This window comes from Lithobates pipiens, unplaced genomic scaffold (assembly GCF_037356315.1).
Source record: "Lithobates pipiens isolate NorthernLeopardFrog02 unplaced genomic scaffold, aLitPip1_a1.2 Scaffold_23, whole genome shotgun sequence".
Classification (NCBI taxonomy): domain Eukaryota; kingdom Metazoa; phylum Chordata; class Amphibia; order Anura; family Ranidae; genus Lithobates; species Lithobates pipiens.
Genome location: NW_027507785.1, coordinates 65,688,028 through 65,976,385, shown reverse-complemented (window position 1 = coordinate 65,976,385; position 288,358 = coordinate 65,688,028). Strand labels below are relative to the sequence as shown.

At 45.0% G+C, this 288,358-nt stretch overlaps 7 protein-coding genes across 11 annotated transcripts in view; 3 read left to right on the top strand and 4 right to left on the bottom strand.

The window, feature by feature from the left end:
- Positions 1 to 27,399, bottom strand: part of CAMK1 (calcium/calmodulin dependent protein kinase I) — a gene marked incomplete in the record, with an annotated part of 178,984 nt that extends 151,585 nt beyond the window's left edge. The window contains 1 exon segment of the mRNA XM_077451792.1: positions 27,262 to 27,399.
- Positions 27,400 to 55,928: 28,529 nt separating this feature from the next.
- On the bottom strand, positions 55,929 to 83,294 carry TADA3 (transcriptional adaptor 3). Of its 2 annotated transcripts, none has more exons than XM_077451787.1 (9): positions 82,955 to 83,294; positions 78,564 to 78,786; positions 78,018 to 78,265; positions 72,333 to 72,438; positions 69,951 to 70,092; positions 66,772 to 66,875; positions 63,791 to 63,891; positions 59,048 to 59,233; positions 55,929 to 56,650 (listed from the first exon to the last, which is right to left on the bottom strand). In XM_077451787.1, exons 2-9 carry the CDS (start codon positions 78,768 to 78,770, stop codon positions 56,458 to 56,460), a joined length of 1,287 nt encoding a protein of 428 aa, XP_077307913.1. In that variant the 5' UTR covers positions 78,771 to 78,786; positions 82,955 to 83,294; the 3' UTR covers positions 55,929 to 56,457. The 2 variants fall into 2 exon arrangements, with proteins under 2 accessions (XP_077307913.1, XP_077307914.1); XM_077451788.1 differs by lacking the exon at positions 82,955 to 83,294 and adding an exon at positions 80,185 to 80,504.
- A 504-nt stretch (positions 83,295 to 83,798) lies between these two features.
- ARPC4 (actin related protein 2/3 complex subunit 4) lies at positions 83,799 to 116,544 on the top strand. Its single transcript, XM_077451789.1, has 6 exons — positions 83,799 to 83,937; positions 96,667 to 96,785; positions 101,739 to 101,850; positions 104,564 to 104,659; positions 109,767 to 109,937; positions 115,575 to 116,544. Exons 1-6 carry the CDS (start codon positions 83,935 to 83,937, stop codon positions 115,578 to 115,580), a joined length of 507 nt encoding a protein of 168 aa, XP_077307915.1. The 5' UTR covers positions 83,799 to 83,934; the 3' UTR covers positions 115,581 to 116,544.
- Positions 116,545 to 116,687: 143 nt separating this feature from the next.
- On the top strand, positions 116,688 to 179,345 carry TTLL3 (tubulin tyrosine ligase like 3). Of its 2 annotated transcripts, none has more exons than XM_077451786.1 (16): positions 116,688 to 116,860; positions 142,171 to 142,287; positions 149,678 to 149,753; positions 152,266 to 152,373; positions 154,844 to 154,935; positions 156,172 to 156,349; positions 162,187 to 162,248; positions 163,578 to 163,706; positions 165,708 to 165,822; positions 166,843 to 166,971; positions 168,736 to 168,922; positions 170,942 to 171,090; positions 171,624 to 171,867; positions 172,676 to 173,111; positions 173,564 to 174,164; positions 177,373 to 179,345. In XM_077451786.1, the coding sequence occupies exons 2-16, from the start codon at positions 142,276 to 142,278 to the stop codon at positions 177,567 to 177,569; spliced, it is 2,715 nt and encodes a 904-aa protein (XP_077307912.1). In that variant the 5' UTR covers positions 116,688 to 116,860; positions 142,171 to 142,275; the 3' UTR covers positions 177,570 to 179,345. The 2 variants fall into 2 exon arrangements, with proteins under 2 accessions (XP_077307912.1, XP_077307911.1); XM_077451785.1 differs by lacking the exon at positions 116,688 to 116,860 and adding an exon at positions 129,877 to 130,057.
- Positions 179,346 to 182,293: 2,948 nt separating this feature from the next.
- Positions 182,294 to 204,022, bottom strand: RPUSD3 (RNA pseudouridine synthase D3). The gene is made up of 9 exons (XM_077451783.1): positions 203,829 to 204,022; positions 201,421 to 201,575; positions 200,119 to 200,163; positions 198,336 to 198,432; positions 195,053 to 195,160; positions 191,396 to 191,480; positions 187,846 to 187,972; positions 185,754 to 185,893; positions 182,294 to 183,760 (listed from the first exon to the last, which is right to left on the bottom strand). The coding sequence occupies exons 1-9, from the start codon at positions 203,930 to 203,932 to the stop codon at positions 183,566 to 183,568; spliced, it is 1,056 nt and encodes a 351-aa protein (XP_077307909.1). The 5' UTR covers positions 203,933 to 204,022; the 3' UTR covers positions 182,294 to 183,565.
- A 3,782-nt stretch (positions 204,023 to 207,804) lies between these two features.
- Positions 207,805 to 235,425, bottom strand: CIDEC (cell death inducing DFFA like effector c). Of its 3 annotated transcripts, XM_077451781.1 has the most exons (7): positions 235,117 to 235,424; positions 230,311 to 230,395; positions 223,431 to 223,508; positions 216,559 to 216,700; positions 213,619 to 213,768; positions 211,580 to 211,767; positions 207,805 to 209,979 (listed from the first exon to the last, which is right to left on the bottom strand). In XM_077451781.1, the coding sequence occupies exons 3-7, from the start codon at positions 223,481 to 223,483 to the stop codon at positions 209,787 to 209,789; spliced, it is 726 nt and encodes a 241-aa protein (XP_077307907.1). In that variant the 5' UTR covers positions 223,484 to 223,508; positions 230,311 to 230,395; positions 235,117 to 235,424; the 3' UTR covers positions 207,805 to 209,786. The 3 variants fall into 3 exon arrangements, with proteins under 3 accessions (XP_077307907.1, XP_077307908.1, XP_077307906.1); XM_077451782.1 differs by lacking the exon at positions 230,311 to 230,395 and having other exon boundaries at positions 235,117 to 235,425; XM_077451780.1 differs by lacking the exons at positions 230,311 to 230,395; positions 235,117 to 235,424 and adding an exon at positions 224,349 to 224,476.
- Positions 235,426 to 238,457: 3,032 nt separating this feature from the next.
- JAGN1 (jagunal vesicle mediated transporter 1) lies at positions 238,458 to 262,983 on the top strand. The gene is made up of 3 exons (XM_077451779.1): positions 238,458 to 238,601; positions 253,113 to 253,216; positions 262,251 to 262,983. Exons 2-3 carry the CDS (start codon positions 253,128 to 253,130, stop codon positions 262,714 to 262,716), a joined length of 555 nt encoding a protein of 184 aa, XP_077307905.1. The 5' UTR covers positions 238,458 to 238,601; positions 253,113 to 253,127; the 3' UTR covers positions 262,717 to 262,983.
- Positions 262,984 to 288,358: the final 25,375 nt, after the last annotated feature.

The window sequence follows — 288,358 nt, the reverse complement described above, 5'->3', positions numbered from 1 at the left end:
TAATGCAGAGTATGGGCGGAGTAATGCAGAGTATGGGCGGAGTAATGCAGAGTAATGCAGAGTAATGCAGAGTATTGGCAGAGTAATTTAGAGTATTGGCGGAGGGGTAATGCAGAGTATTGGCGGAGGGGTAATGCAGAGTATTGGCGGGGTAATGCAGAGTATTGGCGGGGAAATGCAGAGTATTGGCGGGGAAATGCAGAGTATTGGCGGGGAAATGCAGAGTATTGGCGGGGTAATGCAGAGTATTGCAGAGTATTGAGTGACTAACCTGGTTTACTAGTCTTCTCGCTCGGGATAGAACTGGGTAGAGGGGAGGGAGGAGACAGTCCGTATGCCAGCGGCGTGTGTCTGCCGCTGGCTGCGCTGGAGGGCGCATGCGCACTGACTCCAGTGCGTGCCCGCGTGTACGGCCGATGTCATGTGACCGGTTGCTAGACGCGGAGCGGCCCTAGCCTAGCAACCAGTCACTGACTCGGGCGGCAGAGGAGCGGCGGGCTACGCACGAGCAGCAGGCTCCTCCGGCTGCTAATGGGAACGGCGTTCCCGTTGTGGAAATAGTACGGGAACGCCGTTCCCATGCGTTCCCGCAGGACTCGAGCCCTGTATGTGTGTATGTATTCTGTTTGGGGGTTCCAAGTAACTTTCTAGCACAAAAAAATGTTTAATGTTGAAGAGGTTAAACTTTTTTCACTTGTACACAGTCTATTCCATTGACAAATTGTTACAATGTTTATACTTAAGTTCAACTGATGAATGTTTCGATTCTTGGCAGACTGCCTGGTTTCTCCCTTGCTTTCTTTTGATGGGTGTGGCTTCAGAAGAGCGGAGAGAATTCTTTGCCTAGAAAGAATTGTGAACCGCTTAGTCAAGATTGCGATAATGATTCTTGATCAATTGTGCAGCTCTAGTATATAGCAGTCTTGTGACCTCGATCAGCATCTGGTTAAAGCTTGTAGGAGGAGCAAAGACCCTAGAGAACACCATGGCAGTCATTGTAATATTTTTATGTCACACGGTATTTGCGCAGCAGCCTTTCAAATGCAATTTTTTGGGGAAAACTAAAATTTATTTTTGAAGAAAAACAAACAAAAAAACAAACAGTTAACCAATTATTTTTGCATATTATGAAGGATATTATGCAGAGTAAATGGATACCAAACATGTGAGGCTCCATACACTTGTGGAATGGCGACAAACGTCCCCATAGACAACACTTAGAAAATTTTAACGGTTACCTGTTTAACTTTACAGAAAAGGTCTTTTGCTAGAATTATTGATCTCGTGCCAACTATTGCAGCAATACCTCACGTGTGATTTGAACACCATTTACATTTGAGGGCACAAAATATATACGAGCTCGCTTTAACACTGTCCCTTAGTATAGTATGTATAATGTGCTTTGAGATGGGGAAAAGTATAAATAGGAGTTTAGTTATGATTAAGTATCATTTAGTGTCAGAGTTTGTGTCGTGCTTTACAATATAATTCAAGACAAGAGGATTAGGAGTAGCCTGTTCATAAGAACTTACAATGTAAATAGGAAGAAAAGGTAAAAAAAAAAAATTTAAAAAAAAAAAAACGTTTTTTTTGGAATAGGCTTCCCTGAAGAGATGTTTTCATAGATCTCCAGCACAGTAGGGGTTGGCTGGACAAATTGGAGTAGGACGTACCAGAGGATGGGAAGAGGCTCTAGAGAAGTCCTACAGGAGAGCATGGAAGTAGGTTAGGAGGGAAAGGGAGAGGGAGAGGCCCGTACACACGATATGAAAATAGTAAAAATTTTGTCCGTTGAACGATCTGCTGATTTTCTGATCATTAGTATGGCGCTTTCAACAGCCGATTCTGAATTTTTAGGCGACAAAAACTGGATGTGCTAAAAATTTGTCGTACATGAATACAATGTTCCGTTTAGTACAGTTTTAGGGGAGGGGGAAAAAAAAAAAAAAAAAAAAAAAACACACGGACAGTCTTCCAATAATCTGATCGTGTGTACCTGGCTTTATGGAGTGGAAAGTCTTGTGAGAAGCAGAGGATGGTTTGGGTGATATTTTCAGATGAGGTTGGTAATGCAGCTAGAGGAAGAGTTGCCGATGGCTTTGTATATTGTTGTTGGTATATGTTGGGCAAGCCAAAACCAGTGGTGGGATTGGCAGAGAGAAGCCATGGCCACCAAGTGGTTGGTAAGGTGGCAGAGTTTGGCAACAGCACTTATGATAGACTGAAGGGGAAAAGTCTGGCCAGCAAAGAGGAAGTTGCAGTAGTTGAGGGGAGAAGTAGCAGCTCTAGGAGGTGAAGGTGGAAAGTTTTGGACAGCAATTGGATTTGGGTCTGAAAGTCAAGGTCAGTGTCCAGAATTACACCTAGCACCTCGTCCTGAGGGATGGTTGCGTTATTTATCTTGGTGGTAAAGTCAGTGGGGCCAAGTTTCATAAAGATTTCTTTTAAGGAAGTTGCATGACATCCATACTATGTCAGTTATGCTAGAGGAGACCTAAGGGGTGAGTCAAGGAGTGGAGAGATAGACTTGGGTGCCATTAGTATAGAGGTGGTATTGGAAGCCATAGGAGGTTATCAAGTGACCAAGAGAGAGGACGTAGATAGAGGAAAGAAGAGGTCCAAGGACAGAGCCTTTGAGGACCCTTATGAAAAGCGCAAGAGGAGAGCAGGAGGTAGAGTTGTATGCAACACTGAAGGAGCGCTTGACTAAGTAGGAAGATAATACTTTACTTGTTAAAAGCACGAGCCTGTTCATTAAAAAAAGTGTTTGTGTTGAGATTCAGGTCCAAAAAAGGTGGAATTTCTTCTCAAAGAGGTAGTTAGCTGTGAACGGTTCCCCTGCCATGGAACACTCCTCCAGGACCTTTAATGTTTTCATCTGCACGTGCCTTCCAACCATTCCTAACTATAAAAAGACTAAAACAGGAAAAAAATAAAAAAAAATAAAACACACGACAGCCAAGACTTCCAGTCGACAAGAAGCGATCTTTAAAAAGATGAGGACGTCAGACGTTCAAAGCCGATGTATTTTCAGTGTCTGCTCATTTTCCTCCCCTCGCTAATTACCTCTGTGCAGAGAGGAAGGCAGCACAGCCTTTGATCCCAATCCAGCTTATGAATATTCAATGCCGAGCGCTGTGTGCCGGCATCTACCTGTACTCAAGAGGGACATTCCTGTACACCATCTCTAAAAATGAAAATCAATTGGAAGGGATGTATCAAAAAGGTAACAAAAAAAGAGGGTGGTTAAGTTCTATATATTGCACTGTAAATCAAAACAATACAAGGTTTAAAAATGTATTCTGCTATCCCAGGACCCAGCGATGTGCTCCCCCAAGCTGTTCCTTCCCACCATCTTCTGTCGACGGCATCTCAACTGTGGGCACCCGGCTCTGACAGCTTGCCGCTTCACAGCCAGATGCCCTCTATGCATGTGCGAGTTACACTGCCCATTGCAAATGGTCCCACACAGTCTTCTGGGACCGGTCACGTATCCCAGAAGATAGCGGGGAGGAGGGAGATGAGAACTGTCATGCAGGTACCTTTTCTCTTAGCTCCCCGCCCCCCCCCACCCCTGCAGGATCCCACAAATACCTGTTGATTCTGCCAATGAAGTCCACCTAATACAATTTCCTGTGATGGGGTAGCAACAATGCGGAGCCGTTCTTGAATTTGGAGCAGTCTCTGCATGCACTACAGTGGGAGAAGATGGTGCAGGGGGTGTGGCTAATCAGCACTGCCGATTCCTTCTAGTGACACCTAGCCCTGCCCACTGCTTTCTGGATTGACAGCACTGCCTCTGTTGCCGAAAACATTCTGCTGAGCTGCAGGGTCGGGGAGCGGGGGTAGAATGGTGAGACAAATGGAAGATTTGGTTCAGTAAGGGAAATTTGATATTTGACCCACTGATTATTCCTTACTCTGACAGAATGAAAGTCTCATACCTTCCAACTTTGAGATGGGGACACCCATCGGCAAAAGTATGCAGGCATAGGGCATATATTTTTGTAACTGAGGTGATGAAATGGCTCCAACAGAAAAACTTTGCATGACCGCGCAATTGTCAGTTAAAGCAATGCAGTGCCATAGCGCAAAAAGTGGCCGGGCCATGGGGGGGGGGGTGTAAACCTTTCCAGAGCTCAAGTGGTTAATTGTGGTGGCTTCATGGAGTAACACTTCGTTAGTGTCGATCCCTTAATGGAATTTGCCCTTTGAAGACAGACTGCACAACAAAAAGGGAAGAAGAAAATTTGCAAAGATTCTAGGACAAAAGTATTTCTCCCCCCCTTTAAAAGAACTAGAGGTCGTAGAGAAGAAAGGACGGGAGGCATTTGGGAGCTGGGGGCTGTGTGTGGTCCAGGTCACCTCTGGCTACTTTCCCATCTGAGCAGATCTTAAGGGGAGAGGTTGTGTTTACATATTTACTGTGAAACCACCAGAGAGTTAAATAAAACTCTGGCAAAGGAAGACAACCATTATCATGCTTTAAATGGAAACAATTCTGGTGTATGTCAAGATAATATGATAACCCAAAGGGTTACTGCTGTTTAAACCATTCCCAGCGCCTGCTGCATATTTACTTCAAAAGTTGAAGAGATAATGAAAGACGATTGCGTTGGAAGATAATGTAATAAAAGCATCCAAAACAAGACCAGTATGCATCAACTCGTCTTCACCCACCATATTCAAATCTACTCTAGAAAATGACAGTTGCATCCATGTCAACTAGTTAAAATGGAATTATACCCTCCTATCATTTTCAGCCAAGGAAGCTGCCATCCTGGTCTTCGTTTGATCTTCAACTGCCATGATGCTGCTGCACATGTGATCAGTTATGGCGCCATAGCTTGGTTGAGAACACAAGCAAATGTGGGAGCTCATGTTGCAAGATGTGTGAAAAAAATCAAAGTTTCCCTATGGGAGCCATCTTAACTGGTCGGTCCGACTTTGAAAATGCTCCCTGCACCATTTTGCGGTGACTTTGATCCTTCAGCCCACTGAATATCACTGAAGTCGATGATGATGATCTCGAAGAGGAACTCCACACCAATTTTTTTTGTTTGTTTTAAATCCGGCATGGGTTCCCCCTCCAAGAGCACACCAGGCCCTTGGGCCTCAGAGTCCACTCACTGCTGTGGAGCTCTAGGACCGTCTGAAGTCTTAACTGGAGATGGACTCTGAGGGGACTTGAATCTTGTCAAGAAGTTTTAAATGAGCTAAACAGATGCAAGCTCGTCTCTAACAGAAGTCTGCATTTTCTGACAGAAGACTACCGGGTCATCCTTAACTAGGCTGTCTATACAGGTGCAGCAAACTGCTTTGCTCCATGAGGAGCTCAGTTTCCACAAACCGCACATTTCCTTTTTGGTGGCTGCGCTTGGGCCTTGTCTTGACTCTTGGCCTGCAAGAGAACAAATAACTACCACAGAGGAGTCCATCAAGCACCTGTAGTGGTCCGCAGCCTGTTGGGTTTCACTCTTAACCACTAGCTTCCCAGCGTCCCTGTCTGCACCATTTAGAGACAGGAAATAGCATCTCCGGCGCCCACCGATGATATCACAGACCCCAGAAGTGACCCAGTTGTGTACTTCCTGTGGGCTAGCTTGGAACGCACACGTTGCTCCCCTTAATGTGTGGAGCTTCCTCTTCCCCTGCACACTCCAGCTGCGCTGTTTAAAGTGGTTGTAAACCCTTACAAACCACTTTGACCTACAGGTAAACCTAGATTAAGGCTTACCTGCAGGTCCAAGAAATATCTCCTAAACCTATAGGTTTTAGGAGATATTTACAAAAGAGACAGGCACCGCTGTCTATGGAGCATGTGCACTGAGCAGGCTGCAGATCACGGCGATATGCCGCTCGTGTCGGCTCCCGTGCGGGAGTGACGTCATCGCAGCTCCGGCGAATCACAGCGCTGGAGCAGCAAGACCCGGAAGTCACTCCGGGATACATGGCAGTGGTAAAGATGAAGGAGGACCGCTTCGGGGGCTTCATTCTCAGTTAAGTTATTCATATGAGCTAGTATGCCATGCATACTAGCTCATTATGCCTTTGCAGGTTGCTTTTTAAAGTGCCTTTACTTCCTCTTTAACAGGGGGAGAACAGCTGACTGCTGCAATGCGGCTCACTGACTGGAACTTCCGATGTACACCACGGTGCTGGCATTCCCCCATGGAGAGAAGCAGGGGCAGCAGCAACAAGCCTACTCCCCTGGTGGATGTGCCTCTCTGGGGCATAAGACGGTAGGAATACTACCCCAAAACACCACAGGAGCCATGCCTATGAGACATAAGGGAACCAGTTCCAGAAAACAGGGTACCCCCACATCTGTCCGGAGGAAACACCAGTACTGACATGGGGACTGGACGACTGCCCTTTTACCTGGTGAGGGCAACGTGTTTCCTGGTAGGAGGAGCACTAGGGTCTCATGGCTGTCCCGGAAGACGCTTATAACATTTTGCAAAACAGGTAAGTTTCTCTAACAAACTATGAAAAAAAATGTGCTGGACCGTTTTTTTTTTTTTTTTTTATTTATTTATTTTTTGTTTAAGATTTTTGGTCTTTGTTTAGCAAAAAATAAAAACCCAGTGACAATTGAATACCAGCAAAAGAAAGCTCCATCTCAAAAAAAATAAAAAATTTGTTTTGGTACAGTGTTGCATTACCGTGCATTGTCATTGAAAGTTTAAGAATTTTAGTTTGCAAAAGGTTATAGCAAAAAAATAAATATAGAAAAAAATTTTGCTAAATGAAAATAAAAAACACCAGTGGTGATTAAATACCACCAAAAGAAAGTGCTATGTGTGAAAAAAAAAAAAAAAAAAAAAAAAAAAATATTCTTATGGGTACAGTGTGGCATGACCACACAATTATCAAGGTTTGACAGTCCTAAAGGCAAACCTAGGCAGGGAGGGGGTGACAGTGCCCGGTATTGAAGTGGTAAAAGTAAAACATTACAGCTAAGCCAAAGTCACACCTGTGTGGTATAGTAACAGATGAACATTACAAATATGGAGGATGGCTGCTCATGAACATAATAAATTATATAATCTCTACACAGGCAGAAACATGTGCCGGAGGTGCCACAAGCCCTGTCATTAGCCGGAGTTCTACTTTAAATGTATGCAGAAGAGATGATGAATAGCGTAAAATACACAGAGCGCAGACAACGGGCGAATAAAGAACCTTTTCAGAGCACCTTTTACAACAGAAGCGCGTCAGGCGGTAATGAACATCTGCCTCGCACGCTGTGTACACATCGGCCGGCTCCGGAAGAGATGGGGCAGATAGCGTGCTATGAACAGACAACAGGCGGCTCTAATTACCGCCCGGCTCAAAAATAACCCTGAAAAGAGGAAGAGTTTCAGTTTTCACACCGAGAAAACGCCACAATGATTTACATAATAGCTGCAAAACTCAAAACTGGTCATTCGAGCCCAGGCCATCCAATTAGGCAATGTCAACTGGGGAATTTTGTGACCACGGGTTTTTTTGGCCTTATTGCGAACCATGAACTTAAAGTAGATCTAAATGAAAGAACAAATTTGCAGCTTAGTTTTCGGTGGCTGCATTTTTTTTCTTTTTAAACCACCGGAAGGTTTTGCCACCTTCATGACCAGGACATTTTTTTGCTATGTGGCACTGCGTTACTGTGACAAATGTGGTCATGCTGTACCCAAACTAAAATGTATATATACTTTTTTTCCCCTCCTCACACAAATAGAGCTCTCTTTTGGTGGTATATGATCAACACAGGGTTTTGTTTTTAGGATATATGAATATACATACACAAAAAAAAAAAAAAAAAAAACACACACATCTATATTTTGTAATTTCTGCTATAAAACATTTAAAAAAATTATATTATATATTATTATATTATAATATATATCTAACTATATATCCAAAGGGGATTGCAGAGATGCGCACACCATTTACCATAGTAAGTTTTTGACACATTCTGTATGATAAATTTGTTTAGAAATTATCTAGACCAGGGGTCTTCAAACTACGGCCCTCCAGTTGTTCAGGAACTACAATTCCCATAATGCCTCGTCATATCTGTGAAGGTCAGAGTTTTACAATGCCTCATGGGATGTGTAGTTTCGCAACAGCTGGAGGGCCGTAGTTTGAGGATCCCTGATCTAGACAATCCCCTCCACCTTTGCATTCCGGCCGTGGCAGACTGTCCAATCAACAGTGAGAGTTGAAGGAATTCGCCCCCCCAACAATCTACATACACATCCCATAACAGCCAAGGCAGACAATAGATCATTGGAATACAGCCACACCCCAACCGACCCAGCAAAAATGAGACAATATACCAACCACCCCTAGCTGGCAGAGACCATCATGGCCTCCTTAGCCACTTCCCAACTGCCACATACGTCCCTACTTTGGGGCTAGCTGCCATAACCCTGGTATCCGCGTTCGGCCGGCTACAAGAGAAAAGTGGTGTCCGGGCCAGATTTGCTGCAAGATCACTCTCATCGAGGGTGGGGGCCCCAGTGGAGGTGATCACGTCTGTCCCCTGGGCTGACATGGAGACGAGTGAGGGGAAGATGGCCCCCCACCCATCTCCTTGACATTGCAGGGCTGAAGCGATGTCAAAACGTCACTTCCACCCATAGCGCTTAAAAGGGCCATTTTTTTAAATTATTATTTTATTTTTATATGACAAAATTCTTTCTATGCAAAGAATTCTCTCTGCTCTTCTGAAGCCACAGCGGTCAAAAGAAAGGAAGAGAAAAACTGGGCACTCTGCCAAGCATCAAAACATTCTTTATCAGTTGAAATAAGTATAAACATTATTCCATTGGCAAATTGTTACAGACTGTTTTAGGCCCCTTTTACACGGGATGGATCCGTGATGATCCGCCCCATGAACATCCGCTTGCTCAGTGGGGAAATCGCTCCATTGATCCCCGTTGAGCCGACAGATGACAGGGCGGTCCCTGCACACCGTCTGTCCGTGTTCATCCGATCAGCTCTGCAGACAGATAGAAAAATAGGATTTTCCTCCGTCTGCGGAATCGGACCATAGGGGATACGGATGATATCGGGTGTCAGCTGACGTTCATCCGCTGACACCCGCTATCCCATAGGGATGCATATCCGTATTTCATCTGAAAAAAAGGATGGATGAAATACGGTCCACGCGTGTGAAAGGGGCCCCAAGTGAAAAAAAGTTTAACCACTTAAAAAAAGTGGAGTTTTTTTTTTTAAAGCGGACCACTTTAAACACTAAACCTTTTTCTGACATTTGTTGGTTTCAAGTTAAAATCTTTTTTTTGCTAGAAAATTACTTAGCACACACATTTTTAGTAGACATCCTAGAGAATAAAATGGTGGTTGTTGCAATATTTTATGTCACACTGTATTTGCGCAGCGGTCTTTCAAACGCATTATTTTTGGAAAAAAATAAATGTCTTTATAAAACGTAAAGTTAGCCCCTTTTTTTTCGTATAATGTGAAAGATTTTACGTTACGAGAATCGTGATTTTTTATTTTGGATTCAAATAAAAATCGTGATTCTCGATTTGGGCAGAATCATGCAGCTCTACCATAATGACCCCTTTACTCCTGTGAGAGGATGATTTAAATGGGCCACAATGCTGGAGGCCAGTAGTGGGATCTCCATCATGTGGCACAGAGATTGGCTGCACAGTGCTGAAGTCATCAGAAGCCTATCCAATCAGCAACAGATTGTAGGTATTGGACCAACTGTCTACAACCACTCGGACACAGTTCTGGGGGTGCCAATGTGAGCGTGCTTATATTTAAAAAAAAAAAAAAAAAAAAAAAAAAAAAAGGGGAGGACGGACATATGCAATGGGTGGGCATTAAGACTCACCTGCTTTGCCGCTCGACATATATGCAACTTGGTCGTAAAGAGGTCAATGTAAACACTGCAAAACTAAGGGTGAAAGGTTCTCTTTAGTTCTCCTGAAATCGGTTTAAAAGCACCAGCTGTTTTGGAAGGGAGGGGGCTCATTCCCAGAACATCCCTGCTCTCATCCAGTGCTGTGTAACTAAACTGTGCGTCCCACACTTCCTTCACAAGACCACCGGGAAAATTTTGGGCAGCGGCTCAGACTTCCCAATTAAACCCTAATCCACGGATTATGGAAGTTTTGCACTTTATGATGGACGACTTAGTCATACAGTACAGAGCTTGTCAGAAAAATCATTAACGCATGATGTATGCTGCGATTGGTCACAGGCAGCGTAACGTGCTGGCAAAACAATCGTCAGAAAGCGCAACAATGAGCTACAAAACTCCTGTGCTTGATGCAGAGACTTTGAGGGTTTGTTTACTCCAAAAAAAGTACTGGGCCCATCACAGTCCCAACACAAGAACCAAGCACTCTGCCTATGACCTGTTACTTCTGTTCACACCAAACAAAATAACAGGATACGCTGCATTTTTGTGCAACACAGAATTACATAATTTTTTTTTTTTTTTTTTTTTAAAAGACACCCCACACACAATGTACAGTATAGAGCTGCAGCTAAAGATTATTTTCATAATCAATGCATTGGCTGATTTTTTTCAATTAATAAGCTTAAGAAAAATCTATAAAAAGACAATTTATTAAATATCTATATGCGGTGGTAAATTAAAATAACCAACTATAATGTTAGGGAGCAAAATCTCTAATCAAAAAAAATAAAAAATAAAAAAAACACAACACACACACACACACTTGCTGATTTTCAGACAGAACTATTATATGCTGGTAAAACATCTTCCCCCAAAAAAAATAAAATAAATAATAATTAGATAGAGATCTAGATATCTATATCATTTTAAGAACGGTCGATTCTCTAATCGTTATTGGGGTCAAAGGTCAAATTGAGGTTAGTCTTGGACTACAGTGATGGGAAAATTGGAAGGAGTGTAATAGAAAACTTCAAAAAGAATTTTCAGACAGTGTTTGTGGTTTTCGTTCACAAAATGACATTCATTTTAAAACTGAATATTAAAGCGGAGTTCCAGCCACATGATTAGGGAAAAAAATAAATAAAAATTTAATACATTTTTTTTTAATTGGTTAGTCTTGTAAATAATGTCGCTTTTCTTTTATAACCATTTTGATACAAAAGTTACCTTATATTATTCCTGCTCAGGCATTCCCATCTTAGTTGTGGGCAGGCAAATACCACAAGCATAAAAACTTCCAGGATAAAAAAAAAAAAAAAAAAAAGTGTGGTTCTAGTACCACCATGCACCATCCGTTCTCATGTATGCGTGGGTAAGCACAGCAAGTGCCGCAGACCCAGAAGTGGCAGATTAGGAGCCACCACACAGCAACAGGGCATTTCTGCCAAGTTTAAAAAAAATTCACTCCAAATCTTTATTACTAATAAAATGACTGAAAATGGAAAAAAAAAAAAAAAAAAAGTTTCAGGGTGGATCTCCACTTTAAAAGCAAGTGAAATTTTCAAATGACATTCTCATTCAGTAAATCTACAAAGATTTTCTGTATGAATAGTCTGCTCTCAAAATCAATACAAGTATGGCCGGCGTAAGGCTTGGTTCACACCTATGCTTTTGCTCAGTTTTTACAGTGTTTTGTACACGTGATTTTGCATTTTGGCCAATTTGTTGATGGGCAGATAAAATAAATAAAAAAATTATAATAAAATAAAAAGCAAATTGCTGCAAAAAACGGACCTTCCGTTGTACACTGGTGCGCAGTAATGTTGAACCAAGAAAGGGGCCATCCCCAAACTGTTCCCACAATGTTGGGAGCATGAAATTGTGTTGGTATGCAGACACTGAGAGTTCCCTTCACTGGAACTAAGAAGTCAAGCCCAAATCCTGAAAAACAACCCCACACCATAATCCCCCTTCCACAAAGCAAGGTCCATAAAAACATGGATGAGCAAATTTGGGGTGGAAGAACTTGACTGGCCTGTCCTAGAGCCAGGCCTTCTCCAGTGCCTGACCTCACAAATGCGCTTCTAGAAGATTGGTCAAACATTCCCGTAGACACTCCTAAACCCTGTGGACAGCCTTCCCAGAAGAGTTGAAGCTGTTATAGCTGCAAAGGGTGGGCCAACTCAATATTGAACCCTTAGGACGAAAGGCTGGGATTCCATCATGTGCAAGTAAAAGGCAGGTGTCCCAATACTTTAGACAATATAGTGTACATATTGTGACCACCCCACTGTTGGAATAATCCCTCTGTTCCAACAGCCTTGACCCATTGAGACATGGACTCCACTACACCTGAAGGTACAGTGAAAAAGTATTTGCCACCTTGCTGATAATTTTTTTTTTATTTTGCATATTTGTCACACTCAAATGATTCAGAGATTTTTATATTATTTTTATTTTACAAAAGATAACCCAAGTAAATCCACAATGCTTTTTTTTTTTTTTATTTAAAAAAAGGGCTGTCCAAACCTGCCTGTAAAAAAGTAATTGCCCCCAAAACTGGTTGTGCCACCCTTTGAAGCAACAACTTCAATCAAGCATTTTCAATAACTGCCAATGCGTCTCATGTCGCGGGGGGGAGCGCGGCGTTTGGCGCACTCTTCGTAAAAACGAGAGTTAGACTTACCGGTAACTCTGTTTCTAGGAGTCGTCCAGGACAGCACTGTGGAGCCCATCTCTCTAGTGCTGTCCTGGACAGACGACTCGAGAAATTGTTTTAATTCAGCCACATTGGAGGCTTTTTCCAGCATGAATGCCCTGTTTAAGGTCATGTCACATCATCTCAATCGGATAAGCCCGGACTTTGACTAGGCTACTCCAAAATCTTAATTTTGTTTGAGCCAGAGATAAACTTGCTGGTGTGTTTCGAATCATTGTCCTGCTGCATAACCAAATTTTGCCTGAGCTTAAGGTCACAAACTGATGGCTGGACAATCTCCTTCACGATTTTCTGGTAGATCGCAGAATTCATAGTTCCATCAATTCTGGAGAGTCATCCAGGTCCTGAAACTGCAAAGCAGCCACAGACCAGCACACTACCACCACCACCACCATCTGACTGCTGGTATGATGCTCTTTTTTATGAAATATTGTGTTAGATGGACACAGACTGGCATCACCGATCGACACCGTTAGGGCTGCACTGTAATCAGGGCACTGATGATACAGAAGTCTCCCCTGCGAGGAGATGCCACTGACCTGCACTCTACTCACACTGTTAGTGTGAGGCGAGGAGAGCCGATAAAATGGCATCTTGTTTACATATGATTGGACACAACTAATCACATGGGTGAAGAGCTATGGCGAGACTGTGAGCCGTCCTACAACAGCTTCCCAGAACGAAAGCCACCCCGCCATCATTTGTTTATATGGCAGGCGGGAGGCAGTTAAGCTTTATATAGTTAGAGGGGGGAAAAAAAAATAAAAAAATAAAAATCACATTTGATCCCCTGCTGATTTTATATGTTTGCCCACTGACAAAGAAATGGTCAACAATTTTAAATGGTAGAGAAAAAAAATATTTAAAAAAAAAAAAAAAAAAAAAAACACACCCACCACGCATTTTAAAAAAGTTTAATTGATTTGTTAATGAGTGAAATAAGCATTTAATCCCCTATCAGCAAGATTTCTGTCTCATGTGTTTTCTATACAGTTAAAGAGCTGAGATTAGGAGCCCTCCCTTTAAGAGTGCTCCTAATCTCAGCTTGTTCCCTGTATAACCCCCCCCCCCCTCCAGGGCATAGAAAATGGGTCATGGATGGGTATTGCAGCATGACAATGACCCAAAAACACACGGCTGAAGCAACAAAGTGGCTCATTTCACCCATTAAAACGGGAATCATTTCAGAACTTTTTTGAAATGAGTTTTTCTGGATTTTTTGTTGGTCTCTCACTGTTAAAATAAATTTACCATTAAAATTATAGAGACTGATCATTTCTTTGAAAGTGGGGAAAAAAAAAGTACAAAACAAATACACAAAAAAAAAAAATATCCTACTAATACCAGGTCCATGTTAATGTTTTGTCACAAAAGTGTAAAATCTTTAAGTTAGTAGTTGAGCAATTTTTTTTTGGCAATCGGACCATCTGACGTGTAGTACATCCCAGCAACACGCTAGGCATTTGAAAATTCTCGCACAGCACCAGTTACTGGTATTCCGCTGAGAAGTGTGGGTGTTCGTGCAGAGTTTATGGCGACACTGGTGGGCACATACTACCGACAACCACTGCAAGCTGCAGGTTCATGGGAGTGCATTCCTATTCATCGCTACAAGCCATTATTCTTGTTCAATACATTTTTTTTATTGTCACTATATAGTACGTATATAGCACATTCTCAGTGAGTTTCTATGCTGAGCATTTCCTCTCTAATCGCATCTGAGCAGCCCATGTGACTATAGAGTCACACATGTGGGTGTATACACAGTGGTAAAATGATAGCCCACTCCCTCCCTTCTCCATGCCCACTAACCAGCTAAAACACAATGGGGGCAGGACATTACATGTTGAAAGATGGAGGCTTCACCTCCCTCTTAGTCTAAGACACAGGCTGGAGGGGCGGGGCACTGCCTGTGACTGGCAGAAATGTATCCACACTATGGTTATTGACAAAGATATTAAATAGGCGATTTCAAATCTATATTTTAGGACAATTTACAGCAGTTTATTGAATTATTTTTACTTTTATTCCAAAAAAAATTTTTTTTTTTTTTTTTTACATGCAGAGAGGCTGGGATTATACAGCTGTCAACTGACCCAAATATAGATTAGGAATGATTAAATTCATTGCCATCTTCCATATACAGAAATGGAAGGGACAATTTAAATTGAGCGGTGTGTATTTACGATCATTTCAACCATTTGCTCTTATAACGGTTTTAAGTCTACAGGACGGCAGCGGCTTTATATACACGTGATCACGCATTTCCGAGTAGGGGACATAAATTCATGCAGCCGCTGGCTTACTCCCTCTGCAAATACATACAGAGGAGGAGGCCGACCCGCGGGTACCCGATGTTCGCTGATCGTCAGGCAGAGACACAGAACTACGTGAACAAGACAGATCGCCATTCTGACAGGGGGAGGAGAGATTGAGTTAGTGTTCCTGCAAAGAAGGGAATAAACCCCCTCACTTCCCTCAGTAAAGAGCACCTAATAGTACACAAATATTGGCTAGGCAAAGTTAACCCTTTGATTGCCCCTGATGTAAACCCCTTCCCAGCCAGTGTTTAGCTCTGTACAGTTATTAGTACAGTAACAGTGCATATTTTTAGCACTGATCGCTGTATTAGTGTCACTGGTTCCCAACAAAATCATAGTCCTGCTATAAAGCCATTTTTTTAACACCCCTGGACCTCCCTCAACACAGCAGCAGGAGGGGTTTGTACACATGCCACTGCAACAATTCTACCCTTACCAGTTTAAGTGAACGGAGGCTGTGCCACAACCACATGCAATCCACACAGTTGCAGCACCTAGGGTGCATGCTTTTTGGGGTTATCCACTGCACATCACTTTTCAGAGGAGTGGTGCCAGTGTAAAATGAGCCCCAAGTGTGCTACTGACCTTTTATTAGAAATGTCGCATTAGTCTGGCGATAGCTCGGTGTGAACGCAAAATGTGGGAGATCATATTTCCCGGAACTAATAGATCTCTAGGGTTCTACATGCATTTAGAAACAAGCGATAGTCACTGCACACATACCACTTGCCTCCATAGATGACTTGCGTTGGGGGAACAGGTGATTACCGGAACCAAGGTACTTTCTTCCAGAGATTATTGCGGTTGACAGGTGATAATCGCTGGGTGCAAGCTACGTGCGTCTACAGATTTCTTGCAGATAGGGTCCCTGGACGCAAACTACTTGCTCCCAGAGAACACTTGTGGTCAGGAACAGACGATCGTCCCTGGGAGCAGGTTTCAAGAGATTATTGCGGTTGGTTACAGATCATTCCTGGTCACAAGCTACTTGTGCCCAGAGATTACTTATGATCAGGGACAAACGATCATCCCTGGACACAAGATGCCCGATTCAAGAGATTACTGCAGTTGGTAACGGATCATCCCTGGAAACCAGCAACTTGCACCCAGAGATTACTTGCGGTTAGGGACAGATGGTCATCCCTGCACACAAGCTACTTACCTCCAAAGATAATGTGCTGTCAAGGACAGACAATCGTCCCTGTATGGAAGCTACTTGCACCCAGAGATTTGCAGTTGGTAGTTGGGGCCAGCAATTGTCCCAGCATGCAAGCTACTTGCATCCAGAGAGGACTTGTGGTCAAAAGACAGATGGCCAACCCTGCACAAAAAAGGTACATGGGTCCATAAACTACTTAGTTAGGGACAGACGATTGCCCCTGCACACAAGCCACTTACCGCCAAAAGAAGATTTGCGATCGGGGACAGACGATTGTCCCTGGGCACAAGATCCCAACTGCAATTGTCTATTGAGGTGGGTAACAGATCATCCCTGGACACAAGCAACTTGCATCCAGAGATTACTTGCGGTTAGGTACAGATGATCGTCCCTGGACTATACTTCCAACAAGAGACCATCATCTTTTCCCAACCACAGACAACCGCTTCACCTTGAAGTTCTAAAAGGTGTAGGAGGTTGTGCTATATTATATTATAGTTTTAGAAGAGATGCTAATCAACGCTCCCCCTCCCCTCTAAACCCTCATCCATTTTCCTTGCAAATTGTCTGATTTGGAGAGGAATTTGCTGTGCTTTTATGTGCGGTTATATAAAAACGTACGTAGGTGTGCAGGAAAACACAATTACAGGAGCTATCTCCATCGATGACACAGACATGTGAAGAAAAAGTGTCTGCGTAATTTGTTATCCAAGTTATCAGCAGCAATGAACCCAACGCAAAGTTTAAAGACTAAATTGGGAGGAACTGGGTTCTAGATTCGAGTCATTTAAACAAACTACTGTATAGAAATAGGTTTGTAAAGAGCACCTACAGGCAACCAAATCAGAGACCTGTTGATGCTATAAAGCCCTTTGTTTGCCTGTATCTGGTCATTGGCGTACCATTCGTCCCACTGATGCCAGCCATTGGGGCACCATTCCGCCCAACAATGGTCATCCATGGGGCACCATTCCTCCCACTGACACCAGCCATTGGGGCACCATTCCTCCCACTGACAATGATGGGACATGGTTTACTCCCACTGACACCAGAGCATTTTCTACACCGTTGACCACAGTCTTCCTCTTCTAAAGCTTGAGGACAGTAAACTGGCCCTTCATTTAGAAAGTTTGGAGAATCCTGCTATATACAAAGGGCAAAAGTCCAGTGTTAACCCAAGCTAGACCAAAATTTCTTTGCAAGCATGTCAAGATTTTCTTTCAGTTTTGACCGGCATGTACTTTAACCATTTTTCGATATGTATATTCGATATAGATTTCACACATTGTGTATGTGCGTATATACATACACACTATCATTTTTAGGTACGAAGACTAGTTAACCCCCAAAATATATACTTTCTGAAAACAGAGACCCTTATGGTAGCTCCAAAGTTTTATGTTGCACAATATTAAACAATGGTTCAAGGGAAATTGTTTAGTACAAAAATACAACATAGTGCCTTGCTTTTTGGTAAAATAAAAATAAAACCCAAGCATACCACAAAAAAAGCAGACTAATTTGATACCAAACATGTCAAGTGTTAAAGCCCAACTCCAGGCACACTTTCATTTTAAAGTAGTTCATTTGGGCCAAGTTGGCAAACATTTTTTCTTTTAACACTGGGTTCATATCTATGCTGGTTGCGGTTGATGCCTTTTTTCCCCCAGCAGCGCTTTGTGATGCGTTTAACATTCGATTTTTTTTATTTGGTCAATAGTTTGGTCAAAAGTATGACAGTTCTGTTCTTGGAACACGACTGATGTAACTTTACACTCTCTGGCACAAAGTCGCGTGTTAAGGATAAGGGTTAGATTTAGCGGCAAGAGTTTGATGCTACTTGAGTGCCAGAGCTTAAAGTTGCACTTCATGATTAGAACTCTCATACTTTCCTAATAGGGAGCAAAAAAAAAAACACACAACAAACACCCCACAACACACCCCGACCTCATAAGAAAATGAGTGCAACTGCACGGTCTGTTGGCTTTAGGAAATCTACCCCAAAAGAGCCAAAGGTTGGTGCTGTCCATCCAGATTCCAGTTGTCATCTTCTCCCATTATGATGAATAAGAGGCAGATCTCCTGTCCGGCCAGAATTATAAATACAGCTTCAGGCTACAATCCGAATAACTCTCCCAACAACCAAATCCACAGAAAAAAACTGTTCAAAATGGACCTGAGCTCAGAAAGTAAAGAATTTGCTACAAGAAATATCTTAAAAATGCTGACCGACTAAACAAGACCCTGAAAAATGCACCTTTGACATTGAACTCCTCTCCTTGTACCTTTTCATAGATTTATATCTGCAGCATGAGATCTTCCAAGACACTGCCCAGCGGCTGTTCCAGACCCTTCAATCTGCCCTATACCAGCTGATCTCAGTAGTAGCCACTCACTGAGCTGAAAAAGCTTTGCTCATGCAAAACTGGCTTAGCTTAACGGTCCCCTATTGAAATCGGAGTTGCGGATCTGATTGCAGTGTATGTTTGCGCACCCGTGTGAATGGCTCAATTGAAAACAGTGTAGCAGTGTTCAGATACGTAATTAACTTCATTAGCGGGCACTTCTACCGGCCCAGGCCAATTTTCAGAGCTGTTGCACTTTGAATGACAATTGCCTAGTTATGCAACACTGTACCCAAATGAAAGTTATTTTTTTTTCCACAGAGCTTTCTTTTGGTGGCATTTAATAACAGGGTTTATTTTTTGCTAAACAAGCAAAATTTTGTTATCAAATACCCTCTCTTCATAAACTTAGGCCACTCTATTCTGGTACATTTCTTTGGGGAAAATAACCCAAATAAGCATTTACTTAAAAAAAAAAAAAAAAAAAAAAAAAAAAGGCGGGGGGGGGTACGATCAATCCTGATGTACTGACGGCTGATCCAATTTCTTGATGCCCACAAGAACAGGACAGTAAAAATACCACCCAAAAAGGTCACCTTTTTTGGAAAGGTATTTATTAAGAGGCAAGGCGAGTTTTTAGAAGTTTAAGTAAATGTCTTTTCTCTTCTTCCCCAAAAGAACACATTTTACAATAAAAAATAAAATAAAAACATACTGTCACTTGTACAGTAACGCATCATCATAACTGGTGTGGCAGTATTTTTTTTTTTTTTTTTTTTTTTTACAATTTAACATACTGTGACCAGAGCAATTATACAGGTTTTATATAGTGCCAACAGTTTGCGCAGCGCTTTACAACATGAGGGCAGACATTACAGTTTGGTACAAGAGGAATCAGAGGGCCCTGCTCATTAGAGCTTACAATCTAAAAAGCAATAGTACAATGTTACTATGATAACATACTATTCTGGGGAAGCGATCAGAATTTTTCTCTCTTTTCATTATATATGATTGTTTATAGCAGTGTATTTCATTGCTATAAGCAAGCATTTTTCTGAATGAAACAGATTGTGTGTTTTGTTGCGATTAGCCAGAGCCACACACACACACACACACACACACACACACACACACTTGTATATACATTTTTTAGAGCCACGTGAATGAAGTCCATTTACGCATTTAACCGCATCTATACACCAAGTATTTTACTGATTATTACGCAGACACGTGTGTAACATCAGTAACATTTCAAATACATGGAGCTTTCTTTATACTAATACTTGGTGATCCTGCCATTAAGGTCATTGTTCAGAAACTTCCTGTAATAGGTGACAACGCTCTGTCCCCATCTCCTGTATTTACAGACTACTGTACAAATGGTTGCTGTGACATCACGTAGGCATGTTCCAGTGTTATCACCATCAGGAAACCCCCCTGAGAAATGTCACGCAGCCATCGCTTGAGTGTTACATATTTTCTAAAGAGGGTGCTTAGCAGATGGTACGGATCCTGGAAAGCATCCCAAATACACTTGGTATGGATGAAACGTTCCAAGCTAAACTCCTTAGTATATGTTGGCGCTATGTGGGAAAGCGGCATCATCACAAAAAGTTAAATATGGGATTTGGCCTGTGGGAGCGGTTATAGGTTTCTATAGACATTGGGAGAATGTCAGACACATGGGCAGAACAGTGCCCTGAAATTCCAACACTCAAAAACACAACTCTATTTTGTAATTTCTGCAATAAAACATTTCATTAAAAAAAAAAAAAAAATGATAATATATAAAAATCTCCAAAGGGATTTGCTATAGTAAGCGTTTGACACATTCTGTATGATAAATTGGTTTAGAAGTTATCAAAACAATCCCCTCCACCTTTGCATTCTGGCCGGGGTAGACTGTCCAATCAACAGTGAGAGTTGAAGGAATTTGCCCCCAACAATCTCACAGCTAATCTACATACACATCCCATAATATCCAAGGCAGACAGACAATAGAACATTGGAATACAGCCACACCCCAAACGACCCAGCAAAAATGAGACAATATACCAACCATCCCAAGCTGGCAGAGACCATCATGGCCTCCTTAACCACTTGCCGACCGCCACATGCCGACATACGTCCCTACTTTGGGGCTAGCTGCCATAACCCAGGTATCCCCGTGTTCAGCTGGCTACAAGAGAAATGTGGTCTCTGCGGCAGATGCTTAGCAGAAACACAAGAACACTGCGTCCTCCCCTCTCAGTAGAGGATCTGCCTTGTTTACATAAGCAGATTGGCGATCTGCCTCTCTATGGAACGATCGCCTGATCTGTTCCCCTTCTGGCCAATCGGTGCCTCTGGCAATGCGTGCGCACACCCCTGCTGTCTATTGCATGAAAGGCTGTATGGGTACTTTGACCTGCCCGCGACATAATGACGGCGGCTGCTCGGCAAGTGGTTAAAGCTCTCTTAATGCAAGTCAAAGCCCGTCTCTAAATAAAATGGTTTACAGGCCTGTTTACACCTTGCTTTGCTTCAAAAATTAAACCCCATGTCGCTTTAGTGGCGCTTCAAAGAGTCTTCAAAGCCTCCACAGAAATCTGTGGCAAAAAACTCGCTTGAAGCACCTGCAGCTTTTGAGAGGCTTTAATTCAGCTTTAGCTTCGCTTTGTTTTGGAAAAATTGCATTTATGATATACACAACGCATCTGCCAAATTTCAACAGAGCTTCAAAAGAGCCTCACTGAAGCTTCATCAAAGCATCAAAAACACGTTGAAGTGGTAGGTGCTTTAATGTGTGTTGAAGCAGAAGTGAAAAATAAATAAAAAAAAATTTTAAAAAAAAGAGCCCTAAAAGCGACGTGGGGTATCATTTTTGAAGCGAAGCAAAAGCAAGGTGTAAACAGGACTGTAAGCTAACCATTTTACTTGACAGGGGCTTTGATTGGCGTTCAGAGAGCTTTAACAAAGCCTGTCCGAAGCCTTGTTTTAAAGCAAGTGTAATGCCGCATACACACGACCAGACTTGATGGACTAGGTCCGACATACTTTCTGAATAAACAGACAGGCCACACACACACACACACACACACACACACACACACACAAAAGTCCGACGGATTTGAATGCGATGACATACAACCGGACTAGAATAAGGAAGTTCATAGCCAGTAGCTGCCCTAGGGTAGTTTTTTGTCCGTCGGACTACCATACAAACAGATTTCTCAATAGAAACCTGTTTTATTTCTAAAGTCCGTCAAATTTTTCTACAGCAAAGGTCCAATGGTGCCCACACAATCGAATTGTCCGATGGATTTGTTCCGTCGGACCTTTGCTGTGGAAAAGTCCAGTCGTGTATAGGCTGTGTTCACACCTGAGCATTTCAAAGTTGTGAGATTTTGCAGCGATTTTGTTCAGGTCACCAATGTAAAGAGGCAGAAAAAAAATATATAAAATAAATAAAATAAAAAAACCTACCTGTAATCTGCCCCAAAGAAGCTCATGTTCTTTTTTGAGCTTAGGGCGTTATGCGTCAGGAGACAAAACGCTCAGGATGTGAACTGGTGCCATTGAAATGAATGGGATTTTGCTTGTTGGGTGTTTTACGAGCTGAAAACACTCAGGTGTGAATCCAGCTTAAACTAGCCCTTAACCTGCCAGAAATGTGGGGATTTTTTTCTCTCCGTCAGCTGTTCTCAGTTACAATGTTCCCTGCTATCACTAAGAACTATAGAAAACTTCCACTGTAGGTTATAATATAGGGGGGTTGCTCTGTTGTCAAACCACTTCCTGTCCTAGGGTGACAACTCACCTCCAAAGATACAGAACAGTGAGTGTTGTCACCTTAAAACAGGAAGTGTGTTATTGGCAGGATCACCGGGAGGAAATACTGTAAAAAAGGAAAATAGAAAGCCTGAAAAAATAAATATAAAGCCAAGTCAGACACCTCATCCAAGGACCAGTAAAGCTGCAATTGATTTGATTCTTGTTTTTGCCTTTGGATATACCTGAAATCACCCTGGGAGCATGCTGGCTCTTAGTCTACAGCCAAAAGCAGAACATCAGGAAGATAGGCAATAAAATTTTACAGGGGGCATGTAGACACGAGAAGCATTTTTTGTTTAGTCTATAGATACCCTTTAATGACTGGCCAGCGGACCATGCTGGGACATGTAGTCCTCCTGTATCTGGAGCACCATAGATTGCCATAACCTGGTCTAGCTGCTCCTATCAGGAAATGCCGAGGTCTGGGCTGCACAAAGCAGGTGTCTTCCTGGCATCGAATACTACCGGTTATATGTAAACACTTCCAATGACTATTATTTTTACAAGCATTACAGTTGCCAAAACACAAACGCAATGTGGATACAAGCGGGATCCAACAAAGTCAAAGTTCTCCTACGGAGGGAAACATAAGCCCCGGGTTCAAAGTAAATGCGGCTCTGAAATAGTTTGCTTACATCTTGCATTTTACCCAATCAGAAGATAGAAGGATGCCGATCCCACTCTGAAAATACTACTTAACTGTCTGTCTCTGGCTACAAAATTTTAACTCACTGGCCGAAAGAGCAACGTCATAGTGAAATTGACGATAAAGTGCCACTAAAAAAATAGCGGCGTTTTACCGCCGACGCACCCACCGCCCCATTGTGAAAGGGGCCTTACCCTCAGTTCACACTGCAGCGATGCGGGAACTCTGCGAATCCACTACGGGCTCCCGCATAGCATGTCTCCCCCGGCGGCACTTCACACTGCCCTATGCGAACTGCTTTGGGTGTCAATTGAAAGTTAATGACAACCCCCCCCCCCCCCCAATCAGTTCACATATTGCAGTGCGAACTGCAAATTCGGACAGGAATCGGTTTGCATGGGTGTTCACAACATTCTGCTGCGGACCAAAAAAAAAAGGGGTCCTGTGCGAGCTTGGTCCAAAGTATGATGTGAATTAAACCATACAATCTGTACAGCTGAGATCGCATTGCTCATAGACCGCATGTGATCCCCCTCCACCCCACCCACCGACACCAGTTGCGATTGTACACAGCAGGGGTCTGTCAGCAGGTCCCATCCAATGAATCATGGCCAGGACCTGCTGATTGGCTGTGTCCCAATACCACAGCTGCTTAGAGCCCTGTGTTGACAATCAACACAGGGCTTTGTACAGAGGAAATGATCTGTTTCTTATGGGATAAGAAAAGATAATTTAGCAAAAATCCAACACATAATACACATTACAGATATTTAACTCCTTCGGTGCCACGAGATGTTAACCTCTTCCCAGCCAGTGTATAGTGATCACTGTATTGGGGTCACTGGTGAGGTCAGTGGAAGCTAGGCAGTTCCCCCAAGTGTTAGGTCGACCGCCGCACTCCCACACAGTCCCACTGGAAGTCGCTAAATAATAATCAAAATTATTAATAATAATTCCAGTATATACACCAACCATAGCGTGTAGAAGCTTTAACTTTCACGTAAACCAATCAACATCAGCTTTTCTTTTTCACCAAAGGCATAGCAGAATACATTTTAGTCAAAATTAAGAAATTTATTTAAAAAAAAAAAAAATAAAATTAAGGATCATCAAGTACCACGCAAAAGAAAGCTCTATTGGTTTGAAAAAAATATATAAAAATGTGTATGAAATGGCATTAGGGTACAGCGTTGCATGACCATACAATTGCCTTCTGGAGCTAAGGTGGATAAAATATCATCAATACCAAATATTAATAAATATATGTTAATAAAAATAGTATAATAATGTTAACAATAAAAAACAGATAGAAAAAAAAAAAAAAAAAAAATCAATAAAGGGTTAGGACTGCAGAAGCCGACCAATGCCCAAGCGGCAGTTGCTTCTCGATCATCAATCACTGACCAATCAATACATTAACACTACAGAACACTTTAGCGGAATGGCACAAGACGTCTCTCGCTTCCCAAGAGGTTTTGCAGCAGCTGTGCCGCTGATCAGCGATGTCCAACTAATGCGGCTTCCTATCTGTATCCAGATCTGGGCCACTCGGATTAACTTGGCCCGCAGTGAAAAATCTGTCGGCGGCCCCCGGGAGTGGGTCAGATGGAGGCACGGATGGCTGGGCGGTATTCCTGTGTGGAAGGGGGGGGGGGGGGGGGGGGCTCTGGTTGTATCCTATACACAGTCACACTGTAACAAGTCTCAGGAACACTCTGTAGCTGATCTGTGATCCGACCTGGGGGGGGCGCCCCCCCCGATTCCAAAGAGCCGGTCACACCGAAACGCTGAACTAATGCTTTGACACTTTCTGGTGGTATGCAAATCGGGCAGATTAGGGTCGAGGCAAAGCGGTGTCCCCCGATTTGTTCAAGCCCCGACTTAGTTGGGACAGGCGGAACACTTTGGTGGGGGTAGGTCAGCCCGACCCTTGACCTCTGAAGGACACGCCTGCTGACCTTTGGGGGAGGTCCCTATTCCAATCCCTGAGTCCTACCCTTGTTCCCCAACACCCTCCCCCAGAATGAATCGCTCTCCGCGTTCTATCAGATTTAAAAACACTTACACCATTTTACCTCCGATCATTGATAACACACAGAGCACAATGTGGTAGGTTGCAACTAATGGTCGATTTTTTTTATTATTATTTAAATACACACACTTCTAAAAATGCAGCAAGAGGAACAAGACTTCCCTGCAGCTGAAGGAGCGAGACTCCAGGTTGAAATTATTATTATTATTATTATTATTATTATTATTATTATTATTATTAATAATAATAATACGCACGGGGGGGGTCCTGTCACCAGAACCCCCCCAAAGGGCAGAATAAGTTGGTGACCCAACCTGCCTATCAGGTCCTTCCCTGTGAATAGAAAGAAAGGCGGGGGGGGGGGGGGGTGGAGAGCAGAACTGGTCAGGTGCTGATCATCAAATAAAATATAAATATTGTTTATCACAGATGAAGTTTGTTGTTGTTGGTTATTCAATATTTATTTTTATCTGATGAGCAGCAGCTGAACAGTCCCACTCTCTCCATCACCCCTTTCTGTCATTTATTTTTTATGATCAAGATACACAAAAAAACGTAATTTTCAGCAGAAGTAGTGAGACTCAAATTTAAGAAGGGGGGGGGGAATATAAAAACACACACACACACACACACACACCAGAACCCCCAAAGCACAGAATGAGCTGGTGGTCCAACCTACTCAGCACCTCCCTGTATTTAGTTTTTTTTTTTTTTTTTTTTTTTTTTTTTTTTTACAAAGCAGAACAAGACTTCCTTTGCAGCCAAAGTAGTGAGACTCCGAACAGCTAAAAAAATAAATATATATATATATATATATAATCATAATATTAGTACAGGATGGATCCTGTTACTAGAAACCCCAAAGCACAGAATGGGCTGGTAGTCCATCCCAGCGTTTCTCTCCTCCAGTCCTCAAGACTCCCCAACTGCTCAGGTTTTCTGGCTTTCCATTATGTTGCACAGGTGATTTGATCAGTTTCACAGCGTCGCAATTACCACAGCCGTTTCATCTGAGGGAAATCCTGAAAACATGACCTGTTGGCGCCTTGAGGACTGGAGTTGAGAAACACTGGTCCAACTTAAACATCGGTACCTCCCTGTATTTTTTATTTTACAAAGAAAAAAAAGAATGCAGCAAGAGGAACAAGACTTACTTTTCAGAAAATATTATTATTATTATTATTATTATTATTATTATTATTATTAATGGATCTGGTCACTAGAAGCTGAAAAGAACAGAATGAGCCAGGGGGGCAACAAGATCTCCCGTGGTATTTTATTTTCAGAAATCAGTCTTACTCCTTCCGCTGCAAAAAGCAAACAAATAAAAAAAAATAGGAAGAATTTATTGCCATAATGAGCTGGTGGTCTGACTTACTCATCGGTACCCTCCCTGCCTTTTTATTTTTTGTACACTACAATCAATACAAGAGGGTGATCTTGGTGCCACAACCCCCAAAAGGAAGAATGCAGCAAGAGGAACAAGACTTGCTTTGCAGCAGAGGAAGTGAGACTCCAAAAAAATAAATAAACTTCACAGCAAAGGGGAAGGGGGGGGGTTCTTGCCACCAGAACCTCCACAAGACAGAATGAGACCGTGGTCCAACCTACTCATTAGGACCTCAATGTACATTCATAAAATAAAAGAATGCAGGAAGAAGAACAAGACTTCCTTTGTAGCAAAAGAAGTAAGGGGGGGGGAGAATAATAATAAAAAAAAAAAAAAAAAAAAAAAAAATATAAATATATATATATATATATATATATATATATATATATATATATATATATATATATATATATATATATATATATATATATATATAAGATTATTATATACAGCAGGGGGATCTTGTTGCCAGAAGGATAGAATGAACTGGGTGTGGGGGGCTGGCAACAGGATACCTTGAGTCTCATTCCTTCTGCTGCAAAAAAAAAAACAAAAAAAACAAAAAAAAAAAAAAACACCCCAAAAAAAAAACTCAACAAGTGGATTTTTATTTTTATTTTTTTGGAGCTGGCGGTGCAATTTAGGATTGTGTGGTGATTGGCTGACCTCTCTCCACCCTGATGTGACAGCAGCCCAGATGCTCAGGAGGGGCGATCCCAAAACCCAGAGGTCACGGGGGGGAATCACCTAGGCACTCACAGGGCTTAGCTGCAGCCGGTCCAGCACACAGCCTGCCAAATCCAGGATTAAAGGGGACATCCCATAAGAAGCCTACACCTCCACACCTCCAGGATCTGTGCCCGGCTCGCAGGTTCTCTCCCCCTCCTCCGCCCCCCGTGGACCCGTTCATGCCTCCCTCCTCCTCCCCTGCACTCCCCATGTATTCCCCTTACCTGGGGCGGGATGCCGCGCTGACACGTCCGCTCAGGATGAGCCCTTTGTGCGCTCTGCTCTCTCTCCGCTCTCCCAGCGGCAGCAGCCAGCCCATTCCTCCCTGCCCAGCACTGATGTCAGCGCAGGCTGGGAGGGGCGGGGCCGACACTCAGCGCTCAGCCTGTGGCGGCGAAGGAGGGCGTGCTTGACGAAAGGGCGGGCGTGGCTTGCGTTCAGCGCTGTCCTGGGAGATGAGTTCATTCATTCACTGTCACAGGACACAGGGGCAGCGGCCAGCCAATCAGAGCGCGATCTGGGCACAAGGGGGCCAGCGGGCAGCCAATCAGAGCGCGGTTTGGACACAGGGGGGTCACCAATGGAATAAAGCTGATCACACAGCAATACATTTCTTGCAGGCTGCATTCATTCATTCATATAAGTTTTTTTTTTTTTTTTTACCATCAATACATTTTTTAGACGTCATGCATATAAAATGATGCTGCATTTTTATTTCTACCAGAACTTGACAGAAATAAAAGGCCTTTAGTGTGGTGTTTTAATGCACATTTACAGACGTATGTATGAGAATTTGCGCACGTACTGCGTTTTGTTGTATGAGCGTAAACTCATTCTACTGCCTACGATATTAATTCATTCTAGCCATTAGAATAAATATACGCACATATGTCTGTGTTTAGGAGCGTTTACGCAGGGATGGGCATAAATTACGCTGGAAAACTCCTCGCTGATCGTCGGTATGAGGCATTTTTTTTTTCATGCACTAAAATACGCCTGTAAACGACAATGGGGTCAATTCGCATGCGATGAGGGTATCATGTTATTCAATTGCATAAATTATTGCATGCAGTAAAAATTAAGTCCAATTCACAAAAAAAAAAAAGTGATGGTAAATATCGCATAAAAAGCTCTTAAATCCAATTTACGAATAGACCAGAGAGTAAAAAAGCATGCAATAATTATCACCATTGCTGGAGGTGCAAAAATGTAGAACAATGGTGTCTACCACCCGAAATAATGAATAAATAAAGAAAAAGCTTTTTCCATTTTTTGACAAATAGTTGGTTGCTAAGCAGCGGGCCGAGAAGCCGGCCGCCGCATCCTTAACAAACGATGACTCATCAGCTGTCAGCGGGCTCCCCCACTAACAGCTGATTGTAAAAAAAAAAGCTGACAACTAAAAAGTTTGAAAAAAAAAGGTGTGGGGTCCCCCCCCCCCAAAAAAAAATCCATACCAGACCCTTATCCAGACATGCAGCCTGGCAGGTCAGGAGAGGGGGGGGAGGGGTGAGCGAGCACCTCCCAACTGAACCATACCAGGCTACATGCCCTCAACATGAGGGTGGGGGTGCTTTGGTCCACCCCAAAGCACCTTGTCCCCATGTCGATGGGGACAAGGACCTCATCTCCACAACCGTGGCTGGTGGTTGTGGAGGTCTGCGGGCAGGGGGCTAAGCCCCTGATAGGAGGCTTCCTAACGGCGATCTATTGCATACCTGGGGCAGTCCACAGTTAAATGACGGAGCGATCTGGATTCTGTAGGGATCACTGTACTGGACTTTCAGATGCTGCCCATGAGACATTCAGGAGTGCGGGACAAAGCCCATTTCTGCGGGACAGCGGGAAAACATTGTAATTGCGGGACTGTCCCTCAGAAACCGGGATGGTTGGGAGGTATGCGTTGTCTATGCATATTGTTGCACATTGCAAGAAATGCTGTATTCAGGTCTCATTCACTCTGCTGCATAAGGCCCCAATGACACTTTGCAATTTGTAGTCACCAGCAGAATCACCACGATTGAATGACTGGCTTTCCATTCATGACAGCTTGCTCTCTGTTGACATGCTGTGATTGGCTACAGCTAATCACACGGTACAGGGTGTCAGGTACCATGTGATAGCTGTGGGCTAATCACAGCTTCACAAAAGAAAGTGGGCAGTCATGAATGCAAACTAATAATGACTGATTACATTGAAATCATGTGATTGCTATGATGACCAATGACAGTGATCGCATATTACCTCAGCCACTCACAGCGGCTGGGTACCGAGAGCCGTGATCCGCTTTGTCCACCTGATAGAGCGGTCTCAGGAACATGCTGCTATGTGCCCCAGGGGGAGCGCTACTGTGCATGCGCCAGGCTGTCCACAGTAAAACTACTTTGGGCGGACCACAAGGAGTTAAGATGTCCTCTTGTTGTTTTTGATGTTGTACAAAGTTAACTCTCATGGCTGATTGCTATTCTGTATGTTATTTGGTGGTGGTGGTGGGGGGGATTTCCCCTCGAAAAAACCTTCTTCCTCAGACTTGGTGTGTCAGATGGTGCATTAATTGCCAGAAGGGTCCCTGTTGTCATCAGGGGACACACACATCAGCAGCTCCTCTGGTGGTAAGTGCTACAATCATAATCGCACTACTTTCAAAGCCACACATCAGTGCGATTTTATTGTGGCTTGCGACTTCACACAACAAAAGTCTATGCAAGCTGGAAAGAAATCGGTAAAAAGTAGCGCAGGATACCTTTTCATAATTGCCGCAGCATGAGTCTCAGCGATATAAACGGTTCCATTGCCCACAATGTGGTGCGACTTAGAATTGTGATTTAGAATTGCCAAATCTCATGACAAGTCGCACCAGTGTAAACTGGGGCTTTATATGTTAATTTGAGTTCAAAAGGAAATTTAAATATTTTTAAACCCGTTGTTGTTGTTCAGTCCTTTAGTCTTGTCCGACTCCTCGTGAACTGATGGACCGTAGTGCGCCAGACTTTTCTGTCCTCCATTGCCTCCTGGAGCTTGCTTAACTTCATGGTCATTGTTTCGATGATGCTAGCTATCAATTTTGTTTTCTGTCGTCCTCCTCTCCTTTTTCCTTCCATGCTTCCCAGCTTTAGGGTCTTTTCTAATGAGTCCTCTCTTCACATTCGGTTGCCAATGTATGCGAGTTTCAGCTTCAGAATCTGTCCTTCCAGTGAATATTCAGGGTTGATTACCTTAAAGTGGTTGTAAACCCTTACAACACACTTTGACCTACGGGTAAGCCTAGATTAAGGCTTACCTGTAGGTCCAAGAAATATCTCCTAAACCTACACGGTTTAGGAGATATTTACAAAAAGACAGCCACCGCTGTCTACGGCGCATGCGCCATAGACAGTGGCGTGCAGGCACACTGGGCAGGCCAAAGATCACAGCGTTATGCCGCTCGTGTCGGCTCCCGTGCGCATGCGCAGGAGTGACGTCATCGCCGCTCCGGCGAATCACAGCGCCGGAGCAGCGAGACCCGGAAGTCACTCTGGGATACATGGCAGCGGCGAACATGAAGACGAAGGACCGCTTCAGGGGCTTCGTTCTTAGGTAAGTTATTCATAATGAGCTAGTATTCTATGCATACTAGCTCATTATGCCTTTGCCTTGCAGGTTGCATTTCTTTTTTTTTTTTTTTTAAGTGCCTTTACTTCCTCTTTAAGGGTTGACTGGTTTGATCTTCTTGCCATCCAAGGGACTTTCAAGAGTCTTCTCCAACACCATAGTTCAAAAGCATAATTTCTCTGGCGTTCAGCCTTCTTTATGGCCAAAGGTTAATAAGTAGGCTTGTGCAATTCGTTTCGTAACGAATCTAAATTCGGCCGAATTTTGCATCTTTCGGACATTCGGATGCATCCGAATGTCCGAATAAAAAAATAACGAATAACAACGAATAAGAAAGAAATATAACGAATGAATTCAAATGAATTCAAATGAATTTGGTAATTCTTTAAAGATCCAATGAAACAAAAGGTCAGCTTAAAGTAAATCTTATAGTCCAATCAGCTAATTAATTTTGTGTCAGAGGTTGGATTACTGGCAAAGTGCATTCCTGAGAACTGAGTTAGAAGGGTGTTGTATTGTATTTGAGCCGAGGAGAAGAGACGTTGTCATTGTGTGTGTTAAAAGATTCAATTAACAAACGACTTTCCAAACTACGAATCAATGCATCCGAATGTCCGAATAAAAAAAATAATGAATAACAACGAATACGAAAGAAATATAACGAATGAATTCGAATGAATTCAAATGAATTTGGTAATTCTTTAAAGATCTAATGAAACAAAAGGTCAGCTCAAAGTAAATCTTATAGTCCTGATGAAGTCAGGAGGTGTGCGTCGTGACGTAACCGGAAGTAAACATCACATACCGGAAGTCGTTACGACTGACCGGAAGTGGATGCCGCGGACTGGAAGTGAATACCATTATGGAGTTTGAGTGACCATTCGTTTCACAACTCAACCTGTATTGCTGGATTGACCTACAATCACGGACATGGGGAGAAGATTTCTATAAGTGCGCTTTTTACAAGCCAATGAGATCTGGGGCTGTTAATGAGAATCAAGTGAACTCTTATCGGTGAGAGAGCAGGGAGCCCGAGAGAGAGGAACCTATGGTGGTGTGATAAGAAGATTCTCCGGAGGGACACTAGTGGGACTACTTCCACAGTCGTAGTGAAGTGCCTGTTAACCCTTTGGGTTCTGGTGAGTGAATTACCATAAGGGGTGTCACCGGCCGTCAGACTCTTCGCACACTGGTGTTCTCTTCTTCGGAGATGGATCTTCTTTTCTGAACTTTTTTCAAAGTGTGATAGCTCAATTGAATATTGAGACTTATATGTTTGGAGATATTATGGACACTTGCTAGTGACTCTTTCTAAACATAGAGTTATTATCCTCTATATATTTATTATATTTTATTTTTGAGTATTTTCCTTTTTTGTTTTAGCGCTGTCAATATAGTATATGCGGGGTAACTAGGGTACGGATACGGTATACTATATATCTTTGAAATCTTATAGTCCAATCAGCTAATTAATTTTGTGTCAGAGGTTGGATTACTGGCAAAGTGCATTCCTGAGAACTGAGTTAGAAGGGTGTTGTATTGTATTTGAGCCGAGGAGAAGAGACATTGTCATTGTGTGTGTTAAAAGATTCAATAAACAAACGACTTTCCAAACTACGAATCACTACGAATGTCTATACATACATACATTTTGAATTTCAACGAATACGAACGAATGAATTCGGCACTCTACGAATAATAACGAATTATCCGAAAACGTATTAACGTAACATAACGAATATAACAGAACGAAATTATGTATTTTACGAATGACAACGAACCGAAACTAAACGAAATTTTCCATTGTGCACAAGTCTATTAATAAGGGGAATTCCATAGCTTTTACTATACGGCACTTTGTCAGGAGGGTGATATCTCTGCTTTTTATAATGTTGTCTAGGTTTGCCATTGCTTTCCTCCTAAGAAGCAAGCGTCTCTTGATTTCATGGCTACAGTCACCATCTGTGTGATCTTGGAACCTAGGAAGATAAAATCTGTCACTGTTTCCATTTCTTTTCCTTCTATAGGAAGTGATGGGACCGGTTGCCATGATCTTAGTTTTCTTAATGTTCAATTTCAGGTCAGCTTTTGCACTCTCCTCTTTCCCCTTCATTAAGAGATTTTTTAGTTCTTCATCACTTTCTGCCATTAGTGTGGTTCACATTAAATTCTATTACATTATGTGTTAGTTGTTTCCCCCTTTAGTTTGAATTTATTGGACTTTAAGTCTAATGTGGCTGCGCTGCTATGGTTCGGGTTTTCCGGCTGAACGTTTTTTTGCGGCTGCGCCGCCACGTCTAGGGAAACAGATAGTTTAGCATCCTGTTGTTGGCATGGCATTAGGTATAAAGTGGAGGGCCACCCTGAAAAACAAAAGTACATAAAAAATTAGCAAAAAATCAGAAATTTAATTTACCAGAAATGCCTGTTGCTAGGCATATCATTCTAATCTGCCTCTTCCTCCTCCGCAGTGATGTTCTGTCTTCTCTCCTCCGTGCGGCATCTTCTGGGTAATGGGTCGCGCTGTGTTCTGGGAACTGTGTGTCCCAAAACACAGCGCACCCCATTCACAAAGCGCTGCGCGACTCGCGCATGCGCAGTAGAAAACGGGCAGTGAAGCCGCAGGTCTCCACTGCCTGTTTCCCTTAGTTGAAATGGCGGCCCCGGGACCCGAGAGTCGAGGGACGGGTCAGCCTTGGGCGGCCGACATCGCGGGCGCCATGAACAGGTAAGTCTGCTTATTAAAAGTCAGCAGCTACAGTGTTTGCAGCTGCTGACTTTTAAAAAAATTTTTTTAAAGCTGGCTCTCCTCTTTAAGAGTGGGTGGGCTAAGTGCATTCGATCCCACTGAAGAAGTCCCGCCCACAGACGTAACGCATACATGGGGAGGAGTCACGTGTGTCGTCACCCGTGGACATCTTTGTGGTTTGAATGCCGGATTTCATATGACATGCCATAATGTTTGCACTTGGCTCAAGTGCCTTTTATTTAAGTGATTTTTAATAATTTCTCCTAATAAATTGTACATGCGGAGAGCACTAAATCCCTTTTTATTTCTTCCACATGTACATCCGGTGGAGTATTTTATATTCATTGTTCGATCGCTGGAGGTCTGTGTTCCAGGCCACGATAAATGGCATGTAACCTTTTCAGGTCGAATATATGAGGTGAGAGGCTGGATTTGTCTGTAGCGGCTAGGCTGGGCTGGACTCACCTTTACACCATTTGTCTGATATCAAGCACCTATATCTTTTTCATATTCTGTATACAGAGTTTTTGTACATATTCTATTTTTTCTCCTGTTGGTTGAACTAGATAGTCTTTTTATGTATTTATTTACTTTTATATTATTGTATATATTTGTTTTTATTAATTGTTTCTATTTATTCAATTGTTTATCCTATTGGTTGAACTAGATGGACTTTTGACTAGATGGGCTTTCTTCAATCTGATTAATTATGTATTAATTATTATTTCTTATTTATTTTTGTATTATTATATATTATTTATTTATTATTTGTTTCTATTTATTCTTTTTTTTCTCCTATTGGTTGACCTAAATGAAATTTAGATTAGATGGTCTTTCTTAAACCTGATTAATTATGTATTAATTATTATTTATTATTTTTTATTATTATATACTATTTATTTTTTATTTGTTTCCATTTGTTCTATTTTTTTCCTCTTATTACTTTTTTAGACATTTGACTAGATGGTCTTTCTTCAACCTGATTGATTATGTAATTATTATTATTATTTATTTTTATATATTTTTTTATAATTATATACTTTTTATTTATTATTTGTTTCTATTTATTCATATTGTATTCTCCTATTGGTTGAAATAGATGGAATTTGACTAGATAGTCCTTCTTTAACCTGATTAATTATGTATTAATTATCATTATTATTTATTTTTATATATTTTTTTATTATTATATACTATTTATTTATGCTTTTTTTCTATTTATTCTTTTTTTTCTCTCTTATTGGTTGAACTAGATAGACATTTGACTAGATGGCCTTTCTTCAACCTGATTGATTATGTTATAATTATTATTATTTTTTGATTATTATTATTATTATTATATACTATTTATTTATTATTTGTTTCTATTTATTCAATTTATTTTTCTGATATTGGTTGAACTAAATGAACTTTTGACTAGATAGTCTTTCTTTACCCTAATTAAGTATTTATTAATTATTATTATTAATTTTTATATATATTTTTTAATATTATATACTTTTTTATGCTTTGTTTCTATTTATTTATTTCTTTTTCTCCCGTTGGTTGAACTAGATGGACTTTTGACTAGATGGTCTTTCTTCAACCTGATTAATTATGTATTTATTTTTATATATATAGTATATATTTTGTAATATTTTATATTATTTATTCATTGATTCTATTTATTCTTTTTTTTTTTTTTCTCCTATTAGTTGAACTATATGGACTTTTGACTAGATGGTCTTTCTTCAACCTGATTAATTATGTATTTATTTTTATATATAGTATATATTTTGTAATATTATATATTATTTATTCATTGATTCTATTTATTCTTTTTTTTTTTCTCCTATTAGTTGAACTATATGGACTTTTGACTAGATGGTCTTTCTTCAACCTGATTAATTATGTAACCAATAAATGTCAACAAACAGCCGAACCACATCCGCTAAATGGAGGTAAGTATATATCTGTGGAGGGGGAAGGTGGGTTAGGTAAGGTGAATGGAAAGGGCTGAAAGGAAAAATTCACTTTGTTTAAAAGCACACTTATCCTTTAATACATTTTAATAGTTAATAAGTTAATTTTATTGTCAAAATCTGAATTTCTACTTCCGTCGTCATTAATCAGCTCCATTGTCTATGTGCTCCTCATCATGTATAATGTATGATTTATTGATGCATTAGTAAGTGTTTCCTCCTATCACTATCCCTGGCCTTTGGGATGGGGGATGTACTCCTTTGTGTTACTTTATTGATCCGGCGTTAAAAACCGTTGACATGCATTCTTATAGTCATCAGTACAAAGTGCTCACTTTACTCCACGGAGATATATTTGTGTGTAGCACTGACCCCCGAAGGAGCTGCTGGTTTTATTGGACTTACCGTTACCTCCTTGTTTGCTTCTCCGTCTAGGGATTCCCGTGGTAGATGATCCAAAGAATGTGGAAATTGACACTGAATCAGCTTTTGGCTTATTTATTTGGAACAGAAACAGTCTTTCAATAGAGGGTAGAGGGTTAGGAGTAAGTTCAGGTACTTTAGACTTCAAAAAATAAAGGAAGTCCTTATAGAAAATCCAGAGAATAAAGACCGTTTCTCAACTTGATTTTACAAGCCCCGGATAGACCTCCTCTCACTAGGCATAGCAGCCGGTAGGGTGTTTGACAAAATCTCTGCCACAGACTTGTGATGTACACTTGAGCATTACTGAGGGACGTGGATAAATTTACAAAGCTATCATACAGTACCAGGTTCTCTCAGCCGATCCGGCTATACCGTATGAGTGTAGATCCAGGTTGTGTCCTTCAACTAAGCCTCCAGGTTCCTTCAGAGAAGCCAGCCTTGCGTACAGCCTTCTTCTGAAAGAGTCTTCCCCTGTTGTTCTTCAGTTGCTGGACCTCTCCCTTCATATGAGAAAGCACCGGACCACCCTTGGATCAATAGGCCCCGAAATCCACTCGTGCATTTGCGTTGCCTCGGGCCAGCCGGCCCCGAGACTCGGGATGCATGGTTCCGCACCCCAGGCCAGGAGGGCCATAGGGCTTGGTCAGGAGGACCACCATAATCGAACTGGCTTAGCCCTTCCTTCTCTGGGCTGGCTGCTCAGCTGTCGGCTAATTGCCAGCTCTCTTCTCTCTCCACAGTTACCAGCTGTTCCTGATCGTGCTCGTCTGACGTGCCTACTTAAAGCATTCCAGCTCACTTTACCTCTGCCTTCGCCTTGGTCAGATCACAAGAAACCATCTCCTGCGGTTCTGTTTAAAGACTGGCTTGCTGACATCCCTTCTGGCTCCTTATCCTGCTTGCTGTTGCTCTACTTGGTTCCCTGACTTCTGGCCTGGCAAGTTATTGAACTCTGGCCTGGCTGACTACTCTATCCGGTTACTGGACTCTGGCTATGCTTTGACTACGCTTTTTCTATTTACCTTTTTATTTTAATTTAATAAACAAGTGTGATTTAATTGTACTTCTGTCTCGGTCTGATTCATGGTTTCTGACACGAACAGACTCAAAATCAAAGATGGAACCCCGAACACGTGATGTCGGTACCTTAAATACCACCTCCCGGAATGCACAGCAGGAGAACACTCCCACTGGGCTGGTTCCGAGAGAACAGTGGCATTCAATACACCCAGCTAAACTGTGTTTCTACTTTTGCCGGCGGTGACAGCGACACCTGCGGCCAAGGAGAACCCAGTGCAACCCAGCTGGACTGGTACTGAAACCAGAAATTTAGAGAAATAGTCCTGAAACCCAACTGTGGTTTCAGGCAAATTAACTTTAGAAAAAAACAGCACCTGCTCGTCAGGAGCCAGCGCTACATGTGTTTAATTTGTGTTTTTAGTAATGTGCAAGTGGAGAAAATACTGCGCTAAACCCAAAGGCTGCTTTCACACTGGGGCGGGAGCAGCGTCGGCGGTAAAGCGCCGCTATTTTTAGCGGCGCTTTACCGTCGTTTTAGCGGCGGTGTGCGGGCGCTAGCGGGGTGGTTTTAACCCCCGCTAGCGGCCGAAAAGGGGTTAAACCCGCCCGCAAAGCGCCGCTGCAGCGGCGCTTTGCCGGCGGTATTGCCGCGGTGTCCCATTAATTTCAATGGGTAGGAGCGGTATAGGAGCGGTGAATACACCGCTCCTTCACCGCTGCAAAGATGCGGCTAGCAGGACTTTTTTCACCGTCCTGCCAGCGCATCGCTCCAGTGTGAAAGCCCTCCGGCTTTCACACTGGAGTTAAAGGGGCCGGTTTTTTTCAGGCGTTACACAGGCGCTATTTTTAGCGCTGTAACGCCTGAATACCGCCCCAGTGTGAAAGCAGCCAAAGTGTAAGTGACCATAAATGTAAAAGTATGTGAAATGACACAAAGTGAAAAAAGCTGCTAACACTCAAACAAACAAAGTCCAAAGAGTAATATACATAAACATTGTAGTGCTAAAAAACCTCAAAGTGAATGTTGTCGCAATGAATCATGCATTGCTATATGCAAAAAATAATAAAACAGCAATCAGCGCTAATCAAATAGCCAGTGTCCACATGTAAGTGTCCAAGAATTGAGTAACTGATTCTTCTATTCCCAACTTGTATGGGAGAACGTGTGTTCCAAATGAGCTCTAGTGGTGAAACCAACATATACAGATAAGAGAATGGGTACTCCTACCGTAGCAGATGGACACATAAACCATATGGCAAATGCGTCATATAGGCTTGCTATGGCGGATACCAATGATGGAAGGTGCCCGACTGGATGGTGTCACGCAGGCTGGAGCTCCACTCCGCATACCTGTGGATAGTGGTTCAGAGTCAACGGTTCCGAGACAATGGCACCAAGATGGATGAGCAGCCAAACCGATCCCCAAAAAGATGGTCCTGGGATATTTGTCAATGTTCAAACATAAAAGAGGAAAAAGATATGGAATCGGATTGATTTGGTATGTAATCTAAATACCGGAGGACCACTCATGAACACCTTTATTCTATTTCTCTGCACTTTTCCTATGATCATCAGCACCATCTAGTGGCCATAATGTAGCATTTTCCTTACTGCAGTATTTTGGGGTAAATACTGCATTAGGACCACTAAATGGAGCTGATGATCACAGGAAATTCATATTTTACTTGCAATGCCTCAGCATCCGCACAGCAGTTTTTGATGATAGATCGACCACCCCAGGTACATTTCATGTACTCTCTGACTTTAAAACCTGCATTGTATTACCTGATTCTACCTGTAGTTGTCCTTTAACTACTTACCTACTGGGAACTTTCACCCCCTTCCTGTCCAGGCCAATTTTCAGCTTTCAGCGCTGTCACACTTTGAAAGACAATTGCGCGGTCATACAACGCTGTACCCAAACTACATTTTTTATCATGTTTTTGATACAGATAGAGAGCTTTCTTATGGGGGTATTTAATCACCACTGAGGTTTTTATTTTTTGCTTAAAAGAAATGAAAAAAGACTGAAAAATTTTCTTAGTTTCTGTTATAAAATGTTGTACATTTTTTCACCTTCATTGAAGTGCGTTGATGAGGCGGCACTGATGAGATGCCGCTGATCAGCAGGCACTAATATGCAGCATTGATGGGCACTTATAGGTGACACTGATATGCAGTGCTGATAAGCAAGAACTGGCAGCACTGATAGGTGGCACTGATGGGCGGCACTGATAAGCAAGAATATCCAGCACTGATAGGTGGCACTGATGAGCACTGATATGCAGCACTGATAAGCACAAATAGGTGGCACTGATAGGCAACACTGATTGGCACTGATATGCAGCATTGATGGGTACTGATAGGTGACACTGATGAGCACTGATATGCAGCATTGATGGGCACTGATATGCAGCACTGATAAGCAAGAATAGGCGGCACTGATAGGTGGCACTGATAGGCGGCAATGATATGCAGCACTGATAGGTGGCACTGATGAGCACTGATATGCAGCACTGATAAGCAAGGATAGGTGGCACTGATATGCAGCACTGATAAGCAAGGATAGGCAGCACTGATGGGCACTGATAAGTGGCACTGATAAGCAAGAATATGCAGCACTGATAGGTGGCACCGTGACACTGATGAGCACTGATATGCAGCACTGATAAGCACGAATAGGTGGCACTGATAGGCGACACTGATGGGCACTGATAGGCGGCACTGATAAGCAAGAATATGCAGCACTGATAGGTGGCACCGTGGCACCGATGAGCACTGATATGCAGCACTGATAAGCACGAATAGGTGGCACTGATAAGCGACACTGATGGGCACTGATTTGCAGCATTGATGAGCACTGATAGGTGGCACTGATAGGCAACAATGATGGGCACTGATATGCAGCACTGATAAGCAAGAATAGGCAGCACTGATAGGCGGCAATGATATGCAGCACTGATAGGTGGCACTAATGGGCACCGATATGCAGCACAGATAAACACGAATAGGTGGCACTGATAGGTATCACTGATGGTCACTGACTGGCACCACTGATGGGCACTGTTGGGGCCACACTGGTAATCAGGGCACAGATTATCTGTGCAGATCTCCCCTGTAAGGAAATGCTGCTGGTCGGCTCTCCTCATACTCCGTCAGCGCAAAGAGAGGAAAGCTGATAGCCGGCATTTCCTTGCTTACATGAATGGACACAGCTGATCACATGGGTAAAGAGCCTCATCATCCTGTTTTTTAGCCGGGATCGGTGATGCGCCATGTCCCGAGGACAGAGTGCGCCACCGATCAGCGCACTGCATGCCTCCATGCGAGCGCATGCACGGCGAGAGTGGGAGGATGCCATATGATGTCCTACCAGAATGAGAGCGTCGCCCTCTGCCCATCAGTTGACAATATGGCAGACGGGACGTGGTTAATATTTGTTTCTCTAATAGCTTAGTAAAAAAGACAGAAACCAGCTACATATTACCTGTTAGAGCCGAGGAGAGGCTTTTCATCTGTAAAATGCTCCAGTGCTGAAAAACGCAGAAAAAACGCAGCTATCCGGTGTTTATGAGTGTTGAGCCCTAAGCTTTTGTGGGAGTATAGCTTTTCAAAAAATACAATAAAAACGCAAACGCAGCAAAACGCTAATGCTAAAAAAAAGGCTGCAAAACGCAGCCAAACGTTTTTAACGCGGCATTCTACAGCTACCAGTGTTTTTGTAACATCTAGTGTGCCTTTTGCCTTACCCTCAACAACCCAGAAGCAGCTAAAAAAAAAAACTGGAAAGCGTACAGAGTCAATGTTGTATTATGGAGCTGCCCCAATTACAAGGGGCTACGGGGGATGGGGGCTTTGGGGGGCGACCGATTTTTTTTTTCCAGCGGCTCCCCTTTCACGCCAGTCAAATCGTTTCCTTAAGTCTACACTGTGCAGACCCCGTGGGGAATATTTATAATTAGATCTCAGAATAAAATGTCTGCAGGCAGTTTATCTCTACCCTGCCTGCCACAATATCCCCGGTGCCATGCCAGGCTAATGCTGCTTGCCAGGCAGAAGGATGGGGCGATCAGTGGAAGTCACAAGAGGTGTTTTTGCTTTGTAATTGAGATTCCCCCCCCCCCCCCCAATCCATTTCTGCTTCCAGAAATCCCCTCCCCTCCTGACCCTTTGGCGGGATTCACTAATGCCTTTATATATCTCCAGCCCCGAGCGTGCAGCAAAAGCGTCTTGGCGAGCCAGCAGCAGGAGAGCGTCCTTAGAATGAGAATTATTTATCATAGCCCTGGCAGGGACGGGTGCTCTGCCGCTCATTATCCAGCGCACAATATGGATATAAATGGACCGGCGCGGGGCGTAAAATACATTTTTCACCGTCATTGTTATATATTTAGATTGCTGGGAAGCCGAGACAGGCAGAGGAAGGGCTGCCCGGCGGAGGGGAAGACGGCATGTAACCCGGGCTGGAGCTCTCTATATGATAGGCCACAATGCAAATCATTTTAGGGCCCTGAGATCTGCAACTAGGGTTGCCACCTGTCCGGAATTCACCCGGACAGTTTGGGTTTTGAATCATGTGTTCAGGTTTCAGTCCACCTGAAACCCAGACACAATATTCAGACAGGAATGTGGCTCAGAACAGGGCCCCATAGGAGGGTGAGGGGGCACCAGTGGTGGCCCCTGCATTAAGGGCGCCGCCCTCTCTCTCCTGCCACACCCTCTATCACCAATAGATAGAGTCATGCATTGCATGAATTTATCTATGGCCGCCGCTGCCTGCCCCTATTCAGGTGCCCGTCCCCTTTTCGGGCGCTGGGCACCTGAATTACAGCGGCGGGGGGTGTTTTTGAAGCACCTGATTAGAGCCATAGGCTCTAATAGGCTTCAAAAAAAGTGACCTGCGAGTGCCCAGCTGTGTTAGAAAAGCGAATGACTATTCGCTTTCCTAACACTAAACCGCCTCTCCGGAATTCAGGTGCTCAGGTCTGTTACCTGTCACCTGATTGGCTGAAACAACAGGTATTGGACGCCTATCAGGAGGCGAGGATGGGAGATGAGGATGGCAGGAGACGCATGGAGGCAGGGGCGGACTGACCATTTGGGCACTTGGGTACTGCCCGAGGGCCCCATGCCACTGAGGAGCCCCATCAGGGTTGCCAGCCTCAATAAAACCAGGGACAGTATGTAAAAATCTGTGTTTTTAAAAAAAAATCCCAAGATTATAGCTGCCCCGCCTCTCCAGTACCTTTTCAGTGTGTGTATGTGTATTCTGTGTGTGTATATTGTGTGACTGTGTGTGTTTGTGTGTATACTGTGTGGCCCCATAATCTATTGCCTGGGGGCCCCATAATCTCCTATTGCCTGGGGGCCACCCATAATCTCCTATTGCCTGGGGGCCACCCATAATCTCCTATTGCCTGGGGGCCACCCATAATCTCCTATTACCCAGGGGCCCCTAAATCTTCTCCTATTGCCCGGGGGCCCCATAATCTCCTATTGCCCGGGGGCCCCATGAGTTGTCAGTCCGCCCCTACATGGAGGACCCCACTTGTCGCCGTCACCCGCTGCCCCATCAAGACAGGGTAAGTGCCGGGCAGGTGGTCACACTGGGGGCATTCAAGGGCACGCTGGCAGCATTTATTGGGCGATCAAATACCACCAAGAGAAAGCTCTGATCAAAGTGCAGTTTGAGTGCAGTGTTGCATGACTGCGCAATTGTCATTCAAAGTGCGAATGCTGAAAATTATCCTGGGCAAGAAGGGGGGGGGAAGTGCCGAAGTAGTTAAATGTCTCTGAAAAGCAATCCGAGCATGGATCTCTTTTCAGAGGAGGGGCACTTGGGAAAGCGCCCTGTTGGTGACCAGGAACTGAATGGGAAAAGCATGGGTCAGCTTTAAAAAAATAAAAATAAAAAATGGCTGCAGAAATTAAAAATGGTGCAGCATTGTTAATGTTTTTTTTCCGTCTTGTGTGCTACGGTAGAAAATTTAGTACGGACGCTTTTGAAAAAAATCTGTACATCCTACACAGTCCATAACTGGCTTCAGACCAATCCTGCGCACCCCTGCAAGAACAACAGAAAAAAACAATCATATATTACATATATTATATTATTGCCAAGAAGCAGGGAGGGGCGGAGCGGCCCTAAAGATAAATACTTCCTATGAGCCCCGGAGCTGTCTTTGCTACTAATCCACATTCCTATTTGGAGGCGCGCTGCACCTCTCCTGGAGGTGAACGCCTCTCATAGTTCACAGCTCTGCTGTCTAAAAAAGAAGTGCCAAAGTGACAATTGTGGTGACACCCCCGATCCACACACCTTGTCCCCGCGGCCCCCGGGGCTGGGCTATTTTTGGGCTATTTGTGTGTTTTAGATTCAGCGTTTTAAAAATCCCATCCGAAAATGTCACGCTTCTTCAATCACATCAGGATGCCAGTCATTGCCACCCGCAGCTCCTGTTTTAAAGACCAACTCCAACCCTAAACTGAAGGGCACATGGGCCAAATCACCTATTTTGTTTCTTATTTCTTGTTAAAGAACATCAGTGCTAAGATCTTTACCACTTTACCACCGGAAGTAAGGTTGTCACCTGGATTCACCCAGACAGTTCGGGTTTGGAATCATGTGTTCGGGTTTCAGATCACCTGCAACCCGGACACATTATTCAGACCAGATTGTGGCTTCCCAGCAGGGTTGCTGGCTGCAGTTGTCTTTCACACCAGGGCGTTTTGCAGGCACTATAGCGTTAGAAATAGCGCCTGCAATCCGCCCTAAAGAAGCTGCACCACTGTGTGCAGTGTGAAAGCACACTACAGCGGTGCGCTGGCAGGACGTCAGAAAAAAGTCCTGCCAGCAGCTTCTTTGGAGCGGTGAAGGAGCGGTGTGTTTACCGCTCCTCCACCGCTGCTCCCCATTGAAATCAATGGGGCAGCGCTGTAATACCGCCAGCAAAACGCCGCTATTGCGGCGTATTGCCGGCGGTTTTAACCCTTTCGCGGCCGCTAGCGGGGGTAAAAGCGCCCCGCTAGCGGCCGAAATGCGCTGCAAATCCGCCGCAAATCCGGCGGTAAAACGCAGCTAAAAATAGCGGCGTTTTACCGCCGACGCTATCAGCGGTGTGGTGTGAAAGGGGTCTAAGCTGAGAGTGTCTGTTCCCCCCTATGTGGGGCCTTCCGCAATTATTGTAAAACCCTACTATTATGTATGATCTATTGTTTGTTTGATTTATACATGTTTTTGCTTCTGGTCTGTTTTTATAAACTATTTAATAAATGTTAATTTAAAATGTCATAATTTATGATTATTCCACTTGGGTACCGTAATAGTCCCTCTCATTCTGCTCACGGGTCATTTTTGGAGTAAACCCCTTTATGAGCTTCCTGTCTCCGGCGGACTTAGAAAGTAGTTTTGACTCAAAAATCCGGCCATCTGTGTGCTAGTCCGCTGGACTTTTGAAATGAACAGACTTTCCCGCACACGGAGAAAAGTCCGTTCATTTTGAACACGGCTCCAGGTAGCTGGGACTAGTGAAGGAAGTCAATGTGAGATTGACATGTCACTGGCCTCGTCACCTGGTATGGACTTAAAGGGGAAGCCCTACGCCGAAAAAATGGCGTGGGGGTCCCCCACAAGGTCCATATAAGACCCTTATCCGAGCACGCAACCCGGCCGGTCAGGAAAGGGGGTGGGGACAAGCGAGCGCCCCCCCCCCCCTCCTGAGCCATACCAGGCCGTGTGCCCTCAACATGGGGGGGTGCTTTGGGGAAGGGGGGCAAAGCACCTTGTCCCCATGTTGATGAGGACAAGGGCCTCTTCCCGACAACCCTGGCCGTTGGTTGTCAGGGTCTGCGGGCGGGGGGCTAATCGGAATCCGGGAGCCCCCTCTAATAAGGGGGCTCCCAGATACCGGCCCCCCACCCTATGTGAAAGAGTAGTACCCCTACCCATTCTCCTGGTGAAAAAAATGTAAATAAAACACAACACAAGGTTTTAAAATAATTTATTGCACAGCTCCGGGGCTCTTCTTCCGTCTTGGGGGGTCTTCTCGCCAGACTCCTCCGCTATCTTCTGCTCTTTTGCTAGCTCTTTTACTAGCGGAGGAGCCCGGCTTTCTTCTTCGTCGCCGTCCGGGGGTCTTCTTCCGACTTTGGGGGTCTTGTCCCCCTCTTCGGTTATTCTTGCCGGGGCTCCACTTTCTTCCTATAGCTCTTTTACTAGCGGTGGCCCGGTCTTCTGTCGCCGCTGCCTCTTCTTCCAACTTCGGGGGTCTTGTCCCCCTCTTCGGTTCTTCTTGCCAGGCCTCTGCTGCTTCTTCCAGCTCTTTTACTAGCGGTGGAGCGGTCTTCTGTTGTCGTCGCCGCCGCCGCCGCCTTCTCTTTTCTTCTCTTCTTCTTCCTCTTCTTCCTTGAGATGTTTACTCAATGCTGTCTCTGGCCGTAATGACAGGGACGCGTTGTGCAGCAACTTATATAGGGACAATGGGTGGGGTCACTGGGTGATGTCCCCGCCCCTTATGATGTCCCTTATGATGTCACAGTCCCAGATATACATATATGTATAGTTTATACTATAAAAAAAGATTGCTGTGCGCTGCTAAAGTGTTCAGGTTTGACTTGAAGAAAAGGTGGCAACCCTAACCAGAAGTGATGTCACATCCGGAGGGGGGGGGGGGCACAGTGCGGGAGGCGTGGCTATGTGTTTCGGAGTGTAACTGCCTCTATTTCAAGCATTTCTATACATCACTCAAAACCTTGGGGCCCCCTTGCAGATTTCTGGAGGTTGTTTGTGCGCATGCTCTAGTGGGGCAACATTGAACTAAGAAGTGTGGGAATAAGGACAGCAATGCATAGAAAATACCATATATTGCCCTGGTGCCCAACCTGCAGCTGCCTAGTACTTGTGGTGCCCCCCCCCCCCCCCCAGAGTGCAGGACCAAGAGCGGGAGCATTGATTTGTAAAGCCCCCATTCACAGAGTAATTTTCAGCTTGTAAAAACGCTCAGCACTAAAGCTCCAAAACGCCCAACAAGCAAAATTCCATTCATTTCGATGTCCCCTGTTCACATATAAGCGTTCTGTCGCCTAAAACAAAACACCTGAGGCTTCGTTCACATCTTGGCGTTCCGGATGGTGGGGGCGGAATCACCGCGATTCTGCCCGCAATCCCGATTCACGGCAAATAGCAGGACGCCCAGTGCGATCCCCGTCACTTCCAATGGCACCCCATTTCGCTGCGATTGTCGCCTGACGTAAAATCGTGCAAACGCAATCGAGGGACGCCTGTCGCCCCCAAAAGAAGTACAAGAACATCAGAGTCCCCCTTTACACACCTTTACACCGCAGTCCCCTTAAAATTTTAATTTTGCTGTGTGCAGCTAAAGTGTTCGGGTTTGGCTTGAAGAAAAGGTGGCAGCCCTGGGTGTCGGCACGTGGTGTCATCTCACGCGGTGTCATCTCACGTGGTGTCATCTCACGCGGTGTCATCTCACGTGGTGTCATCTCACGCGGTGTCATCTGCCGCTCCATAGAGAAGAATGGAGGTTCCGATCGGGTCGGCCTGAAAAACTGGCGAGTGGACCCAATCGGAACATCCGTGTGAAAGGGGCCTTAACCCACCAGCATGTCTTTGGAGCGCGGAGGGAACGGGAATACCCGGAGGATAGCCATGCAAGCATAGGGAGAACATGCAAACTCCATGTAGACAGGATCCCAGTTGGAATTTGAACTGAGGACCCCTGCTGCTGCAAGGCAGAAGTGCTAACCACTGAGCCGCTACCAAAAAAAAAGGCATGATAAAATGTAGTGGCGCCCATCGAAATAAATAAAATTAGCTATTTATTTTTCCATTAAGGCTTCGTAGTCTCCATCTTTGGCTCATCATATTTATGGAATGCGGTGCCACAATACGACGGGGATCATTGTTATGTGACATATGGGCCGCTAAAATCTTAATTACATTATAATACGCACATTGAGCATCGCGCCATCTGGGAGCCTTCCTGTTGGTACGAGTCACACCTGTCTCCGGTCGGATCTATTTAGGTATGTAAAGCGCGGCGCTCGGATCCCACAAGGCGCGCTGTAACTATTATTAAACATAACCTACATACATACCATCCAGGGTGAAATATTTCCACGTTCCTAGAAATCATTTCACAATTCGATGCCCTCATTCCGAAAGATGGATGCAGAGGGATGGGGAAGAGATGTCTTCTATTTAAAGGTTAGAGGGACGCTCCATGCAGCAAGTGATATCCGTTCAATGATCTGCCATCGTTCGCTGAACTCCAGAGATGGATGAACTACATACCGTACATGGGGACTGAATCACCTACCAAAGGCTTGGAATTTCTGTCCATCCAGTCCTAAGATTAACACGGCTCTGCCACACAGCACAAACCTGTCCGGCAGCAGGGCCAGACTGGGAATAAAAACCAGCCCTTGAAAAAATGTCATACCAGCCCCAAAGCATTATTATACCAGCCCAACATCATAACCATCATAACGTCCTTACTTCCTTGTTCATGAAAGGGAAAATCATGTGTTTTAAAGCACATTTGAAGAATGTATTATATATATATATATATATATATATATATATATATATATATATATACATAGAAGGCAGATACGAAAGCACATAGGGCTAAATATATATATATATATATATATATATATATATATATATAGCCCTATGGGGGCACTCAACAGGGGGGAGGGGCCAGGAGCACCAAAGAGGGACCCGAGAAGAAGAAGATTCGGGCTGCTCTGTGCAAAACCATTACACAGAGCAGCTAAGTATAATATGTTTGTTATTTTTAACTACGCATGATGGCCTCTAGGTGGCGATGACGATATAAGAACTAAGTATATTAGAGAAAGTACAGCCTTTCTGTATTTGCCTGAAGTTCAGTTCTAAAAAGAATATGTTGGTTGTTGGGTCAGTTATCCACTACCTTTTCATATATCTTTGGGGCTTGGAGTGGTTGAAGTCTCAATCCATTTGCTGTAGTTGATGGTGGAGAATCCAGTAGTTCAGAGTGATTTTCATTATTTCATTTTTACAGGACTTAAAGTGGATGTAAACCCTTACATATACCCGGTGAAGCGTTGGGCTATACACAGAGATTAAACAAGTCCCCTTACGAAAGTTGTACCTGTTTATCTGCAGCCTCCTCTCCTCTACAGACATTAAAAGTGCAGAATTTATAAAGCTTGTCTGAGATTTCGGAAAACAGGCGGCGGACAGCTGAAATTATACACTGCAGAGTTCAGTGAGAAGAGCTCTGAGAGCTGATTGGAGGGAAGGGGCACACCTCCCTTCACACAGGAACGGAGCTAAAAGAAAAACAGACATGGAAGGCCCACACCTAGTGCAGTACCAAAGATAGTTTAATAATAAAAATGTTTTATATAAAAGTGGATACTCACAAAATGCAACTGACAAAAAGCCATAAAAACAATGCAATCCATAAAGACTTCGCTCCATCTAGTGGCCAAATGCGGTCTGTTCCATTTCAAATCAATGATTCACAATCAAACAGCACAGCATCTAGTATACTATAGTTTTTGTTTTTTTTTAAACCCCATTTACGCAGGACTTTACAAAGTTAGGGCAAACAGTACAGTTAGGCCGGCCATACATGGACTGTACTGTTTGGTTCAAATCCCAACCACGACACTACCTGCCTGGAGTTTGCATGTTCTCCCTGTGCCTGCGTGGGTTTCCTCCGGGTACTCCGGTTTCCTCCCACAATCCAAAGACATGCAGGTAGGTTAATTGGCTTCTGTCCAAAATTGGCCCTAGTATATGAATGGGGACCTTGGATTGTGGGCTCCCTGAGGATAGGGACCAATGTGAGTGTGCAATGCACAGGGATAGGGACAATTGTAGACACTAACACTCAGGTTGAACTGGTGTCTTTATTCAACCTAACTATGAAACATGGTTCAAAAGGCCAGGCTGATTGTACCAAGCTGATCAATTGATCAACTTGGGTACAACCAGCCTGCCAGATTCTCTTGGGATTATCATTAGCGGCTGCTATAGCCGATAGGGGAGATCACTGTCTTCTTTGCACTCTGTGCTGATTGGGGAATCGAGCATATTTCTTTCTTGCAACCCGTGGTTACAGGAAAGAAATTCAATAGAGGAGGAATCAGAGGGCCCTGCTCCTTAGAGCGTACAGTCTAAAAGGGAGGGTCAAGTGATACAACAGGTGATAACTATGGGGGATAAGCTGATGAAGGCATTAAAAATACATTAGGTGGAGCTAAGTATTCAAGGAAACGCCTATGAAACCTAGCTCCATCTAGTGGCCAAATGTGGTATTTCCAGTTCAAAATTAAAGCAGAGTTCCACCCAAAAGTGGAGCTTGCACTCATTTATCTCCTCCCCCTTTCTGGTGCCACTTTTGGCACCTTTGAGGGTGGGGGAGTGGACATCTGTCTTCGACAGGTACCCTGTCCCCACTTCTGGGAGACCAGGCAAATTATGTCAGCAGCTCGACTCTCTCCTCCTTCCCCCTCCGCCCGGCCAGTAGAAGAGCGCAGCGGTGCCTCGCGCATGCGCAGTAGGGACCCGGCGTAAAGCCATAATGCTTCACTACTGGGTTCCCTTACCGGCAATGGCGGCAACAGCACCCGACAGCTGATGGGGGCATCAGCTGCGGTGCTTAGAAATTTGCATGGAAAGAGTTTTCCCAGAATGCATTGTTCCCGGGGAATTTCTGTGAGCCTTTTAGTGTAAAGGCTCTTGCCATGTGATTTTTTTTTTTTTTTGCGATTGCAATTGTTTGCACAAATGAGATGTCAGTTTATTACCTACTAGCAAACACAGCTGTAGTTTGGAGTTTAGTGCGTGTTTATACACGTCCCCATAACATGTCGCTATTGTGCTTGAATATTTATAATTCTTGGAAGTTTTGATTCTTTGTGAACATTTTCTCCACGCTCTGAATACACAATATATATAATAGTGGACTTTTCACCCTGAGAGCTCTCAGCTACTCCCTACATCCGCTGACCGAAATCCCAGATTTTTTTTTTTAATATATAATTAAATGCCCCGTGTTTAGCAAATGACTCCTAATCCCTCGGATTCTCATAATGGCCTAGGATTTGCAGACTCACAATATGGGCTTCTCGAGAGCAGTGATAATAATCAGGGTGAAGAAATCCACTTGTGACGTAACTGACCTCATCCGGACTATCCTAAGCCCATATAAGGGCACTGACATCACAGCACCCAGCGACAGCCTTCTACATCTGGCCAATGGCTTTGCTTACTGGAAGCCGATGAGTGCAATCAGAGATATGCCCTGCGGGATGCCAGGTGTCAAACTGCAGCCCTCCAGCTGTTGCCAAACTACAAGTCCCATGAGGCATTGCAAGGCTGGCAGTTACAAGCATGATTCCCAAAGACAGAGGCATGATGGGACTTGTAGTTGCTCAACAGCTGGAGGGCCAACATTTGACACCATGTGCTGCCAAATTAGGGTTTCCACCTGTCTGGGATTCACCCGGCCAGTCCGGGTTTTGAATCACGTGTCTGGGTTTCAGGCAGACTGAAACCCGGACACATTATTCAGACCAGGCTGTGGCTCCCTAAGTAACCAAGATAGTCACACACAAATCTGTTTCTGTCCAGGAGCTGTAGGTGGCTGTCTGGGGTGCAGGGTGATGATGTCAGCAAGAGCAATTTGGGCACACCCACATTTTGCTGCGGCACGCTATGTGCACCGCATTACTACTCTCCGCGGGGCACCCAAAGGTGTCCCAGGCCGCTAAAGTGTTCGGGTTTGGCTTGAAGAAAAGGTGGCAACCCTATGCCAAATCAATGTATCACTTCCTAAATGGATCAACTGTTTTATTCATTTGCACTCTGAGCAGAAATATTGTACACAATTTAATGCAGCTCTGCAAGTGAAAGTGAAAGTGCAACACAAATAAAAATAAAAAATAAAAAATCGGGTCCTTCACCGTTAGTCAAGGCTGTGCTGAATGCAGTGCCGGGACAAGGTGATCTAGCACTAAGGGTGAACATGCCAGACTGCAGCCCCCCCCCCCACCCAAGATGTATGAGCATTATATGCCAGGATAAAATTCCCCTCCTCCCAGTACAAATCTCCCCCCTTGCTGAAACCCCCCTCTCAGCACCAATCTTTGCCGCCCCCTCCCCAAAATGCCCCCTTCCAACATAAATCCCCCCCAATCCCCATGTGCCCCCACCTCACATTATACCCTAATGCCCAGGGCAGCCGCCCCTCCTGCAGCAGGTTTTTTTTTTAAGCACCTGATTAGAGTGCTTTAATAGGTGCCAAAAAAGGTGACCTGTGAGCGCAATGCTGGGCGCTCGCAGGTCACTCAGCTGTGTTAGAAAAGCGAATTAATATTTGCTTTCCTAACACTAAATCACCTCTCCACCAATCAGGTGCTCAGATCTGTTACCCATCACCTGATTGGCTGAAACAAAAAGCATCCAATCATAGCAGAGAACAGGAAGAGAGGACGGGAGACCTTGAGGAGCTGTCCCACCGCCACAGAGACAGGGTAAGTACAGACGGTGGGCAGGGGGCACACCGGCAGCATTGGATATGGCACAGTGAGGCTGCATTTGATGGGGCACAGTAGCTGCATAAGATGGGCAGAGTAGCTGTATTTGTTGGAGCACAGTGGCTGCGTTTGATGGTACAGTAGCAGAAATTTATGGGCACAGTGGCTGCGTTTGCTGGAACAGTGGCTGTGTTTGATGGTACAGTGGCAGCAATTGTTGGGCACAGTGACCGCGTTTGATGGCACAGTGGCTGTGTTTGATGGTACAGTGGCAGCAATTGTTGGGCACAGTGACCGCGTTTGATGGCACAGTGGCTGTGTTTGATGGTACAGTGGCAGCAATTGTTGGGCACAGTGACCGCGTTTGATGGCACAGTGGCTGTGTTTGATGGTACAGTAGCAGCAATTTATGGGCACAGTGGCTGCATTTGATGATATAGTGGTGGCAATTGATGGGCACAGTGGCTGCTATCAATGGTACAATGAGGCTGCAATTGATGGGGTTTTTTTTTTCAAGTTTGCTTGCCCCCCCCCCCCCCCCCCCAAAATTTGGAGCACCAGCCGCCGCTGAATTGAATCTAATACTGCCAAATCAATGTATCACCGCACAGATGTCGCTGAAATCGCCCCTGAAATCGGGACTGACATGGTGGAAATTTCATTCCCGCAGTCAGAGTGACCCTGGGCTCCATCTATGCAAAGTGATCCACTGTAAGGTGCGAACGAAGCCCCATACACACTATCAGATTATCTGCTGAGTTTTTCCTTCAGATTTACCAAAACCATGTAGTAGAAGGGCCTGCCTGATGGCATACAAATTCAAACTCCTAAGGTTTGTCCTCATATTATATGGTTTTGGTAAATCTGAAGGAAAAACTCAGCAGAAAAACTGATAGTGTGTATGGGGCTTAAGCAACAGTTGTCATGCATTCAGGATACCACCCTGGGTGAAGGCTGAGTTTGGGCAGAGGTTCCCCCCCCCCCCCCCCCAGGCTCCATCTGCCTGCCCTCACGCCCCCCACCAAGGATGGCGGTGCACCTCCCCAGGCCCCGTCACCCGCAAAGCATGGCACCTTCAGCTGTATTGTAAGCTATAGGTGGGAGGTCACAAGGCAGTAGAAACATGGCTCAACCACCTGTTTTTACCACCCCGGCCTCCCATGTGAAAGAGACCTTAGTGGACAGGTGTGGGCAGTACCAGAAATTTGGGGCAGAAGAACAGTAAACATGGGAGGAGGACACTGCTGTCATGGAGAGACCAGTAAGTACCTGGGTGGGGGGGGGGTGTCTGATTAGGATTTAGTAGGGGCTTTGGGGGCTAGAGGAGGGCCTCATGCACATTGGACGTTATAAAAACGCCAGTAGTGTTAGCTGTAGGAGTTTTTCAGTGTTTTTTCAGTAGCACTTTGTTACTAAAACAAAAAAAACAAAAAAATACAAAAAAAGTTTACTCCCACAAAAGCTTATTGCTCAAAAACTCTGATAAAACGCCAAATGTTTCTGCATTTTTTTTTTTAAGCATTTTTCAGCTTTTATCAGAGTTAGAACGTTTTTACAGCTGAAAAACACTTAAAACCCCACTAATGCGTTTTTTATTTTATTTTATTTTTTTCAGCTAGAAAACTGCTGATAGCAGCTGATGTGTGCATGGACACATAGGATAACATGATGGAGAGTTTACTGGCAGCAGAAAATAACAGCCAAAAACAGCAGCTGTAAAAACATCCGGAGAATGCGTGAGGCCTAAGGCTACGTTTCCACTAGTGCGACTTGTCATGCGACTTGGGACTGCAAAGTCGCATGACTAGTCGTACCTTACGATTTCCAATGAGTACCGTTCATATCTGTGCCACTTCAAAGTAGTCCCTGCGCTACTTTGGTCTCACTTTGATGTGACTTTGAGGTCCATAGGCCTCAAGAATACACAGGCATTGCTTCAAGTCGCATCAAAATTGCGGCAAAAATCTCACAGCTTTCAGGTCGCAATAGTGGAAACTGAGGCTAAAAATGTAGATTTAATTAGCATATTCTGCTTTCAGCTGCTGTAGCATCATTACCAACTTTCAGTGCAGAGCTGATGATTATCTGATTAGCCATTTCACAATGTTTATGCATAAAGTGCACCATCTAGTGTCTATTGTGTGTATAGCACCTTCCTTCTCTTCCTATATCTAAATCCAAAAGGACAAATATGTAATATAATGCAGCAGCCGCAATCTTTTTATTTATTTTTTTATTTATTTTCTGGGCTTTTAATTTTTTAGGATATGGGGTCAGCCATGATGATCACACAGGCGGCACTACAAACATGTATGCCTTTGTTCATCTCCATTGTTGATTTTATTACAGGTACTTATATAGCGCCATAAATTTACATGGCATTTTACATATATTGTACATTTAGTCAGTCCCTGCCCTCAAGGAGCTTACATTACATTGTTTACATGAGCCAAATGCCTTTTCAAACCCAGATATAACCTTGTGAAATTACCTCTAGTCCCTCCTGTATTGATTTTTATTGTAAGTGTACTGATGCACCTCATGTTGTAAAGCGCTGCGCAAACTGTTGGCGCTATATAAATCCTGTATAATAATAACTAACTATCACTGACATCATCACTGTGCTGTACATAACCTGTGTAGAGCGCAGAGCTGTGGGAGGGGCCCAGCAGACTCCACCCACTACAGGCTGCTGCATAAAACTACAGGAGGGGGGTGGAGACAAGACCAGTCACCCCGCACAAGGAGAGAGAGCAGCAGTGAGCGGTCTTTATTATTATAGTCGCACAATGGATTACTGCACAGATCTGGAATAAAATGCACAAAGCACACCCAGATTCAAGGAAGAATACATGAGGAATGTATTTATTTAAATATATATTTTGCACGGAGTTAATCTTTAAAATTGTAGAAATTTGTGTATTAATTATATTTTCTAAAAACCTTTACAATGCATGTCCAGCCTGTGTTTTTTTTTTTTTTTTTAAGATTTCCCCTCACTATTCTGGCGACAAGTTTAGGAAGCGTGGAAAACTATCAGCAACAGAGGATAGAAATCTTTTTTTATTTTATTTTTTAATTTCTTACTAGTGTAGGGGATGGCTAGACCCCCTGTCATATTTTATTGCCGAGATACATGCATAAAAAGGCACAGGATCCCTCATTTTGATATCCAATGTTGTGAATGACCAAATTAAGCTGACTCGCTTCATCAAGGCTGTTCACATACACCAGAGCAAGAGGTGGGGGGCTCTGAGGAAAATCCCAAATGTGTAACTGTAGTAATGGAGCTACACCAATATTCATAGAGCCCAGGTCAAGTTTTTACATGACTTACAGTGGCGGGTGCACAAAAAAAAAAAAAATGCTGAAAAAAAATTAAATCAAACTCTGCCATTGTGCCCTCAAATGCAGACAGTTTGCCAATCATATACTGCCAGTGTCACTCCCAGGACACCCCACTCACACCTCCCCCCTCTGTCCGCGCATAGATCGTGGGACACCCCGCTCACACTGACCCCCCCCCCCCCCACCACACACACAGATGGATTGCAGGACATCCCACTCACACAACCCTCCCCCCCCCACGGATGGATCGCGGGACACCCTTGTGCAGAAGGACCAGCGCTCACCTCTTCTCCGACATCTCCTCTCAGCTTCCTCCGCTCTGTCCCACTTCTGCCAAGGTGCTGAGCATCCAATAGGGACGCCTGTCGCTTTGGCTACTGGCGTTTTGCAATATTTTTTGGTGCAGTGCGGTGTGATTCCACCCTTTTTTTTGAAGGGAGGCAATGCGGTGTGAAAATAGCGAATGTTCACACAATTGGGTGGGATCAGGGCACAGTGCTCTGACCCCCAAACCCACCCTTTTTTTGAAGCCTATTAGAGCCTCTGACTCTAATCGGGTGCTTCAAAAAAAAAAAATTATATATATATATATATATATATATACACACACACACACACACACACACACACACACACACACACATACACACACACACACATACATACACACACACACACCCCCTGCTGCCCTGCCATAGGAGTCCATGCATCCGGCATCCTGAAAGGGGCCGAGCGCATAGATAGGGAGGTTGCAGCAGGGATAGGTGGCACGGGCCGCCACTGCACGATTAGTATTGATATTTATACATATGAAATCAGGTAATGTCATCAGCAGATTGTACAACTCATTACACAATCTATGGAAGAGATCACTAGATTTTTGGATTCTGTATGTATAAATATCGTTAGAACCCTATTGAGTCCAGTCAATTTTGAGTACAAACATTTAAAAGCCTTAGTTTTTTGTTTTTTTAATCAGCACAAGGGACAGCACTTATATTTAATGAGAAGTGTCCCTTGTGCTGCTGCTGTAGTTGAAATCCAAAGACCTCCGCCAACCCCTTCCACCAATATCCCCGCAGTGGTTATCTTCTGGTGCTGCGAAGGGTGAAAACAGCTGCTGGACCCATCATAGGCATTCAAGAGTGCCATCTATGAGTGTTGGGGTGGCACCATTACGGCTTTCGAACATACTATTTTTCAGTTTAGCAACGTCAAAAAATAAAAGAAATCAAAAGTTAATTTCTGTTGTGGGTCATATTTTTATTTTATCAATATCTCCTTGAAAATATTCTCACATAAAGTTTCATCAATAAAAAAAAAAAAAGCCATAAAACACAATATTGAAACAGTCAAAAGAATAAAAAAGGAAGTCGTTCTAGAGACACGATAACACAAGACAAGTACAAGGAACGATTGACATATAAATCACAATCCCACACCCAGAATGCACTGGGCTGGCGATATTCCCATTCCCGTTGTTCTCTGGCCAGATTGTCTCATCTATAGCCAAACTGGGTAGATCTGACAACCAGGAATTGAGCAGAGTACTGGAATCAGTCGGTTATGGACCATCCATACCATGGTCACATACATAGACATGCAGTCATTCAAGACCACTGTACAGTCTTCCCCATTCATCACTCGTCTTTCTCCCGTGGGGTTCGGATTGGAGTTTACCGGCATCGTTCAGAACAATTATTAGCAGGTTAGGCCTAAAACGGCCTAAAACACCACATTAACAAAATGGAGTCCCGCCACTGGTCCGGGTTCACCCGTCTAACAGCTTTAAGATGCTCTCCCTTTCCTTCAGAGCTTTCCAAGCCTGGTCCTTCTCCTTCTTGGTCGGGGTCCGCTTCTTCTGCCGGGCAGCCATTATTTTTCGGAAGGCGTCCATGACTTCGTTGTCGGCCATGCGCACCCTGTGCCTCAGTTCTTGTTTATTCATCTCCTCCTTTGCCAACCTGAAAAAGGGTAGAAGAGCTGGTTAGAGAAGCACCCAGGAGAATGGGCCCCTTTGGTAGACCAGAAGCAATCCAGCCATAAAGGAACAAGTGGGGTCGCCGAGAATGTCGCTAAAGCACAACTCCAGCCCCCACCCGAAAAAAAAAAAACGTATAATAAAATATTATCGTGATAGATAGGGGCAGAAAAAAAAATACGTAAGGAGAAGTTTGAATCAAAGCGGATACTGCAGTTGGCTTTATTATGTTATCCTTTAATGGGAAGATATACAGTGCCTTGAAATTTTCCACATTTTGTCATGTTACAACCAAAAACGTAAATGTGTTTTATTGGGATTTTATGTGATAGACCAACACAAAGTGGCTCATAATTGTGAAGTGGGAAAAAAAAATGATTAATGGATTTCAACATTTTTTACAAATAAATATGTGAAAAGTGTGGGGTACATTTGTATGGCGCCCCCTTGAGTCAATACTTTGTAGAACCCCCTTTCTCTGCAATTACAGCTGCAAGTCTTTTTGGGGATGTCTCTACCAGCTTTGCACATCTAGAGAGCGACATTTATGCCCATTCTTCTTTGCAAAATAGCTCAAACTCTGTCAGATTGGATGTAGAGTGTCTGTGGACAGAAACTTTTAAGTTTTGCCACAGATTCTCAAGTGGATTTAGGTCTGGGCTTTGACTGGGCCATTCTAACACATGAATATGCTTTGATCTAAACCATTCCATTGTAGCTCTGGCCGTATGTTTAGGGTCGTTGTCCTGCTGGAAGGTGAACCTCCGCCCCAGTCTCAAGTCTTTTGCAGACTCTAAGGCCCCTTTCATACTGGAGCGGTGTGGGCGCCGGTGGTAAAATTGTGCTATTTTTAGTGCCGCATTACCATCGTTTTAGCGGCGGTATTTGGCTGCTAGCAGGGCGGTTTTACCCCCTGTTAGCGGCCGAGAAAGGGTTAAAACTACCGCAAAGCGCTGCTGCAGCTGCGCTTTGCCAGCGGTATAGTCCCGCTACCATATTCATTTCAAAGGGCAGGAACGTTGAAGGAGCGCTATACACACACAGCTCCCTCACTGCTCCAAACATGCTGCTAGCAGGACATTTTTTTTTCTTCGATCCTACCAGTGCACTGCTCCAATGTGAATGCTCTTGGGTCTTTCACACTGGAGTGTGAGGAGAGGCTCTTTCAGGGCGCTTTGCCGGGCCTATTTTTAGCGCTCTAGCACCTGTAAAGTGCCCCAGTGTGAAACGGGGGCCAACAGATTTTCTTCTAAGATTGTCCTGTATTTGGCTCCATCCATCTTCCTATCAACTCTGTCCAGCTTCCCTGTCCCTGCTGAAGAAAAGTATCCCCACAACATGATGCTGCCACCACCATGTTTCACAGTGGGGATGGTGTGTTCAGGGTGATGTGCAGTGTTAGTTTTCTGCCACACATAGCGTTTTGCCTTTAGGCCAAAAAGTTCAATTTTGGTCTCATCTGACCAGAGCACCTTCTTCCACATGTTTGCTGTGTCCCCCACATGGCTTCTCGCAAACTGCAAACAGGACTTCTTATGGCTTTCTTTCAATAGTGGCTTTCTTCTTGCCACTCTTCCATAAAGGGCAGATTTGTGGAGAGCACGACTAATAGTTGTCCTGTGGACAGATTCTCCCCCCTGAGTTGTGGATCTCTGCAGCTCCTCCAGAGTTACCATGGGCCTCTTGGCTGCTTCTCTGATTAATGCTCTCCTTGCCCGGCCTGTTAGTTTAGGTGGACGGCCATGTCTTGGTAGGTTTGCAGTTGTGCCATACTATTTCCATTTTTGGATGATGGATTGAAAAGAGCTCTGTGAGATGTTCAATGCTAGGGATATTTTGTTTCTTATTTATAACCTATCCCTGCTTTAAAAACGTCTTGACAACTTTATTCCTGACCTGTCTGGTGTGTTCCTTGGCCTTCATGATGCAGTTTGTTCACTAAGGTTCTCTAATAAACCTCCGAGGACAGAACAGCTGTATTTATACGGAGATTAAATTACACACAATGGTGGACTCTATTTAGTAATTAGGTGACTTCTGAAGGCAATTGGTTCCACTAGATTTTAGTTAGGGGTATCAGAGTAAAGAGAGTTGAACACAAATGCACGCCACACTTTTCAGTTATTTGTAAAAATAAAAAAAATTCAAATTGAAAAAAATAAAAATGTATCACTTTCTTCCACTTCACAATTATGTGCCACTTTGTGTTGGTTGATCACATAAAATCCCCAAAAATACATTTACGTTTTTGGTTGTAACATGACAAAATGTGGAACGTTTCAAGGGGTATGAATACTTTTTCAAGGCATTGTATGTGAATGATGAAGAACGGTTTTAGGTGAAGCTCTTATGGTGTAATCAGTCCCAGGCACCCGCTTACCTTAACAGCTCTACTTTCTTAGCCCTGTTGTGGGCACTGAGAGCCTTCAGCTCAGCCTGCCTCTTCCTCAGCTCGGCCAACACTTCATCTTCCGAGTCCTCAGCTGGCCGATCCTCGGACTCCAGCAGGCCCTGGGCTATTAACTCCTCTTTAATCCGGATCTCTAAAGACTTGGTATGCGGAGCGCTGCAACAGAGAGAGGTCACGTCAGTCTACACACTGCTCTTATCCAGCAGCACTTTATGGTTTAATGTAAAATCAAAGCTTTGCATTTAGTCATGGCTGGAGTGAGGAACGGTAAGAACCCCTGTGCAGTTTTTTTTTTTTGCCGTTTGTGTCCAGCCCCCCCCCCTCCCACAGTTTAACCACCCTCTCGTCTATTTGTCCTCGTGACAACACCAAAGTAAAGAAAAATTCACAATTTTATAGTTGTCACAAGAGCAGGAGGCAAGGGGAATTCATTTTTTTTAATGGTGACACCATTCACTTCCTGTTGCATGTCCTAGACTGGAAGTGAAATGAAATCTCCCCAATGGGTCACCGGCTGGATAAAAAGGGAGGTTTGGGCTATAAACTTCAACAGTTCAGGTCAGACAAAGTATACTTAATAGATTTTTGGAAAGACCAAACCAGGGAAATGGGACATTAAGGGTGCAATATTCAAAGAAAAAATTATATATTATATATATATATATATATATATAAAAAGTTTATAAATATTTTATTATAACAATCCCATAAAAACAAACAATAAAAGCAGCCTTTATAATCATACAATAATGTTATATACAACTTGCGATCCAGAAAGAGGTATGGTTGAGGTAGTTGTAATTGATTTATCCCGACATGTTTCGCTTATTGCTTCATCAGAGGATATGCAAACCCCACTTCACCAACCCATTCACCGCCAAGGAGGTCGTCCAGATGACATAAAAGATGCAAGGGCAGCAGGCCTGACAGCCAAATTATTATTATTATTATGATATAGCAAGGAGGGCACAGACAGCGGATAATCAATAAGGGAGTAGAGATTCCTTCTTACAATCAACTAATTTGTTATTAGACCACTAGGAGTATCCAGGAGCCCATTCAAGGTAAATTGGGCTACAGGGGATAGCGCACCCAACAAGCTTCTCAGCCTGTTCACAGGGTGTCGTTCAAATGCGTAGGCCCTCTCCTAGCACGGCTCCTCCGCAACTGTGAACAGGCTGAGAAGCTTGTTGGGTGCGCTATCCCCTGTAGCCCAATTTACCTTGAATGGGCTCCTGGATACTCCTAGTGGTCTAATAACAAATTAGTGGATTGTAAGAAGGAATCTCTACTCCCTTATTGATTATCCGCTGTCTGTGCCCTCCTTGCTATATCATTTGGCTGTCGGGCCTGCTGCCCTTGCAACTTTTATGTCATCTGGACGAATGGGTTGGTGAAGTGGGGTTTGCATATCCTCTGATGAAGCAATAAGCGAAACATGTCGGGATAAATCAATTACAACTACCTCAACCATACCTCTTTCTGGATCGCAAGTTGTATATAACATTATTGTATGATTATAAAGGCTGCTTTATTGTTTGTTTTTATGGGATTGTTATAATAAAATATTTATAAACTTTTTATATATATATAATTTTTTCTTTGAATATTACACCCTTAATGTCCCATTTCCCTGGTTTGGTCTTTCCAAAAATCTATTGATATTTCTAATCGGGATGAGGTGCCATGTAATGGGGTGTTGATGGAGGTTTGAATCAAGTTTCTTTATTGAAAGTATACTTAACCCTTTAATGTCTGACGGTTACATTTATTTTTTAATATAATATATAATTTTCTCACACACACACACACACACACACACTCCATTTCAATTTAATCCCATATAAATATATACAAGCATATATGTGAAACATTCATAATAAACAAAACACAATCAACATAAACATGGACCCATCTCATAATATACTCCATCATATAAGGGGTTATTCCATCATGTTAGATGTAAATCTCAATGCCTGGATTTGAAACTTTGTTTTGCAACTTTGGCATGCGTTCGTAAAACTGTACATATCGCAATCAGGGCTGCCGATAAGGGGGTACCAATGGTCCTCCTGTACAGGTTCTGGGCAGCAAGGAGGATAATCAGCGTGGCGAGGGGGGGGGGGGGGGGCCCAATTACTGGAACCGATTCTCGCTGTGGCTCTTTCTGCAGCAGCTGAAAGCCAGCAGGAGGAAGGAGGTGTATAAGCCGGCTATCAGCTACTGCAGAGAAAGCCATACAGTTAATTGGTTCCAGTAATCCACCCCCCCCCCCCCGCCATTCTGATCACCTTCCCTGTGTACTATCCCCTTCCCCCTGCTGCCTGGGCCCCCTGTGTGCCTGAAGCTGCTGCCAGGAGGGAGAGGAGGGTAGCCAGCAGCAATGTGGGGGGGGGGGGGTACTCCCATGCAGAAGCTCCTGTTCATTCCTTTCCAGAATGAACACAGAGAGTGATTGGAAATGATCACTCACTGTTCATTCATAACGGAAGCATAGTGCACAGTTTTCTATGCTTCAGTTTGTGAATGAACAGGAGTCTCTCCACAGACTGCTTTCTGTTAATTCACTGTTCAGTACACCTGAGGCTGCAGGTAAAGGGAATGAGGAATTTATATCTGGAGTCCCTTTCTCTGTCACAAAAGTGAACTGTTTAGACCCCCCGATATTTAAAAACATTTTATAGTATATTTGTTGCAAAACCTCCGATTGCATCCATTTAGGGTACCTGGATGTTATCTTAGGATATACTGGGCCATCGTCCAGTGGTGAAATGTTAATGGCTACCCTCCTGATGTTTTTCATTATTGGGCCAGGAAAACTGGCCTAATAAAAAAAAAAAAAAATGATTTCTTGTATTCATTTGTGACAATGCCACGTACGTGTGCCCTGCTAGGCCCAAGAAACAATCGTGTGCATTTGGTTTTTTCTTTTTTTTTCTACCTAAAAACACACCGACCTTTGACTCTTGATCTTTGACCCAGACACAAGCCCTGGTCCGTTTTATCTTTGCTAAATTGGTGGGCTTTATAGAGTCATCACTGTAATAGCCAATCACAGTGATCACATGATTGAAAGCCAGTACTGCCGGTGTTCTGCCCAATTGAGTCCGACCATCGATATGTGTCCGTTCCGTACTGCGCATGCGCAGTACGGAGCAGACGAAGCTTCGGAGAATCTCCGAAGCTGAACGGCGCCTGCGCCGTGAGTGGAGGAGGTAGCCCCACTATCCAAGCGGACATAGGGTTTAGAATTTTAGAGGGCCCCTCGCGGGCGAGCTTCGCTCGCCACGCTTCGGGGTCGGCCTCGCTGCGCTCGGCTCTTTTTTATTCTAACTCTATGTCCACTTGGATAGTGGGGATAGAACCTGGACTCACGGCGCAGGCGCCGTTCGTCCTCGGCAATTTTCGGAATCTGTGCTCCTGTGTACTGCGCATGCGCAGTACGCAGAGGACAGCATCTGATGGAGGACCCTATTTTACAAGACACCGGCTCTTAAGTGTTAGTAGGAGACCCGGAGCCATCAGCGGCAGCACAGCCTCAATGCCAGGGGTGTGCTATAAAGTGTGCTTCCAGCACAAATCCCAGCTCTCAAATATGTGGCACCTTGGAAGACCCACTTCCGCAACACAGTATATATGTGTGACACCAGCAGAAATGGGTTAAAAACCTAATCAGCCTGCCCTCAACACACCTTAAAATGGTCAATTCACCCAAAAATTGAATATTACTACAAAATTAGAGCCTTGGGGTGCTGCACTTGCCCTGTCCCCCCGATTAGAGCCATAGGCTCTAATAGGCTTCAAAATATGTGGGTTTGTGGTGCAGAGCATTGCGCTACGAGCCCACCCAGGTGTTACAACAGCGAATGAACATTCGCTGTTGTAACACTGCCCAATCCAGCCAATCAGAAGCAGGTCTGAGACCCATTTTCTGATTGGCCAAAAAAAAGAGAAGACTTCTGATTGGCTGCCACGAAGGAACAAACAGAAGCTAGAGCCGTGGCTTGTGGAGACTGGAGATCAGGGGAAGGGAGAGCTGCGCTGCCGCGACCCCAGGAGAAGCGCTGATGGGGTAAGTGCACCAGACCCACCCACCCGCTGTCCGACTGGGGGGGGGGGGGTACGGTTTGATGTGCCCCCCCCAAAGGAAAATTACCACAGGCCGCCACTTTCTTACCATACTGTTGGTAATGGAACTGTTTGAATTGGTGCGACTCCGACTTTGCAGTGCCACACTGATTTAAAAAAAAAAAAAAGTTGCTTTACTATTTTTTTTTTGCGATTTCAGGTGCAACTTGCATAAAGTGCAACTTGCATCTGTGCATAAAGTCACATAGATGTCAGACAAGTCCCACCTGAAATTGCATTGACCCGCGGCTTTGAAATCGTGCGACTGCAAGAGAAGTAGCATTATTTCAAAGTTGCATTCGGCGGGAGGGGGGTTGGGAGGTGCAGAGCAGAGAGCTGGTGACTGACAGTCATAGGCAGAGCCATATATCTTACATTGCACATACAGAACTTTGAGGATGAAGGCTCGGGAGCGCCTGGGCACACTCACATACCAGGAAGTACAGCGCTATTGTTCGGGAGGCACTATTAATCTTTTTTTGAGTTTAGTTCTCCTCTGGGGAAATATCAGCTTTGCATGGAGTGATCCTTCAACCAGCACCATAGTTAGTCTGCTTTCTGATCAATATATATATTTCACATTACCTAAAAGGTTTCATTTGACTTCGAGGCGAGGTACTGGCTCCGTCCATTCCCGATTCCTTGTCAGGAATTGGGGAATCTTCAATAGGCGAAATTATATTTTCCTGAAAAACAAACAAACAAACACTGGTAACTAATCAATGTATATATTCTAATAGTCTAATATAGACAAGTGCAAAATGAAAAAAAAAATTTGTTTCCTTAACTCATTTAATTGTGTTTATTCGTTTGCGAATTCAACCAAATTAAAATCAATTTGACCGAATTCGAGAATTTCTAAATTTTAAATTCCCCCCCCCCCCCCCCCCAATTCAAATGCGGCTGCCAAATTTTTTCACATCCAAGAACTGCAATACGTTTACATTTCATATTCGTTTCCAAATTTGAAAAATCGACTTGTTATTTCGGACAAATTTTAGTTGTCAGAGGATTCATTTACATTTGTTACGGTTGCGATTCGGAATTCTTACGAAAAAAAAATTGTCAGAATTTCAATTCAGAACTAAACGAATTGTACAAGTCTAGTCTAATATGTAGTGCAGCCGTTAAGAGAGGAATTTACTGAGACTGTAGCAGCTTTGCATAACAAGCAGTCCGCTTCCAACTGACTGGATGCAACCAACTGCCTTGAAAAAAGAGTTCTTTACACAAGAAACGATCGTCGGCTGGAAGGGTTTCCATGGTTTGTTGCCCTTGGTATATATCAGTGATCTCCAAACTGCAGTCCATGGGCCAGATGTGGCAGTTTGCGTGCCTTTATCCGGCCCTCGGGGCACTATTCCTACCACAGACACCAACAACGGGCACCATTCCTGCCACAGACACCAATAATGGAGCCAGCTCTTAAAGCGAGATTCCACCCTAAAGTGGAACCTCCGCTGATCGGATCCCTCCCCCCCTCCGATGTCACAATTGACACCTTTCAGGGGGGAGGGGGTGGAGATACCTGTCAAAGACAGGTATTTTCACCCACTTCCGGGCATAGACTCCCGTGGGAGTCTACGCCATTTCCTGCCCTGCTGTCTGCTGGGACACACACGGGTCCCAGTGACAGCGCGGAGATTTCCTATTGCGCGGCTCGGCTCGCGCATGCGCAGTAGGGAACCGGGAAGTGAAGCCGATTCGCTTCACTTCCTGATTCCCTCACCTAGAATGGTGGCGGCAGCAGCCGAGGGCCGAGCGATTGATCGGCCTCGGCTGCCGGCATCGCTGGAACCCGGGACAGGTGAGTGTCCATTTATTAAAAGTCAGCAGCTGTAGTATTTATAGCTGCTGGCTTTTAATATTTTTTTTTTTGGTGGAATCCCTCTTTAAGAATGGGGCCACCCTCGAAACGCGTCAGCCTACTTTGGATTTTTTCATCCCACCCAAGTCTACTGGCCAGCAGATCCTACTGGATGAGGCCAATGATGGACTTTGCATTATCTGTCTGATTTTATCACTCGTTTGTGAGTATACTATTTTACTTTCAATACATTTTAGTATTGCAAAGGTAATATGAAAGGCTGGTGCACCCTCGGTCCTTGTTTTCTTTTAAATGATGGGGCACCATTCCTGCCACAGACACCAATAAAAGGTCACTATTCCTTCCACTAAAACCGATGCTAGGTCACCGTTTACTCTCAATGACACCAGTGCATTTTCAAAAGCCGCTGGCCACAGTCCAGCCCCCCCCCCCCCCCCTAGAACTTCAAACACAGTAAACTGGCCCTTTAAATCATAAATGCCAGGGGTCTCCAAACCTTGGTGATTAAAGTAACTGTTAACCTCAGACATAAAATATGAACAAAGTACATCCCTCTATAGTGTGTCTCAATCAAGAGCACCAAGTGTCATTTCTGTTGCTCTGCCATCTGCATGAATCACTTCTGACAAGTTTTCCTGACACCAAAAGAAAAAAAGGTGACAGGGGAGGGAGCTCCAGCACACCGCTTGTGATTGACAGCCTCAGCTCAGTTCCTGTGTGAAGTGGGGTGTGTCCCTTCCTACCAATCAGCTCTCAGAGCTCTCCTCACTGAGCTTTGCCAAGTGTAACTTCAGCTCTCTGTACCTTTTGTCTGACAGCTCAGACAAGCGTTATAAAATTCTGGACTTTGAATGGCTGTAGAGGAGAGAAGACAGCAGATAAACATGTACAACTTATATAGGAGGATGTGTTTCATCTCTGTGCATCACCTGAGGCCAGTCACTTCACTGGGTATAAGGAAGGGTTTACAACCACTTTAAATATAGAAGAGTAACAGGCAGTGAGTGTCCTGGATTTTGTCTTTTTGGATTGCTACATTGGACACTTCCTTACCAGTAGCACAGAGACCCTTCGCTGTGATTGTACAGAGGTCTGAAGTGTGGGATCTCCAAGGGTGGTCATACACACTGATTTTAATTGTATATCGCCCTGTAAAACAATTAAATTTCTATCCACTCATACAAGCCCTTATATTACATAGTTGTTTGTGGATCTAAAAGAGATTGTATTGTGTATGGCCAGCTAGAGCAATCTCATCAAAACGCAATAGACCGAGATCCAGCGACTTTCTACCGGCAAGGTTCTCAGGTTTATTAAAAGGGAAAAAAACAGTCATAAAGGATTAATATTGGCTGCCCTCCCCTTTTGTAAATGCTAGGCTGGCTGTTATCCTTCAACATTAAAGCTATATACTAAATTGTTTAAACAAAATAGTAGTTACCCTGTAAGCCACAATGAGTGGTTTGGAAGATTCACCGCTACCAGCAGCCGCAGTCTATACACCGCAGCATTGTGACAAGCGCTCTTTCACTTTGTTTCTATGCGAGTTGCCGTTTGATTTTTCTTGTTTTCAATAAATGCATTTTTATACTACGCTCAGAGTGCGCCCTCTGGTGTCCGTTTTTGCTTTTTGTTTTCCACAATGAGAGGAATGCCTGGCCTGCCTGCAGTGATTGTTCTAATCTTGCATCATGGGATTAGTTAAAAAGCTGAAAAAGGACAAAAGATGATGAACTACCTCCACAAGAGCCTGCAACAGACGCTGCGTCAAATGACCGAACGGGCAGCCGTCCTCAGGCTGGTCATGTTGAGATTCTGATTTCTTCATCAGCGAGTCGACATCTGGAAACATACAAGATATAAGACCATAACATCATATTATTACAAGTATCAATCGTATTATAAAAAAGGCACTGGAATCACACTTTTACTCCCCCCTTAAAGGACTAGTAAACTGCAGAATTTTTTTTTTTACATAGCAAAAACACATCATACTTACTTCCACTGTGCAGCTTGTTTTGCAGAATAGCCCCGAACCTGCTCTTCTGGGGTTCCCTGGCGGCTCTTGCGTCTCCTCTCCACATTAGATAACCCCCTAGGGCCGGGATAAGCAATTAGCGGACCTCCAGCTGTTGCAAAACTACAAGTCCCATCATGCCTCTGAGTATCATGCTTGTGGCTGTCAGAGTCTTGCTATGCCTCATGGAACTTGTAGTTCTGCAACAGCTGGAGGTCCGCTAAATTGCATATCCCTGCCCTAGGAGAAGCGCTTCCCCGAGGGGGTTACCTTGCGGGCGCGCTCCCGAGTCCAGCATTCGGCGTCCTTAGACACCAAAACGCATGACTCGGCCCCGCCCCCTCGGCATTGGATTTGATTGACAGCAGCAGGAGACAATGGCTGTGCTGCTATCAATCTATCCAATCAAGAGCCAAGAACCCCGGGTAGAGAGACACTGCGTCCCCGGCAGGTCAAGTTCCAGGGCTCAGGTGAGTAAAATGGGGGGCTGGGGGGGGCAGTCACAACAGGTGTTTTTTCACCTTAATGCATAGAATGCATTAAGGTGAAAAAACACAAAGGTTTACAACACCTTTAAAAAAATAAATAAATAAATAAATAAAAAAAACACGCAAAGCAATGGCATAATGTGATAGTATGCATCGCATACTAGCACATTATGAAATACCGACCTTATAACAGGGCTTCCATTTTTTACCCGACGATGACGTCAGTCCCGCAAATGTCGGACCTTCAGAGCGCATGCAACGGTGACGTCAAAGGCTGCATTCAGTGTGAATATGTCCTAAACGTGTAAGGCCGCGTACACACGCGGGGACTGTTCGCCCAACTTTGTCCGTCAAACAGTTTCGGCAAACAGTCCGCTCAAAATTAGCATGGACGGACATGGCCACACACGACGGACGAACAGTTTGCTGAAACCGTGCGCGATGACGTGAACGGCACGTACGACGGGACGAAAAATACGACGTCCTATACACTGCATTATAACTTTCGGCGTGTAAATCCTTTCTGAGCATGCGCGGAACTTAGTTTGACGAACAAGCCTACACACAGGCGGACTGTTCGCTCAAACAAGGTTTCAGCGGACAGTTTTACGGAATTTCCGAAAAACCTTGTTCGTCAAACTGTCCGCTGAAACTGTCCGCTGAAAGCCCACACACGAGCGGACTGTCCGCCCAAACACTGTTCAGCGGACAAAGTTGGGCGAACAGTCCGTGCGTGTGTACGCGGCCTAAGTCACTGGACCTACAGGCGAGTCTTATAAACTGCTTACCTGTATGTTCATAGTTCAAAAAAATTACTTTCCTACCGCTTTAAACTGCGGCGGCAGTCAGTTTGGAGTGAATGCATGGCGCGGTCACGACACGTGACGCTGTGCTTTGCTTTGCCTAAAATTATACCCCATGTCACCATCGACGGGCAGTACCGCTGCTGAATCAAGTGAATGGGACCACGCCACAGGCGCAAGCCAAACGCTAGGTATAGGATTCAAAATTGCCATTTGGCCGAATGAAAAAATAAAAATAAAATTTAGGGGACGGCAGTATCACATTCTGAGGGTCTGGAAGCGGCTTCTGTTCCATGCTTTGAAAAGTGATCCACAGCAGATTATTTTCTTAGAGGGGTGGCAAGGGCTACGTCCATGTGACAAAGACCTTAAAACGATCCTTAAACATTCCCCCCACACTTGCCCCAATCCTCCTCTTCTGCCTAAAACACACTAATACCGATACCAATTTAAATTTTTTTTTTCTACCCAAAAATATGCTGACTGTGACACCCAACCTTGACCCCAACACCAACCCTGGCAAATGTTGATCTTGTTATTTTTTACTATATTTTTCATTTTTTAAAACACACTTTTTTTATTATTATTTACAGATTTGTTTCCTGCAAGGAGAGGAAGATACAATGCATCTTCATCCCCATTCAGAAGAGGAAGGGCTGGCAGGGCGCTGTACATAGCTTCCTGAAACCATCCCAGCACTGATGCAAGCAGTGGGCTGGCTCTTGGGAGGAGTAATGCAATTATCAAAAAGCGTTGATGAGTGTCAGGCTGGAGGAGTGGGTGTTCCTATGCAGTCTAACTGTAGGTGTTGTGTCGAATACTGTCCCCCATCGGATAGTGTCCGCCCTGTACTGCGCTTGCACAGTACAGAGGACAAGGAGACTCTGAAAGTCTCCGAAGATGAACGGTGCCTGCGCACTGAGTCCAGGTTCAAGCCCCACCATCCCAAAAAATTGCAGAGCGAAGCGAGGCCGCGCCCGAAGTGTGGCGAGTGAAGCGAGCCCGCGAGGGGCCCTGTTACTAAGTGCTACTGTATGTCCACTTGGATGGTAGGGCTTCAACCTGGACTCAGTGCGCAGGCGCCGTTCTTCTTCGGAGACTTTCGGAGTCTCCTTGTCCTCCGTACTGTACAAGTGCTGCGCAGTACAGGGCGGACACTATCCGATGGGGGGCAGGCGCCGTTCTTCTGGGACTTTCGGAGTCTTCTTGTTCTCCGTACTGTACAAGTGCTGCGCAGTACGGGGTGGACACCATCCGATGGGAGGACAGTTTTTGGCAGAACACAGGCAGACCTCCCACATGTGGTGCCGAGCCTCCATGATTGTCAGAACTGAAATCCAATAAATGAAAATAAATAGATGATGCTGGATGTCCTCCAGCCAGGAAACGAAGCAGGTTCTATATGCCTTGCCGCACCTTCTAAAGCACATTGTGAGAAGCTCACAGTGTGCAGTGAAATAAAAAAGGAAGCAATTTTATTCCAGAAGAGGAGTCAGTACAACTGTTCAAGACTGAAGGGGAGGCCGGAGTTCAGCTTTCAAAAATCACTATAAATCCTACCCAGCTATATACAGTCAGGATCCAACTCTGCAGATTAGGAGTCCCTTACCTTTGGAGTCCAACTCAGTGAGTGGCCCCAGGGCCCCTTTCTTCTTGTCTGCTGCCATGGAAGCTCTGGCTCCATCCTTCTGTTCCTCCTGGAGATCCTCCTGGGCCCACCGTTGTGAATAGTGCTTCCCCAGGGGAGGAATCTGAAATAAATGGGATAGTTAAAAAGGAGGGGAAATCACATTTTTTTGGGAGATTTTCTATTTGGATGTGGCAGAAAATGTCTTCAAGGAGGACACAAACACAATCAGTTAAGTGGGAAGAGGGGCTAGAACACGTTTTATTTTATTCCAGTCTGTGCCTTCCTGACCACTGCTCGTCCCACTTCTTTTCTGGTGTCACAGGGACAGGAAGTGAGGGAAAATCATCCCAATGAGGTCACAGAAATAAAAACCCAAATTAAATCTTAGCTCTCCCCTGCTTTATAAAAATAGACAATAATAATAAAATAAGTGTTTTTATAATATATATATATATATATACATATATACATACATATACATATACATACACACACCGTATTGATCGGCGTATAACACGCACTTTTTTTCCCCTTAAAATCAGGGGAGAATCGTGGGTGCGTGTTATACGCCGATCCCCACCAATCTCGGCTGACTGTGAGCGGAGCGATCGCCGCCGAGATCCACATAGCTGAGTGTACTCAGCTCTTCTTGGCTACGCTCACAGTCACGCCCAGTCCCGCCATTGGGCCTGTGTTATGTCCATCATAGGGCAGGACTGGGCGTGTGAGCGGAGCCAAGTACACTCAGCTATGTGTATCTCGGCTCCGCCCAGTCCCTGCGATCTCTGCGGTGTTCGCTCAGCTCCAGCAAGTCTCGGCGGCCCCAATTTTAAATCGTCCAAGTGATGGACACTGGTGGCAAGGCTGCAATAGACACTGATAAGGCTGCATTGATGGGCAAACCTCCCTCCTAAAAGTTTTTTTGCTTAAAATTCCTTCTTAAACTTGGGGTGCGTGTTATACGGTGATAAATACGGTATATATAGCTATATTGTAAAGCGCTGCGTAAATTGCTGGCACTATATATATCCTGAAGAATAATAATACATTTATTTTATATATATATATATATATATATATATATATATATATATATATACACACACACACATATACACACACACACACACACCACACCGGCCACTTTATTAGGTACACCTGTTCAATTGCTTGGTAACACAAACTGCTAATCAGCCAATCACATGGCAGCAACTCAATACATTTAGACATCTAGACACGGTGAAGACGACTTGAAGTTCAAACCGAGCATCAGATTGGAGAATAAAGGTGATTTAAATGACTGGTTGTTGGTGCCAGGCGGGCTGGTCTGAGTATTTCAAAACCTGCTGATCTACTGGGATTACACACACACACACCCCTCGGGTTTACAGAGAATGGTCCGAAAAAGAGAAATTATCCAGCGAGCAGCAGTTGTGTGGAGGAAAATGCCTTGTTAATGTCAGAGAATGAGCAGACTGGTTCCAGATAATAAAAAGGCAACAGTAACTCCAATAACCACTCATTACATCCAAGGTATGCAGAATACCATCTCAGAACGCAAAACACATCCAACTTGAAGCAGATGGGCTACAGCAGCAGAAGACCACACCAGGTGCCACTCCTGTCTGCCAAGAAGAGGAAACTGAGCCCACAAATCACACAGACTCACTCGAATTGGACAATAGAAGATTAAAAAAACATTTGCCTGGTCTGACGAGTCTCAATTTCAGCTGCGACATTCAGATGTTGGGGTCAGAATTTGGTGTAAACAACATGAAAGCATGGATCCATCCTGCCTTGTATCAGCAGTTCAGGCTGGTGGTGACGTAATATTTTCTTCGCACACTTTGGACCCCTTAGTACCAACTGAGCATCATTTAAACACCACGGCCTACCTGAGTATTGTTGCTGACCATATCCATCCCTTTATGACTACAGTGTCCCCATCTTCTGATGGCTCCTTCCAGCAGGATAATTCTCCATGTCACAAAGCTCCAATCATCTCACCACTGGACAATGAGGTCCCTGTACTCCAATGGCCTCCACACTCACCACATCTCATTCAATAGAGAACCTCTGGGATGTGGTGGAAGATTGGCATCATGGATGTGCAGCCGGCAAATCTGCAGCAACTGTGTGATGCCATCATGTCACTATGGGCCAAAATCTCAGAGGAATGTTTCCAACACCTTGATGAATCTTTCCACCAAGAATAAAAGGCAGTACTGAAGGCAAAAGGGGGTCCAACCTGGGACTAGCAAGGTGTACCTAATAAAGTGGCCGGTGAGTAATTTATATATTTATTTACATGCAGCACCTCGCACGCTTCCACGTGACATACATATATACATATGACCCTACTTTGTAGTAGTCAGCTTCATCATCTGGAGTCTTCAGAAGGTCTTCCAGCACTTTGATCTCTTCTGTAGTTATGTCAGCACAATACGGTTCCACCGAGGCCCAAAATCTGAGGAGTGACAGAAAAGTCTGTGAATGCTCCTTGGTTATAAGAGGGGGGTACAGTGTGATGCTGGGAAGACTATTCCACATTTTCACAGCTTTTACCTTAAATAACCCTTTCCGTACGTGTGAAGTTAACTGCAAAGCTGATATTTCTCTTTACCTGGTTCCCACCAATAAAACAAGGAGAAAAAAGGGAAACCAAAAATTCTGGTCGTCATGGCAGGTCCAGCAATGAGGTCAATTCTGGAGGACCTGCTAGACAGGAAACCCTTCACTTTATCTAGAACTAAGAAACCAAAGTTTTGGATGCAGCAATCCCAGATGAAATCCCTATGCTCCCTCTAATTGCTGCCACTGGTAGCTCAGCCAGTCAATCGAAAAGTGATATTTTATTTCTAAATGGATCCTGCTGGGCCGAGGCAACCCCCAGCTTCTTATACAGTGCATCCGGAAAGTATTTACAGAGCTTCACTTTTTCCACATTTTGTTATGTTCCAGGCTTATTCCAACATGGATTACATTTATTATTTTCCTCAAAATTCTACAAACAATGCTCCATAATGACAACGTGAAAGAAGTTTGAAATTTTTGCAACTTTCTTAAAAAGACGCAAAAGATAAAAAAATAAAATATAGTCACACATACATAAAGACACCTTTCAAACTGGGGCGTATTTCAGACGCTTTAGTGTTAAAAAAAAGCACATGTAAAACGCCTGAAAGAAGCCTCATCTGCAATCCCAACGCGAAAGCCCGAGTGCTTTCACACTGAGGCGCTGCGCTGGCAGGATGTCAAAAAAAGTCCTGCAAGCAGCTTCTTTGCAGCGCTTTTGGAGTGGTGAATAAAGCACCCCTTCCCATTGAAATCGATGGGAAGCGCCTGCAAAACGCATGAAAACCTCCTGCAAAGTGCTTTTGGCAGCAGCGCTTTGTGGGCAATTTTAACCCTTTATTTGGCCACTAGCAGGGGTTAAAAATCGCCCCAATAGGCGTTTTTTTTTTTTACGCTAAAGCGCCTGTTAAACGCCCCAGTGTGAAAGGGGTCTAAATATTCAGTCTTTGCCATGACACTCTAAATTGAGCTCAGGTGCATCCTATTTCCACTGATCATCTTTGAGATGTTTCTACAACTTGATTGGAGTCCGCCTGTGATAAATTCAGTTGATTGGACATGATTTGAAAAGGCACACACCCATCTATATAAAGGCCCCACAGTTAACAGTGCGTGTCAGAGCACAAACCAAGCCTTGAAGTCCAAGGAACTGTCTGTAGACCTCAGAGCCAGTTATGCATGGAGTCACAGATCTGGGGGAAGGGTACAGAAACATTTCTGCAGCATTGAAGGTCTCAATGAGCACAGTGGCCTCCATCATCCGCAAATGGAAGAAGTTTGGAACCACCAGGACTCTTCCTAGAGTGAGCCACCCGGCCAAACTGAGCCATTGGGGGAGAAGGGCCTTGGACAGGAAGGTGACCAAGAACCCAATGGTCACTCAGAGAGCTCCAGCATTTCTCTGTGGAGAGGAGAACAACCATCAGTGCAGCACTCCACCAATCAGGCCTGTATGGAAGAGTGGCCAGACGGAATTTACTCCTCAGTAAAAGGCACATTACAGCCTGCCTGAAGGACCCTCAGACCATGAGACACAAAATGGTCTCTGGTCTGATGAAACAAAGATTGAACTCTTTGGCCTGAATGGCAAGCGTCATGTCTGGAGGTAATCAGGCACCGCTCATCACCTGGCTAATACCATCCCTACAGTGAAGCATGGTGGTGGCAGCATCATGCTGTGGGGATGTTGTTCAGCGGTAGGAACTGGGAGACTAGTCAGGATCAAGGGAACGATGAATGCAGCCATGTACAGAGACATTCTTGCAGAAAACCTGCTCCAGAGTGCTCTGGACCTCAGACTGGGGTGAAGGTTCAACTTTCAACAGGACAATGACCCTAAGCACACAGCTAAGATAACAAAGGAGTGGCTACATGACAACTCCGTGAATGTCCTTGAGTGGCCCAGCCACAGCCCAGACCAGAACATCTCAGGAGAGATCTGAAAATGGCTGTGCACCGACGCTCACCATCCAACCTGATGGAGCTTGAGAGGTCCTGCAAAGAAGAATGGGAGAAACCTGTCCAAAAATAGGCGTGCCAAGCTTGTAAGATCATACCCAAAAAGACCGGAGGCTGTAATTGGTGCCAAAGGAGCTTCAACAAAAAGTAATGAGCAAAGGCTGTGGATGCCTATATACATGGGATTTGTTTTTTTGTTTTTTTAATAAATTTGCAAAGATTTCAAACACATTTCTTTCATGTTGTCATTATGGGGTATTGTTTGTAGAATTTTGAGGAAGATAATGAACTGAATTCATTTTGGAATAAGGCTGTAACGCAACAAAATGTGGAAAAAGTGAAGCGCTGTGACTACTTTTCAGATGCACTGTATATCCTGGAACCCCAGCGGTTAGACCTCCCTGTCATAATTCCTAACTGCTCCTGTCCACTTGGGAGTTTTGGGTGTTCCAGCATCTCTTGTTAGATTTTCCATATTATAAATTAAGATAAATCTGGCAGGGAACCCCTCATACTGGGTACTGGGCATAGTAGGTGCACAGAGATCTCCCCAACAGAGATTCCAAAACTTAGAGATTGTCAGCGTGTTTAAAATACAACTAAAGACAAAACTTTTATTTTTTTTAGTTTTAACTAGATTGGAGAGGGATTAGAACCCCTGTAAGTTTTTTTTTATTGCAGTCTGTCTATGTCCCTGAAAATAGATTCACTCTCTATTTGTCCAGTTCACCCCTATCACAGAAAGATCCAAAATTTTGAGTTGTCACCAGAACAGGAATTGTGAGAAAATGGGGGACACTTAATTCTGGTGACAGCCAGGGATTCCTCTCCCTTTCTGTTTTTCGCTATGGGACAGGAAATGAAGGGAAATCTTCTCAATGGGACACAGATGGCAAAAAATAAATAAAAATAAATTACAAATCCAATCAAAATGAAACAAAAAAAAAAAAAAAAAAAAAAAAAAAGTTCTCTTTAGTTCTACTTTAACGCTCCAGGATCATCTAAACAGGGAAGTAAGGGCTTCAGGTGGACCGTCTCTTTAAAGTGGTAGTAAAATCTCTATGTTTATTTTTACCTACAGGTAGACTTATTAATTTTACCTACAGGTGAACCTTATTATATCTCCTAAAAGTTGCACCGTTTAGGAGATATTCTTGTGAGCAGCAGCCAGTGACATCACCAGCGCATGCGCAGTAAAGGAACGGAATACCTGTGCCCTTGACTCCCACACATACGTCATCACTGCTCGGCCATTCGAGCAACTGGAGCCCATGAACCCGGAAGGAAGACCAGGTGAACATGGAAGCCTCTGCAGCGATGACAGCATGCCGCTGGAGGGCTTTGTTTCAAGGGAAGGTCTTTCATAATGTGCTAGTATGCAACCTTGCAAAAGGAGAGTTTTTGGTTTTGTTTTCCTCTGTGTTTACTACCACTTTATCACTTTGCTGCTTCCAACATAACTATTACACGGACAGCAGCACCTGCACAGCAGTTGGGGGGGAGGGGGTCATCTTTATACTCTTTGCTGCCAGATTGCTTGTTGAAGCGAATCAGACAGCTATAAAGCCGTCTCATCACTTCTACGTACACAGTAATGTGCCAGCTGACTACCCCCCCACCCCATCATAGGTTTTGGGTGCCTGGATAGAGTGGCTTATCGGCTAGAGTAAAAATCAACATAAATACAGAATGCAATGATTTGCAAATCTGATAAACCCATATTTTATGCACAACAGAAAATAGAAAAACACATCAAATGTTGAGAATTAGAAAATGTATAATTTTCTGAAAAAAATGAAGGTAATTTTGAAATTGATGTCAGCAACACATCTCAAAAAAAGTTGGGGTGCTGATCTTCCTTTACCAACACTCTGTAAATGTCTGAGAACTGAGGAGACCAGTTGCTGGAGTTTTGGGAGATGAATGTTGTCCCATTCTTGCCCGATATAGGATTCTAACTGCTCAACAGTCTTGAGTCTTCTTTCAGATTCTTGGTTTCAAGATGTGCCAAATATTTTCAGTTGGTGAAAAGTCTGGACTGCAGTAAGGCCAGTTAAGCATCCAGAATCTTCTACTAAGCCATGGTGTTGTCATCACAAAAAATGTGCTTTACCCCAAATCACCTGAACGTTCTCCTGAGCTGTCGGGTGCAGGATAAGGAGTTACACAGCTGCCAACACGATAATCAGTAAAAGATGATCCGCAACTCCATACATGCTCTTCAATCTTTCCAAATTTATTGGATACTTCATAAAAAAACAAAAAAAACAAAAAACAAACACACAGGTGGGTACAGAAGATGTTAACACGTTTCGGCCATGACAGCCTTGTTCATGCTGTTGTCATAGATGCAGTACGTGGTTTAGCATTATCCTGCTGAAATATGCCTTCCCTGAAAAAGACATCATCTGGATGGAAGAATATGCTGCTCCAAAACCTAGATAAAATCATTCAGCATTGATGGTGCCTTTCCAGATGTGTAAGATGCCCATTCCATACACACTAACGCACCCCCATACCATCAGAGATGCAGGATTTTGAACTGAGCGCCGATAAAAAGCTGGAAGGTCCCTCTCCTCTTTTGTCCAGAGGACGCGATGCCCACGGGTGCCAAAAAGAAAGTCAAACTTATTTGTCTGATCACCAGAACCATTTTCGAAGGTGGCGTTTCTGGCTCATGTTCAGATATGGCTTCTTCTTTGCATGATAGAGATTTACCTTACATTTTTTGGATGGCACAGTGAACTGTGTTCATAGACATGGATTTCTGGAAGTATACCTGAGCCCATGAAGGGATGCCCATCACAGAATCCTGCTGGTTTTTAATGCAGTGCCGTCTTAGGGCCCGAAGATCACGGGCATCCAATATCGTTTCCGCTTTGTCCCTTATGCACAGAGATTTCTGCGGATTCTCAAATTTTTTTGATGAGATTATGTATTGTAGATGATGATATATTTACAGTCTTTCCGATATTATGTTGAGGAACATTGTTCTGAGATTGTTCGACCATATTTAGACACAGCTTTGCCATCTTTACTTCTGAGACTCTCCAAGATGCTCTTTTTATACCCAATTATGTTATTGACCTGTTGCCAATTAACCTAATTAGTTGCAAAATATTCTTCCAGCCTTTTCCATGTTAGTACCATTACTTTGCCAGCTTTTGCCTTATCCCAACTTTTTTGAGATGTGTCGTTACCATCAATTTCAAAGTTAACTTACTTTTTTTTTCCTAAAATGGAGCATTTTCGCAGGTTTAAACATTTGATAGGTTTTCTATTGTGAATAAAATATGGGTTTATGAGATTTGTAAATCATTGCATGCTGTAGATTTTACACAGCATCTTAACTTTTTGGGATTTGGGGCTGCATAACCCTGGAAGCGCTCACTCAGCCATGAGCCCTTCCAAGTTCAGATCTGCAAAAACCCCGGTCACTATGGCCAGGGAAGAAGCCGATTGAACACGGTCTGCCCATCATTCCCCAACTGATGAGCTGACTAATCAGTGTACCTATTTGGGGCATCATTTTTGGGAATCCTGGGCACGTCCACGGGGTCATCTGTGAATTCGTATTCCTGGATCTTTGGCTGTAAGTTTCTGGACTTGGGTCTTCCTGGGCCTTGCCCCGACGCATGACTTCCCTTTCCTTCGAGCTTTGGCTTCTTGGGTTTATGTTTGACGGGAGTGCCAGGTTCCTGTTCTTTCCCGAGCTTCAGAAACCTTCGGTCTCCCTTCTTGTCCTGCCAGTCTGTCAGGATCTACAGGAAAATAAACAAAGGAGGAGTTCAGATATATACAAAGTACATGCCAAACATATTCCATTGCACAGACCAGGCAAGTAGAACATGTTTGTATATTTTAATTTTAGAGTTTGAAATCATTTTAAAAAGGTATGGCAAATTTTACATTGGTCCAGCTTGGATACAGGAAATAAGGGGAAAACTTTCCAATGGGGACACACATAGCAGTAAAAAGGCAGACAGAGCTTTTACAAGTTCTGGCTTTAACGACACATTTTAACTAAAAGTGAAATTCCCCTGTGAAAATGCGCCTCACCTGTGTCTCCGCCTCCAACACACGTAGTCGCCGACTGGCCGAGGACAGGAGTGTTTCCAGTTCCAGCTGAAGGGTGTCCAGCTCTTCAATTCCAATGCCATCATCTTCTGACCGGGACAGCACTGCCGTGTACCTGGGGCAAAGCTTCACGTGATCCACAGACTTGAACTCGTGGAACTGCAGTGGGCAATCCTTTAACTCGCTCATCCTATCAATTGGCACGCTGCAAAGTAAATTCAAAAATGTACTTTAAGATCAATACACAGGTTCAAAGCCAATAAACTCCTATCCTCAGCTTGGCAGCCAATGGACTCCAGCCAACGGATGCCTATCCTCAGCTTGGCAGCCAATGGAATTGTATGCATGCAGAGTGCAGGGTTCAGGACTGCGCCGCGCACAGAGTGCAGGGTTCAGGACTGCACCGTGCACAGAGTGCAGGGTTCAGGAGGGCATTGAGTACAGAGTGCAGGGACCAGGGGTGCGTCATGTACAGAGTGCAGCATTCAGGGGTGTGCTGTGTACGGAGTGCAGAGTTTAGGGGTGCACTGAGTTTGTAACCCCCACCACCCCCACAAAGCTTCCTCGCATCTCTTTTACTTACTTGGCTCGTACCCTCCTGTGTAGGCAGCTTTACTAGCTGTATTTTTTTTTTTGTACAGGCGTTTTGAGGTCCAAAGGTCACCAATGTAAAAAGCAGTATAATGCCTGTAATATGCCTAAAAATAAGCTTGTGTACTTTGAGCTTCAGGGGTTTTGCTTCAAGGACAGAACACTCAGATGTGAACAGGGGCCATTTAAATGAATGGAATTTTGCAACTTTTGAGATTAGCGTTTTACAAGCTGAAAACTCTCAGGTGTGAATGCAGCCTTAGATTCTGGAGATGTGTCTCCGCCGTGCTCCACCATGAGTGCTTCCGGGAATCTGTTAGATACAGGAGCCGCTGAGAGCAAAGCTGTCCCTTGTAAACACATAAAGCCTCTGTATTTACAAGTGACAGCGGGGAGTGGGAGCAGAGGGTGAGAGCCAGAGGTGGCGGAATGGAGTTCCAACGCCAAGACTAAGTGTAAGGGCCACATGACAAGGCCTGGAGGGCCACATTTGGCCCGTGGGCCTTGTGATTGACATACATGCCAAAGATGATGCAATTTTATTTCCTGCAACCAACCATGGGTCGGCGTTGATGGTAGAGTTGCCACCTCATCCTTTTAAACCCGAACACATATTGATTACACAGGTTCTGTGGCCGTTTAAGGTGGCAATTCAACTCACTTTGGGCCTTATCTGCACTAAATCAGCCCCAGAACCTGTGTAATATATATGTGTTCGGGTTTGAAGAGATGAGCCCAAGCTAATGGGGGAATCCCTCCCCCGTTGATTCCTAAGGGCACCCCCACACATCTGGTAAAGGCAGGTGCACACATGGCCACCAAAAACCATGGTACCACAGTACTTGTTCGTACGTTCAGCAGCCCGCCCAAATGAATGGACTGCTGTAAACTCAAACAAAAAAACACACACACACGCCTTTTATGGTGTGAACTGGCCCTTAAAGCGGAGTTCTGCTTAAAAAAAAAAAAAAGTCAGCAGCTGCAGTATTTGTTTTAATAATCGGACACTTACCTGTCCCGGGTCCAGCGATGTGAGGGAACGAACCCCCGCTCATCTCCCCCTCCTCTCAGCTATGACTAAGCATCTGTTTGTGGTGTGAAACGCGTTAGTTGTTCTTCCCCGTTTTCAATGCTTCAGATATGACTGTTCTTGCATTTTAATCTTTCAATAAAGATGCCTTCAGTGATGTGCGGCCATCCAGGATTTTTTTCCTTCCTTCCAAATTTGAGCAGAGCCAGCACCTGCAAGATCATATAGGGCGAGTGTCTTTGAGCTGTAATTTCTCTTCCCTCCTCTCTGCGGCGCCAGCATTGTAACTGTGGGTGCCCGACTGTGGCTTCACAACCGGGCACCCACTGCGCATGCATGAGCCGTGTGGTGGCTGTGACTGGCCGGGCAAACATCTGGGACCTGTCACGTGTGCCAGATGATTGCCGAGAGGGAGGGGAAGGGAGAGGTGATCTCCCTTCCGGTGTTGTGGTGCGCCGGGAGGAAGTGGAAACTGGGACCCTCTAAAAAGAGGGTTTCTGCTCCCCCCTAAAAAAATGACATGCTAAACGTGGCATGTCAGGGGGTCACCTCCCTTAAAAGGGGTTGTAAAGGTTCATGTTTTTTCACCTTATAGCGGAGTTCCACCCTAAAGTGGAACTTCCGCTCATCGGAAACCCTCTCCCCCTCCGGTGTCACATTTGGCACCTTTCAGGGGGGAGGGGGGTGCAGATACTGGTCTAAGGCAGGTATTTGCGCCCACTTCCGGGCATAGACTCCCACGAGAGTCTATGCTTCTTCCAGCCCTGCTGCGCTGTCTGCTGGGACACACACGAGTCCCAGAGACAGGGCGGACCATTCCCATCGCGCAGGCGCAGTAGGGAACCGGGAAGTGAAGCCGAAACGCTTCACTTCCCGATTACCCTCACTGAGAATGGTGGCGGCAGCAGCCGAGAGCCGAGCGATCGATCGGCCTCGGCTGCCGACATCGCTGGACCCTGGGACAGGTGAGTGTCCATTTATTAAAAGTCAGCAGCTGTAGTATTTATAGCTGCTGGCTTTTAATAATTTTTTTTCCAGTGGACTCCCTCTTTCATGTCTCCTATACATCAAAGTGAAAAAAACATTCTACGATTGCAGCCTCTACCCCCCCCCCCCCCGTCGAAAACGCGGTTGATGTCGCCCCGGTCTTCTTGGCTCTTCATTGGATAGAGAAAGGGGGGGGGGTACCACCGCTTCAGGCAGGTCAAAACAAAAATCTTCTCCTCTACAAATTTAGAGCCCCAGGTGCTGGCAAATGCGTGTAGCAAATGAAGATAAATGGAAAAACTCTGGACAGCCACACTCCAAATAAAAATTTATTTTGCCTTTTATTGAAAAATCAGGGTCACACTGTACAAGCCACAGCAAAGAGATACAAAAGCAATCTGACGCGTTTCACACCACGAAAAGTGCTTACTCATAGCTGAGTACAGGCATACCCCACTTTTAAGTACACAATGAGATTTATTTACTAAAGTGCAAAATCAGGCTCACTTCTGCATAGAAACCAATCAGCTTCCAGGTTTTATTACCAAAGCTTAATTGAACAAGCCGGGGTCAGAAGCTCGTTGGTTTCTCTGCAGAAGTGAGCCTGATTTTGCACTTTCCAGCTTTAGTAAATAAACCCCATTGTGTACTTAAAAGTGGGGTATGCCTGTAAGCCCTTGTACACACAGCCGGAGATTCTAACAACCAAATCCGTCGGAGTAATTCCGATGGATTAATTCCAGAAGTGATGTTGCATACACACGGTCGGACTAAGTTGTTGGAAAATCCGATTGTACGTAACGTGATGACGTTATTTCGTTATGACGGGACTATGTTCAGGCTAGTAGCCAATAGCTTTGGTCTAGGAATTTGATCTGAGCATGCGTGGCACTTTGTCCGTCGGAGTAGGCTACACGTGATCGGAGTATGTCTGATCGGAGCACGTTGTCGGAAAATTTTACCGGCAAGTTGGAAAACTTGGTCCGTCGGATATTCCGACAGAAACAGTCCGATGCAGACCACACACAGTCTGAATATCCGACAAAACAGTCCGATAGGAAACATTCCGTCTGAATCTCTGACCGTGTGTACAAGGGCTAAGGAGTATGAGTAAGCACGTTCCGTAGTGTGAAACGCGTCAACTCCTTTTTTTGTATCGCTTTGCTGCGGCTTGTACAGCGTGATCCCGATTTTTCAATAAAAGGCAAAAGATATTTTCTTTGAAGTGCGGCTGTCCAGAGTTTTTCCCCCCCCATTTTTTACCATAAGGATCGCAGCTTACCTGTCACCTGCCCACAACTGATGGGTTGCCAACTCCAGGATGAGGGTGTGCCCTGGCACACCCCTTGCGCACGCCTGGTACACCCTGGTACAGGAAGCAAGTTTCTGGAAGGATCACCAGGTGAAAGGAAAACAAAAAACGAATGCAGCCACCACATCTAAGCAATAGATGGCATGTTTGATGTGTAGTAAACACTAATTCAGATACAATGTATCCTTAGTGGAGTTCCATCATTGATACAATGGGGGGGTTTGGTGTCAGATTTGGTACAATGTATCAGATTTCTCTTATAAAAGGAAGGAAGGGGGAGGGGAGGGACCTTTGTAAAGGTGATCAAAGCAAACCAATAAATGGGAATGTATAAAATGTGGAGCTGAATGGGTTTCCATGGTGATCCCCCCATTGCAGTGTATACATGGTCCTGATCAGGACTGGAGGAGTGTATACAGAGCCCCCTCCCCTCCCCCATACCTCAGTACTCACATTCATTCACAGCATGATACACGAAGGCGCTTCTCTCTCTCTCTCCCCCACCATCAGCTGACCCTATTCCCGGGGCCCCGTTCACACCTCCCGGTTCCCCCCCCCACCGGCCTTTGTGTGCCAGCAGGTGGCAGAGGAGGACTACCCGGGCCCAGGTGCCAAGCGACCACTAAACCGGGGCCTTGGGACGCACCATTCGCAGCACACGTGGGGGTGGACGTACGCCCCCCCCCCTGAACCCCCTCACTGGAAAGCACAGCGCCGTACCGCCGCTTATAACCCGTAACGAGCTCAAGGGAAGGAAAACAAAACAAAATATCGGCGCCTTCCTGGCTGCCAGCTGTTTGGGGGAAAATTCATCTTTTCCCCCTATTTTTTTTAAATGGTACGGTCCTCTACAACACCTTAGAGCGAGAGTAGAATGAACGATGTGCGCTGAGGGGGAGTGCTATGATTGACTTTAAATAGTATGTTTAACCGAGTGTGCTGCCAGGATAAAGAGCTGAGTGTTTGGTTTGAAAACGAATAATTAGTTTCCTCGGGTTACGATTTGTAGCACTCGGAGCTTACAACGGAGCAAATATGCTTAAAAAGAATAATGGAACCTCCCTCCGTTTACGTTTTGGTTTCGCCCACCAGCATTCCATATTCCCTAATATGGTGAGGAGCATAGGAGGCGCGTCCATTATGAGCGTGGGGGGTTGAGACATACGCTCTATTTTCTTTCATTCTCAGTCTTTTTATAAAAATACACGCGACTGTTACCAAATTTGCCTTTTTTATACAACGAACGATGTTGATGGCGGGTACACATGGCCTGCTTTTGAAAACGAGCTGGGTGCAAGGAGGTGGGGAGGAACGAGTCACCCCCACATGGAAAAATGGTTCGTCCCGGCGGCTGACCGCCGCTCTCTGTAGGGGAAGCGGCGCAGTACGCGTGCGCGGAGCTGTCACTTCCGCTATCGGGAGCTACCGGAGAGATGGTGAGTGTCCGGGGAGAGCCCCGGGGCCGCCGGCAGGGGGTGGGCTGCGGTGACCCGGGAGAGGGTGGAGAGCTGCACCCGGGGACAAGTCTGCGGCTAGGCCGCCTAGTATTTGTGTGTATGGGAGCGGCTGTGGGTGGGTGAGTCAGCCCGGGGAGGGCGGGGACCGGAGACAAGACAGCGCCCGACCCGAGGCCTGCACCCTCCACACCTCCCATTGGAGGGGGGTCTGCCGGCCCTCATAGGGGGACATCCGGGGAATGACCGGTCCTTCCTGCTCGGGGATTTCACAATAGACACCTCCTTCCTGCCCCATTCTACACCCCTCTGCAGGCTCTTGTAGTATCCATTCATTGCAGCATTTAGAATCCTACTGGGGCTGCTACAATAATATTGGCACCCCTGCCAGTCAGAGCAGCCAGGTCCTCAACCAGCCTGGTCCTGGACACGCCCCTGTGTGCTGATTGGAACAAGGAAGATCCAGCAGTCTGGTGATCACAGAGCACTCTGATCTCTCCTTCTGTCTGAATGGTCTGTTCCTGCCCATGGGGGGCAGACAGGAGGAGAGATCAGAGTGCTCTGTGATCACCAGACTGCTGGGTCTGCCTTGTTCCAATCGGCATGTCGGGGCCGTGTCTGTGACCCAGCTACTTAAGGACCGGGCTGTACTGACTGTTAGGAGTGCGGAAAGTAGCTGGATCACAGACACGCCCCCGACATTCCGATTGGAACAAGGAAGATCCAGCAGTCTGGTGATCACAGAGCACTCTGATCTCTCCTCCTCTGCCTCCGTTGTCTTTATGAAGGCTTTTAACACTTTGTTCCCCTTGTGAACACGCAAACTGTCCTGGGGTGACAACACTCCCTGTATTGTCTCTGTGGAGGAGCAACGTTGTCACCCTGGGCTGCTGTCTGTTGAAAAAAAAAAATGTTACCTCTCATCTCTAACGTGGGGGGGGGGGGTGTCCTGTAGTACACAGGGGAGAAGTAACACTTCCTGTCTTAGGGTGACAACGCTCATTGTATCAGTGAAGGAGCAATGTTGTCACTCTAGGCTGCTCTCTATCTATCTCTCTCTATGATAGATGTGTGTGTGTGTGTATATATTATAACACACTACAGAATGTGTTGCCTTTTATCTCTAACATGTGTGGGGTGTCCTGTAGTTCTCAGGGGAGAAGTAACATACTGCCGGTCTCGAGGTGATTGCACTCGCTGTATAGAATCTGTGGAGAAACAGCGTTGTCACCCTGGGCTGCTGTGTGTTGAAAAAAAAAACAACTAAATACTTTACCTCTCATCTGTAAAATGTGGGGGTGTCCTGTAGTACACAGGGGAGAAGTAACATTTCCGATACCTACCGTAACTGTGTTTTCACTTCAGCTGTCAGCAATGGTACAAAGCATTGAAAAGTTATTTATAAATTAAATAGATTTTTTATTTTTTTTTAAATTTTGCGCTTTTTTTTGTTTTGTTTTTTCAATGTAAATATATGTTAATGAATATGTGTAAAAATATTCACTAACAAAGTGAACAAAAAAGTTTTAGGGCCGGTTCACACAGCGAGGCGAGGCGAGGCGACACGACTCGCCTCACCTCGCTCCCGCAAGTCGCCCCCATTCAGTGCTATGGAACCGTTCTGAGAGGAGCGACTCGAGTCGCTCCGACTCAGAAAAAAGGTTCCTGTACTACTTCGGGGCGACTTCGGGGGCGACTTGCATTGACTTCTATACAGAAGTCCTCTGCAAGTCGCCGCTGAGCTCCCCGCAGGTCGCGGCGAGGTAAGTCGGAGACGCCTCGCCGCGCCTCACTGTGTGAACCGGCCCTTAATAGTTTATCATTTATAAAAAAACAAAAAAAACAGGAAAATAATTAAATGGAGAATAGGGAGTTAATTAAGGCTGATTAAAGTAAATGAAGGGTTAATAAAGGGTTAAACAGAGGAACATTTGTTCATCCCTTAGATTTGCTGATGAAGAAACAAAGATACAAAAAGAAACAATGTTTCTTTTTATTTTAGTGTTTCATTGCCAGGTGCTTTTTTTTATTTATTTTTGACACCTCCAATTACTGGACTTCTTTTAAAGAGGAAGTAAACCCTGATGAGTTTACTTCCTCTTTTTTTCCCTGCAAAGGTAAAGCATAATGGACTACTGTGCATCGCATAGTAGTCCATTATGTGTCACTTACCTGACACAGGAGCCAGCGAAGTCGCCGCTGTCCCCTGTAGTCCGGCGCATCCATCTTCTCGGTGCGTCTCGCAGCTCTGCCGCTGTCATTTGGCGAAGCCGCGATGACGTCACTCCCGCGCATGCGCACGGGAGTCGACAAATGCGGCAGCTCGATTTTTGGAACTGCCGCGTTCAGTGCGCCTGCGCGCCGCTGTCTCGGGCAAATATTTCCTAAACCATATAGGTTTAGGAGATATTGCTTGGACCTACAGGTAAGCCTTAATCTAGGCTTACCTGTAGATCAAAGTGGTTTGTAAGGGTTTACAACCACTTTAACACTTCAGCTGTCTAGAGGAGACCCACTGACAGCTCAAAGAACCGAGCCTGATAGTATCGGTTTCAGGTATTTACATGAGTATCAATAATTGTGAAAATACCTGGTATCGGCACACACACACACACACACACACACACTACAGAATGTGTTGCCTCTTATCTCTAACATGTGGGATGTCCTGTAGTTCACAGGGGAGAAGTAACACACTTCGCTGTATTGTATCTGTGGAGGAGCAATGTTGTCCCCCCTCGGCTGCTCTCTCTTGATATAAACTCCAGAATGCGTTGCCTCTTGTTTCTAGAAGGTGGGGTGTCCTGTAGTACACAGGGGAGAAAGAATGCACTTCCTGTCCTAGGCTGACAACACTCAATGTATAGTATCTGTGGAGAAGCAATGTTGTCACCCTGGGCTGCTGTCTATTGAAATAAACTACAAGATGTGTTACCTCTTATCTCTGAAATTTGGGGGTGTCCTGTAGTACACAGAGGAGAAGTAACACACTTCCTGTCTCAGGATGACAACACTCACTGTATTGTATCCATTGAGAAACAACATTGTCACCCTTGGGTGCTCTCTGTCTATATATACACTACAGAATGTGTTGCCTCTAATCTCTGTGTGGGGTGTCTTGTAGTTCACAGGAGAGAAGTAACACATTGCTTGTAACGGACTTCCTGTCTTGGGGCGACAGCGCTCACTGTATAGTACCAATGTAGGAGCTGAGTTGTGACCACGTGCTGCTCCTTCCTGATGTGGACTACAGAGCATTTTAGCTCTCAACATTTGAAGTGATGTGTAGTTCACGGGGGGGGTCATGGGATTGTCGCCATCCATGGGGGGGTTGGCGGCATTGTCGCCATCCATGGGGGCAATAAAACAATACATTCAGCTGCTTAGACCCCTTTCACACTGAGGTTTTCAGACGTTTTAGCAATAGAAAAAGCCCCTGAAAACCGCCTCCCATTCATGTCGGTGTCTTTTCACACTGGGGAGGTGCCCTTGTGGGACATTTAGAAAAGCCCTGCAAGCAGCATCTTTGGGGTGGTTTAGGAGTGGTGTATTCAGCGCTCCCATAATGCCCTCCCCATTGCAATGAGCTTTGGAAGCGGCACAACACTGGCGTTATTAACCCCTTTTGGGGTTAAGCGCCCCGCTAGCGGCTGAAAAGCCTGACGGGTTCTAAACTTTTTTCATTCCATCCCAAAACCAGAAAAGATATCTTTGACATCATGCACAGCTTTCTCCATCTCTCTCGTGAGAGTTTGCCAGGAAGGGAGGAGTCACAAGAGGGCCAATGAGGGCTGCATAGCTGGAGGTGTGCCTCTTTGTAATCCAGGAAGTGAACAGGCAGCAGTTTTTGGCTGCCCAAAGTTAAAATGTCTGCAGCCAGACTCGGTGGAGGGAGATTTCTGCAGCATATTTGACAAGTACAGAATCACATTATATATAAAATTAATGTATGGAAAAATATTAATACCACGCTTAAAGAGGAAGTAAACCCTGATGGGTTTACTTCCTCTTTGATTCCCTGCAAAGGTAAAGCATAATGGACTACTATGCATCGCATACTACCCCATTATGTGTCACTTACCTGACACAGGAGCCACCGCTGTCCCCTTGTGTACGGAGCATCCATCTTCTCGGTGGGTCTCGCTGCTCCGGTGCTGTCATTTGATGGAGCCACGATGACGTCACTCCCGCGTATGTGCACAGGAGCCGCCACTCGTGGCATATCGCTGTTAAGAGCGGGCGCGCTCCGTGCACCTGTGCGCCTCTGTCTACGGCGCTTGCGCCATAGACAGCGGTGCCTGTCTTTTGGCAAATATCTCCTAAACCGTGTAGGTTTAGGAGATATTGCTTGGACCTACAGGTAAGCCTTAATCTAGGCTTACCTGTAGGTCAAAGTGGTTTGTAAGGGTTTACAACCACTTTAAACCAAAAAGCAAACAAAAAAAGCAACTGCTAGAGGTATGATACATACGATGGAAAGTAGAAAAAAGGTTGTAGCAGCGCTAAAAAAACCTTGTCGTTTTTTAGCATATATAAAATAATATAATATGCAAAGTGGTTGGAGGGAAGCTTCAGAATGGCAAAGGTGGTTTTTATTACAAATGATGTGAGCAGACTGTAGTGCCTCTTTAATGCCTCTGATCTCGCTCTTTGTAGTGTAAACATACAAGCTGGGGGGGCATACGTAACCCCCCCCCCCACATTCTGATAAATGAGTTTGTGTTCCACAGGCAGATCATACCAGCAAGAGGATGTTATTCTGTTCCAATTCTGACAACTGCAGCTCGGTGTTTACTTTGGCCAATATAAAGTGGTTGTGGGCTTTGTGCTGACTTCCCCAATTCATAGAGCTGTGATCACACACATCACTGCTCCCCCGGAGGACTTCCCATTGATTAGACAGTGCGCTCTGCCAACGCCTGTGCCCGGGATGTCCGGTGTGTGGTGATGATCGATCAGTGTGAGCTGAAACAAATCGCATTCTTGTTTTCCTGATCTGGATTTTGGTCTTTCTGGAATTTTTATGAAGTATCTGATCTCGCTGGATCACTTTTACAGATGGGATTCCTCACTCTGCCCAGGCTTGTTGGGAATGCCTTCAGGGCACAGCTGGGTTTATCACAGGCCAGTGATCTGGGATGGTATGCATTCCTCTGGAGCAGACTTTCTTCACTTTTTTTATTTTACAGAAAGGAAACTTTAAATTATTATTATTATTATTATTATTTAAGGTACTTGTATAGCGCCGTCAATTTATGCAGCGCTTTACATATACATTGTACGTTCACATCAGTCCCTACCCCTCAAGGAGCTTACACTCTAAGGTCCCCAACTCACATTCATACATACTGGGGCCAGTTTAGACAGAAGCCAATTAAACTACCAGAATTTATTTGGATTGTGGGAGGAAACCGGAGGAGGAAACCCACACAGGCACAGGGGGAACATGTAAACTCCAGGCAGGTAGTGTCTTGGTTGGGATTCAAGCCAGCAACCCTTTTTACTGCTAGGCGAGAGTGCTAACCACTAACCCTTGATGATATATCTATAGCTCATGGGTCATTCATTGGCATGAACAGTAAGTTATGAATAAATAAAATAAGAAATGCAGAGTACTTAGTGTATTGGACACCCAAGACTGCTTCTTTCAAAAAAACGTTGCAGTAATATTGAAAGGAAATAAAAATAATAATTGTCAGAAACGAAATGCAGAACATGCAGATTTTAGTCGTCCCCCCCTGCGTTGGCGGTCAGCGTAGCGCCCTCCCCCTCGCGTTGGCGGTCAGCGTAGCGCCCTCCCCCTTGCGTTGGTGGTCAGCGTAGCGCCCTCCCCCCCCTCCCCCTTGCGTTGGTGGTCAGCGTAGCGCCCTCCCCCCCTCCCCCTTGCGTTGGTGGTCAGCGTAGCGCCCTCCCCCCCCTCCCCCTTGCGTTGGTGGTCAGCGTAGCGCCCTCCCCCCCTCCCCCTTGCGTTGGTGGTCAGCGTAGCGCCCTCCCCCCCTCCCCCTTGCGTTGGTGGTCAGCGTAGCGCCCTCCCCCCCTCCCCCTTGCGTTGGTGGTCAGCGTAGCGCCCTCCCCCTTGCGTTGGTGGTCAGCGTAGCGCCCTCCCCCTTGCGTTGGTGGTCAGCGTAGCGCCCTCCCCCTTGCGTTGGTGGTCAGCGTAGCGCCCCCCCCTTGTGTTGGTGGTCAGCGTAGCGCCCTCTCCCCCTTGCGTTGGTGGTCAGCGTAGCGCCCTCCCATTGCCTCGGTGGTCAGAATTTAATAACCATTGAGGTTTTTTCACTATAATAACGGAAAAAAGACCAATACCCATTCCCGTTTCTTTCTGTAAACACCACAAAAGTGACCCCTTTTTTGAAAGTACAGTACACACCCCAAGGTGATCCAATCTTTTTCCGCAATTTTTTGGAAATGAGGAGACATGGCGGTACTGAGGTGGGTAATGGTGCAATGCCTACAGAAATGTATTTTTTATTTGAGCTCTTTTGGTTAAAGCACGGCCCTTCCTGTTCTAGAGCAGCGTTGTGGTTTTGGTTGTCTGCTGAAGCTTTCGTTGTTCAGCATTGGTTCATTGTATGTTCTTTTTTTTTTTTTTTTTTTTTTTTTTTGGCTGATCGCAAGTAAGATCATAAAAAAATAAGAATTATTTGGGGAGAAACAATAATTGTTAGATGTCACTCACCCAGTCTTCTTAAACCAGGGTGCCCTGAGGTTTCTTTAGGGGTGCCTAGGCAAATACCGTATTTATCGGAGTATAACATGCACTTTTTTTCCCCCTTTAAAATCAGGGGAAAATCGTCGGTGCGTGTTATACGCCGATCCCCGCTGATTCCCGCTGATTGTGAGCGGAGCGAGCGCCACCGACATACAGTGTACTCGGCTAGTGTCGGCTCCTCTTGCAGTCCCGCCCACGTGACTGTGAGTGGAGCCGAGACTAGCCAAGTGCGCTCGGCTTTGTGTATATCGGCGGTGCTCGCTCCGCTCACAGTCCTGCCATTGGACCTGTGTTATGTCCATCATAGGGGCGGGACTGGGCATGAATGTGAGCGTAGCGGAGCGAGCACCGCCGACAGTACACTCGGCAAGTCTCGGCTCCACTCAGTCACGTGGGCGGGACTGCGAGAGGAGCCGAGACTAGCCGAGTACACTTGGCTTTGTTTATGTCGGCGGCGCTCCCAATCAGCGGAGATCGGCGCCAATTTTAAATTCCTGCAAAGAGACACAGGGCTGCAAAGACACTGGGCAAGGCTGCATTGATGGGCATTTAAATGTAAGAGAACCGTTGGCATACTATACTGAGAAGAGAAACGTTGGCATACTATACTAGTCAGTACAGTTTGCACAAGTGTATTTGCTTTGGAAGATTGAATCACCTCTACTGTTGGGTGTCCTACCTGTGTGGATGTTGCTGCATTATGTAAAATTGTTAGAATAGTTTTTACATTTTAGAATGGGGTGTCTCGAGACTGTCCATAATTTTTAAAGGGTGCCTTGACTGGAAAAAGGTTTAGAATAAAAAAAAATATATATATAAATTATCTCACAAAAGTAAGTACACCCCTCACATTTTTGTAAATATTTTATTAAATCTTTTCATGTGACAACACTGAAGAAATGACACTTTGCTACAATGTAAAGTAGTGAGTGTACATTTGCTGTCCCCTCAAAATAACTCAACACACAGCCATTAATGTCTAAACCGCTGGCAACAAAAGTCAGTACACCCCTAAGTGAAAATGTCCATATTGGGCCCAAAGTGTCAATATTTTGTGTGGCCACCATTATTTTCCAGCACTGCCTTAACCGTCTTGGGCATGGAGATCACCAGAGCTTCACAGGTTGTCACTGGAGTCCTCTTCCCCTCCTCCATGATGACATCACGGAGCTGGTGGATGTTGGAGACCTTGCGCTTCTCAACCTTCTATCTGAGGATGCCCCTCAGAGGCTCAATATGGTTTAGGTCTGGAGACATACTTGGCCAGTCCATCACCTTTACCCTCAGATTCTTTAGCAAGGCAGTGGTCATCTTGGAGGTGTGTTTGGGGTCGTTATGTTGGAATACTCTGCTTCAGTATGTCACAGTACATTTGGCATTCATGGTTCCCTCAATGAACTATAGTTCCCCAGTGCCGGCAGCACTCATGCAGCCCCAGATCATGACACTCCCACCACCATGCTTGACTGTAGACAAGACAAACTTGTCTTTGTACTCCTCACCTGGTTGTCACCACACACACTTGTCACCAAATAAGTTTATCTTGGGCTCATCAGAACACAGGACAAGGTTCAGTAATCCATGTCCCTAGTCTTCTTGTCTTCTGCAAACCTTTCTTGTGCATCATCTTTAGAAGAGGCTTCCTTCTGGGCAACAGCCATGCAGACCAATTTGATGCAGTGTGCAGCGTATGGTCTGAGCACTGACAGGCTGACCCCCCCCCCCCCCACCCCTTCAACCTCTGCAGCAATGCTGGCAGCACTCATACGTCTATTTCCCAAAGACAACCTCTGGATATGACGCTGAGCATGTGCATTCAACTTCTTTGATCAACCAGGGAGATCCTTTTCTGAGTGGAACCTGTCCTGTTAAACCGCTGTATGGTCTTTGTCACCGTGCTGCAGTTCAGTTTCAGGGTCTTGGCAATCTTCTTCTAGCCTAAGCCATCTTTATGTAGAGCAACAATTCTTTTTTTTCAGATCCTCAGAGAGTTCTTTGCCATGAGGTGCCATGTTGAACTTCCAGTGACCAGTATGAGAGAGTGAGAGCGATAACACCAAATTTAACATACCTGCTCCCCATTCACACCTGAGATCTTGTAACACTAACGAGTCACATGACATCGGGGAGGGAAAAGATGGGCGGAAGTTGCACTTTTGGGTGAAGCTCCACTTTAATGACAAAGTTATCAGAGAATAAACAGACCCATAGCAGCAATGCAAACAATTCTCTGGCCCATACAGGGGTGAGATCAGAAATAGTTAGAAATGGGGTATTTTTGCTGAATCCTTTAAATGCATTGTGACCAGTAATAAAAGTTACAGAAGTCCGTGTTCACAGCTGATCAGTGGAATCCGACTTGTGATTGGTTGGTCTTTTTTCCCTGTAAATAATTGCTTGCTATATAATGGTTAAATGTATAAACCTCCAACAAGTCCGTTTATAACTGTCCTAATGTGTTTTGCAATGAGTCAGCTAGATTTCCCCCTCGGCATCCCTTTCACATTAGGTAAGACACGAGATTAAAGTGAAAAGCTTTTCCATCCCTGTTTGGATAAATGTGCTCCAGAAATAGAAGTGTGCGGTCACGGGATCGCCGAGACTCTGCAGGAACACTGTGCTTTGGTTAGGCTGAGGAGGTGCTTTTTTTTTTTTTTTGTTTTGTTTTAGCTCGAAAATAAGTTCTTGTTCAGAAGAAAGCTGTGGGGGGAGGAATTGTATGTAGAAGTTGAATATTTTATTAAAATAACCACAAATGTACTTTATTCTGGATAATTTAGTGGCCCCCAGCTTTGTCTGCAAAGTCCTTTAGAACCAGAGGTCTTAGAGGGGAATTATAGCCCCCTGTCCGGGTATGCTTCTATGTTTAGTTTCAGCTTAATGTTGGGGGTGGTCTCTATATCGCCCACCCGGGTGCTACCGAAAGGTTTATGTTTTGGAATTCTGTATGTTTTACTGAAGTTGTCCATGCGCCTGTTATTTTTTTTTCTCTGGCATTAAATAAAGGAATTACAAAAAAAAGTCCTTTAGAACCATCCCGTATGCAGTATTGGATGACTCAAGAATTCAGGAGCCAGTCAGCCCATCCTAGGAAAGGTGGCTACAAAGAGTGAGAGAACCTGAATAGACGAAGATCAGACCTCTCAAAGTCCAGGCAGAAGAAAAACTTACCGTGGAGCCCCCCCATACTGCAAGGGTTAAATCAAATGCTTGTTTTTGCTTCGCTGTATTCCTCTTTTTGTATGCAGCTGGTCCCCCACACTTCCAAGATGCTGTTGCACGCTTGCCACCTCCGCATATGATACAGGATCCATAGTCCTGCATTGTACACGATGACACCGAGGGCCCCGCCCACAACCTGAAAAGCCAGGGAGAAGAGAGCGCTGGTGGGGAATGCAGTAAGTTACACAGCCACTTCCTCTGCCGGAGAGAGTTAGCAAACAGTTAAAGAGGAAGTAAACCCTTCCAAACAACTTGGACCTACAGGTAAACCTAGATTAAGGCTTACCTGTAGGTCCAAGCAATATCTCCTAAACCTATATGGTTTAGGAGATATTTGCCCGAAAATGGGCACCGCTGTCTACGGCGCATGCGCCGTAGACAGCGGCGCGCAGGCGCACTAAATGCGGCAAATCCAAGAATGGATTTGCCAAATTTGTCGACTCCCGTGCGCATGCGCGGGAGTGACGTCATCACGGCTTCGCCGTATGACAGCAACGGAGCTGCGAGGCGCGACTCCCGTGCGCATGCGCGGGAGTGACGTCATCGCGGTTGCGCCGCTGTCATTGGTCGGAGCTGCGAGACGCCACCAGCAAGATGGACGCGGCGGACTACAGGGATCAGCGGCGACTTCGCTGGCTCCTGTGTCAGGTAAGTGACACATAATGGGGTAGTATGCGATGCATAGTAGTCCATTATGCTTTACCTTTGCAGGGAAAAAAAGAGGAAGTAAACCCATCAGGGTTTACTTCCTCTTTAACCCTTGCAATGCGGTTGGGTCCCACAGCAAGAGTGTTTCCCCCCCCCCCAGAGTTGGGCTGCTTTCACAGCGCTCTGTTGAGAAAACATATGCATTTTTGCCTTGCTTTCTAAACTCCTAGCTCCAATCATGCAGCTGTAAAACATGGACATATGACTCCAAATGCAATGCAGGGAAGTAGATTTTTGATGCACTTATGAAAAGAGCATCAAAGATGCAGCATGCAGGACTTTTTAAAACGCAATGTACCCACAGCACAGTGATGAGGGGTAAAGCTTTTTTTTTTTTTACCCCAAAAATGCAACAAAAACAGATCCGTGTGAAAGGGCCCATAGGCTTTAATGCTTTCAGAATATTTAAAGATTGCCCTTTTAGAACAGTGGTCTCCAAATAGCGGCCGGGGACCAGATGCGTTTTTTCCTTGCCTTGGACTATTGTTCCCTCCCCCACCACCACGATCGCCACTACCAGCAACAGTGGGGAATAGTTCCTGCCATTGTATTCCTCCCAGAGACTCAAATAATGGGGCACTGGTGCCAAGGGTGGGTTAGCTATTGCTGTCGCCAAGGGTGGGGGCGTGAATCGTGGCACTGGCGCCAAGGGTGGGGGCATGATTCGTGGCACTGGCGCCAAGGGTCGGGTTGCGATTCGTGGCGCCAAGGGTGGGGGCGCATTTCATGCCCCTCGCTTCAAGGACAGGGACGCAATTCCTGACACTGGCCAAAATAATGGGGACACGATTCCTGGCACCAACGATGGGGTGCTATTCCTCCCCCCCTATTACCAACAATGGGGCACTATTTACTCCCACTGGCCCTAGTCTGGCTCCCCTAAAGTTTGAAGCACAGGAAACTGTTCCTTTGTTTAGAAAGTTTGGAGCTCCCCGTTTTTGAAAGATGGAAGGGGGTATTTGGGCATCCTCAGTAATACAGGACAAAGAAAGGTGGTGCTGTCTATCGAATTTGACATACCAAGTTAAAATTGCTGCACTACAGATTCACCTCACTGGCCCTGGTGGTTGGTGGTCAGGGGTTGGTAAAACATGGGTTCAGCCTTCAAGTCTTTACCGCCTCCCAGTGTGAACTAAGCTTAATTGCACTTCTTCCTAAGGGTAACTCTTCACCAACAACCCAAATATCCGTTTTGGATGGACTGACTCTCCTACAGAAATGACAAAATGTATATTTGTACTCTGAAATCTTTTGGGTCTGAGCCCATCCATGTGTATTATGTTGTAGTTTAGCTGTATGCCTGTCTGCACCATTCTCGATCGTTCTCTGGGTCTGAGATTGCAGATTTTAGGGTCTTCCTGGTGTTCTATAATATCTCCTTGTATGAGTTTCACTTGTGTTATCAGAGAGCCTGGGATGTCTGCGTAACATTTTTCATCTGTTGATGATCCATCGTTCCTCCTCCAACTCTCACATCGCGGCAATAGCAGGCGTTTTGTCTTAGCATTTTTTTTTTTTGTGTTTTAGCTCAGCAGACTTGGCTCACACCATTCCCTTATAGCAAGAGTCTCAAACTGGCGGCCCTCCAGCTGTTGCAAAACTACAAGTCCCATCATGCCTCTGCCTATAGGAGTCATGCTTGTAACTGTCAGCCTTGCAATGCCTCATGGGACTTGTAGTTTCACAACAGCTGGAGGGCTGCCAGTTTGAGACCCCCTGCCTTATCCTTACCTGCCTTACCCCCTTTAGAAATCACTCTGCAATGCCAGATTTTGCCTGTAGGAGGTGCTATATAAGAAATCTCGACTTGACTTGTGGCTATCAGGGGGATACCATTCTCTTTTGCTGCCTAGAAGGATGGTAAGCAGCAGTATTTTGCAGAATGTGGATGTTTCAGCGTGAAGCAGATAGTTTGGACTTGCTAGATCTTGCGTGTGTTTTATTTTTGGGGGAAATGCCAGACCTTTCTTGTGTATTGGTGCATGAGAGTTTTCTAGGCTCTCTTTCTGTGTATTACTGAAATTTGCTGTTCGTACAAACATATATATATTTTTTTTTTTCTTTTTCAGTCTGCCACACTGCGCCCGTACCTCAACACAGTCCGCGCCACCTTACAGGCGGCGATGTGTCTGGAAAACTTCTCTTCGCAGGTCGTGGAGAGACATAACAAGCCAGAAGTGGAAGTAAGGTAAGATCCTTTATCAGACTATGACTCTATGAAATAAACCCCATATAGAATTACTGGAATATTTCACCTTGGCAGATTGTAAATGTTTGGGGGTCAAAAAAAGGGGGGAACAAGGGGGACATTGGGACTTTACATGAAGTATGTGGTAGCTAGAGAGTACAAGATGAACTAATAGGAATTTTATTAATAGTTGCAGTTTGATTTACAAGAGATAAATACAATGATAAACAATGATAATGGTAATAGTGATATGTTTGGGGGTCATTCTGTGTAATTTCCCAACACTGCAAATTGTAGTTCCAGACCCACTACACAACTAGGGACAGGAGTCATGGCACTACCGCTGGGCGAAAAGCATTGCAGCTGTAGCAAAACCTGTTTAATTTATTCTATATATAACATATTCCACTGACACCTAGATACATCAAGATTCTCACAAAGCGCTTCTTGGCGTAGTAATTTATGCAGTGCACCTTTTGAGAGTCGGGAAGGAGACTTAAAGGAGAAGTTTGCCTTTTGTAACATGTTACACCCATAGTCAGGATGTACTTAAAGTGGAGGTCCACACAAAAATGGAACTTCCGCTTTTAGGAACCCCCTCCCTCCCCCTTCGGTGTCACACTTGGCACCTTTCAGGGGGGAGGGGGGGTGCAGATACTTGTATAATACAGGTATTTGCACCTACTTCCGGGCATAGATCACCACGGTGATCGCGGTGACCTACCCCCCCCCCCTCGCGCTGGGAGACACACGAGTCCCAGAGACGGGGGGGCCATACGGATTGCGCAGCGCGACTCGCACATCCGCAGTAGGGAATCAGGAAGTAAAGCCACGAGGCATCACTTCCTGACTCCCGTACCGAAGATGGCGGGGGCAGCGTCCGAGGGCTGAGGGACAGTTCGGCCTCAGGTGCCGACATCGCGGGCGCCCTGGACAGGTAAGTGTCCTTATTAATTGTCCTTATTTTAAAAGTCAGCAGCTGCAGTATTTGACAGACAAAAATTTGGCAGACCTGTCTGTACCCACATGCTTTTGGGAGACTTCAGATGTGTTTTTGCAAAATTTTGCCGGGCTTGGATGTTTTTCTTCATAAGAAAAGGCTTCCGCCTTGCCACTCTACCCCATAACCCAGACATATGAAGATTACGGGAGATTGTTGTCACATGTACCTGCCAGATATTCCTGCAGCTCCTTTAATGTTGCTGTAGGCCTCTTGGCAGCTTCCCTGGCCAGTTTTATTCTCGTCTTTTCATTAATTTTGGAGGGATGTCCAGTTCTTGGTAATGTCACTGTTGTGCCATATTTTCTCCACTTGATGTGTCGTCTGTCTTCACTGTGTTCCATGGTATATCTAATGCCTTGGAAATTCTTTTGTATCCTTCTCCTGACTGATACCTTTTAACAATGAGATCCGTATGCTGCTTTGGAAGCTCTCTGCAGACCATGGCTTTTGCTGTAGAATGCGACTAAGAAAATGTCAGGAAAGACCTACTAGAACAGCTGAACTTTATTTGGGGTTAAGAGGCACTTTAAATGATGGCAGGTGTGTACTGACTCCTATTTAATGAGTTTGAAAGTGATTGCTTAACCCTCCTGGTGGTAATCCCGAGTGTGGGCTAAAGTGATACTAAAGGTTAATAAAAAAAAAAAAAATTACAAACATGTCATACTTACCTCCACTGTGCAGCTCATTTCTCCCTTCCCACAGGGCGTTAACAAAGACCAGACCCAGCTTGTGGCACCTCGGTGACATCACGTCCGATGCCCGTTAAGTTGTGAGAGAGATTGATTAATGTACTTGTAATTGATGTTCAGTAGGTTCTCTCACATCTTAACTGCAATCGAACGGGCATTGGACTTGATGTCACCGATGTGTCACAAGCTGCGTCTGGTCTTTAATAACGCCCTGTGGGAAAGGAGAAACGCAGCGGCAGACTCAGCTTGCGGCACCGCAGTGACATCACATCCGATGCCGGTTCAGTTGCATTTAGGTTGTGAGAAAACCTATTGATTGATGGACTGGTAATTGATGTTTATCTGTTTGCCCTCCACCTTGGAACCTTGTAAAGATTGATTTTACGATTGGAACTCTGTAAAGATTGGTCTTAATAAAAAAAAAAAAAAAATTATTTTGTGAAAGATAATGTTACACCGAGTAAATTGATACCCAACATGTCATGCTTCAAAATTGCGAATGCCGGGCATGCGCATCGGGTCACCCGCCGCACAGCGGGCGCACGCCCTCTGGCAGGTCTTAAAGGGAACCCCATATATGTACAGAATTTCACACAGCGGTTCCATTGCGCCACAGTAAATGTGCATGAAGCAGGTCGGGAACCGGTTAATGTGAGATCTGGAATCAAAAAGACCTAAAAATAAATGTAATTTGAAAAAAATAGAGAGAATTCGGCAGAAGTGACGTTTGACTTCGCTTCCCGCCCTCTAATGTTATGGAGCCGACTGGGGGCTATCTTTCCCTCACCCGGCATCCAGCCTCAGAGGGGAGAGAACATGATTGTCTCTGCCACTACCACCAGCCTCCGGTAAGCAGCGCAGACGACGGGAACGTGGCAGGGGGCCTCTCTCCCGCCCCCAATTAAAAGTGATCTTGCGGCGAATCTGCAGAAGAGACCACTTTTATCTGCAAGCCAGCCGTCCGCTGTGGAGTAAAATACCGGGGTTATGATCTGCTGCCATAACAATGGTAGTTAATGTCAAAGTACCACTGACGTTTATCCACGGTGGGTGGTCGGCTAGTGGTTAAGCAGTGGGTGACATTTGTGCACTACAGCAATGCCTGTATGAAAAATGGAAGACCTGAGCAGACATACTCTTTAGAAGAACACAGATGTCATTGTTTGGTTCGGAGTGTCATTTTAAGCTGTACAAGTAGTGGTCCTCCACCACAGTCCTCAAGTTTCCCCAGCGGACCATGTTTTCAGGTTTTCCTTTACTTTGCACAGCTGCTTTAAAGGGGTGTTCCGGCCGTGATGTGTTTTTTTATTTTTTTATTTATTTATTTATTTTTTTTATTTATTTTTTTAAAGTCAGCAGCTACAAATACTGTAGCTGCTGACTTTTAATAAGGACACTTACCTGTCCAGCGCACCCGCGATGTCGGCCCCCCTTGCGGCTTCACTGCCTGTTTCCTACTGCGCATGTGCGAGTCACACGGCGCTTTGTGAATGGCCCCGCTGTGTTCTGGGACACACACATGTCCCAGAAGGCAACGGGGCCGCTCGACGAAGAGGAGGAAGCGCAGAGGAATAGGAAGAGGCAGATTAGGAAGACTGCCTAGCAACAGCGGTTTCTGGTAAGTTAAAAAATAAATATATATTTTTTTTTTCAATTTTTTTTTTTTTATTAATATTATTCAATTTTAATAATAATATTAGTGCTATTTTTTTTTTTTTTTTAATAGGGTAGCCCTCAGCTTTAAATGAATATCAATGACATGGTATTGATAAGAGCTATTTTATGTAAGGGAAGTTCCCAAAACATGGCCTGTTGGAGGTACTTGAGGACTGAGGTTGAGAACCTCTGGTGTAGAGGACTTTTAATTCTTAACTCTTCAGTTCAGTTTTCTGAAAATGAAGGAGCCAGAAATCTTCAGACTGGTAACCATGGGAACAGTGTGAGCTGAATTCCGTTACTGGGGAGACGTGGTACTTCCTTTTTGGTATAAGGAAGTAGATGGCTTTTAAGGTTCTTTTAGGAGACAATAATATACAGCGGTCTTTATGCTTAGTGTGGTATCCTAACATTTCTTATGGTATATTTGAACACCCCAAGTTTTTGAAGAATTCCAGGCGTAGTAAATTTTTGTACAGTTACTTTAGGCCAACTTGGGAGTATTGGTGTCTATACAGTGATTTCCAGCTTTCAGGGGCTTAAGCCAGGTATGGTGTATATACAAAGTTACATTGATCCAAGCTGGACCAGTACCTATGTAAAAATATTCACACCTGAAATTCTTAAAGGAGTTGTAAAGGCAGAATGTGTTTTTATCTTAATGCATCAAGATAAAAAAAAAAAAAACTTGTGTGTAGCAGCCTCGCCAGCACCCCCTAATTACGTAACTGAGCCCCATCTCTCCCCATGTTTACAGGTGTCTTAGCCCTGAGGGACTCTCCTCCTGATATGGCTGATGATTGGTTGAGACACAGCAGCGACGTCATTGACTCCTGCGGCTGTCCATCAAAATCAGTTAACTAATCGGGAGTGAAGGGGCAGGGTCGGGTCGGGGCTCCGTGTCTGAATGGACACAGGGAGCTGTGACTCGGGTCCAGTGCCCCCATAGCAAGCTCCTTGCTATGGGGGCACTCGACAGGAGGAGAGGGGCCAGGAGCAGCGAAGAGGGACCCCAGAAGAAAAGGATCTTGGCTGCTCTGTGCAAAACCAACTGCACAGTGGAGGTAAGTATAACATGTTTGTAAAGTCTTGTTGTTTGTTGTTGTAAAAAAATAAAAATAAATCACTTTAAATGCAGCTCTAGTACTCACTTCAGACATGGAGCCACAGAAGAAAAGTTCCAAGATTTGAAGTGTATGGAAGATCGCATTGCGGTCATGGTAGGAATGGGATAAAAGTGGAGTGGGGTGAAGCCGTTATCACAGCATTTAGTAAATCTTCAAGAGATTATCCACAGTCCTGTTCTGGTGCAGAAATGGAGGTGGCCCAATACAAGGCAAATTAACAGGTTCAGGAAGGAGGGGGCCATTGGTGGCGAGTCCTTTATTCTGACTGGCAAAGCTGGCGAGCCGCCTGTATCTCATAATTGTAGCTTTCTGCGATGGCTGCTGTGCTAGATGACTTTTTCATCAAGAAGTGCCGAGCTGAACGTAGACCACTTAGCCTCTGTGCCAGCAGACTGGTAGGGGAGGATTGGATGCGATGTAGGAGCTTTCTGTGAAGCTGTTTTGGTAATGAATCCTCTTTTTCTCTGGGTTTCAGGAGTAGTAAAGAACTGCTCTTACAGCCGGTGGTCATAAGCAGAAATGAAAAAGAGAAAGTGCTGATTGAGGGATCCATTAATTCTGTGCGCGTCAGCATCGCTGTGAAACAGGTGAGCTACTGCAAGCGTGACCTAAGAGTACAGTTTGTGATTGTCTGGTATCATGTGCCTGTGTGTTACTTTATTTAAAGGATAGTTCACCTTATGTAAAAAAATAAAATAATGCAGAATTTTTGGTGTTTTAAAAAAAATAAAAAAGTAGTATCTATTTATGCATCCTGTAACGCATTGCACCCACAGTCAGCAGAGAGATTGCGGATGCAATGCCAGGATCCTGCAGACTCTCAGTACCCTTTGATACAGGCAGGAAGTTACTGAAGTACAAAAAAGAGTCCATGAACTACAAGAGCGCCAACCAGCGACCCTTGTAGTTCATTGAGGTTTATTGAGAACTACAAACCATCTGCTGCAATGGCTGACCATACTTGTAGTCTGCTTATTCACCAAAAACTGGGTGTAAAATGTACCTAAAGGTGAACTTATCCTTTAAAGTAACTCTGCCACTTTAATATTACAACACAGGCACCTAGGTATCTACAATGGCTGTAATAATTCATGGGTGTTCAGCCTGTGGCCCTCTACTGTTGCAGAACTACAAGCCCCATCGTGCCTCTGGTTTTGGGAGTCGTGCATTTTACGGTCAGCCTTGCAATGCCTCATAGTTTCGCAACAGCTGGAGGACCACAGGTTGAGCACCCATGCTTGTAATTGTTCCCTGTACACCAGATTGCCAGGCCATATGAACAGGCAAAGCTCACACTTTTGGATAGTGTTGGAGCTTGTCTACTCCCTATTGCCCACTGCACTTCCCATTGGCCAAGCACTGCACTGGGTTGCCTCACTGGCCCTGATTTGGCCATTTTTTAATGGTCCAGCATTTGGTTGGAGTTGGGATAATGAAAGCTCTTCTCATCGTATATTCTACTCGAGCCATGCTGTCAAAGACACACACTCACTTTGAATATTTGGGACAAGGTGTGAGTGTCTCTGGAAAAGGCACTCCCTAACCTTGTGTACTTATCGTACCAGTATTTCCTCCCAGCTCCTTTCTTTGTGCTATGAACAGCATTGTTGGCAACCTGGAAAATTTACTTTCCTTGGTCGTGTGCCAGTGCTTGGGCCTAATGCTTGGCAAGGACTATGGGCAAGGTGACAGTGTCGCTTTAAACTGAAAAAAAAAAAAAATGCCTACAGCTTAAAGCCGCCCATAGACAGAGCGTTTTTTCTTTCTTGCAGGAAAGTCCGCTTCTCTTCTCAGGCAGCTTGGTCTAAGGCTCCATTTGCATCTAGGCATCCCAGGTCTCGGGGGTGGAATCGCCACGATCCAGAATCGCAGGATGCCCTTGCGATTTCCGTCACTTCCAATGACACCCCAATCATGGCACGATTTTGCCGCGATTTGTCGGGCGACAGACGCAGTAAAAAAACAAGATATTTGGGGGGCACATCCTAAAAAAATGCATAAAGATGGTGCTGCAATAAGGCCATACAACAGAACAAAAATATTACAGCGCACACATGCAAAACTAACTTTTACCTCCAGCAAGGCTTTTTAAAACACCTAGACATTTTCAAAAAACATAAAAAAATGGGGATTTGGCCACACCATATTGCTATTTGGTGCTTAAGCCCACTTACTGCGACAAAGTACCCCATGATTAGTGGGTCCTACACTATCCATAGATTGGGAGATCCTGCTTCTCTGAACCATGGGAGCCATACTCCTCTATATGGGAGAACATGAGGTCTCCCATATAAAAAGACACGCAAGACTCCCAAGTAAAAAGACACACAAACAGAATTTCGGTACGCCTGTCGCCTAAAACAAGATCATGCCGCGATTGGGGTGCCATTGGCAGTGACAGAGATTGCAAGGGCATCCCGCGATTTGGGATTGCGGGCTGAATCGTGACATTTCTGCCCGCGATCTGAGGTGCCTAATATGTGGATGAAGCTTTTTAGAAATCTTCCATGCAGGGATGCCTGCAGTGGTTAACCGCTTTGGGTCAGGCAGAGCAGCAGGTCAGATGGTCAGACAAGGACATGCTGCCTCCCTTCTCCTCCTCCTCCACCACTCAGGAATGTTCTTTTATTGATTAAACTGCTTGTAACATGATCTTTGAATGGAAGGAATGTCTTATCAGTCACAAGATTCTCTCCATCATTCTCTGATTGAATAAGGTGGGGATCATGATATGATTGCTCCACCTCTCCAATTTATCCAATCCGAGAATTGGGAAAATGCAAAGTGCTCCCAGGATGGCACCTGTGCCGGGTAAGTGATCTCCTGTGTTATACTATGTGAATGAGAAACTTGTAACAAAATAGGCTGCAAAAGTCAAAATCTGCTTTAGCCCCCGTTCACACTGAACATGGCTTAGAAATCATGCAAGTTCATCTGAACGCACGCGATTTTAAAGCCGCATTATAGTCCGACTTCAGGGGTGACTTGAAAGACATCTGTGCGGGTTCCTGCACAGATGTCTATGGAAATCACCCCTGAAGTAGTGCAGGAACTAATTCCTGGGACGCTCCTATTGCCGGCATTAGGCCCCGATTTGAAATGCGATTTGCCTGTCAAATCTCACCAATGTGAACAGGGACTGAAGGTTATTTTGTGCAAGGAGTGAGCACAAATACATCACCTTCCAGGTGTTCTAAATGTTAACTGTAGTGATTTCACAGCTGCTAAACAATCTGTTCTGACCATAAAAAACTTTATCTGCAGATTGTACTTGAAATGTTAATTGTTTTGTTTGTACAGGCTGATGAAATTGAAAAGATTTTATGCCATAAATTCATGCGTTTCATGATGATGAGGGCAGAAAACTTCTTCATCCTGCGTAGAAAACCTGTAGAGGTAAGAACATGTCTGATGCTGGTCATGCACATTAAGGTATCATTGTTTTAATGAAAGAACCTGAAATCAATTGCAATAAACAGGCAGTTTGACTAATAAACAGTAAAAATTCAGATTTAACTGATCTTTACTTTGAGTCAAGGGTTGCTTTTTTTGGAATATTCTGTGATTGATTGTTTTCTTATGTGGTCTACATAAGCATAGTGTGACTCTGCAGTGGCTGTGTATTTGGGGTTAGATGAAGCTTTCAGAAAATTTGTTTGGTGGTTTAGGTCATTCTCTAGCAAAAAAAAATGCAGATTTTTACTTTAAAATTTTAAAAATGTACAAATTGTCTTGGACTTCAAATGGTTAAACCACTGACAAAATCCTTATTCAGGCATATTGCCTTCCCTTTGTAATCTATGAAAGCTGTTTTTACCAAATATTTACCTGTTGATTCTGTGAGTGGCCCCGCGCTCCTCCCTCCTGCGAGTGGCCCCGCGCTCCTCCCTCCTGCGAGTGGCCCCGCGCTCCTCCCTCCTGCGAGTGGCCCCGCGCTCCTCCCTCCTGCGAGTGGCCCCGCGCTCCTCCCTCCTGCGAGTGGCCCCGCGCTCCTCCCTCCTGCGAGTGGCCCCGCGCTCCTCCCTCCTGCGAGTGGCCCCGTAGTTCTCCCTCCTGCATTGCTGGGAGTAGGAGAGAGCCAAAAGGTTGGTGAGGTAGATCTCCATAAAGGGCAGGAAACCTATGTTATCTGTGGTCACATGACCGCCATAGATGGATTCAAAAAAAAGGTCTGTAAAAGTGTTTTAAAAAAAAAAAACGGAGGCTAATCATACAGGACTGCATTATATGTGTGTTGGTGGTAGGCTTGCTTTATACTTTAATGTCTTTTTTTTTTTTTTTTTTAATATCTGCGTGGAGTTCAGATTTAGGGCTTGTTCACACAAGAACACCTGCGTTTTGTCTGCACTTCCCACGCAGCGTTCATAACACACTGCGACTGTGTGATCTGCTGCAGGTGTCAGTATATTCCTAACAATACCCCAAACGCAGATCGCAAATACAGTGTGTTTGTCTGTGCCAGATCGCATGGTATTGCAACAGCATGCCATCTGGTGCAGTGCATTTTTTAATTTTGTGCAATTAGAAAGAATGGGCTGAAAATTGCACCGCACTGAGGCACACAGGATATCGGGCCGCATTCCTGTGCAATTTAGGTGTAAACCGGCCCTTTAAATATGTGACGATCTGTATGACATAATGATCACAGCTGCATATTGGTGCCTTTGTGTGCTGAGAGTGACATCAGTGCAGCGACTCCAGTCTGTGCCATTGTGCTTTAGTTATCCACGCACACCTACATGATATTGATCTGGCAGCTAAAATTCCACGGCTGTTACCACCCCCATTTACTGCAGTTAGATAACAGATTGTTCTGTAACCTTATAATGTTTGCTTAAAACCTGAAGCTTTGAATGAGGAAGTGGAATATGATTACATTTTTGGTGATAATTACACAAGAATTTAATGGTATGTGTGACACATTCATGTCACCTTTTTTTTGTTCCCTTCGTTGTGTCTGTGCGATCAAGCAATGTATTATAACCACTTGACCTCTGGAAGATTTACCCCCCTTCATGACCATGCCATTTTTGCGATACGGCAGTGCGATACTTTAACTGACAAAATTTAGTTCTCTGCTCACTGCTGACAGCTGTCAAAAAAAAAAAAAAAGAAAAAGTAACAGGCAGCCTGCCAAGTTTATCACAACATCGCTCAGGTAGAGATGAATAGAAACATTGTAACATTTAGTTCTTTTAGATCAAAGGAATGAACTTCCTTGTAAATTAGATCAGTTGAACCAGACTAATGGCTCGTACACACGATCCGAAAATCGGATGACAGATTGTCCTTTTTTTTTTTTTTTTTGCATGCTAGTCGCATAACAAAAATGAAGAGTTTACTAAAGTTGCGAATTCTCGTACGACAGAAGAAAAAAATCAGAAGTGATGTTGTGTTATAGTGTATTTGTATTGTGTTTTCGAACAACAACCTTACTGATTAAACGAAAATCGTACGATCTGGTATCCTACGGAGAGAAATTTTTGCACTTGTCCCATCGGATAATATCGGATGAACTGACGTGATTGACTCTCAAACTCTGTACCAACGATCTCTTTATCTTACGAGCATGCCGAAAGCGGTATTTTTCGTCAGGTTTTTGGATCAAAACGAGGGGACTCGCAATCGCAATGCCATTCATTTGAATGACACCTAAAATCGCGCGGTGGACCAGCCTCGCGATTTTAGGTGTCATAAAACGTCCTGCAAATGCAGCAACCCGCATCAAGGGATGCATGTCGCCCAAAAATAGTCCATCGCTACTTTGGGGCAAAGTGCATCCTGTGATGCGGGTTTCCACGATTGCAGCATGTTTTATTGTGTGACAATCTGGGCAGACCTTCACGGTTTGAGGTGTCATTCGAATGCGAGTCCCGCGTTTTGTCATTCACACCTCCGTGCTGTCAAATTGCCAGCAGATCTGCGGCAAATCTACCCGCTATTCAAAACGCTGTAGTGTGAAGGCAGCCTTAGCCTTTTTCTGTCACTTGTTGCTTACAAGTTAAAATAATTTTTTTTCCTAAAAAAAAACTACTTGGAACCCCCAAAAGAGAATAAAATGGCAGTTGTTGCAATATTTTATGTCACACTGTATTTGCGCAGCGGTCTTTCAAACTGTTTTTTTGCAAAATACACTTTAATAAATAAAACAATAAAAAAGTTGGCACAATTTTTTATGGATAATGTGAAAGATGTTATGACGCGAGAATTGTGATCTTTTTTCTAAGCAAAAAAACGTAATTCTCATTTTAGCTAGATTCGTGCAGCTCTACCACAAATAGTGTTCATTTTGGCCGCAAATTTCAATTTAGTTTTAGACCCCTTTCACGCCGAGGGCGTTTTGCAGGCACTATAGCGTTAGAAATGGCGCCTGCAATCCACCCTCAAACTGCTGCACCATTGTCTCTCTGGCTTTCACACTGGAGCGGTGCGCTGGCATGACGCCAGGAAAAGTCCTGCCAGAAGCTTATTTGGAGCGGTGAAGGAGCGGTGTGTTTACCGCTCCTCCACCGCTGCTCCCCATTGAAATCAATGGGGCAGTGCTGCTATACCGGTGGCGAAATGCCGCTATTGCGGGCGGTTTTCACCCTTTCTCTGCCACTTGCGGGGGTGAAAGCGCCGCGCTAGCAGCCGAAATGCGCTGCAAATTCGACGTTAAATCGCCATTAAAAATATTGGCGTTTTACCGCTGACGCTATGGGCGCGTCAGTGTGAAAGCCGTCTTAGTCTCAGGCTTTTTATTTTTGGTCCCATTTTAGTCTTCTGCAGTTTTTAGTCATATTTAGTTGACTAAGTCTCCAGTACATTTTTAGTCGACAAAAACTCATTTTAGTCGTCCAAAACCTAATGGATGTAATTAAATTGTAATGCATTAGTTAACATTTCTCTACAATTTCCAAACTCATATACTGCTGGAGTGAAAAATCTAATATATTTATTATGGTATTGAGGTATGAACATGCACTACAGACCAGTGTTAATTTTGAAGCCAAATTTCTATTTAGTTTTAGTCTTTTGACTAAAATGGCATTTTAGTTTTAGTCGCATTTTAGTCATCTCAGTTGTTTTAGTTTTTAGTTGTATTTTAGTTGACTAAAATAATATTAATTTAGTCGATGAAATTAACGCTGCACAAATTCTTTTGGTGGTATTTGATCACCTCTGCGTTTTGTTTTGTTTTTAATTTTTTGCACTATAAACAAAAAAGACCATTCTGAAAAAAAATAAAAATCAGATTTCTAAAGGAATTACGGTATTTATCAGCGTATAACATGCACCCCAAGTTTAGGAGGGAATTTTAAAGAAAAAAAACTTACGTTTAAATGCCCATCAATGCGGCCTTGCATGTCATTTGCGGCCTTGCATGTCATTTGCGGCCTTGCATGTCATTTGCGGCCTTGCATGTCATTTGCGGCCTTGCATGTCATTTGCGGCCTTGCATGTCATTTGCGGCCTTGCATGTCATTTGCGGCCTTGCATGTCATTTGCGGCCTTGCATGTCATTTGCGGCCTTGCATGTCATTTGCGGCCTCGCATGTCATTTGCGGCCTCGCATGTCATTTGCGGCCTCGCATGTCATTTGCGGCCTCGCATGTCATTTGCGGCCTCGCATGTCATTTGCGGCCTTGCATGTCATTTGCAGCCTTGCATGTCATTTGCAGCCTTCCATTGCAGCCTTGCATGTCATTTGCAGCCTTCCATTGCAGCCTTGCATGTCATTTGCAGCCTTGCATGTCATTTGCAGCCTTCCATTGCAGCCTTCCCAGTCATTTGCAGCCTTCCCAGTCATTTGCAGCCTTCCCAGTCATTTGCAGCCTTGTTGGTTTCTTTTGCAGGCTTTCCGTTTAAAAATGGAACCACCGAGATGCAGAGCGGATATCCGGTGTATCTCGGCGGCGCTCGGTAGCTCTCAGCTGTTTTCGGCTGCACCCGGCGGCTTTCGGCTGTTCTCACCAGCTTCCGAAAATAGGCGAAAGCTACCGAGACCGGCAGAAAAGGCAGAAGTGCTCACAATCGGGGGGGGGGGGGGGGGGAAATCGGCGTATAACACGCACCCACGATTTTCCCCTGATTTTAAGGGGAAAAAAGTGTGTTATATGCCGATAAATATGGTACAAAAAAAAAAAAATTTTATTTCATCATAAATTTAGGTCAATATGTATTATGCTACATATTTTTTTGCTTAAATAAGTCACAATAAGTGTATATTGATTGGTTTACGTGAATGTTATAGCGTCTACAAACTATGGCGCAGTTTCTACTGACCCCTAATGATCTTCCATTCGGTCGGGCACTGGCAGTAAGTTATTCAGACTGTCCGGGGATCTGGTAGGGAGGTAATAATTCTTCATATTTGGTGTGTTCCTGAGAAGTGTTTTGCAGTATCAGTGATAATAGGAAATGCCTTTTGATACGTGGGAGTAATTATCGCTGGGAACGTGGCATCAGATCAGATGGCTGCCGCTCGTTTAATGAGAATTTTTTTTTTTTTTTGGGTTTCCAGGGATACGACATCAGCTTCCTGATCACAAACTTCCACACGGAGCAAATGTACAAACACAAGCTGGTGGACTTTGTCATTCATTTTATGGAGGAGATCGACAAGGAGATCAGCGAAATGAAGCTGTCAGTCAATGCCAGAGCTCGTATCGTAGCCGAGGAATTCCTAAAGAATGTAAGCAAGTTTTGATTTGAATCGGGAGGGCCGGGGAATGGGTGGTCTGTACGAACGATGGGCCCCATGTTGTGTTCTAGGCTGGTAAAGAAATGTGAATCTTGGCACGGTCTGCCACTCAAGCTGTTTTTTTCTTGGGAACTGTAAACAAGTAGCCTAAGCCCTCCACACTGTATGCGGCTTTGAAATCAAAGTGCCCCTGCCCATTGAAATCAACGGGCAGCGTCACTTTTAACCCTTTATCGGCCACTAGCGGGGGTTAAAAGCTCCCCGCTAGTGGCCAAAAAAGTGATGCTAAAAATGGCGGCACTTTACCGCTGAGGCCCCCCCAACGCCCCAGTGTGAAAGGGCTCTAAGTGTTGTGAAGAAAACATTGAAATCTAAGCTCTTCCCTATTTCTGTTACATTGGAATCTTAGCAGCTTGCCAGTCCTCTGATGGTAACACACAGCAAGCAGTCATTCCTGAGCTGTTGGAAATCCACTAAAACCCAACATTAGAGTCTTCTCTGAGATCTTTGAGATGGAATAATTTTCACATTTGTAAAGCTTGGAGAGATCCTAGAGAACTTTTTTATAAAGCAATTTAGCTGCCTGTTAAGAATATGTAAATAATTGCATGCCCATAGTCTGGGCACAAATGCACTTTAAAGAGGAACTGCAGTCTGCTCACATAATTTGTAATAAATACATCTTTGCCATTCTGAAGCTTCCCTCCAACCACTTTTACATATTAGTTTAGTTTCAAAAGATCTTTATTTGAAAGGCATAAATTGTACAGAAATGGTACGAAAGTAAACGGGTGGAGTCAAAGTATATAACATAGAGAATATTGCATCTCAAAGCTCTGCGGTAAGAGTACAGCGAGAGAAGACGACATGCTAGTATGGAAACCTAAACCAGTTTTGAATTGTTCATAAAACCATTAACATATTTATGACATTGTAAAAGTATAGTCTAAGACCCCATTCACACCTGAGCGTTTTGTAGCTTGACGCCTGAAGCTACAAAACGCTGGAGGGGAAAAAATCAATTATTCTCAATGGAGATGGTTCACATCTCCACTCCAAGTCGCCTGAAGCCCTACGCCTGAAGCTCAAACAAGTTCCGGACCCGCGAATCGGGCTGATTTGGGCGTTTTTCTTCTTTTAACATTGGTGACCTTTTGCCCTGCACAAATTCGCGACAAATCGCGGTAAAAAACGCCGCACATCGCGGTAAAAACGCAGCAAAAAACGCTTGAAAACGCTACGCTCAAGTGTGAATGCAGCCTTAGTGTACATGAATACTTAGTGTTGTTTGCCCGTGTTTCGATGTAACCTGTAGGGATGTTCTCAGTCCAACTTTTCCTACTCAAGCTTTCTTGTTGAGATCTGTCAGTCTACTGTGCGGGAGATGATCGCTCCCCGTGTAGTTGCGGCCAACGGGCCCCTAACAACCAGTACGGGGATTGTGGGTCTGGGAAGGTCGGGTGTGTTGGCTGACTGGAAGCTGTATTACGACAGTGAAAACTAATAAAATAAAAAACAAAAAACAAAAAAAAAAGGGAAATAAAGGGATCTCATAAAATGGAGTAGAAAGGAGGAGAAGGAACGAGTAGGGGAAGACCCCATAGATGTGGGGGAAAGGGGTTAAAGCGGAGGTCCACCCTAAAGTGGACCTTCCGCTCATTGGAACCCTCCCCCCCCTCCGGCGCAACAATTGGCACCTTTCAGGGGGGAGGGGGGTGCAGATACCTGTACAGTACAGGTATCTGCACCCACTTCCGGGATAGCTCTCTGCGGAAAGGGGCGTAGATTCCGCCCCTTTCCGCAAGTGCCCCGCTGCCTGCTGGGAAACACACGGATCCCAGAGGCAGCGGGGACCATCCTTATTGCGCAGCGCGACTCGCGCATGCGCAGTAGGGAACCGGGAAATGAAGCCGAAAAGGCTCCATTTCCTGATTCCCATACCCAAGATGGCGGCGGCAGCACCCGAGAGACGATCTAGAGATCGGCTTCGGGTGCCGACATCGCGGGCGCGCTGGACAGGTAAGTGTCACTATTTTAAAAGTCAGCAGCTGCAGTATTTGTAGCTGCTGGCTTTTAAAAAAAAAAAAAAAAAAAAGCCGAGTCCCGGCAGACTCCCGCTTTAAGGGTGGCTTTATCCTCCTCCTCTGGCTTCAGGCTGATCGTTCAGGCAACTAATCGGGTCATTAGCTGGGGATATTCGACCGTTGCGATAAAATGATGCCAGCCAGACCAAATTTTTATAAATTTAGAAGTTGTCTTCTTGGCTGAATGAAAAAGCTCTTCCATCTCAGCGATCGTATTTATGTTTGATCCAGGCCGCTATCGTAGGAGGGTTGGGGGAGCGCCAACAGGCTGGAATACATATCTTAGCTGCATTTACCATATGCATTGCCAATGATCTATGATATGCTGACCTTGAGGTGGATGAGTGATTTAAAAAGTAGTTGGGCTGGGGAGTAATCAATCGGAAGAGTTATTTGGGTTGTGCGGTGGTGGACCTCTTTCCTTATCCTGAGTTGGGTAAGGGAGCAAGACCACCATATGTGTAGAAGGGGAGCCTACGTCTTGCGAGCTTCGCCAATATATGGGGGAAATTGTTGGAGAGCTTATTCAGTCAGAAAAGTGTTTTGTACAATTTGGAAAAGAGTTCGAAGCCATTCTCCTGTGCCGATACACTTATGAATGCATGTATAGGTGTGCTTCCAGTCTTTCTCTGTAAAGTCTCTTTGCATATTATTTGATATAAACTGTGATTCTGTACTTGCCAAATATGCTGCAGAAATCTCCCTCCACTGAGTCTGGCAGCAACCATTTTAACTGTGGGCAGCTGAAGCTGCTGCCTGTTCACTTCCTGAATTTACACAGAGGCACACCTGCAGCTCTCTTGCCCATCTTATGACTCAAACCCCCTCCCTTCCTGGCAAACTCTCAGGAGAGTGGGAGAGAGAGCTGTGCATGATATCATAAGCCTAGGCTGATTACCAGACAAGAAACAGGAAGTGGGCTGTGTAAGGTATGTACTGGCAGAAAAAAAAGTTTTACTATCAAAAGTTAAAACAACAAGGGCAGAAGATTTAATAGATGGATACATAGTAGGTGAGGTTGAAAAAAAGACACAAGTCCATCCTACGTGTGTGATTATAGGTCAGTATTACATTGTATATCTCTGTATGTTACGGTTGTTCAGGTGCTTATCTAATAGTTTCTTGAAACTATCAATGCCCCTCACTGAGACCACCACCTGTGGAAGGGAATTCAACATCCTTGCCGCTCTTACCGTAAAGAACCCTCTACGTAGTTTGAGGTTAAACCTCTTTTCTTATAATTTTATTGAGTGGCCACGAGTCTTGTTAAACTCCCTTTTGCGAAAAAGTTTTCTCCCTATTGTGGGGGTCACCAGTACGGTATTTGTATATTGAAATCATATCCCCTCTCAAGCGTCTCTTCTCCAGAGAGAATAAGTTCAGTGCTCGTAACCTTTCCTCATAACTAATATCCTCCAGACCCTTCATCAGCTTTGTTGCCCTTCTTTGTACTCGCTCCATGGAAAGTTGAAAAAAATTACTAAAGTTCCACTTTAAATGCTAATTCTTAAATATACTCACTTCTGTGTGATCATTGGGGATGTTTTGATCCTTTTCCCCTCTTAAGCTTAGAATCAGAATTGACAGGAGTTTAAAAATAACCTCAGAAGTCACTTTATAAACCTTTTTAGAGCTGGTCCCAATATTTAATGGAGAAGTGTGGCCAAAGCTCTTTTGGCTCTATATCTCCTGAGGGTCACAGGGGTGCACTTAGTTCTGCACTCCTGTGTACTAGATTCAGCCGACAGCGGGGTAAAGTCTTCTGCCGGCTGACGTCACTCTCCCATTCATGCTCTGGAGAGATCCCAGCTTTAAAGTGGTAGTGGCCTATACTGAGGCTTACCTGTAGGTACTGTGAATATCTCCTAAACTTGCACAGTTTAGGAGATATTCAGCGTGCATGCATCCAATGACATCATCGGTACATACTCTCTGAAGGTCCGGACCTTCTGGCGGCCGCGAGCCCAGAAAGAAGACCTGGGGGAAGATGTCAGCTGTCTCAGCGGTGACATTGCGGCACTGGATTCTAAGGTACGTTTTCTCCTAAAGTGCTAGTATGCGATGCATACTAGCACATTATGACATTGCCTTGCAGGGATTTTTTTATTTTATTTTATTTTTTAAAGCACCAGCGGTTTACTACCACTTTAAAGTCAGTATCCACCAAGATGCCTGGACTGGCAGCTGGCTAAACATGACATATTTTATTTTTAGCAAAGACCCTAAAGCGGCGCTTCTCAACTCCTGTCCCCGGGACCCACTAACAGGCCAGGTTTGCAAGATAACGGAAATATATCACAGGTGATATCATTTGCTGCTCAGCGATTGCAGTTTTCTAGTCTGCATCTCCCCAAGGTAACACTTAAATTCTGGCATGTTAGTGGGTCCCGAGGACTGGAGTTGAGAGCCACTGCCCTAGAGAATAAAATGGCGATTGTTGCAATTTTTTTATGTCGCACAGCAGTATTTTTGGAAATAATACTGCTGGATCCCCTGGACAGCTCAGTGTCTTTTTATTAAAAGTCAGCAGCTACAGGATTTGTAGCTGCTGACTTATAATCTTTTTAATAGGCTGATTCGCACCAGCAGCCTTGAGATCCTGGCACATCACACTTGCAAGTGGTGTGAATGGGACCTAATACTCTTTCACTAACTAGCTGGAACTATCTATAGGTAGAATTTCTGACTGCCCTGATATGCGTTTCTTCTCCTGGTCAGTGACTATTTAAAGTGGTTGTAAACTCTCCCCCACAACTTTTGTCCCATGTAAATCGGCATAAAAACCCTAATTAACACTGCTTGTAGATATCTCCTTACTTAGTATTGTTATCCTATTTGTTCTTTAGAATGACGTCACTGAGCATGCCCAGATCTCCCCTGATTTACGGCACACTCTATGTACTTTGTCTATCTGTTATCAGGACTTCCTACGGCACAACACTAAACTCCCAGGAGGCTGCATAATCATTCAGAGCTTAGTCCTACACACCACGTGACATCACATGCAGTGTAAACCTGGCAATTACTGCAGTTTTATCAGCTGAAGCTGATAAGACTGACACGGGCAAACATTAGACAATCAGGCACAAGTAAATACTATGAAATAAAACAAGTCGGCTATGAACAGGGAAGCAGGGTTGCCATAGAAATGATTCAGAAGGAGGCTTGGTTAACAGTACAGGAAGTGCTCCATGTAAGGGCAGAAATGCACTCCACTGTGGACTCAGAAAACAATACTTAAGATGGTGCTGCCTAACCACTGGAAACAAGTAATATGCAATTTGGGCTGGATTACAGTGGCTGTAGTTTAATTACTTATTATAATGGACTAAATGAAAAGAAGCATCAGAGTGGGAGAGTTTACTTCCTCTTTAAAACCAACGGGTGCACAAAACAGCCAGGCAACTAGCATTTTAAGAACGGGACCTGCAGCATCAGGTTTATAGTACTTATTTGCCATTGTTGGCAGTATAGAGAACATTATAGTTTGTTGCTTTTTTTTTTTTTTTTTTTTCTAACAACCTGTTTTGTTTTATTTTTGCAGTTTTAATAACCGTGTCTGGACGGCGGATGTGACTCCCTCATTTTTTGCTCCTGGATCTCTGCATCGCTGGCCCTCAGGGGCGGGGAATTAAAGGGCCGAGGGAGGGGGCTTGCATTTGGGTGCAGAGTAAAGGAAATCGGTGAATGTCTGTCAAACCTCAGGGGGAAAATGTACACGGCATTTACCTTCATTCCAAATTCCCCCACAGGATGGGACAGAATATTTTTATTGTTATTTTGAGAGAGAAAAAAAAAATGTGCTTGTCTCAATCTGTAATCTTCCTTTTTTTTATTTTTTAATATTGCTTTTTTTTTTTTTTTGTTTTTTCTTTATCGCAGTCTTTACAGAGAAGGTCATTTTAAAGTGATTTTCAGTAAGTGCCCACAGCTGGAACCTTCAGTCACATTGAAGGGGCTCCTCTCGAGTGCATTATCAGCTCTTGCTGCTTCCCCCTCCCCCCTCCAACAACCCCCTCAGTGATATAATATTATTTTTTTTTTATATATAAACTCGGCCAAGGATCAAACTCGAAATACACAGCCTGGTGCATGTATTATTGGCAGCGGGCCCATCTTCTTACTCCTTGACAGGTCCATTAGCGAGAGCACGACCGTTTTTACTTACAAGACTGCCAGAGGTACTGTATTTAAAGGTGTATATTCTCCCGGCGGTCTCTACAGGGTGGCCTCCCTCCCCGGCTCATTCAGAGGAGAGATCTCGGGACCGCTGTGCTGTCGCAGGTCAGAACACACCTTCCTAGTTCACTCCGGACTTTTGCCAAATCATGCGGTTTTCTCTGAAACTGTAAATGCTAATTTTCAGAGCTTTTTTTTTTTTTTTTTTTTTTTGTCTCCCCCCTACGAGAATTGGGAATCTGAAAAAAAAAAAATCTATATCCTCTATATCTTCTGCTTTTTTTGCACTTCATGTAGATTTTTCTTATTCAAAAATAAAGCCTTTTTGTCCTGTCTCCTATTACTGCAAGTCTGTTTATTTAAAGGGACGCTCCTTTTGAAAGGTAAAAATATGCATTTTAAAGCTGGCATAAACAAACTGTCTAGATGGAAGATTTGTGTGCATTCTTAATACTTGGTGTATTTTTTATTTTTTTTTCTAGATCTGTGTAGGAATTCAGTGTGAAACAACTCTTATCTTGTGCCCATTGTGCAGGTGTTTCCTGTAATAAAGACCGCTCACTGCTGCTGCTCTCGCCTTGTGCAGGGGGACTGGTCTTGTCTCCGCCCCCCTCCTGTAGATCGCCTCCCACAGCTCCGCTCTCTGCACAGGTGGTTATTATACTGGATTTACACTCATCGGCTACTTTATTAGGAAAAAATATCAAATGTGTGATACTGCGCTGTTCCAAAGTGATTGAAAAAACACAAACCAAATGTTATATCTGCTGCAACTAGGCCCTTGTACACACGGTCGGACATTCCGACAACAAAATCCATCGGATTTTGTCCGAAACTTGTGTTGCATGCACACGGTTGGACAAAGTTGTCAGAAAATCCGATCGTACGTAACGTGATGACGTTATTTCGTTAGGACGGGACTACGATCAGGATAGTAGCCAATAGCTTTGGTCTATTTGATCTGAGCATGCGTGGCAGTTTGTTTGATCGGAATCCTCTACACACAATCGGACAAAGTCCGATCGGATCATGCTGTCGGAAAGTTTTATAGCCCAGCTCTAAAACTTTGTCGGTCGGATATTCCGACGGAAACAGTCCGATGGAGCCCACACACAGTCGGATTATCCGACACAACACGGTCCGATCGGACATTTTCTGTCGGAATGTCCGACCGTGTGTACAAGGGCTTAGATATGCGAGATACACACACTAAACAAAACGTTATAATTTTTTTTTTTTTTTTTTTTTTTTTTTTAGCTGCGCTGAAAAAAACAACAAATACGTGATAACAGCTGGTCATGCTGAAAAAATTAAATGCGAGTGAACCAGTCAATCAAACTAATATAGTGATGTAGCCTAAAAACAACAACAACAACAACAACAAAAAAACCTGAATGACAAAGTCCAAAATAGTGCAAATTCAATGTTCCACCAGATGCGATTAATAAAGGAGGATCCTTAGCGCTTCTATTTACTAGTGACATAACACAGTAGCACCCAAGAAGCCGTGACAGGATACGATAGGAAAGGTCCTCCACCACCGATAACACTACCGCTTACTAGACTCAAGGATCTCTTTTTAGGGAGATTTCCAACAGCCTGTGGCTCTTTTCCCCAGCCAGGGTTTCTGTATAGGGCCAGGAGAGTGGTCCCTGCTACGCCGTATCTGATGGTATCCGAAGGTTAGGCAATGCTCACCCCCCATGCAAGAGACAGAGAAGCCTCCATAGTGTAACTCTTAAAACTTTTTTTATTTTAGAAACCTAAAATAATGCACTTACAAATTCCTCTTCGTTCAAAAAGCCTCTCAAATATCGAGCCGGCCAGCTCTCGATCGCTGCCTGTGACTTCCGGGACCAGCGCAGTATGTGGTGTGACGTCCTGGGGAGGAGCGGCTTTACTGACGTTTTATCAGTGGTATGGGGCCGCTAGCGGGCGTGGTTTTACCCCCATGCTAGTGGCAGAGAAAGGGTTAAAACCACAGCAGAGCGATTCTGCACTGGCACTTTGCCGGTGGTATAGCCGCGCTGCCCCATTCATTTCAATGGGAAGGAGTGGTGTATACACCGCTCCAAAGATGCTGCTAGCAGGACTTTTTTTTACCGTCCTGCCAGCGCACCACTCCAGTGTGAAAGCCCTCGGGAGTGTGTGGAGCGGCTCTTTCAGGGCGCTTTGCAGGTGCTATTTTTAGTGCTGTAGCACCTGCAAAGTGCCCCAGTGTGAAAGGGGTCTTGGGGACCCCCTTTTGCCTTCAGAACTGCCTTTATTCTTTATGGAATAGATTCAACATGGTGTTAAACGTTCCTCAGAGATTTTGGTCCATAGTGACGTGATGGCATCACACAGTTGCTGCAGATTTGTTGGCTGCACATCCATGATGCGAGTGTCCCATTCCACCACATCCCAAAGGTGCTCTATTAGTGCTCTATTGGATGAGATGTGGTGAGTGTGGAGGCCATTGGAGGACAGGGACCTCATTGTCCAGTGGTGAGATGATTGGAGCTTTGTGACATGGGGCATTATCCTGCTGGAAGGAGCCATCAGAAGATGGGGACACTGTAGTCATAAAACGATGGACATGGTCAGCAACAATACTCAGGTAGCTGTGGTGTTTGAATGATGCTCAATTGGTACTAAGGGACCCAAAGTGTGCCAAGAAAATATCCTCCACATCATTACACCACCACCAGTTTGAGCTGTTGATACAAGGCAGGATGGATCCATGCTTTCATGTTGTTTACACCAAATTCTGAGCCGACCATCTGAATGTCACAGCTTGAATCGAGACTTCTCAGTCCAGGCAACATTTTTCCAATCTTCTATTGTCCATTTTTGGCGAGTCTGTGCGAATTGTAGCCTCAGTTTCCTGTTCTTAGCTGACAGAAGTGGCACCCGGTGTGGTCTTTTGCTGCTGTAGCCCATCTGCTTCAAGGCTCGATGTTTTGTGCATTCTGAGATGGTATTCTGCATACGTTGGTTGTAACGAGTGGTTATTTTGAGTTACTGTTGCCTTTCTATCATCTCAAACCAGTTTGCCCATTCTCCTGACATCAACAAGGCATTTTTCCTCCACACAACTGCCGCTCACTGGATATTTTCTCTTTTTTTTGATTCTCTGTAAACCCGAGAGATGGTTGTGTGTGAAAATCCCAGTAGATCAGCAGTTTTAGAAATACTCAGACCAACCCGTCTGACAGCAACTACCAGGGGACGCTGATAAGCCAGTACAACTGGCCCTGTTATACCGGGCCCGGCCACCAGGGGGCCCGATCAATCTGAATAGATTGTAGAAGAAAGAAAAAAAAAAAGTATTTCTCCAACTTCCCCCTTGCTCCTCCCTCAGCAGCTGTTGGACTGCTCTCAGTGAGCCCTCACTGGGGCTACACATCTCAGAGGCAGAAAGGTGGAGCCTGACTGTGAGATCTTGTAGTTTGAGTGGGAGGGAGGGGGTGTGGCCGGCTTGGAGGATGATCATTCCTGACTTCTGGTGCGCACACATGAGCTGCATTATGGTGACAGTGGATCTGGATTCTCGGGACTGCAGGTTAGCCCAGTCACACTAACTCTAATGTAAAGTCTAATGTCTGCTTTTCATGTAGCACAGCTGTCCTGACTGTGAGAAATTGGGTTTTATTACTGCACTGCCATATTTCTCACAGAAGTGCTGCATGAAAAAGGAGATGCCATCAATGTCAGCAAACCCCACTTTTTTTTCTATTTAAATCACTGGATCACTCCATGCCTGGAGCTGAATCACACAGGAACTCACTGTGCGTTCCTGTGCAATTCACATGCAGGTCTGTGCAGTGCAATTTCAAGCTCATTCATTTTGAATGGGCTAAAATTGCAATGCGCAAAAAGTAGTGTAGTGTATGCACTACTTTTTAAAATGCAATGCAACCAGATCACTCGATCCAGGGCTGGCAGGGGCAGGGCAAACTAAGTTGGGAAACCTGCATTTGAGGTTTCATTGACTTTTCATTGACACCTGGTGCAGATCACAAAAACAGTGCATTATTGCGTGCAGGTTGAATTTTACAGGAATCCACAGCACATTTCTTCGCAATTCAGATGCAGCCATGGTGTGAACCGCTCCCTTAGACATATTACTTCTCATTAAAAGTTTAGAATTTTTTATTTATTTTTTAAATGGGCTTAGCTGACATGGCATCTTCTACATGAAAAAGAAGAACTGTTTGACTGTGACAAATTGGACAGTGCAGTTATGAACGCAGCACAGTATCATCTGCATCTTACACACAGTCATTTTAGACTAACCACACCTAATAATTAAGTGTAATTTAAAGTGGTTGTAAACCCTTACAAACCACTTTGACCTACAGGTAAGCCTAGATTAAGGCTTACCTGTAGGTCCCAGCAATATCTCCTAAACCTATATGGTTTAGGAGATATTTGCCCGAAAACGGGCACCGCTGTCTACGGCGCATGCGCCGTAGACAGCGGCGTGCAGGCACACTGAGTGCGGCATTCTCCGCGACGGAGCTGCCGCGCGTGTCGGCTCCCGTGCGCATGCGCGGGAGTGACGTCATAGCGGCTTTGCCGAATGACAGCGGCGGGGGCTGCGAGACCCCACCAACAAGATGGATGCAGCGGACTACAGGGGACAGCGGCGACTTCGCTGGCTCCTGTGTCAGGTAAGTGACACATAATGGACTACTATGCGATGCATAGTAGTCCATTATGCTTTGCCTTTGCAGGGAATGAAAGAGGAAGTAGTTTACTTCATCAGGGTTTACTTCCTCTTTAAACCATGTCCATTTTCCAGCTCCGCGTAGCGCATATTTTTTAATTAGCCATGCCCACAATTTAGCCTTTATGTATACCCTAGCCCCTTTATAGGGGCAGGGCCAGGGGTGGGGCTGAAGGAGGGACCAGGGGTGGGGCTGAAGGGAGCCCCGTCAGGTAGGCTGTACGGGGCCCCATGATTTCTATCAGCGGCCCTGACAACTACTATACCACGTGGGTTCAAAGTTACTTTCTTCCTCTCATTCTGATGCTCGGTTTGACCATTTCTAGATGCCTAAATGCATTGAGTTTCTGCCATTTGATTGACCGATTAGCAATTTGTGTTACCAAGCAATTGAACAGGCATACCAAATAAAGTGGTGAGTGAGTATATTTATTTATTTTTTATTATTATTATTTTTTTTTAGGTAAATCCACTTTTATATTCCTTTACCACCCCCACTCCCTTCTTAATTGTAGGCATGTGAAGCCCACTCATATCTTCTTTCCGGGATAAGGTGCTGCTGGATACCCAGCATGCACCTCCCGATATTGCACACAAGGTGCAATACGTGCATTGTAGTTTAGGTTTCCATAGCAATGGTGGCGTTGGAGGAAGTTCCCGCCTGTTGCTATGTCAACCTGCCACTCAAGACTATACCCCGGAAGAAAGATTGCACTTATCGCCACCTTTGCGTCATTTCCTGTTTGGAAATTACAAGAAGCTACCAGGTGGCGATGCCCACCGACTCCAGGGAATGATGACGCACATCTCCCAGGAGGCGGTGCGCCGGTGGAAATTACGTACCTCGCTGTGCTGGGGATGAACAGGAGGAAGAAAGATTAGCCTTTGGAAACCAGGTAAATGGAGCGAAAAAACAAACAAACCTCCAATGCTTTTTTTAAAATGCTGCAATAAAACCGATGATAACATAAAAATGTGGGCAGAACTCCGCTTTCAACATACGTTTCCTCAGAAAGTATTAATAGTTCACCAACTATCTGGAGTAGCTATTTATTAAAAATGAAATTTTTTTTTTTTTAAAGGTTATAATACCATAAAATTAACTCAAATTGAAGCACCACTATGCTCAATTGGCAGGCTGGTTGTACTGAAGACAATTAAAAAAAAAAAAAAACAGCCTGTCTTTTTTTTCTTTTTTTTTTTCAGTTTTTTTTTTTTGGGGGAGTTTTTTGTTACGATCACCACCAGCAGATATAGCTGTCGCAATACAATAGCTCAGCAAGAACACAGTCAGTGCTGATGGGGCAATCAAGCTATTTTATTTCCTTTTAACCCCTGGTCCAGCCTTAAGATGCTCTTTTATACCCAATCATGTTACTGGCCTGTTGCAAAATGTTCTTCCAGCTCTTCCTTGTTCCTGGCACTTACTTTGCTGGGTTTTTTTCTGCCCTGCCCCAATTTTTTTGAGATGTGTTGCTGCTCTAAATTTAAATTTTTATTTTATTTTTTTTCATAAAATGGTAATTTTTTTCTCAGTTTAAACGTTAGATATGTTTTCTATTGTGAATAAAATATGGGATTTGCAAATCATTGCATTCTGTTTTTAACCACTACAATACGGGGCACTTTCACCCCCTTCCTTCCCAGCCCAATTTTCAGCTTTCATCACTCTAGCGCTTTCAATGACAATTGCGCGGTCATGCTACACTGTACCCAAATTAAATGGTTATCATTTTGTTCGCATAAATAGAGCTTTATTTTGGTGTTATTTATTCACGACTCCGTTTTTTATTTTTTGCGATATAAGCGCAAAAAAGCGGAAATTTGGAAAAGAAAACAATATTTTCTTTTTTCTATTTGAAAAGAAATCCAACAAAATCTAATTTTCTCATAAATTTAAGCCAAAATGTATTCTGCTACATGTTTTTGGTAAAAAAAATTCAGTTAAGTGTATAATAATTGGTTTGTGTGATCACGGACATATGTACGCAAATGATCATGTACATATGTGTGCAGGTGATCACGTACATATGTGTGCAGATAATCATTGAGACATGTGATTTTAGTGGGACATATGTGGGGGACATGTTTTTATTATTGGGGACATGTGTTTTTATTATTTGGGGACATGTATGTTTTGGGGACAAGTGTGTTTTGGGGACATATGTGGGGACTGTGTTTGTACTGTGTGGTGTGTTGACACTAGACTGATGATCAGTGAGTAAAAAGCTGTAAAAAACAGCTCATACTCACTGATCATCAGCCGGCTGCAGCGATCTGCTCTCCTCTCCTCAGCGATGACTTCCGTGTGAGGAGAGGAGAGCCGATTGCCTAGCAACCGGCTGTTTGTTTACATCACATGACGGCCGTGATTGGACACGGCTGTCATGTGATCAGGATGGCCAATCACAGAGCCCTCCTGCCGATCTGAGATGTGCCGTGTCTGGGTGACACGAGCACATCGGGATCGCGCCGCTGCGCGGGCACGCGCGTGCGCGATCCCGCTACTTCTGAAGGACGTTCCTGAACGGCCTATCAGGAGTAGACGGCTCCCACCCGGCCGTATATATGCATTGGCCGGGTGGGAAGTGGTTAATGTAGATTTTACAGTGTCCCAACTTTTTTGCAATTGAGGTTGTACAGTTAATATTTTTTTGGGATGGAACTGTCCTAAGCCCGGTTCACACTGAATGCGGCTTTGAAATTCCGCTACTTCAGCACGATTTCAGAGACCGAGGTCCGTGCAATTTCATGTGTGGCTTGCTGACATCTGCGCAACTTCATGCACAGATGTCTATGCAAGTCGCACATGAAATCGCCAATAATAGTGCAGGAGCGTTTTTCTAAATCGGCGCAAGTTGGCGTCACAATAGGCACAAATAGAGTGCAACTTGTCATGCAATTTTTCAACTGTCAAATCATATCACAAGTCGCAACGGTGTGAACGAAGCCTAAAGTGCTATGAGTATAATCAGATTGATACCATCAAACCATAAATTTACTCCAAATGGGAGCACCATTAAGAAAATGTTTAAATATATTTCATATTCAAAAAAAAATATACAGATATTGTATTATAAAACAGATCACTAAACCATTACTAGGCCAGTGGCTAAAGCAATGGAAAGGCTCACACAGAAACCAGCAGGATGAATGCACAAGCAAATTCCATTGGCAGGTGATTGGGGTCTAGCTGAGGCACGGAATCTAAGCACTAACCGATCTTCGCCAGAACTCCTGATGGTGGAGATGGGTTTTGCTGCATGCCTTCAGGATTGCCCCACAAGGAGGTGAGCAAACTGGGGGTCTGGTAGCAGATAGGCATCAAGCAGAAACGTAGCCAGTAAAGGTCAGCAGCAAATGGTTGCAGGTAGCTGGCAACTCCATGTCCATAGCCAAATGTAAAAAGATACAAGGGCCGATGCATTTTGGCACACCAGTGCTGTGCCCAAGGTGGTGTGCTGAAACGCACCAGTCCTTGTATCTTTTTACATGTACCAATAAACATTTACATTTGGATATGGACATGGGGCTTCTGGCTTTTGCTATTTTGACTGTTGCTTAAATGTTGTCCAGAGGACACAACAGCCTAAGCACTCTATCGTGGATTCTACTTCTATACTCGGGAGACTCCCTTGGTGAGAGCACTACATTCCTTTTCATTTATCAAGCAGAGGCATAGTTGAGGAACATGCTAAAATTTGTTAATGAAAATGTGGATGGCAGCAGCAATGTAAGGAGCAAGATACTGCCTGGAGAGAGCACAATAATCTGGCAAACGGGAAGTGCAATGGCAAGGCCTAAATAGGAAATTCATGGGAGGAGCAAATAGTTCAAGGTTCACCAGGAACAAGATGGAAAGTAGGTTTGTTCAAGAGTTTCAGCATCTATGGCTCAGCAAGAAGAGCTACTGCCGGAAAGAGCTGAGGGCCTGGGTTCAAATCCCGACAGTAGGTAATGTATTCTGGTGTGTAGGCACTTGTGGGCGCCCACTATGTTGTGCCAATGGTGGTTTCACATTTTGAAAGTAGATCCAAATTCCTAAAATAAGCTTTAGCATGCTAATGTAATTTTAAAAAAGATGGTTACAATCTATTTTTTTTTTTTTTTTTTTTATCTGCGGCTTTCATAAAAAAAAAATATATATATATATATATATATCTCTGGTGATACTGCTAATGAAGGTCCATGTCCAGGCCCCTGCTGTGTGACAACTGTTACCTAATTGTGCTCCCCTGGTGGAGATTACAAGGGGCCAAGCCGACACATTGGGCAAGTTTTGTCCACTGTTGTCACTATAAGGAAGCCGGTCCAAATCTATGATGTGCAGCCGAAACTGGAGCGAGTGTATGTAGACCGGAAGGGGCTGCAGGAGATCAGCAGCACTGAGATACGACTAAAGCCCCATACACACGATCGGACTTTGTACAAGCTTTCCCGTGGACTTTTGTACAAAGGGCGTGGTCCACAAGTTTGTATTGCATACACACGATCGGACTTTTTGACAACAAACACGAACGTAGTGACGTCACAACGTACTGACGCCACTTCAAAAGAGGACGTTCAATGACTCCAGCGCCACCTTTGGTCAACTTCTGTATTGTAGTCTGATCTTTTGCATTGGTTCTGAGCATGCGTGTTTGTACCTTGTACAAAAGTCCGATGCTTTTGCATACACACGGTCGGACTTTACTCCATCGGACTTTTGTTGCCAGAAAGTTTGTCCGTTCGCACAGCCAACAAAAGTCAGATGAAAACAGAAAAAGTTTGTCCGGATGTTGCTCCAAAACAGCTAATTTGCATGCATGTTGTCAAAAAGTCCGACCGTGTGTACGGGCCTTAAGAATGAAAAGTGTAAAAAAAAAAAAAAATGTATGGAAAAAAGTCAACCAGGTTGCTGGTTCAAACCTCAACCATGACCAGGGGCGGACTGACCATTGGGCTACTCGGGCACTGCCCGAGGGCCCCATGCCACTAGGGGGCCCCATCAGGGTTGCCAGCCTCAGTAAAACCCAAGATTATAGTTGCCCCACCTCTCCAGTACCTTCTCAGCCAATAGAAACATGTCTGTGTGTACTGTGTGTGTGATATTATACTGTGTGTGTGTTTGTGTATACTATGTGGCCCCATAATCTCTGATTGCCTGGGGGCCCCATAATCTCCTATTGCCTGGGGGCCCCATGAGTTGTCAGTCCGCCCCTGACCATGACACCTCCTGACTGGACTCTGCATGTTCTCCCTGTGCCTGTGTGGGTTTCCTCCGGGGTCTCTTGTCTCCTCCACCCATAGTAAAGACATGCTGCTTAGGGTACTTGCTCATGTTTTGCTTTTTACTGCCTGTCAACTTCATGCTAAACTTTCCCAGCTCTGATAAGGAATTAGAATGGACATTCATAGCATGACTCTTCTGTGACCCAAAACTGGTAGAGCCACACAGCCAGGCAACTACTAGTTTTCACAAGGAACTCTTACTTCCCATACTTTTCAGAAAAAACAACTTCGAAGAGCGTTAGTATTTATACAAGGGTGCCATCTAGTGGAATATATTCTGGATGACAGCCATTGAATAAAATACTGTAAAAATATTGTATTGTAATGTCTGCCCTAATGTTGTAAAGCGCTGCGTAAGCTGTCGGCGCTATATAAATCCTGAATAATAATAAATACAAATAATACCTTATTGCGAACACAAGAGCACTGGCAAATATCTACTAGATTTGAAGCAGCATTAAAATAGGACTATTGTCGATGAGTTTTTTTTTTCTAATCCAGCACCGCCTATGCACTTCCAGAAACCACCCATGCATGGAAAAAATACACTTTAAACCCGAAGGCTGGATTTACACTACAGAACGTGTTCCATAGGAAACCATGTTACATGGACTGTAGTGCAAATCTGCAAAAAGCACTAAAAATGCATAGGTGTGAATCCAGCCTAATGGTGGACATACACGCTTTGATAAATTATTCATTTCTTTTTTGATCGATCTTCAAAGGTGTTTTATCAGGCTGAGGTCAGGACTCTGTGCAAGCTATTCAAGTTCCTCCACCCCAAACTCGCTCATCATTGTCTTTATGGACCTTGCTTTGTGCATTGGTCCAAATCATTTGGTGGAGGGGGGATTATGGTGTGGGGGTTGCTTTTCAGGGGTTGGGCTTGGCCCCTTAGTTCCAATGAAGGGAACTCTTATTGTATAGTTTATTTTTAAAGTTGTACCTACAGGTAAGCCTATAATAAGACTTACCTGTAGGTAAAAAAAATATATATCTCCTAAACGTGTACGATTTAGGAGATATTCCCCATGCAATGAGCCACTGACTGCAGCAGCGCATGGGCACAGGGGATTCTCGGCTGAAAGCCTGGCAGACGCCGGACCCTGCCAGAACGAAGTCTTCAGTGTTCATGCAAAGGAGTGATATTGCGGCTCCAGCCACTCACAGCGCCGGAGCCGCGATAACCTGGAAGACACACCGAGGCATCAGCATACCAAGACATTTTGGACAATTTCATGCTCCCAACTTTGTGGGAACAGTTTGGGGATGGCCCCTTCCTGTTCCAACGTGACTGCCCACCAGTGCATAAAGCAAGGTCCATAAAGACGTGGATGAATGAGTTTGGGGTGGAGGACCTTGACTGGCCTGCACCTCAACCCGATAGAACATCTTTGGGATGATTTGGAGTGGAGACTGTAAGCCAGGCCTTCTCATCCAACATCAGTGCCTGACCTCACAAATGCTCTTCTGGAAGAAAGGTCAAACATTCCCATAGACACACTCCTAAAGCTTGTGGACGGCCTTCCCAGAAGAGTTGGAGCTGTTTATAGATGCAAAGGTTGGATCAACTCAATATTGAACCCTACGGACTAAAACCTCCTACACACGATCAGATTTTGGGACCACCGTTCACTTTTTGTTGCATGCGAGTCTCATTTCGAAAGTGAAGAGGTTACTCACAATTCTCATACGCCAGAATACAACATCAGAAGTATTTTTCATATTACATTAAGATCCCTTTCACACCACACCGCCCATTGCGTCGGCGGTAAAACGCCGCTACTTTTAGCGGCGTTTTACCGCCGGATTTGCGGCGCATTTCGCCCGGTAGCGGGACGCTTTTACCACCCGCTAGCGACCGTGAAAGGGTTAAAACCGCCGGCAATACGCCGCAATAGCAGCGTTTTGCCAACGGTATTACAGCGCTGCCCCATTGATTTCAATGGGGAGTAGCGGTGGAGGAGTGGTAAACACACTGCTCCTTCACCGCTCCAAAGAAGCTGCTGGCAGGACTTTTTTCTGACGTCCTGCCAGCGCACCGCTCCAGTGTGAAAGCCCTCGGGGTTTTCACACTACACACAATGGTGCAGCTTCTTTAGGGCGGATTGCAGGCGCTATTTCTAACGCTATAGCGCCTGCAAAACGCCCTTGGTGTGAAAGGGGTCTAATTGTTTTCTGCCTGTGTACTGCATTTTTTGTCATCTTCTTTCATGTTTATTCATTGTATGGACTGCTTGAACCATACACTATTTTTTATCATATACAATAAATTTGTTAAATTAAAATTCCCAGTTATTAATTGGAGTAACTCTAACCAAGCTGGTATTTATTTATGCTTATACTTATGAATTTTTTCTGAAGAATATAAAATAGCTATTAACCCCTTCATAACCGCGCTAGTGGTTAACCCCCTTCACTGCCAGTGTCATTTAAAAATATTGCTTTTTTTTTTTTTCAAAATTGTCGCTCTTATTTTGTAAGCGCAAAAAAAATAAACCGCAGATGCGATCGAATACCACCAAAAGAAAGCTCTATTTGTGGGGGGAAAAAAAAGAGGTGAATTTTGTTTGGGTACAACGTTACATGACTGCGCAATTGTCAGTTAAAGCGACGCAGTGCCGAATCGCCAAAAAACGGCCCGGTCATTCAGCAGCCAAATCTTCCGGGGCTGGTTAAGGTAAGAATTGAATATTGGAGGCTCCCAGCGTATGCAAGGATATTTCCTGAGATCAATACATATTTACACCTATAATTGAGACAATCGCACATTATACATGAATATCGTGGTGATCAACCGCCAGTTTGTAAAAATAAAATAAAAAAATCTGTGAAGTGTCAGTAAATATCAGTTAAAGCGACGCAGAGCCAAATCGCAAAAAAAATGCTCTGGTCAGGAAGGGGTTAATGAATCAATTATGTTAATATAAGATATATAATGTACTATAGATATGTCCACTACTAAAATAATTTGTCTCCTATCCCGCACATGCTTCATTTAAAGCCCCGCCCCTTTCTGTTCTCTTTTTTTTTTTTAAGTGACGTAGCGCGTTGAATAGTTTTGTGCGTATTCTTTCGTTTCTGAGCATGCGCAGTCTTGCTCTTTTCTGTTTTTTTTTTTTTTTCATGCGAAAACCGTACTATTAAAACGAAAATCAGACGTCGCGTTCACATCCGACAAAAATTTTATAGCCTGCACATTTTGTCGTACGCAAAAAACCGCAATCGGCTCTGGAAAGCACCGTACTAACGATCCGAAAATCGTCAGATCATTCGTCGGAATGAAACTTTACTTTCCGATTTTCGCATGGTGTGTACGGGCCTTAGGACTGGCATTAAAGTTCATGTGCGTGTAAAGGCAGGCGTCCCGATACTTTTGGCAGTATAGTGTATGCCACCCTGGTACTTTAAATCCCGCGTTTCCGTACATGGCGTGGATAGCATTTCGCTTCAATCCTTTTCACTTTTTATTCATCAATAATACAGAACTTCTCCCTAATCGCATTTAAGCGCTTGTTGCGGTGGCGCGGTGCTATACACCACGGGGGTTGTAATGAGTTTACAGGTTGTTATGACACACAAGCTGTCAGTCAGGCCTGCACAGATGGATTACAGGGAAAGCCATCATGTGCTGCAGGAATAGGATTGTGTTGCCCTTGTTGCCCTGGAGACGGCTGCCTGGTGACAGCAAACAGAAGGGGGCGGGGCTTCCCCGGGAGCCTGGCTGTGATGGACAGGGACACTGAGACGTGGGCTCTGCAAGGCAGTGCAGGGGCTCATACACCTGTGTACCTGGGATCAAGCCGCCATCAGAGGGACGCTCCACCAAGCGCGGGCCCTTGCCCATCCCTGCTAGCCCATGCTGGGTAAGAACTCATAATACACTATGACTTTCCTGTACATATTGTCACCTAGAGCATTAAAAGACTGAGGAATGGCATGCATTGCAAATAAGATACATATTCTTCAGGGTTGCCAACCTAACAGCATTTTTTTACTGACACAAGATGGAAAATTTACTGACAGAGCACTTTTTTTTTACTGGCAACCTGAAAAATTACAGAACTCCTATTGAAAACTAGCACAGTGAATATTTGAACAGTATTATTATTATTATTATAAAGCATTTATATAACGCCAACAGTTTGCGCAGCGCTTAACAAAATGAAGGCAGACATTACAATTTAGTACAAGAGGAATCGGAGGGCCTTGCTCTAGAGCTTACAATCTAGGAGGAGTAACATGATATGGAAACACGGACAATAGCCATAAGAATGTAATTTGCCTGATTGCACTTAAAAAGTCAACACAGCATGAAATTGATATTTACTGACACTTCACAGATTTTTATATATTTTTTTAAATGTCAGTAAATTTACTGGCAGTTGACCACCCCGATATTCATGTATAATGTGCGATTGTCTCAATTATAGGTGTAAATATGTATTGATCTCAGGAAACATCCTTGCAAATGCTGGGAGCCTCCAATATTCAATTCTTACCCTAACCACTTCAGCCCCCTGGAAGTTTTGGCTGCTGAATGACCGGGCCGTTTTTTGGCGATTCGGCACTGCGTCGCTTTAACTGACAATTGCGCGGTCATGCGACGTTACACCCAAACAATGACGTTCTTTTTTTCCCCCACAAATAGAGCTTTCTTTTGGTGGTATTTGATCGCCTCTGCGTTTTTTTTTTTTTGTGCTACAAACAAAAAAAAAAGTGACAATTTTGAAAAAAACACAATGGGGGTTATTTACTAAAGGCAAATCTACTTTGCACTACAACTGCAAACTACAAGTGCAAAGTGCACTTGAAATTGCATTGAAAGTGCACTTGGAAGTAAAGTCGCTGTAGATCCGAGGGGGACATGCAAGGAAAATAAAAAAAAACAGCCTTTTAGCTTGCACATGATTGGATGATAAAATCAGCAGAGCTTCCCCTCATTTCAGATCTACCCCTTAGATTTAGAACGACTGCACTTCCAAGTACACTTGCAGTGCAAAGTGGATTTGCCTTTCGTAAATAACCCTCACTATTTTGTACTTTTTTCTATAATAAATATCTCTAACTAATTTTTTTCTCAGTTTGGGCCGATATGTATTCTTCTACGTATTTTTGGTAAAAAAAATCGCAATAAGCGTATATTGATTGGTTTGCGCAAAAGTTATAGCGTCTACAAAATTGGGGTTCGATTTATAGCATTTTTATTATTTTTTTTTTTTTTTTACTAGTAATGGTGGTGATCTGTGATTTGTATCGGGACTACGACATTTTAGCGGACACAGCAGACAATTTTTGATACATTTTTGGGACCATTGCCATTTATACAGTGATCAGTGCTATAAAAATGCACTGATTACTGTAAAAATGTCACTGGCAGGGAAGGGGTTAACACTAGGGGGCGATCAAAGGGTTAAGTGTGTTCCCTGTGTGTGTTTCTAACTGTAGGGGGAGGGGACTGACCTGGAGGAAATGACAGATCGTGGTTCCTAGCTATTAGGAACTCACGATCTGTCACTCCTCACAGAACAGGGATTTACACACACACACAAACACACACACACACACACACACACACCCCCCCCCCCCTACCCCTGTTCTGCCTCTCGTGCTCGCGATCTCCGTCAGTCATGAACATCGGCTTGCAGTCTTCACTTTAATTCATCCCAAAGGTGTTCTATCGGGTTGAGGTCAGGACTTTGTGAAGGCCAGTCAAGTTCCTCCACCCCAAACTCGCTCATCCATGTGTTTATGGACCTTGCTTTGTGCCCTGGTCCAAATAATTTGGGGGGATTATGGTGTGTGGGTTGTATTTTAGGGGTTGGGCTTGGCCCCTTAGTTCCAGTGAAGGGAACTTTTAAGGCATTGGCGTGCCATGACATTTTGGACAACTTCATGCTCCCAAATTTGTGGGAACAGTTTGGGGATGGCCCCTTCCTGTTCCAACATGGCTGCGCACCAGTGCACAAAGCAAGGTCCATAAAGACATGGATGAGCGAGTTTGGAGTGAAGGAACTTTACTGGCCTGCACAGAGTCCTGACCTCAACCCGATAGAACACCTTTGGGATGAATTAAAGTGGAGACTACGAGCCAGGCCTTCTCGTTCAACATCAGCGCCTGACCCCACAAATGCGCTTTAAGAAGAATGGTCAAACGTTCACATAGACACGCAAATGAGGTGAAACAAATGTCAATGTAAAAAAGATCGAGAGACAAATAATTCCACACTAGTACACTAATCTAAAAAACTCCTAAATATTAAGGCCTCATGCACACGAGACGCAGATGAAACCTCTGTTAAAAAAAAGCTGAAACGCGCGTTTAGAAACGCGCGTTTTGCCGCGTTTGCATGTCGCGTTTAGACGCGTTTAGACGCGTTTGCGTTTAGACGCGTTTATAAAGATAACATCATGTAGACCCTCCCCAAGCTCTCAAAGCATTTTTTTTAACTATTTCTGCTATTTTGATCAGAGTGAGCAGCAGCAGCATAGAGAGCAGTTGTACACTTGCATTTGCCGTGTCACTTGCCACGGCACCTGCCACAAGTTGTGGATTGTCCACTTGCCACGTCACTTGCCACATCACCTGCCACGTCACTTGCCACGAGATGTGGATTGTCCACTTGCCATGTCACTTGCCACGTCAGCTGCCACGTCACTTGCCACGTCAGCTGCCACGTCACTTGCCACAAGATGTGGATTGTCCACTTGTCACATCACCTGCCACATCACTTGCCACATCACCTGCCACAAGTTGTGGATTGTCCACTTGCCACGTCACTTGCCACATCACCTGCCACGTCACTTGCCACAAGATGTGGATTGTCCACTTTCCATGTCACCTGCCATGCCATCTGCCACAAGTTGTGGATTGTCCACTTACCACGTCACCAGCCACATCACCTGCCACAAGTTGTGGATTGTCCACTTGCCACACCACTTTCCACGTCACCTGCCACGTCACCTGCCACAAGATGTGGATTGTCCACTTGCCACGTCACCAGCCACATCACCTGCCACAAGTTGTGGATTGTCCACTTGCCACGTCCCTTGCCACGTCCCCTGCCACGTCACCTGCCACAAGTGGATTGTCCACTTGCCACATCACTTGCCACATCACCTGCCACATCACCTGCCACAAGTTGTGGATTGTCCACTTGCCACGTCACCTGACACAAGTTGTGGATTGTCCACTCGCCACGTCACTTGCCACATCACCTGCCACAAGTGGATTGTCCACTTGCCACGTCACTTGCTACGTCCCCTGCCACAAGTGGATTGTCCACTTGCCACGTCACTTGCCACGTCACCTGCCACAAGTTATGGATTGTCCACTTGCCACGTCACATGCCAGTCACCTGCCACAAGTTGTTGATTTTCCACTTGCCACGTCACCTGCCAAGTCACTTGCCGCGTCACCTGCCAGGTCACTTGCCACGTCACCTGCCACAAGTTGTCTATTGTCCACTTTCCACGTCACTTGCCACTTCACCTGCCACGTCACTTGCCACAAGTTGTGGATTGTCCACTTGCCACATCACTTGCCACCTGCCATGTCACTTGCCACAAGTTGTGGATTGTCCACTTGCCACGTCACTTGCCACAAGTTGTGCATTGTCCACTTGCAATTGCAATTGTTTAAAATATTTTTCTAATGGTTTTTCATCATTTGCAATCATTTTTGAGATTTTTAATGTAAAAAAAAAGGTCACCTTTAAAAACGCATATAAACGCAAACGCGGCTAAACGCGGTAGCGGCGTTTTGCCGCGTTTTACCGCGTTTTGCCGCGTTTTGCGTCTGAAACGCAGAAATTTTTGTTTCTGAACGCATTTTTTTGCTTCTGGAAAAACGAGATTAAACGCAACTGCATATAAACGGAAAAAAACGAGACTGTGTGCATGGACACATAGGATAACATTGAATGAGTTCAGGTGCAGTTGAAAAAACTGTCCAACTGCATCTGAACGCGCGTTTAACTGCGTCTCGTGTGCATGAGGCCTTACATTGTGAAATGATCAACATAAACCACCCATACATAATGAAAAATGTCCATATTGCATATCCAAAAAATATATATGCTCCAACATATGCAAATCAATATGGAAATACAGTCCAACTCAAAGTGATGGAAACAATGTGAAACAAAATCTTGTTGATCCACCAAAATCCTTCACCAAAGTGATGTGTGCCAATTCCACTCCCTTAACCACTTCCCACCCGGCCAATGCATATGTAGGAACGTCCATCAGAAGGAGCGGGATTGCGCGCGCGCGTGACCGCGCAGCGGCGCGATCCAGATGTGCTCGTGTCACCCGGACACGGCACATCTCAGATCGGCAGGAGGGCTCTGTGATTGGCCCTCCTGATCACATGATGTCCAATCACGGCCGTCATGTGATGTAAACAAACAGCCGGTTGCTAGGCAATCGGCTCTCCTCTCCTCACACGGAAGTCATCGCTGAGGAGAGGAGAGCAGAATGCTGCAGCCGGCTGATGATCAGTGAGTATGAGCTGTTTTTTACAGCTTTTTACTCACTGATCACCAGTCTAGTGTAAACACACACACAACACAGTGTAAACACAATGTCCCCACACATGTCCCCAAAACATACATGTCCCCAAATAATAAAAACACATGTCCCTAATAATAAAACCATATCCCCCACATATGTCCCACTAAAATCACATGTCCCAATGATTATCTGCACACATATGTACATGATCATTTGTGTACATATGTCCGTGATCACACAAACCAATTATTATACACTTAACGGATTTTTTTTTTTACCAAAAACATGTAGCAGAATACATTTTGGCTTAAATTTATGACAAAATTTGATTTTATTGGATTTCTTTTAAAATCGAAAAAAGAAAATATTGTTTTTTTTCCAAACTTCCGCTTTTTTTGTGCTTATATCGCAAAAAATAAAAAACGGAGTCATGAATAAATAACACCAAAATAAAGCTCTATTTGTGCGAACAAAATGATAACAATTTAATTTGGGTACAGTGTAGCATGACTGCGCAATTGTCACTGAAAGCGCTAGAGCGATGAAAGCTGAAAATTGGGCTGGGAAGGAAGGGGGCGAAAGTGCCCTGTATTGTAGTGGTTAAGAATAAAGCTCACCAGATGCTGTTGCCATTCCCTCTCGTGTCTGGCAAATATCACCTTATTAGATGTTTTTACTTTTACACACCAATCTCCATCCAGATTATTAAAGACACTCTCCACATGTGGGGATAGAAATTGTGTAAAAACACCTTAAGGGAATCGGTTTATTAAAAGTAATGCACTTACATTATAAAAGATTCAAAATCGCTTGGTTAAAATTACAAACAAGCCAGGTGACTCAGTGTTGCGATCTTCTCATAGCTTCCTTCATACACATGGAGTCACCATCTCAGCATTGCCGTGTAGCCACGTCCCGGCGCGTTTCGTCACTTCAGACTTCGTCACAGGGTGTGGCGACAAGGCACAGCAACGAAGCTTACGTATCCTCCTCCTCATAACTTTAACTCATATTGAGCAAATTTGGCGGACTTTTAAGTGAATGGACATGGACCCCCGCCATATTGTCCACCTGTCCAATTATCCCGCCTTCTGCCAGTTAAAATTGTAATTATAAATGATAAAATATTCACAGACGGCTAGATGGTTAACAACAGCATGCACATTACTGTGTCTCACCATACTCCCCCAATATAACACACTACTCATGTGGGAATTAAAATGGACTGACCTAATCGTCCAACTGTTCCATTAACCCCACATTGACTAAGAGAATTTGAAATGACCATTAACCGGTTCCCGACCAGCGCGCGCCGATGTACGTCGGCAGAATGGCACGGGCAGGCAAATGGGCGTACCTGTATGTCCCTTTAAATTTGCCGCGCTCACGTGCTGGTCGGGACCCCCGTTAGTCCGGTCGCGGGTCCCGCGGACTCGATGGCCGCGGGCATACCCGCGATCGTCTCACAGGGCGGCTGAATGAGGAAATGCAGTTGTAAACAGCATCTCCCCGTATTGCCTAGCAACTAGTGACGCTGATCTCTGCTCCATGTGATTGGAGCAGAGATCAGTGTTCACTGAATTAAAGCCCAGCCCCCAACAGTTAGTAACACACCCCTAGGAACACTTAACCCCTACACTGCCACCCACTGGTTAACCCCTTCACTGCCAGTGTCATTTACACAGGAATCAGTGCATTTATATAGCAGTGATTGCTGTATACATGTCAATGGTCCCAAAAATGTCCGATATGTCCGCCATAATGTCGCAGTTACAATTAAAATCGCTGATCGCCGCCATTACTAGTAAAAAGATTTTTTTTTTATAAAAATGCCATAAAACTATCCCCTATTTTGTAAACACTATAACTTTTGCGCAATCCAATCAATAATCGCTTATTGCATTTTTGTTTACCAAAAATATGTAGAAGAATACGTATCGGCCTAAACTGAGCGAAAAAAATGTTTTTTTATATATTTTTGAGGGATATTTATTATAACAAAAAGTAAAAAATAATGCGTTTTTTCAAAATTGTCGCTCTATTTTTAATAAAAACTGCAGAGGTGATCAAATACCACCAAAAGAAAGCTCTATTTGTGGGAAAAAAAGAACGTCAGTTTTGTTTGGGTGCCACGTCGCACCACCGCACAATTGTCAGTTAAAGCGACGCAGTGCCGAATCACAAAAAGTGGTCTGGTCTTGGACCAGCAAAATGGTCCAGGGCTGAAGTGGTTAAATGCTGCAGAAGGAGACAAATAGTCTTAACAATAATAAAATCAATATTAAATTAGACTGCCAGTACAGCACCGATACCATCAATTTCTTGGATCTGACTATCTATAGGAAAGAATATTTTTTTTAGCCACAAAATGTATTTTAAAACTACAGATAGAAATAAGGAGAGAATGTATTTTATTTATCATCTAATAAAGTTAAAGCATCACATCTCTTGAAAGATAATTAGAAATTTAAAGATATATTTGGAATTTTTAAGGTGCTAAATTAGAACAAAATCATTTATAAAAAGTAGAAATTTATTAAAGCAATAAAAACAAACATACAAGAGGTAGATATTGATATTACAGTACTAATACATGTGCTGACTGATTTCATCTCTGCATGTTTCGCCTTGGTAATTGGCTTCTTCAGGAGATTTAATTGATATCAGGCACAGTGAGCGCTAGAAATAAACAGAATTTTTTGAAAAATAGGACAATCAACAATCACAGAAACATCAGAGATATGTAACACAAAATTACAAATTAGAAAAACATTCATCGATTGGAAAAATGCACAACGCCAAAGCTATAATTGGTCATAATAATTACCTGTATGTACAAAAGCTATTTGCATATGAATTGAGGCTCCATACAGAGTATAGCCACTGACTGGTAAAGGTCCAGAAACTTAGGGGTGGAGTGATGAAGACAATTAGACATGGGGCAACAAACAATCCCCAATCAAATTTAAACCCAGAGGGGTTAAATATAATATAACTTTTACCCTATACCAGGAATCCTTAGCTACGTTCCCAAGCTTGAAAGTTGATTCCACAAAGGAATGGATAAAGATGTAAAAGATGATGAAAGAGATTTTTGTTGCTTTAATAAATTTCTACTTTTTATAAAGGATTTTGTTCTAATTTAGCACCTTAAAAATCCCAAATTATATCTTTAAATTTCTACAGATAGAAATAGTTACCTATCAATTAGTGGCCATCATCTTATGTGGTTGCGCAACATTCCACAAGGTCAGCTAATGCGCAATAGAAGGAACTGCACTTTTGACAGCGATGCTGTGTACACACGGTCAGACTTCCCGGCAGAAAAAGTCAGACGGAATTTTTAATCAGATATTCCGATCGTGTGTATGCCTGATCAGACTTTTTTTTTTTTCGAAACGGACCTAGAAATAGAACATGTTTTAAATCTTTCCGACGGAATCAATTCCTATCGGGAAAGCCGTTCGTCTGTATGGTGTTCCGACGGACCCAAAGCATGGGTACCGTATATACTCGAGTATAGGCCGACCCGAATATAAGCCGAGGCCCCCAATTTACCCCCAAAAAAACTGGCAAACTTATTGACTCGTGTATAAGCCGAGGGTGAGACATGCCTGTCCATCCCTGTGTGTGTGTCCGTCCATCCCTGTGTGTCCGTCCATCCCTGTGTGTCCGTCCATCCCTGTGTGTCCGTCCATCCCTGTGTGTCCGTCCATCCATCCCTGTGTGTGTGTGTGTCCATCCATCCATCCATCCCTGTGTGTGTGTGTCTCCATCCATCCATCCATCCCTGTGTGTGTGTGTCTCCATCCATCCATCCATCCATCCATCCCTGTGTGTGTGTCTCCATCCATCCATCCATCCATCCCTGTGTGTGTCTCCAACCGTGTGTGTGTGTGTGTGTGTGTGTGTGTGTGTGTGTGTGTGTGTGTGTGTCCAGCCTACCTTTGTCCCGAGCCTCCGTCCCGTGCCTTGCCTCCTTGCCTCCGTCCCGTGCCGTGCCTTGCCTCCTTGCATCCGTCCCGTGTCGTGCCTTGCCTTGCCCCCGTCCCGTCCCGTCCCGTGCCGTGCCGTCCCGTGCCCTCTTCGTCGGCGGCCATTGTAAAGTTCAAAAGCTGCGCCGCCGCCTTCGCCTGTGATAGGCGGAACACTGAATTTCCCAGCAGCCTGTGTTCCGCCTATCACAGACGTCGTATCATCCTCGTCCGTAGTACGAGGATGATACGACGTCCGTGATAGGCGGAACACAGGCTGCTGGGAAATTCAGTGTTCCGCCTATCACAGGCGAAGGCGGAGCCGGAGGCGCGGCTTTTGAATCAGAATGGCCGCTGTCTGTCTGCTCGACACGCTGATCGAGCGGGCAGACAGCGATGACTCGAGTATAAGCCGAGGGGGGCACTTTCAGCCTCAAAAAAGAGGCTGAAAATCTCGGCTTATACTCGAGTATATACGGTAGTTATTGGCTACTGGCTATTGAACTTCCTTTTTCTAGTCCTGTCGTATGTGTTGTACGTCACCGCTTTCTAGACGATTGGACTTTGGTGTGATCGTGTGTACGCAAGACAGTTTCAGTCGAACTCCGTCGGAAAAACCGGCAGAGTTTATTCTGGCGGAAAGACCAGTCATGTGTATGCGGGATGAGTTTCTAGAACAATCATATACCATAAAAAGGACATTTATACAGAAGGGATATTCAAAGGTACAGATAGATCTATTGCGCATTAGCTGACCTTGTGGAATGCTGCGCAACAACATAAGATGATGGCCATTTCTATCTGTAGAAATGTAAAGATATAATTTGGGATTTTTAAGGTGCTAAAAATCTCGTTGGCCATCCCGAAGGACCAATGCTTGGAGAATAGGATCCATCATGATAAAGATGATAATAAGCAGTGGTGCTTCACCTCAGATTTGAATTGCCAGTATAAGACCCCTTCCACACTGCCAGCGATTTTCAGGCGCTACAGTGATAAAAATAGCTCCTGAATAAAAGTGGCTACTTTCACTCCAGTGTGAAAGCCCAAGGGCTTTCACACTGGAGTGGTGCACTGGCAGGGTGTCGCAAAAAGTCCTACCAGCAGCTTCTTTGGAGCGGTGAAGGAACGTTGAACTCACCGCTCCTCCACCGCTGCTCCCCATGAAATCAATGGGGCAGCGCTGTGATACGGCGTTTTTCAGGTGGATTTAACCCCTTTTCACTCGCTAGCGGGGGGGATTAAAACTGCCCTGCTAGCGGCCGAATAGCGCTGCTAAAACAAGAGACTTTACCGCCGACGCCCTAGGCAGCACAGTGCGAAAGCCGTCTAAGGAAATGGAGAGCATATTCTCCAGACATTGGCATATTCTCAGGATGGATAAGGTATTAATATCTGTAATCCCCCCCGAAAAAGCTCCTTTATTTATAGGAGGGCTCCCAATTTTGGTGACAATGTAGTTCAAAAAATTCTACATCAGCCTTTCTCAACCTTTTCAACACAGAGGAACCCTTGAAATAGTTCTCCGGTCTCCGGGAACCCCTGCTAAAAATTTGAAATCTACAACTCATGATACATTAGTGTGATGGTCAGTGGGAAGAATGGTCCTTACACTTGTGGTCATTGGGAATAATTGCCTCCTTACAGATGGCTAAAAAGATCAATGGTGGGAGTGGGAACTTATCTGAGAGGCAGAAATGGCCCAATGCTGAAGGAACCCCTAGCAACCTCTGGAGGAACCCTAGGGGTTCCACGGAACCCAAGTTGAGAATCAGTTTTCTAGATCCTCCGTCCAAACTATCTGTCAGGGTCGAAAAGGGTTTTGTAGCCTGTGGGAAATGTAGAGCATGTCAGTTTGCAAAAAACAATGTAAAGAAACGATCCACAGTTTATTTAAACCCTACAGGTAGAGTATGAAATCACTGACCTCATAACATGTGACACTACTCATGTCATATATGCATTAGTCTGCCCATGCGGACTGATGTATATTGGACATACTTAAAGAACTCTGATAATAAGAGTAGGTGAACACATAACCAATATATTAAAAGGATATAAATATCATAGTGTCTCAGAACACAACAGGCGTTATCATGCAAAAGACCCCTCTTCATGTTTATTGAATATTAAGTTGGCAGCACGGGGTTTTTTTTTCCATTAGCGCAGTGCCCACACATAAATTCCCATAGACCCTCCTAAACCTTGTGGACAGCCTTCTTAGAAGAGTTGAAGCTGTTTATAGATGCAAAGGGCGGGCCAACTCAATATTGAACCCTACAGGCTTAAGCCTTGTACACACGATCAGATTTTCAGATGACCGTTCATCCGTTTTTTGTTGCATGCTAGTCTTATGTCAAAAAGTGAAGTGGTTACTCACCATACGAAAATTCTCATACAACAGAATTTCAAAACTTCAGAAGTGACGTAACGAATTTCAAAACTTTAGAAGTGACGTAACGAATTTCAAAACTTCAGAAGTGACGTAACGTGTTGAATAGTTTTGTATGTGTTGTTTAGTTTCTGAACAAGTGTAGTCTTGCTCTTACGATTTTTTTCGGCCGAAAACCGTACTGATTAAACGGAAATCAGAAGTTGAGGTTCACGTATGACAAAAATTTTATAGTCTGCACATCCAGCTTTTGTCGGATGAAAAAACGGAATCGGCTGTCGAAAGCACCATTAAATTGGCAGATATCGTTCATCGGACAAAAATTTACTTCTGATTTTTGTATCGTGTGTACGAGCCTTAATGCCCTGTACACACGATCGGTCTTTCCGACAGGAAATGTGTGATCGGAGCGTGTTGTCGGAAATTCCGACCGTGTGTAGGCTCCATCTGACTTTTTCCATCGGAATTTCCAACACATAAAGTTTGAGATCTGGATATAAAATTTTCCCACAACAAAATCCAATCGTGTGTAGACAATTCCGACGCACAAAGTGCCATGTATGCTCAGAATAAATTACGAGAGGAAAGCTATTGGCTACTGGCTACTGAGCTTCCTCTTTATAGTCCTGTCGTATGTGTTGTACATCACCTTGTTCTTGACGATCGGAATTTCCGACAACTTTGTGCGACTGTGTGTATGCAAGACAAACTTGAGCCAACATCCGTTGGAAAAAATCCAGCGGATTTTGATGTCGGAATATCCGATCGTGTGTACAGGGTAAAAGACTGGGGTGGCATTAAAGTTCATGTGTGTGTATAGTCAGGCATCCCAATACTTTTGGTAATATAGTGTATGTTTTTATGACAGGGAATGCAGCCTGCTGGCTTTTATTTTTAGTTTATCTTCTGTGGGTTTGAACCCTGCCTTCTGATAGGGAGGTCTAAAAAAAAAAGCAGAAGCAGTGTGAAAAACCTGCTGAACCTGGCTGTGATATAATGCGAAAAGCTCAGATTATAGCAAGCTAGGTGGCTTGCTCCCTTTAGTAATTGCAGTGTGTTTTCCTGGAGTTGCTGGGTTATCTTTGTCCTCATTACACAGATGGTTGCTGTATCAATCGTCCTCCCCGCAGCGAGCAAGAATGATGGACCTGTCAGTCTGAAGACACCACACAATCGTCAATAGCTCGAGCAGCCAGCCCTCACTATGGTAACCCAGGTGAATGCTCTTTTATGTTCATGTTTGATATGGGAACAATGGCACTCCGCTCTGCAGTCATTACTGAGCCTTAAGGCACCCCTCCAGCTACAAGCCCAGCATGCCCTGCCAGCTACCACGCTACATTGTTGTACAGATTGCTATGTGAGTAAATCACAGGGGGTCCCTGTTGCTGTCTTGGAATGATTTTTGCTGGGTTCACACCTGAGCGTACCTTTCATTTTTTTGGTGCGTTTTGGGGTTTTTCTGCTCTTCGTGCATTTCACTTAAATGGGTTGCCCTACTCTTCGCAAATGCCCCAAAACCTCAAAAAGCCGTTTTTAGCGCATTTGCCAAGCAACAAAGCACACAGAAAATGCATGTTTGCCGGAAACGCCAAGTGTGAATGGAGCCTTAAAGTGAACCAGTGCTTTGCCCATAGGAGTCTTTTATCATATACCTGGTAGAGGTAGAACTGATGACCCCCCTGTCCTGTTTTCCCCCAGAAAGTAATGACAGTGTTAGACTGGAGTGGCCTGGGTGCCTGTAGAAAGTTATGGCCAGCAGAAGAGTTGGATCTTGCAGTGAGGCAGAAGCTGAAGAGCAGCAAACCCTTGTCAGATGTCCTCACAGAACGTACGAGAGTAAGCAACAGGAACGTGGTTAGGCGAGCAGGGTACAGCAACAGCCGGGCACTGAAGGAACAGGTTCAGGAGACAAAGAGCAAAAACAGGAGCCAGGTCAAGGTCAGTTTCAAATGAGAAGGAACAAGGCAGAACAGTAAACAGGATGCAGAATCAAGTAACAAGCCTTGGGTCAGGAACTGGCAGGGCCGTCTTTAATGTTGATTGGACGCTGGGCAAACATTTTTTGCTCCCCCTCACGCAATTTCACTCTTACATTATATAGGACCCCCTCCTCCATACTACTCCCATCATTACACAGGACCCCCTCCATAGTACCCCCATCATTTCACAGGACCCCCACCTCCATACTACCCCCATCATTACACAGTACCCCCTCCTCCATACTACCCCCATCATTACACAGGACCCCCACCTCCATACTACCCCCATCATTACACAGTACCCCCTCCTCCATACTACCCCCATCATTACACAGGACCCCCCTCCCCCATAAAACCCCCATTATTACACAAGACCCCCCACCCATACTACCCCCATCATTACACGGGACCCCCCTCCATCATTACATAGGGCCCTTCCCCAATAATACCCTTGACATTACCCAAGATCCGCTCCCCATACTACCCCCATGATTACACAGGACCCCCCTCCCCCATAAAACCGCCATTATTACACAAGACCCCCATCATTACACAGGACCCCCCACCCATACTACCCCCATCATTACACAGGACCCCTCACCCATACTACCCCCATCATTACACAGGACCCCCCCTCCATCATTACATAGGGCCCTTCCCCAATAATACCCCCAACATTACCCAGGATCCCCTCCCCATACTCCCCCCATGATTACACAGGATCCCCTTCCCCGTACTGCCCCCATCATTACACAGGACCCAACTCCATCATTACATAGGATCCTTCCCCAATAATACCCCCAAAGTTACACAGGATCCCCTCCCCAGACTACCCCCATGATTACATAGGACCCCCTCCCCTCCCTCCACAGACCCCTGCACCCCCCCCTAACGGTCGCACCTTAATAGTGTCCAGAGGATATCAGGCGAACATCAGGCATACCCCGCCAAACCCTCGGGTGAAGTTCCTCAGTGGGCGATGGTCTGCTTCTTGTCAGACATGGTGAGAAAGAGAGGTCGGTGTGACTGTATCTGGGGCTGTCAAGCCCTCTCCCCGAACAAGGTTTACCTTACCGAGCTAGCCAATCACCACACAGACAGGCTGCAGACATAACACCCAACCAATTACCAGCACCCACAACATTCAAGTCCGCCAAATACACTTATCAACTATTTGCGGACAGCACAGGCTCAAGGGGCAGCTCAGCTGCTTTGGGCCCCACAACAATGTCTGGGCCCAGGAAAGCTTCCCCTTTTGCCCCATGTTAAAGATGGCCCTGGGTGCAGGAGGATGTGAGATCAGGCAATGTTACATTCCATCAGAGTTTACTTCCTCTTTAAGTCCTTGTATGTAATAGGCTAATTGGCTCCTGTCTCAAAAAATATCCTAGTATGATGTTCTACAGAGTGTACCCAAGATGTCTGACTCACCATTTTCATCCAATAGCAGGTAGAAAAGTGCTATAAATATATATTATTATTATACAGGATTTATATAGCGCCAACAGTTTGCACAGCGCTTTATGACATGAGGACAGACAGTACAGTTACAATACAATTCAATACAGGAGAAATCGGAGGGCTCTGCTCGTTAGAGCTTACAATCTGAGAAGGAATATATATATATTAATTCATGTAAAAATACAGTGCATCCGGAAAGTATTCACAGTGCTTCACTTTTTCCACATTTTTTTATGTTACAGCCTTAATCCAATATTAATTAAATTCATTATTTTCCTCAAAATTCTACAAACAATACCCCATAATGACAAAGTGAATGAAGTTTGTTTGAAATCTTTGCAAATTTATTAAAAATAAAAAATCCCAAGTACATAAGTATCCACAGCCTTTGCCATGACACTCAAAACTGAGCTCAGGTGCCTCCTGCTTCCACTGATCATCCTTCAGATGTTTCTACAACTTGATTGGAGTCAACCTGTGGTAAATTCAGTTGATTGGACATGATTTGGAAAGGCGCACCCCTGTCTATATAAGGTCCCACAGTTAACAGTGCGTGTCAGAGCACAAACCAAGCCATGAAGTCCAAGGAATTATTTGCAGACCTCCGAGATAGGATTTGGGGAAGAGTACAGAAAAAGTCCCAATAAGCGCAGTGGCCTCCATCATCTGTTGATGGAAGATGTTCGGAACCACCAGGACTCTTCCTAGAGTGGGCCACCTAGCCAAACCGAGTGATTGGGGAAGAAGGGACTTAGTCGGGGAGGTGACCAAGAACCCCATGGTCCCTCTGACAGAGCTCCAGCGTTTCTCTGTGGAGAGAGAAGAACCTTCCAGAACAACCATCTCTACAGCACTCCACCAATCAGGCCTGTATTGTAGAGTGGCCAGATGGAAGCCACAGTAAAAGGCAAATGACAGCCTGTCTAGAGTTTACCAAAAGGCACTTGAAGGACTCTCAGACCATGAGAAACAAAATTCTCTGGTCTGAGGAAACAAAAATTTTACTCTTTGGCCTAAATGGCAAGTGCCATGCCTGGAGGAAACCAGGCACCGGTCATTACCTGGCCGATAACATCCCTACAGTGAAGCGTGGTGGTGGCAGCATCATGCTGTGAGGATGTTTTTCAGCGGCAGGAACTGGGAGACTAGTCAGGATCGAGGGAAATATGAATGCAGCAATGTACAGAGACATCCTTGATGAAAACCTGCTCCAGAGCGTTCTGGATCTCAGACTGGGGTGAAGGTTCATCTTCCAACAGGACAACGATCCTAGGCACACAGCCAAGATAACTAATGAGTGGCTACGGGGACAACTCTGTGAATGTCCTTGAGTGGCCCAGCCAGAGCCCAGACTTGAACCCGATTGAACATCTCTGGAGAGATCTGACAATGGCTGTGCACCGACGCTCCCCAACCAACCAGATGGAGATTAAGAGGTCCTGCAAAGAAGAATGGGAGAAACTGCCCAAAAATTGGTGTGCCGAACTTGTAGTATCATACTCAAAAATACATGAGGCTGTAATTGGTGCCAAAGATGCTTCAACAAAGTATTGAGCAGAGACTGTGAATACTTACTGTATGTACATGTGATTTTTTTTTCATCTTTTATTTTTATTAAATTTGCTAAGATTTCAAAAAACTTCTTTCACATTGTCATTACGGGGTATTGTTTGTAGAATTGTGAGGAAAATAACTAATTTAATTCATTTTAGAATAAGGCTGTAACCAGGGCCGGCGCTACCACTAGGCGAAGTAGGCAGCCGCCTAGGGCGCACTACTACCTAGGGCGCAACCACGGCCTCTGTCCAGTGTGAGCTCAGCTCTCCTCTCCTGTGTGCCGCCGGCGCCACCAATCCCCCATGTTTCCCCTTGAGCGCCCCGCTGTGCTCACATGTGTTTCCGCCGGCGCCACCAATCCCCCATGTTTCCCCTTGAGCTCCCCGCTGTGCTCACATGTGTTTATCTCACAGCGCCGCTCAGGGACTCCTTTGCTCCATCCTGTCCCTGTGGAGCGGCGCTGTGTGTCTCTATGAGTGCAGCGGAGGGGCGGGGCGGGGCTTTCGGCGGAGATGGGAGCATTGAGAGGTCTGTCAGCTGACCTCCCGCCCGGCGGGGACATCATGGAGTGGATGGATGGCGCTGGCCTGGAGGGACATCGTGGAGCGGGTGGACGGCGCTGGCCTGGCCCTGGCGGGACATCGTGGAGGCGGAGCGGGAGGACGGCGCTGGCATGGACTCCTGAACACTTCTGCACACCCAGTGCTGAGGAGAGGCTCGGATTATGGTCGCTGAAGCATCAAAGAGCAGAGGTAAGGAGGAGGGTGGTTCTTCCCTGATCTACATTGAGCTGTATGGAGGGAGTTTGTGTGTAATGCAGGAACTAGGAGTCAGGTAGGTCAGCGTACGGGTCAGCGTACGGGTCAGCGTACGGGTCAGCGTGATGGTCAGCGTGATGGTCAGCGTAAGTGTCAGCGTGATGGTCAGCGTACGTGTCAGCGTGATGGTCAGCGTACGTGTCAGCGTGATGGTCAGCGTACGTGTCAGCGTACGTGTCAGCGTGATGGTCAGCGTGATGGTCAGCGTGATGGTCAGCGTACGTGTCAGCGTGATGGTCAGCGTACGTGTCAGCGTGATGGTCAGCGTACGTGTCAGCGTACGTGTCAGCGTGATGGTCAGCGTGATGGTCAGTGTGATGGTCAGCGTGATGGTCAGCGTGATGGTCAGTGTGATGGTCAGCGTATGTGTCAGCGTATGTGTCAGCGTATGTGTCAGCGTATGTGTCAGCGTATGTGTCAGCGTGATGGTCAGCGTACGTGTCAGCGTGATGGTCAGCGTACGTGTCAGCGTGATGGTCAGCGTACGTGTCAGCGTACGTGTCAGCGTGATGGTCAGCGTGATGGTCAGCGTGATGGTCAGCGTGATGGTCAGCGTGATGGTCAGTGTGATGGTCAGCGTATGTGTCAGCGTATGTGTCAGCGTATGTGTCAGCGTGATGGTCAGCGTAAGTGTCAATGTGATGGTCAGCGTACGTGTCAGCGTGATGGTCAGCGTACGTGTCAGCGTGATGGTCAGCGTACGTGTCAGCGTACGTGTCAGCGTGATGGTCAGCGTGATGGTCAGCGTGATGGTCAGTGTATGGGTCAGTGTGATGGTCAGTGTGATGGTCAGTGTGATGGTCAGTGTGATGGTCAGCGTATGTGTCAGCGTATGTGTCAGCGTGATGGTCAGCGTATGTGTCAGCGTGATGGTCAGTGTCAGCGTATGGGTCAGTGTATGGGTCAGTGTGATGGTCAGTGTCAGTGTATGTGTCAGTGTGATGGTCAGTGTGATGGCCAGTGTCAGTGTGATGGTCAGTGTGATGGCCAGTGTCAGTGTATGGGTCAGTGTGATGGCCAGTGTCAGTGTATGTGTCAGCGTATGTGTCAGCGTATGTGTCAGTGTGATGGTCAGTGTATGTGTCAGTGTGATGGTCAGTGTATGTGTCAGTGTGATGGTCAGTGTATGTGTCAGTGTGATGGCCAGTGTCAGTGTATGTGTCAGTGTGATGGTCATTGTCAGTGTATGTGTCAGTGTGATGGTCAGTGTGATGGCCAGTGTCAGTGTATGGGTCAGTGTATGGGTCAGTGTATGGGTCAGTGTGATGGTCAGTGTGATGGCCAGTGTCAGTGTATGTGTCAGCGTATGTGTCAGCTTATGCGTCAGCGTATGTGTCAGTGTATGTGTCAGTGTGATGGCCAGTGTCAGTGTATGTGTCAGTGTGATGGTCAGTGTCAGTGTATGTGTCAGTGTGATGGCCAGTGTCAGTGTATGTGTCAGTGTGATGGTCATTGTCAGTGTATGTGTCAGTGTGATGGTCAGTGGGATGGCCAGTGTCAGTGTGATGGTCAGTGTGATGGCCAGTGTCAGTGTATGGGTCAGTGTATGGGTCAGTGTATGGGTCAGTGTATGGGTCAGTGTATGGGTCAGTGTGATGGTCAGTGTCAGTGTATGTGTCAGTGTGATGGCCAGTGTCAGTGTATGTGTCAGTGTGATGGTCATTGTCAGTGTATGTGTCAGTGTGATGGTCAGTGGGATGGCCAGTGTCAGTGTGATGGTCAGTGTGATGGCCAGTGTCAGTGTATGGGTCAGTGTATGGGTCAGTGTATGGGTCAGTGTATGGGTCAGTGTATGGGTCAGTGTGATGGTCAGTGTGATGGCCAGTGTCAGTGTATGTGTCAGCGTATGTGTCAGCGTATGTGTCAGCGTATGTGTCAGCTTATGCGTCAGCGTATGTGTCAGTGTATGTGTCGGTGTGATGGTCAGCGTATGTGTCAGTGTATGTGTCGGTGTGATGGTCAGCGTATGTGTCAGTGTATGTGTCAGTGTATGTGTACGTGTCAGTGTGATGGTCAGCGTATGTGTCAGCGTATGTGTCAGCGTATGTGTCAGTGTGATGGTCAGTGTATGTGTCAGTGTGATGGTCAGCGTATGTGTCAGTGTGATGGTCAGTGTGATGGCCAGTGTCAGTGTAATGGTCAGTGTGATGGCCAGTGTCAGTGTATGGGTCAGTGTGATGGTCAGTGTGATGGCCAGTGTCAGTGTAATGGTCAGTGTGATGGCCAGTGTCAGTGTATGTGTCAGTGTATGTGTCAGTGTGATGGTCAGTGTGATGGTCAGTGTAGGTGTCAGTGTCAATGTAGGTGTCAGTGTGATGGTCAGTGTAGGTGTCAGTGTAGGTTTCAGGTGGGTTAGTGTAGGTGCCAGGTGGGTTAGTGTAGGTGCCAGGTGGGTTAGTGTAGTGGGTTAGTGTAGGTGCCAGGTGGGTTAGTGTAGGTGCCAGGTAGGTCGGTGTAATTATCAGGTAGGTCAGTGTAGGGGTCAGTGTGATGCGAGTAGTGCAGGAAGTAGGAGTCAGGTGGATTAGTGTATGTGTCAGGAGGTCAGTGTAGGGGTCAGATAGTTCACATGTGTAGCAAGGGCAGGGTAAAGTGGAGTCGGGCGCAGCGGGGGGGGGGGGGGGGGGGGCGGCAAAATTAGGTTTCGCCTAGGGTGTCAAAGATCCTTGCACCAGCCCTGGCTGTAACATAACAAAATGTGGAAAAAGTGAAGTGCTGTGAATACACAAATGCACTGTAGATTTTCTACAACTTGCCTTTAACACATTGTTTCTGATGTAACCCGCAGTTTGTCTCTCAATGTCCTGCTGACACACAGAAGCTGGATGGAGGACAGGGGGCGACTGGAAGTGTAGATGAATCAGGTATGGAGAGTCATAACATTGTGCCTTACCTTTAGATATGTCCTACAGGAGGCTTCACTAACAACTAGGGTCGCCACCTTTTCTTCAAGTCAAACTCGAACACTTTAGCGGCGCACAGCAATTTTTTTTATACATATATTTTGCTAATAAATAACATTTCTAATCGTATGATGTTAATAACAAGAGTCCCCTTTACATCAGAGTCCACAGAGTTCCCCTTTTACATCTGAACTCGCAGAGATCCCTTACAATGTAAAGCGGGAATCTGCAGACTCTGATGTAATGGAGAGCTCAGGGGACTCTAACATAAGGGATGCTCTGGGAACCCTGATCTAAAGCCTTGTACACACGGTCGGAGAATCCGTCAGAATGTGTCCTATCCGGCCGTGTCGTCAGATAATCCGACTGTGTGTGGTATGCATCGGACTGATTCCATCCGAATCTCCGTCGGACCCAATTTTCCAACATGTTGGAAATATTTCCTGACCAACTGGTTCGATCGGACATACTCCGATCATGTGTAGAGAATTTTGATCGGACAAAGTGCCACGCATGCTCAGATCAAATTCCTACACCAAAGCTATTGGCTACTAGCCTGAATGTAGTCCCATCGTAACGAAATTACGTCATCACGTTCTGAAAGATCGGATTTTTTGACAACTTAGTCCGACCGTGTGTATGCAACAGTTTCAGACAAGATCCGAAGGACAAAATCCGACGGATTTGGTTGTCGAAATCTCCGACCGTGTGTACAGGGGCTAAGGGGGGACACTGACAACTCTGATGTAGGCAAAGAACTATGATGTAAGGGGGGGACACTGGGGTCTCTGGTATAAAGGGGAACTATGATGTAAGGGGGGACACTGGGGTCTCTGGTGTAAAGGGGAACTATGATGTAAGGGGGGACACTGGGGTCTCTGGTATAAAGGGGAACTATGATGTAAGGGGGGGACACTGGGGTCTCTGGTATAAAGGGGAACTATGATGTAAGGGGGGACACTGGGGTCTCTGGTGTAAAGGGGAACTATGATGTAAGGGGGGACACTGGGGTCTCTGGTGTAAAGGGGAACTATGATGTAAGGGGTGCTATGAGAACCCTGATTTACCTTAGTGTACTCTCTCAGAGGCAGGAGAGAAACTTCAGTCACAGACAGGGATTAATGGTGAGCTCGCTCACCCCTTGGCAGTCAGCACCTCTCATCGAGATGTATTTGAGGCTGCTGGACTTCAAATTTCCTGCCCCCACTTTCCTTTTCTGAGGCACAGCCCTGGGGATTGGAGTGTGGGCAGACACAGAGGGGTAGGGGCAGGAGGAAGAGGTGCAGATCCAGCCCTCTCTACTCTCCCATCTGTGTGTGTTTGGGGGGGGGGGGGATTGTTAGTGCTGGCTTTGGACAGCATGAACAAGAGTGTAACAGACACTCTCAGCTTAGACAACTGCAGCCAGCAACCCTGCTGGGAAGCCATAGTCCAGTCTGAATATGTCCGGGTTTCAGGCAGTCTGAAACCTGGACACATGAATCCAAACCCGAACTGTCCGGGTGAATCCCGGACAGGTGACAACCCTACTAACAACAAGGTACAGAAATCCTAGCAAACTTCCAAAGTCTTTTATAGTCTCAAATATTAGTAGTCTCTTATCTATCCAAAGCTGTGCCTCTCTGTATAGTGCAGTCCTAATCCTAGTCCAGTCATTCTCAACCAGGATTCCGTGGAACACTAGGGTTCTTCCGGGGGTTGCTAGGGGTTCCTTGAACTGTGGCTGGTTGACCTTCCATTTGATGGTGCTGTTGTTCCAGGACCAATAACACTTTGCAGAGCCAGCAACATGACACCAATGATATTATTATTTTTAGCATTATTTCTATTTTTCCTTCAAATTGTCTTTTTTAGCATCATTCCTACTGACCACCAATGTAAGGGACCAGTGACTCCTGATTATTTAGCTTTATTACCAAAAAATGGTTCCTTTGAGATCTGATTTTTTTTTTAGGGGTTCTAGTCTGTAATCGAGTCTCCATGTTGGATCATGTACGCCAGGGCCGGGACAAGGGGTGGGCAGGAGGGGCGGCTGCCCCTGGCACACTGGTTTATTGCAGGGGTAGGGGGCACCCTGACCCTAACCCTAAGGGAAAGGGGGGTGCAGTTTGGCATCTTTGCCCTGGGCGCTGGATGACCTTGTCCCGGCACTGATGTACGCCAATGTATGCATTAGGGGCAGGTATACCTGGAGGTAGCTCAATCCTCCCTAAAGGTGCAGGGACACACCAGAAGTCCAGTAAAGCACAGCTGAAGGAGTCCAACGGTCCCTGTTTCAATTTCACCAAGCTAAATAAAAATGATATGGTTCATCATATCTGAATATAGGTTCCACCCACTGTAGAAGTTGTAGAGATGACTTTGTGAATGTCACTGCTGGTTATATGACTACTTGACTGTAATATTTTGGGCTTGTAAATAAAAATTAAAAAAACATTGAATAGGCAGTCAGGGCATATGATATATTTTCCAGGCACCTCTTTGAAGCTTCAAAATCATCATGAAGGCCATCGAGCTACATCTCCTACTGGGAACCTCAAGAAGAAGCCTCGGTCTGCTGTGGAAAAGCACAAGCAGGATGGTAGGAAAACAATCAAAGACTCTCCATTGATGGGACTTTGTGGATGGGAGGGCCTAATGTATAATAGGTTAAGGAAGTAAAATAATTCATATTAACAACCAGTCAGGCTGGCTCTCCCTTCTTATGTTTCCAGCAAAAGGGAGTTGGTATGAAAAACCAGAACTGTTCATCTCTCAGAGACTGTAATATATGGGGCCCAATGGGTATGAATGATGAACAGTCTGTGCTTCTGAAAGCTAGTGATCACATTACCCATTTTAACCAGTAGTGAAAAATGAAGTATAGATTGAAGGTAATGCTTGGATGGTCCACGCAGTTCTCTGTACTTCCTTATTGAGAGTGGCACCGCTATTCCAACCAATCATCTGTCTTCTGCCCTACCACTCTCTCTGCTCATGCTCCAGTATTCCCTGGGGTCTGCTCATGCTCCAGTATTCCCTGGGGTCTGCTCATGCTCCAGTATTCCCTGGGGTCTGCTCATGCTCCAGTATTCCCTGGGGTCTGCTCATGCTCCAGTATTCCCTGGGGTGGAAGCCATACACTCCCACATTTCTCCCCAGTTAACCACCACAGGTTACATTCTTCATTGGCTTGCAGGGCAGGTTGCTTGACAGTGGCTTCTACAGGGAGCCTTGCTATCAGAACAGAGCCGAATAAATCATATGTGTGCATCCCCAGGCAAAGGAAGAGAGCGTACTGCAGTGATTGTCACACACTGCAATTATATATATAGTGTATATTGTATATATATATATATATATATATATATATATATATTTGCAATATAATACAAATACTGTGTGTCTATATATATATATATATATATATATATATATATATATATATATATATATATATATAGTGTGCTGCAAAATACAACATATAAGTGCCCACATAAAACAATAGTGAAATAAAGTGTCCAATAATCATATGTGCCCTGGAAGACATAATTTGTGACAAAACACGTAGGGGGAGCCCCCCTTATAGCATCATCACATATACCGTAAGTGAACCGGAAGCGCAGAGCTTTGCACACAACTTGCTATTTTATGCAGAACTGTATTCCTGCAAGTATTGGTATATCCCTACATGCATTTATTAATGACCTGGAGGTGAGCCCTGTGTTGGTGTTCTCTGGAAAGGGGACAAGTCTTGCAGAGGAAGACACTTGGGAGGCTTGGACTGTGGACCTGTATGCATTCTTTAAAGTATGAGTTTGGGGGTTATTGTAGATTCATACTTATCCAGGTTCCTGAGCAGAGAGCTGTTGACTGTCAATTAGTAGCTCTCTGCTCTGCTCCTCCTCGCTCGCTGGAGCGCTGAGTTGTGGAGGGGCGGGGATCAGCCGTCTCAGGCTCTCAGCGGCTCGCTGAGAGGCTGAAATGGCTATCAGTCAATCTTGGTGACGTCAGCAGAGAGCGGACTTCAGCCCACTCTCTGCTGAAAACGGGTCACAGAAGTGCAAAACTAATTAGTTTTTCACTCCTGTGACCCATAGGAGAATCCCAGCCGAATGAGCTCAGGCTGGACTTCTCCTTCAAGCATGTTATGACTCTTCGGCCTCATGCACACTGGACATTTTGCCAACTCTCCTAGAAACCTTTCCTCCTGGCAGCACCATTTTGGCATAAAAAAACGCTTGACGCTCAATGACCAGGCCATTTTTTGTGATTCGACACTGCGTCGCTTTAACTGACAATTGCACGGTCGTGCGACGCTAAAACCCAAACAAAATTGTCGTCCTTTTTTCCCCACAAATAGAGCTTTCTTTTGGTGGTATTTGTTCATTTCTGTGGTTTTTATTTTTTGCGTTATAAACAAAAAAAGAGCGACAATTTTGAAAAAAAACACATTTGTACTTTTTGCTGTAATAAATAGCTCCAATTTTTTTTTTAAAAAGTCAATTTTTTCCTCAGTTTTGGCCGATATGTATTCTTCTACATATGTTTAGTAAAAAAAAGCGTATATTGATTGGTTTGCGCAAAAGTTATAACGTCTACAAAATAGGGGATAGGTTTATGGCATTTTTATTATTATTATTTTATTTTTTTACTTTTTTTTTACTAGTAATGGTGGTGATCTGCGATTTTTATCGGGACTGCGACATTATGGCGGACACATTGGACACTTTTGACACATTTTTGGGACCATTGTCATTTATCCAGCGAATAAAAGAGGGAGATGTTTGTAGTCCAAATCAGGAGAGCAGACTAGGGTGACAACACCTCCTCCATAGATACAGTACAGTGAGTGAGCGTTGTCACCCGAGGACAAAAGGAAGTGTGTGACTGGCAAGATTGCCAGGTGAATAATAGAAAAGGAATGCAGCTACCACCAAGGTCTGCTATGCTGCCATGGATAAAAAAAAAATATTCTTGGGTTTAGATACCATATTATGATGCAGACAAGGAAGGTGTGACCGCCCTTATTAATATTTTAATCTAATCTTTATGTACACATGCTATGCCAGCTGAAGGGCGGATGAGAAAAACAATGAATACTACCATGATCAACCCAGAGAGACTGAAGCTAGCCAAGCTCCTAGTGGAGAAAGCAATTAAGGTCAGTAAAACGAGTTCAGCATACAAGTGTAGCAACATAATTATTAACTCCCTGCTCTAATTATTTAATTATCAAAAAAGGGTTTACTATGTAAGAGACCTGAGACAGGGGGCCAAGTTGAAGTCTTATTTTATAACAGCTAAAAAATAAAAGGCTATGGGGTGTATTTATAAAAAAAAAAAAAAAAAAAAAAAAAAAATTGCAGACCTATTTGTCCTGTGAACATGTAAAGTACATTCCTTCTGTTAATTGGTGCAAAAATGATTGTGATTGGGCTACTTTTTCTCCAGGTTAAGTGTTATTCTTCATTCAGAATAGTGATTAAGGACTATAATGCACTATGGCCACTAGATGGAGCTGAGTGTGTATTTCCTACCATCATCAACCCCATCTAGTGGGCAGAATGCAGTATTTTCCTGACTCGCACTTTTTTGTAAGAAGAATAACATTAGACTTAAAGAGAAAAAAGCCTTATATTTCTTTTTGCCTCAATTCACAAAGGATCAATGTAGTTTCTCAGTACAAATAACTCTGCAGTTTTTTTTTTATATATATAAATACATCATTTTAGAGTGTGTCTTCTTTTGAAAGAAACCCCAGCCTAAATAGAACAGCCTGTCTCCTGCCAGCATGCTGTAGAGAAGTGCTCTTGCTCTCTGTGTACTAACAATAATAATTATAATAGTCTGGTTCTAGCAATAACAAAGCCGTTTTTGTTTTTCTCAGTTTCCCCTGTAACATTGTTTTGTTACCTTTTGATCCTGCCAGTATATGACCTCTCACAAAGATCACAGTACTCCCCCTGATAATGACTTCATCTGTTTTTCATTCTCTAGAAAGGTCAGGGCCATCTTTGCTCAGGTATCAACTAGGGTCAGCATTTAGTTCTTGGATTGAGATGCCGGCTCGGGGTCATGTAAATCCTGGCTGTGTTCATGAATGTCTGACACAGATCAGCCCCTGGTGAAGGCAATAACCTTGTGGCTTGCTACAAGGTTACAATGTTTGCGTCTGATCACTGGGGGGGGGAAAGGAGACTGAGAAAATGCTTCCTTCTGCCTGCAGCAGACTGATGACATCATTCCAGCCTTGGCAATGTCACTGACTGGAGTTCAAGGATGGATTTTTGATGGAAGGTGGAGCTTTTCTGAAAAATTATACTGCATATGTGGATATGTCTGAATTTTATTCATAAAGACTTATTAATGCTGTTTTCTCCCCACCTCCATCACCTAGCAAAAAAAGATATTCAGCATCCACGGTCCATACCCCGTCATACGCAGCTGTCTGCGCAACCGAGGATGGGTGGAGAAGAAACTGCCCAAGGTGGCCAAAGCAGCTCGGAAAAAAGAGAAGTCTGCAGATGAGGAGACAGAGGAGGATGATGGTGATGGGAGCGGCCATGATGATGACGGTATTAAAAATGGCAGAACATGGGCTCCATATAGACATGAATGGGACGTTTCCATGCTGGGGTTGTGTGCTTTTTCGTTCCTTGCTGCAAATGTAACTAAAACTATTTCTTGGTAATATAATGAAAAAGGCAAAAAATATATCCCAGAATGTCCCAAAAGTATGCTATTATCCAAAGCTGACTCACTACAATAACAACTTCTTTATGATTCCAAGTGAAAAAACATCCAACCGCCACCCAGCAGCTCAGTCCTTGTCTATAGTAGTAAGCCGCTTCATCCAGGCTATGCACCCAACACGTTTCGTCCTACCCACAGGAGCTCCATGACTAAGCCCTGTGGGCAGGGTGAAACACATTGGGGGTGTGGCCTGGATGGAGTCGGGTTGAAGCCATTTGCTACTAAAGATATAGACTGAGCTGTGGTGTGTGGCAGTTGGATATTTTTTCACTTGGAGTTCTATAAAGGCAGGACAAGCCCTCTCTTCTGCCTTCACCCACACAGGAGTCACTGGACTATTGGATGCAGCACCCTACATTTTGCATGGTCAGGACTTCTTTATGATGCTTAATCAGTCCTTATATAGTGGGTCAGGGGCGTTGCTAGGTCTACAAAAGATTTGGGGCTAGAGCCCATAGCAGTGGTCCCCAACCTTTTTGGCACTGGGGATCGGCTGCGTGGAAGAAAATTGTGGCAATGCCCGGGTGGGGGGCGCGAGGGTGGTAAGTGTTTTTTCGTGGGGCAATTTGTCAGGGCAATGGCTGGTGTGGGCACTTTAATCATCCTGGCATCATGGTTGATATGGTGTTAGGGTGATTGAAATGCCATGTCATCTGCCAACAAATGCGGATTGTCACTTGCCACGTCGCCTGCCACCAGATGCAGATTTTCACTTGCCATTTCACCTGTCACCAGATGTGGAATGTCACTTGCCACGTTGCCTGCCATCAGATGTGGATAATCGCTTGCCACGTCACTTGCTATGCCAGCCAGAGCCACCAAATGTGCATTGTCGGTTCTCAGTGAGGGCAGGAAAGCGTTGATGCGGGTGGGCAGTGAGAGTTGATGTCATCTCGCTGCTTCCTGCCGCACCTCCGACATTGAAGAGGCCCGGCTGTGAGGGCAGGGCAGTGAGGCAGGGCGGGCTAAGGGAGATGATGTCATCTCTGCTCGCCTGCCAGCTCGCTTCTCTCATCCGCCTGCCTGTCTCCCTGCAGAGAGGCCACGGACCTATAGTGGGCAGCGGTCTGGTGGTTAGGGACCCCAGCGGTAAGAGACTCTGGGCTATAGCCCCAGAAGCCACCCCCTAGCGATGCCACTGCAGTGGGTATAGAAAATAATTCCCCCCTGTTGCTTTGCAGCCTGACATGAAAGAAGACACAGTTTTTGTTTTATCCAGCTTTATTTACTAGTGCAAATTATAACATCCAAGTGAAAGATATAACACCAACATGTCAAAAAATTTTTTTTAAATAAAATAAAAAACAGAATCACTGAATTAAAGGATCACCCCCCAATGTCAGTCTTTTGTTGAACCACCTTTTGCTTTAATTACAGCCTTTAGTCTGTTGGGATATGTTTCTACTAACTTTGCAATATTTGCCCACTCTTCTTTGCAAAATTGCTCAAGTTCAGTTAAATGTGATGGTGACCATTTGTGGACTGCAGTCTTCAAGTCATTCCACAGATTTTCAATGGGGTTTAAGTCTGGGCTCTAACTAGGCCATGCAAGGACATTCACCCTTTTCTTCTTCAACCACTGTGTGGTAATGTCTGCTGTGTGCTTTGGGTCCTTGTCATGTTGGAAGGTAAACCTTCTTGCCATTGACAACTTTCTGGCAAAGGGCAGCAGCAGATTTTCCTAAAAAATGTGATGGTATTTTGCCCCATCCATTTTTCCTTCTATCCTGACAAGTGCTCCAGTCCCTGCTACAGAGAAACCCCCCCATTACAGGATATTACCACCTCCATGCTTTTCTGTAGGAATGGTGTTGTATGGATGGTGAGCTGTATTGGATTTCCCCCAGACATATCATATGGTGTTAAGACCAAATAATTAAATTTTAGTCTCATCTGACCATAAGGCCGCGTACACACGCGCGGACTGTTCGCCCAACTTTGTCCGTCCAACAGTTTCGGCAAACAGTCCGCTCAAACTTAGCATGGACGGACATGGCCACACACGACGGACGAACAGTTTGCTGAAACCGTGCGCGATGACGTGAACGGCATGTACGACGGGACGAAAAATACGACGTCCTATACACTGCATTATAGCTTTCGGCGTGAAAATCCTTTCTGAGCATGCGCGCAACTTTGTTTGACGAACAAGCCTACACACGAGCGGACTGTTCGCTGAAACAAGGTTTCAGCGGACAGTTTTACGGAATTTCCGAAAAACCTTGTCCGTCCAACTGTCCGCTGAAACTGTCCGCTGAAAGCCCACACACGAGCGGACTGTCCGCCCAAACACTGTTCAGCGGACAAAGTTGGACGAACAGTCCGCCCGTGTGTACGCGGCCTAACACCTTTTTCTACGTGGCCTTAGAATCTTCAGGGGGCATTTTGGCAAAGCTCAGTGGTGACTGCATGGGGCCTTTCTTGAGGAGCGGCTTTTTTCTTGCAACCCTCCCATACAAGCCATGTTTGTGGAGCTTTTGTAAGATTGTGGTCACATGGACACAATGACCACTCTTTGTCATAAATTCCTGCAACTGCTTCAGAGTTGTTGTAGGTCTCTTGGTAGCCTCTCTGACCAGTTCCCTCCTGACTCTGTCGTCCAGTTTGGAGCGACGTCCTGATCCAGGGAGGGTCTGTGTTGTACCAAATACCTTCCACTTCTTAATAAGAGATGTCACTGTGCATTGATAAAGCCTTGGAAATTTTTTTGTACCCATCTCCTGACTTGTGCCTGTCCATAACTTTATCCCGTGACAGTGCCTTGCCAACCATAGTTGATTGTTTGCTTCAGTTGCACTAGCAGGTACTGAAATGCTCCAGAAAAGCTCTTTTCATGCTGAGCTAATCAAAATGACAACAGCTGATCACACTTGAAAGTTAAATGGCATTGAGAAGGTGATTGGCTACACTTGATTGAGTTGACAAGTCATTTTTAGGAATGGGTGATCCTTTTTCCAACTTATATTTTTGTTTTTTTGTTTTTTTATGACATTTTGGTGTTATATCTCTCACTTGGATGTTATAAGTATGAGTAAATACAGCTGGATAAAACAAAAACTGTGTCTGTCTTAATTTTGGCTGCAAAGCAACAAAATGTGATTGGTTTAAAAGCTGGGTGATTATTTTCTATACCCACTGTATGTGGTGGCTGCATTAGTTTTCTTTGTTTAATGGCTTTTATTCCATTATTTTCACCTAGTGATCCTACGAATAACACCCTTCATGGCTACACTCACTTCTCCAAAGCATCTATGCAGGGAGCACCAGGCCGGACTTTAGATCTGCGCTTATGCATCTCCACTACATGGGATCAGTGGTTTACAGAACATCTTTAAACTAGACATGTGCGATTAGTTTCATATGAAACAAAAATTCCTACGAATTTCCGAAAATTTGTGAATTCGTACAAATCCGTACGAAATACAAAATTTCGTTTACGAATTTCGGATCCAAATTCATAACGAAAATTCATAATTAACAAAAAGTAAACAAACCTAAAAGTTAAAAACCCAGGAAGTCAGCACAGCATAGGGATGGTGTGAGCCCCTCATAAGTGCTCATGCACACGGACGTTTTAAAAAACTGGCTGCAAAGCTAGCTCCGAAGCCTGGAAAAATCGTCGTTAAAAACGCGTTTGCATTGGCGTTTTTGTGCGTTTTTGCGCGTTTTTTTTTTGCGTTAGCGTTAAGTAGTGTTTTTAAAGAAACACATCTCTTGGCTATAGCACAAAGAAAATATGTTGCGCGTTTATGCGTGTTTTCCCGCGATTCGCGTTTTTACAGTTCTAGCTCCACGCCACGGAACGCACTGGTCCTGGTTTTTTTTTTACAGCTTAAAAACGCCTATGCCATTTGCAGCTCAAAAACGCCTAGGTGGGCATGAAGCCATAGACTAACATGGACAGCCGTTTTTAAGCTGCAAAAAAAGCTCAAAAAAGCGGCTGTAAAAACATCCGTGTGCATGAAGCCTTAATGATAAATTCATCATAACAAACTTTCGTTATTTTAATGAAAAGTTTACGAATCTAAAGAAAATTTGTATTTCGTACGAATCCGAATTGAATTTCGTACACGAATTACGATTTTGTTTTCGTAGGGAATGAAACTAAACAAATTTTTTGATGGTGCCCATGTCTAGTAAACATTTGCCATCTGTTCTGCTTACAGGAAGTGACAAGGACACTGCATTTCTGGCAGGATCAACAGGTATTTTCTGTACTTGCTGAAAATGTTCTTAGCCTTAAAAAATAATAAAAAAGATATTACATTTTTGTTTCTGGGGTTTTTAACTCTAAAGCCCCGTACACACGAGAGGACTTATGTCCGACAGACTTCCGCCGGAGTTCCGCCGGAGTTCCGCCGGAGTTCTGACAGACTTTTCGGCCGAACGGACTTGGCCACACACGATCACACTAAACTCCGACGGATTCGAACGTGATGACGTACGACCCGACTCGAATAAGGAAGTTCATAGCCAGTAGCCAATAGCTGCCCTAGCGTCGGTTTTAGTCCGTCGGAGTAGCATACACACGAGCGGATTTTTCGAAGGGGACCGGGTCCGGCGGAGTTCCGTCGGGAAAATTTGAAGCATGCTTCATTTCTAAAGTCCGTCAGACTTTTGCGAAGCTAAAGTCCGTTGCAGCCCACACACGATCGGATAGTCTGACGGACTCGGTCCTTCGGACTTTGGATGTTGAAAAGTCCGCTCGTGTGTACGGGGCATAAGTTAGCAACAGTTGGACACCAGTAATAAAATGGATACAGAGGGTCATTTCTAGTAATAATCTGGTGTTAGACATAGACACACTTTAGTCGGTTCCTCTTCTTTTACGATTCAGTGAGCGGGCATACATCTACTGATAAGGTGGAGGCCTATGTCCAGGGCAGGACTTAGGGTGGTGGGGGCCCCTGGGCTTGAGTTACTTTCGGGCCCTACCTTCTATACATTACCGTATTTATAGGCGTATAACACGTGCTGGCATATAACACGCACCCCAAGTTTAGGAGGGAATTTTAAGGAAAAAACTTTTAGGAGGGAAGTTTAAGGAAAAAACTTACATTTAAATGCCCATCAATGCAGCCTTATCAGTGTTCATCTGCAGCCTTGCCCATCCATCTGCAGCCTTGTCCAGTGTCATTGCAGCCTTGTCAGTGTCATTTGCAGCCTTTTCATTGCAGTCTTGAAGTTTAAAAATGGCGCTGCCGAGATACAGACTCCTGTGTATCTCGGCGGCTCTCGGGCCCTCTCGCAGTCCCGAGCGGAGCCGAGAGTAGTCGAGTGTACTCGGCTTGGCTCACAGTCACGCCCAGTCCCTGTGTTATGTCCATCATAGGGTGGGACTGGGCATAACTGTGAGCGGAGCCGAGCCGGGTACACTCGGCTATGTATCTTGGCGGGGCCCCCCTATTGGGTGGGGCCCATGGGCTTGAGCCCAGTCAAGCCCAATGGTAAGTCCTGCCCTGCCTATGTCACACCATGAAGGAGAAGGAAGGAGATCTTTGGGAATGACCAGGGGCTTAAAATAAATTTGGAATCACTGATAAAGACGTTATGAAAGATAATGATATTTATACAAAACACCCTGACCAAGAATACCAACTAGCATTTGATTGGGTTCTGGTAAATGTAATGAAGAAATCATGTTTTATTTCCTAATCAGATGACGATGGTGAAGAGGAGGATGAAAAAGATGATGATCCTGATGGCACTTATGACCTTATGGTAACTATCAAATTGGCCAATAACCCTTTCCATCACAGCTTACCAACAAGGACTCCATGTTTGCTTTAGCTATGGTTCACACCTGAGCAATTTGAAGCACTTCAACGCTCTACGTAAGGATTCCCCGTCTATCCTATGATACCCTTTAACATCTGAGTAGTTTGTCCTTTGAAGCTTGAAAAAATACATGAGCTTCTTTGGGGCAAGAGTTGCACATTTTTTGCCCCTTTAGGTTTCAGTGGGAAAAAATGTCTGACAATGAACACTTACTTGCCTCTCCTTCTGCTGGTAACTAATTTTTCATTGGCTAAAACAAAAATGCTTAAGCATTAAAATACATGAAAAATGTATGTTCAAATGTGCGTAAAAAATGTTCCAAAAATGTCTGAAGAAGCTCAAGTGTGAACCTAGCCTTGGAAGAACAGCTGAGATTTCCACATCACTAAAACTTCTCCGCTATTATATAATCACCTCCTCTCACTCTTACTGCAGTCTTACCGTACTTTAGTATAATGACTGATCTGGTTACATTGGTGATAGACCTTTTGCTGAAGACCTTAAGCAAGCACTAAGTCATTGTCATCTCTGGGCTTTCCGTCGGTCACTTCACATTACTTTGTGCTGAGTTCTTGCATGTGCATGTTTTTCAACAGTTGGGTATATTGGAAACCAAAAGGGGAGTTGGACTTTAAAGGGCAAGTATACCTTTGGAACAAGTGGCCCCCATTAGTGCAGCCAACCCTGTCCAATACTTGCCTTCATCCTGCTTCCAGCGATCCTTACTGTGTGGTCCTGCCCACAGCGGTACAGCCTTTCTACCAAAACTGTCCCCTCTGGGTCCTCTTCATCCTGCGCATATATGCCATGGTTCCATTAGTTCTTATAGAGAAGAGGGGTACTCCATAGGACTGCTGGAGTCCACAATGACTGCTGGAGTCCACAATGGAGCAATGATGGGGTCCGTGGTCCGGTCCGTCTGCCCCCATCACTGGCTCACTTACTGTGCTGCCCCCGGACTGACATGTTGAAATGTGCCCACTGGCAGCAGCTTCTCCCTTCCATCTTCTCTGTGTGTCCCGTCCGTCTTCTCCGTGTCCACCCTCCGTCTTCTCCGTGTCCCCCCTCCGTCTTTTCTGTGTTTCCCACCTATGTCTTCTAGTGGAAGCTGGTGGGTCGGTCAGGCTTCCCTTGCGTCTCCTCGGCATCACGGTGGCCATGCGTCTCCTCCCTCCTCCTGAACACTTCCCACATGCTGTTTCAGTTTTAGTTTATTTTATATTCTTCTTAAAAAAATATTAACTTCCAGTATCAACTGTATGTCCTGCTCAGTCAAGGCTTGTTCGCAATGAGACCCCCTATTTTATCTGGACAACCAGACGTGATGCCGTGGACTGTCGCTTCCTGAAAAAGGACCAAATGATGAATCACTACGCCAAAGCTGGTTCCTTCACCACCAAGGTGGGTCCCTCCGCTTTGTGTCTTAATGAGTATATTATCCTGATAATGACCGGCCTTATGTTAAAGCCAAAAGCAAATTGTGATAATTGTGTGCAAACATATTTTATCCCTGGCACGTCTTTATTCCTTTCATCATCTGACAACAATATATGAAATCTGATTTGTTGCTATGGTTGACACCTTGCACTTTTGTTACGTACATTTCATTTAGAGGTAGAAATGAAGGACACCCTTTATAATGTTGGCAAAGGACATGGCCCTGCCACATCCACAGCTGAAGTGGACCATAAAAGTTGTGTTCTTTAGTCTGGGAGGAAGATTACAAGGAAACGCATGGCCGCACACTGATGTCATACTTTTCTTCATAAAAACTTTATTGAATCAGCCAAGAACAAGGTGAAATCTCAGTCTAAAGATTTTGTCTCTCTATTGCCAGTGTTAAACAGGATTGGTCTTCCAGCAGGTATGTCAGCGTATACTTGGCTGGTTCAGTAACGTTTTTACGAAGAGGTGACAATTTCAGTGAACTAGTGCCAGGATGGGCTCCTTGACCGGCACCTGAAACACCCATGGCAGGAGAATTTGGAGCAATGACAGCTGTTATGTATTAGTGTGTTATACTGCTCTCCATCCTATAGGGGGGAGCATTGTAAATATGTTCACGTGTGTATATTTCTGGTAAATGTATTTCTTTAGCATCTATGGTTCCTGTATTCCTGTGTGTGATTAAAGCGGAGGTCCGCCCACCACTCCAAAAATTAAAAGCCAGCAGCTACACATACTGCAGTGGACTTTTAATAATAGAACACTTACCTGTCCCAGAGTCCAGCGATGTGGGCACCACAGCTGATGTTTTTTTCATCAGCTGTCGGGTTCTGCCACTGCCATTGTGGGTAAGGGAACCCAGCAGTGTAGCCTTTACGGCTTCACGCTGGGAACCCTAATGCACATGTGCGAAGCTCCGCTTCTCTCTCCTACAAATACAATACCAATGGCAGCACACTCCATTAATGCGCCAATTGTTGTTCCGAATGATTAAACCTCTACAGGTGTTTATACAAATGACTGTGTGTATAAAGTGGAAAACTCTTCATCAGGACTGAAGATTTCCACCGAGATTGTGTTACAAGATGCTCCATGCAAAATGGAAGTAGATTCAGGGTGTGCGTATTCCTTGATTGCAGAAGAAACGTTTACCTCATTATGGTCTCACAATGCTCCTTCAATAGCACCCTGTGATACCCAGTTCGTAGACTACAACAAACAAGTTGCGGAAGTTGAGGGTGCTTGCTTTGTTCCAGTGAAATATGGAAATTTCAGGGGATGCTTACGCTTCATAATTACTAAGGGATAAGGGTCAAGTTAGTTGGGTAGAGAGTTTGCATTATGAACTCCCATTATTGGGAGTTCATAATGTATCTCTAGTTGCTCTACAGAATATGAATGTGATAGAGGACTTTAGTGCAGTTTTTAAAGAAGGCCCTCCTGTTTCTTTCAAATTAAACACCCTACAGAAACCCCAATTTGTATTAAACTGTGCAAAGTTGCATCAGCTTTCGTGTTGTTTAGTATTGCTCTCAGTTTTTCATTCAATAGTGTACCATGCACCTGACTTTTCACTTTTTGTCAAAGTTGAGAGTCTGTGGTTTCTACACTTTTGCAATCGTCTGTTTCGTGACCGAGAATATGTGGGTCACTAGGGTGCATTCATGCCTGGTAGCACCTTTGATTAGTTTGTGCAAAAGTGCCTCCCAGGGATCCTTACGCATATTGAGGTGTAAAACCGTATTGACCATATTATAACCCCAAATTATATGAGATTGTAGTGATTTGGCTTATATATACCTTAAATCTATGTTAAATTGTAGAGGTCTGTACGTTGAATACAAAAAGAGTGAATTAGAGACAGATGAACTTGGTTCCAAAACAGATAATGAACCTCCAAGGGTGGCAAAATCATTGCACTGACTTATTGACTAAGACCAAATGTTTCATTTGCAGGTGGGGTTGTGTGTCAATCTTAGAAACCTGCACTGGTTTGATGAAGCCGACCCTGATTCCTTTTTCCCTCGTTGCTATAGACTGGGGGCTGAAGATGAGAAGAGGGCTTTCATTGGTAAGGCTTTTTAGCACCTCTAAGACTTTGTTTACACGGGCAATACAAGGGGGTGCATACTCTAAGCCCTTGTACACACGGTCGGAGATTCCGACAACCAAATCCATCGGATTTTGTCCGAAGCTGTTGCATACACACGGTCGGACAAAGTTGTCGAAAAATCCGATCTTTCAGAACGTTATGACGTAATTTTGTTACGATGGGACTACGTTCAGGCTAGTAGCCAATAGCTTTGATGTAGGAATTTGATCTGAGCATGCGTGGCACTTTGTCCGATCGGAATTCTCTACACATGATCGGAGTATGTCCTATCGGACCAGTTTGTTGGAAAATATTTCTAGCAAGTTGGAAAATTTGGTCCGACGGATATTCCGACGGAAACAGTATACCACACACAGTCGGATTACCCGACAACACGGTCCGATAGGACACATTCTGACGGATTCTCCGACCGTGTGTACAAGGGCTAAGCCTTTTGAGCGCTCCTTCCACCTCTCCATGTCGAAAGAATGGATCTGAACAATTTTCGGTAGAGTGTTAAATTCTGCTGTCTTCGAAGTTACCTGCAATTCATAGCCATAGAGAGAGGCACCTTAAATTTCATTGCTACCCAATTAGGAGAATGTTAGAAAACCAGGTGGAGACTTTCTACAAGCCACACAAATGCTGAGGGGTTCTTAAGTCTAGCATAAGGCCTAGTTGCTATGATATTCATTGTCCTCTGAGATGGACACCAGTCAGTAAACACAAAGACAATCATAAAATGGGTGACCATCATGGCCCCTTATGTATAGTCCTTCTTTCTTCCTCAGCTGCCATGCTGTTAGGTCCAAAGTCAGGATCTGTAGAAGTAATGGTCTGTTCTGTAGCACAATACTACAGTATATGTGAAGTATTTATGTGTAAAACTTTATAACTATCAAATTAAATAAATAAAAAAATCAAGTCACAACACATTCTTCCTAAACGTTCACTTTGCACAATAAATATGCCTATTTCTCTGGGAATTTTAACTTTTAGAAGATTTTTGGCTGACGGCTGCTCGGGGTATTCTAAAGAGAGTGTCAGGAAGAAGAAGAATTTCGGCTACAGATACAGAGATCATCACATTGGCCCCAGAGAATGCAACTGATCCAAAGAATGAACAAGGTAAACACAGATCCCGCCATATTGGCATTGGACTGATTTAAAGGGTACCTGTCATCAGATATATAGAAACAGAAGAACATAAATTCAAAGAAGATGAAGTCCAGAAGCAAGTGTTTTTTCAATTTATTGTCTGAGGATAGACAGTTGTTTATCCCGAGTATGGGAACTGCCACTGCTGGCCCTGCTCTGAGAATGTATTTTCCTGGTTTCAGCAAAGGTTTTGGTTTATTCAGGTCATATATAACTAGTAGTAATTAGTTACATTCAGCTGGACTTGTTCTGTAATGTTGAACATGTTTTGTATCTATTACAAGCCACTTCTTCAGTTCTAACAGGTGTGAGGAAGATAACCCAGAATCCACATCCAAATCCACAGACATATTAATCCAGCTACAATGAAATGTGTAGATGTTGATTGTCTAAGAACAGGATGGAAGGTGTGAAAAGATGGGTTTTACGTAACTAGAACTTGGTGGTTCCACAACTTTGACATCTCTGATCCTTTTCTTAGAACTCAACATCTACACATTTCATGGTAATCTCTCTGCATATAAATAGAGCAAGGTTCCTTCGTAGCCACACCCCTGACAATGTCATTGACGACAAAACGAGTAGGGTGGAGTCATGGCAGGTGACATCATTGCCGTTGGACGCAGCAGTCATCTTGTTAGTTTGAAACTTTCCAATGCGGTTTTCTATTTTTTTACATGCAAGTGCATTTTTTTTACTTGAAATGATCGCTAACAAACTTACTGTACTATGAGATACCCTGTATCTCTGTCTCTCTTTCTGACTACTGCCTATTGGAAGTTCTGATGGTCATCAGGGTAGGAACACTAATGCCGCGCACACACGATCAAATTGACTCGGTCCACCGGACCACAGTACGCCAGACAATTTGATCATGTGTGGGCTCCAGCGGACTTTTTCATCGTAAAGTCCGGTGGACTTAGAAAGTAGTTTTGACTCAAAATTTGTCCGCCGGACTTGGCTTTCAGCGGACAATCCGTTCGTCAGTGTGCTAGTCCGGTGGACTAAGAATGACGCATGCTCTGAAGCAAGTGTGAGAAGGAAGCTACTGGCTATTGAACTTCCTTTTTCTAGTCCCGTCGTACGCGCTGTACGTCATCTCGTTAGAAATCGCCGGACTTTCGGAGTGTCCGTGTGTGGCCAAGTCCGTTCGTTATAAAGTCCAGCGGATTGTTGACCAATTCCGCCGGACAATTCGATCGTGTGTACGCGGCATTACTGAATTTGTTTGCCCAAGTGAGAAGCTAAGAGATTTTACATTTCTGAAGGAGATGTTTGACTGCGCTTTTTGACCGCAAGGCCAAATCTATTTGGTGAGAGGCTGTCCATGTGGTTTGCGGGTGAAGGTCTCCATGTCATACATGCCTATGAGCACCATCTACCATCCATCTAAGGACTTCATGGACTTACCTGATTATTTTGAATTGTTTTGCACTTCTCTGTGTTCTCCTTTTGTCAGATTTTGTCTACTTTTGTCTGAACTTTCTGTGGACCCCTGACGTGTTGTAGGTAAGCTAGGTCCATAGAGATTCCTGCTATTAGGGAAACTGCTTAAAGGTTCCTGCTAAAAAAAAATTGGAGCAAACAAAAAAATGTCCGTTTGGCCATAGCAGCCAATGAGGTTTCATCTCTTGTAGCATGGATAAGAAAATAAAAGAAGGACCTTGATTGGTTATTATAGTTAACACCACTGCGCAACCCCTATTTGTATTCTTGTTTTCTTCCTGTCTGCAGATGCCAAACGAACAAATAAACATGGAGGGCACGTGCCAGCTCAGGTGATCACTACCGCCATCCAGGCCTGTGAGACCTACCTGAACAGCCTGGAACATGATGACATTGACATGGAAACATATTCTGCTTCCGTCATGACAGATGCAGCATGGCAAGCATTCCTGCGTCATTATTATCAGGTCATCCAGTAAGTGAACACAAAAGGAATCATTTGTGATGTTATTTTTTATATTATTGGACATTTGAGGTGAGCTTAAAACTCCAAGCAGGTTTAAAAACATTGTTTAATTCTTCTAGGTATTCATTAATAGATTATTCATTTTTCTTTAGATGCAACTACGACTTAAATAGGACCTGGTATTAGTGCCGGGACAAGGTCATCTAGAGCCAAGGGTTAACATGCTAAGTTGCGCCCCCCCCCCCCCCCCCCACGTTGTATGAGCATTATGTGTCAGCAAAAATCAACTCCCCAAAAAAATGTGAGTGCTAATTTGCATGCTTACCCCCTAAGTATAAATCCCCTTCCTCCCAATACAAATATCCCTCCTGCTCAAATTCCCTTCCTAACACGAATCGTTGATCTTTGCCCCCCCCCCAGCTCAAAACTTCTCATTCCCCATATGGCCCTAGCACAAATTCACCCCCCCCCCAAGAAAAAAAATTCCCCATCCTAGTACAAATCCTTTACCCTTCAAATTTCTCCTTGAGCACAAATTCTCTCCCCCTACTCCATATCCTCCCTCCCAGCACAAATTCTCCCCAATCCCCCATCCTGGCAAAAATCCCCCCAAAATTTCCCCTTCTAGCACAAACACCCCAATCACCACTGCTAGCAACAATACCCCCTCCCCCAAAAAAATCCCCTCCTAGCACAAATCCCTTCTCTCCTACCATATTACCATTTCTAGCACATGCCCCTCCAAAACCCCCCCTCCTGGCACAAATCTTCTTCCCCCATCCCCGCTCCCAACACAAATACCCTCAAATTTCCACTCCTAGCACACCTTCCCAAATTACCCCTCCCAATACAAATGACTCCCCCCCAACCTCCTTGTGGTGTCCCTCCTCCTCACATGGTACCACTAACCCCGGTGCCCAGGGCAGCCGCCCCTCCTGCCCACCCCTTGTCTCAGCCATGCCTGGCATTAGCCTCTTGCAGTCCCTGTATAGCAAAGTTCAGACTTAAAGAGGTAGGGGTAGCTCTAGGGACCATTTAGGTGTGCTGCATGCAAATGTACTAATAAGGAACAAGATAAGAGGAGAAGTGGGCAGAAGGACAACCTCATCAGTGTGTTGCTATACTCACCAGTGGCGGCTGGTGGTAATTTTTTTTGGTGAGGGTGGCAAACAGTGCACCCACAGCCAATTCCCCCCCCCCCCCCCCTCCCTGGTCCGGTCGGTTTGGAGCACTTACTCCTTCTATGGCGGGCAGCGCTTCACCCAGGCTGCGGACATCACAGGCAGCTTCCTCATCCCTTGCGGGCATCATGGCGGCTTCCATCTCCTCCCTCCTTAGCGGCCAATCGGAACACTGGTCTCAGACCCACCGGGAGGAGGATCAGTGTTTCAATAGCAAATATTTATTCGCTATTGTAACACACCTGGTGGGCTCTTGGCACAGTGCACCCTGAGCTCACCCTATTTTGAAGGCTGTTAGAGCCCCTGGCTCTAATCAGATGCTTCAAACCCCCCCCCCCCACTGGAATCCAAGCATCCGGTGTCCTGCATGGAGGCTGGATGCATGGACGGGGGGGGGGGGGGGGTGCCGCTGGTGCGCCCTTAATAGACAGGACACTCCTGATACTTATATTGTCCAGTCAGTGGTCTAGGGGTAGAAAGAGAATACTACTGTATTTCTGAACTGTAAGTAGTGTTATGGCTAATGCTGTGGCTATGAGGTATGATGGGGCTGTGTAAATATTAGGACTAGATGGAAAGATATAATAAAAAGCATCAGAGAGGAAGAACATGTTGAGGTGTTTCTTGACTGAAAAAATGTATTAGGAAAACTGAGTTTTGCAGTATGTTGTCTTGTCTCATAGAGTATGCTAGCAGCATGCGGTAACAAGACCCAATGTTGGGTCGCAGCTGGAATGTGTAGCCTGGGGGGCGATGGTGGAGCGAAGTCATGGAACCAGAAATATCCATTAAAACATTAGAGTAGTATGTACAGACTTTTAAATAATCGCTTCCCATCTTATTGCAGTGACAGAGCCGTGATAGATCAATCTTCTTCTTATGTGGACCAGTGTGATCAGGTATTAGGACGATTGACAGAAGTGAACCCACAGCTGGACATTGAAGGAGACAGAAACATCTGGATTGTTAAACCAGGTGCAAAATCCAGAGGTAGAGGTGAGAGAACAAGATTCACATGACCTCAAGTCCTGCCATACCTTGCCATACCCATCCATTATGTCTGGAGCTTTGCTTTTCTCTGCCCCAATGCATTACAACAAAACAGTAGTCCGCCCTCCTAAAACCGATATTTCAATTATGAATGAAAACTGGAGTGTCTGCCCCTCGCCTCCTATTATATGGTGCCAACATTTTATGTAGCACCTCACAGACCATGAAAGGGCTAGTAGTAGTCAACATGTATCAAACGCCTATGAACCTACCTTGTAGATATAAAGGACACAGGAGCACCCGGAAGAAAACTCTGCAAACACAAGGAGCACATACAGACTTCATGTAGACATGTAGATGTGGACCTGATCAGAAGTGAACCTAAGGCCCCAGCATTGCAAGGCAAAATATTCATTTTGTACATCTGCACATACTATACAACAAAATAGTTGTAGTCGTTCCATACGTGTTGAGCTCATCCAAGGCAGATGGATGAGGTTGGTGGAATCTTTAACACGGTTGACCTTCTTTTTCCCCAGGAATAATCTGTATGGATCGCCTGGAGGAAATCCTGAAGTTGGTGGATTGTGATCCCATGATCGTTAAGGATGGCAAATGGGTGGTGCAGAAATACATCGAGAGGCCGCTGCTCATCTTTGGCACAAAGTTCGACGTCCGCCAGTGGTTTCTGGTGACAGACTGGAATCCGCTGACCATATGGTTTTACCGAGAGTGTTATGTCCGCTTTTCAACCCAGCCATTCTCCCTGGAGAATCTCGACACGTAGGTTAAGTTGGGACTATATAGAAACTAGTGCTTTAAAAAACACCTTTATTTTTATATGTTAAACATACAGGCCAGGCTACAAGGTTTGGTTTGGACAGATCCTATCTGCTAGGGCCATATACATGCTTTCATGTCACCTGATCCATTGCTGTGGAAAGGTGTTGTCAAAGTAACTCCATACAAAGCAAAATGGTGAGGGGCCCAATTATCATGTATATTGTATACCAAGGTATAATGTAGAGGTAATGAATACCTACTTTTTTCCCACCCTATATATGGAGCTACACAATGTATGGTTGAACCAAACTTTGCCTAATTTATTTTGCATGTATACTTTTATAGATACGATCCAGTGAAAGATGGAGATTTTTTTATTCCAAACAACTCAGTGGACACAACTTAGCAGCTCAATGGCTCTGATATTTATCTTATGTAGTTGACTTTCCCCTTGCTAAATACATATTCCTGTTGGTTTTCCTTTTTGGAATGTTTGTAAGTCTGAGGCTGGCCAATGTGTTCCATGGTTCCAGTACTTTCCTCCCTCTCCCCAGTGTAGCCTTTAACACACACTGGATAATAAGGTGGAGGATAAGCAGAATCATGTGACAGGAGCCTGAAGTGAAAGTGGAAAGTCTGCTAAACCAAACTGCACTGGATGCTTTAAATCTTTCTGACATTCATGTACAGTGTATTTGATTTGACAACCATGCCTGGCCATCAGGAATTTCAGAAAAACTAAGTGCTTAAATTTTATTGAGGTGTAATAATGTATAGTACATAACACAGTCAAATCTTGTTCCCTTAGCTCCATTCATTTATGCAACAACTCCATCCAGAAGAATTTTGAGAATTCCCGTCATCGCCACCCTCAGGTGCCTTTGGACAATATGTGGTCCAGTGACCAATTCCAGGCCCACCTTCAGAGACTAGGAGAAAGACGTGCCTGGACCGACATAATTGTCCCAGGGATGAAAGCCAGCATCATACATGCCATGCAGAGCGCTCAGGATGTTGTGGAGTTCAGGAAAAGCAGCTTTGAATTATACGGGGCAGACTTCATGTTTGGAGAGGACTTCAAGCCCTGGCTGATTGAGATCAATGCCAGTCCAACCATGGCACCTTCCACGGAAGTGACCACCAGAATGTGTGCCAGCGTTCAAGAGGACACCATACGCATCATCATAGATAGGAAGCACGATCGCAACTGTGATGTTGGCGGCTTTGAGCTGATCTATAAACAGGTACAGATAATCCATGAACATGAGACAACCTAAAAATCAAATGTTGAAATTCCAAAGTCCAGAGGACCAAAGTTCTGTAACAAAATATATGGAGACATCCAATGTTGGTGTTCAGACCACTATTGTAATTATGTGTTTTTTTAAGATATAAGTAATGAGATGTCACGACTCTCATTCTGTTCTTTCTGTTGGATTCCAAGGTGTTTTCAGGCCATCTGGGAGATATAATCACATAGTTTTGATCCTCCTCAGGATTGTCCTTCCTGGTAGAGTTGACTTGTAGTTATCTGGTAAAGTTCCAAGAGAAACCTTCTATCTCTATAACAAGTAGACCACTTCCGTGGTAAATCTAGAGCAGATAATACTCCTGAAAACTGTCATGTAAAGTGAGGTATCTGATGTTACAAAGACCAGTGATAGAGATCTGTGATAACATCTTTATTGTATTACAGGCCGCAGTGGACGTCCCTCAATACGTTGGGATAAATTTGTTAGTCGAAGGAGCCATGGTCAAAAAGCCACGTGTCCCTCCTCTAAGACAACCAAATATCCTTGTCAACCCAGGCATGACTCATCTGATCAACCACCAAAGATCCCTTTCCATGGTGCAAGCCAAGGTGTCAACAGCCACAAGTTTTTCTGGGACTCATGATACCACCAAACACCCACCTGTCATCCCGTATTCAACATTCAAAGCAACTCATCGCAGTAAAACTCCACACACCTTGAGCAGGGCAAGGACCACATTAGTCGATAAAGAAAACAAAGCAATGACAGAAGCTCGGTGTGGACCTGAGAGAATAGAGTTAGTCAAGCTCTCTGACAGGCTCAGTGTTGACCACAAGGACACAAAATCGCTTGTGCATGGAGTAAGCACGGCAAGAGTCATACAGCTTCACCAACGTTTGCTTGCTACTCCTAAGCTGTGTCTTTCAGAAAAGCCTCATTTAACAAAACACCTGATTGGACAGAAAGAGGCGTCACGCCTGGATCTGAAGATTACAAGCCTTGACTCGGGAGAAATTCAATTTCTTAAGAAGGCGTCAAGGGCAGGTAAAGAGATGTCATTTATAAAGCATACACTCATTTTTTTTTTCCAAGAAAGTGACAGTTTAATTGATTTATTGCTTCAAATTTTCTGAACTAATCATAAACTTAATGGGATAATACACGTTTAATGAGGACAGCTTGTTCAGTTGGTGTATAAGAGTTACCCAAGGGCTGTGGTAAAGCCAGTATCTCCAACTATGATAAAGAAAATATGTAAAACAGCGATAGCAGCACATATTATTCCAAACAATTCATAGTAATTGGCAGCATATATAATTCTATACAATTCGTGATATTGGTGCCATTTCAATCAAAATATTAGTGCTATACAAAATACAACAAAAATGATATACAGTACATATGCACACAAATCTAAAAAGTGCAACGGTGCTCCAAACTTGCAAGGTGTGAGGTGCCACACTCCCCTTTTGGTGACCCCACTCACCAGAAACAATGGACCCTCAGCTTCGCAGTCTGGGGTCTAAAAGGCTGTGATCTAATGATCTGAGATATACAAGATGGTTGCTCCAATTGGGTTGCTTATAGAGAGGATACAACACACTCAATAGATGGGGAGACAGAGAAAAGGCTCATAGTGAAATACCACTGGTTAAACTATAAAGCATAATCTAGGGAATTAATCTGACATGAAACAAAACACATTTTTCCATCATGCATATCTCTATCTCCAATCTTCTTCAATACCTTCTATCTTCTAGGGAGAGGTAACCCCTGTCCTGTTGTGATTCTATTAAGCATCTCCACCTGTGTGGTCACTTGGACTAAGCTTGCATTTTCTGATTGGATCACTAACATACATCTATCTGATAGGGCAGGGATATGCAATTAGCAGATCTCCAGCTGTTGCAAAACTACAAGTCCCATCATGCCTCTGCCTCTGGGTGTCATGCTTGTGGCTGTCAGAGTCTTGCTATGCCTCATGGGAATTGTAGTTCTGCAACACCTGGAGGTCCGCTAATTGCATATCCCCATAATAGGGGGTATCAGGGATGTGGTGTGGGTATGAGGCAAGGCCATGCATTTGACTTAGTCAAGAAGATGGTGCTGAAGAGCAGCCCCTGGATTTACAACTCATATCTCTTGGATAACTCTTATACACAGTTCTGTAATCATTCAAAACATATTATTAAGGTTGATGACCCATTCTCTTTAGGGTACCCATTAACATTATACATCTCTTGCCTCATGAAAAGGCAAGCAAGTCAATATTAGAGGAAAAGTCGTAGTGTCTCAAACATATGGCCCTTAAGACACTCTGCTGTGACTACTATAAGAGAAGGCTTACTTCTCTAGCTGCCAACACCAACAGACCTCCCCGTTTAGATAAAATCTTCCTTCCAGGTCTGAAGGGAAACCAACACTTTCAGGATTGTTGATCTCATGGGTCCACTACAGCTCTCACCGGTTCCTCGTTGTGCCTTCCATTTCATTACTGTATTCTGCCATGGGTAGAAGTCAGCAGGAAGGTCAGTAGGAGCTCTGGAGAACATAGAAGTTTAAAAAGCCCAGAAGTGTTCTGTTTTCCTGCAACTTAGGAGGAAGATGTCTAAAGACCATTGTTTAAAAGGCAAAGGCGGCAAGAAAAGTAAGAATGTTGAAGATCCTATATTTTGCATGAAGACAGACACTGCTGAAGTACCTTCCCGAGAAATCTGGGATTCCCAGCATTCCAAGGATGTTTGCCAAAAGCCCCATTACATCACACTTGCCTTGGCACTGCGGGCAATATTTGGAATGTAGGTTAAATATATATTTTTATTTTATCCTCTGCGTAAAAAAAATAAAAATAAAAAAAAGGCCAGAAATCTCATCAACATAATCATTGAGAGACAGAAGAAATTATCACTTTTTGGGAGGACTGACCCTTTAAATCAGCATTGTTATTTACAGTGAATATGTAAAAGATCAGATTTGTTGATTTACTTGAACCATGAATCAAAGTACTCTTTTCTTTACCAGCTAGTGTGACCTTGGGATTTATATATGCAACATTAATCCACCAGCAGCAGCTTGACTGAAGAAAAAATAAAATAAAAATTATACTAGAAAAGAAAGAAAAATTCCTTCCTACTTAGGACACTACACTAAACTGGGCATGCTAGCTGAGGTTGGCGTTATCAACCTATAGAGGACTGACACTTTGAATTTTATTGTCCAGATCCTCCTGTAGGTGGCAATATAGCTAGGACATGGAATTTAGAGCTGTGTCCTTTATAGAGCAAAGAGAAAAACACTATATTGTCTAAGTTATTGGGACGCCAGCATTTACACACACATTAACTTTAATGGCATCCCAGTCTTAGTCCATAGGGTTTTGAGTTGGCCCACCTTTTTCAGCTATAACAGCTTCAACTCTTCTGGGAAGGCTGTCCACAAGGTTTAGGAGTGTGTCTCTGGGAATGTTTGACCATTCTTCCAGATGCACATTTGTAAAGGTCAGGCACTGATGTTGGAAGAAGACCTGGTTCACAGTCTCCACTCTAATTTACCCCAAAGGTGCTCTATCGGGTTGAGGTCAGGACTATGTATAGGCCAGTCAAGTTCCTCCACTCCAAATTAGCTCCTCCATGTCTTTATGGACCATGCTTTGCGTGCTGGTGTGCAGTCATCCCCAAAGTTGGGAGCATGAAATTGTCCAAAATGTCTTGGTATGCTGATGCCTTAAGAGTTCCCTTCACTGGAACTAAGGGGCCAAGCTCTACCCCTGAAAAACAACCTCGCACCCTAATCCCCCCTTCACCAAATGTTTTGGACCAGTGCACAAAGCAAAGTCCATAAAGACCTGGATGAGCAAGTTTGGGGTGGAGGAACTTGATTGGCCTGCACAGAGCCCTGACCTCAACCCGATAGAACACCTTTGGGGTGAATTCGAGTGGAGACTGTGAGCCAGGCCTTCTTGTCCATATCAGTGCCTGACTTCACAAATGCACTTCTGGAAGAATGGTCAAACATTCCTATAGACACACTCCTAAACCTTGTGGACAGCATTTCAAGAAGAGTTGAAGCTGTTATAGCTGAAAAGTGTGGGCCAACTCAATATTTAACCCTACAAACGAAGACTGGGGTGCCATTAAAGTTCATGTGTGCGTAAAAGCAGGTGTCTCAATACTTCTATAATATAGTGTATATGCTGGTATCACCTATATATAAGGCAGACCTTGTTACTAAACTAACCTTCTTTATCATGCAGGACTTGACCCTCATCGGATGCCCTGCCTGTTCTGTAAGGGAATCTCCTCTCTGCAAGCTACATGTAGCTGTTCTAAGAGCACCAGACTCCCCCCTAAACCCATCCGCTTCCAGCTATCCAAGTTCAGCACATTCCACGGGGGAGCACAACAGCTCTCGGCACGGGGAACCGCCCTCATCACATCCCTGCTGCTATGAACCTCATCTGTCAGTCCGCACATTGACCTTTGTTTTTAAAGAGACTCTGTCACCTTAAAAAAATGCTCCAGGTACACAGAACCTACAATTTTTTTTCTAGGTGAAAGAGTCTCTCTAAAGCAGGGGTCTCAAATTGGCGGCCCTCCACCTGTTGCAAAACTACAAGTCCCATCATGCCTCTGCCTGTGGGAGCCATGCTTGTAACTGTCAGCCTTGCAATGCATCATGGGACTTGTAGTTTAGCAACAGCTGGAGGGCCGCCAGTTTGAGACTCCAGCTCTAAAGTAAACCTATCACCAGCTCAAACAGAAACCTTACAAATGCAGACTAGCCAGTGCTGAATGGTATCTCTTACATGGGAATCAATTGCTGTAGCATGATACTGTGAAACCTGCAATATGCAAATGATGACTTTTGAAAAAGTCATCAGCCAGCACAGCTTTTTACACCTTCCTATATAGCAAGACCCCATATTGCATTGTGAGATGTCTGGGGGACATTTTTTTTTTTTTTAAGCCTTGACATCTCCAAAGAGAGAAAGTTGTCTCCTAGGGTGCCCTGCAGTGGTAGACGCATGTAACCAATCAGAACCTGGTGCTGTCTTATCTATTTTTGTAAACATAGTTATATTGGTTAGGGGAAGTGGCAGGTTTACTTTAGAGAAGCATGGCGGCTGCCATTCTTGACAGATCCTTAAGAAAATGTTGGCTGCCTGGCTGTTTCTTGCTTAAATAATTTGTGACCTGGAAAAAAAAATAAATAAAAGCACTCAGGACTTGAATCTTTTTTCCATACCTACATACTTGATCTGATTGGATGACTCAAAAGTATTGAGCTAATATCGTCTCTCCACCAAAAAATAAATAAAAAATGTGCACTTTGAATTGAGTCACCCAATAAGCTCCTACTGCTGCTGCCGTCTTTACAAATCAGCCTTCAAGAAGCCTGGGACCCTGGGTGTATGGACCATTCCACATTCTTTAATGGTGCTACCTTCCCGGAGCTTCCCTGTTTAAAGACATATTCAGCATATTTCTACCATTGATGCATATTATCCTGCGTTTTATCTCATTAAAAATTCTGCAAGTACAGAAGATTACCAATTAAATCTGCCAGAAATCCAGTGAACTGACAACGCTGCCTCTGCTGCACTGAAATCTCAAGCAGTGTTGTCTGCCCTGTCCAGTTATCGTCTGGTGGACTATAAAACACCTCCCCTCTCTATAACCCCTAGGGGAAAGTGTACTGTAGTCCAGTAGAGGAGAACTCAGACAGGGCTGACAACACTGCATGGGATTTCAGTGCAGCAGAGGCAGCGTGGTCAGTTTCAGAAAGTACATGGGATTTTTGACAGGATCAACAGGTATTTCTTAGTACTTGCAGCATTTTTAAAAAGAAGAGAAAAAAAGTCTCATGTATATATATATATATATATATATATATATATATATATATATATATATATATATATATATATATATATATATATATATATATATATATATATATATATATATAAAAAGACTTCACGGACTATGAGGCCTACTACAGGCTAAAAATGGTGCAATTCACTATATCATACTTTTCCTGTACTGATTGATAAAAACTGTTTTTGAAATTAACAATCACTGCAGGAAAGAAAAAAAAAGCACAAAGCCCATTCATCCTGTCTTTCAGCCTTCACCAGTATGATAAACGTGTCTACTATTACCTCCCTGTAGAAATGTGATGGCGCTGGTTGTCCCAGCTCTGTGCAAATAAAGTTTTAGAACTGCTTATGTGTGTTTTCTTCTGGCCGTTTCATATTCCCTGTTAGACTTGTGTCACTGAGAGTCCAGGATCAGGATTTTATTTGTTTGATCCACAGGGTTACACTCAGATCCGGAAATTTCATGAACTAAAGGCAGATAGGCTGTTCACTGTGCTAAGGAAGTTGCACTTTGCAGGGAAATTCACCCCGCAGCTTAGGGGATGTGTTGAAGTTTCACTTTGCAAGGAATACCCAATCATGTGCAAGGGAAATAAACCCCCCCCCCCAAAAAAAAAAAAAAATTTTGCTTGCATATGATTGGATGATACACATAAACCCAGACTCGGAGGAAAATTCCCTTGCAAAGTGCAGCTGCCCTGACAAAATAATGGCCCATTTGCCAATATTAAATCAACCCCTTTATGTCTGTATGCACTCTTACACGGGGGGAATCCCCTGTATGAGTTTTCTATAGCGTAAAATGTATTTTTTTAAAATTTGGGTTTTCCCAGCCAATTGTTGAGCACCCCTGCAGACGAGAAAACCTGGTGGTAGAGTTTTTTTTTTTTTTTCACAAGACATGCGCCTCTTCACTCCATAGGCACAAACCTGCATTTTATAAAGGGAATGATTTCTTGTTAAAAAATAAAGTGAATGGTGCCCACCTGTCCAACTGCTAACATCTGCAGGCGGCCTAAAGCAAACCCATGTTTCATTTCATTCATAGGGGCTCATTCACATCACACATTAATGTGAGCATAACACAAGTGCTGCAGTGGATTGATAAAATGCATTGCAGTGCTTGCTTTCCTTTTTTCCCATCTTTATAATTCTATAGCACAGCAGTGCGTTGTGATGCATTCTTGTGAGTTGCACAAAATTATTTGGGGTGAAGTGGGCACATAGTCAGCAATAGTATTTTCTTCATCCTATTGACGCAGCTCAATGCATTAGGTGTGAATGAGCCCTAATGTCGAATAGCAAACATTACAAGACAATCGCTGTTACATTTATTACCTAGAAAAGCTTCTGTGCTCCTCTCCGATTTAGTTTCACAGTAGAACTCAAAATGAAAAAAATGACACAGATGACATACGGTAGTCTGTCAGTAGCATTAACACTGAATTGCTCCTTTTTTCTGAGTCCCCTCTCCATATATTTAAATTAGAAGTCCACCCTAACACTAAAATCCCTGCATCTACAGACATCCAACACTAACCTATCTATCCCTGTAAAAAAAAGAAATCAGTATACATACCTTTTCTGCAGCCAATCCGATCCCACGCAGAGCTGTCAGAGGCGGCTTTGCTGTGGAGGAGGGTGCAGAGGAGACAGCCAACAACGGAAGCCCCATAGTAACTCTATGGGTGACGTCACTTCCCATTCATTTCACATCCGTTGTCGGCTGTGTCCTCTACAGAGCTTCCGGGGATCGGACCAGAGCGGCTTCAAAAAAGATATGTATATTGATTTCGTCTTTACAGGGCTAGATAGGTTAGTGTTAGATTGTGCATGCCTGTAAATGCAGGGAATTTAATGTTAGGCTGGACTTCTACTTTAACATTTTATTACCTGTTGATCCCATTAGTAGGTCCATTATTTTTCTACTTCCTTAAAATGGTGACAACGCTGATCGTTCTGCAGTGAAATCACAGCAGCGTTGGCATCCTGTGGACAGGGGATGGGTACTGTCCATGCCTCTGTTATTGCATGGCCCTTTAGCTCCTTCTCAGCCCTGAAGGGGGACTTTTACAGCCCACTATTGGATTTTAAAATACCATTCTGGATTTCAAGGGCCCTTTCACCCCACGAACGCAGCTGGCTACAGGTTGATGTTTTTTAAACTGCACTCCAGCTGCATAGACAGACAAAAATCAAGGTAATCCTATGGGCATAGCTCACACCATTGCAATGCACTTCAGCAATGTTAAAAAAAAAAAAAAAAAAAAAGTGCTACATTATTCTGCAATGCAAATGCAGGGAATACGCTACAAACATGCTTTGAAAGCGCCACACCGTGCCCTTTAAACCAAGAAAGCCAAGCCCTAAAACATACAGAAAAAATGCACTGCAAACTCAGTGCTAAGTGCAGCACAAAAGGCATTCAATGGCACATTGACACACACTTAAACACGTTTTAAATGCATGCAACCACGCAGTCAAAAATTTAGGGCCCTTTCACACCGAATGCAGTTGGATGCTTTTTGAACTGCACCCCAAAAATAAAGGTAATCTTATGGATATAGTTCACACTATTGCAGTGCAGTTCAGCGCAGTTTAAAAAAAAAAAAAAAAAGGAAATGCAGGAAATGTGCTACAAACCCATTTCATATGCACCACACCTGCACGGCTCCCCTATAAGAGCCCATTCACACCAGAAACCGCACATTTTTTGACTGCATGTTTACATGCATTTGAAGGGCATATGATGTGCGCTTGACATGCGTAATGCTTAGCTCTGCGTTTGCAGTACATTTTTCTATACGTTTTTGGGCTTGACTTTCTTTGCTTAAAGGGGCACAGTGCATTGCACGTGAAGCGCATTTGTAGCGTGTTCCCTGCATTTGCGGTGCAGAAGAATTCAGCATCCTCTACTTTAACTGCACTGCGTTGATGTGAACTATGCTCGTAGGATTACATTGATTTTGGGCTGTCTATGCGGTTGGAGAGCAGTTCAAAATGCATAAAACTGCAGCCAATTGTGTTTGGTGTGAAAGGGCACTAAGCCAAGAAAGACCAAAAAAAATAAAAAATAAACGCACTGCAGTGCTAAACGCAGCACAAAATGCATTGAAGCGCACTTCAAATGTATGTAAAAATGCAGTCAAAAGCACGCAGTTATGTGCAGTTTCTGGTGTGAATGGGCCCTTAGGAGGAGTGGCACGTCAATTCCTTTTTCTATAGGGTATTGCATATGTCTCTACCCCCCCCCCCCACCCCCCCCCTGACATTAACCCATGCTCTGAGGTCACCATTAGAAAAACTGATGTTTATTGTTGCATATTAAAAATAAAGATAACCAATAATGATTAATAGCACTAAGTGACACTGTTTTTTTTAAAGTGGTTGTAAACCTCAGACATGAAATAAGAACAAAGCATATCCTACTATAGTATGTACTTGTCTCAATTAAGAGCAACAGGCACCGTATGAATCACTTCTGACAAGTTTTCCTGACACCAAGATAAAAAATGGTGACGGGATGGACTTACAGCTGACTGACAGCCTCACCTCTGTTCCTGTGTGCTGTGTGAAGGGGGGGGGGGGGTGTCCCTTCCCTCCAATCAGCTCTCAGAGCTCTCCTCATTAAGCTCTGCAGAGTGTAACTTCAGCTCTCCACCCCCTTTTTCCTGAACTCTCAGACAAGCTTTAAAATTCAGCACTTTGAATGGCTGTAGAGAAAAGAAGACCTCAGATAAACAAATCTACATAAGTTGTATCTGTTTAAGTGCATGGCCTGAGGCCAGTCACTTCACTGGGTATTTGCAAGGGCTTACAACCACTTTAAGTTGCATTGTAGTTTAAAAAAAAAAAGAAAACCTTTTTCATGAATCCAGAATGAGACTGATTTTATGTGCATAGGGAGCAATCAAACTGTCCCCAAAAATATGTTTTCCTGTAGCTCCCTGCAGAAGAAGTCCACAGTGAAATCATGACGCAGTTGGAAATGGTTAAAGCGGAGGTCCACCCTAAAGTGGACCTTCCGCTCATCGGAACCCTCCCCCCCCTCCGGCGCCACAATTGGCACCTTTCAGGGGGGAGGGGGGTGCAGATACCTGTACAGTACAGGTATCTGCACCCACTTCCGGGATAGCTCTCTGCGGAAAGGGGCGTATATTACGCCCCTTTCCGCACGTGCCCGTCCCTTTCCGCAAGTGCCCCGCTGCCTGCTGGGAAAACACACAGATCCCAGAGGCAGCGGGGACCGTCCTTATTGCGCAGCGCGGCTCGCGCATGCGCAGTAGGGAACCGGGAAATGAAGCCGAAAGGCTCCATTTCCTGATTCCCATACCCAAGATGGCGGCGGCAGCACCCGAGAAACGATCTACAGATCGGCTTTGGGTGCCGACATCGCGGGCGCGCTGGACAGGTAAGTGCCACTATTTTAAAAGTCAGCAGCTGCAGTATTTGTAGCTGCTGGCTTTAAAAAAAAAAAAAAAAAAAAAAAAAAACGCGGAGTCCCGGCGGACTCCCGCTTTAATACAGAAATCTATGCACAGATAAAACAATGCTTGATGCAAGCAGGTTAGTTTTGCACCCTAAGTCCCAAGAGTGCCATTGTCCGCTGGAAGAAGGGCAGGGGTGGAGCCTGGAGATGTGCAGGGTACCTCCCTTGAGGATCTTTTGGCATTAGGAGCTGGTGAAGGTGGAGGTGAAGGGGCATCCGATGCATCTGCTGGCTTGAAAATTGCATCTTACGAAGAATCTTCTCTTCTACCCTCTGCGGAAAACAAAGACAAATGAGTCAGTTTGTTACCACATTGTTTAGTAAACTTTTCTGGTGTTGGATAAATACAATGGATAGGTTTTCATGTCCATCGATTTTCCTTAAAATTATCTATTAGGACAGGAAGTGATAGGCAATCTCTCCAATAGGGACACAAACAAAAATACAATTTTAGCAGTGAAGAAGGGTTACAGCAGCCAACAAAGTTTTATTGCTTTCTATCCCGGTGAACAATGCTTGCTACATTTTGTACAGGAATTGAGGGGAAATCTCCCAAACGGGATCACATGCAGAAATAAAATCCTGACGGAGATGTAACCCTTTCCTATGCTATCTAAAACTAGAAAAACATTTTTTCTTTGGATTCCGACTTCACCCACCTACTACTAACTACTCAGAGTAAATATATTGCAAGCGGGAGGCAGGAGAAGGCTAGGTAACATGCATGTATGTTACTGAATTTAGGGGTGCAACGGATCAAAAAAACCTCACAGTTCGGATCCTTCCTCGGATCAGAGTCATGGATGGGATCATTTTTCGGATCAGCGGATCAGCAAATAAAAAAGAGACTCCCCACTGTAATATCCACGTCATCTCCCCCCACTGTAATATCCACGTCATCTCCCCCCACTGTAATAGACATCTCACCCACTCACTGTAATATCCACAGATATCTCTCGTGTAACGACATATTCGGCGACCCATTGCAGTTTGCTACGGAAGGGACGTTCCGTCGCCGCCATCTTGCTACACCCCAAACTCGTCAACAGTAAGGATACACTAAGAAGGGAGAAAGTGGACATCTTGTTACACCCACCAGAGTTTTGCCTTTTACACGCATTTATAACAGTAAAGTGAGTTTATACAGTGAAATACATCTGACTAGATAGATGTCTAATTTTAAAAGCAGCGGCATCCCTCCTCACCTCACAGGTTTACTAATCTCACAGAAGTTTGCCGCTTTTAAAATTCAATATTTAACCAGTCGGACTGAGTTCTAAGTCATGTATTTCACTATATAAACGTAGTTTACTGTTATAACTACGTGTAAAATGTAAAACTCCAGTGGGTGTAACATGTCCGCTTTCTCCCTTCTTAGTGCATCCTTACTGTGGACGAGTGTGGGGTGTAGGAAGATGGTGGCGACGGAACGTCACTTCCGTAGCAAACGGTGATGGGTAGCCAAATATGTCGGTATACCCGCACTGTTTATCCACAGACAGCTGCTGGGTGTACCAAGATGGCCGCCGCTCCAGAGCTAGACCGAAGCTGTGCCCTTTTTCCTAAGGCCGAGGCAGCGGAGCATTCCGCAGATCGTATGGTGTGCCGATCTGAACAGCTTGACCCGTTTGGATCATGGATCGGTGACGATCCGCTGCACCACTAACCCGGCTTTCCTCCAGGTTTGGGGTATGCTCCTTACTTCCTTGTGTTGTGTTGGGACACAACAAGAGTTTATTTGGCGGCATATTTGAGCCAATAATTTTGTCTGAAACCTGCTGATCGGCTGTGTCCAATCACACACACAGACAAAAGTAGGGACATTTGGGACTTTAACTGAAGTGGTTGACTCGTGTATGAAATAAGGTCAAGTTTTATTATTGAAGTATATAAATACATAGCAGTAGTATAATTCATATAAAAGTTAATGGATAAATGTTACCATATTTGTACATATGCATAACAGTGTTACCATCATGTTCATAAATGTATACAAGGTTAGCACATAACAATGCTATGTAGCATGGTCAATTCACATATCAGCTGGCAGAATAGTTGATAATTGAATTACCAACTACGCTGCCAGCTGATATGTGAATTGACCATGCTGCATACCATTGTATGCGGTAAATCTGCATTGATTGGTGCCTTTTATATGTACCTGCAATTCAAATTTTGGCAAAAAGAGAGAAACAACTACTCTTCTGCTCAATAACATTACTCATACTGGAAATGTGACTCCTAAGAAAAGCAGCCAAGCACGTACCTGAGTCTGTGGAAGCGCCAACTCAAACGGAATGTAGGCATCCTTTCCCAAAATCTTCGCTACCCGCGCACTATACGTGTGATCACCAAGTATTGGACAAAACTTCAGGGTGCATTGAACCAACAGCTGCTCTCTGAAGACTGAAAATAAAAGAATTAAATAAAGTAACAATAATGATTAATGCAAATTTACCTCCTCAAAAGGAGCAATGCCATTTTTACATGGTGAGCCTAAAAGATCATGTTCAACACACCAGGGGGGGTCAAATCACCAACGCTTACCGAATAAAATATTTGTACGTTTTTTTTTTTGTTTCTTTAGAAAACGTTGGATGCGATATTCAAAGTGTCCACCACCTGCACCTAAACAGAAAGTTTCGCTTTTAAGAACCCTTAAAAAAAAAAATTGGGAGGGGGAACGGGTACCTAGTTTGGGGAGGTACGAGCTCCCTGTTTCACTGGAATCACCTAGGTCATATGTGTCAAACACAAAGCCTGTGGGCCAAATCCAGCCCATTTCATGTGGCACCCCCTCGTCCCCCACTTTATCTGGACAGTGGGCAGCAGAGAGGAGGACACTATATCTCTGTGGCTCTATATGTGCCATCTTCCTCTATGGTCCTTTTTTTTTGTATAGTATTTTTTCTTTCAGTAGGACAGAACCCCTCTGGCACACTATGTGCTCCTCTGTGCAGCCACTGAGTGGCTCGTCTCTACCCACCTCAGCAGTTGTCAAAAGAGGACAGGGGTCCTCCTACAGATCCTGCACCCCTCTTTGCAGCTACAGCAACTCTTAGTCTTGGTGTACTGTATACCATCTGTGTACAGAACACCTCCAGGTAGCCATATTGCATTGCATTTTATAGAAAATTACAGCGGCTGCAGACTGAAAAGGAAAGGTAATTTTTAATAACATTCAATTACAATAGGACTTGTGTTGCAATTGTATACCTTTTATTATTTTTTCTTTATTTGCTATTTTTTTCCCCCCACAAAAGTGGAGTTACCCTTTAACCACTTCAGCCCGGACCATTTTGCTGGCCAAAGACCAGATCATTTTAATATTTTTTTTTTTACTAGTAATGGCATCCATCAGCGATTTTTTATCGTGACTGCGACATTATGGCGGACACATCAGACATTTTTGGGACCATTGTCATTTATACAGCAATCAGTGCTATACAAATGCACTGATTCCTGTGTAAATGACACTGGCAGTGAAGGGGTTAACCACTAGGGGGCAGGGTAAGTGTTAAGTGTACCCTGGGGAGTGTGGCTACATGTGACACGCCACTGATCTCTGCTCCCGCTGACAGGGGGCAGAGATCAGTGACACTGTCAGTAGGCAGAAGTTTACATTAGCATCTCCCCATTCTTCCTCCCGTGAGACGACTGTGGGTATGCCCACGGGACCCACGTCCCGACTCAGGTCCTGGCCGGCATGCACGTGATGGTACAGCGGCAAATTTAAAGGGACGTACCTGTACGCCCATTTTCCTGTCGGTGCCATTCTGCTGACGTACATCAGCGTGCGCCGGTCGGGAAGTGGTTAAAGGCATGCATTAAAAATGGATATTTTTAGCGAATTGCCTTTTTCTGACAACACAGGAGCACAACCAGCAGTCAAAGACAGAGCGTGGTCACCCTTTAACAGGAAGTGCCTGCACAAGAACATTAATGGCAGGGAATTATTTTAATAAAAAATGCAGATTCAGAAATCTTGAAAAGGAATTCTGAAATGACATTAACTTGTTAAAGCTTCTATGAGATTTTAGTGATTGGATTTACATTTACAGCACTATGTACTCATTCTCAAAAATCTGGTGCGGCTCTGAATAGAAGCCTTCCAGTTTTTATTCTCAAAGCTTAATTAAACAAGCTGAAGTACGAAGCTGATTGGCTACCATGCACAGCTGCACCAGATTTTGCGCTCTACAGTTTTAGTAAATCAGCCCCACGCATGCCGCCTTTGCTTGCTGGCCACATTACAAAGTGCAGTATGGGGGGGGGGGGTTCCAGGACAGGCAGGCGTCTCACCACCGACTATCACCGACTATCATTGAGTCTACAGACTGGTTATACTGTAAATGTACCTGTCATGGGCTGCAGCTGTAGTAAAGAACAACCATCTGCAGAGTCCAGAACCTTATAGAGTGTCCGTGTCTCCTTCACCTCTCTCCTCTCCAGGCTCCCTTTGGATGGATCCGTCACTGGAATGACCTGTACAAAAAAAAAAATCATAAACTGCACCTACACCGCATAGAATAATCAACAGATCCGATTAGATCATGCCTCTTCCTCTAGCAAGATGCTAATGACATTTTTAGTAAAATCTTTCTGCTTTCATACTTTATTTTAGAGCCAGTAACATTATCACTAGGCCTCTGTGCTTCTCTATGCAATACCATCAGATCATGGCTGGTGGGAGGGGCCAACATGATGCTGTACATACAGTAGCTTACACAACGCACCTCAGTTCTCCTCTCAGAATCCTTCTCCCAAGAACCAGCCCACTGCTTGCTTTGGGAATGGAGTTATGCAAATATCAATGTGCCTTGATGCCTGGATGTCAGGCTGGATGCGTGGGTATTCCCAGGCAGGGTTAATTTGCATATAGACTAGGGGGTCGACTGATATAGTTTTTTCAGGGTTGATACCGATTTTCAGGCTGCCTTTCGGGCCGATGTACAGAATACCGGTACCCGATATCGATTGTCACCGTCATCTTCCACCAGATGCAGCATATCTCTTGCCACTGTCACCCAAATGCAGTGTGTCACTTGCCACCTGCTTCCCTGGCTTTTGGCCAAGTTCACGTGTAGTATCTGTTCTTAACAGTTGCCAGAGGAGGCGCTGTGCAGGGGCAGAGTTATGCAAATCTGATGGTGCAATTGTACCCGGACAGCCTGTCTCGGTAGGGGCCACATTAAGGCGTTCTCAGGATGTAGAGGCCAATGATGGTCATATCTGAGCAGGCTTGCTAGTTGCTCCTGGTGAGGATGGGTGCTGCATTTGGTATGGCTGAAGTTCTGGGTTATTCCGGCCTTCTGGCTAGGAATGGTGTGGTTGCTGCTCCTGTCTGCGTCCGGTGGAGGAGGTGGTGCTGCCCTGAAGAGGGGTCGGGGTGGTGCCATGCAAATCCGCCGGGTTGATGGGGGTCTGGAAGGGCTGGTACCGGTGGAGGCTGCTTTATAGTCTGCAGCTCTTCCCGAGAAAACCTGGAAGGGCTCTCTATCTAGCAGGGATAGAAGGTCGCACTGGTCTGGCTGAGGGTCAGACCTGAAAAGAAGCCCATGGTGTATGTGCCCCTGAAGTGGCAGTCCAGGGGTGCCGTACAATCACTGTGAGTGAGGGTCACTTTGATTTATGGCACCATGGTCGCTGCACCATACCACACTTTTTCCACCTACCTCCTGGGCCGGGCCTTTTGGCTGGGACCTGAGGAATTTTTGATTCCTGGCTGGAGGGCCTGGTCATTGTTTTACACAAATGATTACTTTTCACTCTCCTCTCCACTTCCTTTTTATTTAAACCCATGTTTGTCCCTTTTTGTATTTTTATGTTTGTACACGTTTTTGCACGTGTGACTGGTAGGGTGTGGGCCCTCGGGCCTGCCCTGAAAGTCTTGGGAGGGGGTGGACATGGCCTTCTGGCTTGGTTCCTCATCTCTCTCATGGGGTCTCCCTTCGGGGGAGCCCCACCAAGTACTTGGGTGGGTCTGTTTCGGCAGACCTTCCAGAGAAAGGGCTCCATCTGGTTTTGGCCAGATGGACCACGTGAAAAAGTCCCCCAGTCCCCATCTGGAGCCTCACGCCCCCCGGGGATCAGGGCAAAGCCCTCTGCTTTTAGAGGGCTTGGGTACACCCGTTGCACATTTTTGTGTTTCACTCTTTATGTGTGCGCACATTTTTTTGCCACCGGGTGAAGTTTGAGTGTGTTTCACACGCCAAAAAAAAAAAAAAAAAAAAAAAACCTGCCACTGTCATCCAGAGTTTTTGTTTTTCTTTATTCATTAACCACTTCCCACCTGGCCTATGCATATATACGGCCGGGTGGGAGCCGTCTACTTCTAATAGGACGTTCAGGAACGTCCTTCAGAAGTAGCGGGATCGCGCGCGCGTGCCCGCGCAGCGGCGCGATCCCGATGTGCTCGTGTCACCCGGACACGGCACATCTCAGAACGGCAGGAGGGCTCTGTGATTGGCCCTCCTGATTACATGACGGCCGTGTCCAATCAGAGAGAGCAGATTGCTGCAGCCGGCTGGTGATCAGTGAGTATGAGCTGTTTTTTACAGCTTTTTACTCACCGATCATCAGTCTAGTGTCAACACACAACACAGTGTAAACACAGTCCCCACATATGTCCCCAAAACACACATGTCCCCAAATAATAAAAACACATGTCCCTAATAATAAAAACACATGTCCCCCACATATGTCCCACTAAAATCACATGTCCCAATGATTATCTGCACACATATGTACGTGATCACCTGCACACATATGTACATGATCATTTGCGTACATATGTCCGTGATCACACAAACCAATTATTATACACTTAACGGAATTTTTTTTACCAAGAACATGTAGCAGAATACATTTTTGCTTAAATTTATGACAAAATTTGATTTTATTGGATTTCTTTTAAAATAGAAAAAAGAAAATATTGTTTTTTTTCCAAATTTCCGCTTTTTTGCGCTTATATCGCAAAAAATTAAAAACGGAGTCATGAATAAATAACACCAAAATAAAGCTCTATTTGTGCGAACAAAATGATAACAATTTCATTTGGGTACAGTGTAGCATGACCGCGCAATTGTCACTGAAAGTGCTAGAGCGATGAAAGCTTAAAATTGGGCTGGGAAGGAAGGGGGCGAAAGTGCCCTGTATTGTAGTGGTTAAAGTATTTTTTTTCAAAAAAAAATATTGCATTTGAAAGATCGCTGCGCAAATACAGTGTGACCTAAAATATTGTAACAACCACCATATTATTCTCTAAGGTGTCTACATTTATATATATATATATATATATATATATATATATATATATATATATATATATATATCTTACCTGACCCCTCGAAAGTCCCACGCTCGCCCCCGACGTCCTCTTCACTGCTCAGCCTGGCCGCTGATTGGCTGGAGTGGATGGATTGAAAGCAGCGCAGCCATTGGCTCGCGCTGCTGTCAATCACATCCAATGACGCGGTGCGCCGGGAGGCGGGCCGAGTGATACAGTGAGCGGCTATAGCCTCTGGCTGTATCACGGGAGCACGCCCGCAAGTGCTTCTCACCATGCGAGGGAGCTTGCATGAATGTGAGTACTTGCGGGGGGGGGGGGGGGGAGCCGAGACAGCCGCCGAGGGACCCCAGAAGACCAGGTTCGGGGCCACTCTGTGCAAAACGAAATTAGATTTCAATATCCTCCATCCAGAAAATGAAGTGAGTACTATCCAACTTGATTCTAATGAACAATGGGAGAAGCTCACAGTGTGCAGTGAAATCCGAGTAAGGAATTATCGTCCAGCAGAGGAACCTGTACAACTGTGCAAGCAAGACTGAAGAGGAGGCCGGAGTTCAGCTTTACCCACCGAAGGACCACAAGCTGTTCAAATCCACAGAGACATCAAATCAACTTACCAGCCTTAAATCTTTAATATCTTCCTCCTTCAGAGCCACTTTTACATCGCCCTCCGCTGGGTCTGGCACCCCCAATGTGATTGCACTGAAAAATAAGAGGCCATTACTACCTGCAAGAAATTTTCATGTTCTCCCTGTGCCTGCCTGGGTTTCCTCTGGGTACTCCGGTTTCCTCCCACACTCCAAATGCATGCTGGTGGGTTAAATGGCTCCTGTCTGTTTTTAGGGACCTTAGATTGTCAGCTCTTTGAGGCAGGGACTAATGTGAATGTATACAGTATCTCACAAAAGTGAGTACACCTCTCACATTTTTGTAAATTTTTTAAAATATATTTTCATGTGACAACACTGAAGAAATAACACTTTGCTACAATGTAAAGTAGTGAGTGTACAGCTTGTATAACAGTGTAAATTTGGTGTCCCCTCAAAATAACTCAACACACAGCCATTATTGTCTAAACCGCTGGCAACAAAAGTGAGTACACCCCTAAATGAAAATGTCCAAATTGGGCCCAACGTGTCAATATTGTGTGGCCACCATTATTTTCCAGCACTGCCTTAAACCTCTTGGGCATGGAGTTCACCAGAGCTTCACAGGTTGCCACTGGAGTCCTCTTCTACTCCTCCATGGTGACATCACAGAGCTGGTGGATGTTAGAGACCTTGTGCTCCTCCACCTTCTGTTTGAGGATGCCCCACTGATGCTCAATAGGATTTAGGTCTGGAGACATGCTTGGCCAGTCCATCACCTTTACCCTCAGCTTCTTTAGTGAGGCAGTGGTCATCTTGGAAGTGTGTTTGGGGTTGTTATGTTGGAATACTGCCCTGTGGCCCAGTCTCTGAAGGAAGCGGATCATGCTCTGCTTCAGTATGTCACAGTACATGTTGGCATTCATGGTTCCCTCAATGAACTGTAGCTCCCCAATGCAGCACTCATGCAGCCCCAGACCATGGTTGCCGCCACACACGCTTGACACACTCTGACTCATCAGACCACAGGACATGGTTCCAGTAATCCATGACCTTAGTCTGCTTGTCTTCAGTAAACTGTTGTTTGCAGGCTTTCTTGTGCATCATCTTTAGAAGAGGCTTCCTTCTGGGATGACAGCCATGCAGACCAATTTGATGAAGTGTGCGGCGTATGGTCTGAGCACTGACAGGCTGACCCCCCCCCCACCCCTTCAAACTCTGCAGCAATGCTGGCAGCACTCATACGTCCATTTCCCAAAGACAACCTCTGGATATGACGCGGAGCACGTGCACTTAACTTCTTTGATCAACCATGGCGAAGGCCTGTTCTGAGTGGAACCCGTCCTGTTAAACCACTGTATGGTCTTGGCCACCATGCTGCAGATCAGTTTCAGGGTCTTGGCAATCTTCTTATAGCCTGGGCCATCTTTGTGTAGAGCAAGCATTCTTTTTTTCAGATCGTCAGAGAGTTCTTTGCCATGAGGTGCCATGTTGAACTTCCAGTGACCAGTATGAGAGAGTGAGAGCGATAACACCAAATTTAACACACCTGCTCCCCATTTACACCTAAGACCTTGCAAAACTAACGAGCCACATGACACCGGGGAGGGGAAATGGCTAATTGGGCCCAATTTGGAAATTTTCACTTAGGAGCGTACTCACTTTTGTTGCCAGCTGTTCAGATATTAATGGCTGTGTGTTGAGTTATTTTGAGGGGACAACAAATTTACACTGTTATACAAGCTGTACACTCACTACTTTACATTGTAGCAAAGTGTCATTTCTTCAGTGTTGTCACATGAAAAGATATTAAAAAAAATTTACAAAAATGTGTGGGTGTACTCACTTTTGTGAGATACTGTAAAGTATAATATATATATATATATATTGTAAACACTATATAAATATTCATTCCAATTGTAAGGTCTGTAGGACATGAACAACCTTCAACAAGACATTGTACCCGCACATAAAGGAACACAAGGGGGGCGCCAGCTAAGTGCAGCATTAATAGGTTCATTATGCTTAAAAAGCCAATTGCAAACTCACAGAAATATATAATCAAAGATTTTATTTGCAGCCATGCCACATTAGATGGAGGCTTCCCACCTGGTGCAGGAAAGTTGCAGATAAGCTCTTTGATTTTATTATTCTGTGAGTTTGCATTTGGCTTTTTAAAGCAGTTGTCCGTTTTTTTTAATTATTGGAAGCCAAAGGCTCACACTAGATTACTGCACAGATCTGGAAGAAATACACAAATGATCCCCAAGATTCTAGGAAGAATAAACATGACAAATGTATTTAGGCAGTATATACCTATCCTAGGGTTAAGCTTTAGGGCTAACTCACAATCCCAAATCGCAGAGCAGCCACAGCAATTGAATGCTCCGGCCGCTCTGCACTGCTGGCTAGGGGGCAGTGTGGTGCACAAATCAGCACATCGCACTGTCTTTTTTTTTTTTTTTGGACCGGCTTTATTTCAAGTGTACAAAACTTACACTTCATTCACTGCAATGTTGGGCAGCGTGATCATTGCAGCGTGATTTGGGTGGTGCGCTGCAATAAATGCAGCATGTCTGCATTTTGGCGCAGTCCTAGGCTGCCTTGCAGTGTGAATGAGACACATGGGGAACAATTGTTTCCAGTGTGTCCCTGCGGTGACAGACGTTTTACCATGCGATAAAACATCTGTCACTGAACATGTGTGAACTGGCCCTTAAAGCGGTAGTAAACCCGCACATTTTTTTTTTTTTTAAACCTGCAAAGCAAAAGGCATAATGAGCTAGTATGCACCGCATACTAGCTCATTATGAAATACTTACCTTAGAACGAGGCCCCGACATCTGGCCCGATCCACGCCGAGGGAGCTGACATGCTCCCTCAGCGTTTCTTCCGGGTATCGCGGCTCCGGCACTGTGAGTGGCCGGAGCCGCGATATCGTCACTCCCGCGCATGCGCGCGGGAGATTTCAGTCCGGCCGCTGCCGGATTTTGACGGCGAGAAACCCCTTGTGCGCATGCGCCGCTGCAGTCAGCGGCGCATACCGAGGGGAATATCTCCTAAACCGTACAGGAGATATTTTTTTTACCTACAGGTAAGCCTTATTATAGGCTTTCCTGTAGGTAAAAGTTAAAAATGTGGGTATACAACCACTTTAAAGCGGAGTTCCAATTAAAAAAAATATTGCAGCTGCTGACTTTTAATAATCGGACACTTACCTGTCCCAGGGTCCAGCGATGCAGGGGAACGAAGCCCCGCTCATCTCCCCCTCCTCTCTGTGGCACCAGCATTGCCACTGTGGGCGCCTGGCTGTGGCTTCACAGCCGGGCACACACTGCACATGCGCGAGATGCATTGTGACTGGCCAGGCAATCATCTGGGACCGGCGACGTGTCCCAGATGGTTTTAGAGAGGGCGTGGGGAGAGGTGAACTTCCTTCCGGCACCGCGGTGCCAGGGGGGAAAGCTGGAATGCTCTAAAAAGAGGGCCCCCCCCCCCAAAAAAATGACATGCCAAATGCAGCATGTCAGGGGGTCACCTTCCCTTAAAGAGGAAGTTCCATATTTGGGTGGAACTCCGCTTTAAGTAAAACAGTTGCTTTGCCCTATACAGGTACACTTGGATTTTTTTTGGCATCGTACATAACGCTTGGACATCTTGGGTATCATTTACAGGACACAAACTTACCGGAATGTTGTAAATGGTTTCTTTGCTTTGCGACACTGAGAATAAAAATCTTCAAAGTTCTTGGTTGTCACATGGCAGGTGGAGAGAAGGACGAGCCCGGAGCTCTCCCTACAGGAGAAGCAAGAAGAGCAGGTCACAGCCATCCTTCAGAAGTGCCTTGGTAGGAGTTCTACGTCCTGGTAGGGGTGGGTTGTAAAGCTGGCCATAGACCAGTATAATTTCTTTAGAAAATGTCAATTTTTGGAACGTTCGTTCCATTTACTAATGGCTAGAGGGGTCAAGTCGATGGTCGTTTTTGTTTAAGCTTATTGATGAGAACATTGGAAGGAGGCTCTTGGGAGGAGCTGTGAAAATATCAAAATACCATGATGGGTGTCGGCAGGTAGGCTATAATTGCAGGAAGACCACCCTAGGTAATGCCTACATGTGATGCCGATTCTCCATAATCGAAAGAACTGAATTCCAATGAATTATGGGGCAGGCCAAGAATGGGACAGTCAGGCTGGGAAAAAAAAGCTCTAGATGATGCTTGTAACAGACCCAACCAGGGCAGGGGCTTTTGGACAACCAGGGCTTTTGGAGGAGACTGCAGGGTAGCCTCTTGCCTACTGACTATGGGCCCTGGCACTTTAGGGAGCTACAATCATGGAAGGATGTCCTGTTATATAATGGAAGATGACATGTTATTACCACATGTAACAATCAAGGAAGCCAACCTGAGATTCAGTGAGAAGATGGATATGGAAAGAAAGCAGGTTTACCGAGATCTGTTGCCGGATTGTCTGGGGTGGTCACTCCCTGACTAATCAAGGCTTGTCTAGGGGCCTAGCTGTTGATTAGCTGACTGTTTTATTAGATCACTGTTTAATTAGTATACTGTTAGGCTGGCCATACATGTTAAATCTTCTTGTACAATTTTCCTTTAGGATTTACCAAAAACCATATAATAATATGTGGTCAAAAAAAAAAACGAAACAACTTTCAATTGTAGCCAATTAGGCAGGCCCTTGCACTACATAGTTTAAGGTAAATCTAAGGCCGCGTACACACGGGCGGACTATCCGTCCAACTAAGTCCGTCAGACAATCCGACAGACAGTCCGTCCTACTTTTGAATGAATGGACTTGACCACACACGACGAACAGACAGTCCGCTGAAAGCTTGCGCGATGACGTGTACAGCACGTACGACGGGACTAGAAATTCGACGTCCAATACACTGCAATGCAACCTTCGGCCGTGTAAATCCTTTCTGAGCATGCGCCATACTTAGTCCGTCGAACTAGCCTACTCACGAGCGGACTGTCCGCTGAAACCAAGTTTGGACGGACAATATTACGGAAATTCCGAAAGACTTACCGTATATACTCGAGTATAAGCCGAGATTTTCAGCCTCTTTTTTGAGGCTGAAAGTGCCCCCCTCGGCTTATACTCGAGTCATCGCTGTCTGCCCGCTCGATCAGCGTGTCGAGCAGACAGACAGCGGCCATTCTATAATTCAAAAGCCGCGCCTCCGGCTCCGCCTTCGCCTGTGATAGGTGGAACACTGAATTTCCCAGCAGCCTGTGTTCCGCCTATCACGGACATCGTCTCATCCTCGTACTACGGACGAGGATGATACGATGTCCGTGATAGGCGGAACACAGGCTGCTGGGAAATTCAGTGTTCCGCCTATCACAGGCGAAGGCGGAGGCGCGGCTTTTGAATTTTACAATGGCCGCCGAGGCGCCGACGAAGAGGGCACGGGACGGAGGCAAGGCAAGGCACGGCACGGGACGGAGGCAAGGCAAGGCACGACACGGGACGGATACAAGGCACGGCACGGGACGGAGGCAAGGAGGCAAGGCACGGGACGGAGGCTCGGGACAAAGGCTCGGGACACAGGTAGGCTGGACACACACACACACGGATGGATGGATGGAGACACACACACACACAGGGATGGATGGATACACACACACACAGGGATGGATGGATGGATGGAGACACACACACACAGGGATGGATGGATGGAGACACACACACACAGGGATGGATGGATGGATGGAGACACACACACACAGGGATGGATGGATGGATGGACACACACACACACAGGGATGGATGGACGGACACACAGGGATGGACGGACACACAGGGATGGACGGACACACACACAGGGATGGACAGGCATGTCTCACCCTCGGCTTATACACGAGTCAATAAGTTTGCCAGTTTTTTGGGGGGTAAATTGGGGGCCTCGGCTTATATTCGGGTCGGCCTATACTCGAGTATATACGGTAATCCACCAGACTGTCCGCTGAAGCCCACACACGAGCGGATTGTCCGCTGAAACACGTTTCAGCGGACTAAGTTGGACGGACAATCCTCTCGTGTGTACGCGGCCTTAAAGGAAAATTGTACAAGAAAATTGAACATGCATGGCCAGCCTAAGATGTACTGATGATATTGCTGTTTAAAAAGTTTGCATTGTTTAGGATAATGTGATCAAGCTCTTGTCTGATTTTGTGTGGTATATATTCTGTGTGAGCTTTCAATAAAGAGTCCAGTTTTCACCCAAGCTAGTGTCGTCTAGTTCTTGGGTGTAATATTCAGCAATAATACCTGTGACATGGGAATTTATAGATAGACGACTCCTATCCTCATATTGGATTAGTGGTTCCAAATTAATAATAAACTACTGCAGTAGGGAACAGACACAAAAGATACGCTCAGCATCTTTCCAAATAACTGTTCTGCTTTGTTATGACGCAATTGAAGGTTTTTATACATGATTACATAGCTAGCGCATCAATATTACAATTGTACGTTTATGGTAACAAGGTGCGTAACATAGGCAGACTAATTCTAATCAGGACTCCAGAACGAATGTGAACACGCAATGAAAACATTATTAGTGCCGTGTGCACAGTGAGGGCATTGTGCAATACATACAAAATAGAATACAATTATATACAGAACTTACAAATTTCCTTTACAGCCTGGTTCCTGGTTCCAGAGTGAAGGAAGCTGTATCTTGGCGGAGGCACCCAAGCAGTCCGCCACAATGCTGGATGTCCTCCAGCCAGGTAATTAGGCGGGCACTATCAGCCTTGCTGCAGCTTCTGCTGCACATTGTGAGAAGCTCGCAGGGTGCAGTGAAATCAGAGTAAGCAATTACAGTCCAGGAGAGGAGCCTATACAACCATGTAAGACTGAAGGGAAGGCTGGAGCTCTGCTGGAGACTGTAAGAATACAGTAACATACACTGAAAATAAATGATAATAATAATATAACATACATACTTTGGTGCTGCTTTCACAACATGCAGTTCAGGTTTGATCTCCAATAACTGCTGTAGATCTGGAAGTATAGACACCAGGGAGATCTCTTCTGAACTGCCTACAGAGAAAGGAAACATTGTTAACAGTAAATAGCCACAACACCGCATTATAAACTCCAAAGAGGGTACCAGAATTCTGCACTCTATCCAAAAAAAAAATAATAATAATAAAAATAATGGCTTTAGACACTTTAAAAGTTTCGTATAGGTTAGAAAAGGTGACCTAACACCCTACACCCCCACCAGTCCCCGCTGTACTTACCTCCATGAGTGATGATCCGTCAGTACCCATGCAGCCAGTGTAGCAGTCCGGGGATTAGAAATCCTCGCTCTTATGCCTTTTCTGTCTGCAGGGATTCCGGGATGGATCCGAGTAATGCTCTGTGCGGGTGCTGATCAATCAGAATCACTCTGATCCATCCTGAAACCACTGCAGAGAGAAGAGTGGGGGATTTTAAATCATCGGACCGCTATACTGGTTGCCTAGGCGCTGAAAGCTTATCACCCACAGACATGGCCATCTTTACTATTGATTGGACCCTGGGCAGACATTTTCCTGGGCCCGCCCATGCATTTTTGTGCTCCACCTGCTCTGAGAGTAAATAAATAGCAACTAGACTCAAAATCAGTTTATTAACTCAGATCAGGCAGTGATTGCGATTGGCTGCTAGAGGTCACAGCACGTGACTTCTGCTTGTTAATTGGTTGCTAGAGATTACTGTACATCAATATTGCTCACTGATTGATTGCTAGAGGTTACTGCACTTTAGTACTGCTCACTGATTGGTTTTTAGACTGTATCCAGGGAGGCATGATATACATATGAATCCCACCTCTATTTACTTACCAATGCAGATGGTCCAACACGATTAACATATTAATGGTGCCGCTATTTACATAGCAATGCCGGTTATTTACATGTAAACACAGGGTGTGCAGGTGAGTCATCTGTACACAACAATAGGGCAGAGCTGGGCAGCATTAGTGACAGAGCTTCACACTGAGATATCAGAACACAGCACGGGACTAAAACTTCAAGGGACAAGGGAATTTAAACTGGGATAGGTGGTAAGTAAGAGGCAGCTGCTTTGGGCCCGAAAACAATGACAGGGCCCAGGGCAACTGCCCCTTCTGCTCTGCCTTCAAGACGGCCCTGCACACAGAGTAGGTAAAGGAGGGACCGGGGATGTGGGGAGGATTTATGGTGTAAGTTCACCTTTTTATTTTTTACTGAAAGGGTAAACTTACACTTTAAAGCTGAACTTCAGGCAGAAAAAACAAACAAAAAAAAACGTAACTTCAATATATTCCTCAAAAGCCACAGAGAAATAAAAATCCACTTTCTGTGCACCAAACCCAGATATTACTTTGTTCATGTTGCATTTAGTTATTACTGTGCTGTACATAGCCTTTGCAGAGAGCAGAGCTGTGGGAGGGACCCACAAGGCTCCACCCACTACAGAAAACTACAGGAGAGGGAGGAGACAAGACCAGTCACCCATCACAAGGAGAGAGAGCAGCAGTGATTGGTCTTTATTATAGGAAGTCTCATGCTGGATTACGGCACAGATCAGGGAGAAATGCACAAAGCTCACCAAGATTCATAGGAGAATACACAAGACGAATGGATTTAGACAATATTTGCTTATTCCGGAGTTCAGCTTTAAAGATTCCTGATCAGATCTTTGGGTTACATCAATGTGGAGTGGGGACAGGTTGTCATTATTATATACATTGGGTCGTACCTGCAATCGACAGCCCTTGTGGTTTGTTAATGGCGAGGAGCGGACCTGAAAACAGGACAATATTGTAGTCAGTAAAGACAAAATAAAAGTTGTATTCTAGATCTAAACAGGAGAACATTAAGAGCCGGTTAACACCAGTCGCAGTGTGAGAACATACGTGAAAGTGTGTGAATTCCCACACCGCATGGGAATATGCTGCTGGCTGCAGATGAGCGAGTGATATTAATTTCTAATTGCACCCCCATGGATCTTGAAAATGTGGTTGCCAGGGGTATAGCTACAGGGGTCGCCCTTGCCAATGCCAGCCTAGGCAGCTGGATGGGTAGGAGTACCAGCACCTGGGAGGCTGGAGGACAGGGGTGGGTAGCCCCTACTGCACTGGCTGCTCTTATGTCTCACATTTCCCGCCCGTGGTCTCGGCCAGCTACTCTGGGTCCCTCTCTCCTGCTCCTTACAGCGCCACTCAGTCCAGTGTCCTCCCCAGTCAGAGTCCCACGCCCCCCCCGAGTTGGCTCACACTGCCCTGCACACTTCTCCTGGGCAAACAAACTTTAAGCACACAGGTACAGCCCTATGAGAGCCAGCTCCCTGGGGGTCAGCGCAAGCTTTTGTCTGCCAGCCCCCTCCACCCCTGTCATACACAGATCTCCCTTGGAGATATTCTGCTCGCCCTGTCCATGCTGCTGCTGGAGGTGACCATGGATGGGTGCCCTGCAGTTTGGTCATGGTGAGTGAGGTTACCCCATATCCCCCACACACCATCCCATACCCCACTCCATCTTCCCTGGAGACAGGGACCCCATCTCCCACTGGGGACATGAACCCCACTTTCCCTAGGGGCAGGATTCAGATTTTCGCTAGGGACAAGGAAGCCATCTCCAGATTATGCTGGCGTCCCCCATCCTGGCACCCTAGGGTGGCTGAGAGGGCAGTAAAATCTGAACCCCCAGCCATGTGGGAATTTGGGAGGGGGTGTACTAGCAGGGGGTCGCTGGATGCCAGGGGGGGGGGGGGGGGGGTTCTAGCAGTACCAGTGTGGGGTGGCTGGAGGCTGAGGGGGTACAACACTGGCAGTGTAAAAATTTTAAGAACGTCTCTCATTGGAGGCGAGGGCAGGAGGGGGTGTGTCCCCCTTGCAGCTGAGCCTGGAGACTCAAAGCTGTTAACCTCCCATAGTGCTGGAAGTTCAGCAACAGGAAGAGGACAGGGCAGCACTGCAGGGAAGATTTCTACAGAATCCAACCTGCACATCAGCGAGTACCCCAGGCCTGGTAGAGCGCTGTTCTTTGCGGTTCAGTTTACCTTCCCTGTAAACGACATTTTGAGCCAGATGCTGGCACAGCTCCTCCTTGCTGAGTTTACGGACGGTAACAATCCCTGGGTTCCTCAGGATGCTGCGTTGGTCTTCCTTCTGATCCTTCTTCGTTTTATCCGGGGTTTGCTGAATCTCCTGATACCTATCACAAGGGAAACACCAGCATGATAAATATTCCCCCAACGTGACACCGGAACCTCACCTTCCTATAGACATCCTATGGAGTCGGTGGGTCCAAACAGGAAATCCAGAACAATAATCCATTTATAGTTTCTTGTAAGGATGAGCTCCGATGTGTTCGCACAGCCCGCATGCAGAGCCCACCAGGAAGTTGGCACTGCGCTAATCACAGGCAGCGAGAAATTGTGCTGATGTGCGGCTGCAGAGATCGGGAAATGTCTCACTGCCTGTGATTAGCGCAGCGCCGACTACCTGGTGGGCTCTGCACGTGGGCTGTGCAAGCACGCCGGAGCTCATCCTTAGTTTCTTGTATGCTTCCTGTTTCCAATAGGGCCAGTTCACTTCAAAGTGATTTTTCAGTTGTAGGTGGAGCCTGGCGCTCAGAGTCACCCATTGGGTGACCATACAATCAGATTGTACAGTGCATGGCTATACTTATATCTCCAGCACTGAGATCTCCCTGTCACAGTGCCCAGCTCTGTTCCCACCAACCTTTGTTTGGTACGGATCCTCCTGTTACATTCTCCATAAAATAAATAAAGAATCCAGCAGGGATGGTGGGAACCCTTCATATTGAGCACAGCAGTGTACAGCCCCCGGATCTCAGTGCAGGGATGGTGGGAACCCCTTATAATGGGTGCAGCTGGTATAAAGACCTGGGAACCCTGTACAGAGATGGTGAGAACCTTATATAATGGGCACAGCTGGTGCACGGACCTGGGAACTCAGTACAGGGATGATGGGAACCCGTTATAATGGGCACAGAGGTGTACAGACCTCTCATAATGGGCACAGCAGGTACAAAGACCTGAGAACCCAGTACAGGGATGGTGGGAAGCCCTCATAATGGGCACAGTGTTGTACAGACCTGGGAACTCAGCACAGGCATGGTGGGAAGCCCTCATGATGGGCACAGCAGGTGTACAGACCCGGGAACTCAGCACAGGGGTGGTGAGAATCCCTCATAATGGGCATAGCAGGTGTACAGACATGGGGACCTCTCATAATGGGCACAAGCAGGTGTACAGACCCAGGAACTCAGTGCAAGGATGGTGGGAACTCCATAATGGGTGCAGCTGGTATGAAGACCTTGAAACCCTGTACAGAGATGGTGGGGACCTTATATAATGGGCACAGCTGGTGCACGGACCTGGGAACTGAGTACAAGGATGATGGAAACACCTCATAATGGGCACAGCGGTGTACAGACCTCTCATAATGGGCACAGCGGTGTACAGACCTCTCATAATGGGCACAGCAGGTATAAAGTCCTGACAACCCAGTACAGGGATGGTGGGAAGCCCTCATAATGGGCACAGTGTTGTACAGACCTGGTAACTCAGCAAAGGGATGGTGAGAATCCCTCATAATGGGCACAGCAGGTGTACATACCTGAGAACCTCTCATAATGAGCACAGCTGGTGTACATACCCAAGACCTCAGTGCAGGGATGGTGGGAACCCCTTATAATGGGCGCAGCTGGTATAAAGACCTTGGAACCCTGTACTGAGATGGTGGGAACCTTATATAATGGGCACAGCTGGTGCGTGGACTTGGGAAATCAGTACCAGGATGATGGGAACACCTTATAATGGGCACAGTGGTGTACAGAGCTATCATAATGGGCACAACAGGTATAAAGACCTAAGAACCCAGTACAGGGATGGTGGAAACCTCTCGTAATGGACACAGCAGGTGTACAGACCTGAGAACCCAGTACAGGGATGGTGGGAACCTCTCATAATGGGCACAGCGGGTGTACAGACCTGAGAACCCAGCACAGGTATGGTGGGAACCTCTCATAAGGAGCACAGCTGGTGTACAGACCTGAGAACCCAGTACAGGGATGGTGGGAACCTCTCATAAGGAGCACAGCTGGTGTACAGACCTGAGAACCCAGTACAGGGATGGTGGGAACCTCTCATAATGGGCACAGCTGGTGTACAGACCTCTTATAATGGGCACAGCAGGTGTACAGACCTGAGAACCCAGTACAGGGATGGTAGGAACCTCTCATAATGGGCACAGCTGGTGTAGAGACCTGAGAACTCTCCGTAGAGATCTCACCAATGTCCACCAAACTCTGAAATATCAGTTTTGGCTGGAGGGACACATTCTTTATCCGCCTATCCATGCAGGATGTACAGGCAATGCAGTCATACTGTCCTCTCATGTCACCTTCATGTCCCTGTAATCAGGTAATAAAAGGACTCACCAGGGCACGGAGTGCTTCCTCCTTGTAGAGGGGATCTGGAGGGCTGCAATGTGACGGATCAGCCCACACACAGGCAGACAGATCCTCTTCCAGGGTAGAGCCATCCTCAGAGTCCCATCACCTCCCTCTGCCCATCAGATGTCAGGACAACACTGCACATGCTGCCTTCCTGGAAGCTGACATTTTCCTCCCCACTGAGCATGTGCCAACTGCAGCAGAGCATACTGGGAAATGTAGTTTTTTTAATATGTCTACAAACCAGGAAAGATAGTGTAGCAGGTCTTTCCTTTTTCTTTTTTTCCCCCCTTTTTTTTCCCTTTCTTTCATTTCGAGAGCACGTGAAACCCTTTTGAAGCACTTTTATATAAACTGTAAAAGTTCCAGATTAGGATCTCTCAAAATGTGATGGCCATCTCATCTTTAGAGACACTGTGTAAGTGTGCCCTAGGACTGTGCAATGATGTAGCCTACGCTAACTAGTGTGTGGTAGCGTTTGAAACATTCACCAATGCAAAGACCAGGTTGGTCAGGACAGGAGGGACAATAAAAGCGCGTGTCACACCTATATCCGTGTTTTCTGCAGACATGACATCTTCTTTGGGGATTTCTTTAGGTAGGGGTACCAGAGAGGACATACGGAAAATGCCTCTCATGCAGCCGGCTCACTGCATTTGGATTGGGAAGTTGGGCCACAGCACTGTCTGGAAACAGAAGGGCTGTGATGATCTCTTCCTGGAATTTAAGGAAGGATCCAGTTCATCCTGAAGCTTTGTATAGCACATAAGCATTCAGCAGAGTCAACTGGAATAAATATAAGACCCTTTTCTGTACCAGCGTCTGGCCTTATGAACAATTAGGTACGGCGCCAACAACTGGTCTTTGAGGTCCACCCCTCCCATGTTAAGGTTTTATTCTTGGACAGAGAGGGGTTTCTCCACAACACTAGTCGCCATGTGAATTTGGACCGTCGTGTCTGCGTGAAGGGAGGACCAAACAAAAACATTCTTATTATCCCTCCACTTCACAGCGAGCAAATTATTACATCTCAAGCAGGCGCACTCCCCCAGTCTAAGACGGGAATCTACAGGCGGCTGGGGTAAGCCCCGGCGATTAGATTGCACAGTGCCACATGCGCAAATTCCATGATCAAAGAAGTGACTAAAAAGTGGCACGCTTGTGTAATAATTGTCTACATACAAGTGGTACCCCTTTCCAAAACAGGGTGATACCAAGTCCCACACAATTTTTCCAGCGCTCCCTATGTAGTCTGGGCAGTTCTCTGGCTCTACGTAAATATCTCTTCCCTTGTAAACCATAAAACTACATGTATAGCCTGTTGCAGGAAGGAAAAAGTGCTTGACTCCCCTGTCAATACTGACTGTGAATCCCTCCCGCAGCTCTATTGTGTTCTACCAGAGCCTTCCCTGCTAGCAGAACGTGCATAAAATCCGACAGGCTGGTTGTACTGAAGTCGATCGACTTTAGTACAACCAGCCTGCCCATAGATGGATTGATTCTTGACCAGTCCCTGTTGAACTGGCTGAGATTTGATCCATCTATGGACAGCTTTAGGCCAAGAACATTGTTTGCATCTGTCTCCTACAGGAAAGTGTTCTCTAGCTGATAAGAGTGAGATTCGCCCTGGCCAATCACTGAGAGGTTTATGACAGTGATGTGGGCAGGGGAGAAGAATAAATATTTAGAGAGACTCAGAAGGAGCCTTTCCCTCCCAGGCTTTGCTTGGAGAGTATGTAGTGGTGGATGGTCCCTTGCTTGGAAAGTATGTAATGGTGGACAGACCCTCGTCTTCCATGCTTTGCCTGGAGATTATGTAGGGGTGGATGATCCTTTGCTTGCGAAGTATGTAGTTCTGGATGGTCCCTTGCCAGGAAAGTATGTAATGGTGGACCGTCCTTTGGCTGGAGAGTATGAGAAGGTGGATGGTCCTTTGCCTGGGGAGTATGTAATGGTGGATGGCTCCTTGCCTTCCAGGCTTTGCCTGAAGGATATGTAGAGGGGGATGGTCCCTTGGCTGGAAAGTATGGAATGGTGGACAGTCCCTTGCCTTCCAGGCTTCGTCTGAAGAGAATTTAACGGTGGATAGTCCCTTGCCTGGAAAGTATGTAATAGTGGGCAGTCCCTTGTCTTCCAAGCTTTCCATGGAAAGTATGTGAATGGAGTAGGTGAATGGTTCTTTGCTTAGAGAGTATGTAGTGGTGGATGGTCCCTTGCCTGGAAAGTATGTCATAATGGACAGTCCCTTGCCTGGAGAGTATCAAGTGGTGGGTGGTCTTTTGCCTGGAGAGTATGAAGTGGTGGATGGTCCCTTGCTGGAAAAGTATGTAATGGTGAACAATCGCTTACCTTCCAGGCTCTGTCGGGAGAGTATGTAAGGGTGGATGGTCCTTTGCCTGGGAAGTATGCAGTGGTGTATGGTCCCTTGCTGGGAAAGTATGTCATGGTAGACAGTCCCTTGCCTGGAAAGTATGAAGTGATGAATGGTCCTTTACCTGGAGAGTATGAAAGAGCCTTTCCCTCCCAGGCTTTGCTTGGAGAGTATGTAGTGGTGGATGGTCCCTGCCTGGAAAGCATGTAATGGTGGACAGTCCCTTGTCTTCCAGACTTTACCTGGAGAGTATATAAAGGTAATTGGTCTTTTGCTTGGGGAGTATGTAGTGGTGGATGGTCCCTCATCTGGAAAATATGTAATGGTGGACAGTCAATTGCCTTGCCAGGCTTTGCCTAGAGAATTTGCAAAGGTGGATGGCCTTTTGTCTGGGAAGTATGTAGTGGTGGACAATTCCTTGCCTTCCAGGCTCTGCCTGGAGAGTATGAAGTGGTGGATGGTCCCTTGCCTGGAAAGTATGCAATGGTGGGCAGTCTCTTGTATTCCAGGCTTTCCCTGGAGAGTCTTTAATGGTAAATGGTCATTTGCCTATAGAATATGTAGTGGTGGATGATCCCTTGCCTGGAAAGTATGACATAGTGGACAGTCCCTTGCCTGGAGGGTATGTAGTGGTGGATGGTCCCTTGCCAGGGAAGAATGTAATGGTGGACAGTCCTTTGCCTAGAGAGTATTTCAAAGTGGATGGTCCTTTGTGTGGGGAGTATGCATTGGTATATGATTCCTTGCTGGGAAAGTATGTAATGGTGAACAGTCCTTTACTCTCCAGACAGAGCCTGGAAGACAGAGTATTTAAAAGTAGATGTTCCTTTACCTGGGGAGTATGCAGTGGTTCATGGTCCCTTACCTCCCAGGCTCTGCCTGGAGAATTTTAAGTGGTGGATGGTCCCTTACCTTCCAGGCTTTGCTTGGAGAGTAAGTAATGGTGGATGGTCCCTTGCCTGGAGAGTATGTAGTGGTGGATGTTCCTGGTCTGGAAAGTATGTAATGGTGGACAGTCCTTTGCCCGGAGAATATAGAAAATTGGATGGTCTTTTGCCTGTGGAGTATGTAGTTGTGGAGGGTCCCTTGCCTTCCAGGCTTTAACTGGAGAATATGTAGTGGTGGATGATCTCTTGCCTTCCAGGCCTTCTGCCTGAGTAAGATACAAGTCCAGAGGCCCTTTCCTCCGAAGGCCTGCTGTCAATGACTGCCCTGGGTAAAGGTCCAAAGAGTCCTAAATATATTTGTCACCCCCACCTACCTAATCTGCATTAGCCTGTGACATTGGTTAAAGATACCTTGAGATACTAATAAGCATATCAAATTTTGGTGTTATTTTTTGGGTATCCTGTACCCCCAACTCACTCTCCCTTGAGCCAATAACATAGCAAAAAAAAAGATTGATAAGTTTGAAGTATGTCTATTGCTGCCGGTAGGTTGGCCAGTGTCTGGGTGTAGCAATAGGGCATATTACCAGTAGAAAGTCTAGTGGGGCCCATAAATACCAGCAGCAACTTCTGCTGTCATTGCTACATCTGTATAGCATTGTCCCCGTGTTTTTTTGTAATAGTTTGTTTGAAGATGATAGAATTCACAAGTACAAGTGATTTAATAGAGAATTCATATAATGACATTTGTTTACAACCAGAATAAATACATATTATACATCAGTTTAAATACAATATAAAGTAGTATATTAGCAAACTGGTAACAGTCTGTGTTGCTCAGACAAAGCTTGTGAATTCCCACTCATTGCTCCGAAAGTTTCAAAGTCCTATTTATAATTGATATGAATATACTGAACTACAGTACAGAGTATAAAATCCAGGACTCTGTGTGAAGGTACAAGACCTGCCTAGCGGATAATGATTCTCCAGCAGAGTACTGTCTCACCTAAAGTCTATACAAGGATATTAATATGTGATAAGTGTGGAGGGACATGTTTAAAAGTTTTTGAATGGGACATTTATGGAAACTAGAATTCCAGCATTTTGTACCCGATAACACTGGAATAGTGCTGAAATTCAGGCGAGAAGCCATATATGTGAAAAAAAAATCCTGCCAAAGGGCTGTTCAGACAGTTTTGTGATTAACACTTCTGTGCCATGGATGCAGATGATGTTAGTACTACCTGGTTATGTTTTACAGCTTTGCATGCCACCTATTCACTTCCAACCGGCTTACAGTACATCAGGATCATCAGCACTATCCACTGAGCAGAGAGAAGTGCAGAGGGGTCTTTCTGGCAGTGCAGTATGGATCGGGAGACTGGCTGAACAGAATAACAAGTCCTTGGCAGGTAAAATAGTTCCCCTGCATGTATTCCCAGTTGTGTATTTAGTGATTTGCCCAAAGTTTCATTTGAACTGAAAGGCTCATTATGTGACATCCGATGGCAGCCAGCTGCCCGGCCACCAAACATTAAAAGAAAAGTCTGTTTCTTAAAGATCCAGGAAAGGTTAGAGCTGGGTTGCCCACGGTTCCCATGAATATAGTGACTGTCCCATTTTTTGATGACCACCTTTCCTCTTTGGCAATCAGGAAGTATAAGGATGAGACCCTCGGAACCTGCACTGTCAAATTAAGTCACTAATGGCAGCTCCCATATTTCTATCCCGATACCTTCGTTTGAAGACTGCCTTATTGTTTTCAGATAACGGGAAAATCCATCAGTATGGATGGTATGGCAATACATGGTTGGATTTTGATTTGTATTAAAATCTATGAGAATTATTCACTGGTTCTTAACCCAATGGACAATAGAAAAGACTTTTACATTACATGCTTGTAGTAAGCTGGCCATACACTAGTAGATGTTCATTAGAAAATTCTCAGTACATTTGATGGCTTGATGAATGTTATTTGAAAATACTTCAAAATGTAATTTTAACATTCGAATTTGAAACGAATGGACTTTACCAAAAGGAAAACCATGTTCATCTCAAAATTTTTTCATTCAGCTCCTTTGAATGTTCTCATCACTGCGGTCAAAATGAAATGTTGATTTGGCCCAACTAATGTAAAGAGAAATCCAGCAAACGTTCTAGAAATGTAAAATTTTGAACAAAATTCTACTAGTGTATGGCCAGCTAAAAGTTGGAGCAGTAGCCCATAAAAAATCTTTCTGTGCAAGACCACCTCTAGGGTTTGACATCACTAAAGGCTGATTTCTGATTGGCAAATGGGGATGTTTCCTTTTTTTTTGTTTTTATCTTTGTGCATTATGTTAAAGCCCAAATGAGTGTATGAAGAAAAAGATAAACAGCAAAGGACACAATGACTCATTATCTATCAATAGTCTAACTCCACTGAAAAGAGAAATTTGATTGGCTGTTGCACTTTGCCCTTCACCGCTGTGCTTCGCACATCCTTACAGCAAGTGTCATTTTCACAGTATCTACATCCCGGCTGTTGCCGCAGAACGATGTGTATTACGTGCTATCAAAAAAATAAAAATTTCAGATGAAATGTAAATGAGGAACAGCTCATCAGTCCATGACCTGTAAACTCGGTTATTGGTGGAGTGAACAGCTCTTCGTTATGGATACAGAAATTGTCCAGAGTCAGCAAGCTCACGATAAGGCTGGGAGGATCCTCCTAGGATAAAAGGGGATGAAGTCTTTGAGAGCGGGGATCGGCTTCTTCTCTTCCTCCTCCAGCTTCAGCTTTTCACTGGGTTCCAGCAGCTGCTGCACATAGCATGATGTACCCAGGAGGACATGACCTGTAGCCTGCATAGTGTAAAGAGTCCAGCGTAGCGCCTCCCTATGGGGAGAAAAGAAATATTAATGGAAAATCTGGGGCCTTTTTTACACCTTTTGTAGGCAGATGATGTTTTCCCTTCGGTAATAAAAGCAACAAAACCTCTATCCGTTTATTATTGTCATCTGATCTCCCTGGAAAAATGTATGCTCACTCCCAGACTGGAAAAGTAAGGCTAAGACTAGACATGTGGTTGGGAGCATGTTAACCACATTGCGCCCGGCCTATAGGAGAATGGCGGCCGGACGGGGAATCAGTTATCCTGACTGGGCATCACATGACATCCATCAGGATAAGCCGCTCACATGCACCCTTGGGGGCGTGCAGCACAGCGAGCGGTGGTGCAGTGTGTTGCTCTGACACACCACATCTCTGACGTCGGTAAAGAGTCTTTGACACAGTCTCTTTACCATGTGGTCAGCTGTGTCCAATCAGAGCTGATCACATTGTAACCAGGAATTGCCATTTATCGGCTTTTCATCTATTCAAGCTGACTAGGCTCTTTTGACGGGGGGGGGGGGGGGGGGGGTGGGTTTGCACTGATAATCAGCACATCGATCATCAGTGCAGATCCATCAAGAATGCCCACTAAAGTGCCAACCCAGGGTTTCAATCAGTGCCCATCAATAATGCCGTGCCTCCTCATCAGTAATGCCCATCAGTGCCAGCTATCAGTGAAGGGGAAAACTTACTTATTTACAACATTTTATAACAGAAACAAAGAAACTTTTTTTCAAAATATTCTGTCTTTTTTTTTTTTTTTTATTTGTTTAGCAAAAATTTAAAAAGCAAAAAAACACAGTGGTGATCAAATACCACAAGGTGTGTGTGTGTGTGTGTGTGTGTGTGTGTGTGTGTGTGTGTGTGGTTAAAAAGTTTCATAAAAGTTTTAGTGCTGCATAATTTGCGCAATTGTCATTCAAAATGCGACAGCGCTGAAAGCTGAAAACTGGCCTGGGCAGGAAGGGGGTGACAGTGCCCTGTATTGAAGTGGTTAAAGATGTGAGGTTGAGCTGTGCATTAATGACCCCCCCACCAAAGCTGCAGTGGAGGGGGTGATTACATGCTTCGCTTTGTGCAAAAGGTATTGCGATTGGAGCATAGGAAGCACCGCAAATGCCCTGCACCTGCGTGCAATGCACGCGCATCTGGCAAATTTTTTTTGAAAAAAAAATTTGTTTACAATAGAGAGTGAAGAGGCATCACATCACCTCCTCACTGCCTGGCAGTCACCTCTGAAAAGAGACCCAAATGCAGATCAATCTTCAGAGGAGTGGCAGGTTTAGCCGCCCATCTACAACAAAATCTTGCTTTGGTATAATCAGGAAGAATTAGTATCTTGGGTTCCTGCCAACTATTGCCCCAGTGATGCCAGGCCTTATGCCAGGACAAGCAGCTCTGGACTGATGAGCAGGTAAGAATGTAGGGGACAGCTCTGAAAATCCAGTTATTTTTGACTGATCTTTAGTATTTTTTGCAGGTGCTATAGTTGAGATTTAAATCTTATGTTTCAAAGGCCCTGTATGTTTCTGTACAAAATATAGTGTGTGTGTGTGTGTGTGTGTGTGTGTGTGTGTGTGTGTGTGTGTGTGTGTGTACTCACTTCATCACTCGCTTGGCACCGTAGCACTGAAGATCATAGGACACAGTGTACGTTCCATAGAGTGTGGCTTTGACATTGATGCATCCTATGAAATCCTGTGGATGAGTCTTGTACAGGTCGAAGCTAATCCGAACCACATCAATCTTCTTCTGTGGCTTGCTGGACAGAGAAATGTGGTAGCCTGCTGTCTGTGGGGTAAGAAAAGAAGTATTAGACTTATTGGCTCTGATTCCTGGAAATATTTGTCATTATGGCACGTAGAGAGAGGGAATAAAGTATTTGAACCCCTGCTGATTTTGTACGTTTGTCCACTGACAAAGAAATGATCAGTCTATCATTTTAATGGTAGGTTTATTTTAACAGTGAGAAACAGAATAACAACAAAAATATGCAGAAAAACGCATTTCAAACAAAAGGGGCAGACGCAATGAGCATGCCGTTAGTGAAGGTGATCATGCCATCACTGGCGGCTCCTGTGCCGTATGCGCCGGAGTGACGTTATTGCTGCTCAGGCCAGTCACAGCGCCGGAGCAGCGATACCCGGAAGTCACTCCGGGTATTATGGCGGTGACGGAGGACGTGAACGAGGGTCGATTTGGGGGCTTCGATCTCAGGTAATTAATAATGAGCTAGTATACTATGCATACTAGTTCATTATGCCTTTGTCCTGCAGGGTGTTTTTTTGACAGGGTTTACTTCCTCTTTAAAGGGTGTGCTCCTAATCTCAGCTTGTTACCTGTATAAACGACATAGAAGTGCACACCAAAGAGTGAGACACAAAAACTGCACAGGGTGTACATATGGTCCTCCTCTGAAGAGAAAGGACCATTGCCCTGATCCCCTAGTAAGGCTCCAGACAGGGGTTAGGGTACTTCACATGGTCCATCTTGGGCAAAAACCAGACGGACCCCGTTTTCTGCGTGGTCTGCCGTGACAGACCACCCCAAGTACTAGGAGGGGCTCCCCCAAAGGGACCACCCCATGAGAGAGGGCGAACCAAGCCAGAAGGCCATGTCCACCCCCTCTCAAGACGTTCAGGGCAGGCCCGAGGACCCACACCATACTAATCAAACATGAAATGTTTTGCCCATAGGAATTATTAGATTAAAGCCGAATTCCATGGCCAGTTAAGTAGGCACCTTCTCTTAATTATTAGAGTAGAGTGTGACTTGTAACAGAGCATGCATAGTGAGAATCCAGGACAGCGGCTTCCCATCATGTACTGCAGAGTTCTGGTTGGCTTAGCGTGACTGCAAGCAGGTTTCATGAAACTTCTTTTCACAAAGCTGCCTAGTTTGCATAATTTCCACAGATTTTATGACACAGAAAAGGCGGTTGAGAAAATGACAGCTGCGGCACAAGGAATAAATTCTCCAAATAATTACACATCAGTACATGTTCAGTGTTGGCTGCAAAAATACAAAGGACTGTTCTGAGATTTGTTCAACATTCAAATTTGTGTCGTTATGTTGACCACAAACATTTTAATTGGAATACCGGCCATACACTGTGTAAGTTTCTTTCCTGTAACATTTGCTTGATTCCCCCCTCAACACAGACAGTGTTGAGGGGGAAATCTCTCCTGCCGAGCCATTGCAGAAAAAATTATCTGCACTCTGGTTGTTGCTCTTAAAATTTCTTCATTTTATTAAATAGCCACAGTGAACAAAACGCAGATTAAGTCAGTTGGCGGGTTTCAGCCTATAAGGCCTTAGTCATAACCAGGTGGCAATTGGTTCCACTAGATTTTAGTTAGGGGGTATCAGAATAAAGGGGGCTGAATACAAAATGCACGCCACACTTTTCAGGTATTTGTACACAATTTTGAAAACCATTTATCATTTTCCTTGCACTTCACAATTATGTGCCACTTTGTGTTGGTCGATCATATAAAATCCCAATAAAATACATTTTTATGTACATTTTTGGTGGAAACATGACAAAATGTGGAAAATTTAAATTGGTGTGAATAATTTTTCAAGGCACTGTAAGTGTGGGTACTGTAATTTGGTACATCATACATAGTGCTCTGCGCTCACCTGGGAAGGTTTCCAGGTCTGCCCTTTGGTCAGTGCCATGAAGACAACACCGCTATCCACTGACTGAAAGAAGTCCTCGGTGTCTACTCCGGTCCCATCTTCTTCCAGAACCAGCGTGATAGCATCACTCATGAGCAGAGCGTCCTGGGCCTGTGAACAAGGAGAATGGATACAGATGATGCAGGATAACCACATTTCAAACAGCTGTATATATTGTGTAGATAAATTAAAGTGTACATATGGCTTTCTCTGTCTGGCTTCTGCTATAGAGAGTGGGGAACAACATTAGGGACATTTCTGCTCACTTACTGTCCCAGTGACAATGGTTTTACCAGACAGGAAGTGAGGGAAAACCTGCAAAAGGGTTGTAATCATTGCCCCCCCCCCTTCAAAAGAAATAAATACATTTTGGTGGGACATAAACTTTAAAGTGGTTGTAAACCCTGGTAAAAAAAAAAAGAAATCAAAGAAAAACCCTGCAAGACAAAGGCATAATGAGCTAGTATGCATAGCATACTAGCTCATTATGAATTACTTACCCGAGATCGAAGCCCCTGCAGCCATCCTCGTCTCCCCCTCTGGCAGGCAACATCTCTCCCGGGGGTTAATTCCAGGTATCACGGCTCCGGCGCTGTGGTTGGCCGGGGGCCGGGATGACGTCACTCCCGCGATGACGGCACACAGACTGAAGCAACAGCACATACGTGCCGTTGCTTCAGTTTGCCCCATTGCGCATGTGCCAATGTCATCGGCACAAGCAGGAGACACGGGATATCTCCTAAACTGTGCAGGTTTAGGCGATATCCTGGATAGCTACAGGCAAGCCTTATTATAGGCTTACCTGTAGCATAAAGATGTTGTAATAGGTTTACAACTACGTTAAAATTTGTTCTAAAGGCTTTCTTTATCTTAAAGCGGGATTCCACCCTAAAGTGGAACCTCCGCTGATCGGATCCCTCCCCCCCTCCAGTGTCACAATTGACACCTTTCAGGGGGGAGGGGGGTGGAGATACCTGTCAAAGACAGGTATTTTCACCCACTTCCGGGCATAGACTCCCACGGGAGTCTACGCCATTTCCTGCCCTGCCGCGCTGTCTGCTGGGACACACACGGGTCCCAGTGACAGCTCGGAGATTTCCTATTGCGCGGCGCGGCTCGCGCTTGCGCAGTAGGGAACCGGGAAGTGAAGCCGATTCGCTTCACTTCCTGATTCCCTCACCTAGAATGGTGGCGGCAGCAGCTGAGGGCCGAGCGATCGATCGGCCTCGGCTGCCGGCATCGCTGGAACCCGGGACAGGTGAGTGTCCATTTATTAAAAGTCAGCAGCTGTAGTATTTATAGCTGCTGGCTTTTAATATTTTTTTTTTTGGTGGAATCCCTCTTTAATGTAATCTCGAAAAAAAAACAAAAAAAAAACAAAAACACACAAACTTTCAAATATTGCCTCGATCCAGAGCTGTGCCCGAGAACAGCGGCACTCTCCTCTCTCTTACTCTCCTTACTGGACAGGGGCATTGGCAGAAGCCATTGGCTCCTGTTGCTGTCAATCAAATTAAGTGAGGAGGGAGCTGCGAGGTGGGGCCAAAACAGGCTATAGACACTTACAGCCCTGCTCAGGAGTAAGCCCGCAGCATCTGCCCCAATAGTAAGCAGCTTGCTCTATAGGCAGACACTGAAGAGGAGTGGACAGCACCAGCGGGGGACCCAAGAAGAGGAGGTTAAGGGCTGCTCTGTGCAATATCACTGCACAAAACAGGCAAGTATTACGTGTTTGTTATTTTCTGTTTCAATTGTTTTAGCTTAGATGATGCTGAATGTCCTCCACCCAGGAAATATGGCGGGTACTATCTGGCTTGCCGCAGCTTCTAATGCACATTGAGGAGGAGCTCTCAGTGTGCAGTGAAATCAGAGTAGGCCATTTCAGTACAGGGGAGCAGCCTGTACAGCTGTGCAAGACTAAAGGGAAAGCCAGGAGGAGCGTTTTTCAAAAAAATTCCTTTTTTTCTCATTAAGAGATAAAGATCTTAACCCCTTCCTGACCGCCACACGCCGATATACGTTGGCAGAATGGCACGGGTGGGCAAAAGGGCATACAGGTACGTCTTCTTTAAAATGCGGCATTGTGGGCACGCGCGCACGCCGGGTGCTCCGTGACAGCGGGTCCTGAGGACTCGATGTCCGCCGGGTGCCAGCGATAGTGTCACGGAGCGGAAGAACGGGGAGATGCCTTTGTAAACAGGGCATTTCCCCGTTCTGCCTAGTGACATGAGATCACTGCTCCTTGTCATCGGGTTAATACATGTTGTAGTTAGCCCATCCCCCAACCCACAGTTAGATCACTCCCTAGGACACACTTAACCCCTTCATCGCCAATGTAATTTACACAGTAATCAGTGCATTTTTATAGCACTGATTGCTGTATAAAATGACAATGGTCCCAAAATAGTGTCAATAATGTCGCAGTCATGATAAAAATTGCAGATCGCCGCCATTAAAAAAAAATTAACAATAAAATGCCATAAATCTATCCCCTATTTTGTAGACGCTATAACTTTTACGCAAACCAATTAATATATGCTTATTACCAAAAGTATGTATATATCGGCCTAAACTGAAGAAAAAAATTTTTTTTTTTATAGATTTTTGGGGGATATTTATTATAGCAAAAAGTAAAAAATATAGATTTTTTTTTCAAAATTGACGCTCTTTTTTTGTTTATAGCGCAAAAAATAAAAACCGAGGTGATCAAATACCACCAAAAGAAAGCTGTTTGTGGGGAAAAAAGGACTTGAATTTTGTTTGGGTGCAGCATCGCACGACCGCACAATTGTCAGTTAAAGCACCGCAGTGCCGAATCGCAAAAAAGTGCTGTGGCCAGGAAGGGGATAAATCCTTCCGGGGCTGAAGTGGTTAAAACTGATATTAATCCCATTTCCTCACCTTGTTCAGTAGATCTCCCAGACTATCCGCTACAATGCCCTTGCGGACGCTCCGATCCCAGTTACAGACTCTGAAGGGCCGAGGCTTGGACGCCGGGCGAGAGAGGAACTGTTGAGTCATAGTAGCACTGACCGAGACACATCTAAATAAAAAATCATGACAACAGTTACAGTATAGAAATAAGACAAATCTATTTCATGTTCCGTTATTATTGCACGATTGTAAAACCCAAAGATTTTTTTGTCCGATTCCTACTATAAACCAAAAACGTATTCATGAATTCTGGTGGATCTGAGATTGGCCTCCCTCCACGACCTCAAAGTGGAACTTTAGTCAGAAAATTTAGGCGGACCTTCAGTAATTTTTTTGAACTTTCCATCTATTAAATCTTCTGCCCTTGTTGTTTAAACTTTGGCTAGTAACAATTTTTTTTCTTCCAGTAAGAGCCCTTTCACACTGGGGCGTCGGCGGTAAAGCACCCCTATTTTTATTGGCACTTTACCGTTTTTTTAAAGGCACTTTTCTGCGGCCGCTAGCGGGGTGCTTTTAACTGAAAAAAGGGTTAAAAGAGCCAGCAAAGCGCCGCTGCTGCCCATTGATTTCAATGGGCAGGGGTGCTTTAGGAGCTCCTAAACACCTCAAAGAAGCTGCTTGCAGGACTTTTTTTTTTTACATCCTGCAAGTGCACCACTACAGCGTGAAATCCTTTGGGAGTTTCACATTGGAGTGACAGGAGAGGCGCTTTGCAGGTGCCATTTTTAGCCTGTAAAGGATTTCAGTGTGAAAGGAGTCTAAATACCTTATACAGCCCACTTCCTGTTTGTCTGGTCATTAGCCTAGGCTTATGACATCGTACATAGCTCACTCTCACTCTCCTAAGAGTTAGCCAGGAAGGGAGGAGGGATGAGTCATAAGAGGGCTAATGAGAGCTGCAGAGATGGAGGTGTGCCTCTGTGTAAATCCAGGAAGTGAACAGGCAGCCGCTTCAGCTGCCCACAGTTAAAATGCATACAGGCAGACTAAGTAGAGGGGGATTTCTGCAGCATATTTGGCGAGTACAGAATCCCAGTATATATAAAATAATATGCAAAGTGGTTGGAGGGAAGCTTCAGAATAGCAAAAATGTTTTTATTCCAAATTATGTGAACAGACTGCATTTCCTCTTTTATGCCGAGTACACACGATCTGAGTTTTCGTCGGAAAAATCTTGGATGGTTTTTCCGACGGAATTCCGCTCAAGCTTGGCTTGCATACCCACAGTCACACAAAAGTTTCTCTGAACTTTCGACCATTAAGAACGCGGTGACATACAACACTATGACGAGCCGAGAAAATTAAGTTCAATGCTTCCGAGCATGCGTCGAATTGTTTCCGAGCACCAAAGGAATTTTGCACGTCGGAATTGCTACAGACGATCGGAATTTCCAATCGGAACTTTTTCCGTTGGAAAAATAGAGAACCTGCTCTCAATCGTTTGCTGGTGGAAATTCCGCCAGCAAAAGTGCGATGGAGCCTACGCACGCTCAGAATATCCGACCAAAAGCTCTCATCGGACTTTTGCTGGCGGGATTTTCGATCGTGTGCACGCAGCATAAGTCCTGCTAGATCACTGCATGCTGGCTCCTTTTACAGGTATAGATATGGAAAACATTAAAATAATTCCTATGCGGTTTTAAATCCAGTAATTCATGTAGACATGTGCAGTTCGTTTCGTTCTGAATAGATAGTCGGACTAATCTTTCATTGTCTGGAGATATCTGAATTACCAAATTAAAGTATAAACAAAGTTTACCGAATGCTCCGAATAATGGAATTAAATTTGTCTGAATTTCCAAAATTCTATAAAAATTTTACATTAAATTCCAGTCCAAATCGAACTGTAAACAAGTTTTTGAAATTAAATGCTGAGTATGTTATTACAGTACCACTTCGAAATAATGCTGTATTAGTTAAGCCAAAAGGTGATTTAAAGCAGATCACCAAGGTGTGGAACTTCCGCTCATTTGTCCCCCCCCCCCCTCCGGCGCCACAATTGGCACCTTTTGGGGGGGGGGGGGGGGGAACCAGGATATCGGTCTTTGACAGGTATCCTGTTCCCACTTCTGGGAGTCCGGGCCGCGCCCCGGAACATCACCGCGGGGCTCCCTCTCCCTCTACCTTTTGCCGGGCCAGTAGGAGAGAGGAGCGGGGGCCTTGAGAATGCACAGTAGGGTTCCCAGCATGAAGCCGTAAGGCTACACTGCCGGGTTCCCTTACCCGCAATGGCGGCGGCAGCACCCGACAGCTGATGGAAACATCAGCCACGTTGCCAACATCGCTGGGCTCCAGGACAGGCAAGTGTCCTATGGTTAAAAGCCAGCAGCTGCAGTACATTTTTTTTAGGGGGGGTAAAAAGAGTCATTGTAATTATTTGATGAAGATTTTTCCTTTTGTTTGTTCACTTTTCCAGATTCGAACCAAAAAAAAAAAATTGTAGGTTTGGCCGATTCAACGTTTTTGTATCGAAAAAAAAAAAAGGGGGGGGGTAAATTGGAAGAAAATTTGAAAAAAAAGACATGAAACTAGTTCCAAATACGAATTCTAAATATGAATTGAATGAATTTAACTAAACTAAATAACTAGATTAATGAATCTAAATTATTCTAACATATTTTTTCGTCATGCACATGTCTACTACAAGTTCGCACCCTGCTCGTCACATGCTCAGTTGCTCGTTATTTTTTAGGAATTGTGCCAATCTACCGACAACCTAAAGATTTACTGCTGCTCAGGGCTTCTGTAATATGGCAGCCTCCAGCAAGAAGAACCAGGAGCAATGCTGGAGGCAATTTACAGCACATACTTCTTTTGGTAGCACGATTATTAATGTGTAATGTATGTTCCTTGCTAATGAACATTTTTTTTTTTGTATCAAGTTGTTATGGGCAAAGTTCCACTTTAAGTTTTTAAACTCCACCAAGAGCGGCACATAAAACACGATCAGGAAAAGTAAATACCATCAGAAACCTTGGTCATCATAATCTAGCTGTCCATCAGCCTGTGTCTGTGACAGTTCTTTCTGAGAATATTTCCCAACTCTGTCCGTCTGTCCTTTGTCCTCACTGCACACTGATTGTGACTTTTGGTCAGAGTAGGAATGAGTCTTAGACATTGTCATTAAATTGCCAAATATCGGGCTGTCTGACCAGCAAAGTAAACCAAAGGGAACGGTATTCAGCATGAACCCCATGTACAGTACGACAGTCTGAACAAGCCCCCGACAATAATATGGTGACTGCATTTGATTTCTTTTATTTTTCAGACTATTCAGTGGAGGCCAACAAAATGTGCGCCAGATAGATGTCTTGAGAATCCACAATTATTTTGCTGCTGAATAAGTTGAAACAGGGAGATAAAAGACAGCCAATGCCTTTTGGGGGCCAAACAATCCCCCTTCATTGGGGCTTAAGTGACACTAAAGTAAATTTTTTTTAAAAATAACAAACATGTCATAATTACCTCCACTGTGCAGTTCGTCCCTCAGCGGCTCTCTCGGCTCCTCCACACATTAGATAACCCCCTAGGAGAAGCGCTCCCCCGAGGGGGTTAACTTACCGGCGCGCTCCCGAGTCGAGCATTCGGCATCGGCCCGGGCGGCTGCATCATTGGATTTGATTGACAGCAGTGGGAGGCATTGGCTGCGCTGCTATCAATCTATCCAATCAACAGCCGAGAACCCCCTAGCCGAGAGACGGCGCTTCTCCGTGGGACAAGTTTGAGGGTTCAGGTAAGGTCGGGGGCTGGGGGCCAGTCACTGCCAGGTGTTTTTTCACCTTAATGCATAGGATGCATTAAGGTGAAAAACACATACCTTTACAACACCTTTAAAGTGGTTCTAAAGGCTTTTTACCTTCATGCATTCTCTTGTGGATCCTCCAGCAGCACTCCTGGCTCCACGTCCCTCGCTGAGTGCCCACCATAGCAAGCCACTTGCTATGGGGGCACTCGTGCGGGCTGGCTCCCAAACCGTCTCTGTGTCCATAGGCAAACAGAGTGTAGCACGTCCTTATACGTACCTGAGACCGATCTCAATCCAGTGCTGTGCACAAGAGCAGTGGGGCTCTTTCCGCTCACCTAGGCAACTCACCATAGGCAACAGCAGGAGCCATTGGCTCCTGCTGCTGCCAAATCACAGCCAGCAAGGAGAGAGTGGGGGGGGGGGGGGGTGGAACAGAGCCAAGTGTCTTTGGACACAAAGTGTCCACCTGGGAGCAAGCTCACATGAGTACCCCCATAGCAGCTTGCTATGGTGGGCACTCAGCAGGTGGAAGGAGCCAGGAGCACCAGAGTGGGAACTGAGAAGAGGAGGATCGGGGGTTGTCCTGTGCAAAGACACTGCGCAGAACAGGCAAGTATAGCATATTTGTTTTTTAAACATTTATGGGCCTACAATCACTTTAGAAAGAAAACAATGAAAGTCTTCCTATAGGACTTCATCTATAAAAGCTCCTGGAAAAGGGTGCCATGTCAGAAAATAAAGCCTTGTACACAATGGTCATGTATTAGGCCACGTACACACGGGCGGACTGTTCGCCCAACTTTGTCCGCTGAACAGTGTTTTAGCGGACAGTCCGCTCGTGTGTGGGCTTCAGCGGACAGTTTCAGCGGACAGTCTGACGAACAAAGTTTTTCGGAATTTCCGAAAGACAGTCCGCTGAAACTTGGTTTCAGCGGACAGTCCGCTCGTGTGTAGGCTTGTTCGACAAACTAAGTTTCGCGCATGCTCAGAAAGGATTTACACGGCGAAGGTTGCATTGCAGTGTATTGGACGTCGTATTTCCCGTCCCGTCGTACGTGCCGTTCACGTCATCGCGCACGCTTTCAGCGGACTGTTCGTTCATCGTGTGTGGTCAAGTCCGTTCATGCAAATTTTGAGCGGACTGTTTGTCGGATTGTTTGACGAACAAAGTTGGGCGAACAGTCCGCCCGTGTGTACGCGGCCTTAGATTTGCCCGTGCACAAGTTCTAGAAGGCCTGCTTCACACCTATGCATTTATTTTGTGCATTTTCAGTTTTGCAGAAACACACTACAGTCCATATAACACGGTTTCCTATGGATGTAGTTCACATCTGTGCATTTTACGGAAAGAGCCAGGGACTTTTTTCTGGTTTTTGGTTCCATAGACTTCAATGGATCAAAAGCGTGTATTGAAAAAAACACAAAATGCACCTGCAATATGCGAACTGCAACCTGCATACCGTAGGTGTGAATCAGGCCTAAAAAGCCTTTCATCATTTTCTTTTTAATTCCTGATAAAGGGGGATTTCCAGATCCTGAAATGTGTTGGATGTCTAGATCTTCATGTTTTTTTTTACCTTAATCAGCAACAAATGGTAGTGGACTCTTAGCATGACCGACTGACGCTCTTTTTGTCAATTTCTCTTGAGTAACAAACTTCCTGTCCTAGGGTAACTCTTTTCACGCCTTGTACTGTTTCATAGAGGAGGCATAATAATAATAATAATAAATATTATACACACAGATACAGAAACACTAAGTGTCGGATCACACAGGGGCAACCCGACTTACAGCACGACTTTCCAAGGCAAATTGGAGGGGACTTCAGCGCGACTTTCCAAGGCAAATTGGAGGGGACTTCAGCGCGACTTTGAGCACCCTACAACGCAACTTAAAGTTGCCTCCAGGATAGGCGACTTTGGCTGTGGCCAATTACAGAATAATCAGCTCTGAGGGAAGGAGGGGGTTGCCTGGGTAAACGTGGGGAGTACCGGGGTAAATTATTTTCTTTTTTCTGTAAAGTTGCTTCAATATACTTGGAGATCCGACTTGGAGGAGACTTCCATTGAAGTCTATGGGTACAAGTTGTCTAGAAGTCGCCTTGAAGTTGTACAGGAACCTTTTCTGAAGTCGGAGCAACTTCAGTAGTCTACATTAATACGGCTCTCATTCACTTCTATGGCATTTCTTATGCCCAGCAACCTGGGGCGACTTGAGGACTTACAAGTCGGATCCCAAGTTGTTGTAGTGTGAACAGGCACTAAAAATAAGAAGCATCGGCAGAAGAGCTTACATTCAAAAACAAGAAGAGTGAAGTCAATTGTGTGTTTTGACTTGAATATAAGCCTCTTTAGAAAGATGAATATTGAGGGAGGGATTCCAGAAGGGAGGGTTGGAAAATTCAGAAGGGAGTTCCAGAGAAAGGGGGAAGCATGAGAGATTACAAGAAGATATATCATTGTGGTGTGAGATAAAATGTTTTGGATTTGTGTATCAATGTCATATGCCTCTTTGGACATATAGGTATTGAGGGCATGATTACAAAAAAGGGAAGGTTGGTAAATTCCTGCACACATAGGGAAGGGAGGATAAATTCCCACGAGAGAAAACAGGATAAATCATTGGGGTGTGAGATAAAATGTTTTGATTTGTGTATCAAGATTATATACCTCTTTGTACAGATAGGTATCGAGGGAGTGATCTCAGGAGGGAAGGTCGGTGAATACCAGTCAACATGGGGTAGGGAGTGCTAGAGAAAGGGAGCAGCATGAGAGAAGACCATAAGAAGAAAGGGTATTCTTTTTAACTAGATGGTAGATTATAGGCAAAAGGACCACACACCTAGTTCACCTCTGGAGTAAACCTGCAGGTCTATTAGATAAAAGGGCAAAGAGCAATGATAATAAAGTGCAATTACCAAAAGCAACTAGCATTTAACTTTATGGAAAGCAGATCATTAAAAAAAAAAATGTATCGGTAGCTATGGATCATTGAGCCATCTACATGGGTATTTGCCTTGCTGAACAACTCCATTAGGTAGGTATGATAGAATTTGGAAAAAATGGAAATACATAACAGAAAGTTATATTCTTACTTGGAAAGAGATCTGGGGGAGAGGAGACTCAGTGACTTCATGGCGTATTCCATATTTGTAAGAACGATCTGCTCTACTCTGAAAGAGAAAATGGAATTTAATATAAATATCTTAGATTGTAAGCTCCTTGAGGGCAGAGACTGATGTGAATGTACAATATATATGTAAAGCGCTGTGTAAATTGACAGCTCTATATAAGTACCTGTAATAAATAAAATAAATATCCCACCTTGTACAAAGGCACAGGAGTTATTGTCAATGGACTGGATGTGAAAAGTTCAGGTCCACATCCCTAATACATAGTGTGTGCAAAAAGTTCCTCACACATGGGACTTTACTGGACCATGAACAAAAACAATTCTTATAAAAAATAGAAAATGTATTACATAAATTTATGTAATACACTTTATATTTTTTATAAGAATTCTTTGAGGACTTTTTGTACAAAGGCACAGGACTACTATACCTTGTAAGCCAAGCCATACTATATAGTCATAAAGGGCATAGGCTTAAAAAGAAAACGGTTTTGTGTTATGTATATTAAATTTTTAAAGTTTTTAAAAACGCAATTGATGTTTCTTCACAAGCATTTAAATATCTCTCTCTTTCTTCATTCAACCAGACAACCAGCTACATATAAGCCAATTCCAAAAAAAAAAAAAAATTCCAAAAGAAGAATTTTAAAAAATGTAGCTGCAGGTGACATTACATTATATATATATATATATATATATATATATATATGCGCATTTCATCAGGTTAGACATTCCAGTTTGCCCAGCTGAGAACCCAGAGAAGCAAAGAATTGTAAATATGTTCCCACCTTTACTGAAATCTATTAGTAGCCTTTTAATAAAAGCAATGATTTCCTATGCCCAAAAGGCAGCCAGTACACAGGTAAAGCCTGTCTATACTTACTCATTGGCCATTGTATCAGATGTCTGAGATGTTCACAGGGAACTTGTGTAATGTAATTTGCAAGTATATCTGGCTTTCTATCTAGTCTTATATACTATCTACTCATTGATTACATCACACAGAGTGCAAAGTCTCTGCCACCGAGTAATTTCTCCAGCTCCACCCAAAGTAGCCCAGTACGTAGAGAGGACAAGGTCTGCTCTGGTGAAGGTTCAAAGGTGAATGATGACGGTTTATGAGTCACTTGTCAGTTTAAACCCTCATGTGATTTAATTTTTAAAAATATCACATGCTGTAATGTTATAGGAAGACTCCAGCCAAAAGAGGAAAACTTGGTGGGTAATATGCTTCCAGAAGAACATGGACACCATACAGACATTGATTTGGGGTTTGTCTCTTCTGCGTATAAAAAAGGAGTGCACCTTAGGCTGGCCATGCATGGTTAATTTTTTTTCGTCCAACAGGTTGAACAAAAAAAAAAAAAAAAAGGAAGAAGAGAGGAAGAGTCGATTCCCCCATCCACACATTCAAGCTGGATGGGGAAACCACTCCCGCTGCGATATTGTATTCTGACAGTAGGGAGCCTTCACCGCTGTCAGTATACAAATGATCAGTGTTGCCAGCTATAGGCGGAGGCACTGATTGTTCAGCAAAGACCTGGCAGGCTGGTTGTACACAATTCGATTGATAGATTTGTGTACAACCAGCCAGCCCATACGTGGATGGAAAATTTGCACCAAAGTGGACACACTTAAAACACTGAGAACTCACCACCAAACCACTGGGAGAGATGACCTGTGAGCTCCACGTCCAGGTCTGGTAAGCTGTGCTAATGCTGCCCTTTTCAGACAGGGGGATCTTGAGCCAACACAAACAAAAGGACGTAGAGGCCTAGTGCCTTACCAACAACATTTTATAGACAATTTAAAACCATACAAGTGCATACTCACAATAGCCAAAAATAAAACAGCTATATACATGAACTCAATTGGCAAGGTGGGGGCCTTGATTAAAGATGAAAATCACATGACCCCTGACATCAGACTTACCACCTGACGCATTTCAAGGAAAAAGCCCTCTTCTTCAAAGCAGAGCCTCTGCTCTCATTTGGATTTAACTTCTCAATAAAATGTTGTTGGTAATGCACTAGGGCTCTTGGCCCTTTTTTTTTATGTTATTTTATGGATCGAAATATGGCCGGTCCCTGCCAAACCGCCTGAATTTTGATCCATGTATGACCAGCTTTACTTAAATCCCTTGTCTTTATCAAGTCCAGGAATGAGGGGTAGGTGTTTGTGGGCTACTACACAAATGTGTTTGGTGTTAATTTATGTAGCTGCAGTGTAACAAGGTGGGAATCTAGAAATTGGCAAAAGTAGAGAGTCAAGTGGTGTCCTCATAGTAAGTAGTAATGTTTAGACCGCCGTCAGGGTTTTTTTTTTTTTATTGTGGTCTGTGTCCCTGCAGCAGAGATTAACCCTCTTCATTTGTCCTGATGACCCTTGTCATCTTGACAGAAATTGAGAGAAAATCCCAAATTTTGAGAAAAGCTGACCATACTCTAGTCAAATTTTGAAAAAGTTTCAAGAATTTTCATTGAACTCTATAATCTTCAGCAGGATCAAATCAAAATTAGTTTTCAAACCTAGGAGATGAGGATACCATTCCACTGACTGAGTAAAAATAACAATTATATCAAAGGCCTAAGCAAGACAATATTACGCTATGGTCTACTTTAGATCTCTTTTTTGGGCTGATTATTGATGCATTACCCACGGAGTTGCAGACCATATTTTAAATCACCTGAGAATCTATCAGTTTATATTATCCTGGGGTTTCCTGCTGAGCAAAGGCCTGGGCTGGGCTAAAGCCATATGCTTATCCCTGTGGGTCGTCTGGTAAGCGTGTTCTCTGTGTGGTGGTGGTTAGGGATAAGCTCAGGCGTGTTCGAATGGAACATGTGCAAAGTCCGCCAGGAAGTGGGTGCAGCGCTGCGCTAATCACAGGCAGCGAGACATTGCCTGATCTCAGCAGCCGCAAATCGGGGCAATGTCTCGCTGCCTGTGATTAGCGCAGCGCTGCGCCGACTTCATGGCGGGCTCTGCACGTGTTCCATGCGAACACGCCTGAGCTCATCCCTAGTGGTGGTTCACTTGTCTGCATTAACATCACTGGGGCGTTCCATGTGCAATGCAGTGTCACGCTATGGTCTGTCTAATTTCTTTTTTTCTAGGCTGATTGTCAAATCATTTCCCATGGAGCCACGGATCTATGGTATCCAATTGAGGGTTACATCAACTTGTATGCTGAATTCTCATAGTGAAAAGCAAAGGCCTGGGCTGGGTTAAAGCCATAATTTGCTTGCTATCTGGTAAGTGTGTTTTCTATGAGGTGGTGGGACATTAATCTGTGATAGTATGAGTGTGTTGTCACCCTTTTGAAGTCTTTCAATCACACACAAATATTGGAACTGTTATTCCCTGCAATTGGATGTATGGACTGTAATTAGCGCAATTATTCTCCTTCCCATCATCAAAAAACAATCACCCAGGGAAGAAAGGAAAGAGGTGCCTCTGCACCTCTCCTACCTGGGCCTGGCCAGGAACCTGGGCGCCTTCATCCGCCATCTCTGCTGAGGACTCAGTCTCCTCCATCCCGTGCGCTGCAGCAGCCACCTGTGTGTCTCCCTAAATGCAGCTCCTCTGGCGTCCATTGCTCAGGAGTGGAAGGAAGTCCCAATCAGATGACCCACCCCTCCTGTGTTCCAGCAGCCGGAACCACATGCTGCTACGCCCGCCGGAACTCTCGGGCCCCCCAGGAATGATGTCACCCGCCTTTCGGGGCTCAGCACCGACATGCCGAGACCTGGCACATACTCTCCATCTGAGCACACCCGCGGCCCCCCGCGCACACAGGGCGGATGACCACCAGCGGACCCTTATGCCTGTGAGCAGACGAAGGAACGGGCACCGGAGCAACCCGGCGGCGCAGTGGTGTAGTGGTTAGCACTTTCACCTAGCAGTAAAAAGGGTCGCTGGTTCGAATCCCAACCACGATACTACCTGCCTGGAGTTTGCATGTTCTCCCTGTGCCTGCGTGGGTTTCCACCGGGTACTCCGGTTTCCTCCCACACTCCAAAGACATGCAGGTAGGTTAATTGGCTTCTGTCCAAAATTGGCCCTAGTATATGAATGGGGACCTTAGATTGTGGGCTCCTTTTGGGTAGGGACCAATGTGAGTGTGCAATGTACAGGGATAGGGGTAGCCACTCACTCAGGTTGAACTGGATGGACTGGTGTCTTTATTCAACCTTACTTACTATGAAACTATGAAACCCCCCTCTTGTGTGGGAGGGAGCTGGGCTGGTCTGATACAGAAAACAACAAAGGTACTGCCAAAACCCCCTCCTCGGAGAGGGCGCAGTCGACAACCGCAATGGATGCCGGGGCTTGTAGTTCATTCACACACAGAGCTGTGCGAATGAATGACAAAGCCAAGTGGGCGGAGCCCCGCAGGGCCACGCTGATTCTAAAAAGGGACAACTAGTACAGGAAACTTCCTCCTGTACTGCTGCCACAGGGAGGGGTAAATCGGGAGGCAGCTGCAGCATTGGGAGCATGTTACATATTCCCAAAGGTGAACTTATCCTTTAACCACTTGAACACCAGGCCTATTTATAACACTTGTTGTTTACAAGTTAAAATCAGTATTTTTTGCTAAAAAAATTACTTAGAATCCCCAAACATCATATATCACTTTTTAGCAGAGACCCTAGAGAATAAAATGGCAGTCGTTGCAATATTTTATGTCAGACTGTATATGAGCATCAGTCTTTCAAATGCAATTTTTTGGGAAGAAATACACTTCAATGAATAAAAACAAACAAAAAAAAAAAAATGAAAAACAGTAAAGTTAGCCCAGTTTGTTTGTATAATGTGAAAGATGATGTTACGCCGAGTAAATAGATACCCAACATGTCACACTTTAAAACTGCACACACTCGTAGAATGGCGACAAACTACAGTACTTAAAAATCTCCATAGGAGACGCTTTCAAATTTTTTTAATGGTTAGCAGGTTAGAGTTACAGAGAAGGCCTTGTGCTAGAATTATTGCTCTCGCTCTAACAATCGTAGCGATACCTCACATGCATGATTTGAACACTGTTTACATTTGCGGCCGTTATTTAGGTATTTGTTTTCTTTGGAATGCGAGCACAGAGGGATTGGCCCTTAAAAAAAAACATATTTTTTTTTTTTTTTACACTGTCCCTTTAAAAAAATAAATAAAAAATCTGCTCAGTTTAGCTTCTGTTTTCATTAATTGTTCATTGATTGTATTTTATAAGACATTGGATGTTATTTACAAAAGGCAAATCCACTTTGCACTACAAGTGCAATTGAAATTGCACCGAAAGTGCGATTGGAAGTAAAGTCGCCGTAGATCCGAGGGGGACATGCAAGGAAAATAAACAACAGCATTTTAGCTTGCATATGATTGGATGATAAAATCAGCAGAGCTTCCCCTCATTTCAGATCTACCCCTCAGATTTACAGCGACTGCACTTCCAAGTGCACTTTGCACTTGTAGTTTGCACTTGTAGTGCAAAGTGGATTTGCCTTACTTAAATAACCCCCATTGTCTTGTTGCTTTCATAACAAAAATATTGAAAGTTAAAATCACTCCTGATCACTTTTATTGCTGTCAAAAAGAATGTAAAATCCCTTGTGACAGTAATAGTCAGTGACAGTTTCTCTTTTTACGGAGGGATCTCCACTCGACTGCACTCAAAAGTATTCAAAACACTAAAATTGGCATTTTTCAATACTGTGTATGTCTTTAATCTTGCGTCATTGGCTGCCGAGTAGACCAGAAGTGACGTTGCTTCTGGGTTACTACATCGGAGACCCAATCAAAGTCGAGTCTGGCTTTTTTCCCGGACTCCAGCCAGCCTATAGATGTGCCGGCTGGTGGCTCGGGTCTCCCGGAGGAACGGAAGATGGGGGGGTAATAATAACAGCTGAGCGGCTGCTTAGCCACATCAGTTGATATCACAAGAAAGCCGACCATCGGCTCTTAAAAACGGTACCTGTAGGCATCATCCCGGTACAACCACTTCAACAAAATGACGTACAGGTACGTGATTTTGCATGAAGTGGTTAAAACGGGCCATAGATGATATGATTTTCATTCCTTCCATCATGGGTGGAAGGAAAAAAATAAAATAAAAAATTTGCTTGATCCCCCCCCCCCCCCCCCCCCCATCAACACGGTCAGTGTTGATAGAGGAATCCCTCCTTTGGAGCTATTGTGTTCTGCCAGAAGGGGGCCTTTCCTGCTGGCAGAACACGATTACTGCTAGCAGCTATAGCCATTGTCAGTAATCGCTTACAAAAAAAATCCTACTGGCTAGTTGTACTGAAGTTGATTGTACTGAAGTCGACCCATCAATCAACTTCAGGACAACCAGCCTGCCCATAGATGGATCAAATCTTGGTTGGTCCCTGCTGAACCGGCCAAAAATTTGATCCATATCCAACTTTACAGTGGTGTAGTGGTTAGCACTCTCGCCTAGCAGTAACAAGGGTTGCTGGTTCAAATACAAACCACAACACTATCTGCCTGGAGTTTGCATGTTCTCCCTGCGCCTGCGTGGGTTTCCTCCGGGTACTCCGGTTTCCTTCCACACTCCGAAAGACATGCTGGTAGGTTAATTGGCTTCTATCTAAATTGGCCCTAGTATATGAATGTGAGTTAGGGACCTTAGATTGTAAGCTCCTTGAGGGTCGGGATTGATGTACAAAGTATACGTAAAGTGCTGCGTAAATTGACAGCTCTATACAAGTTAGGATGCTAAAAGACATGGGCATTCAGGCAGAAATCTTCTAAACACGGCAGAGGCTTCTGTAAAGTAGCAAGGTCAGCAGAGGGGGAATTAGCTGTAAAGTATAAATAACTCTCACCGTCCAACTTCTCTTCCACCTGTTGAGGACCCCCCACCCGTCTGATCCACTTCTGGATCCCAGCAGCCCGCGATACGACTTCTGTCTGAAAAAGGACAGTGAAACCAAATAATGAAATCAATAAAACTGTTGGAGGGTATATATCATTATATTTGTCTGGTTGTTTTTGTTTGAAGGACAGACCATCAGATACGAAGTGTCCGATCTCTAGAAAACATTACTAGTCCCTTTAAAGACAGAGCAGTCAGCCTTTGTTTAGCCTGTAATGGGCGACAGCAGCTATGAATGGGATGTTCTCCGCCTTGTACACAAAAAGGCAGAGTGCCAGATAACACAACCACTGTACAGGGAGGAGACAACCACAATTACTAGTAGCTCATGTTTCAGGTAAAGCCTAATTTCAAGGTAAGCCTCACAATCATCATATGTATTCTTCTTGACTCTTGGTGAGCTTTGTGTATTTCTCCCAGATCTGTGCAGTAATCCAGTGTGAGACTTCCTGTAATTAAGACCGCTCACTGCTGCTCTCTCTCCTTGTGCAGGATGACTGGTCTGGTCGCCGCCCCCCTCCTGTAGTTTCCTACAAGCAGCCTGTAGTGGGTGGAGCCTGCTGGCTCCTCCCACAATTCTGCTCTCTGCACAGGCTATGTACAGCACAGTGATGATCACCGCAAATATCGGAGTTTGCACACAAAGCGGGCTATTCAGAAATATAGCTTAACCCCTTTGATGTCTCCTGAACCCTTAAGGAGTTTAGAATGCTGGGAGGCAGGGGGGGGGTTTAGGATCATGTCCTGCTGTGATTGGCTGTCACAGCGGTCATATAATAATAAAGCTTCCAATAGCAAGTAGCAACCAGGGGCTTTCCATTAGCTACCGGTAACTGCGCTGGGAGAGGGTGCGCTCTTGGCACTGGTGTATTTGCACTAATACACGCAAATATGTGGCGTCTTGGCACCAAGGCCCACCCGCCAAGAGGCCGCATATTTGCCAAGGTCAATGAAAGTTTTTGTGTCCGGAGTCTTTAAAGGAATCATGTCATGAAGTAGGGTGTATGTCTGGGGAAAAAAAATACACAAAAAAAAAAAAAACACCACAATACAGGCACATTTTCTAAATTTAAATTTTTTTGTCTCTTTAAAAACTCTGCAAGTAGCATTACTATTATTATTATACACGATTTATGTAGCGCCAACAGTTTACGCATCGCTTTACAATGTATAGGGGGGGGCGACAACATAATTACACTACAATACAAAAGGTACAGGAGGGCCCGGCTCGTAGAGCTTACATTCTAAAAGGGAAGGGGTGGTGGTACAAAAAGGTAATAGCTGCAGAGAATGATTTGATGGGGGTAGTACAAAAGATGTCTTGTTGAGTTTTTAAATGCTAGACCACAGAACATCTCCCCTTATGTGATGGACAGGAGGAGAGGGGGTAAGTGTTCTGTAGTTCAGGGGAGTGAATTGGGCAAGGCTGACAGCACTGTTTGAGATTTTAGTGCAGCAGAGGCAAAACAAAAAAAAAAAAAACAAAAAAAAAAGGATTATATTATACTTAGTTTTTGCTGACAACTTGGCTCTCTCGCATTAAAATCTCAAAAAAATAAATTTTATATATATATATATATATATATATATATATATATATATATATATATATATATATATATATATATATACACACACACACACAAGCCCCCCCTGGATTTCATAGGATGAGCTGGGATTTTTGCATCATTTTTTAAAACAAGGGGAAATGTGTATGTATTGCAGCGATGTATTGCACATTTATTATTTAGACCAGATACATGCTTTATTTTATTAGGTCATACAGGGTCTGCAGCCATATAAACTCTAAGCCAACCATAAATAATTTCTCAACACCCCCCTCCCCAATTATTCTGCACGGCTGACAGCTTCATCCTACTGTGTCTAATTAATGGATTTTTTTTTCACATATTGGGAGGAAATCTCTTTTCACTATAATGACACATATATATATATATATATATATATATATATATATATATAGGATCATTACAGCCCACAAACTATGCTGAAAGTCACATGGTTTGCTGATATAGGACTACCTTGAGATTCATTTTGTTTGTTTTTTTACATATTACCGGAATGAATGAATGAATGAGATAGAAAACATATTTCAGGATTATTTTATCTCACTTATAGGGTTTTTGGGTGATCGGTTGTTTTCATGTGCTTTTTAAAGAGCAGCAGATATCAGTGCACAGGATTTCAATAAGTTGGTGTCCGCTTCATCTGATGGGGCCCCTTACATCACAGCCCCCTCCATACATGTCCCCATCACAGCCCCCCCCATGCATCAGTGTCCCCATCACAGCCCCCCCCATACATCAGTGTCCCCATCACAGCCCCCCCCATACATCAGTGTCCCCATCACAGCCCCCCCCCCATGCATCAGTTTCCCCATCACAGCCCCCCCCATGCATCAGTGTCCCCATCACAGCCCCCCCCCATGCATCAGTGTCCCCATCACAGCCCCCCCCCATGCATCAGTGTCCCCATCACAGCCCCCCCCCCATGCATCAGTGTCCCCATCACAGCCCCCCCCATGCATCAGTGTCCCCATCACAGCCCCCCCCATACATCAGTGTCCCCATCACAGCCCCCCCCCATACATCAGTGTCCCCATCACAGCCCCCCCCATACATCAGTGTCCCCATCACAGCCCCCCCCATACATCAGTGTCCCCATCACAGCCCCCCCCCATACATCAGTGTCCCCATCACAGCCCCCCCCATACATCAGTGTCCCCATCACAGCCCCCCCCCATACATCAGTGTCCCCATCACAGCCCCCCCCCATACATCAGTGTCCCCATCACAGCCCCCCCCATACATCAGTGTCCCCATCACAGCCCCCCCATACATCAGTGTCCCCATCACAGCCCCCCCCCATACATCAGTGTCCCCATCACAGCCCCCCCCATACATCAGTGTCCCCATCACAGCCCCCCCCATACATCAGTGTCCCCATCACAGCCCCCCCCATACATCAGTGTCCCCATCACAGCCCCCCCCCCATACATCAGTGTCCCCATCACAGCCCCCCCCATACATCAGTGTCCCCATCACAGCCCCCCCCATACATCAGTGTCCCCATCACAGCCCCCCCCATACATCAGTGTCCCCATCACAGCCCCCCCCCATACATCAGTGTCCCCATCACAGCCCCCCCCATACATCAGTGTCCCCATCACAGCCCCCCCCATACATCAGTGTCCCCATCACAGCCCCCCCCATACATCAGTGTCCCCATCACAGCCCCCCCCATACATCAGTGTCCCCATCACAGCCCCCCCCATACATCAGTGTCCCCATCACAGCCCCCCCATACATCAGTGTCCCCATCACAGCCCCCCCCCATACATCAGTGTCCCCATCACAGCCCCCCCCATACATCAGTGTCCCCATCACAGCCCCCCCCATACATCAGTGTCCCCATCACAGCCCCCCCCATACATCAGTGTCCCCATCACAGCCCCCCCCCATACATCAGTGTCCCCATCACAGCCCCCCCCATACATCAGTGTCCCCATCACAGCCCCCCCCATACATCAGTGTCCCCATCACAGCCCCCCCCATACATCAGTGTCCCCATCACAGCCCCCCCCCATACATCAGTGTCCCCATCACAGCCCCCCCCATACATCAGTGTCCCCATCACAGCCCCCCCCATACATCAGTGTCCCCATCACAGCCCCCCCATACATCAGTGTCCCCATCACAGCCCCCCCCCATACATCAGTGTCCCCATCACAGCCCCCCCCATACATCAGTGTCCCCATCACAGCCCCCCCCATACATCAGTGTCCCCATCACAGCCCCCCCCATACATCAGTGTCCCCATCACAGCCCCCCCCATACATCAGTGTCCCCATCACAGCCCCCCCATACATCAGTGTCCCCATCACAGCCCCCCCATACATAAGTGTCCCCATCACAGCCCCCCCATACATAAGTGTCCCCATCACAGCCGCCCCCCCATACATAAGTGTCCCCATCACAGCCCCCCCCATACATAAGTGTCCCCATCACAGCCGCCCCCCCCATACATCAGTGTCCCCATAACAGCCCCCCCATACACCATTGTCCCAATCACAGCCCCCCCATACATCAGTGTCCCCATCACAGTCCCCCCGCATACATCAGTGTCCCCATCACAGCCCACCCCCATCAGTGTCATCTTTACAGCCCCCCCACCCATGCATCAGTGTCCCCATCACAGCCCCCCCATACATCAGTGTCCCCATCACAGCCCCCCATACATACATCATTGTCCCCATCACAGTCCCCCCCATACATCATTGTCCCCAGTACAGTCCCCCCCCATACATCAGTGTCCCCATCAGAAGACACAAAGACCAACTTATCTGAATCCTGTGCACAGGATGGGGTGGAGGATCTCCTCGCAGGCCATAGCTTGGAGACCCCAATCTACAAGATCCCTGTTACCGGTTCAAGAGCAATTGAAAGCGGCTGATCACCCAACACCCTATGAGTGTGATAAAACAATCCTAATATATGTTGTTGTAATTCATTCATCCATCTCCCATTCAGCTAATGTAAACATATTGAATGTTTGTAGCATTTTCCATATAAATGTTCTGTATATGGGCAAACCTTAGAGGGTACTGTGCTAATAGAATGACACATTTAAAGGGGTACCAACATAACCCACATCAGGGGTACCTGTCATGCCTCTTATGATAAACACTAATATAGGATCCTCATTACAAAATAAGATTAATAAGAGAAGTACTCACAGAGGATGGATTGGGGTCAGTCTGTCCTCCTCCAGCTGGCTGTCAGCTGTTCCCTATTACCTGGATGGTGAGTTTTGTGTGTATGATGTGTCCCCTCCCCTTCCCCAGCCTGCTCAACTGTAATGAGTGAGCTCAGGTCATGACAATACAGTGCTCATCCCCCCCATCAGTGTGGAAATAAACAGGAGGAGAGGTCAGTAGTCATTAGCCCATCCCTGCATTGCATTCCTGGTTTATTGCCACAGGCTCCTGCCTACCCCCCACCCCCATCTCAGCCTGCTGTCACTGAGCTGTTGCAATGGCTGCACTCATAGCTGAATCACAATTGCATCATCAATGCTGTACAAGTGGCACAGGCTGCACGGGTGCGATCAGCTGCTTCTAGGGGAAAGGTCACCGCTGGGATCTAACAACTGCCATGCCCTTTGGTTACACACACAGAAAGATTTGGATTGGTCAGTTCATAAGTCCGGATTTTCTTTTAACCACTTTCATGCCGGGCCTACTCTGACCCTCATCTCCTACATGTAAATATCATCGTTTTTTTTTTTTTTTTGCTAGAAAAATACTCAGAAACCCAAGCATTATATATGTTTTTTTTTTTTTTTTTTTTAGCAAACACCCTATAGAATAAAATGACGGTGGTTGCAACTTTTTTATCTCACGCAATATTTGCGCAACAATTTTTCAAACGCGTTTTTTTTTTTTAAACAAAAAAACAAAACAGTTTCATGAATTAAAAAAAGTTAGCCTGATTTTTTTTATATACTGTGAAAGATGATGTTACGCTGAGTAAATAGACATCCAACATGTCACGCTTTAAAATTGCGCAACACTCATGAAATGGTGCCAAACTTCAGTACTTAAAGATCTCCATAGGTGACGCTTTAAATTTTTTTTTTTCTTTTACAGGTTACCAGTTTAGAGTTACAGAGGAGGTCTAGTGCTAGAATTGTTGCTCATGCCCTAACACACGTGGCGATACCTCACATGTGTGGTTTGAACGGTGTTTACATATGTGGGTGGGGCTTTGGTGTGCGTTTGCCTCTGAGCGCAGAGGCACTTTGAAACATATTTTTTTATTGTTTATTTTACTTTTTTTTTTTACACTTTCTCTTTTACATTTTTTTTTTTATCACTTTGATTCCTATTTAAGGATGTTCACCCAAAAAATGTGCAGAGCCCACCGGGGAGTTGGCGCAGCGCTGCTCTAATCACAGACAGTGAGACTTTGCCCCGATGCGCGGCTGCAGAGATCGGGCAATGTCTCACTGCCTGTGATTAGCGCCACGCTGCGCCGACTTCCTGGCGGGCTCTGCACGTGGTCCATGCGAACACACCTGAGCTCATCCTTATTCCTATTACAAGGAATGTAAACACCCCTTGTAATAGGAATGGTGCATGACTGGTCCTCTTTATGGAGTGATGTGGGGTCAATAAGACCCCACACCTCTCCTCCAGCCTGGAAAGCATGAGATTAAAAAAAATTGACTTTCTCATGCTTACCAGCCACGACCGCGGCTTTGTTTACCTTCGTGGCCCGGATGTGACATCATAGCGCTGGGCCTCCGACGGTCATAGAGATGACTGGTGAACACATGGTCACCGGAAATCTCTACGGTCGTCATCCGGCAGCAGCCGATTCTTTCTTAGGGGCGGTTCACACTGCGGGCGATGCGAGGCGACACCGACTTGCCTCGCCGCGACCTGCCACGACCTCAGCGGCGATTTGCAAATGACTTCTGTATAGAAGTCAATGCAAGTCGCCCCGAGGTCGCCCAGAAGTAGTACAGGAACCTTTTTTCTGAGTCGGAGCGACTCGAGTCGCTCCTCTCAGAACGGTTCCATTGTACAGAACGGGGGCGACTTGTCAGATCGCGGCGAGGCAAGTCGTGTCGCCTCGCATCGCCCGCAGTGTGAACCGGCCCTTACTGGTAAAAACAATAAAAAAAAATAAAAAATCCATAAATATATCCCATAGTCTGTAGACGCTATAACTTTTTGTGCAAACCAATCAGTATATGCTTATTGTTTTTTTTTTTTATACCAAAAATATGTAGCAGAATACATATTGGCCTAAATTGATGAAGAAATAAGATTTTTTGCATTTTTTTTATTGGGTATGTTTTATAGCGGAAAGTATAAAATATTGTTTTTTTTTTCAAAATTGACGGTCTTTTTTTTGTTTATATCGCAAAAAAATAAAATCCGCAAAGGTGATCAAATACCACCTAAAGAAATCCCTATTTGTGGGGAAAAAAAGGACATAAACTTTGTGTACAGCGTCGCACGTCCGCGCAATTGTCAGTTAACCACTTGAGATCTGCGCTATAGCCGAATGATGGCTATAGTAAGGACCTGCATTGCAAGAGCGGCCTGTGCGCCCCCCCCTTACCACGTGATCAGCTGTCAGCCAATGACAGCTGATCATGTGATGTCAACACAGCCGGTAATCGGCTATTTTTTCTCCTTGCGCTTACAGCACAAGGAGAAAAAAAAAAGCTGATCACGGGCGGCAGTGAGAGGGACATCAGTCCTGATCACTGCGAGCTGCCGCCAGCTCCTCAGTGCCCACCTGTGCCCCCTACAAGTGCCACCTAGCAGTAGGCAACAGTGCCACCTACCAGTGCCCAACAGCACCACCTGTCAGTGCCCACAGTTAGTGCCATCTGTCAGTGCCCACAGTGCCACCTATCAGTGCCTGAAGAACAGTGCTGCACATCAGTGTCACCTTTCAGTGCCATCCATCAGTGCCACTTATCAGTGCCATCTATCAGTGGTACCTATCAGTGCCACCTATAAGGGCCCATCAGTGCCATCTTATCAGTGGCCATCAGTGCTGCCTTATCTGTGCCCATCAGTACCGACTTATCTGTCCCCATCAGTGCCACCTTATCTGTGCCTATCAGTGCCCCCTTAACTGTGCCTAAGCACAATTATAGTTCAATCCAGAAGGGCCCGGCTCATAGAGCTTACATTCTAAAGGGAGGGGGTGGTGGTACAAAAGGTAATAGATGCGGGGGGGGGGGGGTGATTTGATGGGGGTGGCCATGATTTTATATATATATATATATATATATATCATGTTTTATCTGTGTTACCAACATGTCTCGTTGCCAATAACAACCAGTCAGCTACAACCAGTGCAGAGCAGGACATGAAATGACAGGAGCCTGCCAGGTTGCTATGGGCAACCACACAGCCTCTCCTTATGTCTCCTTGCATACAGAAGACCCAAAATACGGAGCTGGAGCTGCCTGGGGGGGAACAGAAGTGTCAGCATGCCCTAATGAGACGCTACAGCCAGCCAGAGCTCCTAGAACACCCCCCCCCCCCAATTCATTCACCAAACCCCCATCTGCCACCCACTTCCTTCCCAGCTGCTGACTACCACTTCCGGGAGGAGCAAGATGGCGCCGCCCAGAAACCGGAAGTGATCATGGTGCGGCGCTGAGTGTGCCATTATACGGCTGTGAAATTGGGAGGTGAGTCTGCGGTGGAAACTGTCACCTTATTCAGAGTGTGGGGGGCGTCCAGCGCCGGGATAGGGGGTGATAGTGGCGGTGCAGTGACAGGGAGGGGGCAGTAAATACCGCATGGGGCAAGGTGTCTATGGGGAGCCTGGCAGATCACAGTGTATGGGGTGCAGACTGTATGGGGGAGGGGGCAGATTGCAGAGTATATGAGGCCCAGGGGAGCTGGGCAGAGCGACCGGTCACCAGCTAAACCCTTCCTCACCCTATTGCGTTGCATGCATTGGTGGCATTCAGTATAACTGGCATCCAAGCGCACTTCGCCAATCGATTACGGTGCAGCGATGCACTAATGTGCGCTGCTGAAAATACTTTGTGATGGACTGACCCGCCCTGACACAACTCCCGTTATTGTGTGACACAATGCGCCCGTGTTTAACCGCTTCAGCCCCGGAAGATTTTACCCCCTTCCTGACCAGAGCACTTTTTGCGATTCGGCACTGTGTCGCTTTAATTGACAATTTGCGCGGTCGTGCGATGTTCTACCCAAGCAAAATTTACTTCCTTTTTTCTCTCACAAATAGAGCTTTCTTTTGGTGGTATTTGATCACCTCTGCGGTTTTTATTTTTTGCGCTATAAACAAAAAAAGAGCATCAATTTTGAAAAAAAAAAACTGCAATATTTTTTACTTTTTGCTATACTAAATATCCCCCAAAAATATATAAAAAAAACTATTTATTTTTTTTCCTCAGTTTAGGCTGATACGTATTCTTCTACATATTTTTGGTAAAAAAAATAATCGCAATAAGCAATTATTGATTGGTTTGCACTAAAGTTATTGCGTCTACAAAATGGGGGATAGATTTATGACATTTTTATTATTATTATAATTTTTTTTTAGTAATGTCGGCGATTTGCGATCCTCCTCCCCTTTTTTTTTTTTATTTTTTATTTATTTATTTATTTTTATATCCGGACTGCGACATTATGGCAGACTCATAGGACACGTGACACTATTTTAGGACTATTGTCATTTCTACAGCGATCAGTGCTATAAAAATGCACTGATTGCTGTGTAAATGACACTGGCAGGTAAAGGATTAACCACTAGGGGGCGTTGAAGGGGTTAAGTGTGTCCTAGGGGAGCGATGATGAACCTTGGCACCCCAGGTGTTTTGGAACGACATTTCCCATGATGCCCATGCACTCTTCAGTGTAGGTGAGCATCATGGGAAATGTAGTTCCAAAACATCTAAGGTGCCAAGGTTCACCATCACTGGCCTAGAGTGATTCAAACTGTGGGTGGGGGGATGGGCTTCAACTCGCATGACAGCGATCACTGCTCCCGATGACAGGAACAAGTGATCTCTGTTATGACACAAGCCAGAACGGTGAAATGCCTTGTTTTACTTTGGCGCTTTTCCGTTCTGAGGCTCCGTGACACGATCGCCGGGGGACTGGCGGACAGTCCCGTGGGCACGGTTATGCTGTACGCAGTGCGCCTGCTATCCCCGCCTCCTAAACGGGACTTACAAGTGCGCCTATTTGCCCACCGCTGCCATTGTGCCGACGTATATCGGCGTGCAGCGGTCAGCAAGTGGTTAATGCAACATTTTTCGTTTTTTTTTTTTTTTCAGACACGCCATTTCTTGAGCGCTCATTCACACCGCAGTGCATGCATTAACGCGTGAGGTTTTTTTTTGTAACGTGTTGTAATGCATTAGCGTGTGGTGTACATTCATTGAATTTCTTTTTTTTTTTTTTTGCCTTCGTTTCCTTGCAGAGCAATGCATTTACCCACACTTTCATGACCAGGCCATTTTCTTTTTACGATACAGCTCTAGGTTATTTTGACGATTGCGCGATCGTGCAACGCTGTACCCAAATAAAATGTATGACTTTTTTTCCCACAAATAAAGCTTTCTTTTGGTGGTATTTGATCACCTCTGCAGTTTAAATTGTTTGCGCTATAAACAAAAAAAAAAAAGACCAACAATTTTGAAAAAAAACTAAATATTTTTTACTTTCTGCTATAAAGCACATTCAATAAAAAAACAAAAAAACAATCTTCATCAATTTAGGCCAATATGTATTCTGCTACGTATTTTTGGTGAAAAACAACCCCCCAATTAGGCTCAATTCACATCTATGCATGTTGTTTGGATACTCGTTTTTACCGCAATTTTGCTGCGTTTTTTTTTTTTTTTTACACACTGTGGTTGCTTAGCAACCAGCTATATACAGTGAAAAAAAAAAAAGAGAAATAAAAACGCAAATCGCGGTAAAAACGCTGTACTTGCGTTTTTTGATGCAGGTCCGTTTTTGCATGGAGAAAAAGTCCCCGACCCTTTCCAAAAACGCAGAGGCACAAAAATGCATTGATGTGAACATGTTCCATAGGAACCCATGTTAAAAATATTCTCTGCATTTCTGCAAAATGCATCAAAAAACATGTTAGTCTGAATCATGCCTAAAGCCTGATTCACACCTATGCAGATTGCAGATGCATTTTGCATTTCTCAGTACACGCTTTTCGTCCATTGAAGTCGGTGGAACCAGAAAAAAAGTCCCTGGCCCTTTCCATAAAATGCACAGGTGTGAGCCTGACCCATAGGAAACCATGTTATATGGACTGTAGTTTGTTACTGAAAACACGCAAAAAAAAAAAATGCATAGGTGTGAACAGGTCTAAGTGTATATTGATTCAGCAAAAGTTATCATGTCTACAAACTATGGCAGGGGTTGACAAATTTGCTTGGAATCTAGGAGCCAGCTAAAAAGTTAGGAGCCAGGTCCGTGACGGCGATCTGGACCTGTCCCTGGCCTGACATGGAGACGAGTGAGGGGAAGATAGCCCCCAGCCCCCCACATATGAGATCACCTCTCATTGGACACACCGCTCGAGTGATTGGCCATTTAGCATGATCTGTGATTGGCGGTATCCAAGGGACACGGCCAACACAGAACTTCCCCGATGCGCGCCCATGGCGGCGTGCAGAGGGGAAGTAAACAGGAGGATGTCCAGGGACGCCCTCCCGGCAATTGGTGTCCGCCCTGTAGACATCTTTCGTCTATAGCGTGGGCAAAAAGTGGTTAACAAAAGAATGTGACTTCTTTTATTTACGCCATATTACCGCTTATTTACTGCCATATCCCCGCTAAGGGTTCGATCAGGTCCGCCTGAAAAACTGACAGGTGAACCTGATCAGACAGCCATTGTGAAAGGGGCCAAGCAGGTAGGATTACAAATAATAATTTTTTTTCCTTAATTAAAATAATTTTTCTCAAGTCATCTTCCAGGACGGCACACCTGAGAGATGAGAGGCTCCTCCCTACAGGAAACACAATCAATCGACAGCTGTTTTAAGTCCCCACCCTTCCCCTTGATCCTCAGTTTTTGATTGTGTTTCTCCCTACACAGCGAAACTGTTTGTTTTTTTCCAAATGACCCGAAGCCTGGGGCTGGTGGTCTCCCCCTGGGAGCCGGACCACAAGCCTGGGAAGCCTCTGGGTCTGGTAGGATATTCTTGTCCTTCCTGGGGGGTTCCCCTATTTTTCCTCAGGGCGGGCAGCAGAAATTGGAAGAGCCCCCCCTGAGAGCTGAAGGACCCTGGGTACAGTGGTGTACCCAGAACTTCAGGGGCCATTATCCTGTCTCCCCCCTCCTTACCTGTACAGGTGGCTGTTCAGACGGGGGTGCTGGCCATCGGTTCTTTCCAGGGGGCTTGTCCCCGACTCCTGGGTCCCCGGTAGCTCGCGTGGGCTGCCGGAGAGGGCGTGGCAACAAGCACCCGCGTCATTTTCAAACTTCGGGAAAATGGCAGCGGCGTTCTTACCCAGGAGGGAAGGCTGAGAGTCAGTAGGAGCAGGCGCCCACATCCTCCTTTCTCTAGAGCGAGGAGGCACCAGTTTACTACGGTGGATGTCTGCCTTAACCACCTCAGATATGAAGATGGGAATGAGGAATGGAAGGCATTGCCCCCCCCCCCCCCCCCCCATGTATATAGACTGACTTCCCTATGGGGACAGCAGTTGGGGGGGGGGGGGAGCACTTTGGCGGCTATCCTCCTTGCGTGTGGACCATAAGGATGGAAAAGCAAGCCCGCTGGCTGTGGCAAAAAGAGGAAGACGACAACGGTGAGTACTTTACTTTCCTTTTGCCGTGGGAATTTAGCTGCAAAATCCCCAATTCCAGCCAGAGGGTTCCTGGGCATTTGAGATCTCACCTGGGGTCTGGATTCAAATAGCCCTTAAGCTTCTGCTAAAAACACCAGCCGCAGCTCCCTCTTACATCAGAGAAGCTGTATGGTGGACAGGTGGTGCAGAGGAACGAGTGTGCCTAAACCACTTCAGATGAGAAAGAGGTAGGTAGGCCATTGCTCCCCCTTCCCCGTGTATATACTGACTGGTGCAGTGCAGAACCTGGGGTCGGGATACAAATAGCGCAGACGCCACTGCTAAAACCACCAGCCACAGCTCCCTCTTACAGCAGAGACACTGTGGTTATCGCAGCAGTAGGTTGCCAGCCTCTCCCTACATGCCCAGTTGTGGTACATTTAGTAGGGATGAATATAGCGTACAGAGGGGACCTGGTAGATACAAAGTTACTTACAGGCCAGGTATACCACTGAACAGGTTATTAATTGGGCAGTGGTTGGTGGATTCAGAAGCTCCCCTGGTCAGCAGGTGCACTAGGTTACCGGCCCTATTAGCCCAGCTGCTAGGAATCTGAAGTTGCTTCACAATGTTTAAAAGCTGACCTAACATTCAAGGATGGGCAGAGACCAAGCTACTGTGTGGCACAGTAGGGGTTCCCTTGTCACAGATCCTCCTTTTGGGGGTTGCCTGCTATAGTTAACTTTCATAAGCTCCAACCTCCCACTCCACCTTTACACTGTGTTTATATTATAGTGTAGGAGGTAAGAAGAAACTTTTTTTTTTTATTGGTTTGGGCTACAATCCACGCAGTGGCAGATCTAAAGGCGATTCACCATAGATCGCTCCCTACATCCTTTTAATTGAGAATTTTCTGTGCAAACCTATGCAAGAGCTACATAATTAATTGTTTGAAGCCTGCAAATAGCTATTTACCTCCCAGGCTAAACTGGTAACCACCTCTTCTAGAGAGGTCTTAAATTGGTCTCTAGGGCTGGGCTCATTGAGACTTTAGTTGCTAATCAGCACCACCTGGATATGTGCTGGCTAGCGTTTGCTCAGTCTATGGAGGTAAGGTAGGACAACAACTACTACTAATAGTAGGGTGTCCAACCATTTTAGGATCTGTTCCTTCTCTGGTGGTGAGGTTTAGTATCTACAGCCCAGGCTATGCCTATGAAATAAATTGCCGGTTGGTTATTTCATAAAGGGATAGACCATGACTCCTCATTGGCTGCACACCAGTAGACCTCAGTAGTGAAGGTTTGTGCTTGCTGGGATGTTTTTGTGGCACAGCAGAAATACACATTGAGATTTGTGACATCTCTGCTAATAAGGGCTATATTGCTGTACATCAGAAATGCACTGCACTGAAGCTTGTTTGCTGTCCTTTATATACTAAAGGTACTGCTTTGTTTGGCTACAGATCAGAAGAATACAACAGTGAAGGTGGTCTGTACTTTCTGGTTTTGTGTTGCACAGCAGAAATGCACATCATTGTGTCTGGTGACATCTCTGCTCATAATGGTTATATTGCTGCACATCAGACATACACAAGATTGAGGTCTGTCTGTGGGGCTTTGTGTCCTGTTTTACTGCCTTGTTGGTTACTTATCAGAAAGGCAGCAGTGAAGTCTGATGGTCCTGATTTGCGTGGCGCTGTGCTGATTCAGACAGTGCTATTAACAGCAATGGCTGCCGAGTTTAAACATGCGATTTGACATGTTGAGTCGCATGACAAATCATTTCAATATGGATGTGCTATCTCTATTCATAGTGTTTTATTGTTGCACATCAGATTTGTACAGCATTAAGGTCTGTGAGGTTTTGTGTCCTGTATTACTGCCTTATCAGAAAGGCAGCAGTGAAAATTGATGGTTCGAATTTGTTGGGCTACATAGTAGAAATACAAATTGAACCCCTGCCAGGTGTAGTACATATACTGCCTTTGGTAATCCATGTAGCACCACAAAGTGGTGTTGTGCTGATTTTAGCCATGCGATTTGACATGTTGAGTCGCAAGGCCAAATCGCTTCAATATGCATGTGCTATCTCTATTCAGAATTGTTATATTGTTGCACATCAGACATATACAAGATTGAAGGTTGTCTGTCCTTTTATGTCTTGCATATTCTGCCTTATTGGCTGCATATCAGGACACAGCAGTGAAGGTTGCTTGTCTTTTTCTGATTTTGTTTTTGCTGCTCAGCTGAGAGACACATTGAGGATGGTGGCCTCTCTGCTCAGTATTGGTATATTACTACACATCAGACATACACAAAGATTGAATGTTTGTGTCCTGTATGTCCTATATTTACTGCCTTATCGTTTGTATATCAGGCTAAGCAGTGTTTCTCATGGATCTACCTTTCTGCATCTTAGGGATACACAGCAGGGGTTTGTTGGCTGCAATCCTCCAGGGAGTCACAGCATTGGGGACCCCTTACTGGTTCGACCTGAAAATTGCTATTTGTTTTTTTTTTTTTCCCTGCGACCTGTGTAATCTTGAGGTCTGTGGATCCAGGAATCAGGGACTGCTGGTGTCGCACAGACACAAATGGTACCCATTGGAAGCCATAGTATATGACTTCTCATGCGTCTTGCAGTCCCAAGTCGCAGGTTGGGTCGCACGGGTGTGGGAACCCTAAACTTATCTGTCCCTTCTGATTGAGGTTTTGCTACACAGCAGGAATACTCATCATGGCGTTATTGTTTTATTTTGCAGCAGACCAGAAAGATTGCAGCTGTAAAGGCTGTCTGTCTTTTTCCTCAGTGTCTGCTTTTATGTTGTTGCACAGCAGAAATACTCAAGATTGAAGCTTGCTGGTGCTTTCTGTTTCAGAAAAACACAATGCTGCAGGTTGCTCGTGTCCTTTCTCAGTGTTGGTTCTATCTGAACTACACTACAGAAGTGCATGACAGAAAGGATTGTCTTGTGTTCCATATTTTTCCCTGTGGCATAGCAGAAATGCACAACACGGGAGTTGGTGTTCATATTAATCTTATAACTGTGGTGGTTTGTCAGAAATACACAACATAGAAGTTTGGGTCTTTCTGTCTTTATAGCCTTGTTTTGCTGTACATAGGTAAAGCACAACAGTAAAGGGGGTTCCTGTCCTTTCCGTATTTATATATCAGTTATGACCTAGCTAGCTGCACTAAAGAAATACGCAGCATTTAGGGTTTGCTTGAGTCTTAATGTTTTTACGTCTTGGCAGCACATCAGAAAACCAGACTATGAGGACTGTTTGTCTACGTTGAGGTTCAGATTTGGGTCTCTTCCCATATTTGATATATTGGTTTAGCTAGTCACACTCAGGCACACAACATTGTTGTCTATGCTTGTGTCCTTTCTGTCTAAATCTATTGTGCCGTGCCCACAATCTATGATCATTTTATTTGTGATATTAATAATGCATGTATCACCTTTTTGTATTTCAGCCTTCTTTTCCATGGAGGGGCCAGGAGTTCGGGCTGCCGCTGCCACATGTCAGAAAACCTTGACCACTTGCATTCAGGGATGCCAGAACCATTTCCTAGGGTTGAAGCCCTGTAGGGTTATGGGACACTGGAGGAAGGGGATAATGAATCGCCCTGTTTAGTAAGAACTTGGAGAGCTCTATTCAGAGGAGTATTAGGGCCTGAGGATGAAGTATAAAGATGTATACCCGATCTAATAGGTTTCGGCTTGGTGCATGGCCTTCATTTTGCCCTTTTAGCAAAACTAGACATAGCAATATGGGTAGTCTACTCCTGCTAGGGACTTTAATCTCCTGAAGAAGGCTCTCAGGCGTAAGTAAGGACATAGATTGGGCATGCCTTAAACCCAGGGTTCAAGCTTCTGTTAATCTATTTCCCTTAAGTAGGCTTCCCTTTAGTCTTTTGCTGACATAAAGATAAAAAGGAAGCAGTTTTATTTCCCTCAACAGGATAGTGTTAAGACAGGCCCTCTTATTGATTAATGTAGTGTCCTTGTCTTACACAGGTCTCTTATTTATCTTTTTAGTGGTTCTAAGTAGCACCTACAGGCATAATAGGCCATGGTTGTTAGATGTGTGAGATAGGTAACATTGCTAACCTACAAGTTTAACATGTTTTCTGATTCCATTTTTAAGAGCCCATTTCACCTAGATACTGCATCTGAAGCGGAAAAGGCAGGAACATCTGTGGAGCAGACCTGCAGATCAGCCGCATGATCCAGCTAACATGCCTTCATCAAGCATATGAGCGTATGGAGTGGAGGTAAAGCTCACTGCAGAGCCAAGGTTCGCCAAGAGGGTTTTGCAGTGGCCCCACCCTAAGGTAGGCCTGAGGTACTTGTTTATCCTCTCAGGTGTGCCGTCCTGGAAGATGACTTGAGAAAAGTACCAGTTACTTACCGGTAACTGTCTTTCTGGGAAATCTTCCAGGACGGCAGGCCTACTTCCCGCCCGTTGGAGGAGGGAAAATTCTAGAACACTAGAAGGTGAGTACCTATGAGGAATGATTTCCCTTGTGAACCTGGTTCAGGAGTTACTTCTCTACAAACTGAGGATCAAGGGGAAGGGTGGGGACTTAAAACAGCTGTCGATTGATTGTGTTTCCTGTAGGGAGGAGCCTCTCATCTCTCAGGTGTGCCGTCCTGGAAGATTTCCCAGAAAGACAGTTACCGGTAAGTAACTGGTACTTTTTTTTACTTTTAAAAAAATAAATAAAAGCTATTATGAAAAATAAAAAATAATAATATATAATATATATCTATATCTCTCTCTCTCTCTCTCTCTCTCTCTCTCTCTCTCTCTCTCTCTCTATATATATATATATATATATATATATATATATATATATATATATATATATATATATATATATATATATTATTATCTATCTATCTATTTACCAGCCACCACACTCATCGTTGGGCAGAAGGCGCCAGATGACGCCCGCAATCACTTCCTTCTCTTCACTTTGGGAAGGAAATGGGCGGGCAGTGAAAAACAGGCAGAGCTTTGAAGCTCCATTGGGATTAGCATTATTGGATGGGTTGTAATTTCAACATCCACCACAAGATGGCGCCAGACTACGGAAAGACTTTAGAAGGCTGCAAAGCCGCGGCCTCAATTACTGGCCAGCGCGGCCCGATGCAAGCGCACGGCGGAGTTCGGGGTCCACACGGAGACAGGATACCCCAGCTGTGTTGCCCCAGGCGCCAGGACGCGAATTCTAGTCACAAATGCGACCTGGCACCCGGGGTTTGTCGAGCCCTGAACTATGGGATTTTTTTTTTGTTACTAGTTATGATGGCGGGGATCAGCAACTTATAGCAGGACTGCGATATTGCGGTGGACAAATTGGACACTTACTGATGCTTTTGACACTTTTCGGGAACCATTGACACAAATACAGTGATCAGTGCTACAAATATGCACAGTCACTGTACTAATGACACTGGCTGGGAAGGGGTTAACTGTGTACCTAGCCAGTGTTTGTGTACTGTGTGAAGTGCTTTCACTGAGGGAAGAGATCCAATTTATTCCCTGCTTTGCAGAGAGACAAACTCCATCTGTTCCCCCCCCGTCAGAATGTTGATTTCCCTTGTTTACATAGGCAGATCACAGTTCTGTGTCCCTGCCTGACAATCTGCGAGTGCTGAAGGACATTGAGCAATGGACACCCACTGTGTGTAATTACGAGCTGCCGGCAGCGTGAACACACACTCCCTACCCGGAATGGTCGAATCGCGTGGGTGTATAGACAGTATCTCACAAAAGTGAGTACACCCCTCACGTTGTTGTAAATATTTAATTCTATCTTTTCATGTGACAACATTGAAGAAATGACACTTTGCTACAATGTAAAGTAGTGAGTGTACAGCTTGTATAACAGTGTACATTTGCTGTCCCCTCAAAATAACTCAACACACAGCCATTAATGTCTAAACCGCTGGCAACAAAAGTGAGTACACCTCTAAGTGAAAATGTCCAAATTGGGCCCAAAGTGTCAATATTTTGTGTGGCCACCATTATTTTCCAGCACTGCCTTCACCCTCTTGGGCATGGAGATCACCAGAGCTTCACAGGTTGTCACTGGAGTCCTCTTCCCCTCCCCCATGATGACATCACGGAGCTGGTGAATGTTAGAGACCTTGCGCTCCTCCACTTTCCATTTGAGGATGTCCCACAGATGCTCAATAGGGTTTAGGTCTGGAGACATGCTTGGCCAGTCCATCACCTTTACCCTCAGCTTCTTTAGCAAGACTGTGGTCATCTTGGAGGTGTGTTTGGGGTCGTTATCATGTTGGAATACTACTCTGCTGCCCAGCCTCCAAAGGGAGGGGATCATGCTCTGCTTCAGTATGTCACAGTACATGTTGGCATTCATGGTGCCCTCAATGATCTGTAGTTCCCCAGTGCCGGCAGCACTCATGCAGCCCCAGACCATGACACTCCCATCACCATGCCTGACTGTAGGCAAGACACACTTGTCTTTGTCCTCCTCACCTGGTTGCCCCCACACACGCTTCACACCATCTGACACCAAATAAGTTTATGTTGGTCTCATCAGACCACAGGACATGGTTCCATTAATACATGTTCTTAGTCTGCTTGTCTTCAGCAAACTGTTTGTGGGCTTTCTTGTGCATCGTCTTTAGAAGAGGCTTCCTTCTGGGATGACAGCCATGCAGATCAATTTGATGCAGTGTGCAGCGTATGGTCTGAGCACAGACAGGCTGACCCCCCACCCCTTCAGCCTCTGCAGCAATGCTGGCAGCACTCATACGTCTGTTTCCCAAAGACAACCTCTGGATATGACGCTGAGCATGTGCACTCAACTTCTTTGGTCGACAAGGCCTGTTCTGAGTGGAATCTGTCCTGTTAAACCGCTGTATGGCCTTGGCCACCATGCTGCAGCTCAGTTTCAGGCTCTTAGCAATCTTCTTATAGCCTAGGCCCTCTTTATGTAGAGCAACAATTCTTTTTTTTTTTTCTTTCAGATCCTCAGAGAGTTCTTTGCCATGAGGTGCCATGTTGAACTTCCAGTGACCAGTATAAGAGAGTGAGAGCGACAACACCAAATTTAATACACCTGCTCCCCATTCACACCTGAGACCTTGTAACACTAACGACTCACATGACACCAGGGAGGGAAAATGGCTACTTGGGCCCAATTTGGACATTTTCACTTAGGGGTGTACTCACTCTTTTGTTGGGAGCGGTTTAGACATTAATGGCTGTGTGTTGAGTTATTTTGAGGGAACAGAAAATTTACACTGTTATACAAACTGTACACTCACTACTTTACATTGTAGCAAAGTGTCATTTCTTCAGTGTTGTCACATGAAAAGATAGAATAAAATATTTACGTGAGGGGTGGACTCACTTTTGTGAGATACTGTGTGTGTATATATATATATATATATATATATATATATGGGATGTATAGTAGTAATATATGAGGGGTGTGTGTGTGTGTGTGTGTGTGTGTGTGTATATATATATAAAAACTATAATAAAAATTATTTTTTTTTTTCTACTGATATAGGGTGGACCTAAAGTGGTTAAACATGTTGCGTTGCACTGAGCTGAAAAGTAGTGCATGCTGTACGTTTTCTCAAATCACATTTCAGGACAACCTTGGAGAGAGTGCAGCTCCGCCCATTTTCCAGGAAACACATGCGGCTTTAAAATCCCTCCTCTTCCAGCATGGCTTCAGTTATTGTGTTTCCCCCGTCATGGTGGAAGCGCATGCTGGAACCAGGAAGCTGCACTCTCTCCAAGGTGGGGGGAGAAGTCTTACCTTTGTTTTTGTTGTGCAGTGACCATCCCAGCACCCCCCCAGCACGGGCGAGGGGGGGGGGGAGGAGGTTCCAGAGCCCCTGGTCTCTCCAGCTCAGGGGATGCAAGGGCCTGCAGGAGGCGTTGGCGTCTATGTACCCGGGTTCCTCTGGCGTGGCCCTGGTGGCCAAGCGGGTGCCGCTGCTGTTCAGCGGCGCATCCCGTGTGTCTGTTCCGGGTCCCGGCTGGCAGGTGACATCATGGGTCACCCATTCTGATGAAACACCTGCATGCCCGAGCTAAAGGCAGATGGATTCCAGGAAGTAAATGCTACATGAATAATCTGCCCTTACTCAAGATGGCCAGAAATGCTAGAGGGAGGGAGGGGGGGCTCTCAGCTCTGATGCAGTGCAGGTCCGCTCTAAAATAAGCAGCCCCCAGATACTGCCTCCTCCTACATGAATGAGTAATAGCTGGTTCATATACAGCCTTGCTTTCAGTAGGTGTAGGTCATACCGCACTGCACTGCATTTCTCCAGCAACCAGCTGAATGTGCATTAGAAGCTACAGCCTCATTTCCTGGTTGGAGGACTTCCAACATCATCTTGCTTATCCCTCCCCAGCCTTTTTGGCATGTCCCTTTCCTTCACTGGATTCAGTTTTTTCAATCATGGGGACTCAGTGCCACATGTAGGCATTACCTTGGGCGATCTGCATCCAAATTCAGCCTGCCAATGCCCACTCCTCAAGACTGACATCCACCCATCAAGACATTTTGATATTTGCATAATTCCTCCCAAGAACCAATCCACTGCTGACATCAGGACTCAGGGCTCGTGAGAGGAGTGCTGAGGCCGGGGGCGGGTGCGGTGCTGATTTCAGGAAGTGATGTACAGCATCTTGCCGGCCCCTCCCACCAGACGTGAGATGCTTTTGTTGCATAGAGAAGCACAGAGACTTTAGTGATGATGTCACTAGGTTTATAATAACGTATGTAATAAAAATGGAAAGGTTGTATTTAAAAAATGTAATTAGCATGGTGATGAGGGGAGGGGGATCAGGAAGGCAAAATACATTTCAGATTTAACCTCTTGCTGATGAATGTTGGCTGCAGTGCTGTTGCACTTTTCCGGGAGGGCGGCTATTGACATCCTCCCAGAACCCTGCCTCACCCCTCCCCCCCCCCCTCCTCTGGACACAGCTGATCACAGATCGGGGTGGCCCTTTACCATGTGATCAGCTGTGTCCAATCACAGCTGATCAAAGTGTATACAGGATTTGCCGGTAATTTGCAGTTCTCTTCTCGCGCTGACAGTGCGTGAGAAGAGGAGAGTCGGTAAGCACCAATCCACACGGGACATCTATACTGATTATCAGTGTATCCCCCATCAGTACCGCCTGTCGGCTCTCTCAAATGCCCTAATTATCAGTGCCGCCTATCAGTGCCCGTCACTGCTGCCTGTCGGCGCCCATCAGCACTCATTCATGCTGCCTCTCGGTGCCCACCAGTGCTGCCTATCAGTGCCCATCAGTAATTAGTGCTGCATGCCATTGCTCATCAGTCCCACCTATCAGACCTAATCGGTGTTGCCTGTCAATGCTTCCTGTCAGTGCCCATCAGCGCTGCCTGTCAGTGCCACTTATTAGAGCTCATCAGTGCCACTATTAGTGCTGCCTATCAGCTCCCATCAGTAACCAGTGCTGCATGTCATTGCTCATCAGTGCCACCTATCAGACCTAATCAGTGTTGCCTGTCAGCGCTTTCTGTCAGTGCTCATCAGTGCCACTTATCAGAGCTCATCAGTGCCACCTATTAGTGCTGCCTATCAGCTCCCATCAGTAACCAGTGCTGCATGTCATTGCTCATCAGTGTCACCTATCAGACCTAATCAGTGTTGCCTGTCAGCGCTTCCTGTCAGTGCTCATCAGTGCCACTTATCAGAGCTCATCAGTGCTACCTATTAGTGCTGCCTATCGGCTCCCATCAGTAACCAGCGCTGCGTGTCATTGCTCATCAGTGCCACCTATCAGACCTAATCAGTGTTGCCTTTCAGTGCCACTTATCAGAGCTCATCAGTGCCACCTATTAGTGCTTCCTATCAGCTCCCATCAGTAACCAGTACTGCATGTCATTGCTCATCAGTGCCACCTATTAAACCTAATCAGTGTTGCCTGTCAGCGCTCATCAGTGCCACTTATCAGTGCTGCCTGTCGGTGCCCATTAGTGCCACCCATCAGTGCTTTCTATCAGTGCAGCCTCATCAGCACATGCCAGTATAGGAGAAAAATTACTTATTTGCAAAATTTTAGAACTAACGAAGACAAAAAAATTTTTATTTATTTTTTCAAAATTTTCGTGATTAAATACCACCAAAAAAAGCTCTATCTGTCTCAAAAAATTTGAGAAAAATGTCATATGGGTACAGTGTTGCATGACTGCTCAATTGTCGTTCAAAGTGCAACAGCGCTGAAAACTGACCTGGTTAAAGAAGGATACATATGCAATCATTTAAACATATTTGAATTTCTAACAGATTCCTGTGTGTCTAATAATAATAATACAACCACAGCAAATACATAACCTATTGCTCTTTATTTTTGTCTGTCTTGTAGGAGTTGCACTGAATTATGGCTTCCCGAGCGGGTCCTCGAGCCAGCGGCACAGATGGAAGTGACTTCCAGCATCGAGAGAGGGTGGCTAATCATTACCAGATGAGGTATGAGGATATCCGCCATGTACAGGTCACATAGTGAGAGTATTAACTGTTCCGTGATTGTATTACTATACAGCGTGTCACCGACATCTTCAGTCATTTTATAAACCCTAACAATGATCTCTGCTCAATCGCTGCAAAACAAAATACCTTTTGGATCCTGCCTGAAATCCAGTGAAAACTGCCTGTACGTTCAGCTTTCTTTTGGAACTAAAGGTTTAAGTTACATGAATAAAAAAATGACTACTGTAAGCACCCTTGCCAATGTTATATGGTTTCTAGAGCTGCACGATTAATCGTTAAAGAATCAAAAGTCGCGATTCTACCCTCCTCCCGATCTTAAAACAGCATTTCCCCAATTCTATGTAACAATTCAGAGAGTTCTATGCTCGCTTCTGAAAGCTGACAAAAATAAAATAAAAAATCCAGGTGTTTCGTCAGATTAGACGACCCGTCAGATTTTGTAACGAATGTGGCGTTCCGTCACGGCCATCTTGCTACACCCCACACTCATCCACAGTAAAGATAAAGTGAGAAGGCAGCAAGCGGACATCTTGTTACACCATGCATTTCACACTTATTTTTCTCCCTTATCCTCCAAAAAAGTGTTTTGCACGCAGCATCTGGCTCATTAGCAGGGAGGAGAGATTATCCATGTGTGCACATCGGCCCACGGCTGAAGACCAACACATATGAGGACATGTGTAAGTGATCCAATGGCTGCACAGCTGCCGAATTGCTTTCATGTGACAGCTGTCTTATCAGATTTACAGTACACACATTCCTTGCTGGTGTCGCAAAATAATGGTTGGTTTGGCAAGTAGCCCCAATTATAGGATAGTGAGTTGAGTCTATGCTATGGACCACTGCTGGGACAAGGTCATTTAGCACCTAAGGCTAAAAGCCCAAGTGCCCCTGACCCCGCCCCCCACCACGCCATCCATCGATCCTCCTCTACCTACCTCGCTGCTTGTCCTGACCATATTATGAACTACTGCTCTGGCTTACAAGTTCAATACAATGTATTGTATGTACACGGGCCACTGAAGTCTTCAAATCACGTGAGACAGCTTCCAGCTATATTCCGAACAAAATACCATAATCAACACTTCAGAAGAATGCATTCATTGTCATACCTGTGGAAATTTTACTAGCAGGTACAGTTGGAAATTACGAGTCATGAAAACAGGTGACATTTCATATGTTCCTACCTGTCTGACTGCACTGTGCCAGGAGCAAAGATTTATAGCACAGGTTGTGTCAGAAAGTACGTCATTGAAGAAGAACCCGAATTTAAAGGTCAGTATGTTGTTTTAAAGACACTTAAGCTTTTAGTAGGTGGCAGAGAGTTACACAACCGATTGTTATGCTTAAAGCAATATTAAAGGGGTTGTAAGCAGAAGGTTTTTTTTATCTTCATGCATTCTGTTCATTAAGACCCCTTTCACACCACACCGCCCATAGCGTGAGCGGTAAAACGCAGCTATTTTTAGCGGCGTTTTACCGCTGGATTTGTGGCGCATTTCGGCCGCTAGCGGTGCGCTTTTAAAACCGCAATAGCGGCGTTTTGCCGGGGGTATTACAGCGCTGCCCCATTGATTTCAATGGGGAGCAGCGGTGGAGGAGCGGTAAACACACCGCTCCTTCACCGCTCCAAAGAAGCTGCTGGCAGGACTTTTCCCTGATGTCCTGCCAGCGCACCGCTGTAGTGTGAAAGCCCGAGGGCTTTCACACTACAAACAATGGTGCAGCTTTTTTAGGGCGGATTGCAGGTGCTATTTCTAACACTATAGTGCCTGCAAAACGCCCTGGTGTGAAAGGGGTCTAAGATAAAAAGCCTTCTATGTGCAGCAGCCCCCCTCATACTTACCTGAGCCCCATCTCAATCCAGCGATGTCCACAAGTGCCTTGGCCATCCGGGACTCTTCCTCCCGATTGGCTGAGACACAGCAGCGGCACCATTGGCTCCCACTGCTGTCAATCAAACTCGGCCAATAAGGGGAGAGGGGGGCAGAGCTGAATCCGCTGCTCCGTGTCTGAATAGATACACAGAGCTGCAGCTCGGCTCGGGTGCCCCCACAGCAAGATGCTCGCTGTGGGGGGGCACTCAACAGGAGGGAGGGGCCAGGAGCTCCAGCCAGGGACCGAGATGAGGAGGATCCCTGCACAGGGAAGGCAAGTATGACATGTTTGTTATTTTAATAGAAAATAAAAATGAGACATTACAATCACTTTAAAGTCTTGTCTTTTTTTAAATAGCAAACATGTTATACTTACCTGCTTTGTGCAGTGGTCCCACACCAATGCTCCTGGCTCCTCCCTCCTGCTGAGTGCCCCCAAAGCAAGCAGCTTGCTCTGTTGGCACCCAAGCAGGTGTTCTCCTGACTCGCAGCTTTGTGTGGCCATTCACACATGGAGCCGTGGCTCGGCCCCGCCCCCCCCACATCTCCTGATTGGTTCACTGGCTGTGAATGACAGCAGCGGGAGCCAGTAGCTCCCGCTGCTGCCAAAAGCCAATCAGGAGTGCGAGTCCCCAGAGAGGCAAGGCTTTGGTGGACATCGCTGGATTGAGAAGGGGATCAGGTAAGTATTGGGGGCTGGGGGGGCTGCTGCACACAGAACGTTTCTTACCTTCATGTATAGAATGCATAAAGGTAAAAAACCTCGAGCCTTTACAACCACTTTAACCTCCTGAACCCTGGTAATGAGATTTCTTCACCCAGGTTTCCTCACTTCTGCTAGTACTAGTATGGGAAGGCCCTGTTTCATGTATAATTTTTTTACTGTTTTTATTGAATTATTTTTTTTGTTTTAAAGGCAACAAAGTACTTCCAAGTACTATAGCCGCTTGCTGACCGTCTCACTTAGCTGTACGTATGGCGGCAAAGAGGCCTCTCTGTGCTGGATCAGGTATCTGATGTGAGCCAGCACTTCCGGGTAGGGGGCGCACACCACCCTGGCTGTGCTGTAATTGGTTACAGCACAAGTCGATCAGTGGGTCCCGGCCAATGATTGATGGCGGGGACCCACGGATCAATGAAGCGGATGACAAGGCAGAGAGCTCTGTGATTGTAAACCACACAGAACTCTGTCCTGACACCGGGGATGTGTCAGTTTAAACATCACTTTCCTTAGTAAAATCAGCACACAGCAAACACACCAAGGCACACAGTTAACCATTTGATTGCCCCTAGAGGTTAACCCCTTCCCAGTGTCATTCGTACAGTGTCAGTGTATATTATTAGCACTGATCACTGTCTTATGCCGCGAACACACGACCGGACTTTCCGGCAGACTAGGTCCGATGGGATCAGTCCATCAGACAATCCGATCGTGTGTGGGCTAGTCCGATCGTTTTTCGAAAAAAATAAAAATAAAAAATCAGACGGACCTAAAAATGGAACATGTTACAAATCTATCTGACGGACTCAATTCCGACGGACTAAAAATCGAGAAAACCCCTTTTGTCTGTGTGCTGGTCTGATGGACCAAATACGACGCAAGGGCAGCTATTGGCTGCTGGCTATTGAACTTCCTTGTTTAGCCCAGTTTACGTCATCACGTTCAAAACGAACGGACTTAGTATTCCGTTGGAACTCCGCCGAAAGTCCGTCGGGAAGACCGGCGGACCTAGTCTGCTGGAAAGTCCGGTCATGTGCGGCATTAGTGTCACTGGTGACGTCAGTGTCGGGATTGCCCACTGCACTATCACAGTCCCGCTATAAGTCACTGATCGCTACCATTAGTATAATAAATAAATAAATAAAAATCCCAGTATATAATATACCATAGTGTATATAAATTTGACGCCAACCAACTAATTTACACTTATTGGCATTACCAAAAATATGTAGCAGGATACATTTTGGCCTAAATCTATGAAGAAATACAATTAAAAAAAAAACAAAAAAACATTATTGGATATATATTTTATAGCAGAAAGTATTATTGTTTTTTTTTTTTTTCAAAATTTGCGTTTTTTTTTTTTTAGTTTATATCGCCAAAAAAAAGAAAAGAACCCAGTGGTGATCAAGTATGATGACCGTTTAATTTTGGTACGCTGTTGCATGACCGTGCAATTCCCAGATAAAGTAGGGCAGTGTTGATTAGCAAAAAAAAAATGGCCTGGTCAAGGTATAACCTTCCGAAGGGCAAGTGGATAGCGTAGGTCAAATCCAATGTAAAGACTACTTCAAGACAGGGGTAGTTATGGCTATTGCATGGTGTCTCGGGGGGCTGCATATCATTGCTCTTGACCAGATTCCAGATCATGACAGCGGTGGGCAATGCCTGTGTAATAGGTGTTGGCACAGCTGGGACATGCAACTGGGCAGGAGCACGAGAGCACCGTTGAAAAACAGTTGTCATGGCTATAACAGGAAGTGCCCACACGAGGACCTCCATGGTGGGATCTTCAGGTGGTATTTAATAATATACAGGTTAAAAAGACTAAAAACTAATTTAGAAATTACTTTGGAACTTTACAAATCATTTACATTTTTTGTGATTGGCTTTATATCTACTTTTATCGGCTTTCTTATTATTTAATCCAAGTAATTTTGTTTTTTCTTTCAGCAGCTACACCAGTCTGGCTGTAAACATATTTACCACCACTTGGCGGCACTGCTGTCTTCTTGTCCGTTGTCCTCACACACCTTCTTATCACATGGAAAGCTTTATTTTTCATCTTTTTAATCTTTTGCATAACTCTGTTTTTGTTTTAACACCGCCTGGGGTAACATGGAGCAGCTCCCCGTTTTATGCAAACACACCTTTGTTATACACTCATAAAATATTTGTGTGTTTGGATCAGACCGATTTATTTATAATCCGTCAAACCTTAAAGGAAAATTTCCACTCCCAACCCCTTTTTCCTACTGCCCCCTCCCACCATTTCCAGAATCGTTTTGATCTGCCAGTGCTTATTGGTGGCTATCTTGCTGTCATTTCCTTGTATGTTGTCCATGCCTTCAAAAAGAATAAATAAAAAATAAATAAATAAAAAGAATTAGGACTCATGCACATGGGTGGTTGAGCTCATGCAATATAAATTCCACTATATTTCCCTCCCTGGAAACTCCGTATGGTGGGTGCAGTCTCCCATAGACATGAATGGCTGTACTTATCCATATTCGGTTATATACCGGTGCTCACTGAAATATTAGTCCGGCGTAGAGGCGTTTGCAAAAAAAATAGAAAACGTTTTTTGCTTACGCCCATTTGCAAACATACCCAGATACCTGAGTACAGCCGTGCACAGCCATTCATGTCTATGGGCGACTGTACGCTGCGCTGGGGCTTCCCAGGCAGGGAAAAATATGCCAGAGTTTGGCTTGCACAGGCTTCATGTGCAAGGGACCTTATTTAACCACTTCTGATTATGACCAGGCCATACAGCACTGCGTTATTTTAAATGGCAATTGCGCGGTCGTGCAACGCTGTACACAACTAAAATGTCTGTCCTTTCCCCCCCCCCCCACAAATAGAGCTTTCTTTTGGGGTTTTTATCTTTTGCGCTATAAACAAAAATAAACCGATAATAAAAATAAATATATATGTGTGTGTATATATATATATATATATATATATATATATATATATATATATTTTTTTTTTGCTATAAAACTTTATTTAATAAAAAAAATCTAGTTTATTCATCAATTTAGGCCAAAATATATTTTGCTGCATATTTTTGGTAAAAGAAGAATCCCAACAAGCGTACATTTGCATAAAAGTTATAGTCTACAAAGTACAGGATATTTTTCTTCCCGTTTTTTTTGTTATATACTAGTAATGGCAGTGATCAGCGACTTGTAGCGAGACTGCGATATTGCGGCTGACAAATCGGACGCTATCTGACACTTTTTGGGAAACGGTGACACGAATACAGTGATCAGCGCTAAAAAAATATGCACTGTCACTGTACTAATGACACTGGCAGGGAAGGGGTTGCCATGAGGGGTGATCGAAGAGTTAAATGTGTCCCGGCCTAGGGAGTGCTTTCTCACTGTGGGGGAGGTGCTTTAACTGTGGGAAGGCAGAGATCTGTGTTCCTGCTTAGGAGAAACACAAGATCTGTCTTCCCCCTTGTTTACATAGGCAGACCGCTGTTCTGCCTGTCTCATGAATGATCGGCAGGTCCTGGTGGACTCACTCATTGGCTCCCGCTGTGTCCAATCACAGCAGAAGGGGGTCGCCGGTGGCATGCGCCCCAGGCCTGGAAGTGTCTGATAACGTACTAAGTATGAGATCTGGGACAGAGCGGCTGCCTTGCCGCAGTATATGTGCATGGGGTGGTTGCTAAGCTGTTAAAGGAGAAGTATGGCCAGGGCTCTTTTGGCCCTCCTTCACCTGTGGGTCACAAAAGTGCGCTTCGTTCTGCACTCCTGTGACCCGCCTTTTTTTGCCCGCTGTCGGCTGATGTCACTCAGTCAGTCCAAGCTCTAGATCGATCCTGACTTTAATGTCGGGATGCACCCAGATGCCTATACCGGCAGCTGGCTCAGCCTCTCAGCATGCTGCTGGGAGACTGAATCGGCTGCTCCCATCCCCTCCACAGCACGGTGCTCTAGTGAGTCCCAGAGGGGCAGAGCATAAAGTCGGTGACTGACAGCTCCTGGCTCCCTGAAGACTAAGAACTGAGTGATTCAGTGATCCACTGCGCTTGATCGCTCAGTTCTTGGTCTTAGGGGCAGCATGGAACAGATGCAGCAGGTAGATATACATGTTTATTTGTAACAGTTCCCAAACTTCTCTGTTAAATTTGGTGGAAAGCTTTTTGGTTTGGATAGAGTAGGGGAGAGTTAAAGCCTCTGCCAGGTTTTTAGTACTCACTGGGAACTCCCCACTTCCTGTCCCAGTAGTAGCATTGTCACCCAGACTGAAAGTGATAAAAAAATCTCCAAGGGGGGCACTGGAAAATAAAAAGCTGTCTAGGGTTCTATAGCTTGGTATACACGTATCGAAATTCGACTGGTTCAGCAGTACGTGTTTACCGCTGTCTGTTAAACAGATCGTCTAACGATCGACTTCTGTTGAATGATCCTGATGAATAAACCTGTATTCGATCAGCACTTGAAGCCAATGGCTGCAGACAGTGCTGATCTGTGTATTTTGACAGAGTAAAGGGGGTCCGTTCCCTGCTGTCAGAATACCATAGCCCAGCAGGGGAGATCAACTTAAAAGAAAACTGTGTGTATAACTGGCTTATCCTTTCTCCACCCTTTGAGATTTTGCTTCACATTTTGTCTCCCCCCCCCCCCCCCCAGTGGGCCCCAAAGAACAATAAAAACTGTTTTTAACCTTTCCTTCAGTAAGGTTTCCATGCCTTTCGGAAAAATGCAGACGTTCAGCATTTTTCTGCGGCGCACCAAAGCCCCCATCCATTTGTGTTGTTGTGCAGTATGTAGGAATGTATGAACTGTCACTTTGACATTTAAATAAAGGAAAAAGAAAAAAAGCGTTAAAAGAGCAGTGTGGGCTTTAAAAAAACAAAACAAAACAAAAACAAAACAAACACCCATACTCACCTAGGTGGATGCTGCATCTTTCTCCTACTGCCTATAAGACTGAGGAATTGGCAATCAAACACAGTTAATCGCTCAGTTCTCAGTCTTAAGTGAGCAAAGAGCCAGTGACTGTCCCCTCCAGAGCTTACTAGAGCACTGGGCTGTGGATGGGAGCGGCTGGCTCAGCCTCTCAGTGGAACACAGAGAGGCTGAGCCAACTGCCAGTCCAGGAATTCCTGGGTCTGTGTTCGGCAGCCCGGTGTAACAGGGTCCCACCCCCCCCCCCCCCCCTTGACCGGCTTGTTTCATAGGAAGAAAACACTGATTCAATCTACAATCACACGAGCCGGTCTACGGCGGAGGGACCTTGTTACGCCGTGCTGCCGAACAGCTCCGTGACACACAGAGGTACATGCTTGCTGTGTGTGTGTGATACAAAAGCGGAGAAAGAGGGAGGGAGGGGAGAGCTGCAGCCTCAGCTCCGCTCAAAGCGGCACCAGGACAGTCCGGCCCTGCCGCTCTGTGTCTGCTGATCGCTTCAGCCAGGAAACGGTCAGCCTGGTCCTCCCCGGCTCCTCACTCATCTTGCACTAAATTCCACTTGCAAAATGCAAGCAGGCGAGTGGAATTTTTGAGGGCTGCCTGAAGGAGGGTGGTAAACCCTCAAGGTTTTTCAACACAAAGCAATCTATGCATTAAGGTGAAAAACCTCCTGTGATGCAGAAGCCCCCAGAGCTCCCCTTTTACTTACCTGAAACCGGTCTTTCCAGCGATGGGGATGAGCACACCAGCTCCAGCTGGTGTCCTGGGTCCTGATTGGATAGCTTGATAGCGGGAGCCAATGACTGCGCTGTCAATCAAATCCAATGACGCGTGGGGGGAGGTGGTGAGGTGAGGCCGGGCCCTGCTGTCTGTGTCAATAGACGCAGCAGCAAGACACGGAACACGAGTGCCCCGAGAGAGAGCGGCTCTCCAACAGGGCACTCAAGAAGAGGAGGAGCCAGGAGCGCCACGGAAGGATCCCAGAAGAGGAGGATTGAGGCCACTTTGTGCAAAACTAACTGCACGGAGAAGGTAAGTATAACATGTTTGTTTTTCTTTTTTAAACGGACCTTTACATATCCTTTAAGACCTACATCCTGGTAAGTAGGGGTTAAAGAAAGGGAGGGGGAGCATGAAAGTCCTATTTATTCAAGCGGTGGCTGGACGGGGAAGGAGAAGCAGCTCAGCGATGAGCTTGCCTGTGCACCATTTTTTTTTTCTTCTCCTATCAGCATGCTCCTTGTCAGAGTTCCTCTCCCAGCCTGAGTTCTGCTGTATATGGACTGCAACAGGCTTATTACCAGGTCAGATTCAAGTACTTAAGCTTCGTATGTATCGTGGTATATAAATGAATACAGAACTGCATTTATTTTTGTCTTTTATTTCTGCCCAGAATTCAGCTATAAAATGCTCATGTGTATGAGAATTGACCACAGATTGTCCCACTCCTTTCATAGTCTCTAATAAATTGTGTCTTTTCCTCTTAGTGTGTCTCTGAAGAATGAAATCAAGAAGCTGACCTACGCCCACATCCTCCTCTGGGTCCTGATAGCCGCTCAGATCGGTGTGGCGCATCTGAAGCTCGTGTCGCACAGTTTGGTGGCCATGCCGTACCAGTGGGAGTACCCGTACATGCTCAGCATCATCCCATCTCTATTGGGCTTGTTCTCCTTTCCGCGTAACAACATCAGCTACCTGGTCATCTCCATGATCAGCGCCGGGCTCTTCTCCATCGCACCCCTCATCTACGGCAGCATGGAGATGTTCCCCATGGCTCAGCAGCTCTACCGACACGGCAAGGCCTACCGATTCATCTTTGGCTTCTCCGCCGTGTCTGTCTTATACTTGGTGATGGTGGTGGCTGTGCAGGTTCACGGCTGGCAGATTTATTACAGCAAGAAGTTGCTGGACTCTTGGTTTACCAGCACTCAGGAGAAGAAGAAGAAGAAGTAGCCAATGAAGGGTGCGGGATGGAACAGTAGGGAGAGACCTGACTCTGCTGAGATGCATGATGTCACAAGCACATGACTGATCCAAGCTAAGGGGGGGGACATGCTACAAGGAGGCCTAGTAAAAAAATTACATTCACCTCTGCCAAGCCTGCACATAGCGGACTCTGACATCCATAAAGGGAATCATTTGTGTTCGTGCCACCATCTGTCTGTGAGCTTTCTGTGTCCTTTTAAAAGAACGTACATGAATAAATGATCTTGTATGAAACATCAGTGAATACACTTGTACACAAATGTTAAATGACGCAGTAATGGTCCATGTTTGTGTTGCAGCCATCAGATCATTAAGTTTCCTGGAGAAGATGAGGGCTGCATGATGCTGTATAATGAAATGGTTGTTAGACGAGGGCTGAGAAGGGGCTGCACACGATAACTACCCTATGTACAAACAATGGGGGAGATTTACTAAAACCGGAGCACTCAGAATTTGGCGTGGCTGAGCATGGTAGCCAATCAGCTTTTAACTTCAGCTTGTTAAATTAAGCTTTGGCAACAAAAGCTGGAAGATGATTGGTTTCTATGCAGAGCTGAACCAGATTTTGCAGTTTTAGTAAATTTGCCCCAAAGTGTCGCTTCAGTTCAGTCCAGTCCATGCTTGTCCGCTGCATATGGGTGCTTGTCCGCTGCAAATGGGTGCTTGTCCAGCTCATGACTGACAACTTGTTCAAAACAGATTAGTCAATGCAAATTCTTCAATAGAGATATACACCACCGCTCAAAGGCAGGTCCTGGGAACTCAGAGATAATTGCTCCAGGTGAAGGGATCCTGGTGCGAGCCACAGAATGCAGATAATGTGGATAATGACAGCACTCTGGACCGCCGCACTCCAAGGCTAAAACGATGCTTTATTCAAATAATATTTAGGACACAGCAAATGACATCACAGCAAAAGATGCTAACAGCTGACGCGTTTTGCACTAAGGCTAGTGCTTACTCATAGCTGGTACCAGCCTTGGAGTGCGGCCGTCCAGAGTTCTGTCATTATCCACATTATCTGCAAATTCTTCAAAGGTGAAATGGATAAATTGAAAAACTGGGAAAAGAAATTGCGCTATGGAATTATCGATACTCCTAAGCCCCCGTACACACGGTCGGAGAATCCGTCGGAATGTGTCCTATCGGACCGTGTCGTCGGATAATCCGACTGTGTGTGGTATGCATCGGACTGATTCCGTCGGACCCAATTTTCCAACATGTTGGAAATATTTCCCGACCAACTGGGCCGATCGGACATACTCCGATCATGTGTAGAGAATTTTGATCGGACCAAGTGCCACGCATGCTCAGATCAAATTCCTACATCAAAGCTATTGGCTACTAGCCTGAATGTAGTCCCATCGTAACGAAATTACGTCATCACGTTCTGAAAGATCGGATTTTTCGCCAACTTTGTCTGACCGTGTGTATGCAACAGTTTCGGGCAAAATCCGACGGACAAAATCCGACGGATTTGGTTGTGGAAATCTCCGACCGTGTGTACAAGGGCTAAGGATGGTCTGAAAAAGACCTGATGGAAGCTGAAATTCTGCTGTACACCAAAAATACAGAAAAAGTAAGTGAAAAAAATGTGAATTGCGCTAACCTAGGAAATTAATATAAATATATGTGAATAAACCACGAGTTATATATCATATACTCACTTTAACATTTTAAATAAACAATTGTCACAAATAAGTAAAAACATAAACAGTCCACCTGAGATAATATGTGAAAAAGTCTAAAGAATTCAATGTGTACATAAAGTTCAACAAAAAATTATAATAATTTTTTGTTGGACTTTATTTACACATTGAATTCTTGTTGGACTTTTTTCATTTCACTTAAGAAATGACTATAAAATGTTGGAGTAGGGTTGGGCACAATATTTGCTGACAGGTTCAGACTCGCATGGTCTTTGAGAAGTTTCTCGTGACCAGTGTAGTCTGACTCTGTCCTGTTAAAGTGAGTATATGATGTATAACTCGTGATTTATTCACATATATTTATATTAATTTCATAGGTTAGCGCAATTCACATTTTTTTTCATGAAATGGATAAATATCAGCGCAATACCAGATATTCATAAATATCAGGAAGTCCTTTCTCATGCATAAACAAATTATACTAAAATGTTGTAGTGATTACTATATTAGTGATATCAAACAATATTCTGTTCATCAATAATAAAAAAGTGATATAGTGCTTTTGGTAACGTCGCCCATTGATGACGAAATGCGTCAAGCTGCTGCTCCTGTGCGTCACTTCCTGCCCAGAGAGTGGAACGCATACCAGAAATTAGGTAGCGTCCATTTCTCCATTACACAGGGGGCTGCTTTATAACTATATAGTGGTGCTTTTATTGCTTTATATGACAATTGATGTAATTTTTACGTGAATAAACCCAAAGGATTGTAGACGGCTGTCTCTCCTTGTACTTTTCACGTGCATGACAACGCTCCTGAAGAGTCCCTGGGATCGCAACATGAAGGAGTTTGGACCTGTGGGAGTTGCCAGAGGACACCGGGGAGCGTGGGACAGGTCCCCCTAAATAAGACCTACAAGCCCAGTTGACTTTCCTTAGTATAAAGCAAGGGAGCCACCAACATCTAGTGAGTGCGGAGTGAATATACCATTTGCACATGGTGGAAACATAGGGGACACCCTGGGAACAAACAATTTTCGAATCTGGTCATATATTAAAAAAAAGTGATTATTGTGCAAACACTTTCCTTTGTTTGCACAATAATCACTTTTTTTTAAATATATGATCAGATTCGAAAATTGTTTGATATCACTAATATAGTAATGTTTAGGCCTCATGCACACTGTTGGTAAAAGGACGTTCAGAGGCAGTTGGATGCTTTTTTTCAGCTGCCCCTGAACTCGTCCAATGTTATCTCGTGTACATGTACACAGGTTCATTTAATGTCGTTTTTATGCAGTTGAGTTTAGAGGCCTTTTTTGGAAAGCAAAAAAATTAGGTCGGACGCTGAGTTTATTATTATTATTATACAGGTTTTATATCGCGCCAACAGTGTGCGCAGCGCTTTACAACATGAGGGCAGACATTACAGTTACGTTACAATTTAGTACAAGAGTTTAGAGGCATTTCAAACGCTTCTAAGCGCGGTAACTTGCGTTGAGCCGTGTTTTGTTTCCAGGCGTTTTTTGTTTTTGGTTTTTTGAAAAAAAAAAAAAAACTTTTTTTTTTTAAATGCTTCTAAACACAAACGCGCTATGTTAACGCAGCAAAACTGACATTTTAAGCCTGGGTTACTATCTGCCAAGTTAAAGCGGTTCTTCACCCTAAAGGGGAAGTTCCGCTAATCTGATCCCTCCCCCCTCCGGTGCCACAATCGGCGCCTTTCAGGGGGGAGGGGGGTGCAGTTACCTGGATAATCCAGGTATCTGCACCCACTTCCGGGCAGACCCCCGCAGACGCCCCGCCCCCCCGTTGTGTTCTGGGAAACACACAGTTCCCAGAGACACAGCGGGGGTCCAGAGGAGACGCGCAGCGAGACTCGCGCATGCGCAGTAGGGAACCGGGCAGTGAAGCTGTAATGCTTCACTTCCCGATTCCCTGACAGAGGATGGCGGCGGGGGCAGCAGCGAGACGAGCGATCGCTCGTCATCTGCCGCCGACATCGCTGGACTCTGGGACAGGTAAGTGTGATTTTATTAAAAGTCAGCACCTGCTATTTTAGTAGCTGCTGGCTTTTAATATTTTTTTTTTAGGTGCAGAACCGCTTTAAATCGTTCAGGAGAGGTTGTAAAAACGCCCCGTGTACATTAAGCCTTATAGTATTCACTACAACATTTTTAGCATAATTAGTTTATGCATAAGTAAGCACTGCCTGATATTTATTTATATCTTGTTAATCCGGTTGGATAGCATAGAGAGCGACTCACGTTACAATTATCTATACACAACTTGACGTTATTGGTTGTTCACCTGTCTATTATTTTTATTACAATGCCAGATATTACCCACTAAAAATGTCTTAGCTTAACCACTTTGCTTCCGGAAGATTTACCCCTTCTTCATGACCAGGCCTTCTTTACGCAACATTACTTTTTAAAAGGTTTTTATTGCCAAATGCACACAAAAAAAAGGGGGGTGCAGACATTTGTGTATAGTAAACCAGTCCTATTCTTTATTAAGACAGTTATTCATATTATGTATAGCAGTATTTCTATATGTACACACAGAACTTTTGTTAGTCTAGATAGAACATAAACATGTAAATGAAAATAAAAAGTAAAGCTAAATAAAAATGAAAATAAAAAACATCAACCTAAGAGGCTAAATACCTTTAAACCAGGGATATGCAATTAGCGGACCTCCAGCTGTTGCAGAACTACAAGTCCCATGAGGCATAGCAAGACTCTGACAGCCACAAGCATGACACCCAGAGGCAGAGGCATGATGGGACTTGTAGTTTTACAAGTGCTAATTGCAGATCCCTGCTCTAAACCTTTGTGAAGTGTGCTATTACCTATCTGTAGTTATTAATACAAATTGGACATAATTTGTTCAGGCTAATAGATAAATAGATCTTAAGGGCCTTCTGTCACTGAGTCAACATTTAGCCCAAATTTTATTGAATTTTTTTTTTTTTTTTTTAGGGCATCCCCTTGCTTCGCAGGTCATTTTGTACAAGGTGACCTTTGCATTCACTAGTTACAGTGATGGTGAACCTTGGCACCCCCAGATGTTTTGGTACTACATTTCCCATAATGCTCAACTACACTGCAGAGTGCATGAGCATCATGGGAAATGTAGTTCCAAAACATCTGGGGTGCCAAGGTTCACCATCACAGCACTAGGGCCCTTCAGGATGACGGTGTTGGGTATTCTCTCCTAATCCAATTGAGTGCAATCAGTTTGCGAACATGAACTACAATCGTAGCAGAGTTCTCATATTATTACTCATAACTTCGTCTTCAATCACACCCAGAAGCCCCACCAGCAGAATACAGATATTTGGAAGGTCAAAAATGTCTACAATAAACGGAGTGACCTGTGACCAGAGGGGGCGGATCCTATTGCACACCTATACCATATGAATAAAAGTTCCCTCATCCATGACATGTAGGCGTTTCTCTCCTCCCCATTTTATACAACCAAAGGGGCATATAGTACATTTGATGTAGGCATCTTAGTTGTATCATCTTATCTCCAGCTGAGATGACTGTGGGCATGTACGAGACCAACACCTCTTCCCAATGTTCTTCCGGTAGTTTGGGTATGATAGTGCGCCATCTATCCCTAATTTTCTTAGTGTTGCCACTTTCAACTCCTATCAAAATGCTATAGTAGCTAGAGATCAATTTTGAATGTTCCGGGTTTAATAATATTTTTTTTCCAAAATCGTATTATCTAAGGTGACTGGTCCACCCCCCCCAAACTGGGTTAGTGCATGTTTTAACCTAGCATAATGGAATTGCCAAGACCTGGCTACACCCAATTCCACCTGTAACTGTGCAAATGTTTTAAAATTACCCGTATCATATAATTGATGGAGATACTTAATCCCAAACTTGAACCATTGATAGACATCTTCCAAATGAAATAATTCACTTGGAATTCTATGCTATCCAACCGGATTGACAAGATATAAATAAATATCAGTCTGCGCTTGCTTATGCAAAAAAATAATTATGCTAAAAATGTTGTAGTACTGTTTTGTGCTTTCCTCACTTGAGGTTGTAAAGGTCCGTGTTTTTTCACCTTAATGCATCCTATGTCTCTCTGCTAAGGGGTTCTCTGCGGTTGATTGGATAGATTGATAGTAGTGCAGCCATTGGCTCCCACTGCTGTCAATCAAATCCAGTGAAGCAGGGGGCGGGGCCGAGTCCTGCATTCGGCATCTATGGACGCCGAATGCTGGACTCGGGAGCAGGCCCGCAAGGTAGCCCCCGGGTGAGCACTTCTCCCAGGGGGTTATCTGATGTGGGGAGGAGCCGAGAGAGCCACAGAGGGACCCCAGAAGAGCAGGTTCAGAGCCACTCTGTGCAAAACAAGCTGCACAGTAGAGGTAAGTATGATATGTTTGTTATTTAAAAAAAAGAACCTTTAGTGTCACTTTAAACATGGGTTAAACCAGAGTGGAGCATTGGTAGATAAGTGGAGAGGACGGTCAGCTATGTGCTTTAGGCAAAGCCCCAAAATACATTTGGCTGATTTAGGTGATGTCCCCCCCCCCTCACCATAGGAACCTCCCCTCCATAGAAAAAAAATCAACAGGGCTTCATAAGAGGGGGCAACCGCTGCCTCCACTGCGTTATTCAATTGTGGGAACATCCGCCAATGACTATACGCCAGTTGAGATGAAGATCTGGCAGTGCCCGTCCTCCCTTGTCAATCGGCAGCTACAAGACAACCACTAACACTCTAGTCGCCTTGGAACCCCACAAAAAAAAAAAGAGTTTAATAAGGGGTTAATGTATTGGAATGTTTTCTTTGGGATATATACAGGGGTATTAGAGGGCATGCAAAAAATTTTGGCAGGAAAATCATCTTAAATACGTTTACTCTACCCAATAGTGTAAGTGGCAAATCCTTCCTTTTTTGTCTCTAATGCCGCGTACACACGATCAAACAAGCGGGTGGAAAAGTCCGGCAAACTCAAGTCCGGCAAACTCAAGTCCGCCAAACAATCCCCCCGTGTGTAGCCTCCGGCATACTTTTTTGACCCGAAAGTACGGCGGACTTAGAATGTAGTTTTGCACTCCAATCTTCCCGCCGGACTGCCATTTCGGCGGACAATCCGGCCGTGTGTACGCCAGTCCGCCGTACTTTTGAAATGAACGGACTTTTCCCGCCTGGAGAAAAGTCCGCTCATTTCGAGCGGGTCTCCAGGTAGGCGGGGCCCGCGAAGGAGATGTCGCTGGCCCCGCCACCTGGTATGGACTTAAAGGGGAACCCCAACGCCGAAAAAAATCGGCGTGGGGGTCCCCCCAAAGTCCACAACAGACCCTTGTCCGAGCACGCTACCCGGCCGGCCAGGAAAGGAGGGGCGAGCGAGCGCCCCCCCTCCTGAGCCATACCAGGCCGCGTGCCCTCAACATGGGGGGCCCCCCCACCCCAAAGCACCTTGTCCCCATGTTGATGAGGACAAGGGCCTCTTCCCGACAACCCTGGCCGTTGGTTGTCGGGGTCTGCGGGCGAGGGGCTTATCGGAATCCGGGAGCCCCCTTTAATAAGGGGGCCCCCGGATACCGGCCCCCCACCCTATGTGAATGAGTATGGGGTACAATGTACCCCTACCCATTCACCTGTAAAATAAAGTACAAAAAAAACACAACACACAAGATAAAATAGTTTATTGCACAGCTCCGGGGGTCTTCCGTCTTCGGGGTCTTCTCGCCGGACTCCTCCGCTATCTTCTTGTAGCTCTTTTACTAGTGGAGGAGTCCGGCTTTCTTCCTCGCCGCCGCCCTCTTCTTCCGACTTCGGGGGTCTTGTCCCCCTCTTCGGTTCTTCTGCCGGGCCACCGCGCCTTCTTATAGCTCTTTTACAGGTGGTGGCCCGGTCTTCTGTCGCCGCCGCCTTCCGTTCTTCTTCTTCTTCTTCTTCTCCTTCTTCTTCTCCTGGAGTTGTTGACTCGACGCTCTCTCCGGCCGCAATGCCAGGGACGCGCTGCGCTGCGATTTATATAGGGACAAGGGTCGGTGTCACATGGGTTGATGTCACATGGCGACAGTCCCAGCATCCTCCGGGACTGTGACATCGTAAGGGGGCGGGGTCACCATGTGACACCAACCCATGTGACATCAACCCATGTGACACCGCCCCTTGTCCCAATATAAGTCGCAGCGCAGCGCGTCCCTGGCATTGCGGCCGGAGAGAACATCGAGTCAACATCTCCAGGAGAAGAAGAAGAAGAACGGAAGGCGGCGGCGGCGGCGACAGAAGACCGGGCCACCGCCTGTAAAAGAGCTATAAGAAGGCGCGGTGGCCCGGCAGAAGAACCGAAGAGGGGGGACAAGACTCCCGAAGTCGGAAGAAGAGGGCGGCGGCGAAGAAGAAAGCCGGACTCCTCCGCTAGTAAAAGAGCTACAAGAAGATAGCAGAGGAGTCCGGCGAGAAGACCCCCGAAGACGGAAGACCCCCGGAGCTGTGCAATAAACTATTTTATCTTGTGTGTTGTGTTTTTTTTTGTACTTTATTTTACAGGTGAATGGGTAGGGGTACATTGTACCCCATACTCATTCACATAAGGTGGGGGGCCGGTATCGGGGGCCCCCTTATTAAAGGGGGCTCCCGGATTCCGATAAGCCCCTCGCCCGCAGGCCCCGACAACCAACAGCCAGGGTTGTCGGGAAGAGGCCCTTGTCCTCATCAACATGGGGACAAGGTGCTTTGGGGTGGGGGGGCCACGCGGCCCCCCCTTCCCCAAGGCACCCCCCATGTTGAGGGCACGCGGCCTGGTACGGTTCAGGAGGGGGGGGCGCTCGCTTGCCCCTCCTTTCCTGGCCGGCCGGGTAACGTGCTCGGACAAGGGTCTGTTGTGGACTTTGGGGGGACCCCCACGCCGATTTTTTTCGGCGTTGGGGTTCCGCTTTAAGTCCATACCAGGTGGCGGGGCCAGCGACGTCACCTTCGCGGGCCCCGCCTACCTGGAGACCCGCTCGAAATGAGCGGACTTTCCTCCGTGTGCGTGGGCGAGTCCGTTCAGTAGGGCGGATAGTACGGCGGACTTAGTATGCCGTATTAGTCCGCTGAAAAAGTGCCGTGTGTGGGCAAGTAGCCCGTTCGGAAAGTCCGATGGACAGTCTGGCGGGAAGTCCGCCAGACTAAGTACGTCGGATAGACGGCTCTAAGTACGTTGGACAGACGGCTACGTGTGTACGCGGCTTTAGTCCCACCCCCTAAATCCCTCTCACCCTATTAAAAATACTCCAGATACAGACACCCCAGACCTATTGAGGGTTGACCGGTGACTCCCGGCCTGACAATCACACCCCTTGCCCCTTACACCTTGTGCCCAGCTGACAGCTCCCCCAAACACCGACAATATTGTCGACAGCCCCAGACAGACTGACCGACACTCATCACCAACGTGACTAGTCTGAGACACAAGTCTTGGCATCTCGGAGGCCTGACCCCCCGATAATTACAACCTTAGTTCAACAAAGAATCTCAGCACACGGGAAACTCTCCTACGGGGGCAGATGTCTCATGTTAAAGATACTGATGTAAGATCAAGAGTGGTTTTTGACTAGAGCTTTCTCTGTTATCTGTAATTAAGATGTATGTCTCATACATTCTGTACGTTATGTACTACCTGTTACTGTATGGTTTTGAAAAATCAATAAAAATATGGAAAAAAATGAGAATCATGATTTTTTTGCTAAGAATAATTTTTTTTTTAATTCATTAGTAGTAGTATTACATACTAGCTCATTATGCCTTTTCCCTTGCAGGTCAGAAGTCAACGAGTTTACTGCCGCTTTAAAACATTTTTTTTTCTTATTTATTTTACCTTTTATTTTTTTACACTGTTCTTTAAAAAAAAAAATTGTGTCACTTTTATTCCTATTACAAGGAATGTAAACATCCCTTGTAATAGAAAAAAAGCATTACAGGTCCTCTAAAATATGAGATCTGGGGTCAAAAAGACCTCAGATCTCATATTTACACTAAAACGCAATATAAAAAAAAAAATTGTAATTTAAAAAAATAAATAAATGGCCCTTTAAGAGTTATGGGCGGAAGAGAAGTTTTGACATCGCAATGAAATAGAGACAACGGGGGCCATCTTCCCGTCACTCAACTCCATACCCAGCAAGGGATAACATTCGCCCGCCTTACCGAAGCCATCGACAGCGGCGAAGGGGGCCCTCTCCCGCCGCTGATAAAAGTGATCTTGCGGCGAATCTGCCGCAGAGACCACCCTCATCGGAAAGAGGACCGTCGGACGAAGAACAGGATACCGGGTATGGCAGCTAGCTGCTGCCATGATAACAATATTCCTCTTCAAACTTAGGACGTATATCGGCGTGTGCCAGCTCATAAGTGGTAAATACAGACTAGTCTGCCCAATGGGCATTTTGAGTCCAATAAACCCCCTGCCTTTTTTTTTGAGTCTTTATGAGTGGGGATTTTATGTTCCCGAAATGCGTTGGCTGTTTTAAAGCTGAACTCTGGGAAATGATCCCTTGCAGTGGGCAAAAAGCATCTTTACCCAATCCACCACTCTCACACACTCCCTCCATGTTGCTAGATTCAGTCTTCGCAGACTCTTCTCCCCTATGCTCCAGTGGTTCCTCTGATGTCATTAAGTACAATACAGAGCCCATAGTCCTGCATTGAATGTTAGGATGCCAAGGTATCAGGTAATTAAAAGTACTTTTCCTATTCCCCTAGACCAGCTTTTCTCAACCTTTTTCACACTGAGGAACCCTTGAAATAGTTCTCCGGTCTCGGGGAACCCCTTCTAAAAATTAGAAATCTACAACTCATGATACATTAGTGTGATGGTCAGTGGGAAGAATGGTCCTTACACTTGTGGTCATTGGGAAGAATTACCTCCTTACAGATATCTAAAAAGATCAATGGTATCAGTGGGAACTTATCCGAGAGGCAGAAATGGCCCAATGCTGAAGGAACCCCTAGCAACCTTTGGTGGAACCCTGGTTGAGAATCACTGCCCTAGACCTAAACCAGCATTTAAAGCGGGGTTCCACCCTAAAGTGGAACTTCCACTCATTGGAACCCTCCCCCCCTCCGGTGTCACAGTTGGCACCTTTCAGGGGGGAGGGGGGTGCAGATACCTGTCTAAGACAGGTATTTGCACCCACTTCCGGGCATAGACTCCCACGGGAGTCTATGCTTCTTCCTGTCCCGGCGCGCTGTCTGCAGGGACACACACGGGTCTCAGAGACAGCGTGGACCATTCCCATTGAACTGCACGACTCGCGCATGCGCAGTAGCGAACCGGGAAGTGAAGCCGCAATGCTTCACTTCCTGATTACCTCATTGAGAATGGCGGCGGCAGCAGCCGAGAGCCGAGCGATCGATCGTCCTCGGCTGCTGACATCGCTGGAGCCTGGGACAGGTGAGTGTCCGTTTATTAAAAGTCAGCAGCTGCAGTATTTATAGCTGCTGGCTTTTAATATTTTTTTTTCTAGTGGACTCCCTCTTTAAAGGATAAGTTCACCTTTTTTACAATAATAAATGCACATTTTTTTTGCAGGTAAAAAAAATCAATCAGCAGATTGCTTGTGCCATGCAAGACTCCTGCAGATCTGTCAGTGTATCTGTGTTGCCCGTACATCGTAAGCAGATACACTCTGACAGGAAGAATCATTGGACTGCCACAGCCTTTACAGCATCATTGTAGTTCATTGAGAACTAGAAGCCAACAGCTGCTAAGGCCGTCAGGACTTGTAGTTTTCCATTCACAGCTATGTGTGTGAGTGTCGCACCGGGTTAGCAGAAGCACTCGGCTGCGTTTTTTTTTTTTTTTTTTTTTTTACAATTTTGACAGCTGGGGGGCGGAGAAGATCCCTGCTAGCTGTCAGAGAGTTCTTTCTTTCTCAACAAGAATGGAATTTTCACTTTTAATGACTTCATCATTGAGAAGCTAGGCAGGTAAATTTTATTGTTGAGTGGAGACACCCTGATATTAGAAGGTAACTCACTGAGCAGACCTGGCCCTGATCCAGAGATTAAAACCACGCAAAAACCTGCAAGTTTTGTAAGCTGCAAACAAGTTTGAAGCTGAACACATAAATAGAATAGAAAAATGTAGAAATATTAATAGTATTAAAATTTTTTTTCATTTTTACACTGTTGCTTACATTTTTTTTTATCACTTTTATTGCTGTCATAAGGAATGTAAACATCCTTGTGACATCAATAGGCATGTGACAGATACTTTTTGTGGAGGAATCTGGGGTCAATAATACACCAAACCCCTCCTCTGCACTTAAAAGCATTCAAAACACCAAGACCTGTGTTTTTTACTTTCCTTTGGATTTTTTGAAAATGGCGCCGATGACATGTGGTTAAACCGGCAGTGATGTCTGGTCATTGCTTCCGGGTTAACATAGAGGAGACCTGATCAAAGACCGTCCTGGCATTGTTTGGATGTCTCACTAGTTAGTGGGATATGAGAGCCTGGGAAAGCCGTGGAAGGACGTCCCGTCCCGCTGCTTGTAACAGCAATCTAGTGGCTAGTTAGCCGCTCCAAATGCTATTATAAGAGAGCCAACTACCGGCTCTAAAGAATGGTACTGGGATGATTCTTGAAGCTGCAGACGTCATCCCGGTGCAACCACTTGAATACCAATGATGTACCAGGTACATGACTGGTCCAGTGGCGGAAGTATAGGGGTCGCTGCAGTTGCACTCGCAACTGGGCCCTGTTGTTCTGCCACTGTGGGGGGGGGGGGGGGGGGCCAGGACCTGGCATCTCCCCCTGCACTCATGGCTGTGTAACATGGGGGGGGGGGGGGTTAGGTGGCGATCGGTAGCTCTATGGTGCCTGCGAGCCACGGGATCTCATTGGGGCTTGTAGTCCTCTCTTCGAATGTATACAGTGGAGAGGGGAGGGGCCTCTGAACCGGGCATGTATCGGCTTCACTGAGTCGCTCTGCTTCTACACACTTCATGACACATGCCCGGGTCAGAGGCCCCTCCCCTCTCCTGTGGATACATTCGGAGAGAGAACTAGAAGCCCCAGGGAGATCCCGCCACCCATGGACACCATAGATAGGGTTGCCACCTGGCCGGGATTCATCCAGACAGTCTGGGTTTTAAATCCTGTGTATGGGTTTCAGTCCACCTGAAACCCGGATGCATCAGTGGCAGCCCTGTAGCGCCAGTCCTCCTATCCCCCTCTCCCCTCCCTTCAGCTTACAGTGCTTTTAATTATATTGGTAGGGAGGACACTTTAACTGGGGGACAGACTGACGTGGGGGGATGATACTGGGGGACAGACTGACGTGGGGGGATTATACTAGGGGACAGACTGACCTGGGGGGATGATACTGGGGGACAGTCTGACGTGGGGGGAATATACTGGAGGACAGACTGACATGGGGGGACTATACTGGGGGACAGACTGACGTGGGGGGAATATACTGGCGGACAGACTTACCTTGGGGGATTATACTGGGGCACAGACTTACCTGGGGAGATTACACTGGGGGACAGACTGGCCTGGGTGGTATTATACTGGGGGACAGACTGACTTGGGGGGATGATACTGGGGGACAGACTGACCTGGGGGGATTATACTGGAGGACAGACTGACCTGGGGGGATGATACTGGGGGACAGTCTGACGTGGGGGGAATATACTGGGGGACAGACTGACGTGGGGGGACTATACTGGGGGACAGACTGACGTGGGGGACTATACTGGGGGACAGACTTACCTGGGGGGATTATACTAGGGGACAGACTGACCTGGGGGGATGATACTGGGGGACAGTCTGACGTGGGGGGAATATACTGGAGGACAGACTGACATGGGGGGACTATACTGGGGGACAGACTGATGTGGGGGGAATATACTGGGGGACAGACTTACCTTGGGGGATTATACTGGGGCACAGACTTACCTGGGGTTGTTATACTGGGGGACAGACTGGCCTGGGGGGTATTATACTGGGGGACAGACTGACTTGGGGGGATGATACTGGGGGACAGACTGACCTGGGGGGATTATACTGGAGGACAGACTGACCTGGGGGATGATACTGGGGGACAGTCTGACGTGGGGGGAATATACTGGGGGACAGACTGATGTGGGGGGACTATACTGGGGGACAGACTGACGTGGGGGGACTATACTGGGGGACAGACTTACCTGGGGGGATTATACTGGGGGGCAGACTGGCCTGGATGGTATTATACTGGGGGACAGACTGACCTGGGGGATGATATTGGGGGACAGACTGACCTGGGGGGATTATACTGGGGGACAGACTGACCTGGGGGGATTATACTGGGGGACAGGCTGACCTGGGGGGGATACTAGGGGACAGTCAGATGTGGGGGGAATATACTAGGGGACAGACTGATGTGGGGGGACTATACTGGGGGACAGACTGACGTGGGGGTACTATACTGGGGGGCAGACTTACCTGGGGGGATTATACTGGGGGACAGACTTACCTGGGGTGATTATACTGGGGGACAGACTGGCCTGGGTGGTATTATACTGGGGGACATTCTGACCTGGGGGGATTATACTGGGGGACAGACTGACCTGGGGGAATAATACTGAGGGACAGACTGACCTGGGGGGATTATACTGGAAGACAGACTGAACTGGGGGGATTATACTGGGGGACAGACTGGCCTGAGGGGATTATACAGGGGGACAGTCTGAACTGGGGGGATTATACTGGGGTACAGACTGACATGGAAGGGATTATACTGCAGGACAGATTGATATGGGGGGGGGGGGGGGTTCACTGGGGGACAAACTAACCTTGCTTGATTTAACTACGCTCCTTAAGCTTCTCCCATTATTAACACAACTTGGCCACACCCACTGGACCACTTTGGAAATACATTTCCCATGATGCTCCACTACACTGCAGAGTGCATGAGCATCATGGGAAATGTAGTTACAAAACATCTGGGGTGTCATAGCATTATATTATGCTGGGTGGGACACACTAGGAGTCTCCTGCACTGTCCATCGGGGCGTTATGTTTAATACTTCTTTTACCCGCTGTACATTTATTTATTATCGAAACCCCAGAACAAAAATGTAATCTGTTGCAATCACTTTTAGCCCTTGTGCACACGGTCGGAGAATCCGTCGGAATGTGTCCTATCGGACAGTGTTGTCGGATAATCCGACTGTGTGTGGTATGCATCGGACTGATTCCGTCGGACCCAATTTTCCAACTTGTTGGAAATATTTTCTGACCAACTGGTTCGATCGGACATACTCCGATCATGTGTAGAGAATTTTGATCGGACCAAGTTCCACGCATGCTCAGATCAAATTCCTACATCAAAGCTATTGGCTACTAGCCTGAATGTAGTCCTGTCGTAACGAAATTACGTCATCACGTTTTGAAAGATCGGATTTTTCAACAACTTAGTCCGACCGTGTGTATACAACAGCTTCGGACAAAATCCGTCGGATTTGGTTGGCAGAATGTCCGACCGTGTGTACAGGGGCTAAGATGTAGTGGCTGCATTCATTTTTCTACCTTTAACCACTTGCCTACCGGGGACTGTCACCCCGTTCCTGTCCAGGCCAATTCTCAGCTTTCAGCACTGTCACAATTTGACAATTTGGCGGTAATGCAACACTGTAACCAAACTACATTTTTATCATCATTTTTTTTTCACACAGTGCTTTCTTTTGGTGGTAATCACTGTTGTTTTTTTTTTATTATTTGCTAAACAAAATGAAAAATACCGCAAATTTTGAAAAAAAAAAAGGTTCTTCTTAGTTTCTGTTAATACATTTTGTAAATAGGTCATTTTGCTTCTTCACTGATGTGCACTGAAGCAGCACTGGTGAGGAGGCACTAATATGTCGCACTAATGGGCACTGATAGGCGGCACTGGTGGGCAATAATAGGCTGCACGGATAGGCAGCACTGATGGGCACTGAAAGAGAGCACTGACTGATGTCACCCTAGGGGCACTGATTGGTGTCACCGATGGGCACTGAAAGACAGCACTGACTGGTGTCACCCAAGGGCCACCGATTGGTGTTGATAGGGAACTCCCAGAACTTAGGGGATTCCAATAACATGTTGACTGCTGAACCACATTATAAAAGATGTATTTAACATTCAAGCCTATGGTTTTAGCCATAGGCAGGGGAGCACACGTATACAGTACATGGTGAAGTAATTGCTCTCCTGAGGCTGGGAGCCTTTGCAACAAATACACTTGCTTAATCAGAATACATGTTTTTGATAATCATGACAAAATTATTTATAAATAAATGGCGATTCCATTTACCCGCTCAGTGTCACTGGTGGGCACTGAAAGACAGCACTGACTGGTGTCACCCAAGGGGCACTGATTGGTGTCAATGATGGGCACTAAAAGACAGCACTGACTGGTGTCACCCAAGGGGCACTGATTGGTGTCACTGGTGGGCACTGATTGGTGTCACTGGTGGGCACTGAAAGACAGCACTGACTGGTGTCACCCAAGGGGCACTGATTGGTGTCACTGATGGGAACTGAAAGACAGCACTGACTGGTGTCACCCAAGGGGCACTGACTGGTGTCACCCAAGGGGCACTGATTGGTGTCATTGGTGGGCACTGATTGGTGTCACTGGTGGGCACTGCTGGGGCTGTACTGTAATCAGAGCACTGATGATCAGTGTCCTGATTACCTGTACAGGTCTCCCCTGTGAGGAGATGCCGCTAATCGGCTCTTCTTGCCACACACTCTGCCAGTGTGAGTCGATAAACATCACTTCCAGCTGTGATTGGAAACAGCCGATCACCGGGGTAAAGAGTCGCATTATTTTCTCTTTACTGAGATCGGGGTAGCGCCGTGTTCGCTAGGGCGGCGGTTCTGGGGCACCATCATATGACGGCTCTGGGGCGCCTGCCATCATTTTACTATACAGCGGGAGGGAAGTGGTTAAAGAATATGTAAATACAACATTCCATATTCCTGACATGTGCCTGCTGTACCATGTACTTGTATGAGAAAGCATCCAGTTCTCTTTGTATTGCTTCCTTTGTGTGAAATCCCTGGTGTTCCTGCCAGTCCCACTGCGTTCCTATTAAAAACTGACCACACTAAGCAAGATACCACAAATCGTGGTCAGTTCTCTAGCTATGCTGGGAAGTTAGCCTGTTCTCCAATGATCAGACTGGTCCTGACACCCCGCCACCTGCACACCATTTACTAGGAAGATCATTGTACTGCTGTTTCTCCTCCCCCAGCTCTTATGCAGTTGAGAACAGAAGAAATGTGATAGCTTATAAAAAAAGGGGGAAAAAAGTGTTATAACTTTTTTTTTATTATATACATACATACTTGTTTTGCCCTTAGTTTTTATTTTAAGCCTGAACCGGCTGTTTTACAAGGTGATCATTTACATACAGTTTAATTTGGCCTAGAGATCCTGCCAGTAACACAAGTCCTGCCCTAGGGTGGCAACGCTCACTCACTGTACCTTATCTATGGAGTAGCAGCGTTGTCACCCTAGGATAGGACTATAGAATACCTTTCCCTCTACTCCTTTCCATAACATAAGGAGGTGTTTTGTAGTTCTCAGAGGTGAGAACTGGGCAGTGCTGATAATACCGCGGAGAGGAACTGGATTTTTGGTGGGATCAAATTTTTTTTTTTTTTAATCGATATAACACATTTTTTCAATGATATATATAAGGGAGAAAACAAGAGAAGTAAATTATTAGGGCTTACAGACATCTTAAATATAGAACACTAAAGCACATGTAAAGAGAAAGTAGGTCACTACGACAATTTATTTCCCCTTTATTGGGGCTGACCCAGTTCCTTGAGCGCTGATTTTTATATGAGGCGTAAACCAGCAAACTTTGCTCCCTACGCAGGTTTTTTTTTTTTATTAGAAATAATGCTTGTAGACTTTTATGTTTTTTTTTTACTCATTTATATAACACAACCCACCATCCAAATCTTTCCCTGACTCACAAAGGAGCTCAGAGTCTCATGTCCTCCACATGTAAGCTATGACTAAGCACTACATTGAAGTGTGAAACGCGTTAGTTCCTATCTGTTCCTGCTGTGGCTTGTATTTTTGTTCACAAGAATTTTTGAATAAACGGCGAAAAAAAAAAAAAACTTTTTTGAGTGCGGCTGTCCAGATCTTCTTCCTGTTTTTGATTGCTATATGCATTTCGGGCACCTGGGCTTCCAAGCTGGATGAGAAGGTTTTCTACTGTTGCTTGACCTACCTGGAGCGGTGATATCTCTCTCTCCTCCACATGTAGGTACAACCTTGGGGTGAAAGTTAAATAACACACCGTTAGGATTTCTGAATGTAGTCAGAAAGGGAAAGTGGAGCACCTTGGGGGGGGGGGGGATATGCAAATAATCCACGCTGATGCTAAATGTGGTACGAATTAAAGCCGGGACTCCAGAGCAACCACTAAAGTGCCTACAGGCCAGGGCCATCTTTAATACTGATTGGGCCCTGGGCAAAATTTTTCTTGCCCCCCCCCCCCCATGCAGTTTTGCTCTCCGCCTGCTCTGAGACATACAATAAATAGCAGCTAGACTCAAAATCAGTTTACTGAATCAGATCAGGCAGCTATTGTGATTGGTTGCCAGAGGTTACAGTGTATCATTACCACTCACTGGTTGCTAGAGGTTACAGCACATGATTTCTGCTTGTTGATTGGTTGCTAGAGATTACTGTACACCAATACTGCTCCATGACTGGTTGCTAGAGGTTACAGCACATGATTTCTGCTTGTTGATTGGTTGCTAGAGATTACTGTGGACATGACCTCAGGGGGCATGATATACATATGAATGCCACTGGCTGCCGCAATTTACATATGAATGCTGCCGTTATTTACATATGAATGCCTGTAATTTACATGTAAACACAGGGTCTGCAGGTGAGTCACCTGTACACAACAATAGGGCAGAGCTGGGCAGCATTAGTAGCAGAACTTCACGCTCAGATATTTGGACACAGCACAGGACTAAAACCTCAAGGGATGAGGGAATTTAAACTGGGAATGTTGGCAACTATGAGGCAGCTGCTTTGGGGTCCACAACAATGACAGGGCCCAGGGCAGCTGCCCCATTTTGCCCTGCCTTAAAAACGGCCCTGCTACAGGCAATGGTTGGCTCAGGCCTGAAGGACTGGATCCCAAACTGGTGGAATCTCACAGTAAGGGCCCATTGACATGGGCCTTGATCTCTGAGAAGCAATCCACGTTCAAATCACACTTTAGACTTGGCTCACACCTATGCAGGTTGCAGTTTGCATATTCCAGGTGCATTTTCCTACACACTTATGTAATTGTATGTCAGCCCACATCGGTGGCTTCCTGCGTGGCTCACAGAGCATGTGACCAGGAGCCCGTTACTCTCACACAGGCCAGCTGTGAGAGCAGAGACAACAGTGGTTGCAGCTGCCTGTTAGTGTACAGCGGGCTGCCCTGGTGTCCCTGATCACTGCCCCGTGTAGTAATAATAAACAATGCCGCCAGTCACCTATCCAGGCCTATCTTTACTATTGATTGGACCCGCGCAAACATTTTCTTGAACACTCCAGAATCCACTTGCCAAATATTTTCAGGAAATGTAAGCTCAAGGGGCAGCTGCTCTGGGCCCCACAATGATGACTGGGCCCGGGGGTGGCTACCCTTTTTGCCCTGCCTTAAAGAAGACCCTGCACCTATGCCAGTGTCACCAGTGCTCACAGTAACACCGCCATACACCATACCAATGTCCTGATCACTGCTATGATTAAATACCACCAAAAGAAAGCTCTACCTGTCTCAAAAAATATATAAAAATGTAATTTGGGTAAAGCGTTGCATGCCTGAGTAATTGTTACTCAAAGTAAAAACTGGACTGGAAGGGGGTGAAAGTGTCTGGACTTGAAGTGGTTAAAAAACATGTTAAAATATGAACTACTTGCTGACGGCCTTATAGCACTTTTACTGCTATAGGGCGGCCGCTGTGCGCAGGTTCACATATATTAATGTGATTGTGCACTTCTGCCTGTAGTGGGGGCGTGGGCATGCCGCTTCTGCTGTGATTATTCATAGCAGAAGCCGCTTCTGCAGGTGTCGAAGCACTCAATGTCTGCCTGCACCCGCTGATCATCGGCGCTCTGCCTATGTAAACAAGACAGAGTTCCATTCTGACAAAGGGGAAGGAATGGATTCTATGTTCCTGCAAAGCAGGGACTCAAATCCATCCCTTCCTCTAGTAAAAGCAGCACACATAGTACACACAAACACTGGCTAGGCACACATTTAACACTTTGATCGCCCTATATGTTTAAAGGGGTTGTAAAGGTTCCTTTAAGCTAGTTCATTGTTGGTTCACTTACCCTTTCCTTCGATCTCCCTTCTAAATGTTTTTTTTCTTTGTTTTCTTTGTCTGAATTTCTCACTTCCTGTTCCTCCTCAGTAAGCTGTTCAGTAAGCTGTTCTGGCTGACTAAACACCGCTCGGATGATGGTGTGAAGTTTACTGAGGAGAAACAGGAAGTGAGAAATTCAGACAAAGAAAATAAAACATTTAGAAGGGAAATCGAAGGAAAAGGTAAGTGAACCAACAATGCACTAGCTTAAAGGAACCTATTTAGAAAATAAAAAACAAGGCTTTACAACCCTTTAAAGTCATTAGTACAGTGACAGTGTATATTTTTAGCACTGATCACTGTATCAGTGTCACTGGTTCCTGCAGTGTCAAGTGTCAGTGTCTGATTGTCTGCCGCAACATCACAGTCCTGCTACAAATCACTGATCACCGCCATTACTGGTATAAAAAAAATAAAAATCAGTATACAGGTGCATCTCAGAAAATTTGAATATCATCAAAAAGTTAATTTATTTCAGCAACTCAATTCAAAAAGTGAAACTCATGTATTATATAGATTCTTTACACACAGAGTGATATATTTCAAGTTCAATATTGTAGACTCATGGGGGTTGATTTACTAAAGGGGAAAAAGACTGTGCACTTTTAAAAGTGCAGTTGCACTCTGCAAGTGCAGTTGCTCCAGAGCAGGGGCGGACTGACCATTCGGACACTCGGGCACTGCCCGAGGGCCCCATGCCACTAAGGGGCCCCATCAGGGTTGCCAGCCTCAATAAAACCAGGGACAGTATGTAAAAATCTGTGTTTTTATAAAAATCCCAAGATTATAGCTGCCCCGCCTCTCCAGTACCTTTTCAGTGTTGTTTATGTGTATTCTGTGTCTGTATACTGTGTGTGTATATTGTGTGTCTGTGTGTGTATACTGTATGTATGTGTATACTGTGTGGCCCCATAATCTATTGCCTGGGGTCCCCATAATCTCTTATTGCCCGGGGACCCCATGAGTTGTCAGTCTGCCTCTGCTCCAGAGCTTAGTAACAATGGACCATCCACAACAAAATACCACCCTCAGCAACAAAATACCCACCCCAGCAACATTATACTCCCCCCCCCCTGGCAGCATCAACAGATATCCCAGTGGTCAGCATTAATAGATCCTCTAGCAACCAGCAACAATAGACCTCTCCCTCAACAGTGGATCCCTACAAGAACCCCCCTCCAGCAACAACAGATCCCCCACAAGCAATAATAAACCCTCACACAAAAACAGATCCCCACCACTGACCATAAATCCCCCAGCAGACAGCTTCAATAGACCCTCCAGCACATCCCTTGCTATTACATACATTTGGTGCTGGAGGTGCCAGGACTGAGTTCCTCCACGTTCCCGTTGAAAAAAAGCCCTGACGAAACCAATGGTAGGTTCCTTATAATTCATATGTGCTTACTTTACTTTGAAAAAATCTTTATTTCCACTTGAGTACAACTGTTTCAGGGCTTTTCGGCCCTCATAAGCAGGGCTGCTGATAAGGCAGTACAACCAGCCCTCCTGTAGTGGGCCCAGGCCTCATCAGTTAAAAAGGGGGGGGGGGCCCGGGCACATGCCAAGCAGGAGGCACAGCAGTACTGCTTATTGTTGACACTTGTGAGTCTTGTGCAGTGCTGCAGACTTTCACTTTTCTTCCTCTGGCTGCACTGCAGGAGGATCGGTTCTAGTATCAGCACCCACTTCCCCATGCTGTCTGGGACCCCTGTGTGCCCGTCCCCTGCAGTGCCATCTTCCATCCTCTCCTGCTGGCAGCTGCTGACAGGCGCATTATTTTAGAATGGTGAGCAGGGAGCACCATACTGAATGAACACAATGAGTGATCAGTACCATTCGCTCCCTGGGGGAGTGCAGATATTACCTTTGTGTCGCTATTAACTTGAATAGGTCTGGTTCAACGGGGTTATAATTTCTATCATTATATCAAACAATAGCATCGTGGGCATTAAATTTTAGAAAAAAATATTAATTCAATATTTTCGGAGGAGGGCCCTGTCAGGTAGGCTGTATGGGGCCCCGTGATTTCCATCAGCAGCCCTGCTCATAAGAAATGACTCTATAAAGCGTGTATGGGGGGGGGGGGGGGGGCACCAAACTTGGAAAGCTACCTAACTGGTACTGAATTTGGCCAAAAACTACAAAAAAAATCCCTTTGTCTAAAATACTGCGAACCACCTTTTAATAAAGATAGAATTCAATGTAAAAGAGACATTTCTGTGGTTATATGTGGGAGGTACGGCATAATGCTTGACGTGCAGAAAGATTACATTCGTCTTCATGAAACTTGCTGAATCTAAAAGGAAATACGTCTGATTATATATAGAAAAAACTTTTTCTGCACTTTTCCACAAACCTTTGAGTTTTTCTTGATATTCTTAGTGTGATTTTATTATATATGGCTTTCACGTCCTTGCAAACCTTTATTGTATACACAGGAAACCAGAAAAAAAAAACCTGTCTTCATTATAGAAGCGCGTGCCATGTCAGGCTCGTATGACACAGATAAACGACCAAGGGTTAACTCTTTTAGTGCTGGAGAAGTTAACAAAACCTGCTTAAAATGACTTTTATATTTTCACAGGGTGGGTAGGGCCGCTGACAAGATACACTATATTGTCAAAAGTATTGGGACACCTGCCTTTACACTCACATGAACTTTAATGGCATCCCAGTCTTAGTCCGTAGGGTTCAATATTGAGTTGGCCCACCCTTTACAGCTATAACAGCTTCAACTCTTCTGGGAAGGCTGTCCACAAGGTTTAGGAGTGTGTCTATGGGAATGTTTGACCATTCTTCCAGAAGCGCAAAGGTGTTCAGTCAGGTAGAGGTAAGGACAGTTTCTGCGTATTCGCAGAAATTGCTCTTTAGATAGGGATTACCTGTCACAAGCATTATCTGTTAAAGATAAATTTCAGGAGAAAGGTTATTCACCTGAATCCTTAGATCGGGATCTATATAAAGTCCTTGAGACTACTCAAGAGATGTGCTTACAACCTAAGGTGAGAGACTCTGAGGGGAAACACGAATGGGGCTTTATTAGCACCTTGCATAGTTGGGTAGGTAAATTGATGGAAGGATGAATAGTTGGGTGAATTGATGGAGGGCTGGAAGGGTAAATAGTTGGATGAATTGATGGAGAAGTGGAAGGTTTAATAGTTGTGTGAAGTGATGGAGGGATGGAAGGATAATTAGTTGGGTGAATTGATGGAGGAGTGGAAGGTTGAATAGTTGGATGAATTGATAGAGGGATGGAAGGATGAATAGTTGGGTGAATTGATGTAGGGATGGAAGTATGAATAGTTGTATAAATTGATGGAGGGATTGATGGATGAATAGTTTGGGGAGCTGATGGAGGGATGTAAGGATGAATAGTTGGGTGAATTGATGGAGGGATGGAAGGATAAATAGTTGGGTGAATTGATGGAGGGATGGAAGAATGAATAGTTGGGTGAATTGATGGAGGAATGGAAGGGTGAATAGTTGGGTGAATTGATGGAGGGATGGATAGATAAATAGTTGGGTGAATTGATGGAGGGATGGAAGAATGAACAGTTGGGTGAATTGATGGAGGGATGGATGGATGAATAGTTTGGGGAGCTGATGGAGGGATGTAAGGATGAATACTTGGGTGAATTGATGGAGAGATGGAAGAATGAATAGTTGGGTGAATTGATGGAGGGATGGATGGATAAATAGTTGGGTGAATTGATGGAGGGGTGGAAGAATGAATAGTTGGGTGAATTGATGGAGGAATGGAAGGGTGAATATAGTTGGGTGAATTGATGGAGGGATGGATAGATAAATAGTTGGGTGAATTGATGGAGGGATGGAAGAATGAACAGTTGGGTAAATTGATGGAGGGATGGATGGATGAATAGTTTGGGGAGCTGATGGAGGGATGTAAGGATGAATACTTGGGTGAATTGATCGAGAGATGGAAGGATAAATAGTTGGGTGAATTGATAGCAGGATGGAAGAATGAATAGTTGGGTGAATTGATGGAGGAATGGAAGAATGAATAGTTGGGTGAATTGATGGAGAGATGGAAGGATAAATAGTTGGGTGAATTGATAGCGGGATGGAAGAATGAATAGTTGGGTGAATTGATGGAGGAATGGAAGGATGAATAGTTGGGTGAATTGATGGAGAGATGGAAGAATGAATAGTTGGGTGAATTGATGGAGGAATGGAAGGATGAATAGTTGGGTGAATTGATGGAGAGATGGAAGAATGAATAGTTGGGTGAATTGATGGAGGAATGGAAGGATGAATAGTTGGGTGAATTTATGGAGGGATGAATGAATAGTTGGGTGAATTGATGGAGGGATGGAAGGATGAATAGTTGGGTGAATTGATGGAGGGATGGATAGATAAATAGTTGGGTGAATTGATGGAGGGATGGAAGAATGAACAGTTGGGTGAATTGATGGAGGGATGGAAGGATGAATAGTTGAGGGGAATTGATGGAGGGATGGATGAATGGTTGGGTGAATTGATGGCGGGATGGAAGAATGAACAGTTGGGTGAATTGATGGAGGGATGGAAGGATGAATAGTTGAGGGGAATTGATGGAGGGATGGATGAATGGTTGGGTGAATTGATGGCGGGATGGAAGGATGAATAGTTGGGGGGAATTGTTGGAGGGATGGATGAATTTAAATAGTTGAAAGTAAATAAAATATCATTAAGGCTGGGTTCACACCGCTGCGGGGGGAGAACCGGATGTGATTCGCACAGCAAATCACATCCGATCTCCGTAGCGCTGCGAGTTCAGCCATACAGATAGTATGGCTGAACTCGCATCGCTCCCGCAGCAAACTCGCACGGGACCCTTTTTTGGGTCCGCAACGGAATCGGATCGCATGGGGGTTCACACCATGCGATCCGATTCCTGTGCGAGTCGGCAGATCGCACTGCGATATGCCGACGGATCTGGGGGTGTCATTAACATAACATTGACACCCCCAGCCGTCCGCATAGGGCAGTGTGAACTGCCGGCGGGAGGTATGCGATGCGGGAAAACGCCGCGGATTCGCGGCGTTCCCGCATCGCAGCAATGTGAACCTAGCCTAAAGGAAAAGAACAATGCTGCAAGTATGTAAAATATTTGATTTCTCTGTGATCTTAAGGAGGAAGTAAACCCTGGTGGGGTTGATTTACTAAAACTGGAGAGCGCACAATCTGGTGCATAGTAGCCAATAAGCTTTGACAATAAAATCTGGAAGCTGACTGGTTTCTCTGCAGGACTGCACCCGATTTTGCACTCTCCAGTTTTAGTAAATTAACCCCATACTTAGCTCTTGCTGCAGCATTGGCGTGATATTGCAGCTGTCCCCTACCCGCTCTAAGCCAATCTCATGACGGCTGATCACTCAGTTCTCCCCTCCGCTCTGAGCAGATAGAGGTGACTGTCAGTCACTGGCTTATGTTCTGCGCCTCCAGCACTCACTGGAATGCCGTGCTGTGGAGGGGGCAGGAAGGGCTGGCTCAGGCTTTCCAAGGCATGCTGAGAGGCCAAGCCAGCTGCTGCTTAGGCATCTGGGTGGATTATG

Coding starts and splice junctions, on each gene's coding strand:
- RPUSD3 (XM_077451783.1), bottom strand. CDS start 203,932: ATGGCTCTACCCTGGAAGAGGATCTGTCTGCCTGTGTGTGGGCTGATC. Junction 200,164..201,420: donor AAATGTCGTTTACAGGGAAG/GTAAACTGAACC, acceptor TCCTGTTTTCAG/GTCCGCTCCTCGCCATTAAC. Junction 187,973..191,395: donor ATATTAAAGATTTAAGGCTG/GTAAGTTGATTT, acceptor TTTTTTGTACAG/GTCATTCCAGTGACGGATCC.
- TADA3 (XM_077451787.1), bottom strand. CDS start 78,770: ATGAGCGAGTTAAAGGATTGCCCACTGCAGTTCCACGAGTTCAAGTCT. Junction 59,234..63,790: donor AGTCAAATGAAACCTTTTAG/GTAATGTGAAAT, acceptor TCTCTGTTGCAG/CGCTCCGCATACCAAGTCTT. Junction 56,651..59,047: donor AAGAAAGTAGAGCTGTTAAG/GTAAGCGGGTGC, acceptor ACCCTTTTTCAG/GTTGGCAAAGGAGGAGATGA.
- CIDEC (XM_077451780.1), bottom strand. Junction 216,701..223,430: donor TCCCCCAGATCTCTTTCCAA/GTAAGAATATAA, acceptor TTTTTTATTTAG/ATGTGTCTCGGTCAGTGCTA. Junction 209,980..211,579: donor GGTGCCAAGCGAGTGATGAA/GTGAGTACACAC, acceptor TTCTCCCCATAG/GGAGGCGCTACGCTGGACTC.
- TTLL3 (XM_077451786.1), top strand. Junction 162,249..163,577: donor ATGGCACTTATGACCTTATG/GTAACTATCAAA, acceptor TGTCCTGCTCAG/TCAAGGCTTGTTCGCAATGA. Junction 171,091..171,623: donor TGCAAAATCCAGAGGTAGAG/GTGAGAGAACAA, acceptor CTTTTTCCCCAG/GAATAATCTGTATGGATCGC.
- JAGN1 (XM_077451779.1), top strand. CDS start 253,128: ATGGCTTCCCGAGCGGGTCCTCGAGCCAGCGGCACAGATGGAAGTGAC. Junction 253,217..262,250: donor GCTAATCATTACCAGATGAG/GTATGAGGATAT, acceptor TTTTCCTCTTAG/TGTGTCTCTGAAGAATGAAA.
- ARPC4 (XM_077451789.1), top strand. Junction 101,851..104,563: donor TCAGCATCGCTGTGAAACAG/GTGAGCTACTGC, acceptor TTGTTTGTACAG/GCTGATGAAATTGAAAAGAT. Junction 104,660..109,766: donor TGCGTAGAAAACCTGTAGAG/GTAAGAACATGT, acceptor TTGGGTTTCCAG/GGATACGACATCAGCTTCCT.